Here is a 238,370-nt window from a genome sequence, read left to right on the forward strand (position 1 = left end):
ATAATTTTGTTTCCTTCCTCTTCATTATCATTGGGGTGTTGGTGTTGACGGACATGACTGCGGCGAAGGGTAGCGCTGCGTAGGGTACTCCGCACAGAATGTCGTGGTTTATTCCGGAAGATATATTTTCGAGCTGTTTTGAGATTGCCATCTGAAATCATATTTGATAGTTATTACAAAGTTATTATATGCGCATAGCTCATCCATTTTACATTTTGTAACAAATTACAGATTACATATCTGTACTGTAGCACTACCATGAGTTGGCATAGAAACGCCACTATAGAAATTGTAAATAGAAAACTATTGTCATTTTGCTAGTGAATAACATAACTACTATCGTTACGGTATTTCTTGACAACGTCTGTCAAATTAATGACTCATGGGACCGATTTTGTATGGCAATAGATCATAATGACATTAGCTAGCGATTTGATTTCGATAGGTTTTTTACGTATCGAGTTACGCCACTACGGATTTTAGTTCTACGAGTAACCACCAGAGGCGCTGTACAATTTTTCATACATTTATTTTACGCAGTCGCTAGCGAGTAATACTTTTGTAAACTCATGGTAGTGCTACTGTTATATACTACTATACTATATACTTATACAATCTACTTGTAAAGTTGTTTACCTTTTTCATTAGACAACATGTCTTTCAATTGAACATAAGTACTTATGCATCGCTGCATCAATATTTTGGCATATAACAAAAAATACAGGTTTATGTTAGGTTTTGTATGTATAACAAAAATATTTGTACCTATGTTATGTTGTTTGTGCGACAATATTTTGAGGTAGGAGAAAGTTTCGTGGTTCGACTTTGGAGGTACAACCGCCACAACTACTTCTGCCTAATAACAGCAGTGTTAAGCTGTGTTATGGTTTGAAGGGTGTGGTAAAGGAGATATACTTTTCCGATGCATTCTAGCTTAGTCCTCAGGAGTAGCCGCGCATCTGTGGCCGACGTCTAAAAAAATCTAATCTTATATGGGGTTGATTACAGATCTCTATGAGCGGTAATAGCCACTTACCATAAAGTGGACTGCATGCTCGTCTGCTACTCCTATATTATAAAAAAAATCTTATCTTATATAGGGTTGATTACAGATGTCCATGGACGGCAGTAGACAGTTAACATTAGGTGGACTACATGCCCGTTTGCTACTTCTATCCCAAATAAATAGTTACCATAATCCGAGGGTGTGACACCACGACCCTAAGGTCGAAGTATATGGGTGTGTGCCTGCCCAGCTTGGCCTCGATGTCACCCAGTTTAACGGCACCCGCGTCGAACAGACGGACTGCCAGCTCTTGGAGATCAGTCTTCATGTTCTGGACAAAGACAAAATATAACGTGAAATTTATTCGGCAATACTACTACTGCTAGTGTAAAAAATATAACTAACAATTTGTAAGTACCCTTGTAGACCAAAAATAAATAGATTTCTTTTCATGAATTCCTTGAATTGTTTCATTTTTTAATGCATGCAATATGATTCATATGCATTAGTGTTGCGACTTTCCGCTATTCGTCAAGAGATGGCGCTACGCATTTCGAAATTACTCTATCGAATTTTTCTAAATATCTTGTAAATATACAAGTTCTGATCTGAGACTGTCGGAGCACGACTGCTCCAGTTGTGATCAACTAGCCCGGCGGAAAATCTCCATTTGCCAAAAAAGAATTACATGAGGTTGGCCATGGATGTATTGTTACCATGGTAGGTATTTGCTTTGTTTTACAACACAATTGAAACCAGAACATAACAGCGCTTACCACTGTTGTTACAACACAGAATGAGAGGAGACTGTGGTGCCTTCAGAGTCCAACCTTGAAGCTTCCTCACCTTACCTCATCTTACCCAATCTTTTAGACCCGCGTTTCCCAACCTGTGGTCCGCGGACCCCTGGGGGTCCGCGAGTATATGTATGGGGGTCCGCGGTGTCATCTCTGGACCATACATAAATCGTTCATTAAATGCAAAAGGGCCGCAAAACGAAAAATCAGCAAACCAGTTTTATTAGAAAAATGTGATCTAAGCACACGGTATTTTAAAAAATTAAAAAAGTTGCATCCAATGATGTATAACACTAATCTATAAAAAAAATACATAAATTGGTTTTTCAAATTTTGTTTTGGCTCTCCTGTAAAAAAATGATATTTGGGATTGCGTTTTTTTCGCTGTTTATTTTATTAAGGGGGTCCGTGAAAACTGTGCTTGATTTCCTAGGGGTTCGTGGACTGAAAAAGGCTGGGAAACGCTGTTTTAGACCAATCATTATCCTTTAGACCAAATCTTACCCATAAGATGAGGTAGTTTTGTCATAACATGTTTAAAATGATCTTTTTGGATACGGCGGCTTTGAGGTCCCGGAGAGTTTTACCAACTTTATATCCGTTGTGACGAAACAAGAAGATCCCTTTCATTATTTATTCAGTACATTGGTTGTTTTATTACTATATTAATGCGTTATTACTTATACAGACGGTGAGTAATTGACACTGTTATCAGTCAAGGCTAAGGAGCACTTTCTTTGGCTTTGAATGATGTGAATCTGTTTATGTAAATAAATAACTCACGTCGTATTATAAAATAGAAGTAAATAGGCATAGTCCGCGCCAAGCTAATAGTATGCTCTGAAGTTGTCGCGAGCAGGTGTAGTCATACAATTTGCTATGGCGACGCGATTCATTTCTATATTTAGAGCGGACTAGTAGTTTTACGCGGACTATATATACATACATAAATATGTATACTATTTACACGTAATTTAAGTCGTCGACAACCCATTATTCTCTCATTGCTGGGTCTCTCAAAGTGAGAGAGGTTTAGGTTAGGCCAAATGCAAATTGGTAGACTTCACACACCTTTGAAAACTGTATATAATTTAAGAACTCTGGCGTGTAGTTTTCCATCCGATGTAATTCTTCACTGTTATAGCAAATAATTAATTACTATACATACATAACTGAAAAATCAAAGTTTCCTGGTTACCTTCGAACTTCGAACCAAAGATATATGATTTTAGACTAAAATTATCGCGGAATTGAGACATTTTATTATGTAACGGGTACTCACGATATGCGTTTTTTATTGCCGATATTTCGACCCAGTTGCATGGATCGTGGTCACGGCGAAACTGAGGTGGAGGGGAGAAACCGTTGACAAGTACTAGTGGTAGATTAATCTATCTACCCTACGTCTAGTTCGTTTTTCTTTTCTAGGTTTCATATCACGACACACAACACTGACAATATCCTTACGCTCCGTAACGGAGCGTAAGGATATTGTCAGTGTTGTATAAAAAACGCATATCGTGAGTACCCGTTACATAATAAAATGTTCGAACCAAAGAGTCAGAATGACATGCAGAACGGGCATAACGTTTTTTCCTTACGTGACGAATTCTACTATGTAACTCCTGCCGTAAGCCGCGTTATATAATCGATCCTAATACAGCTATTTTCGAAACTATTATTATGCATAATGTGACTGGACTCACGGGCCTCGACTAGTCTTTATTTAAATACCTAGATAGACAGTGCCTAAGTATATAAAAAGCTAGATTGAATAGATATCGATTCGCAAATGACAATGCCAACGATTTAAATATTAGGTGTCATTGAATTAGGCAAAAAATAAATATAAAATTCTCATCGACCGTTCCTATTACTTAGACCGGTTTTAGACAAATCTATGTAAATTTGTATTAACATTATCTTAAATATCGTTTAAATAATACTGTCAATTAGAACTGCCACAAAAAATTAACATAATATTGCTTTCTTGTTTTTATAATATAGGAGTAGCAGAGCACCCTTAACATTCACAAGGTTGTTCACCCTTAACATTTTTTTATTTATATGGCAACAGAACGTTTGCTGGGTCAGCTAGTTAATGTATATGAAGTATAATAGCTAGCGTTTATCACGAAGCTTAGCTAGCGTTTAATTTACAAAGACATCTATGGAACCCGAACGGATTTCGTGAGATAGAAGAACTATACCATCAGATGGAACACGTCATGCTCATTTTCTACTATAATCTTATAGAAAACTAGCTGACCCGGCAAACTTTGTACCGCCTCTAAATCTATTTATCAAATATATTTCATATCATATCCTATGTTACTCGTGGATAATGTAGCTTTCGAATGGTGAAAGAATTTTTAAAATCGGTCCAGTAGTTTTTGAGCCTATTCATTACAATCAAACAAACAAACAAAGTTTTATTCTTTATAATATTAGTATAGAAAAGCTAGAACCTGTCCAAAAATTCTCCGAAAACACCTTAATAATTTGTACCTATATAAAATTTACTTTTCCTTACCTATTTAATAAACACTGCAAATAATTATTCACAATTCCTAAAAACGCTTAAATATTTTTATTATAGTTTTTCCTTACCTTATTTATAATTATCATATATCTAAGTCTGGCATCACCCAAAATGATTTATCTAAATTACATTGCCATTTCGAAGAACAATATTTCTTTTTCCAGCACATATTGGACCAAATTGTTTTGTCCCATTCTGCAATAGAGGACAATCTACTTTACATGCCAAATTAATGGGCCAATATTGGTAGCTATGTCATAAATGAATACATAAGTATTAACATATATACGTAATATGTAGTTCTAGTCTAGGTTTTTTTTTTGTGTTAAAGTATGCTATAAAAATGGTAAAAATGTGATAGGTAACAAATAACAATCACCCAGGCCAAGATCAAACTTAATTTGAAACTCATCCCTATCTGAAATATCTATATGTACCTAAACAGCAGCATCGATAGCCTAGGCTTAAAATCGGCTTCGATCGAGAGGTCCAAGATGATATCCCAGGCCTCTGATTTTTAAAGTTTTGTGTTTCACTTGCTTAAACAGTGAAGGAAAACATCGTGAGGAAACCTGCACACCTGAGAGACTTATAAAAAAATCGCAAAGATATGTGAAGTCCAATTCGCACTTGGCCAGCTCGGTGGACTATGGCTGAATCCTTCTCATTATGAGAGGAGACCCGTGCCCAGCAGTGGGACAGTAATGGGTTGATGATGTTGATAACCTAAATAGGCAAAAGTAATTATTTTAATAAGTACCTCTTTGTTAATAAAGATTTTGAAATTTTCATTAATGATAATGATCCAATTTCGAGCACTCAACGAAAATTCATCTAAATCAATGTTTATATCTGAACGGGAATCGAACCTGAAAACCTTTGTATGACACTTATATAATAAACTCTATGGATCATCACCACAGACCTGTATTTGTTTTGTTTAGATACATGTCTGTGGTCATCACTTTAATAAATAATATTTAACTTCAGTGAGCTTTTTAAGCTGTTACATCAAGTTGCATCAGCCGTAACCAGAGATACTACGTCAGTAGGATAATATGTCTATGGCCGTAAGCAACAAACTTTTGAAAGCCTTTAAACAAATTTTATTGTGTAACATATTTTAAAATTAAACTGTAAAAATAATATTAGTTCATAGATTAGTATATTAGTTATAAATACAGCCAAAAAATGAATTGCTAATTTAATTTATTCATCATATTTATTGCTTCCTTCACCCACTAAAAATGTAGTTACACTTTCTTAAATCAAACTGTTTTCTAATAAAATCTTGCTGTAATAAAGTAGACTTTAATATTTATGTTTTCAGTATTTTTTATACTTTTTGTAGACTCGTTGTTAATATTTCGATAGATTGCAATATCATAGAATTTGGAAAATGGACCAAAAAGCCATAGCTTAAAATAAAATTAAAAAACAAAACTGAAAGCGAACCTACCAAAAATATTTAGCTAAAATAATCTACTATAAAAAAGAAATAAAACTCACCTAAAATAAATAACTTCGTAAAAAAAAATCACTAAAACTTTCTTTTGTCATCAAACTTCACTTGACACTAAATTCAAAATGGCGTTTCACGTAAATATGGTATTTTTTCTAGAATATATCCGAGACGAGAGGTCTGCAGTCGACCCGCGTGGGACAGCCAATAAGGAATGTAAACAAGACAATAATATAAATAGATATCGAATCCATTCGGATTGTACCGGTTTTCAATCGAAATACATCATTAACACTTGTGTTCGGTCTTTGTTAATTGTCGTAACTGTAGGTTAAGTTTAATTTGGACTTTGACACAATTAGGTACTAAAGATTGTCCCGGTAGTCCCGAAACTAGAATAGGGCTAGGGTATCCTCTGTCTAGCGTACGAGGCGACTAAAAAGGGCTTCTGAGGTTGCGGTAAGAGTGGGTGCTCGAACCGTCCAGCAAGCAACCCCGGGGAGGACGGGTTCATAAACAACAGTTGTGCAGGAGGAGCGCAAAATTCCCCCCCGGGCATAGCCCGATAGGGGCATCGCGCTCGTAGGACTCCGGTTGTTTTCCGTCGGAGATCCTGGAGTTCTCCACGAAGCGCCGAGGACGGCCACCCTGGGGGTTTAGTGCGGTAAAAATCCCACATAACCCGATGTCGCCCTACCGGAGTCGGGTACCCTTTGAAGGGTTCCCCCTTGAGAACAAAAAAAAAGTTGGTACGAGTACTGAACATATACTTTACTTCATCATCATCATCAACAACCCACTGCTGGGCACAGGTCTTCTCTCAGGAAGAGAAGCATTAGGCCATAGTCCACCGCGCTGATAAAGTGCGTATTGGTAGAATTCACATAGATACCTTTAATTTCTTTTTTAATATTTTAAATATAGGTTTCTCTACTGCGACATCTATTTATTTTCAAGTTGTTTTTATTACGCAATTGTTATATTTTTCCCCTTTGGGTACGGAAACCTAAAAGTAATTTACAGAATATGTAATCGTAAAGCTTACACGAGCCGTTCTGTTTTAGTCTTCAGGGTTCACAGCGCATTTGGGATCGACCTCAGATAGCAAGCAGCCTTATTTGTAACAGAGAAAAAGTAGATAGTCTTATTTAACAATACATATATGTAATAGGAATGTATACGTCATCTGTATATCTAATATTTATTATAAAGGTACATGGAACAAAGAAATTAAGTTGACCGACATAAGTGGCGGTGTACAAATCACTTTATTCATATCGTTGGTGTCATGAACACAACGACGACTACACAGGCACCCAAACAGAAATTGAAATGCATCATTTAGATATCGGTCTGGCCGGGGATCGAATCCAGGACACAGGTGTCTGACCAGTATGGTAATCACTTTGCTAACTAAATATATTTTAATATTTATGTCATAAAGTTATTTATCTAAGCACTTTATTTTTAATCAAATTATTAAGGAAAGAAATAATAATTTTATAACTTAGTTATTATGCAAGCATGACGCATTTTAGTCTAAGATTTTTCCATTTCTATGACCATAACTTCTTTATATTGAAGGACAAACTTAACAATCCCAAATTGACAGTATATATTTTTACTGTGTATATATATCTATATTTTATATTTAGAGTTTATGAAAAGAGGTTTCAGGGCCACCTTCCCGATCCATCATCAGACATCTAGGATTATAGTCCTTGTCAAAAATATTTAAAATTAATCGAAAAAGTTTTTACCGTTTAATTTATATTTAAAGTTAATCACAATATCAATCTGAAAGAAACCCTTAATTAAAAACGAAACCGTCTTGTCACTCAATCATAATTAATCTTGTAAACAAGAAAAAGCTTTATAATAATACTTTACCACCTTCTCAATAATGATCATTATCATTATTTCCAGTTATTATTGGCGAATGAGATTAAATCTCATAATGATATTTGTGGCCATAAAAGTGTGGGTTTCTTCCGTGAGGCAACCATAGATAAGATGATGCAATAGTTATTTGTTTTTGATCAAAATAATTTAAAGAATTTTAACCAGTGTCATAAACGAAGTATTCAAATACATATAAATTACCATAAATATGCTATTATTTACTATAGCTTTAATTAATCCACTTTGAAATGTAGTGAAGTGTGCTCTCGGCTTCTCGCACTTGACTCGACGCACGCGTCGACTGGTGCCCACTGCCCAGCAGTCGGACCAGGACCGGATTTAAGGGAGGGCAACCGGGGCGGAAGGGGGGCCTCCACAAAAGAGGGGCCCCCACAATAGAAACGTCGGAATGTAAACACTAGATTTTCGCTGTTTTACCTTTATCTACAGTACTTTATACAAACATGAATACTAGAAGAATCTTACCTGCGGTTCACAATAAAATATTTATTTAAAAACTCAACTGAAAAAATTGTTCATTTTATTCGGAAAATAATTTGGGGCCAGGGGCCTCCACTCCTTTGTTGCCTCAAGGCCTCTAGACCTCTAAATCCGGCCCTGAGTCGGACATAACTGTTGCGGCCGAAGTATTAGGAAAAAATGCGTTAAGTTTTTTTCCAGATCTTTTCAGTTGTGAAGAGTATTCCAATCCAGTGGTGCTTAGGTGATATATCTAAGAAATGCTACATGAAAGTTTAAAAAAAATAGCTGACAATATGTAAGTCTCGCGTCATTTCATTTTATTCACTATTTAATTTTATTAACTTTTAGTTTAAAGCGTTATATTTATATTATTATATATTATAAAATGAGAAATAAATGTGAAGTAATTTTTTACTATAAAAATGTAATCTTATGTATAAAATTCTCGTGTCACAATGTTAGTTACCGTACTCCTCCGAAACGGCTTTACCGATATTCACCAAATTTCATACGCATATTCAATAGGTCTGAAAATCGGCTACTATTTTTCATACCCCTAAGTGATAAGGGTTGTTCACCCTTAACATTTATTTTTTTTATATGGCAACATAACGTTTGCCGGGTCAGCTAGTAATATCTAACTTATTGCAAAATGTCTTGACTTATAAGCCCCATTTGGTTACCCTGACCATGTTTTCAAAACCAGAACTTTATATCTGGAGTCCTGTACATGAAGTGTACTTGTATAAGTAGACGTGTGGAGGTCTGGAGTGTACTTCAGACCTCCTCAGTTGAGACGATCATTAGTGGTTGTGTTCCATTCCGGTAGAAGTATAACAAAAGTACAATTTGTTAGAAAACCCATAAAGCTATAAAAAGAAATATGTACATTTTTTTACCCGACTGCGGAGAGTAATGTTTTTAGAACAAATTTGTGTGTCTATGCTGCGATAAACCTAAAAATAGGGTACATTAATCAAATAAAAAAACAGGGGATCTACCACCATCTTTTAAAAACCATCATATTTCAGGAAAGTTTTATTTCCTCCTTAAAACAGTAAAATATTCCGTCATACACAGTTGAACAAACTTAAGCCCTTATTAATTTTTCGCTTATCCATTGTATAAAACCAACTGAAATTGTCATATTTTGCTTAAAAAGTTAAATTTCCTGCAAAAAAAGTAAAAGCATGATTAAAATAATATTGTTTTAAGAGATAGTAGTCACCCCTCAGAGCAACTAAAAGGGTTATTCCAATAAAGTAAAATAAATATTTATTTATTTAGAGTCTAACTTTTAGACTTTAATAAGGTAACATGTTGGACTATAAAATACTTAAAATGTTTTACATGTGATCCTAATTATGTACGTTCAATCCAGAATACCAATAGATGTCTTGTCAGCGAACAAAAAAGTATTGTTGATCGAAGGTAATTACAGAGAAATACAGCAAACTTTAAAACTCAAATAACTTAGCGTAACACTTACTTTATTAAATTAAACTTTAAACTTTTTTTAACCTCTTTCTACGCTCATAGTCCCATACTAGGATTTCCTGTATCCTGGTGCCAAGGACACACACAGAGACGAATACACAAACACCCAAACCCAGAACAGATATCGAAATTCATCATTCAGATATCTGTCAGGCCGGGGATAGAACCCGGAACCCTTTGCTCGTCAGACCGGTATGGTGATCACTCTGCACGCGGGTCTATGTAATCTTTATACTGTTTTACTTTTCAACTATTATTTTCTTTGTTGTTTATGTTACGCTAAGTACAAAACTAAACTGTATTAAATATATTATTCCTACAATAAGCCACACCTAACATTAAATAGAATTTAGTTTGTATTTATAACCAAAGTAACTCCTCAACACAGCAGCGACTAAGCACGAATATCCAAAGTCACAGATATTTTGGTCCTTCCAAAAAAAAAGATTACCAACGCATTCAGAAGGAAGCGTCTGAGCAGGTTATTTCTGGCTCTCGACTGCATCTTGACTGCAGCCCCATATTTATAAGCTTAGAAACTCATTATTTATTCGTCTTAATTTCAGGAAATGGTCTATGTTTCAAATTTTGTAGATTGTAGCATTTTTTGGTTAATACTAATTTCCGTCCGTGGCTTCTATATTTTAATATTTGTCTTGGAATCTAAAACAAACCTGGAGAATATAATCTATATTTTTGCCTTACAGCAGTAACAGCATTCCATGTTCTCGTTTCAAGGGTGTAGTAGGGGAGAGACACTTTGTCCCTGTAGTTTCGAGAGTTTCGTACCCAGGGCTACGGTATCTTCTGCCTGTCGTAAGGGGGCTTTTGGGGTCGCAAGTGGCAAGAGTGGGAGCTCGAACCGCCCTGCCAGCGGCCCCGGGAAGGACGGCGGTATGTGTGGTCGCATATCTTCGAGCACACCAGACGGTGTGGCGAGCGATTCTCACCAGGGCGGAGCCCAACGGGGCAAGGCGCTAAGAGGACTCTCGTTGCGTTCCTTTGGAGACCCCGGAGGCCTCTACGCAGCGCCGAGGACGGCCATCGGGGAGTTTTAGTGCGGGGAGATTTTAAGGTTCCCCCTCCAAAACAAAAAGGGGGAGAGACACTTATACGAGGATAGGATAGGATAGGATTCTATAGGATAGTTCATGAGCGGCATAAGCGATCCTCGTGCCTCGTACCGTCAGGTGGACTAGATGCATTTGGACTACGAATTTCATAAAAAAATCAGTCTTTAAATGTAACGAATGCCTACTACAGTTCGCAGGTAGTAATAATAATATTTATATAGTTATAAATATACACATAGTAATACTTATATTGTGACTTAGATTTATGCTACAATTTGGCAGTTTCCGTAAACAGTCAAACCGGTGTCCTGAGGTGGTCGACCGAGCGTTTAGTTACCTTGGTTAATGTATGGGGTTAACTGCCGATGTGCGTAATTTGTTTAGAAATCTGTTTGAGTAACATTTATCTATCCGGGAGTAACGTCATGTTCTGTTTGGATTGCACGTCATAGGACGTATTGGGAAATTGGAAAACAAGACAAAAAACAGGGATAAAATTTTTAGGTGGCAGATATGTTGTCCCTGTAGTTCCGGGACTAGAATAGGGCTACGGTATCCCCTGCCTGTCGTAAGAGGCGACTAAACGGGGGCGTCCGGGATTACGGGCGGCAAGAGTTGGAGATCGAACCGTCCAGTAAGCTACCCCGGGAAGGACGGCGTTGTGTGTGGTCGCATACCGTCGTAATCACGATGTTGTGGATAGATCGAACGCTCCCCCAGGGCAGAGCTCGATCGGGGCATCGCGCTTGGAGGACTCTGGTTGTGTTCCGTAGGAGATCCCGGAGTTCTCCAACAAGCGCTGAGGACGGCCATGGTAAAAATCTTCGGCGTCGCGCCCACGTCGTCGGGTACTTTTTGAAGGTTCCCCCTCGAAAAGAAAAAAAAAGGTGCCAGATATGTGTGGTTCGACTTTGAAGGAATGACCGCTACACCTATTTCTGCCCAGTAACAGCAGTATTACACGCTGCTGTGTTGTGGTTTGAAGGATGTGGTAAGACATTGTTTACTACTTTTAAATTTTAAATATGAATGACTTACAAAAAACACTAAATCACAAACACATATGTACCTACAGATATGATTTTTTTTAATTATAGTATTTTACTTTACCTTCTTGCCTTTCAGCCAAATATATACATGTATGTTTCTATGACAGCGTGTGAGATATTGTCAGTGTAAGAATCCTTGAAAAAAATCGATTCTAAAAACCTTCAGCCGTAAAATATTCCGTCCCTAACTGCTAACATTCCACTCCTCGTCATTACTCGTCTGTCACCCATTAATTCAATGTCTCGAATAATTAACGACACATCGAGTTTTTAATTTTAATATATTGTATGGGTAGGTTGTTTTTGTTGTTTTCGTGTTATTTTTAGATCGTCTACCAATTGTAAAATGACTAAATATTAATTATATTAAATAGTTTTAAAACTGACAAATATCCGGAGACAACCGCCACACCTATAGCGCTCAACAAGTGTTCTGGTTTGAAGAGAGAGATACGAGTGAAATACTTTAACGAGGCATTTCACCTGTTATGGTATTTCAAATTCAAACTATTAATTTGGCAGAACACAGTTGTTGCACTGTAATTATTTACATAAAATAGTCCAGTGTATTCCACCTGTACGAGGTTTGCAAAATACAAAAGAACCGCATCTGTGGCCGGCCTGAACTAGGGCTTCCATCCTGTCCTATTTTGGTTGATTACAAATATCTATAACTAAACTAAACGGTAACTTCATTAAAATGTGTAAGTGAAAATACATAATCGTAACACTAATTTTTTTACCACAAAAAAATCCTTCCCTTTAATTTTGAAACTTCAAAATGCCATACTTATTCACTAGATTTGTCTTGTATTCCATTAGCTCTCTACTCTAATAAATAAAGTAATAAGTAATAACATCCACATCCCCCGAGTTAAATCCCTGTAATTTATTAAAAATTCCAAACAAAAAAATTAAAATAGTTTCCTGAACGCATTTTAAATTCCTAGCTCTCCGGCGCCATTATGGAGTCAATGACATTTTTGGCGCGATGCCAGCGAGCTAGGAGGCAGATTGCTTGTTTTAGGACATATTGTAAATAGATCTGGGATGACAGTTATCTATTAGATTCCTGACTAATTATTTATTTTAAAATATTCTGACATGTTTTTCTATTTGTTTTTGAACAGATTGGTAAGTTTTTGTTTTTAGAACGTTTGTAAAAGTCCTGTAAAATCAGGCTAAATTAGCCCAAATAACGGACAATGAAAATTAAAATTAAATAGTTTTTCGTCTTTGCTGTCGCGCAAATGCAGAGCAATTGTCACCTAAATTGAAAATACAGGACAAAAGCTTTAAAAACTTCGGATTTAACAGTGAAATCATGATATTTCAGATATTTTTCAGGTGCGGTTTTTAAATGAATTAAGTTTAGGTACATGAATGCTATTCATTTTGTGACCCAGGTCACTTATGTACAATAATTCTGCTAATTCGAAGTCGGTCAAACTTACATCTTACAAGTTTACAATATCAATTTACTCACCATTAATACCCACTCAGATTAGATAAGTAAAATTAAATGCTTGTAACTGCCGTCTAAGCTCCATCCAATAACTTGCGACTACTTAGAGTAACATATCCTATCAGATCAAATATATTTTCGTAAATCTGTTTTGGGTTTATCAGTTGACCTTGTACTGTACTGTTTCAAAGTGATTCGCAGACATCGCCGCGTCTGCGAGTAACGGCGCTTGATGTATAGTCAGCTTATTGTAAATTGGATTAAAATAATACTAACTTAATGCAAGCCACTCATTAATATCATGGGTTTCTCTTTTTGCAAGAAATCTTAAGATACTTTGATTAGATTAACAGTATATTTCCTTATTCTTTTTGTATTTAACGATAATATTTTGAGGATTAGACTGTTGAAACTGTGGTAAGTTTCGAACTTTGAAATAGTAGTTAATAGTACCTAACTATTTAATATAGCTGCTGCAAACATATTTACATCATACATTTTATTAAAATATTTCTATAAAAATATACAACCTACCTCAAAGTAAATGTTCGAAACGTTAATTTTAAAGGTAGTAGAGCCAGTGTGGTTCGAAATGAAAGGTACCACCACCACACCCATTTCTAAAGTGAAGCAATTCTATGTATCTGTATCGGATGCAGGTAGAACCAATTCTGTTATATATTCAGGTGTGGCAGAAACCTTTAGGTGGACTGCGTCCTCTTTTACAACACCATCTTATAAGAAATAAACCCGAATAGAATCCTGAATGAAAGCAAAATAGCCATTGCTACCCTAGTTGAGTTAGCAGATTAAAATAGTCATCTAGATCTCAACTGACAATTAATTTAAAACACTGTATTTATTTCTGGGAACAATACCCTTTGTTTTATTCGAAGACTGAAAGAAAGAACACATATTCTAACTTATTCTCCAAATAAAATTTGTAGTATGACCGTTTAGAATTTTCTTTACAGAAAAGTAAGGCGTATATTATACGTATGTCAAGCCATATAATATGTACGGAACAAATACAAGTGGGATGGCTTAGTAGGAAGCAGTTTACGACACGTAAAACAACCATTCCACGTTATGATGAAGGGAAACAGCAAGTAGGCGAGCTACCTGTACAGACAGACGACAGATGATCGTTTATGGACGTATTACTCCTACTGCCTCAATCATGGAGATGGCAGATAAAAGCTATTCTGGGGAATTGGACCTAATGGTGGTTTAGTTGGCGGCGATTACCCTGGTTCTTTGACCTTGGGGTGTGTAATTATCTCACAATTGGCGGAGCATCTTCGTAATTTGTCTCAGAATTTCAAATTTCCTTTGCTTTGATGTGCAATAGTACATTTAGTGGTAAATGATTTCCGGTGGCAATATCCTTTTATACTTCTGAGTATAATTGTTTTTAGTCTTTCTTTCTGTATTTGTATTTTATGGTTATTTTGTCTGCTACTCCTATAATTTACAACAACAGATACAAGTAAAATAACTGAGATTAAACATTTTAAAGAGAAATGTTACTTTTTCAAATGTGAATACCAACTGTTTCAGAATGTTTTGGTAATAAAATAGAAGTGGCCAAAGAAATATATTTAATACACAATAGTAATATAACTAAGTAATGGATCTCATAAATAACTCCCCTAATGACGTGATTTAGTAAATGTCGAGAGAAATAGTTTTCGAGCATTCCCAAAATTATTTTAATTCTATGACATAAAGGAAAACATTTTTATGCGTTTACTTAGACAGCTCTTTTACTATACTAATATTATAAAGAAGAAAACTTTGTTTGTTTGTTTGATTGTAATGAATAGGCTCAAAAACTACTGGACCGATTTTAAAAATTCTTTCACCATTCGAAAGCTACATTATCCACGAGTAACATAGGCTATATTTTATATGAAATATATTTGATAATAGATTTTGAGGCAGTACAAAGTTTGCTGGGTCAGCTAGTAAAGAATAAAGGGCTTTGAAGAGAATAGTTTTAAATTAATATTTTAAGTGTTAACACTCGCTATTTAGAAGCTCATCTGGTTTTATAAGGACCATGCGGTGGCTAATAAGCATTGAATTTATAACTAAGACATTATAATATAAAGATACATGTGCATATTCCTTCAACTGTAATAGATATTGTTATAAATAATAATACATAAAACTTGTAACAAGAAGAATACCACTATGATATTAGAACACGGTGGCATTTCTAAAGGAAATCTTAGTATACGATATAATTGCGAATTCCCATGAGTATCCCGTATTTAAAACACATGGCTATAGAAATAGAAAATCAATTGACGCGTAGATTCTTAAGTAGTTTTCATATGCTAAACTTGCTCTATTGTTATCCTTTAAAACCAACTGCAGTAAGAAAGGGATGGGTATATTTTAATAAAAGAATAGATTTTCTCGCAAGAAAGTGATATTCGCGCCAATTCACTGCAGAGTTACTTTAGCACTCGGAGAAATTTTAATTCGTGACAGTAAGAATTTATTCGTGTATTTCAGATATTTTATTTCGACCTTTTCCGTTTTTATCGTTGTCGTATATTCGTATTTCGTTTATACTTTTAATCGTAAGTTAAGTGTGAATTTGTGTGTTCTACTGCTTTCACAGCACTTATGACTATAATATAAATTACCGATATTTTCTCCGAATAAAATGTCAATTTAGGCATAAGTGCAGTTTTTTTAATTACTTTCATAATACATAGATTCGTAAAGATACTTCGCCGCCTTGAAATTGAATGAAGCCACAAACGGCTTATTAGTAAGTTCTTTTTTTTTAATTCTTGACAAATAAAAACATTTTAGAGAAAATTTTAGAATAAATAACTAATACTGCGTAATTTACATAATAAATAAATAAGTATTTCAAATATTTTAGGGACGGAGACGTGGCAAAACTTTTTTACGCAACTATTTCAATTCTCAATACTGGGTACATTTTCTTGTTAGGAGTGAGTAATCTTTACTAATCTATGACATAATATAACAAAAAAAAAATAACATTTATGTATGACATCATACATCAACATGCCTGAACTTTAATTTTATTTATTTGTATACATATAATTATAGGCGGAAATATTTAATTATTCGTAAACGTTGCTATTATATTTAATTACCTACTCTTAGAATCTTCACATCAATCTGACGTCGCATCTCATCTCCCGCCAGTGGCCATTTTGGAAAGCCGAATTACTTTTTAATGCGTGCATTCAGCCTGCAATAGGGCTGTCGTGGAACCACCTAATCCAGGGGTTCCCAAAGTGTGCGCTGCGGCGCCCTGGTGCGCCGTAGAAAGTAAAGAGGGGCGCCGTGAGTCGATCCTCTAATCATTGGACACCACAAATATTGGCGTTTTGGTCATCGATTCAAAATGAATATCCAAATTTAACATCCAAAGCATTAAAAAATTTCATTCCGTTTGCAACATCATATCTATGTGAAGCTGGGTTTTCAGATGTAGCTGTGATAAAGAACAAATATCGGATCAATGTGGAGCAAGAAATGAGAATAGCAGTGTCAAGTGATATTCCCCGCTTTGAAAAACTGCGCGGAGATCACTTAGCTCACCCTTCACATTGATTTGACTGAATAAATATCGTATTTTATTTTGTTATCCTCAAGTCTTTCTTGTTGTTTTCCGTTTAAATTATTTTATAATAACGTATTGTACAATATTGTGGTTAAATTTCGTTTCGATCAACCTAAGGTAACTACTATTATTGTAGTTACCTATTTCTTTCGACTGTCTTCTTCAAATAGTTAGCTAGGACAGGGCACAGGGCGCCGTGAAAGAATATTAAACTTGTAACTGCGCCGCGGGTTACAAAAGATTGGGAACCCCTGACCTAATCAACAAATCTCTAGTATTCTAATTTAAAAAGTTTAATGTCTTAAATCATTCTAGATTTTTTCTCTTTTTTAATAAAAAATTATCAATATAACATTTGCCAAGTTAAAAAAGTAGAATAGGAAAGTCATGGCCGAAAAAAGGGAAACTACTTAATTAACTTCCAAATTCAAAAAATAAATGATAAAATCATACGTAAATTTTTGACACGAATTGTAAGTAAAAAATAGAAACTTTCCTTAGACGGTAGGACACATAGCGCCAAGTAATATAGTATGAATAGATTTTATTTCATTACGATTTAAGGCGAGAATTAATGGAATGGTTATTTCTAAAATTATTCATTATAAATCGTGATCTAATCCGTTTACGAACAATGGCAGTCACGTCGTAGATAATAAAAGATTCGTAACATTATAAGAAGTCAGCGAATTTATGCATCGATACGAATAAATAAGATATCACATGACAGGAAATGAAATGACACATACTATTCGGCGTTTTAATGTAGGGTATTCTAGTTACCTCTGAAATTTCAATTTTCGTATTTGAATTGAGTTATTATTTACTTTAAGTGATAATTTAAAACTAGGCTGTAATATATTAATCTCCTTTATTTAAGATTATTGTCTACCAATTGAACAATCACAATCGATTGTTCTGACAGGAAGTAAATTTTATCGAAATATATAATTTTTAAATCACTACAATTGATATTACTTTTTACACGTTTTATCTTCATTTACTAAAGTGTGTTAATAAGATATTTTTAATTGGTATTATTTACTGTCAACCCTAACCATAGATTAGTAAAGATTACTCACTCCTAACAAGAAAATGTACCCCGTTTTGAGAATTGAAATAGTTGCGTAAAAAAGTTTTGCCACGTGTCTGTGCTAAAATGTCCCTAAAATATTTGAAATTATTATTATAAATTGTTTATTTATCATGTAAATTACGCAGTATTAGTTATTCATTCGTAAATTTTCTCTAAAAATGTTTTTATTTGTCAAGAATTCAAAAAAAGAACTTACTATAATAAGCCATTTGCGGCTTCATTCAATTTCAAGGCGGCGAAGTATCTTTACTAATCTATGACCCTAACATGTCGCTTCAAATTGACAGCGAAAATGGCGCAATTTTACGGATGTCTATTGTTCGACAGTCATTAGGTTTAGGATTTGGAGATATTCAGTACAGTTAGTTCCATTTAACTTAGATCGAAAAAATATGTTGCAAATGTTGCAATCTGTACATTTAAGGTAAATAATTATTAAATACCAGTGCATGAAAAATATTTCTTTAACTATTAAATACACTACACAATATACAACTTATATTTGTTTTGCTACGCACACAAATTAGTAATAAAGTCACATATACCAATTTAAATAATATTATTTTATCCTTGTATTAATCGATATTTTGCATCTGTTCGCAGGAGGAAGCTCTAAATATTTTCAGGGTCGTAAAACAAGCAATGTTACATTTAAATATTTAGGCAAATACAAAAAACTTTTGCATAAATTTCCTACGCCATTATAACACTAACCCCCACAGACACAGAATAAAAAAAAACTGAAATTACTATACGAAAATTTTGGTTAATGTAATTTAAATGTAGTTTACGACTATTAAATTTTACATAAAATTATAGCGTAGTTACTTAAAGCGAACTTTGCAATTGCGAGCTTTGAATAGGAAAACTTACGAAGATAACATATTTATTTTATTTATAAATCATTTTAAAGTTAAGCGTAAGAATCTAATTAAGTACATATATATTCATGGCCTATTGTACTTAACAATGCCATATGAAATAAGTAATAGTAGACTCTCGTTCGCTTAGTTGAATCACAATATTACTTATACAAATAAATACAAACTCCATATCCGTGGTGGATGACAAACGTCCAGACCTCCAGACAATGCTCAAGTTATATATCTATACCTACCTAAGGAGTGCAATTATATGGTCCTTGAATTAATTTATGGCTGTGTCGGCTGTCGGCGCATGAACTCGCGGTGAATCATGGTGTTGTGTTGCCAGTTGTGGGGGAAAATTATTGCAACTATTTTATTAATAAATGATGGGTAAAATATGTGCACAATGTACCTACATTTTAGTTTTGGGTACAAGTGTGTGGTTACAGTTGTATACTCTATTACCTGTAGTGTCAAGTTATGGTCTGTTATTTGTTATATTATAGATATCATCTTCCACCCATTTTTATCACTTCATTTCTATTTAAACTATAGTCACTACGCTATCAACACCTTTGACGATATTTTTTCACCCAACTTTAAAGCGTGAAGCCTCTCGAAGTTTATAAACACGTTGTTTTTAATTTCTACTGCCCACATAACTTCTCAAAATCATCGATGTGTGACCCTAGTGGTCTCGAGTTACAGAGGGGACTAATTTTTACTACACTGTCACTGTTTAGTAGCTATAATATCTTTATAAATTCGGGATAACAGTATGCTTAGTATGTGTGTAGTAGTTCAAAGTTAAATGTTTTGTTAAAATTATTTTAAGTGTCCAGAGTACTCAATTAATCTATTAATTGTATTGTGATTAACGTGAAACTCAATTTAAAGGTAAGAAACATATTTAGACGTACTTAAATTAATAGATTTTTTCCCACAGTATAGGGGTAAATTTATAAGCTAGCCACATTCCCACCCCGAGAGTTGTCGTTCGTTCCCGTTCACTACAGCCGTTCCTTGACTTCGCCGGCCGCACTCGATCATACGCAGTCAGCCAGTCGGCGTGTTAAGGCTGCTGGACAAACGCTCGTTAAATACAAACATATTTTACTTTAGCCATAACTTAAAACTTAATATATAACACAAATATGAGGGAAATTGTGCATCTCCAGGCCGGACAGTGCGGGAACCAGATTGGCGCCAAAGTAAGTGAAGTTTTTTTTCTTTTAAATTCGCAACGTCCGTTGACAGTTGCTAACCTATAATTCCTTTATGTTGAAACTTTTAAAAGGCACGTGTTTTTTATGTAGAATTTTAGTTGACATTATTTATGTCCATAATATTATTAACCGTTGAAGTTTAGTTAAGTTAATGTTTTCCTTACTTTTCAAGCTGTGTTACGTCCCGTTGTCTACCGGCATTTTACCGGCTTAAAAACACTATTGGATCAAAACTATTTGAAGTGGATTTCAAGACAATTTTATGTTAAATGTTAAACATTGTTATTAAAACCTGTGAAACTCATGCTTACAGTAGGTAATAATAAAGTAAGATTTTTTTGCGTACCTATGTAGTTAGTTATACTTTTTGCTGACAATGGTTATAAGATCTACGTACCGGCGATGCTTTGAATTATAATATTAAAGTATAAGTTAACTATAATCAGCACTAGTATCATGTTCGTTACACATACAATGAAATTTAACTCTTGGGAACTTCACACCATAGGCATTGTAAATTGTAAACGTAGATGAATAAGAAATAATAAGGATTTGATCAAATACTTGCTGTAAACGCGAGATTTTTAAAAAGAATTATTAAGCTTTTCGAGAAAAAAGTATCGCACAAACCACGGAATTATTTCTTTGTACTTCAGTAAACCTTATGTTTATGGAGCTTTTAGAAATAAATGAGAACTAAGCCAAATGTAAAAAAAAAACTCTTACTACAGGATTTCTTCATCTTCTGGTCTTAAACGACGATTTTCCTTGAATAACTTCTTTCAAAAAAATTATGCTGCTTATTCCTATACTTAATTTTCAGACAAAATATTGTAGCCGTTGTACTTTGTCACGCTATGTTGTCACGTATAAAAATCGACAAAATCAAAAAGTTTTCTTGTTCACATAATATAAATTTTCTAAACGTTCTTTAGAGAATATGATTATTTACATATGAATTTCTCAGGAACCAGGATTATTTTTTCGGGATAAAAACTAAAACTTAAAACAAACACACTTCCATATTTATAAGGCTCTAGGTCAAAAGTTATGTTTAGATAAAACTGCTTAGTCATAATGCCATTTTAATACATAGATTAGTAAAGATACTTCGCCGCCTTGAAATTGAATGAAGCCACAAACGGCTTATTTTAGTAAGTTCTTTTTTTGAATTCTTGACAAATAAAAACAGTTTTACAGAAATTTACGAATACATAACTAATACTGCGTAATTTACGTTATAAATAAATGATTATTTCAAAAAATTTAGGGACATTTTAGCACGGAGACGTGGCAAAACTTTTTTACGCAACCATTTCAATTCTCAGAACTGGGTACATTTTCTTGTTAGGCGTGAGTAATCTTTACTAATCTATGTTTTAATACAACAAAATTGGTCTATTAAACAATCAATCATTTATGGTCTTAAATCCTGATGTACTTATCAGATATTTTGATTTTTGAAAATATACCTAGCAGCTGAAGAAAAGTCCTTTTCATGCAACTTTTTCGAATGTTTCGGATCTAGCCATGTCTACCAAAGTGTGCCGGGCGTGATTGTTCGGTTTTGCTCTTTTTTATTGAAGCTAGCGATATGCTTTCTAACCTGAGTTGCCAGGTTTCTCAAATCCAAAATGTTGTCGGGAATAAAGTTCCCATAATTCAGGGAAATTAACTCCTTGGGGTTAACTGGTTCAAAATTCAATTGTAAGACTTGATCCTCTAATAACATACGAACTAACAAATTAACTTACTTTGTTGATTAAACAAAAAAATATATGACTTTATGAGTCATGACAAAGTGCCAACTCTATTTCTAATAGATCTTGTTTAAATTTAACTTTATTGTTAGACGATTTTCGATATAAATTAGATTTTTAACGGAAATTGTCGAAAGTTAATAAGGTAAATAGTCTTTTACCATGTTTATCATAAATCAAGAGTATGTAAAGATAAAAAGCAATAGAATTGATCGATATTTTAACAAATAAATAGTTTTAATAAACTACTTCTTAATCTCAATAAAATCAGTTTTCTTTAAAAAAAAATCTAACTTTTGATAAACGTAAAATTACGCTTTCTCTTTTTATTTTTAGAGATATTTTTATCATTATTTGGTAAACATAACAATAAACCTTAATAATAATAACCGTTACAAATTGCAATCATTTTTGTTTTTAGCCACAGATAATAAAAATATATAATCTTTCGTTAACAATAATCGTTTGGACCGTAAAATATAAGCCATATAAACTCAATACTGCTTAATGTTATATATAAAATTCTCAAGTCACAATGTTAGTTACCGTACTCCTCCGAAACGGCTTTACTGATTTTTACCAAATTTTATATGCATATTCAGTAGGTCTGAGAATCGGCTACTATTTATTTTTCATACCCCTAAGTGATAAAGTTTGTTCACCCTTAAAATTATTTTATTTATATGGCAAAACAACGTTTGCCGGGTCAGCTAGTTGCATATAAAATACTTTATCGAGGCGTTCCATCTTAATCCTCCAGGGTAGCAGCGTATCTGTGGCCGATATCAGGTAGGAATCTATTCCTATCTGGGGTTGATTACAGATATCCATGGCCGGCAGTAGCCACATACCATCAGGTGGACTACATGCTCGTCTGCTACTCCTATATTATTAAAAAAAAAATGGTTTATCATAAAAATATTTTTCGCGGTTTTAAAAAATGAAATTAACGACAACAAAAATGAAATACAGCTTATATAGATTATATATTCGCTATGTAGATGATGCCTGCCTGGTGCCATTGTTCATGCATAATCTTATTTATGATCTGTCGACATCTGTCACATTATCATTACACGACCATTTATAATATGGTATGACGTTTTATTTGGTCAGGGCTGCTAGCACAGCGGTGAATATTACCCAACCGCTAAAAATCAAGAGATTTCCTTGTGGTTCGACACCGGCGGCACCACCGCCACACCTATTTCTGCCTATTAATAGCAGTGTTCAGCGCTGCTGTGCTCTAGTTTGAAGGGTATGGGTAAGGGAGTTTTTCCGAAGCGTTCCAGCTTAGTCCTCAGTAGCTTAGTGGTCGACCTCAAGTAGGAATATCTAATCCTATCTGGGGTTGATTACTGACGACAGTAGCCATTTACCATCAGATGGACTGCATGCTCGTCTGCTAATCCTATATTATATAAAAAGTGTTTGCCTATCAAACATCAAAATTTGACAATATTTTCTTACTAGAAACATTCTTATAAATACTGTTCTGTCGTTACAATGGCATGGTGGTCTTATCTTAAAATTAATAGGGGCTGAATGCAACAATGAATGGGGTTGTTGACCTAAAGACAATTAAAATTAATTATCTGTACCGTTTGTTTATGGCTACTAAAACTAAACATACATCTTCGTCTCTGGTAGGTTCTTAAAGATAGGGTTAGCCAAATAACAATTTATGTTTGTATGTACTCGTAGAATAGTTAAAAATATTATAACTTGGTTCAATAAACATTGTAATTTAGAATTGCGTTATATTTGTCTCGCGCTTGTTCTCTGTAATGTGTAAACGAGAAACATATACGTACGAAATAAACAAGTTATATATATGATAATAGTTTAATATTCAATGTATTGTTAAGTAGTTATATTTTGTTACATATTTTATTACGATGGGCAATAACTCGAAATGTAGTATTTACTTAGCGCTTAAAATCTTACCGTAAAATCATTATTGAAATTTGGGAGAAACTAACTGCATAGTTATTTTTTATTGACGATAATAAGCCTACTTAAACAAAAAAATGGGCTGAGATAAACGGGTACTATTTTTTTTTTGCCTATTTACAACATAGATAAGTAAAGATTACTCACTCCTAACAAGAAAATGTACCCAGTTTTGAAAATTGAAATAGTTGCTTAAAAAAGTTTTGCCACGTCTCCGTGCTAAAATGCCCCTAAAATATTTGAAATAATTATGTATTTATTATGTAAATTACGCTGTATTAGTTATTTATTCGTAAATTTTCTCTAAAAATGTTTTTATTTGTCAAGAATTCAAAAAAAGAACTTACTAATAAGCCGTTTGTGGCTTCATTCAATTTCAAGGCGGCGAAGTATCTTTACTAATCTATGATTTACAAGTATATTTTAATTATTACAGTACTTCATTGTAAAATAAATATTATTAAATAAAATAGATGACCGTTATGCACCGCTATCGATTATCAGAACTTTCAAATATGGACGCCACACGCGATTCAATTTATAATGAACTTTGGTGATGGTATCTCTTTTTGTTTCCTTATCTGATATAACATACTATCATGGATAGTTTGGATTTTTTTTTTTTTTTTTTTTTTATAATACAAGAGTAGCAGACGAGCATGCAGTCCACCTGATGGTAAGTGGCTACTGCCGCCCATGGACATCTGTAATCAACCCCAGATAGGATTAGATATTCCTACCTGAGGTCGGCCACCGATGCGCCGCTACCCCTGAGGACTAAGCTGGAACGCCTCGGAAAAGTCTGTCTCCCTTACCACACCCTTCAAACCGGAACACAGCAGCGCCTAACACTGCTGTTATTAGGTAGAAATAGGTGTGGCGGTGGTGCCGCCGGAGTCGAACCACAAAGGGTTCTACCACCTTCAACCTTGGATAGAATTATATCTAGAATTCTATCTATAATTCCATCCAATATCAGTCAGAGACCTTAATTAAATGTCACAAAAATATAGATTAATTATACCTATTGTCATTGCTTTGTTCGTCATATTTACCAGGACTAGCCACTTGCCAATGCTTCGGTGTACAACAAACTTTTTGTTTTTATTAAATTTTTAAGTTTTGTTTTTATTGAAACCCCTTGAATTAATTTTATTGTGTTCATTAAATCTATTAAAGCTCTGAATCTTTTTTTCTTGTGGCAATATTGTGAAAAATCTTTTCTTTTTTTGTGGAAACTTAGTTTTATTTACCTATATAAACACGACACGCACAAAAACTTAAATTAAATGTTGGTAAGACACTTCTCTTACCACACCCTTCAAACAAGAACACAACAGAACCACACAGCTGTTATAGGTCAGAAATAGATGTGGCTGTAGTCCTCTGCTAGAACTACGAAAGGTATTTATCACCTTAAATCCAGAACATGACATATTACATTTATAAAACGGAAACATTAATAACGTTTAGATCACCAAATAAATATCCCTTATCAGCGTGTGTCATGTTAGAGATAAAGCCGAATAAATCATTCAACGGATTCTTAGAAATATTATTAATAGTTCCATTCATATTTGTAACGAAATTGTATCAGTTGACGACTTTCGGTCCCATTTATATCTACACAGTGAATTTGGGTTAGACAAAATTATATTTTTCTTTGCAATATTTTGACAGGCGCGGCTCGTGTTTGCGCGGTCGTGTTACGGAAGATATAATCTTTCATACATATTGTATACATAGATTAGTAAAGATTACTCACTCCTAAAAAGAAAATGTACCCAGTTTTGATAATTGAAATAGTTGCGTAAAAAAGTTTTGCCGCGTCTCCGTGCTAAAATGTCCCTAAAATATTTGAAATAATTATTTATTTATTATGTAAATTACGCAGTATTAGTTATTTATTTGTAAATTTTCTGTAAAAATGTTTTTATTTGTCAAGAATTAAAAAAAAAAAACTTACAAATAAGCCGTGTGTGGCTTCATTCAATTTCAAGGCGGCGAGGTATCTTTACTGATCTATGATTGTATAGAAGAATATTATTTTTTCTGCAATAATCAGTATATGACACCTACGATGTCCGAAGATATTGGGGGATATATTATGTTCACAACTTTAAGGGTCCACTTTACTCACGGAGGAATCATATATTGGGGTTGCAATAATTCAAATCGAATTTTGAGGTTTTCGTCTTAAATCGATTTAATTTAATGAAATTAAATGAAATGTGACTTACCACTGATTAACAAAATATGTAACATTATTATCTAATGAAAAGTATAAATAATCATCATTTATAATTACCACTATAATTTATTATAAACTGAAAATAAATGGCCATGTACGTCTGTAACAGTGTGTAAAGGAAGGAAAATCGTATTGTAACTCAGCATATTCCTAGCTAACAGGATGAATAACAGACAATATAGATATAAAAAACACAATAACTTTAATAACAATACAAGTTGTAAAAGTCCAACAATAAAGCAGTAACGCACTATCTTATCCGATATTTACAATGTTCTATAGATTACCATAGAGTAGATGTTACATGGAAGTGGCACAAATCAATGATACATAGTGTTGTGTTGTTGACAAATGGTACATATTTTTTATTTCATCTGTTAAGGTATCGCCTTAATTTCTTTTTTACGTGGGTCAACCCTACATGGGTTCTTCTCAGGCGCAGGGGCAACTAAGAGGATATGCTGGGGTCCTGCCGGCTAAAACCCCTCAGAGTTCCTCTCGACGCCCTTTTATCACGACCACGGGTACCTACCAGGGTTGTTGCTGATGCAGGTTTTTACTAGATCAGCTGATGCTGATGCTGATGCTGATTTTTTCAGATTAATATCAGCTGATGCTGATGCTGACGCTGATATTTAAAAATACTAAATAATAAATATATTTTATACTGAGATATTTGTACGTCCCTTACGAGAATAGTCTTTTTTAACCAACTTCACAAAATGAGGAGGTTTCCCAATTCTACCATATGTTTTTTTTATGTTTGTTCGCGGATAACTTCGTCGTTTATGAACCGATGATTTTTATTTTGTTGGAAAAAAAGATATTTCCAAAGTAGTTCCATTATAAGAAAATAAGGGTCTAATCACCAGAGAAATCGACGGGAACTTTCAAAAATCGTAAGGGCGACTAGTGCATTTGTAAGATTTTTAGTATGTCATCACTAAAAAAGGTGAAAAAAAATATTTAAAAAATACAATCGACTTCCATGTCACTACAAAGCAAAAATCAACTGGAACAAATTTTGGCTCAGCACATATCTCCGAAGCCGGCGCTCATATTGAACACGCTGTTTACGCCGTTATCCAACGAAATATATTTAGCACCGACTTCAGAACCATGTACCAAACCAACATCCACTTCAGCTACCGTCCACTCTGCAGTGACACAGAAGTCGAATTTATTTGTTATTTTTTTTTACAAAAACTAACTGTGTCGTATCTTTGTTCAATAACGAAATATTTGGTCATATTGCACTTTTCACTCGATGTGGCATTATGAATTGAATACATAATTCTCTTATTGATTGATTGAACTATGATCGAAAGTTATTGATGTCTGACCAAATTACGTTGTCAATACAATCGAACGATTTTTTGATGACAACTTGTGCTTATAAACTTCTGTGATTGGCTAAAACTCCACGTGATTTAAGCTCGGTCCCGCCTTCAACGAACACGTTACAATTTCAATATCAGCATTAAATATCAGCATCTTTTGTTGCGGATGCGGATGCTGATGCTGATGCTGATATTCGCAACAACCCTAGTACCTACGCTGATAGTACTCGTCCGCGGTCGAAAATTAAATATGCCGGACAAAAGGGTCAAAAATCCCAGACGTTATTTTTACCTCTATACCTACCGTTTTTAGTTACGAAAGTTTAAGTCTCTAGAATCTTCTTGAAAGAGATTTAAGAGTTTTTTTTGTTTGATCTTAATAACAATAAGTTTACCATTCAATTAATAAAATGCATGAACTTTTACTTGATATAAAATGAACTGTGGTAAAATATTGAAAGTGAGAAAGCTTTGTGCGTTCATATCACGTACTTATTTACTTAGTAGATTCAATCTAAAGCACCTGTGTAACAGATTAAATATTGCGATCACGCTCACAGATAATTCTCTGTATAGATAAGTACATACTTTCATTTTGACAATGACAGCCCGCGCATTTTTCTTCGAGTTTAGTCTACTTATTCTTTATGGATTATTTGTAGTTAAAATTCAAAGAATATTTTGAACATCCAAAAATGTATGAAATTATAAATTAAGAAATAGTGAATATTAACAACAATACTTTCTATAATAACTATAAAGCAAATGGTAATATGATTACCAAGATTTTATTTAGAGTTACTGTCTTAATTATTTTAATGTATGCATAACTTTACCCATATTCCAGGAAATAGATTTTTATCAATTGAGGGTGGGTGTGAAAATAAAGCTATAAATTAACATGAGCCACCGAAAAAGACATCGACACGTGCCTGATTGATAACTATAACGACTTTAGAATTCTATTAAAGAATAATATTAAAATAATTGGGAATTATATTTTGTGTATTTCTAAACTATATTTTTTAAACTAACACAATAATAATACGCACAAAAAATATATATAAGTTGTACATTATAGCCACATGACGTAGAACTACAATTTAAAATTAAAAACATTAGCACCATCTTCGAAATTCAAACCAAATCGTGAGTCACGCGGGGAAGTCGCGCGCGTGTTCTGCATCTGTCATTAGGATCATAATGGCCGCCGGCGACCATATGAAACGCCATTGTGCCTGACGAATATCCGGCGACAGATTTGGATAGTTGACGATAATTGCCCGAATTAGCTTAAGTTGTTTGGGCTAATGGGCTCTTTAATTTAGGTTATGTTATCTTTATATGTTAATTTTATATTGTTCTGAATTTCCCATGTATGGTTTTTTATTTTGTTGACTTGATTATTACTTGGTTGGAGATTTTTTAAGTAATTATATCAAAAACTTACTGTCAATTGTTAAATAAAATTAGTATCGGTTAGCTTATGTTAGAGCCATCAATTTAGATATACTAGGTGTCTAAAGGCACCAGTGATTACTTAAAATCTCATGGATTAATTATGAGTACATTGGATGTAATACTTGTGTAGATGACTTTCCTTATTATTTGAGAAGAAAACGTGCAAATTACAATGGCGTTGATTAAAATAGCGCGTAACAATTTTACAATCATGCATACTAATTTGACTCAGAATAAATAATTGAAAAGCCTAAAACATGCTGCATAATGCAACAACTGCTAATATAAAATGAATGGGTCACGATGGTCAGGATGCCCACGACCTACAATTCATACAAGAACAAGTACCACTGGGCACTTACTAAAACTAGAATCCTAGTATTCTATACAAAAATCGACAAAAAACAGACGCCATCTACTTTGAGTCAGATTTGGATCAAGTCATTGTTTGTATGTGAAAAAATTAGTTATCCAGTTTCTTGTGTGTCTAGTTTTTTGCGCCGGTGGCCGCGAGCCAGTGATTAAAATCTATTCAGGGGTCCATTTTTGTATTTTTTCTGATCGCCAGATGAGGAAACGTTTTGTATGTACAATCCGAGGTTTGTAATGACATAACAATATTTTGTAATTAATTTCTGTTGCAATATTTCACGGTGTTTCCATGTAATGTATTTTTATATTGTAGCAATCGATCAGGAGTAGGTAAGTAGTTATTGCCGTTACGTGAAGATTTATAATCAATCCAAAATAGCCATAGTTTACAGGTTAGCTCAGACACTTCCGTTACTACCTCTAAGGGGTAAGTTGTAAGAGCCGGTCCACACGGCGCGTTGCGTCAGCGCTGCGTCGACGCGCGCACCGTGTGAACACTATGATTATTAGTATGTAAAACGACGCACCCACAGCGCAACGTCGACGCAACGCTGACGCAACGCGCCGTGTGGACCGGCTCTAAGACCTTGTATCCCTCCCTTACCATATCTTGAAACGAAAGCGCAAAAACGCTTAAAACTACTGTTATAAGGCCTAATTAGGTGAAGTGGTATGTCCAGTAACGAACCACGAAGATTTACCACCATATAACCTTTCAGCAACGTTTGAAGACAGTTAAAAATAAATTAAATTTGTTTTCACGGACACAAGCTATGCACGGACGTAAGGACGCACGCTCGAAATATGCTCGAAAATAAAAGGTCTAATCCAGTTGACTCAGCGGGAAACTTGTCGTTCCCCAATTAGATCGGCCATTTCCGTCACCCCCGCTGCGAGTTCCAGAAGCTAACACCCCTTGGACATTGAATTTATTTTTGATCCCTATCACACTTCTTTTGTCGACTTTTTATAAACTTTATGAAAAAAGAGGTGTTATTAAGTATGTGTGTTTATGGCTTTATAGCCCTTAAAGGGATGAATTGATTTAGAGCTTTTTTGTTTGAAGAACTTGATTTTGAGTGCTCTTAGTCATGATTTAAAAAAGCTGTTTTCAAGACCATTAGCACTTTTCTATAAGCAATAGGTATATGTATATCTTTATACTAACTTTTGCTCAGAGTTTAAAGCTTCGATCGATTGTGACATATTTAGGTTCGAGCCTAACTTCGTGAGTTCTTTAGTCAGAGATTTTTAAAAACGTTACTCGCATGCTTAAGGAAAAAAGATTCCAGAATTGCATCTTGCGCGACTAAGTTCTGGCTAAATCCCTACAAAGCAAATGCTAGGACAAGTTGCTTGAAGGTGGGCAGACCGGTCACGGGCCAGCCTCGCTCACTGCCAACGAACCCGCAGGGCGAGACCTTCAACACTTGCGATATTAGAACGGCGACCGAATTCTCAGTATGTCTTTGCATTCTACTTCCGTGACTTTTTTCTGATCCACTGATGCTCATTTTTGGGGTCAAGGTTACGTGTTAGGGAGTCGCGAACAGGTTAAATGTAATGGAGCGAAATCAAAAAGTACTTCGCAATTAATGTAATTTTTTATTGAAAAAAGTCGTTACTTATTTAAATTAAACCTTCATGGTGAAGTGTCGAATAGTCCAAGTGTTTCATATTACCCATTTGTAAAATCGGGCCCAGCAGTGTGTTATAAAAAATAATGTAACTATAAATATAAAATGTTTATAAAGGTAACATAAGCTAACGTATAAGATGCGTATCAGTCTAATCATCCGGAGTAGGAATACATGCGATGATTGACTAATTAAGTCCCTAACACCAAGATATTTGCATTCTTCTGCTACCCATATCGCGTAGCTTTTAACTAGCAATGATTGAAACAGCAAAGTGGGTGTTGGTTTATATTTGCTGGTTTGGTTGGACTGATATTGATTTTTTTTATAATATAGGAGTAATAGACGAACATGCAGTCCTATCTGATTGACATCGTAATCAACTCTAGATAGGATTAGATATTCCTGAGCCCGGCTAAAGATGCGCTGCTACCCCTGAAGTCTAAGCTGGAACGCCTCGGAAAAGCACGTCTCCCTCACCACACCCTTCAAATCAGAACACAGCAACGTTCAAGAATGCTGTTATTAGACAAAAATAGGTGCAGCGGTGGTGCCACCGGAGTCGAACCACAAAGGGTTCTACCACCTTCTCAATAGATGTTTGTACTAAGTTTTTTTGACTATATAGGATAATGTTTTCCGTAGGGGCCGCGTAATAAGGGGATCGTTGTATATTTTCACATTCTAAAAAAGTTTTCAAAACTTTCTTGTGGTTTCCATGCTGATTAAGAACCACTGACCGCTTCTAAGCATCAAGTATATTTCTTGGAGACTTGAATATTTATCAGTCCTGTATATTTATTGAAAAATTCATCCCAAAAAACTTCAGCACAATTTCCTTAATTTGATTCCTAGAACGTTGGGTGACTAACCGATAATGTCTCAGTGCACTTGAAAACAAAATGGCCATGACTCAGTCTGGATTAGTCGTGACTAAAGTCGATTGCCACCCGTTGTTATTGTTTTCGAATGAATGTTTTGCTCAAATCGCATCCACTTATCAAATATCTGGTTTTTCAATGCTGAGTCGTTGTCCTGGAAATATCATTTTAATCTTAATAAGGCGTTTTAAAACCGCCCCATATTATGCATTTTTTTTTATAATATAAGAGTAGCAGACGAGCATGCAGTCCACCTGATGGTAAGTGGCTACTGCGGCCCATGGACATCTGTAATCAACCCCAGATAGGATTAGATATTCCTACCTGAGGTCGGCCACAGATGCGCCGCTACACTGAGGACTAAGTTGGAACGCCTCGGTAGTCTGTCCCCCTTACCACACCCTTCAAACCGGAACACAGCAGCGCCTAACACTGCTGTTATTAGGTAGAAGCTAGGGGTGTGCGAATATCGTTCGAATCGAATCGAATATCAATATTCGATTCGAAATTCGAATCGAATAATTCGAATTTTCGAATTATTCGAAATTCTTCGAATAATTCGAAAAAATTCGAATAATTCGAAAAATTTTGAATATTTCGTAAAAATTTCGAATAATTCGAAAGTTTCCGAATAATTCGCGAATTAAGGGGGTATTCTATTCTAGAAGCATGAATTTCAGGTAATTTTTTGAAGTGCCGTAAAAAAAGGCAGTCAATATTTTTACCATCCATTTTTTTATAAGTTATTTATTAACATTACAAGAATAGGATCATCCCCAAATTTCAATTTTTGTTATTTCATTATTTAAAAAAAAAACAATATTAATTGTTCTATTTGTGTAACTATATGGTTTAAATAAAATGTATATTGACTGTTAAATTTTTATTCGAAAATTGAAAATAAGAAACCCTGAAAAAATTCGAATTATTCAAAAATTATCGGATTATTCGAAAATTTTCGAATTATTCGAAATTTTTCGAAATATTCGGGAACTTTCGAATTATTCGATTCGAGTTTCGAATCGAATATTAATATTCGATTCGGAACGAATAATTCGTAAGTTCGAATTATTCGCACACCCCTAGTAGAAGCGGTGGTGCCGCGGAGTCGAACCACAAAGGATTCTACCACCTTCTGATATAATACAAAGAACTATCGTTACTTACTCTGAAAAATATTATAATTTGTCAAGATTCCCGCTTTTACAAAATTATTATATCTGACCAGAAATATGAGTGTGCCAAAAACTGAAATGGTACAATGCGGCCCTCTAGTGCTTAGGTTCCGGAGACACCATAGCCACACCTTTTTTTATCTAAAAGTAAGCGTTGCTGTGTGCTGCTATGAAGCGTATTACAAGTAATAGATGGTAGAATTATCTTAGGTTCGACACCGGCGGCAACACCGTCACAATTATTTCTGCCTAATAACAGCAGTTTTAAGCGCTGCTGTGTTGTGGATTGAAGGGTGTGGTAAGAGAGACATATTTTTCCGAGGCATTCCAGCTTAGTCCTCAAGGGTAGCGACGCATCTGTGGCCGACCTTAGATAGGAATCTAATCTTATCTGGGGTAGACCACAGATGTCCATGGGCGACAGAAGCTACTTACCATCAGGTAGACTGCATGCTTGTCAGCTACTCTTACATTATAATAAATACTACTCTATAATAAATAACTATAATAAATGCTACTCTTACATATAAAAAAAGAGTCACAGGCGTTCCAGCTTAGTCATCAAGTCATAGTCAATCCTATTTACTCGTACTATCAGATTGACTGACTCATTTTCTACATAAATTTAATAAAAAACCTCTACATTCTAAAGTTTCATATATGTAACCGTCCATCTCGTTCTCCATAAAATATATAACACTAGTGGTGCCCGCGGCTTCGCCCGCAAATAATTTAAAGAAATAATATGACATACAGAAAATTTGTACCTTCATTGGAATGACAGTGGACAGTCGCCATCTGTCGAAAATTTGTCTTACCAACTCCCAAACCTTCGTGGGTTCTTGGACAAAAACTTTGCTAAAGATCGTCACTTGGTCAAATGCATAGTTTCCGATTCTATAAAACTGCGATGGTAGCGAAGTCTGTCGAATCCAATGTGAAACATTCCAAAATCAACAACTACTTACGAATTAAAAATTAATTAAAAAACCTTTTCCCACGGACTAAATTGTGAATCTAAACCATTCTCAAGTCCCCTTGAACACACACAACAAATTTCATCAAAATCAGTCCAGTCGTTTAGGAGGAGTTTAGTGACATACACACGCACATAAGAAATATATACATATAAAGATATATTACGCAAATTCACCCGATCAGACAGACAGCACGGGGAGGCTAGACATCCCCCATAAGGGTGCGTTCAGACGGGTCTAATTACGCCATTGTCAAGGGTATAGCACCTAGCTATTTATATGCTACGTACTACAGTATCTAGGGTTGCCTATCGCTTGTTATCGCCCGTTATTTATAATCTATCTATCCGCTGTTTTGCCTAGCAAAGATCGATCGATATTCGACAATTTATTCATACTAGATATTGTCATATGGCGATCTTTGGATTAAACATTGGATAGATTGGTTATTAATAACAGACGTAAGTATATTTACTTGTTTATTTGGTACCGAACTTTAAGTTATTTATTCAAAATGCTTAAAAGAACTTACCCATTGAGGACCCTTGAACCACATACAAAAAACGGTATGATCAGGTAGAGTTTTTTTGTCTATTGATCATAGTGGCACCATGATTCGAGTACAAAAGATTTTTAGATTTTTTTTTATTGAATTGTGTAAAAGTAACTTAATCATTAAATAGTGTTAAGAAATAATAATATGATATATTGTGTACTTATTTTATTTAAACTATATTTAGAATTACATCAAAATATATGGTAATTAATAGTTTCACAACTGTAATTACGCATTAATTCCGGGAAACTATATATATTTAACCTATAATTATAATAACTTGTCCATAAACATAATTACAATTTATTTGTGTTTGTACAGGATAAAGCAATGTGCTAGAAAATACCACAAAATGAAAAACTATTTTTCAATATTGTTATTCCCAAGTAAAGTAAATATAAATAATATTATTTAAAATTTTAATTAGACACGAACATTATTATACATACATTTGTAAAATAGCAGTGATAGCCTAATAGTTAAGAAACTCGGCCTCTCAAACGAGGATCCGAGATTCAAATCCCAGGCATGCACCTCTGATTTGTCAAAATTATGTGCGTATTAGAAATTAATTATCACTTGCTTAAACATCGAAGAAAAACATCGCGAGCAAACCTGCACATAAATAGATAGATTTATAAAAAAAACTCATAGCTATGTGAAGTCTACCAATACGCACTTGGCCAGTGCGGTGGACTATGGCCTAATCCTTCTCATCCTGAGAGGAGACCCGTGCCCAGCAGTGGGACAAGGGTTGAGGATAATTTTCTAGCGAACATGTGGACAACATCCTACTATATATTATCACTATATTAATAATAATATGTAAACATTTACCTTTTAATAATAATAATACGTATTTGAAGACAATGCAATATAATACCCCAGTTTCTTCCTTATTTGTTCAGTCAATTCCGACTGTCGGAGCTCGGCTAACGGCCAGTGAGATAACTATCAGTTGGTCGATGAACTTACTTGCCAAGGTCGGTATTTTAATTATTTTCATTACTCACACATATTTAATACCTAATATAATGCTTCGAGAGTCAGGAATATTTTTTAAAGTGTTTTACGGCCTTGGCTTCTTGCCTTTCAGCCTAAGTCGGGAACAAGCAAGAATCCAAAATAATCTGTTTTTGTAGATTTTAGTTGGCAGTCTTCGATAAGTAAAGATACTTCGCCGCCTTGAAATTGAACAAAGCCACAAAAGGCTGATTTGTCAGCTATTTTTTTGAATTCTTGATAAATAAAAACATGTTTAGACAAAATTTGGGAATAAATAACTAATACTGCGTAATTTAAATAATAAATAAGTATTTCAAATATTTTAGAGACATTTTAGCACGGAGACGTGGCAAAACTTTTTACGCAACTATTTCAATTCTCAAAACTGGTCACATTTTCTTGTTAGGAGTGAATAATCTTTACTAATCTATGTTGGCAGTATGTACATAGATATCGTGTGTTACATTCTAATTAATTATGTCAATTTAGAGTAAAGTACTAAAAATATATTTTTCTTATTTGCGAATAGCGGAAGATAATATTTATAACGAGAAATAACGACAAATGATCAATATTGAAGTTAAATAGAAGTACTATGTAAATATATAAATTAACTTAATACTTCGATCTATTTTCTAATCTTTGTGAAGCTCTGCTATCATTATCTTATATATAAAATTCTCGTGTCACAATGTTAGTTACCGTACTCCTCCGAAACGGCTTTACCGATTTTCACCAAATTTTATATGCATGTTCAGTAGATCTGAGAATCGGCTACTATCTATTTTTCATACCCCTGAGCGATAAGGGTTGTTCACCCTTAACATTTTTTTTTATTTGGCAACACAACGTTTGCCGGTCAGCTAGTAGAATATAGAATCTTTGTTTCGGAATACATTATACTTGTCTAACTGCTAATAATTAACTTTTAAACATATCTATTATTTTTGGTAAACAGCTTTTCAATTTAAAATATTTTAGACATTAGAAAATTAAAAACAGTAGTAGTAGAGCCACACTTAATCTCTCGTTTAGGTAATATTTATTTCCATTTAATTCAGACATAGTCCATATTTTGTTAGTATTTACATTGTCCTTAAAAACCTATGTTAGTAAAATTTAAAATTTAAAATATGGATCTAGATTGAGACAAACTTAATAACAAATGGCGTTGGCCAAAAATTTTCATATTGGCTTATTTTTATAATCGTTGCTTATTAGCAAGAAAATGTAATCAACTATATAATATTCACTTTTGCTTTATCTTTATATATATATTTCTTATGTGCGTGTGTATGTCACTGAACTCTTCCTAAACGACTGGACTGATTTTGATGAAATTTGTTGTGTGTGTTCAAGGGTTCAATTTTTAATTTGTAAGTAGTTGTTGATTTTGGAATGTTTCACATTGGATTCGACAGACTTCGCATCCATCGCAGTTTCAAATATTCTATCTATTTTTCAAATCCGTAAGTAATAAGTGTTGTTTACCCTTAACATTTTTTTAATTTATACGGCAACATGACGTTTGCCGGGTCAGCTAGTATAACTGTAATTATTAAAAAAAACTTAAATCAACTCTAACAGTAATTAAGGAATTAGTCACACTACAGACAATAAATTAAATCGTTGACAGAATGTCAATAAAGTTTTTTATTGTTTCGAATTTCGAATAAGTCTAACAAGCGCTATTTTTAAATTACACACATAATTAACCGGCCAGTAACAAGCTTCATGACTGAAGCATATAATTAGCTTTTGGGAAGATTTAATCAACTTTTTGCTTATCGGTGGCGCATGGCGTCTGAAGGTCGATGGCCATCCGCTTAGGGCGTTCTACAGACGTGCGTTATCGTTGCGACTAATAAGTTTGTAAGACCTTGAGGCTTGTGGGGTTAAAATTTTGAGATTATCCCACTTCTGAATTAATTGATATTATAAACTAGTTTGTGATCAAACTATTTTCGTGGTCCAATTTACAACTTTTATTATTCCCGCGTAAAATACAAGTCTCGTGCCAAGCGCGTTCTTTTTCTTAATACGCTAATGCACACAATCGTATAACCCATACAGCCAGTGACTATATAAATAGGCACTTATTATTATAAAAATAACACATCAAAAAATAATACTATACGTTATTAAATAATTTGAATATATTGCTAACAATATAGATCTTCAATCTTCATAGTCAATATATAATATTTACGGAGTAATTTGTGTCTACTTCATAATTAAAGTATCTTAATTAAATAAAGATCTTTTTAACACGATTGACAAATCTTCGTTCATTTTTTTCAGAAATTCTGTTATAACACATTTGTCAAATTTAATATGAGAATGCGAATGTTCCAACATTCTAATACTGATATAATTATTACAATCAGTCAAGTAATTATCAATTTACTAATTTAAAAACGTACTGTCAGTGTGTAGTTCCCCTAATTGCTAAGTGCAATACAATGACTGGTTCATCTGACTAATTAGTAATTAATTATTTGCTGCCTTTTTACATCTATAAAATGAAAATTCAAAATGGCGACGAATTAATATTGCAATCGTATTGAAATGAAGCGCAACTGAAGTTTTTGAATTTCAAAGAAAAACTATAAAATTTTCGGCTCCAATTTCGATGGACCTAAGCCTTTATTTAGATATTGACACTTTTTATATAGGTACATTCCGTGAATTAATATTATTAATGCATAGACTAATTGAGGCTGTTAGAACCAGAGTAGCCTAAATACAAAAAAGGATTTACAATATGGAGAAAATTAAAAGTGAAGTGATGTCCGCTCTGAAGTTGTTGCGAGGAGGTGTAGTCATACAATTTACTATGGCGACGCGATTCATTTCTATATTCAGAGCGGACTAACAGTTTTGCGCGGACTATACAACATTTTTAAATTACGAAAGTACAGATAGGTCAAAAATCATTAAAATGCAGTTAGGCCACTCTGATTCTAGCAGCCTCAATTATCAAATTAGGTTCAAAGTTTAGTAGGTATTGAAGGTGGTAGAACCCTTTACGGTTTTTTACGGCGGCACCACCGCCACACCTATTTCTACCTAATAACAGCAGTTTTAAGCGCTGCTGTGTTCCGGTTTGAAGGGTGTGGTAAGGGAGACAGACTTTTCCGAGGCGTTCCAGCTTAGTCCTCAGGGGTAGCGGCGCATCTGTGGCCGACCTCAGGTAGGAATATCTAATCCTATATGGGGTTGATTACAGATGTCCATGGGCGGCAGTAGCCACATACCATCAGGTGGACTGCATGCTCGTCTGCTACTCATATATTGTATAAAAAGACAAAAAATTGTGATATTGTAATACAATTTTGTACATACATTACGTAAAATGTACTATCTGCTAGGCCTTACTCAATTATGTATGAGTCAGAATTTTCATGGCCTCTCCATAACAGGCTGTTGTGTACAAATTGTTATTTTCAGGGGTTGTTTATTGACTGGGCCTCGATAAAAATGAGGATTTTGGACGCGATCCAAGTTGTTACGTTATATAAGCACGGCATAGGTAAATGACGTCATTGTAGGGTCGGGGCTCCTTATACCTTACGACCATCTTACGACTAAGAGTCTTGTTTATATCGTAACTACCTTGTACACGTCGTCGTGTGTAAATGACCCTAATTTTATTACCTCTAAAAAAATGTTGTTTGTTTTTGTTGTATTGTTTTATAATAATTGCGTTGCAAATTTTATGAAAGTAAATAATTATTTTAACATATCTGTTACGTTATTACAGAATCAAAAAAATATACGAAATTAGGTATTATTGTGACATTTAAATTTATTATCTGTGTCAATACTTTAATTACAAGATGGTTTACATAGACAATATCATCCTTATTACGTATTTTAGTTTAAATCATAAAATATTATAATAATAATATAATATATAGTTAAATACATAGCTTTACTTAAAATTATAAAACATTATAATAACATAATAATTTAAAACCTATATTTAAACCCTCTTAACTTTACTCTAAAAATAAATAAATTGCCGCCAATCGCCTCCGACGCCATCTTTTTCCTTACTTTTTTCAGACCGTAAGTGGCGGTGGAATGTTTACAGTCAGCCAATGTTTGTTTAATAAACATAAGCTCGTATAGATGTTTTTGTTTGATGTTTTTAAAATATGGCCGCCAACGTCTGTTATATTACAAAACAGTATGTAGACATGTGTTACTATTTTTATGGAAGTAAAATCTATCCACTCTTAAGTGCTTGGACGTTGAAAAAATAGAAAACAGCAGTGCTACACTGCTATTATAAGGCTAAGGCAGTGTGGTGATGCCACCACAGTCGAATAAGGAAGGGTAATCACTTCCATTGAAGCTATTTTTTCCAAACAATCTATTAATTACCTTGAGTACTATTTAGTCTTAACAATACTATTATTGTAGCAATATAGTAGTAGTTAGGTACTACTTCCAACTTACTAACGGTTTTATTTAAAGTATTTAAATAAAAGGCACGGTAGTAAGAAGTCGACCTTATACCAAACTCTACTTAAATTATTAGCTACCACTTAGTCATGATTTGGAGTAATTACTTTTTAACACCTATTATAGGGCTCTAATGAGGCTAATGGGAGAAATTGCTTCCAGTACTTTAAGCAGGTACATACTTATAATGTTAATTTCTTGTGAAAGAGTTTTCACCTTCAGTGATGTGGATTTGAGGTTCGAATTAAAAATTTGTAACTTTTCACAATTTGTTTGACAAAATCATAGATTAGTAAAGATACTTCGCCGCCTTGTAATTGAAGGAAGCCATTAAATGACTTAAACGGCTGACAAATGTGTCAGCCATTTAATGGCTGCCATGGTGTAATTTACGCGGAACAATGCCGACATTTGTAGTACAGTGGTGCAAAAACACGAAATTGAAGAAAAAGTGCGGAGAAATATCGTTTCATTTGTAAATGATCTAAAATCTACATTTTTTTTTTAATTTTTAAACACGATAATAGATGACAGTGACAATTTCAATTGTCAAAACTGGTTTCATTTTCTTGTTAGGAGTGAGTTATCTTTACTAATCTATGGACAAAATATAGCTTTCCGCCATACCTATTTTCAGTATGAAGGAGTTCTGAGGTTTGAGTTGGAAGGATGTGGATACCGGCTGATTTACATATGAGGCAATTTTGTGCCTCAGTACAGTCAACGCACCTATGATTAACTATATTTATCAATATTTTACATATTTAATAAGATTTCAAATAAAAATGTTAGGTAATCTTATTTTATTGTCAAATAAAATAACACAAGTTCTAGTTCTAAAATTACATAAGTTTTAGCTAACTTTTAATAACTAAAAACTATCTGTATCATGATGAGGGGCGGTGATAGCCTAGTGGTTAAGGAACACGGCCTCTCGATCGAGGGGTCCGAGGTTCAAATCCCAGGCACGCACCTCTGATTTTCAAATTTATGTGCATATTAGAAATTAATTATCACTTGCTTAAACGGTGTAGGAAATCATCGTGAGGAAACCTGCCTACCTGAGAGATTTATAATAAAAAAAAAATCTTAAAGGTATGTGAAGTCTACCAATACGCACTTGGCCAGCGCGGTGGACTATGGCCTGATCCTTCTCATTCTGAGAGGAGACCCGTGCCCAGCAATGGGTTGATGATGATGATGATCTGTATCATATTTGTATAAGTTGAAATATGGAATATGGAATCTAAATACTTTTTTTTTAATATAGTGTTTCGTCTTGCTTTTCAGCTAAACTTTATTTACATTTGTTCGTAAGTTAAACTGACATCAAACAACCATAGACAATAGAACAGCTGCCGAAAACCGCACAGATTTTTATCGACTATGCCATAAAATTTGTGAACTATAAAATAATTGACAGGCAAAACCGGACGTGTTGATAGGGTTTCGCTGACCCCGGAACCCTGAGGTTGTAACATATTGGCTGCGGTGCTCACACCACACGTCGCTTCGGGTTACACTTCCCTGTAGCCTTCACTGAATATTGTCTAATTTATTTATAACAAACCTATGCCTCAACGTCGCATAATGAGCTGTGCCTGCGACAAAGTCTCAAGGATTTAGAATATAACGTCAATTATAAAACTCCATCTATGAAGCTCAAGTAAACTGAAAATTTCCACTCCACATCATAGATTAGTAAAGATACTTCGCCGCCTTGAAATTGAATGAAGCCACAAACGGCTTATTAGTAAGTTCTTTTTTTGAATTTTTGACAAATAAAAACATTTTAGAGAAAATTTACGAATAAATAACTAATACTGCGTAATTTACATAATAAATAAATAATTATTCAGATATTTTAGGAACATTTTAGCACGGAGACGTGGCAAAACTTTTTTACGCAACTATTTCAATTCTCAAAACTGGGTACACTTTCTTGTTAGGAGTGAGTGATCTTTACTTATCTATGCTCCACATACACTTCATGCTATGTTAGAAAAAACTTAAGTTGAAATAACTTTTGATAAAGAAGATCAAGTCGAATAAAAAAATAACGGCATAATGTTAATTCTACATAATATGAAATATGAATAAATTGTTAATAATCCACTGAATTCAAGTTTTGAACTTTTGGTTTGATGCGATTTCAAACAGATAAGCATAATTTCATTTTCCTGTGCCAAAACTAACCAGTTTTATTTATTATTCCTGCAAGTCTTTTCTAAAAGTATTATTAGGAAAACCTTATTCCATTTAAAAACGTAATCCGTTTTCGAAGTTTAAGTTTATAACTTTTGCTTTTTAATATGAGCAGATTTTAGATTTTTAATACGAAACGTGGTCGCCCTTGTCAAATAAATGTCTATTAATTTTTTCTTGATATATACTTTTTTATAACCATGACAACATGATGACAACCGATTCAGCCAACATATAATACACAACAGATTATTCATAAAAAAACATTAGTTCAGCCACTGTTCTGACTCAGCGGTGACTCATATAATTTGACTAGCTTTTACCCGCGGCTTCGCTTGTATTAAAACGCTCAGAAGGAATTCCAGAAATACAATATATTCTTCCATAATCATCAACATTTACATTAATACATCTTTATCCACTATTATTTTATCATATCTCCATTATAAAAGACATTGCAAAAATCAGCTGACATTTCATGACTCAAAGCAAGACTCCACATTCTAAAAATATAATAGAAAAGTATTTAATAAGTGACGTAAAGTATTAACAACCAGCAATATAAATGGATCAATGCGATGTGCCTGTAATATTCGGCCATCCGACAAAGTAACGAGTCCCCTCGTTATTCAATACATCAAACTTCTGACTGCTGGTCAGCGTTATTTGATTGTGCATCTCGAAGTATACCTATCTGAGATCGCAGTGCAATACTTTCGACCATTCAGCATCTCAACCGCTGTTTTTTTTTTTTTGTAGAAGAATATTAATGGTAATCTCCGCTTGACTCAGTACTCGTAAGATTGTGAAATATTATTATTCCTGTTTAATAGATTCTTCCAAAACAAATGCTCGTTTATTTTTCTCTTCAGCCCGTCGCCATCCACTGCTGGATGTCAGCTTTTCCATTGGTCTTACACAAGTCCCGATCTCGCACTGTTCTCATCCAATCTCTTCAAGCCAATCGTACGATGTCGTCCGTCCATCTGCATGGTTGTGTGTCCACTTTTCTGTGGCTCGGTAGACGGCTTAAGATGCCCAGCCTATCTGCATTTTAGTACAGGAACGCTGTTCCCTACATTGCCTACCTTTGTCATCTTTCGGAAAGTAACATTGGGGTTAGAAGTAGTTCATTCTCTGAAACTAAAACTTATTGAAAGACCAAGGCAAATAATTAAAAAAAATATGTTACCACAAATAGGTGATTCCCTCTGAGATTATTTTTGTTGTAGCTATCAACCAGTACAAAAAAATGGTTCTTCATATAAAATTTCGCAAAATCAATATATTTCAAAGTCTGTCCAGTACGATTAATGTTTTCTAAATTTTTCGGATGATTGTTTCTCATCACTCGATGCAGCTTACATTCACTTAGAAATTGCTCTATCTTAATGACTTTGACCTACATGACTTTCCGTAATATAGAAGTATTCAGCTATTAATTTTTCATCTTTACTATTTCCATCGATAATTTTTAATAAATCTATTTTCCAGCGAATTGTTGTCGGCTGTTCGTTCTTTTAATGTCCTCAAAACACTCACTAAGGTACCCATCGATGTTGCAAGAATTGTCCATCTATTTGTGAAAATCGGCATTAACTATTAATATCCTTGCTTAATACTGATTACTTTAATCCAAAGGTTAAAGCTTCTTTGTCAATTTATTCATACATTATTATTCTCTAGAGTGTGTGAAGCCATAATTAGTGTTGTTCAGAACGGTCCTTCATGGCATATGTAATTATTACACCTAACTCATACTCTGATAGGTCCTGAAAAAAATAAAATCTCCCAGTTTAGTTCATATCCAAAGAATAGTTCCATATCCAAAGAAGTCTTAAATCCTATAAATCTATTTTTAAAGTTCTTAAATGCCGCTTCTTCTCTTGCTCATATAAACAATTTCGAGCCCCAACAATTTTTTCAAAGTATTTTGTTGATTCTTCGTTGGTGACTTATCTTGAATTTACTTTATTTTCGATGAAGATACAAGCCTTCAGCATCTTTACATTCAATCCAAATCTTAGCCGTTGGTATTGTTTTTGATTTTCCACAGTATTAGAATAAGCATTAGCAATCACATTTAATTTATATGACACATATTCCTTTCCAGCAAATTATCTTATTGGATCGGTTCGCTCGTATCTTACTAACAATTTCCGTAAGACGCATTCGCTCGATTCCTCCCCGTTCCCAACGTCAGTCAGCTTTATAACGCCGTCTGGAATACACACTTTCACGAAGTATCTACTGTGTGTTAACTTATTGGCGTCTCTGACTCGTTAAAATATACAGTTGACATGAACCTCTGAGGTTTTGCCGGTCCAGCATGAACTCCAAAAATATATATAGCCAAACATAAAACCACCTCCTTCAAAAATCGATTAAAATTAAACAATTCTATTTGTGTTCATCATTCTGCAGTTTCATTATCAACCTTTACTTAATCGTATGTTTGCTTCATTTTTATTATAATAGGTATAGAATGTCTACTTGACGTCACAACAGCCTCTATCGATGTTGAGTATGATGTACCTCTATCAATGGATTGACTCTTCGAAGGAAACAGATCCGTGGAAACCCCCATCTTTCTTCCCTATCTTAAGGGGTAAAGTTCATTTCTAATATTCCACTAGAATCATTATTTCCGCCTTGAACATAAAATCTATGTCTTCAACTTTTTTTAAACTTGTGTCCTGGCTCCTTATATCCATCAACGCCTTCTTGAAATACCTCGAAAACTGTTCTCTTAATTATTTCATCATTAGCACTGATTTTCACATTAAGTCTTCTTATGTTTCAGATAAAATATAATTTAGCTGGAATTAATTTTTATTATTGCAAGTAAGTTCCGATTTGCTCAGGGAATTTCAATGGGTTTTACGTGCATGTCAGTAATTTTGTCTTAAGCACATTATTTATAGAAAATATTTACAATAACTTTCTATGGTCTATTCATAATGAGACTGTGATGCGTATGATTCAATTATTGATAATTTTGTTCATAAATCACAATCGCAATCTTTATCATAGAACTGTAACATAAATACCATTCCTTTCGTTCCCCAAACAGACTGATGTCGGTATCAAATCTTATTTTTTTTTCAATTAATCCGTTGTTAATTCGTATTAGTTGTGTCATAAAAACACTTGCTTCTAAAAATAAATATTCCATAAGCCTATGATGAATATTTTGTACAGTTAAATATATCTAAAACCCTACTATATGTTAATTAGCCCAATATCCGTAGACTTTGTAATATGGCCTGGGGTTTGATTCGTCTATTTAGTCTTGGAATAAGTTAACTAATATCGCATGATATTTGTGTCAAGGTATATAGGTAATTTGTGTCAATTAATTTAACGTGTTAACTGTTTACATCACTTATTTTATACTCGTATAAATATGGTCTTCCAATTATTTAAAGTTAAATCACTATTTCAATATTTATGAATAAAGAGGATCATACAATTACATTTTTGTCTGAACTTAAATTTCATTTCAATTTCACATCAATAAAATGAAAACATATACATAAACATACGTATTTTATTATGCTATGAAATTATATATCGTTACCACTATTCTATCCCTGTGGCTTTGTAATAAGATATCTACTTTTAATTACTCAGTTAAGAGATAACTAAATTTGTCACATAACACTCATGCATGGAACATGCTCTCTCATGGACCAAGCTCATGTGATATGTAGACAGTATAGATATCCTTACACTGTTACTTCTCATTATTCAATATCATAAATTTCATTAAAATAATTGCATGAATATATACGTATGTTATATACACGTATCGTATATATCATTATAATAATTATTTGTACTCATCTTATAAAAGTTAAATGTAATTATATGCTCCATTCAAATAAAACATTACTACCTCATCATTCATATAACATTTAGTACAATATGTTATTTGAAATAATAAAAACATATAAACTATCTATTGTCTTTAAATGTTAATTATCACTTAAAAGAGAAAACAGGATCAGGAAAGGTTTAATTACACATACTATAATTCTGTACGTTATACCATTTCGAGCAAGTGAAGTACCAAGTATTCTTTGTTATAAAGTACACTTTGAATTCAGTATCAACTCTAAACTTAGGTTATATTTTGATTTTCCTGATTTACTATTGTGATCACCTTGACAAAAGTCTAACTTAAAATGTTTTCACTACTTACATATTTTATATCATATAAATACACTACATATTTCATATATCTAATCTATTATATTTTACATCGTTAGTCTAATTGTCCTTTAGTCTATTTTTGATAACGTGCTGCTGTGTTTATCTCTTCTCTATATTCTCTTATCTATATCTTCTTATTTTCACGTTCATAAAACTCTTCAGGAACATTATTTTGTGCGGAATAGGAAACCATAATCTCTTAAGGACTTGCAAAATCTTCCAAAAATAATCAGTAGAAAAAGAGTAGGTACTTTGATTTATAAAGCACTGTACTTTTAGTATCACTTCTGTAAGGAACGAATACTTTTCGTTTAAGGTGATTATTGAAGTGCAGTAACGTAGACACGAGTTGTTCATTTTGCTTTAACAGTTTTTCTTTAACAAAAGCAATCTTGATTAAGATTTTCGTTATTATTCGACCTTAAATTATAATAATGAGTAGTCTGTCGATTTCCCTCTTCTTTTATTATCACGTAAATACGTTGGGACTTAACACATTTCCCGTAATTAATGGCTTGCGATCTTTTCTAAAGAGACTTCGGCCGCGATGCTGATCATAACAAGTTCTCGGACTATGTGTGGAAATACTTCGGCTGCAGTGCTGATCATAACAAGCTCTCGGACTATATCTGGTACTTCGGTTGCAGTGCTCGGCTGCGTTGCTGGTCATAACAAGCTCTCGGACTACATCTGGAAATACTTCGGCTTCGTTGTTCATCATCGCTGGCTTTTTTAACTTCTGCAGTTGGCTACGAAGACCATCTAAAGTGCATTTATGGATAACTTCACTTTGTTTGTCTTCCTTTATCTGAAACTTACACATGAATCCTATGTAATTGTTCGTTTAATTAATTTTACATTATTTATCGTTTATGGGGTTTATTTCAAAGAAGTTAAATATATAAGGCTGTAGATAGGGCCTTATCAGTATTTTCATAAAAACGATCATCCTGGTTCATACTGACACCATTTCGAATTGGTGGTAATAAGTCAAGGATGATATTTTATTTCGCCATGACCACTATTTCTAAACCTCATTACATACGACGCACTTTTACAACATTGATATTATTGCGCTCAGACAAAGACAAAAAAAATATCCAAATAAGTTTAGTAGTAATAACCCTAAGAATAAGCCATGCCATAGGAATGTCAGGTTGTTAGAACATTTGGTCTGATTTTGTTATGGTGTTTTAAATACAATTTCAATTAATTTATGAAACTATTCAATAATGCACACCGCACCAGCTGGCTTGTATAACGATGTGAGTATCTTCAATTTAAAATTCATTGTAATATGAGACTGGTATGCATTTATATCATCAAAATAGAATTTCACACAGCATTTTAAGTACAAGACGTATGAATTTACTTAATATACGTTTGAATACGAATTAAAAATTAAAATTTGTAAGATTAATCGCGAGAACTAAAAGTAAAGTCAAGTTCAAATATCTATTCACAATATTTAATTCAAAACAGACATAATGTGCCGAATAGAAGAAGCAATATTGATATAAAACAAATAAAATTTTACAATATTATTTCTAAATACATTGGACCGACGAAAAAAGGCTTTTGTTATATTCCCCTTATCAGTTGCTAAGCAACGATTGTTGGTAAACATACTTCCAATTTCGCTGTCTTTAAATGTTTATTTACATGTGAAATGTGAAATTTGCGAAATTATGACGCCTCGATTTTTATGAAAAATGCAAAAATACATCACGTAATTCAAAACAAAATAAAAATCAGTTGAAGCGAAAAAACGATTAAACTTGTATCGAACATTTTAAAACAGAATATTCACCATCTTAACATATTCATATATTTCAACATTCTTTCAGTATTAATTTACTTCATAAATTCATTCGACTATAATTTCAATTATCGTGTATTCTACATTATTTCTTTAAATCGTTTACAAAAAATAGCAAAAATAACATGACCTTTGAGCATCCATCATCCGTGGGCGTTGCAAAAACAGTATATTTTTGCAGTAATCCCACTTCTGAGCTATTAAAACGCTCAGAAGGAATTCCAGAAATACAATATATTCTTCCATAATCATCAACATTTACATTAATACATCTTTATCCACTATTATTTTATCATATCTCCATTATAAAAGACATTGCAAAAATCAGCTGACATTTCATGACTCAAAGCAAGACTCCACATTCTAAAAAATATAATAGAAAAGTATTTAATAAGTGACGTAAAGTATTAACAACCAGCAATATAAATGGATCAATGCGATGTGCCTGTAACACTTGTAATCAGAGGTTTTTATCTATCCTTCGGGAATGGTACCTTTTTACGGGATAAAAGTCACATGTCCGTTTCTGAATCCTAACAACGTGTGTACAAATTTCCATGACAATCTGTAATGTAGTTAGTGCGTGAAAATGTACAACAAACAAAGTCACATTCGTATTTTACAATGTTAGTTAGGCTTACTATATCAACTCCTTATGATTGAAGGTGGTAGAACCCTTTGTGGTTCGACTCCGGCGGCACCACCGCCACACCTATTTCTACCTAATAACAGCAGTGTTAAGCGCTGCTGTGTTCCGGTTTGAAGGGTGTGGTAAGGGAGAAAGACTTTTCCGAGGCATTCCAGCTTAGTCCTCAGGGGTAGCGGCGCATCTGTGGCCGACCTCAGGTAGGAATATCTAATCCCATCTAGTGTTGATTTCGGATGTCCATGGGCGGCAGTAGCCACTTACCATCAGGTGGACTGCATGCTCGTCTGCTACTCTTATATTATAAAAAAAAAAATCAGCCATGAAAGGTTCATGGCTGATTTTTTTTTTTCTTCTTATGCTCGTCTTACATAGTAGGTATAATCTTATACTCGTCTTATCTTTTTTAGTCTTATTATTTATCGTCTTATTTTTTTTTCTTCTTATACTCGTCTAACATAGTAGGTATAATCGATGAAGTATTTATTACTATTTATATATTAAAGAGTGTTCTTAACGTTGATATCAGAAAATCTGGTCAGTTCGTTACGTGATTGAAGCAGCAAACAATATAAAATGAACAATAATTCGTCAGATGAATCTCAGACGCTTTAATTTTTTTATATGAATACTAGATGACTCGGCAAACTTGTGTTGCTATATGAAAAAAATAACCTTTACATAATTTTATTACAGAATATTTTAAACCGTCCACCGTTTTTACAGTGATTACGTGTTTTACAGTATTAAATAAATTTTCATTACAAGTCTGCTTTAATTCATATTTCATATTTACTTGTCACATGAACCCAAAATGTTCTCAAAACTGCATTGAACTGTCATTCAAAACATTCGTTCAGGACATTTCTTTTTAAATCCCTAAGGACCACTGGATGGCAGTATATTTAAGCGTCCAGATACGGCAACACTGCAGGAGACTGGCCGAAAATAAGATGCAGTCGGATGTCAACGGCCAACGAGCGATGCAACAAGAAAAAAGATACGTTCTATTTTCAAATTGCATCGCTGTCACTGGCGGCGGGCGGTCGCAAAAACAACGGGCTTTGTGTTTCTTCGAAACTCGAAATACTCTCTAATGTACTGATATAATGGGCCCGTTATATTATGAATTGGGTTCCAACCAAAGCCAAGCGTTTACTCCTACAACTTTTTATGTTTACATGTTTACATGTTTACATAGATACCCTACTTTCGGTATATAAACTCCCTGCTAAGTTCTGTCAAATATCTAATTTTTTTTATGAAATTTACATAGATTAGTAAAGATTACTCACTCCTAACAAGAAAATGTAAACAGTTTTGAGAATTGAAATAGTTGCGTAAAAAAGTTTTGCCACGTCACCGTGCTAAAATATCCATAAAATATTTGAAATAATTATTTATTTATTACGTAAAATACGCAGTATTACGAGGGTACGTTTTTAAGTTCGCGGAATGAGGGACAAGGAGCGAAAATAAAATGTCAAAATTATTTTTCTTTTTCTACATATTCTCCTGCAAGACGAATGCATTTTTCAGATCTTTGTATTAACTTATTTAAACCCTCATAAAAAAATGTTTTGTCCTTGTCGGAAAAATACGAGGAAATTGCGTCCTTTACTTCTTCGTCTGTAGAAAATTTCTTTGCACGAAGCTCTTTTTTCATTTTTGGAAAGAGATAATAATCGCTGGGAGCCAGGTCTGGACTATAGGGTGGGTGATTTAAAATATCAAAGCCCACCTTATGCAGGGCAGCCAGTGCAATACGGCTCTTGTGTACGGGCGCATTGTCGTGCAACAGCAGGACACCTCTGGATAATTTTCCTCGTCTTTTTTCTTTGATGGCTTCTTTTAACCGCTCCAAGATTGTTGCGTAATATTCTCCGGTTATAGAGACACCTTTATCTTTGTAATCTATTAACAAAATTCCTTCTGCATCCCAAAAGACTGTCGCCATGAGTTTGCCAGCCGATTGTGACACCTTAAACTTTTTAGGAGGTGCTGTACCTTTTTTATGCCACTGCATGGAGTCTTGTTTAGACTCAGCTTCATAATGGTGAACCCAAGTTTCATCTCCAGTAACAATTCGATTCAGTACAATATCCTTATCTTCTCCACAGAGGTTCAAAAACGCACGGGAACATTCAACGCGCTGTTGTTTCTGAGGCGGCGTGAGCATTCTCGGCACCCACCGCGCGCTGACCTTATTCATGCCCAGATGGTCATGCAGAATTTTAAAAATGGTTGTATCCGATACTCCAACCATTTCTGCAAGCTGTTTCTTCTTTAGTCGAGCATCTTCCAGTACTAATTTTTCGACTTCCGCTATCGTTTCCGGAATGGTCACCTCAATAGACCGTCCTGGTCGTGGGTCGTCTTCAAGTGAATCCCTGCCTTGCTTAAAAAGGTTGTTCCACTTGTAAACCATCGTTTTTCCAGGGCAAGAGTCCCCGTAAACCGATGACATCTCTTCCATTATGATTTGCACAGACTTTCCTTGCTTGGTAAGGAACTTTATAACGGCGCGATGCTCGATTTTCTCCATACTTCCAATTTTCTTCCGGATTGAGTTGTTTAATTGTCGATAGTTTTAAAACTAATGATGCAATTGTGATAAAACTTTATATTTATACTATTTATGAGTCACTTAACACGTACCGCCCTTAACGAGCCCGCTATCCCCCCTCCAACCCTGCCATTCCGCGGACTTAAAAACGCACCCTCGTAGGTATTTATTCGTAAATTTTCTCTAAAATGTTTTTATTTGTCAAGAATTCAAAAAAAGAACTTACAAACAAGCCGTTTGTGGCTTCATTCAATTTCAAGGCGGCGAGGTATCTTTACTAATCTATGGAAATTTAAGTAAAAAGCCACAGATAAAAAGAATGCTGATTGCTTGACAGCTGTCAGTGTCATAGTTGCCAATGGTTTTGTGATCGATATTAGAATTTGAGTCATACCTGCAGCCAGAATGCAATACCTACTCCTAAGGGCTAAGAGCTAACACATAGATATGATACGTCGTATCGTAAATTTTAGCCCTTATTTAGATCACATCTTGTAAATCTTTGTTCAGTACAATTGAAAGTGTTATTATAGCAAAAAGTAAAAGTTATTTAGGAAATTAAATACATAAATATTATTTTGTATTTAATAAAAGTATTCGCTTTATGTCCTTGTTATTTTTTCCATAGTAAAAATCCGACAAAATCCATAATTATGTGTATCCTATTTTAGTCAAAAACCCTTTAAATTTAAGACATTTAAAAATACTTCCAAAGATGAACTAACAGGAACAGGCACTAAATCTTGGACATTTACGACTCTGGGAGTGGTATCCATTCACTAACACATCACTTAACCGTTTGTAATCAGTTTTAAAAACGGTTTTAGAAACTTATAAATACGTTTGTAAATCAGTAACGACGTCTTGTAACGACTATTTAAGTTATACAAATATTTACAGACTTCCGAGGCGTTCTAGCTTAGTCCTCAGGGGTAGCAGCGCATCTGTGGCCGACCTCAGGTAAGTCAGATCAGTAATCCTATCTGGGGTTGATTACAGATATCCATGGGCGGCAGTAGCCACTTACGATCAGGTGGACTGTATGCTCGTCTGCTACTCCTATATTATAAAAAATAAGTATGTCTATAGCAGCAGTTTTTTATTTAAAATTCAAGAATTCTTATAGATATGCTTTTCCCGTTGTGGCTTTACATTAACACAATATTAGTCTCGATTCAAATATGTATTTTGTGACACAAGAAAGTACGGCTTATTCCCATTAATGAATTATAACAGTTTTCATATCAAAACTGTTTCAGTTATTGAAAGTTTTTATAACGGCTACTTAATAACTGCTATTTAAAACGCTGCGACTGCTATTACAGCTATATTTGCTTAATAACAGCATTTTTTTATGGTTGATTGAAGTGTATAAGTCTCGTGTCAATAATATTTAAATCAACATCTTCCTACACTCATAGGCACATAGTCCATGTGGTATTCTACACTCACAACACATCCTCACAATAGGATTCCCTGTATCGTGAGTGCCATGGACACACACAAAGACAAACACACGAACACCCAGACCTAGAATAGATGTCTAAATTCATCATTCACAGATTTGTCTGGCCGGGGATCGAACCCGGGACCCTTTGCGCGCCAGACCGGTATGGTGACCGCTCCGCCACGCGGGTCGTTAATAAACCTAGAATAGAAATCTAATTTCTTTATCTTGTTTGGCTGAAAATTTTATTATGACCCCTCTGCATGTCAAACTAAGATTATAATAATAAGTAATAATCTTTACATTCGAACTCTCTTCCACAGCAACCAAAGAGGCTATCAAAAAATCTGTCGTCTAATGTATCAAGTGAGTTAATTCTATGCCGTTCTGTCATACACAGGCACCATTAGCTGAGCGCTGAGCTACAGTTATTCGCGCGCAAATTACATGGCTCGCTTTTTATTTTTTAATCTGTGTTACCGGTCGCGCTCTCACGTTTTATGGGTATTTCGCGATTGTTCCGGTAAGTTAATAATGTCTGAGAATGGACGCTGTACGATAAAATATTTGACGCTTTCTATACTCGGAAAACTAGGATTTTATAGGTGCTGTAGACGCAAAGACAAGAACCAAGAGCCCTGATCTACCAAAGATATATTATTAGTCCTTTTCCATAATACTTCGAATTTTAAATCGTTAGAATTTTAGGAAATTTTTCGAAACATATACAGTTGTCTCAGTAAATGTACCTTTATTTTGGCAGAATACTTATATTTTTTTCTGTTGGCTGATTACAGATTAACAATAAGAGTGTCAAAGACAGATTTACATATCTGTCACTTTAACATAGACGTCAAATTATTATAGCGCGAAATTTTAACACTCACACTTAAAAACAGCTGTCAAAAATAAATACTATAAAAGCTCTTGCTTTTTATTTTCAAATTAATACTTAAATATATCTGGAGGCACGGCAGTGCCTCCGCCAAGTCGAGCCAAAGCCAAAAAAAGCGGCACGGCCGTAGCATACTTTTCTCGAAGCAATTCGGCCCATTTTCGACCTCCTGTAACTTCGTTGCATATGAAGCTAGAAGCCTGAATTTTCAGGAGCCAAGCAAGCATTGTGTAGACACGGTATATTTCAAATTTAATTAAATTTGAACCAGTAGTTTAAGAATTACAAGTAGTCAAAGTTCGTAATTTTGTCACTCACTCACTCACTGACTGACCGATCATCAAAAGTTTAAGGCACTTCTAGCAGACATAGAAGGTTGAAATTGAGAATACAATTAGTGTTTAGTATATAACTCATGGGAAAACTAAAATATTTTGCAATTTCTGTCCAGTTATCTAGATACACCAACTACATTAAATAACTTTGTATCCTATATAAGTTATATAGGATGACAAAGTTACATTTGCAGTTAATGAATCTGTGTTTCTGTCCGCGAAATGTACGAGTAGTAGGGGAGCCCATGATGTTAAATGGGTAGAAACTCGAGCGTCGATAGGACCTATACGATTGTTTAGATTACACGTTAGAGTGAAGAAAAGGTTGTGTGATATTTTTCGATTCACCGTGGGAATAGTTTCTAGACGATCCGAAAGATGTAAAAACTAAAAAGCAGAGTCAGACATACTCAAGGCGCGGCAGGTTAGTGATAGAGTATATATCTCTGATGCCGGAAATATGTTTATCTGCTGGTTTGCATAGGGGGGGGGGGGGCAGCCATACGAGAGGTAAAAATGGAAAAAAAAGTAACCAGCGCATTCGATTTTCAAAGGGGATATGAAGTTACCCCAGATGATTCGAAAGACTGACGATCCGATTCGAAAGACTGTCAGTGACTCTTCGAAAATGCAAAAAAAAATCGTTATCATGCCACACTAGAGGGCGTAAGATTATTATACAGGAAATTCCAGCTGATGTTTTACTTATCATATCCCTTCATCTGACGATTTAGTGGAGGGGTTTTTTATATTGACGATTTGAATAAAAATAGAATGAGAATGTATGAAGAATAATGTATTTTCCATAAAATTAGCCTTTTCCTTTAGTTTGTTACACAGCATTACTTTCCAGGGATTCATGCTAATAAGTAGCGCTATCAGATAGTGTATATACATATTTTCCTTTTAAATAAGTTTTTTGTCACTACATCAACGTGTGGTATGATTATGATGTTACCCGTTTTCTAGCATTATTTCCTTTATATTAAAAAAATTACCGCACTCGAGTATGTCCAAGTATAGATTTTTTTGCAACCTTATTACTCCCTAACGCTGCCCTCAAATCGTCAGGTTAAAATTTATTGTTTTCAGCATGTAATTAAGCTACTATAGATAATACTATTTTTTTTTAATAATCTGACGGACTTCCCTGGTTGAACCCCCAAAATGGATGGTTTAAGATACTCTATAGGATGTAAGGTATCTCCCATATCTTAATCTGCCGCGTTCGAGTCACTCTCAAAATCCCGTCTTGGGCTCCCCTACTATTATTGGCGACGACTTCAATTGTTTCTATTCTCTAGACATAAGACGTTTTCTATTCCAACTTCAATTTAAATTCAATACAAATAATTGGTGAAGTGCGAATCGAACTCTTACACTGAGGGTTCCGTACCACAAAAATATTTGTTTTTTTATTTTTATTTTTACTAATTGATATTATAGCTGCCATATAATGCATTGTGAACATTTCAACTGTAACATCTACGGTTCAATCATTAAAATGAAAAACGCCAAAAAATAGCAGGTCCTTATATGATTGTCTCTGTAATTCCTGGACAAAAAAAGTCTACGATATCCCGTGCCTGTCGTAAGAAGCGACTAAAAGGGGGCTTCCAGAGTTGGGAGTGGCAGCAAGGAGCTCGAACCGTCCAATAAGTGTCCCTGGGAAGGACGGCGGTATGTGTAGTCGCATACCGTCGTGAACACGGGATAGTTTAGGAGGAGCGAAAACTGCCCAGGGCAGAGCTTGATCGGGGCATTGCGCTTGGAGGACTTCGGTTGCGTTCCGTCGGAGATCCCGGAGTTCTCCAACAAACGTTGAGGACGGCCACCCGGCGTCACTCCCACGTCGTCGAGTACCTTTTGAAGATTTCCTCCTCATAAAGAAAAAGAAGGTCCTTGTATGGCAACTCTCCTTTATATGAAAGTTTTTCTTTTTACTTTTAGTACTTGTTGTTAAAGCGGCCACCATTATATATATTCCGTAAAAAAATAAGTTTCTATCTATTAAGGTTCCAGAAATAGAGCTCTATGTCAGACAGACAGCTTAGAAATAGGGTTCCGTTTTTACCCTTTGGGTATGGAACCCTAAAAAATAATATAATATCAAAAACATTCCGAATTTCTGACAAATGTCATGACAAAAAACTAATGTTACGGCTAATGTGCCTAAATCAGTTAAAACACAGATTAGCTTGCCCATTACCTAAAGTACAAAACGAAGATTGTATCAATTTTCACCCCTTGACGTCGACCCGTGCATGTCATGATGCGTCGTCGTGTCATGAATTTACGACAAACATTGTATATTTTCACGAAACAATATCGCTTTGTGGCACAATGTCGCTATGTGTCACGATACGTCGTCGTGTCGTAAAAAAGCATGTGTTTTAGCCCTAAGAACAAGTCTGAAAAGATGTTTCGAATTTTAACTACATAGTTAATCTGCATATTTTCTAGCTAATCTTAAGACTGCCTAGTTAATGTGTATGCTAACGTATTCTACAATATAACGGTAACATACAAAAAATACAATAACTGTCGTGAGGTAAAGCAACTGTCACCGTATTATAAAATAATAATAAGTTTGTTTCCAAGGAAACAAATGTGCAAATTTCGGCCTTATTGCGCTTAAATAAATGTCTGTATGAAAATAATAAGCTTACATATACAAATTTACAATGTTCACAATGGAAAATCCCTAATAACGTCTAAACGGATTACCCTTATTACACAATTCCTTTTGCCCTATCCGTTTTAGACCTAAATCTACCAAATGGCCTTAAAGACAAACCAATATCTACACAAACAAAAAATCATGTTTTCAACTTACGTAATATTTGATACGTAATATTACATAAATTTAGTTAAGTTCGTTTCAAATTATTCGAAATAAGCAACTGTTATATAAATCGAGCTTAGATAGCCACTTTATAACATACTAGTTTTTGCCCGCGGCTTCGCCCGCGTTAAAAAGAAAATAATATACATACTAACACACATAAAACTGAAAATTCGTACCTTCATTGGAATGACAGTGGCGCCTGGTGAAAATTGGCCGTAACAACTCTGAAACCTTCGTGGGCTCATGGACAACAACTTTGCTAAAGATCATCACTTGATCAAATGCATAGTTTACGATTCAATCCTTACTAATATCGATTAAAATAATCAACTTATTGGTCCAAAGGATCGATTCTCCGATTAATCGATCTTAAATCGCCATCCCTAGTTCCCGTGGGATTAAAACCGGGATAAAAACTATCCTATGTCCTTTCTCGGGTTTTACACTATCTTTGTACCAAATTTCATTGAAATCGGTTCAGTGGTTTAGGCGTGAAGAAAAGACAACCAGACAGACAGACAGACAGACAGACAGAGTTACTTTCGGATTTATAATATTAGTAAGGATAACATATTCTTGCCATGATCACCAAAAATATCAGCTCCTAGTGGCTCGGTACAACAGCAAATACCGACTTACCTCCCTAAAAAATTGATAGCTATAAAAAAACGAAAATGCACAGTTTAATGTTGAATTTAAACAACCGTCCATTGCACAATTAGGGTATTTTTTTTTGCTCCATTGCTCGTACAAAACAAACATAATAGTTATATATAAAATGATATTGTTCGGTGAGCTAAGTTTTAAATAGAAGTGAATAAAAATATAGTCTAGCTGAAAATATGTATTATTAATATACTCTGGAAATATTAATTCTAAAAATAACTACAGGTTGAATGCAGAAGACAAGTGCAGACTAATAATTTAAGTATGAATTTGTTAGCGGTGAGTAAACTTACTGAAAAAGGATTTACTGTTAATTTCTTGAAAAACGGTTGCACTATTAGTAACTCTATGGATAATATCATCGCAACTGGCCACAACGTAAATGGTATATATAAATTTAAACAATTTGTCAAATCACCGATATGTAATTTGACAATGTCAAATAAATATTGGCATAGAAGACTAGCCCATATTAATCCGGAATATATGCGAATTTTAAAGAATATTGTGACTGGTCTTGATAATGTGAACATTACGACGGATATGACGACTAGTAAGAAACCATTTCCAAACCTCTGAACGCGAACGAACGATATACTGGAGATCGTACATACAGATTTATTTGGTCCCATGGAAGCTACTTCACTCAACGGTTCAAGGTACATGTTATTATTTATCGACTACTATTCTCGAATGACACGATGAATGTTTATTTTCTAAAACATTTAGTGAGTCTTTAAGAAATTTCAAAAATATAAAGTGTTGAAAAGGGAACTAGCAAGTCGAACAAATGTATGAGATCAGATAGTGGGACGAAATTTTGTAATAGAGCTTTCAATATTTTCTTGTCAACAAATGGAATTCTACATCAGAAGGCGATACTATATACCCCTAAACAAATTGTTGTGGTTGAAACAGCTAACAGAACTATTATTGTAAATGCGAGAAGTCTAAAACGAATGTTATCATTATTAAATAAATATTTCATTTCATTTCAGAAGTCAGAAGTCTATTATAAATTGAAACGAATTTGAGCAAGAGCAGTAAATACTGTGGTTTATATAAAAAACCGGAGTCCGACGAAGTCAGTGAAAGATTACCAATGATTTTTGTCGGATATTCAGAAGAAAGTAAGGGATGTCGATTATTTAATACGAAGACACGTTAAATCACAATAAATAAATAAATCACAATCAGTAGAGATGTTTTTTCCTGAGGATACCTAATGGGAATAATTTCAGTTGTCAAAATAGTAACTTTTTTAGATTTAATTTATTGTCATGTTCGAATGAAAGTGATGATGAATGGCAAGATTATTTACATAACTACAAAGACTAACTACAAAAATTTTATTGGCTTTAAAAAATCTTTTGTTGAGATTCAACTAGTAGAAGGTACCGGAAAGGAAAAGAGTAGAAATATCTACAAAAAGGAATGAGATGCCATCAAAAACAATGCTTGTAAAAAGATCCAAGTCTCGCCATTCAGTTCTTCTACCGTAAAAAGTTTTGAGATCTATGTAAAACCAAGCCGGTAAATGTATGCAGTCCCTACTTAAGGGACCTTCTGTCTTAAGGTATTATCTCACTATCTAACCTAACAACATCTCATGGGACCATACCAATATTAAAAATCTTTTATGTTCTAAATAAATTGACGTGGCAATCGTACTAATGTTACCTGTGTGATGCGATATGATAAGATGAAAACACAATGTGACTTGCAGTACGATTGCCACGTTAATTTATTTAGAACATAAAAGATTTTTAATATTGGTATGGTCCCATGAGATGTTGTTAGGTTAGATAGTGAGATAATACCTTAAGACAGAAGGTCCCTTAAGTAGGGACTGCATACATTTACCGGCTTGGTTTTACATAGATCTCAAAACTTTTTACGGTAGAAGAACTGAATGGCGAGACTTGGATCTTTTTACAAGCATTGTTTTTGATGGCATCTTTTTTATAACTTGTTAAACAAATATTGCAATCCAAACTAAGCGTCATTTCTTATAATTTAACTTTCCCTCCTCTATAATGTAAGCAAGAAACTTACAAAATCTGCTGAAATATGAGATCAAAATATGTATTAAAAAGAACTGTATTTATTTTCTCTAGACCAAAGTCTCGCTCACAGCTTTTTGTGAAGCCTGAGTGGCGAGTGTGACGAGCAACTTTCACTGGGTTTATCGATCGACCGTATTTATTGGCGGTCCATTCAATTGTCCATCATTGCGGATAAAAAGACCAACAAAAGATTAATAATGCAGTGTAGCGAGAATGGGTCGGTGGCCCACTTCGAATAAGAAATTCGTTTTACGTGGTCAGAAATAATGTACCGCATTTACACATTAGGCTTTAGATAATGGCGGCATCTTCGAGATTGTTCGCTGTATCCGACATCTATTACAGAGCTGTTGCAACATTTTTTTGTTTTTAAGACCATATCTTATTTTTTTGGTAAAATAATATGATGTTTACAATTCATATAATAATTTGACCATACCTACAGTAAGAGTTTTACATCTGTAGTCTTACGGATATTTTTTCCTCATGTTATACGAAAAATGAACAATTACTCAATTGCAGATAATAAATCTTGGCATTACACTTTTATCACCATTGCTCCAATTTAAAAATTTGACAATTCATAGTATGATTATGTCAAATTGACATTCGAACGAAACCATAGACTATTCTTTTGCTACACTAAATGCATCTATGGACGGATCCAAAACTTCCTCGACATACGAAGTTTCCAGATGGTTTTATAAACCTTTTTATGAGTCGAAACCTTCCTATTCATCTAGAATTAAACTTTAAAGCCAACAATACACTTTCAACCCGCATTCATCAAATCAACGCCAATTTAATCCTATTGTGGTCCGGTGCATCGACTCCGTTCTGAATATCAACACAAAATCAAGATGTCATTTGTCGTTTAAATCATTGAGATGTTGATTTGATTCAATTAGATCGACTTGTAGTTAATGGAGGTCCAATTTACCCTTTACATTTCTTTGTTGATGTGAATAGAAATGGTGAAGAGCTACCAGCTACGTTGATCGGCAAAATATTACCGTTGATAAGGTCCTAAATATTTGTAACTTATAGGCATAGATTAGTAAAGATACTTCGCCGCCTTGAAATTGAATGAAGCCACAAACGGCTTATTAGTAAGTTCTTTTTTGAATTCTTAACAAATAAAAACATTTTTAGAGAAAAAATACGAATAAATAACTAATACTGCGTAATTTACATAATTAATAAATAATTATATATATTCAAATATTTTACGGACATTTTAGCACGGAGACATGGCCAAACTTTATTACGCAACTATTTGAAACCTCAAAACTGGGTACATTTTCTTGTTAGGAGTGAGTAATCTTTACTTATCTATGCTTATAGGTACGAATATGTCAGCAAAAATATCCTCCCACGTAAATATTTTTATCTCGTATATTAAGGGAGGAAGAAAGGAGGGAGGAGACTTCGAAGTAGTCTCGAAAAAATTCAGTAAATAAAAAAAAATGCTTGAAAAAAAATGTATTTGTTGTGTTAATACACCACCCGGCTGCTCAAATTCAGATGTTTTCGAAACGCGGCCTCCAACAATGTTTAGCGAGTTTTTGCCTGGGCAAAATATACAATCAAAATATATTTTTTATATTCAAATTAAAAACTGAGATATTCCTAAATTTTGCAAATTTATAAAGATTAATATCACGCATCAGTACTCATTATCCACCATTTTAGTCTTAACCCTTTTAATCTAGACGTAGCACCCTAATTTACGAACAAAGCCGTCCGTTCCCAAAGGCAGATAAACCCACCTACGCTCCACTAAGCCAGGGTGCCTATTTATATAAGGCTATATGTTAGGCAGGCCGGTAATTAGAGAAGCCGACGAACTGTCTGCGAAATAGGGTTGAAGGGAGGTTTTTCTTTTTTAATTAAAAAAAGTAACGTGATCTTTTTGGTGGGTAATTGAGACGTCATGACAATGGCTGGTTGCACTTCCGATTATTATTAAAAAAAAGATACATGCTTCAATTAGACACTGGGAAGTGGGTGAAATCATCTTGCAATATTTCATTACAAACACCGGGACAGGTGAAACATAATAATTATATATTATTTTTTTTCATGACAATTTTAAAAGATTGAAATGCAAAACGATAATACGAGTAACTTAATAATATTTGAAGTTATCATCAGAATTGTTTTTCTTATAATGCGAAATGCGTATGAGATATTGTGATACAAATAAACATATAATAATTGTGATTGCGGTCAAATAATATGAATAAACTAACATTATGCTTATCGAAGCGTTTGCCACTTGTGTATCGTCTCCAAAGAACCCTTTGTCTGCCGTCTCTTTTCTCTTTTTTTTATATAATATAGGAGTAGCAGTCGAGCATGCAGTCCACCTGATGGTAGATATTCCTACTTGAGATCGGCCGCAGATGCGCCGCTACTCCTGAGGACTAAGCCGGAACACCTTGGAAACCAGAACACAGCAGCCCTTATCGCTGCTGTTATGAGGCAGAATTAGGTGGGGCGGTGGTACCGCCGGAGTCGAACCACAAAGGGTTCTACCACCTTCAATCGTTCTGTCTGTTGTTGTCTCCACAAAATAACCTTCTAAAATGATTATTACCTATATTTCGTAAGTTTTAGTCGGTGCCAGCCCTAGTTCAAACCGATACCGGAAAATGTCCGCCGTGTCTACCTTCGATCAATGTCTAGCGGCTAGCCTAGCGCTAATGTTTGACATGTTTCATTTAAATACCTACTTATCCCAGACTAGTATACTTAATTCTTGTCTAAAAATACTTCAAATTGTATTATCCATCCGTAATAATAACACATGTTATTAAAATTATTCTTCTATACTAATATTATAAAGAGGAAAACTTTGTTTGTTTGATTGTAATGAATAGGCTCAAAAAATACTGGACCGATTTTAAAAATTCTTTCACCATTCGAAAGCTACATTATGCACGAGTAACATAGGCTATTTTTATATGAAATATATTTGATAAATAGATTTTGAGGCGGTACAAAGTTTGCCGGGTCAGCTAGTACGATATATAGCTATAGCTTATTTTTTATCATTTATAGATTTTGTGACAAGCTTTCCGAGAGCACAAAATTTAGAAAACTACTATCTTATTATCTACCTTATATAAAGGAGATTCATTTAAATATTATTAAGTAAGTTATAAATAAACTTAACTTAATAAATATTAGTTTTACTTTAGTTTTCACACCCGATATTAAAATTAATCTTTAGGAAAATCTTTAGGACACAAAATATTGAAATAAAAATAAAGCATTTGCCTAACAGACAATAATAACGATAAACCAGTTTTTGTCAGAAATAATAAACTATGTACCTGCGTATTCGTGGTCATTCGCTAGATTTGTTTAGCAATTAGGGAAGTGAATGACCGACGGTAACCCAACCCAACGGCGCCGGGAAATTACACCACCACCACCACGTGGTGCGTCATTGTGGTAATGTCCCACCTTGTCTAGAAATTTTAATAATAAATGACCAAACGTGTGCTTTTAATGTTTGTCTATAAGTTAATTTATTTATTTATTTATTACAGGCATACCAACTAAGTACATATTATGCAAAAATAATAAGTTGACTAAATGTTTAACAAGTAAAAAAACGTTTTTACCAGACTGTGGAGAGTAAGTGGTAATATCGAGAATATGTTAGCGTGTCGTGTGTAGGTGGTTTGACGAATTTTAACATATGATGTGTCGTTGTTGTGTGTCGTTCTAAGCAGCCGCTTTTTTATACTAAGTAATTATTAATTACAGTATTATTTTTAGTCCTTTTAAACTTAACCAAAATGCGTAATAAAAATATAAATAACAGAACCACTCAAATTTATGTGCATTTGAAATTTTCAGAAAACTTGGATTTATTTCTAAAACCTTTTCGTGACTAGCCTGTATCATATAATCAGCATTAGTCAGGCACAGCGTATCATTAGCCACGTTTTCCGTTGTCCACACAAATCGATACCAATAAAAATGGCTCCCCATCGGAAAACCCGTCAGGCCGCACGCGACAGGTCAGGGCAATTTGGCCATCGGTCATTTGCCAGTAATTGTAGGATGCACTAGAAAAAGTTATTAATGGTCGTTGGCTGTGTTTTTTGTATTTCTAGAAAGTAAAATAAACAGTACATTATTAAAATAAACAGTACATTATTATGTGGTTGTAACTTGTTGGAGTTACTTTCAGTCCACCGAGAAATTTGGGTTTGATTTCCATATTTTCAAAAAATTAGAGATGCGCTCTAATTTTATGAAAATATATAATTTGTCATAAGTTTTAAATAAAATATAGTCACTTGCTTTATCAGTAAATAAAATATTGGTAGGAAAACTCAGCCTGAGACTTCAAATTTTTGAAACGGTGTAAATTAAAATGATTTAATTAGTCATTTCGGTTTGCACAAATTTAATTACAGTAAGAATCTATAGTTTCACTTTACACTAAATGTTTGAAAACAAATATATTTTAAGTTAGAAATTTTGGCTTTTATAAGCTATAGTCTACAATATTAAGTTACAAACATAGATATACCACTACGTCTTTATTAGTAGTATATCTATGGTTACAAAAGTATAAAAACCACATTATCGACATGACATGACTCTTAAGAAGAACTTGTACGCAAACGGGTAATTCTACAGCTTAACTTTTAAATTCTAAAATAATATTTAAAGACAGGATAAACATAACACGTCCCAACATGTTAGAAACAGCTGTACACATCTGAACTCTGCTTTGTGTAAAAAACCTGAGTGAATAGAGTAGGTAGGGGACCGATTATTCTGAGGGCTATTATTAAATTCGAGATACCCCGCCTGACTCACTGCTTTCTATTATTATACGGGATCTAAATAATGTCTGGATAAAAGTAATGCCAGTAGTAGTCAATTGAACCTAAAAATTCTGTGTGTGTATAAAAAATACTTGACAAAAAATTGGTATTATCAAAAATTCTAAAATTATAAGTATTAAATATTCAAAGCAGTTTTATTCATATAAAATATTAAATATACACAACGAAAGCTTCCTTCTTAAAAAGTAATGGCAGATTTTTGCAATTAAAACAATATTCTTTAAAGAGTTGTACACTGTACACTGAATAAAATAGGTACTGTCATCCAATCGATTATGGCATTGTTTTAAAGAAGTCTTATGAAACAGTAGATTGTTATAAATGAGATGAAATTTACTTTCTTATTGCAAAAATGTAGTGCACACAGATGGCACCATGAGGTGGAGTATAGTCCGCGTAAAACTGCTAGTCCACTCTGAATATAGAAATTAATCGCGTCGCCATAGCAAATTGTATGATTACACCTGCTCGCAACAACTTCAGAGCGGACTAGCAGTTTGGCGCGGACTATACATGCTCGTTTATTACTGTAATCTTCCAAAAAAAACCTGTAGTGTTAGTGCATTTGTTCTAAAGTGGTTATCTTGTTTCAGTTCTGGGAGATCATATCGGAGGAGCACGGCATCGACCCCGCGGGGGTGTACAAGGGCACCAGCGACCTCCAGCTCGAACGTATCTCCGTCTACTATAATGAGGCCTCTGGTTAGTATCACGTCTACCTATGTCTTCTCTTGTAAGCCCTGAATTTGGTATTGTGCTCTTGGTATTATAGAAAAAATTATATCTTATACCGAAGGTCAAATAGGTATATATATATTTTATTTAAATATTTCAAAATCTGAAGAAAAAGTGCTAAAATAAAAAAATAAAATGACCCTTCTATCTAATGTTCAATAGGTATATATAATAGATTTAAATATTTCATTCTTTATTAACTTTTAAATCTGGGGACAAAGTGCTACAATAAAAAATTAAAATGACAGCTTACAAGATTTTGTACGAAATAACTTTTACAAGATTTTATTATCTGCGAACATTATAAAAAATATTGTAATATTTTTTTAGGAAAATTGAGAAAAACGTAAGCACTATGTACATAAAAGTGCTAATTACTTCACTGCAGCTGCATTTTCCATTAAATATTGGCAACTTTCCGCTACTCACCAATAGATGGCGCGATACATATTCCGAATCATAATTGTGACACAACAGTTTAATTTAAATACATAATACAAACTGCAAAAAAAATCTTGCAAAGTAATGAAAGATCTTAGGCTCTTCCTAATTAATCTAAAAATTACCTAAATATAATATTAATAAGATTTTTTTTTAAGTTCATTTTTGTGTAAATACGAGTATAATATCCTGCTTTAATAGGATCGCAGTAATGTAATCAGTCCGTATACCCAAAATATTCAGTATAAAGCACGTAATTAATTATTCCATTGTCCAATCTCCAAAAAAACATGTTAGGTTCATCTTTGTTCCTAACACGGAGTTATGAATCGTTAGACACCTCGGTAGAGCACAGGCCGCCAGCCGCCACGCCTCGCTGCCAACTAACTGCGCTCTTACTGTTATGGCTCTGCATAATTACATCGCCTGCACTCATTGCAATATTTTAACTAATCACTCACCGCTACTTTTAATAAAATTAATTAAATGTTTGAATAGGACGACAAGTTGTGAGTTGCAATGTTGTTCTTTTTCGGACTTCTTCCGGTTCGGAACAATTCGACTGAGAAGATCCAGGCAATAATAATAACTTTAACATGATAATTAAACAAAAAATATATTTCATACACTTATAAAATACCTTGTTGGTGCAACTAAATTAATAAATAAATAAATAAAACATAGCTTTTAGTATTTTATCCATTCATAAAACTGAACTGAAGTTTTATACATTCATTCTCTTGTCTATCTGTGTTTATCAAAGCCAATTTTTCATAAATGCAAAAATGGAGGGAAATTAGAAAATTAAAAAAAGTTAAGTACAACATTATATGACTTGACGTTTCTTTATCACCTTTATCACAGCATCTAAATGCCACTACTATCTAGACAAAAATAGACATGGGGGTGGTACATCGAAATCATCGATTCACGAAGGGTTCCTAAAAGTGAAACGTAATTCTTAAATATATAATGGGCGATAGTCACGTCAAGAGAGCGGCAGTGACGGAAAGCCAACGGTACTAGCGCTACCCGAAAACCAATTGCCACAATTATGTGCTATGAACATAATTACGGACAGACCGACACCGCTAAGTAGGTTTTATTGGTACAATGACCCGCTGCGCTGTAATCTGTAACGTTTAAGTTTGAATTTCGGCGACGCAACCATTATTGTGAGAATTATGTAGCTTAGGTATTTATTTTTTCTTTTTAAAGCCAATTTGTGCAGTGGGTCTTTTTTCGAGTGAATAATTTTGGAACATATCTGAATATACTTTTTCAACCTTAATGATAAACGCTGGTTTCAGGTGTTTTGTGAAGGAGAGATAGACTCAGGCCTCTTAAAAAAACGTTTTCTCAATAATCATTACTTACATTTATGAATAAATAAAAGATTCATTTACTGTTTTTAGTCTGTGTCGAATGTCAATGTCTGCCAAATTCAACCACAGATAAACATTAACACCTCGTAACAGATTATAAACAAACAGCTTGAAACACGGAAACCAGCGTTTCCGTTGAGATACACGATCGAAACACAACTAGATCATTCATGAACAGTTTATAATTAACAAATACAACGGGGTCGCCGACCGCCATCCCGCCTGTAAAAACCACAGAACAGATGCCCAACAGAAGTGTTGAATTAAACGAAATTAGGTGCGAACGTAGATAACAGATTGCTTACATTAATTTATAATCTGTGAACATGTATTTTATAGCTGCTATTAAAAAAAAGTCTTACAACGATTTTTTTTTATTTTGTTTTAGTCACCGCCATTTGTCGATTTTAGACATAGATAATAGATAATAATTTTAGAAGAAATATTTTTAGTGCCAAATTCATTAAAAACTGTAAACTTTTTGATGGCTGCCATAAATGAATGAAATTTATTTTTCCAAATTACGAATAAGCTGAATATTCTACAATAGTAATATAAATAGTTTCATGTTTAGTCGACTAAGTATTAACATAATTTCACATTTCGCGGTGTTTTATAGACAAATGGTAATATTGAGATACTTTTGAATGCAACGCAAGTATGTCAATATTACCATTAAAATGCAAAATGTATGAAAAACACGCGAATCCTGTTTCAGATCAGTGTAGCATTCGTATTAAATTATTGAGAAGTTAACACTGAATTACCATTCACACTAATTATCTGCAGACTTTTTAAACTAGCTAATTTACTTTCCTTTTCTCTGCCTCAATAAAAGTTATGTTTAATAAATGTTAATATTATAGAAATATGAGTCATAGATTAGTAAAGATTACTCACTCATTGAGAATTGAAATTGTTGCGTAAAAAAGTTTTACCACGTCTCCGTGCTAAAATGTCCCTAAAATGTTTGAAATACTTATTTATTTATTTTGTAAATTACGCAGTATTAGTTATTTATTCGTATTTTTTTTCTAAAAATGTTTTTATTTATCAAGAATTCAAAAAAATAACTTACTAAAATAAGCCGTTTGTGGCTTCATTCAATTTCAAGGCGGCGAAGTATCTTTACTAATCTATGTTCACACTATTAATCTGCACACTTTTTAAACTAGCTAATTTAACTTTCCTTTTCTCTGCCTCAATAAAAGTTATGTTTAATAAATGTTAATATTATAGAAGTATGAGTAAGCAGTCCTAAAGTAGCCTCTGCCGCCTATGGGACATCTTAAGTTAACCCTAGATAGGATTAGGCCTCAGTTGGCACGCCTCTGTGTTTCTCTCTTACCACTAGAGTTGCGCAAAATGTATCACTAAAGTGAAAAGAGTGATATATATCTTTTGAACTCAGTGATATATATCACTCTTTTAGCTCAATAGCTCACTTTAGCTCAGTAGCTCTGTAAAGATACGCGACATTTTATATCAGTATATCAGAGAATCAGATCAAAATGTTTTGACAACATTTTTGATTCCTATAATTAATACAAAACTGGCAAGAAATTATATATGAATTATCACAGCCAACGCTATTTGTATATCCCGGTTTCCATGTTCTTAGCAATAAAATATTTTAATTTAGTGTTTAATACGTAACCGTAACTGTTATATATCTCAATCAACGCATCAACGCATTTGACTCGAATCAGGCTCACTACTCACTCTCAGTCAGTCGCTCATTTGACTCATCGCTCACTCGCGAGCTAGTATAACACTGTTGAGTTGAAGAAGATCTTATATCCGGAATCGTTTGAATCTATGAACTAAACCATGTGATGCGGATATAAAGATATAATTCAAATCCGTCGGAGTTGATGAGTGATTAGCTCTTTGGTGAAGATATATATCTTTTATATCACTCACTCGCGAGCTACACAATTCTACTTACCACTCTTCAAACCAAAACAACATCGCTTAAAACTGTTGTTAAAGTCATAAGACTGAAAATAAATCATTCCTCCCTCCTCCGGAGTCCGAGTCTTTAAAAAGGTCCTTTAGGACCCGTAATTACTATACAACAGACCTTATGTTCTATCGAAATAATATGACATCATAAAAGTTTTTAGGTATAAGAAGTATGAATATAAACAAACGATGACAGACAGACGATGTAGCCGATTAATCAGGCAGCTTCGTAGAATCGTAATATGGGATGATAATATCTACAGCACAGGATGTTGCAGTAACAAACCGATAAGAAGTCTCTTCTACACCGAGTAGAAGAGACTTCTTATCGGTTTATTTAAGTATCTAGTATAAATTGAAAAGGTCATGCTTGGTAGCTCATGATAACTTACGCGCAGGTAACTTCGCACGATAAATATCCTTCTATCAGGAAACTGATAATATAAGACTTCTATTAAGTTAAGTTTAAGTGCGACTCATCACAGGTATTGTGATAAAAATCGGGACCACTGGATTAATGTGCCCTTTGAACTACGAAATCATGTATGTTTAGGCATAGTCAGGGTCAGTCACCCATCTAACTCCGACATTATGATTACACGAACCGAGGGCTCTACGACCCATTAAATCACGTTCAAACTAACAAAACCTGTATTGTTTCCAGTTGCGACGGCGGAGAACGGGGGCAAGTACGTCCCCCGCGCCATCCTGCTCGACCTCGAGCCCGGCACCATGGACGCGGTGCGCTCCGGCGCCTACGGCCAGCTGTTCCGCCCCGACAACTTCGTGTTCGGCCAGTCCGGCGCCGGCAACAACTGGGCCAAGGGACACTACACGGAAGGCGCCGAGCTCGTCGACGCGGTGCTAGACGTCGTGCGCAAGGAGTGCGAAAACTGTGACTGCCTGCAGGGCTTCCAGCTGACGCACTCGCTCGGCGGCGGCACCGGCTCCGGCATGGGCACGCTGCTCATCTCCAAGATCCGCGAGGAGTACCCCGACCGCATCATGAACACCTACTCCGTCGTGCCCTCCCCCAAGGTGTCCGACACCGTCGTCGAGCCCTACAACGCCGTCCTCTCCATCCACCAGCTGGTCGAAAACACCGACGAAACCTACTGCATAGATAACGAGGCCCTCTACGACATTTGCTACAGAACGCTGAAGGTGCCCAACCCCACATACGGTGACTTGAATCACCTAGTCTCCCTCACCATGTCCGGCGTTACCACCTGCCTCAGGTTCCCCGGTCAGCTGAATGCGGATCTCCGCAAGCTGGCCGTCAACATGGTGCCGTTCCCGCGTCTCCACTTCTTCATGCCCGGCTTCGCGCCGCTGACCTCCCGCGGCAGCCAGCAGTACCGCGCCCTCACCGTCCCCGAGCTCACACAGCAAATGTTCGACGCCAAGAACATGATGGCGGCATGCGACCCACGTCATGGGCGCTACCTCACCGTTGCCGCCATCTTCCGTGGTCGCATGTCCATGAAGGAGGTCGACGAGCAGATGCTGTCGATTCAGAACAAGAACAGCAGTTTCTTCGTGGAATGGATCCCCAACAACGTGAAGACCGCCGTGTGCGACATTCCTCCCAAGGGCCTCAAGATGTCCTCGACGTTCATCGGCAACACGACAGCCATCCAGGAGCTGTTCAAGAGGATATCCGAGCAGTTCACCGCCATGTTCAGGCGCAAGGCCTTCTTACATTGGTACACGGGTGAGGGCATGGACGAGATGGAGTTCAACGAGGCGGAGAGCAACGTCAACGACCTGGTGTCGGAGTACCAGCAGTACCAGGAGGCCACGGCCGAGGACGACACGGAGTTCGACCAGGAGGACATGGAGGAGCTCGCGCAGGACGAGCACCACGACTGAACAGACTAACATAGATCTATCTCGCTCTAACATATTCTATTTTATATATTTCCAACGAAATTAGAGGCTAAGTGAAGTGCGTTCGTCCAGTCTCGATACCAAAGCGGCGGAGAACAGCAGCGGCACTGTGACCCGTCAATCGTTTGACGCGTCTTGAGTGCAACAAATTATATTTGATAATATGATAGTATTATTATTATACGAAGTCTGTACTGTTTTTCTTTTGAGTCGGAAATCGATCAACGTACCAATCTGTGCATTTCTTACTTTTAAGTTATTAACGTCTTGTATGCTTTTATATAATAATTTATAATTAAATGTTTTTAAACAATATTTGATTTTCATTTAAGAACACTGATCGTAACTGTACAATCATAAATAGTGCAATGATTCTCAGTATATCAAAATGCTTCAAAATGCTATCAAAACTTTGATGCTTAAAACACACAAACAGTTAACTTCAATTTTTTTATTTACTTTTCTTGCCTATACGACAAAAAGATCATTGCTAAATCCTCGATGAGTTTTACAGCATAATACAGGGCATTGTAGAACCTTTATCATAAGCTGTCCAGCTAATAATTATTTACTTTACCTAGTCAGATAGCTCCTACAAACTCACCTTTGAAATTATTGCTAGCAACTCTAGAGTTTAGTAAAATAACGCTTTATAACAAAAAGGGTAAAAATTAAAACAATGTTTAGACAAATATTTAACTTTATTCTCTCCATATATCTGAGGCGTAACTCGACTAAGAATAACTAGCCTATTTATTCATATATGTACAGTAAAGTGAACACAATTGATTTATTATGGACATTTTAATACAGTTATAATATTTGGGATTCATTTTCTATACCACAGAAAATATAAAATATATACATGTCGTACCTTCTTTTTATAATATAGGAGTAGCAGACGAGCATGCAGTCCACCTGATGGTATGTGATTACTGCCGAACATGGACATCCGTAATCAACCCCAGATAAGATTAAATATTCCTACCTGAGGTCAGCCACAGATGCGCCGCTACCCCTGAGGACTAAGCTGGACTAAAGCTAACACCTCGGAATAATATTTGTACTGGGCTAATTCAGAAGTAGATTAAAATTTTATGATCTTTTCTTGGAGGCATGATGTTTACAACATGACTGCAATTTTATTGTATATATATACGTTATTATGATGAAAAAATGCTCAAAATTACGATTACGATACACAAAAACACAAAATTACGTATTCAAAATATAAGGTCAACTTTAAACATATCTTCTTGCAATTTTGGCATTTTATTCATCATTAGATAACTTTATTTCATTATTTTCTGTGGTTAGAAAATTTACAGAATTGAGTTAGTATTTTTTTCTTCAAACATACATTTATTTATTAATATCGACAAAAGTTATTGTCTTTTAACATTTCTTCGCGCCAAATTTAAATGCGGTAATGGAGGCGGTAGGTAGATTCTTAATAAGAAATTTCGTTTATCTTAAATATATGGCAACAAAAATAAATGCATTAACATTTTCCTTTTTCCTTTTTTAATATGATAATATGTATGTAACTGAGATTTTGTCAAAGTACAATAATTAATTAATAGTTTATATAACATACAGTTAAATGAACCTTACATTTTTTAACAATTTAGTTACAAAAAAAAACCTTAAAAACTAAGTTAAGGCGACTTACCCTAGTGTGTTTAATAACAGGTGTATTTTTTTTTTCTAATTAATAGAGATTCTGAATATCAGTGGCTCTCAACCTTTAAATTTTTAACATTAATAAATCATTTTTTTATTAAACTGAAAAAAAAACATGACTTTAATAATTTAATATATGAAAAATAATATTTTATCAAAATTTCGAAATATCATAAAAACGCTGCCATTTATGAGCTTAATTTTGAGTTGCCACAGAAGTAATTAATTTTTTATAATTGATATTTTGTATAAAGAATTTGCTGCCATTTCAAATAAATGTTTTTTAATGAAATATTAGACATTTTATTAATATTTCCCGCCATACACATAAATTACTCATACTATGTACACAACACCAACTACATACAATTTATATTGTATATACGTATTCATGTCTATATACACTATGTTATTATGTTATAGTACTAATCGGCACTTTTGAAACTTAACTATCTTATTTCCTATTTATAAGTCATATTAACAATTATATCTTATAATTATGAGTAATTACTAATTTTGCTTACTTTCAAATTAATCCAAATATATTTTGGAAATTATAGCAAACAATTGCTTTATTTTAAACTTCAGAGACTATTATATGTGTGAATGTACTTTTTTGAGAAAAAAGAAAAGATTTAAGAATACAAAGTAATATATGAGTACAGTAAAATGTACAATTTAGAACATTAGTATATTACTACTTATATAAGTAAGCCAATTAAAAACAATATTCCTTTGTTTGTACCCTTTTTTGAAGTCATACTTCTTAGCATTTGGGAAAAATTACGAGTGATTTTTACGAAACCGAAATAAAAAATCAATAGCACGAAGTTGATTAGTAATTACAGTAAAAACAAATTCGGGTATATGATACGATGCATTAAGTGACGTATATGTCATATCATTTTATATCAACCATTTGTAATACCTTTCTTGTTTTGTAAAAGGTTCACTTCTTGAACTTTTTATAAGATAGCCCTAAGAAGGATAACTTCTTTTATGACTATTGACCTGTTTATCTGGTTTTATCTATAAAAAAGTGTTTTCTTTTATTATGGGCGAACACAAGTAATAATTAATGTACAAATTTACATTAAAATTAGAGTTTACTTAACAAGATATTACTTCTGTATCATATTTTACACATTGTACTTAACACTAACAACTAAAATGGCAACGATCGTAAATGAACAGTATTAAATTACAATAATCGTAAATTATAAGATAGTTTCATGAGATTTGTATCTTTTTACCACACTTTTATTAGCTTGACCTGTATGTATGTATGTATGTATGTATGTATGTAACGGAATCTTTGAAATCGATTTTTACCCACCTCGAACGGTCCGATTAATTTTAAATTTTGAACAATTATCAAGAACTGATGACAATACACGATTTTAATAATTTTATCCCATTCTCCTTATCAGGATTGTCAGGAATCAGGATTAACGGTTTTCTTTGTGCGATTTTAGAGTGGTTTTTAGTTTTTAAACTATAATTATTAAGTTCAATCACTGACCATTCTATATAGGTTTTGAAGACATTACTGATAGTGAATAAATTCTCCACCAAAGCCAGAGCTCCCAAGAATGCTTTCCTGGTAGCAAAGTTAGAATTTTAAGACTATTATATTTTAAAAATAAGTTGCATATGCCAATTTGGGATTTCGGAGGAGCATAATGGTTTATGGTCGGTTTTCGTCCGTTTTTATAGACACCATTTTAGACTTTTTTCATATTTGTTTTTCCATTGATTTATCTCCTCATTTTAAGATAAACATGGCGATAACACGAATATTGGGTTGCAATGGCTGTTTATAAATTTTATATACTTAAAACTATTTAAACTTATTTCCATACATAGCCGCGAGAATTTAATACAAACTTACTTATTTAACATTATTTTTACAATATATGGGCACTAGTCTAAGTTTATACAGAGAATAAACACATTTTTACAATATAACTACTTATAACTAAATATATTTTCATTACGCTACATAATATGGAAGATGATAACATTGATAATAGATTATAAGGTTTTTTTATTTTTTAAGAGCATACATTTCACCTGATTGTAAGTCACTGCCACTTATGGACATCTATAACCAAACCCAGATAAGTCCTGAGGTTGGTTACAGATGCCTTGCTACCCAGAGGACTAATTTGAAACATCTTATTTTTACAATATAGGTTTAGCAGATAAGCATGCAGTCCACCTGATGGTAAGTGGTTACTGCCGCCCATGGACATCTGTAATCAACCCCAGATAGGATAAGATATTCCTAGCTGATATCGGCCACAGATGCGCCGCTACCCCTGAGGACTAAGCTGGAACGCCTCGGAAAAGTATGTCTCCCTTACCACACCCTTCAAACGGAACACAGCAGCGCGTAACACTGCTGATATTAGACAGAAATAGGTGTGGCGGTGGTGCCGCCGGAGTCGAACCACAAAGGGTTCTACCACCTTAATAAGTATCTACCACCACACCCAAACCAAAACACATCAGCTAACTGCCATAACACACAACACTATCATTACACCTGTCATGCATACTTATATACTATCCCTGTTACAATATTATACAATTATACATCCCAATCATATATCTAGCTTTGGAGACTAAAATCTAAAGTCTTCATCCATCTCCTTTTAGATATTTGAGAACTTGTCCTCAACCTGATTTGTTACAGACATATAAATCTATCACACATCTTCATACATTGTAATAATTAACTACTGTACCACAATCCCTATCGTCATTAGATGCCTGTCTTTAATAGATACCATTCTTTTTAACAGATGTCTGTCCTTAAACAGACCTTATTGTCCTCAATAGCCATTGGCATGTTAAATCACTGTCATACACTTTCATCAATGCACTGTAGATTTTTATCCTCATATCACTGTCATTACGTTTATCACTGTCATATGTCTTCATCCTCTTGTATAGTCCGCGCCAAACTGCTAGTCCGCTCTGAAGTTGTCGCGAGCAGGTGTAGTCATACAATTTGCTATGGCGACGCAATTCATTTCTATATTCAGAGCGGACTAGCAGTTAAATCACTGTCATACACTTTCATCAATGCACTATAGATTTTCATTACATCTATCACTGTCATATATCTTCGTCCTCTTGTACCAATTTGTAGATGTGTGTCCTCATACCTTATTTTCCTCAATAGCCATTGTCATGTTAAATCACTGTCATACATTTCATGCACTTTCATTGACATCTCATTTCTATATCACTGTCGTATCTTCTATATATCTTCCTATATATTCGTCTATGACTGTCATATATCTTCGTCCTCTTGTACCAATCTGTGTGTCCTCATACAGAGACCTCATTGTCGTCATTCAGCCTGATGGCGTTGTCGTTGGCCGCCAGCTTGAGGAGTGTCTTCTTGATGCGGAGCGCCGGCAGCCGGACCGACGGGTTCTGGTGCTATTCACGTATCATATCTATATCACTGTCACTACATATATCACTGTTATATATCTTCGTCCTCTTGTACAGTCCGCGCCAAACTGCTAGTCCGCTCTGAAGTTGTCGCGAACAGACCTTATTGTTTTCAATAGTCCTTGGCATGTTCAATCACTGTCATACACTTTCATCAATGCACTGTAGATTTTCATCCATATCACTGTCACTATCACTGCTATATCGTCCTCTTGTAGTTGTCTTCATACGGAGACCTCGTTGTCCTCGTTCAGCCTGATGGCGTTGTCGTTGGCGGCCAGCTTGAGGAGCGTCTTCTTGATGCGGAGCGCCGGCAGCCGCACCGATGGGTTCTGGTGCCAGCACTCCCGCATCAGGTTCGCCATGCCCACCATTGTCTGGAAACAACAATTCGATATTACTTTTTGAATTAAAAACTTACTTTTGATGTAAAATGTGCGTTAGAATGAATATAAAAAAATTTGAAGGGCTTTGTTGAATTTGTTATTACTTTTGTGAATGTTACTTAATGTAAATCTGCATTAGAATTAATACTAAAAAATTAAAAATATGTTGAACGGTGTGTGAAGTCCACTAATCCGCATTTGGCTAGTGTGGTGGACTATATCTAAGCCCCTTTCATATGGAGTAATCAGAGAGATCGTAATCAGTAGTGGGGTAGTAATGGGTTGACGCCGAAAGTGTGGCGGTGGTACCTCCGGAATATATTTTATTTTATAATATAGGAGTAGTAGTCAAGCATGCAGTCCATCTAATAGAAGTGGCTACTGCTGCCTATGCACATTTGTAACCAAAATAAGATAAGATTATATTAGCAACCTTGCTGAAGACTAAGTTGGAATGTTTGGAAGAGTATGTCTCCCTTGACATCAGTATAATAAAGTAATGCTTAACACTGCTTTTATTAAGCAGAAATAGGTGTGTCGAACCACAGATTCTACCACCTTCAATAGTGGTTGATGAGTGGAACCCCAAGGATTCTATCACCATCCTTCACACATAATTGTTGTAAATAAGTAAATATTATAATCTTTATATCCAAAAAGTATTGTTATAGGTTACTAACTCTTTGGTAATGTTTTCTGAGTTATTCTTCTTGTCAAATATTTAGTGAAATAAAGATGTGTCTGAGATAAGAAAATAAGATTTTATTATTTAAAGTATTTCACGATCCAATATTTTAACAATAATACTTGAGCTTACCGGGTGGGGGTCATCAGGGGTATCAGGCCTAGCCCCGTCTCCACACACAATCTTCCTCATGAGCTCGAAGCTGGGGTCACTGGGCGCGAGCAGGTGGAAGGGCGGCGCGGCGGCGCGGGGCGCGGGTCCGGTCCGGCGACACACCTCCCACAGCACCAGCGCCAGCGCGTAGATGTCGCACTTGCGGTACGCCTCGAAGCATTGCAGGTTCATGCTGGAACAGTATTTTAAAGTTATAGCACTTTTCGGTGCTTGGGGAGATGGGAAAAGTAGAGGTATAAGGTAAGGATTGTACCTCACCAGTGGCGCATCCAAACAAAACATTTTGAAACATAGGACAATTACCAATAGGCGACCTTGTCATTGAGCAGTGATAGCCTAGTGGTTAAGAAACTCGGTCTCTCGATCCAGGGGTCCGAGGTTCAAATCCCAGGCACCTCTGATTTTCGAAAATTATGTGCGTATTAGAAATTAATTATCACTTGCTAGGGTGAAGGAAAACATCGTGAGGAAACCTGCATAATTGAGAGATTTATAAAAAAAAATCTCAAAAGTATGTGAAGTCTACCAATACGCACTCGGCCAGCGCGGTGGACTATGGCCTAATCCTTTTCATTCTGAGAGGAGACCCGTGCCCAGCAGTGGGACAGTAATAGGTTGATGATGATGATGATGACCTTGTCAAACCATATGATATAGCCGTAATTTTATGTTTCGATGTTTCATTAAGTTACATGATATGACCATAACTTTATAGTTAGATAATGGCTTAAGATAATGCTGTCTGGACAAAGCCTAGTTCTACTAGCGTGTCTGTGGTCCCGGCAAAGGGCGTTCAGAGGAACTCCGTGGGGTTTTAGCTGGGAGGAGTCCTACATATACTCTCCGCTGTCCCTGCGGCTGAGAGAAACCCATGAAGGGTATCCGGACGTAAAGAAAGGGCCTGATCACCTCATGTGTTAAAAAAAACGCTTTCTACCCTCACAGCCCCACACTAGGATTTCCTGTGTCGTGGGTGCCATGGACACACAAATAGACAAATACACAAACACACAGACCCAAAAACAGAAATCTAAATTCATCATTAAGATATCTGTCTGGCCGGGGATCGAACCCGTGTCCCTTTGCGCGTCAGACCGGTATGGTGACCGCTTCGCCACACGAGTCGTCAATATAAGTCGTTGTTAGTTAGTGTTAATCGGCTATATAAAACAAATCTATATTTATTTAGATCTCAGTTATAAACCAAGTGCTCCGGGCCACTCACGTCTGGTCCAGCATCTCGGGGCTCATGTACCGCTTGGTGCCCTGGCGCGGGTTGTGTTGCTGCTGCGCGGCCACGTGCGCCCGGGTCACGGCCAGGCCGAGGTCCGCGATACAGCACTCCCCGTTCACCTTCACTAAGATATTCTTGGACTTGATGTCCCGGTGCGCTATCGCTGGCTTGCCCTGGGAACATTTATTAAGTATATAGAAGCCACAAACATACAGTGCACTTGGTAAGTAGCCATGGATATTTATAATCAACCCTAGATAAGATTAGATCCTACCCAAGATTGACCACAGATGTGTTGCTACCCCTGAGGATTAAGCTGGAATGCCTTGTATACATATGTCTCCCGTACCACAAAAGCTGCTTCAAATAAGTAGAATTTATGCTAATTTAAAAAACTATTTCATTATTTTCTTTACATGGAAAACATTTAGATAGTAAAATCCTACTTAGTTCAAGTGCAGCAGCATAATAACTAAATCTATTTCTGTTTCATACTATCAGCATTAAACACTACCTGCGCTTTGGTTTAAAGGGTATTATCACTTACATGAAATAGTCAAACTTTGTTTTTATTTTTAGGCTGTATTGTTATGTTAACTCATGCACTCATGTACTGTAACTACTTTAAAAACAAAAAATTATATTCACTAAAAAGAAATAGCCAATTTTTTCCAAATAGATCTAACATAAATTTGCTTAAAAATAGAGACTACATTTTTTTTTTATAATATAGGAGTAGCAGACGAGCATGCAGTCCACCTGATGGTAAGTGGCTACTGCCCATGGACACGCCCATGGACATTTGTAATCAACCCCAGGTAGGATTAGATGTTCCTGCCTGAAGTCGGCCACAGATGAGCCGCTACCCTTGAGGACTAAGCTCGAATGCCTATGAAAAGTATGTTTCCCTTAACACATCCTTCAAACCAGAACACAGCAGTGCTTAACACTGCTGTTGTTAGACAGAAATAGGTGCAGCGGTAGTGCTGCCGGAGTTGAACTACAAAGGGTTCTACCACCTTCACCAAATGGACATTATAAATTTAAGGTTAAAACTACTTTGCTACAATCCGCTACTAATATGTATGATGGTATATATTTAAACCATGCAGTATTTACCACCCTCTCACGAAGGATGTGTGCAGATGCAAAAAATTAAAAATATACACCATCATACATGTCGACAGTATAAACCAGCATAATTAAAATTCATAGCTTAGCCACATACCTGTGTCCCATGTATATCAGTATGCAGATGCAGCAGCCCGTTGACAATGGAGAGGCAGATGACCATCATCTGGTGCCGGGAGAGCGTGGTGCGAGCGAGGTGCTCGTACAGCGAGCCCAGCGGGTGGTAGTGGGTTATCAACCAGAGCTGTGGACGAGACAAGAATTAAATGTTGTTTTTTTTAATACTTATTTAAATAAAATTATCTATGTCAACTGCCTCCAGCACAGATTAAAGGGCTATAGGTCATTGGCATAGTGTAGATTGGTATAGTCTGCGTAAAACTGCTAGTCCGCTCTGAATATAGAAATGAGCTGCGTCGCCATAGCAAATTGTATTACTACTCGCAACAACTTAGGAGCGGACTACCAGTTTCGTGCGGATTATATACTTCTTTTGAAAACTTTTGTTTCAGGGAATTTGAGAATTCCCTGAAAACCTGAGGGTTTTCCTCACAATGTTTTCCTTCAGTATTGTAATAAGTGATACGTACATATTATTTAATGCGAATATAAGTTTGAAAAATGTATGCCTAAAATACCATTCAGAAGAAAATTATAGTGGTATAGTCCGCGCCAAACTGCTGTACAGTACTGTACACTCGGCGACATAGTCCGGGTGCCGGCCACACCCATTACACTCACCTGCGTGCAACTGTTCCTGCTGGTCATGTCGCTGCCGACGTAGGCCAGAATGTTATCGTGTCGCAGCAGCACAGTGCTGTACACCTCTGTCTCCCGCCGCCAGGACGCCTCGTCGCGAGAGAAGAATATCTTCACCGCCACTGTATCAGCATACCATGATCCTCGCCAGACTTCGCCGTAACGACCCTGATGATGCAACACACAATATCTACATTAATACATTTGACTTTTTACCTGTATTTTACTTCTACATCAGGGGTAACCAACACGTCAAAAAAAATTTCGACAATCTTCTATTTCGTCGATTATTGCCAGAGATATAATAGTACATTACGATACGAGGACGAAAAATTTTTTTCTGTCAAGTGTGAGTTTGCAGGCCGAGCCGCAGGCGAGGACTGCAATCACACGAGTCAGAAAAACATTTTTCGTCCGCGTGTTGTATAAAATTTTATATTACGGGGTCGGAAATGGGGGTTTTGCGCACGCGAAGCGTGCGTAAAACGTCAATTTACGCACGCCGTGATATAAAGGATTTTTTTTATATACAGGGTGAATTTTTAAAACGGGCCTTCAGGGCCAAATCCGAAACTATAAGGATTAGCGAAAAATGCTGAAAGGAGTTACGAGGCCGATTTTGATAAAAACTAAAACTGCATCATTAGTTTTTTAAAATATTTTTTTCCTTAGTCGGGAATCGAACGAGTTCATTTTGAAAAAAATGACACCTCTATATTATTCCACTATCTGATAGTGTCGCTTATAAGGATCAAATTCTGGGAAGTAATGTTATGTGACAAATTAAAGGAAAAGGAAAATTTTGAAGAAAATACGTATTTTTCCATACATTGGCATACTAATACTTAAGGATTATACATAACAAATGATTTATGTATAATTCTTTAGAAACAGACATAAGTCATACCATTGAATAATTTGTTGGTTAATCAACTAATTATTCGATGTTATGACTATGACATACGGCTTAGTATGAGATAGTAATAGTTTGGCAAATAAGTTACCGCCGTTTTTAGAATTGATTTTTTAATGAAAATAGATAACTGATTAATAGTAAATTCTTATTGTTTGTTGATTACAACTTTGTTTCAACGTTAAATATGATTTTCTTTATCTCTTTTTTTAGTAAACACTCGGATTTGACTCTAAAAAGTAATTCTCGCAAATTGTCAACTTTACATCTGTATTAAACGATACTCCGCCCATAGCAAGTAAATCTATTTTAATGGTCCTAAAAATAACCTTAGCTAAGTCGGACATAAAAATATAAATTATTGGGAAACAAAACGTCCATTTCGAATGATTAGAAACATTGAGCCAAAAAAAATGTTAATACACGAAATGTTTAAATTGATGAATGGCGGGAACTTAACTGCCAAATTAATATGAAAAAATATGTATTTACTTGAAATTGAGGCTTTTCTTTTAGTTTGTCATGTATCATTACTTCCCAGATTTTGATCCTTATAAGCAACACTATCAGATAGTGGAATAATATAGAGGGTGCATTTTTTTTTTCAAAATGAACTCGTTCGATTCCCGGCTAGGGAAAAAGTTATTTTAAAAAAGTAATGATGCAGTTTTAGTTTTTATCAAAATCGGCCTCGTAACTCCTTTCAGCATTTTTCGCTAATCCTTATAGTTTCCGACTTGGCCCTGAAGGCCCGTTTTAAAAATTCACCCTGTATATTTGAGCCTTACGATAAAGCAGACGTGCTACCTGATGGAAAGTAGTCAACGTCGCCTATGGACATTTGCAACGCCAGAGGAGTCGCCAATGTATCGCTGGCTTTGAAGGAGAGCTCTTTTTGCACCTTTTTTGAAGAATGCCATGTCATAGCGCTCCGGGAATACCTCAGGAGGAAGCTCATTCCACATCTTACACGTTCATGGTAAGAACGTCCATGCAAACCGAACCGTGGAGGACCGCCACGAGTCCAATTGGTGTGGATGGAATTTCATATATCGGCGAGTGGTGCTCATTGCACCACTATTTGCCCTAGGCATTTGCCCTTTGGGTGCAGAACCCTAGAATCCACAATCCACCGACCTTCCCAACGCGGTCGAGCAGCGTGACCTGCTTGGCGAGCGTCCGCTGCACCATGAGCGGCAGGCCGGAGCCCGAGCCGCTGGTGCACGAGCTCTCCAGGTACTCCCGCAGCGTGGAGTCGCCCGCCGCCACCGCGCGGACTCCGCCCCCGTTCTGGGAGCCGTCCACACCTGGAAACGACACATTACAACAATTAAGCCTACTCCACATTCTCGCGAGAATCTCGTGAGAACGCGAGAAAAGCACGAGAAAAGAGAAAGTGGAGCCGACACGAATCGAGTTTTTCTCGCGTTCTCGCTAGAATGTGGAGCGGGCTTTACAATCAATGTATTGATAGAATACTTCGTGATTGCACTCCAGAAGTTATTTGTGTATAATAGTAAAGAATGAATATCCAGTCTACCAACTAAATCCACTGCTGTCCATAGACATCTATGATCAATTCCATACAAGCCATAACTAAAGTTCTAATTAGCGGCATTGCCACTCGAGACTCCCGAGTGGTATTGCCTCTGTAATTGACTTTAATACTAATTTTGACTAAACTAAGACGACCCGCCGTTTTGATGATCAGAAATTTGCCTGACTTATAAGTACACTAGCTGACCCGGCAAACGTTGTTGCCATATAAATAAAAAAATGTTATGGGTGAACAACCCTTATCACTTACGGGTTTGAAAAATAGATAGAATATTTGAAACTACGATGGTGGCTAAGTCTGTCGAATCCAATGTGAAACATTCCAAAATCAGCAACTACTTACGAATTAAAAATTAATTAAGAAAACCTTTTCCCACGGACTAAATTGTGAATCTAAACCATTCTCAAGTCCCTTTGAACACACACAACAAATTTCATCAAAATCAGTCCAGTTGTTTAGGAGGAGTTCAGTGACATACACACGTACATAAGAAATATATATATAAAGATAATGCAAATTTGGCACAAGTCTCCTTCACATTCTGATACCCGTGCCCAGCAGTGGGACAGTAATGGATGATGATGATGAATGTAAATTTATTTATTGTATTAGCCTCTAGGGGCACATAAAGACTTGCTCATATCAGACATACCGCATGTTCGTTGGCTACTCCTATAATAATAGATATAATAGTAATAGATAAAAATTTATTCATTACTCATTTTTTACTTTGGTTAGCATATTATTTTATTTATTTTAGTTCCATTTAATTCAAACATAGTCCGTAATTTTATTATACATGCACTTAATAAATAGTAACATTTCAAAATAATTACGTAGTCAGTAAAATTTTGGTTAATTATTTGTTCCGTTTATAACGAAAAGTGCATAAAAATGGTCTAGTACCTTCATAAAATGCGCTGGTGACTTGTGGGTTGTAGACGTTGCTGGAGAAGTAGTTGGAGTCCGCGCCCAGCTTGTACAGCGCCGCGCGGGACACTCGCAACCTGGGAACGTGTTACATTGGTAAATTGACATAAATTCATATATGTTATTCATATATAGTTTATTCATTTTTCCAGTGCACTATACAATGCACTGAACAATATGATATTTCTTGTACATTTGAACAAGACACTCTATTATTATGTGATAGTTTATCGGAGGAAGTGCAGTTAGAAATCTTTTTTTGTTTAGTTTGTTCATTAGTTTCTCTATGAAGATGGTCTTCTATTTTTTATGATAGCTTATCGGAAGAAGTGTGAATTAAAATCTTTGTTGTGTTTCTTGTTTGTTTGTTTGTTCGTTTGTGTGTTTGTATGTTTGAAGCAATAAACAAAATTACATATCTCACCTGTGCATCCGTCGCAGCACAAACACAGCCAACGCGGCCACGGCCAGTACAGCGAGCAGCGCGGCGGCCACGCTGGCCCACAGCTTCCAGCCCGTGGTCGGCAGGGCTCTCGCGGCCGCGTCGCCCGGCAGCGGCGGGAAGTCGCCGCCGTTGCACAGGTCGTGAGCGCAGCAGGTTATGTTCACTTGGCCCGCGTGCCGCTTGCGGGGGCTGTGGTGAGAAATAAACGTTAATTTAAATGTTATAATTACGTCTTGCTTAAAATATTTAAATGGCCAATGAATTTAGTTTTTACATTCAATACTAATATTCACATGACATTACAGCACAAACAGTATAAATGAAAGTTTTTTAGTGTCCAAACAAAGTTTCGGGCAACGACATCCACCACCTTAGGCAAAACATTTTAAACGCAATTTAATTTAATTCTAGATTGGCTAATTATTTTACCTATTTTTAGGATATCAATTAACCAGTGTAATCACCTATTAAAACTAAGCAGCCGGTGCTTGCACTGGACTGTACATGAAGTATAACTAAATTCATCAGTCAGTGAGCGTAGGTGCTTACTTAGCGGTCACTTAATGGTCCTTACACCGAGGGCTGGTTAATCCGACACATAGTGGTAATGTGCCATGTCCCAAGAAATAATTGATTTTAGACCTTGCGCCGGTCGCCTGCACAGGTTTAAAAATTGCACAGGTCTATTCACACACACAGGCCGGTGTACCTGCGCAGGCATACCTGATAGTCTACCCGATCTCTCCGGTGCACCATAGTGTATATTGCAGACACAATTGTCCTTACCCCGAGGGCTAGTTACTGTCGCCTTGAAGCACGACAGCGCCTCGTCGCACGTGTCGGCCGGTCAGTGTGGGCACAGTCCTTACCCCGAGAGCTGGTTGGTGCGGCACGTGAAGTGGTCTACCTAGTGGTCCTTACCCCGAGGGCTGGTTGGTCCTACACGTGAAGTGGTAGTGGTCGCGGCGCGTGGAGCAGCCGCGCGAGTACTGCAGCGTGCCGTCCGCGCCGCGCACGCTCGCCTTGAAGCACGACAGCGCCTCGTCGCACGTTTTCACGACACCCGCCTCGCACTCCGCCGGCTCGCACTGGTGGCATTTGTATCTGGCGGGTGGAATTGGTGATGGGTTGAATTGAATTGACTCGTGGTATACAGCCGTGTTCCGGGACCAGAATAGGGCTACCATTGAAGGTGGTTACCCTTTGCGGTTCGACTCCGGCGGCACCACCGCCACACCTATTTCTGCCTAATAACAGCAGTGTTAGGCGCTGCTGTGTTCCGGTTTGAAGGGTGTGGTAAGGGAGACATACTTTTCCGAGGCGTTCCAGCTTAGTCTTTAGGGGTAGCGGCGCATCTGTGGCCGACCTCAGGTAGGAATATCTAATCCGATCTGGGGTTGATTACAGATGTTCATGGGCGGCAGTAGCCACTTACCATCAGGTGGACTGCATGCTCGTCTGCTACTTCTATATTATAAAAAAAAAGCCATGTCTCCTGCCTGTCGTAAAATACGACCAAAAGGGAGCTTTCAGGGTTGCGGGCGGCAAGAGTGGGAGCTCGAACCGCCCGGTCCCGAGAACGACGGCAGCATGTGCGGTCGCATGCTATATTACCCAGTATACGGTGTCGCGAGCATCATACTCATCTAGGTAAAGCCCGATAGGGCAGCGCGCTTACAGAACTCCGGTTGAGACCCATTGGAGTCCTCAATACAACGCCGAGGACGTTATTGAAGCGGCATAAGTGCGATAAGACTCCCATATAACCCCATGTCATTCCCAGGGCACCAAGTGCCTTTTATGCACACTAATGGTCCTATTTGATAATACAGTAGACCCACGGTAATCCAGCAATCATTTTGCAGAACAGTGTCGGACTATTGAATTCATCGGATTATAGAGTACTGCCTAATAATACTCCCATAGTCCGATTTATATACATATGTATATGGATGCATGTACTCTGGAGTACAAATCATACTTCATTATTTTTGTCAAAGTAAATTAAATAACACAATAGAGAACCAACAAATTATTATAAAAATGACATCATTAATGCTATGGAGCTCACAAAAATATTGTCAAAGAATATTCAATACATACCTATGGAATTAATAATAGACCATGTCATCTTACAGGGGGTGACGGATTAGACAGGGGACGGACTACCGCGGGTCTACTGTATTTGTATTTCTGATTATGTATTATCATAAGAGCCAAAAGGTTTAGGCTAATACATAATCAGATCCAATCCAAAAGTTACAAGGAGATATAATAATATATAAATAATGTGGTGTAACCAGTAATAATAATTAATTAATTTGCTTATAGACATGAATGGCAATATTGGCTTTTTACAGTTATATGAAGCAAATGTATCAAAATATATTTTACAAAAATGTTTTTTTACCTTTTTTGAAACTTTTTCCTGAGCAGCAGGAAAAAATAAACAAGCATTTATACAAAATAATACATTAATTCAAATAATTAGAAAAATAAAATCTGCAGCAAAATCTCATTACAGAATTGCAAACAGCCCTTAAGATAGGTCCTAATTTGTAATTAACTTGCAAGTAGCAACCATAGATAAGTATAGATATCTCACCGCCTTGTAATTGAAGGAAGCCATTAAATGGCTTAAACGGCTGACAATTCTGTCGGCCAATGCTGACATAGTTAAGACACAAAATCAAAGAAAAAGTGCAGAGAAATATTGTTTCATTCGTAAATGATCTAAAAATTACATTTTTTTAATATTTTTCAAACACGAAAATAGATGACAGTGACAATTTCAATCGTCCAAACTGGTTACATTTTCTTGTTAGGAGTGAGTAGTTTATCAAGTAGTTTACCAATCTATGGTAGCCAAATACAATTACAAATGTTGCTTGAATTAATAACAATATGTCCCATCTAGGGTCACACACTGATGTGATCTGGCTTGAAGGGTGTGCTAAATGAGATGCTTATATAGAGCATTCCAATGTAGTCTTCAAGTAAAGCATGTTAACAGCGCATTTGGTATCAACCCTTATGAAGGACTAGTATTTCGTTCTTATTACAAATGTCCAAGGGTAGTAATGGCACCAACAGGTGGACAGTGTGGTCTTTTGGTGTTTGTGTATTATAAAAACAATACTTTTGAAATCCCTTTTTACCCTTTATTTTTTAAAGTGCATATTATACTTGTATGTTATTCACAAGTATATTATCCACCTACCTTGGATGGTGTACCATCATCTTTTCCAGTGTAATGGAAACATCTTTGAGGTGATTTTCAGCATGTGTGTTGATAGAGGACTCATCAGGTCCCGGGAGGCCTCCTAAAAATATAAGAATTTTGTATCTTAAATAATTTTCATATTATTCGTAAATTTTACTTACATGAAAGAGAAAGATTATATGATAAAGTCATTTTTTATGTTGACAATTTATTTGTAATGCATATTATATATGGCATGGATTCGAAGACGGACTATATAGCAGACGGGGTCGAAGTTCATAACCACTGGACTACTACTGTTTATATTATTTATTTGACATGTAAATTAATCACAATTAATACACATTTTAAAAGCTAAAATCACTTCTATTTATAAATTGACCGCTCACATTAATATATACGGCCACATAAATTAATTTCAGTAGAGATATGGGACAAATAATTACGAAAATAAAACATGTTTTTATTATCATCGATGTTCAATAAAAATAGACCCTGATTTGAACGAAAATCCGGCTTTTATCTTTTTAGCACGACAATTACAGAATATGTCAAACTATTATCATTATTTAAGGAATACACCTCGCGTTTTATGAGTGCGTCGTATTGAAAAACAATAATAAAACACGGTTAGAAACTGGACGCACAGTAGCACCCGATTTTCTTTAGTTTTCATTATTTTTCGTTAACTAAAACTTGGTCAATCAATGTGTTATACTTTCACGTAAAATAATACACTCTTTAATTCACAATTACTCACCATAACACGCATTTATTAATAAAAAAGTGCACAAATATCCTATAATGACAACGTCCGCCATTCTTCATTCATCATAACAATGTACTGATGATATCAAAACCATATCTTTATAAACATAAAATGTTAAAAAATACCATAAAGTTATACAAAAACTTAATAATAATTAGTAAAAATATTATTTGTGACTACAACTATATTATATTTTTGGTAATTAATGAATCTCGTATTAAAAGGTCATTAATTTTACATTGAATTAAGTGCGTTCATTTTAAAGTAAAAAAAATATCTTATTTTATTTACATAATTTATTTCATTATATTTAAAAAGCTTTACGTTAACATAAAATTAAGTAATTCAAAATTAATTTTATGATGAAATAATAAAATACAAAAATGGAAGACAGTGACGCTAGTATTAGTATCCGAACAAGCAATTTGATTCAAAAATGTCGGTTTGTTTCTCTTCTGCTTTCCTTGTGTTGTTTTGTTTTGCTGAAAAGCTGCCTTTATTCTTATTGTTTCTGGAGATAATTTGACAAATAATAAATTAATTAGGTGTGTAAAGGAACTTTGAAAATTGTTTCGAACTTAGAATAATCTGTGTTTATTAAAACATTTTGAAATTAAAATGCCGCGGACAAAACGGCCGGTTCGTAAGCAAGAGAAGTCTACGGAAGATGTGAATACCTTGAAAAAGTTGGACAAACTTGGTAAGATAGTTCGAGACTGCAATACAATTTGTAAATACTACCTAACATCCTTAATATCTACGTAAAAACTTAAGCTTGTTGCTTCTTGTGGTTAGAATCGTGGGCATGTTGTTATCTTTTAAAGTTCGGGATTATACTTCCGCTTACGTTTATGATTTATCCCTCAATACTATTTATTTATGCTCTCTAGCCCTTACACTCACGATAGGTCAGTTTAAATTATTTACAACGAAAAAACCATATTTCAAACATAAATTCATTATAAAAACTGGGATTGTATTGCTTAGAGCTTTTACAAGCTTTAATTTTCTAGTTTTTGAAAAAAAAAAGCACAGACAAATACTCTATATATAATTTTCGTAATATAATTTACCTTTGATTTATAAAACACAAAATTTCATGAAGACTCATTATAAAATTTTGGTGTGTCCATTTATTACAGCATTAGACCTCAAAAATAAGATTGACTCCCGCACAGACATGGTGCTACGTAACATCGAGTTGGCCTTCAAAATCCTGCTCGAGTCCATCAGTAGCGCTAAACTACAAAAAACTGTTGGAGAGTTGGTATGTTGGTTAAGAACATGGATTTTGTCTTCTTTTTATGAGATTGGAGTAGAAATGAGTTTGTAGTTGAGCCGATGGTAAGGTTAGTGCCACCTATGGACAACTGCGACCAGTATAGACCTGGTTCTACCTGAAGCTGATTACAGATGCAGTGTATTCCTGTAGACTAAGATGATGTAAGATATTGTCAGACAGCCGATATCTACCCCTTCGTAAAAACAACCTTAAGCTATATTCCGTAAAACCTATGAAATGAAATGAAATATATTTATTTTGTATAGGCCAACGACGGCACTTACAAATTGTCAGGTACAATATTTTTCTTAAACTACTACCGGATCGGAATGCGACCTCTACTAAGAAGATCCGGTAAGAAACTCAGTTGGTTTGTCTTTATTTTTTAATAATAATTATTCTCTTTTTTTTTAATGCCGTCATTTTTATATATAATTAATAAACCATTAGCTCCAGTATCTTGCTTTACATTTATCTAAAAACGAAGTTTGTTCAGCAAGATACGCTACACTTTGACATTTTCTTAATTAATTAATAATGGTTATTGATCAGTCCCAAGCTGTTTTATCATCAATATAATCAGACATTTTATAATAAGCTTTACGACTAAGTTTGATTTTGATTATGGCTTTAAATTTATTAATTGACAAATTTCTGATTTCGGAGGGAAGTTTATTATAAAATGATGTACTCAGTTTTTTTAGAGGGTGGCAAAATAGAAGGACATTTTATTTCACTTTACACTAATTTTTACACTTTAACTGCATACATTTTTCAGCTGGATCTGGCAGAGATACTATTAAGCATCTTCTGTATATTATGATTTCAGAAATCAGAACTACATCTCAAGGAAGTGACAAACACCAGCAGGTCCACAGTTCGCAACTCCAGCAGATCTGCATCTCACGACGATGGTAATGTTACTTGCAATTATTTTATTATAAGCACCCTATGAGAGGGTAAGAAGGAGTAAAATATCTTTGTAATGGGTTGACAAAATAATAATTAAAATCGAAGATATATAAAACTATAGATATGATACATGGGTAAACAACACAAAACGAGAGCGCATCGACACACACATGCACATTTTTCAATTTACAATTACATGCTACTACATAGACAAATATTCTATAAGGGACAGAGCTGTTAGAACAATATGTAAAAAAAAGACACCTAGTGTTTGACATTGTGTTTCATCTAAATATATATAACTCAAAGGTGACTGACTGACAGTGATCTATCAACGCACAGCCCAAACCACTGGACGGATCGGGCTGAAATTTGGCATGCAGGTATATGTTATGACATAGGCATCCGCTAAGAAAGGATTTTGATCAATTCTATCCCCAAGGGGATAAAATAGAGGATGAAAATATTACTTCGTAACGCGAGCGAAGCCACGGGCAAAAGCTCGTTCATACCTAAATGTTGATCTCTATCACTTTTGAAACTACAATCATGTGTTTATGTATGTTTAAGTTTCGCCCGCTAGTAACATATCTTTAGTTATTATATCATTGAATTATAATAGTAAAGATTTTTATGTTTAGTTATAAATTAATATATTTTTCAAGTACTTATTAAATATAGGTATTATCTGTATCTTTCGTAGTATTTTTGTAATAACATATTAGTGAATTGTAGTTATAAACTCATTTAGTTATATTGTAACGGTATTTAGTTAGTTACTTAGATTTGATATAATTTAATCTCATTTCCATTTCTCCTCACGCTTACAGTGTATTAGGCACCTTTCACATGTGCTTCGTTTATTTTTCAATTATCATTAATAAGGGTATTTTTTTGCAATCATGTTTTTCTCCAATCATTTATAATTTAGTATCACTAACATATTCATCGTCATCAAATTGTGTGTGCAAGATTTTACTTTGAGATTAAATGTTACGGTAATTAGTTGATTATTTTTTACTAGATTTTACCCGCGGCTTCACCCGCGGTTAAAAGAAAATAATATAATATTAATATTAATACTTTGCTAAAGATCATCACTTGATCAAATGCATAGTTTATGATTCAATCCTTACTAATATCGATTAAAATAATCGATGTTTTGGGTCCAAAAGGTCGATTCTCCGATTAATCGTTCTTAGATCGCCATCCCCAGTTCCCGTGGGATTTCCGGGATAAAAACTATCCTATGTCCTTTCTCGGGTCTCAGACTATCTTTGTACAAAATTTCATTAAAATCGGTTCAGTGGTTTAGGTGTGAAGAAGAGACAACCAGACAGACAGACAGACAGAGTTACTTTCGGATTTATAATATTAGTAAGGATACAAACCCTTAAATACAATGTTCAATGGATGATATATTTGTGCTCAAAAACATTTCAAATTTTAATATAAGTACAATAAAATGTACTACAGTGGTTCATCATTTGCCAATTGTCCAATAAATGGATCTCACATCTGAATTGATGCAATAAAATTATATAAAACTTAATTGTGAAAATATTTTTATGGTATGTATTTAATTTGGACATATTACAAAATTTTTAAACTGAGTTAGTATTATTAGATTACTAATTAAAATGTTCTATTGGTCATACATCTAATCAAGATACTTAACAAAAGATTGTTGTTATAAACCTCATATTTTGATGCATGTTTCTTTCAAACTTTTTTTAGAAAATATAATTTATAGTAATTAACTTTAGTTGAGGTAATATCAGCAATATGAAATTGTTGGATAGGTAATTTAATATACATTATTATAGATTCTTAAGTTAGTTGTTATCATAATATGCAATTCTCTGAAAGTATATGTATTATAATAATTATACTTTCAAAACTAAAAACCATGCTAAAATCGTACAAGGAAAATCGTTAATCCTGACGATTCTGATGACACAAAATTAGAATTGGAGAAAATTATTAAAATCATGTATTATCGTTGGTTCTTGATAAGTATTCAAAATTTTAAATTAATAAACCGTTCAAAGTGGGTAAAAATCGAGTTCAAAGATTCCGTTACATACATACATACAGGTCAAACTAATAAAAGCGTGGTAAAAATATACATTTGTATGATATGATATTGCCACTTTAAAAATAATGCCCAATTACTCTGCAATTTGTTTCATACCCTTTATTTAACTTGAGAGCTTATATAAAAGCAACAAATAAATATTTATTGTAATATAAAATCTTGCGTACACGCATCTTTCAACTAACCGGGCGCTTTCTGGGGGCAGGCTACCTCACGGAGAACTCCTCGCAGGGCTCCGGCGAGCGCGGACACAAGAAGCAGTTCCTCGGTGAGTCACGCTTGTTCTATCCTTCTTGTACGCTCTGTTCTATGCTGTGTTACTTCTTTTTACTTCTGTTCATTTTGTGGTGTCGAAATTTGATAGATTTCATAAATATCATTGGGCTTATGGTAAACAATATCATTTGATTTTTTCAAGCTTTACGATATAATTATAACTTTCACATTAATCAGACATTTGCGTTCTACATAAAAAAGACATTATTATAGTTATATAAATTAATAAACTTAAGAAATTTGGTTCTTTTAGTATTATTAATCTTTTTGTAATTAATTACATTTGGTTTCCATGTATATGCTACACAAAATTAGGTGTTCTAGATACTGCACAGTTTCATTATTTAATTGGTGTATATTATAAAATTTATTGCGCCATTTTTTTAGTAAATTGTAATACCCATTTACATAGATTAGAGTACTATTGTCCGCGCCAAACTTCTAGTCCGCTCTGAATATAGAGGTGAATAGCGTTGCAACAACAAATTGTAAATATTAGCGGGACGAAGACATCGCGGGACTCACCCGGCATCCTCCGCTGTCTGCTCTTGTCCACGGGTACACAGCTCCTTTAGTGAGCCCTTACTATTGCTACGGAGTATATGCTTGTAGTATGGAGTTTCTTGCGCCGCTTTTTCTCCATAGCGAAACACCTTCCGAAGCGGTGGTAGTTTGTTGACTTTCAAAAAGTATTCTATATGAATCAATTTGAATATATGAGATTTGAATTTGAATTAGTTGTGTTTGGCCGCATAGGCTGCTTGCCTACACCTGCGCGTAACAGAGCGGACTAGCATTTTGGCGCGGACTCTACCTCTTATAATTTTGACGACCCGCGTGGCGGAGCGGTCACCATACCGGCCTGACGCGCGGAGGGTCCCGGGTTCGATCCCCGGCCAGACAGAATTCTAAATATTGAATTTAGATTTTTGTTTCTGGGTCTGGGTGTTTGTGTATTTGTCTTTGTGTGTGTCCATAGCACCCATGATACAGGGAATCCTAGTGTGGTGCTGTGAGTGTAAAAAAACGTTTATTAATTATTCTTATTGCGTTTTTGTTACGGTGTTTTAGCGACTCATAATATATTTTTATTCTTGTTGTATAATTCCAGCGCCACCTTCAACCGGTCGCGCGGGGGGGCGCCGCTCCCGGTCCGCAGACGCGTCGTGCCGCTCGGTGGCGAAGCCCCCGGCGAAGACGGTGCAGCGGCGCCGCTCGCGCTCCGTGTACCGCACGCCCGCCTACAACAAGAACGCGCCCGTCTCCTACCCCGCTATCACGCCGAAGGTAAGCTTCTTTTTTATATTATATATTATATTTAGCATGCAGTCCTTTGAAGGTGGTAGAACCCTTTGTGGTTCGTCTCCGGCGGCACCATCGCCACACCTATTTCTACCTAATAACAGCGGTGCTAGGCGCTGCTGTGCTCCGGTTTGAAGGGTGTGGCAAGGGAGACAGACTTTCAGCTTAGTCCTCAGGTGTAGCAGCGCATTTGTGGCCAATCTCAGGTAGGAATATCTAATCCTATCTGGGGTTGATTACAGATGTCTATGGGCGGCAGTAGTTACTTACCATCAGGTGGACTGCATGCTCGTCTGCTACTCTTATATTATAAAAGAAAACTCTGTTTTAAAATTAAAACCTCTGTTGTAAAGTTGTATAGTCCGCGTAAAACTGTTAGTCCGTTCTGAATATTGAAATGAATATATGAATAAATTGTATGACTACACCTGCTCGTAACAACTTCAGAGTGAACTAGCAGTTTGGCGCGGAGTATAGCTATAAAATTGTGTTGTGTTCTATTGGCAAATGCACAACCGCAACACGTATAAAAACATAGTAAAAATGTAGGTGCCATTTTAACGTTTTGAATTATTTCCGTTACGTTGCGATTGACAAGTTTTTTGTAATATTGATGTTACAAACGATCATGCAGTCTATTTGATGGTAAATGGTTACTGCCTCCCATGGACATCTAAATATACTCAAAGGTGACTGACTGACATAGTGATCTATCAACACACAGCCCAAACCACTGGACGGATCGGGCTGAAATTTGGCACGCAGGTAGATGTTATGACGTAAGCATCCCTTAGAAAGGATTTTGATAAATTCTACCCCCAAGTGGATAAAATAGGGGATGAAAATATTACTTCGTAACGCGAGCGAAGCCGCGGGCAAAAGCTCGTTTCTAATAATTCCCAGATAATATTACTTTTCTACATAAAATTGGCCACAGATGTGAGATGCAGATGTTACCTCTGACGACTAAATAGGCACACGTCAGATTAGTATGTCGCCCTTACGACACCCTTCAAGACGAGACGCAGCAACACAAATATTATTTCTATTAGACAGAAATACATGTAATAATGTGGTAAAAACATAAATGTAACGATGACCCCTCAGGACTCGTAACTACAAATAGTTCCTACCTTTAAAACTTTTTGCATCAACAGTAAACAACATAATTATATCTCTTTTCGTTCTACTACTATGCAAATGCAACGGCTCCTTAATGACTCTAAAATGCAGTCTCGTGAATTTTTAAAGAAAACGAATATTATTAGGTTAATATTAATACTAATAAGTTAGTTAAATTATTAATATTTTATGATGTCTCTCGACAGGTGGCGCCTCACACGCCGCTGACGGTGCTGCGGCAGCCGCGGCGCGGGGAGATGGTGGTGTCCATGTCCGGCTCGCCCGTCATGGTGCCCAGCTGCTACGCGTGAGCTACCCTTTATACCACACAACCCATTACCGTCCCACCTGCTACACGTGAGCTACCCATTATCAACAACCCAATGTCCCACTGCTGGGCACGAGTCTCCTCTCAGAGCGAGAAGGATAGTTCACTGCGCTGGCCAAGTGCGAATTGGTAGAGGTCACATACCTTTTTTAAAGAAATTTTCTCGGGTATGTTTTCCTTCACCATCTAAGCAAGTGATAAAGTTCAGTGATAATTTATAATACGCACATAACTCAGAATCAGAAAAATTCAAGGTTTCGACCTCTGACTTGTCAATTGAGAGGCCGCTTAGCAACCACTAGGCTCATTGTGGTTATCACCGCAGTCCTTATCGGTTGCTTGCCCGCACCATAGATTAGTAAAGATGACTCACTCCTAACAAGAAAATGTACCCAGTTTTGAGAATTGAAATAGTTGCGTAAAAAGTTTTGTCACGTCTCCGTGCTAAAATGTCCCTAAAATATTTGAAATAATTATTTATTTATTATGTAAATTACGCAGTATTCGTTATTTATTCGTAAATTTTCTCTAAAAATGATTTTATTTGTCAAGAATAAAAAAAAATTACTTACTAATATCTTCATTCAATTTCAAGGCGGCGAACAAATCTATGGCCCGCACACTAAAAACGCACTGCTAAGTAAGCTGGACCACCGCTGGTTTCAGGTTCTGGGGTTCAATCGAATTCTTACATTTAAATAACGATGTGGATGATGTTTTTTAATCAAGTGAATCAAACTTTACTATATACATCACAAATAGAAAAAGAATAAGAAGGTTCATCACAGATCTCTTTTTTATGTTACAAGGGTAACAAACTAGACCCTGAGGAATATACTGGAACACCTCAGAAAATACACTCACCACACATTTCAAACCAGAACACAACAGCGCTTAACATTGCTTTTAGCCAGAAAGGTACAGCAGTGGTGCCGATAATTCTACCACCTTCAAAACCAACGACAAACCAGTAAACAGACACAAAGGTGTTAGAACCCTTTGTGGTTCGACTCCGGCGGCACCACCGCCACACCTATTTCTACCTAATAACAGTAGTGTTAGGCGCTGCTGTGTTCCGGTTTGAAGGGTGTGGTAAGGGAGACAGACTTTTCCGAGGCGTTCCAGCTTAGTCCTCAGGGGTAGCGGCGCATCTCTGGCCGACCTCAGGTAGGAATATCTAATCCTGTCTGGGTTGATTACAGATGTCCATGGGCGGCAGTAGCCACTTACCATCAGGTAGACTGCATGCTCGTCTGCTACTCGTATACTATAAAAAAAAACATATATATTTCCAGTATGCAGCCGGACGAGAAGGCTAACTGCAACATCCTGCTGCAGGACGGCACGATGCTGTCGCTGCAGCCGAAACATTTGCGACAGTCGCAGGCGTTCATCCCCTTCGCGCTCATGGACCCCGGGGTGCTGCACCAGCTGAAGACCCTCAAGGACAACCTGGATACTGTGGTGCAGCTCGGGGAGAAGGCTTATGTTAAATAGGATAAATAAAAGAATATAGTGTTATGGTGTATTGTGGATGATTTGGTGACGAGTATTAAAAGTTGGATGGTTCACAAGGGTATTGTCGAGCCAAACTGCTAGTCCGCTTAGAATATAGAAACGAGACTCATCACAATCATAGATTAGTAAAGATTACTCACTCCTAATAAGAAAATGTACCCAGTTTTGAGAATTGAAATAGTTGCGTAAAAAAGTTTTGCCGCGTCTCCGTGCTAAAATGTCCCTAAAATATTTGAAATAATTATTTATTTATTATGTAAATTACGCAGTATTAGTTATTTATTCGTAAATTTTCTCTAAAAATGTTTTTATTTGTCAAAAAATTCAAAAAAAGAACTTACTAATAAGCCGTTTGTGGCTTCATTCAATTTCAAGGCGGCGAAGTATCTTTACTAATCTATGATCACAATAGCAAATTGTAGATATTAGTGGGACGAAGATAGCGCAGGACCGGTGTGTGCTCCTACGTTGCTACGGAGTATATTGGTCTAAGATCCGAAGCTAAATCGAACTAGACCGAGCTGATAATAGAATGAAACTCATTTTATAATGAAATTAGTACATTGGGTAATACATTAAAAATGGGTTTTCTAAAAAAATCCTGGGCAGGATAATTTTAATTATTTTTTGAAAAATTAAAATTTAATTGAAAATTAAATTTTGCAACATCAAGATAATAAGAAACTTCTATTCTGAGTGAATGTTAAAAACATACAGAATGTGCAGGCTTTGGGTTGCCTATTATTTACGTGGACGAACTACTGGGTTGTCAGGTATAAACAGGTATTTCGCTGGCAACTACTTTCACTCATGATGATAATAGATAAAATTTTATATCAGTAGAAGCGCTGTTTTATTGTGAACACGTTGATATAGGGTTGTCTGCAAAATGAAAATTAATTTTTCAAAAAATAATTAAAATTATCCTGTCCAGGATTTTTTTAGCAAACCCATTTTTAATGTATTACCCAATGTACTAATTTCGTTATAAAATGAGTTTCATTCTATTATCAGCTGGGTCCAGTTCGATTTAGATTCGGATCTTCTACTATATGCTTGTAGTTGTGTTCCACCGCATTGGTTCTCTGACACCTGCGCGCATTAACTTCAGAGCGGACTTAAAGTTTGGCGCGGACTATACTAAGGTAACATTTTAATTCAAACCTATTTTGGAGTGTTGTTTTATAAATGATGACGATAGTTTGTTTAAATTATTGTTTATTCTATTTCTGAAATGACAATAACGCTTTTTTATAGTAGATTAATTAATAATATAAACAATACGTTAAGTTCTGGGGTTTATAATTCGGCCCCAGTGAGGCCTGTTAGCAGAGGCGGCCCAAGGACGCCGTCATATGAGGAGCGCCGAAAAGACATACATGGGGCGCCGAAAACTTAATCATACTTATTTTGTGCCGTAACTATAGAGTGCGAGCTAAAAAAACGTCGGTTGAACTACAGGGGCACCACCGTCACACCTCCGTCACGGCAGAAATCTGCCTCATAACAGCAGTGTTAAGCGCAGCTTTTCCGAAGAGTTCCAGCTTAGTCCTCGGGGTAGCGGCGCATCTATGGCCGACTTCAGATATTTAATCCGTAAGAAGTACCAGACCAGCATGCAGTCCACCTGATGGTAAGTGGCTACTGCCGCCCATGGACATTTGTAATCAACCCCAGATAGGATTAGATATTCCTAGCTGAGGTCGGCCCCAGATGCGCCGCTACTCCTGAGGACCAAGCTGGAACGCCTCGGAAAAGTCTGTCTCCCTTATCACACCCTTCAAACCGGAACACAGCAGCGCCTAACACTGCTGTTATTAGGCAGAGATAGGTGTGGCGGTGGTGCCACCGGAGTCGAACCACAAAGGGTTCTACCACCTTCTATCTTTATCTGATTGTATGTTTGTCGTGTATACGTATTTGATTAATTATTCATGTTATGGCTGTCTGTGTGTTTCGGAAGAACCATTGATTAAATGAATTTGTATTTTAATAAAATGCCTTTTTTATTTCACACTTAGTCTTATAATTTCTGTAATCTAACAGTGATTTAATATCATTGAGAAATAGAATATCATACATTTATGTGCAAAAATGTGAAAGAATTTTTATGTGAAACTCTCTAAAACAGGTGTTTTAGTTGGTCAAAAAGTAAAATTCCGAGTTTTATGACATTTTTTAGAAAATTGAGCTGTCTCGATAAAATCTAAAAATCGGGTACAGGCATAGATTAGTAAAGATTACTCACTCCTAACAAGAAAATGTACCCAGTTTTGAGGATTGAAATTGTTGCGTAAAACAAATTTTCCCACGTCTTCGTGCTAAAATGGCCCTAAAATATTTGAAATAATTATTTATTTATTATGTAAATTACGCAGTATTAGTAATTTATTCGTAAATTTTCTCTAAAAATCTAATTTGTCAAGAATTCAAAAAAAGAACTTACTAATAAGCCGTTTGTGGCTTCATTCAATTTCAAGACGGCGAAGTATCTTTACTAATCTATGACCTAAAGTTGACTAGTAGGGAATGGTGTAGTGGCTACGTAAAAAAAAAATAATAATGATTCGTACATATTGCGATAACGTCGCTTACACTATTTTGCCTATTAAGAAATGAGAATGACTAGTCTTTATTTACCTTTTAGTGTACTTGCAATTTACAAATAAAATATGAAATCACCAAAAATAATCACATTAAATCAATCTTTGGTAAACAAATATCAAATTAAAAAGTTCAAAACCTAATACTGCACTTTTGTATCAAGCGTTTAGTAGCCATGTTTGCCGAGAGTTTGTTCCACTTCCTTCACGTATTTCTCTGGTACACGTTGCTGTCGCATGTCTGAAACCTGAAGAGGAAATAAAAGTAATTTACATGGATCCACTTATTCCCGCTTAACATCTGAGGGACAAGCATGGGACAAGGATGTGGCTGAAAAACAGCGCTGCACGGAACCCTGACTCTGTGTCAGCAAATGCTGAGCCACCTCCTTTTGCCTCAACAATTTTATGTTTGTTTCTTTTTTTGTAAATCATAATTGTAATTCTTATTGTATTGTATATTGAGGCAATAAAGTAAAGTATTATTATATTATATGATTCCTTTTCCACCGCTAAATTATCAAGCTCTATGATTTCATAAAAGCTTGCTCAATTTGTCAATGTGATCTGTTGTAGACACATTGGACATCTGTTGTGGACGGACACATTGGTACTTTGCAAGGGTCAACAGGTAGCCTATAGGTTTTATTATTTCTAATTCAGATGGAGGAAACGTTAGATTGAGTCATGAAAATGATAAAGAATAATTAGCGCCATCTTTTGTAAAATAACATAACTGTTCAATATAATTAGCGCCTAAATTTTGACAACTTGCAAGTGAATTTAGCGCCATCTATTGTTGAATGACAAACCATTATAGAAACACGTGCAACGCCATCTTTTATCGAGTAGCATTAAAATAAGTAATTCAATTAACGCCATCTTGTATCTAGTAGCTCAATAATCACGTAACTGTAAATAACGCCATCTTTTGCTGAATGGCTAAAGATCAATTTAATAATGCATGCAGCGCCATCTATTGTCCAGTAGCGCTATAGTTGTGATTATTACTTAGAAATATTTTTGTCAACAGCATCAGCACTTAACGCCATCTATTGTCAAATAGCGGCAGATTGTAAATGTATTGCTTGACGATGGTGGACCATTTGAGAAAATAGAATATCACTATACTGTGATTTCTATAAAGTAACAGTTTTTATCCATCTAAATTATAATCTAACATCTACAGTAATTTATTTTTTATAGTAATTGTAAGAGCTTATTAAATTGTTTATGTACCTTGCACTTGATGACCTTCCTCTCGTACTTGTCCTGCTGCTCCTGCTCCATGCGTAGCGCGACACCTTCGTTGTGAATCTTCTCGCGCAACTCCGCCCTAAAAACACAGTTTTTTAAGTATTCTTCGTTTCTGAGGCATTCCAAAGTAGGTATATATTATGAAGTATTGATACGAGGTGTTCGCATTGATATGTATTTCTGTCGATATGATTCCCAAACCGATATTTATAAAAATATATAGAAGATATCGATGCAGAATCTGTAGGTTTCAAAAGGTTTAAAAAGTTAAAATATGTGAGGCACTAAGATGGCGCGCTGAATATGTTGGACGCTTAATACGCGGTATATAAAATGTGTATTGATTTATTTGCATTCTTAATATGATCTTTTAAAAAGTTTTAAAAGAGTCTAATAAATGGGCGGATAATAAAGTGAATTAATAAAATCATAGGATGTAAATAAAATAATAATACTTATGTGTCTTACCGTGCGCGCTCCTTATCATTGATCTGTTTCATGATCTCTTGGCGATGTTGTTCTATGCGGGCCTTGCGCTTGTCATCCAACTGGAATCATATTAAAATTTTATAAATATAGTATTCGAGTAACCTTTAAGTAAGTAATAAGTAAGTTCTGTTAAATATAAGTAGGTAATTAAGTGTTTAATTAACACTGACTAACAATGAACCTAAGTATATCCCAATTCAATTTAAATACTGTCAAATACTGTTAAGTTTTCTAAAAAAACATGATTATTATAAAGTAATTGTATACACAAAACAATCATGCAAACAGACAAATAATAATCGTTAAAATCAGGTTTTTAAATTTTAGCGATGTATCAATAAGTAACGTGTTGCGAAAACAAATATTTTAAAATTAATTTTTAAGTGTTCAGTTGTGGCGACTTCCCGCAACTCGCCAAGAGATGGCGCCACTACATGAATCGTATCTCACCTCCTTCTCCTTCCGAATGAACTCCTCGTTCTGGCGCGCCGCGTTGTTGAAGCTCTGCTCGTCCTTGGCTATCTCCCTCGCGATGAGCCGATGGATGTCTTTGATCTGCAATCAAATATTACATAAAGATTAATATTAAATTAATTTTCTTTGCTGCTGTATGAAAATAACAAAAGAACGTACAGTCCAAGTGACGGTAAGAAATCAGTAGTTAGAACCCTTAGAACTGAGTTCGAATGGCTTGTTTAGTTTTATTAGGCTGACCGGCCATTTACTAATACCACGCAACAGCATAAAAATCAAACAGTTTATCGTCGCTTTACCAATAAACATGACGTCAGTGGCAAGAGTTCAACTTCAGCAATAGTTCAGCTAAGTAGCTTTATCGTAAAGCGACAAGGAGGTTAGGGAGTCCAGAACCCGGCCAGCACAGGTAAGAAAACGACTTTTTTCCGCCTTTTTTTATAATATAGGAGTAGCAGACGAGCATGCAGTCCACCTGATGGTAAGTGGCTACTGCCGTCCATGGACATCTGTAATCATCTCCAGATAGGATTAGATATTCCTACCTGAGGTCGACCACAGATGCGCCGCTACCCCAAAAAAAAAAAAACCATCAGGTGGACTGCAGGCTCGTCTGCTACTCCTATATTATAAAAAAAGCCTACCTGGTGCACCCTGGCCTCGTGCAAGCGCCTCATCTCGCGGTTCCGCTTGACGGCCGCGTCGCGCTCCCTGCGCCGGTACTCGCGCTCCACGTCCTCCTGGATCTTCAGGTTGCGGATCCTCTCCAGCTCCTCCTTCAGCTCTTGCTCCGCCTACACAACAGACACGATTTCTATACATGTACAATAAATTGTTAATAATTGACACATTATTTTTTATAGAACTTTCAGAAATGCAGGTTTTCTCACCGCCACCGTTAAGCAAATGTATAAAAAATATTTAATCATCATCATCAACCCATTAATGTCCTACTGCTGGGCACGGGGCTCCTCTCAGAATGAGAAGGATTAAGCCATGGTCTACCACGCTGGCCAAGTGCGTATTGATAGACTAAACATATTTTTTTTTATAAATCTCTCTGGTAGGCAGGTTCCTTCACGATGTTTTCCTTCACCGTTTAAGCAAGTGATAATTAATTTCTAAAACGCACAAAAAATTTAAATCAGAGGTGCGTGCCTGGGATTTGAGCCTCGAATCTCTCAATCGAGAGGCCAAGTTTCTTAACCACTAGGTTATCACTGCTCTTTATTAAAGTTAAGCGTGACTAACCGACTAATAAACCCATGGAACATAAATATCAGTTCCATGAATAAACCAACTAAATATCTTGGTAAATCTAACTTTAAAAAATCAAAGGAGGATGGATTTAAACAACCAGGTCTTACAATGAACAGGTAATGAAGTCTGTTACCGAATTTGCCTATTTGGATAGATGCTGTAACTTGGTCATGTTAAGTGACGTAACGTGGACCTCTGCCCATAATACGCAAACGTGTCAAAATCGTCACGGTTTTAAAATGTTAAATAATTATTTCCTCAGGCCTTCTCGTCTTCACTAATAAATTGCAGAGACACATTTCAGAGACTATGTTATTTTTCCAACTAATTCCTCATAAGAAATAACGAAACAAATGACCGACCCAGGCTCCATACCATTCATGCTTGCTGTACCACTAATACATAGAACATGTTCTATCTTCAATCGCTCACCTTCTGAGCCTTAGCGATGTGGTCAATCCCCTTCTGCTTAGCAGCCTTCACAGCCTCAGCCTCCGCGCGGTTCTTGGCTTCCCTCTCGCGCTTCTGCTTGATGAAGTTGGAGATGCGCAGGTCCATGATCCTCTCCTCCTCGTTCTGGAGCTGCTTGTAGTACAGGAGTTCCGCATTACCTGGAAGAGTTGCCACACACTTAGGGGCGTGTTTGCTTGCATGAAGGTGGGTTTTCTTGAGGTTTGACAAAAGATTATTATTTCTGCTTTATAACAGCAGTGTTCTGTTCTAGTTTGAAGGGTGTGGTAAGGGATCTCCCTTACCACACCCTAAGAGTGTATTTACACTTACTTATTCAACTTCAGCTTCTTCCAATTCAGCTTGTAACTTAAACCTTTGTAATTTAACTTTGTAAAAGGCAGGAGAAGAGAGGAGGAGGGGCAGTTCGTTTAATATTCGAATTAAATATATCAGCGAAAACAAAGATTCCTATCAATGCTATGTAGATCCAAAATAAAAAAGATATGGTTCAAAAGATAGCGCTATGACAGTGACAGACGGACAGACGGGCAGACAGCAGAGGCCCAGTAAGAGTGTTCCGATTTTGCCATTTGCCTACGGAACCGTAATTACTGTTTGGCAGCAACGAACCGTGGTCCATGGCCCTTAAAATTGTAAAAACATTTCAAACAGAAGTCACAACAACAGTAGTACAAATATGTAACCTTGATCGAGGATTTCCTTCAGCTTCGCCTGCCGCTCGTGTTTCTCCCTCAGCTTCTGCGCCTCGTCGATCTGCATCGCGATATTCGCCTGGTTCACCCTGATGCTCTCCTCCTCAATGCGTTCCGCTTCCATTATCTGGTCAAATATACACAATCATTTCCCATTTGTAAATATTTTTTTTATAATATTATAGTAGCCAACGAGCATACAGTCCACCTGATGGTAAGTGGCTACTGCCAACCATCACTGCTTATCAAGGACTTTCTTGCCGACATGAGTTGTCACATTTACTCAAACTACTGAACCTATTTGAACTGGACTTTAACTCAAGGTAAAGAATTTTACAGAGGATTCCAAGTTTATCTCTCATTTATTTATTTATTGAACACCAACCTAATGTAGGTACATTTATACAGGAAAATATAGAAGGGGCTAGCTTAATGCCACAATAATTAAAGGTATAGACTACATGCAAGTTAAATGAAAAAGAAACATAAAAGAAAAAATAAATTGAATTGAAGAAGCACAATATTCATACTCATTGCAAAGTAATAATTAATCCTTACCTTAGCTGACTCGTGCGCACGAATCTGCTCCTTCAGCGCCGCCAGGTTCTGCAGCCGCAGCTGGTGGCGGCGCTCCTCCTCCTCCTCCGCTCGCTTCACTGCTGCTTGGCGGTTCTCCTCCATGATTGCGTCCAACCTGGATAACAGATACGTCATCATCATTCTTATCTACGTCTTATTCTTCTTTGTCAACTGTTCATTCAATGCTGGATAAAGAAGTATCTGGCATCATAGCATTTTAATAGCTAGCTAGCTGTTTTTTCCGTATTGCAATAGTGACTAAAAGGTGGTAGAACCCTTTGTGGTTCGACTCCAGCAGCACCACCTACTATTTCTGCCTTATAACAGCAGGGTTAAGCGCTGCTGTGTTCTGGTTTGAAGGGTGTGGTAAGGTAAGGGAGACATATTTTTATGAAGCGTTCCATCTTAGTGCTCAGGGGTAGCGGCGCATCTGTGGCCGACCTCCGGTACGAATATCGAATCCTATCTGTAGTTTATTACACATGTCCATGGGCGGCAGTAGCCACTTACCATCAGCTGGACTGCATGCTCGACTGCCATTCCTATAATATAAAAAAACTCACCTTCTCTGCTCCTCATCCAACTCCTTCTTGATGAGGTCCTTCTCAGCGATCTGGGCGTCCCTGATCGCGTGACACTTGGACGCGAGGATGATGCGGTTGCACAACCTCGGACCTTGCATGTTGTCCGCTCGAAGCACTAACAAACGTGAGAAATGCGTAAGAGAAATCGTCATGAACAATGAGGATAATTATTAATATATTATTTTTGTGGTCAAATTGACCTACTAAACATGAACCTCCAACCAAATTATTGTAGCCCTTTCTACTTATACATCAACGAGCTTTTGCCGGCGGCTGCGCTCGCGTTACGAAGTAATATTTTCATCCCCTATTTTATCCCCTTGGGGGTAGAATTGATCAAAATCCTTTCTTAGCGGATGCCTACGTCATAACATCTACCTGCATGCCAAATTTCAACCCGATCCGTCCAGTGGTTTGGGCTGTGCGTTGATAGATCACTATGTCAGTCAGTCACCTTTGAGTTACCTATATATATTTAGATTTCTAGTATTTCTAAGCGTCTAGCCTAAAAGTATTCGTCCCTTACTCTCCGCCCTGGACAGCGTATGCGCAGCCTGGTCAGGTCCCTCCAGCTCTGGGTCTGCGGTGCCGGTGGCGGCCTCCGCGCCCGGCTGCACCTGGAGGTTCTGCTTCAGCATCTGTTTGCGCATCTCCGACTCATGCGCCGCCTTCTGGATAGCTTCCTCCTGCGCGTGCATCGCTTGCAACTGCTCCTCTTGAGTTAATATCTGTTAGGAAAAATAAACAAAATGAAATAACTTAAGTATTTCATTACTTAAGAATACCGTAGCGCTGTCTTGGCTGCACCCAAGGAATGGATCAACCCAGAACATCGTGTATCTAATTTGCTTCAATGGGTCGAAAATGGGTCGCATTGGTCGAAATTAAGCATTGAGGGTTATAGGCAATACGCATCAAATATTTATCATTTGGCAATAGGCTTTTTTGAAAAATACTAACAACTGCCGGTCAAAAACAAGCTGAGACTAACAGCATAACGTGGCCTTCGAATCACGAAACTGCTTGAAAACCACTTGCAGTCATCAATTTCACTCTAGACTACTCTTAAATTTGAAAATTGGATACGTTTCAGACTTACTATTAACATACTTTCCTCTACTTTGCATGCAAGGTTTCTCTGAGCTCCTCTAGCAGTAGGAAGAGGACAGAGTTGAGGTGAACGTCAAGTCGTACAGTTAGAGCCCAAACCTTGGCCTGCTTCTTCAGCCTGTCAAACTCCCGCTTCGGCATGACAGCCGGGTAGAAGTTGGGCTCCGTCTTCGGCACCAGCAGCTCCCGCCAGCCGCCGATCTGGGGCACCATCGTGAACTCATGCTTCGGCACCTCGCACTTGTGGATCGGACGCTTCGTGATGGGGAACTTGAGGCGGCAATCTGATGGCCTGGATGGAAGAGTCATCATATTAACGCTCTATACGCTCACAGCCCCACACTAGGTTTCCCTGTATCGTGGGTGCTATGGACACACACAGAGACAAATACACAAACACCCAGACCCGGAAACAGAAATCTAAATTCATCATTTAGAAATCTGTCTGGCCGGGGATCGAACCCGGGAATCTCTGCGCGTCAGACCGGCATGGTGACCGCTCCGCCACGCGGATCGTCATCATATTAAGTCTTCGATTAGGTTTGCTGATAGAAGTATTAAGTGTTAGTCTGTTGTGGGTGACAAAATCATTTGTGGTTCGACTCCGGTGGCACCACTGCCACACCTATTTCTACCTAATAACAGTAGTGTTAAGCGCTGCTGTGTTCCGGTTTGAAGGATGTGGTAAGGGAGACATACTTATCCGTTCCAACTTAGTCCTCAGGGATAGCGGCGAATTTGTGGCCAACCTCAAGTACTTAGGAAACGAATCTTATCTGGGGTTGATTATAGATGTCCGTGGGCGGCAGTAACCACATACCATTAGGCGGAATTTTTAACTTAATTTTTAGCTTAGAAAATGAAAATTATTTAGCAATGAAGGATGTTTTTGTATACAGGTTTTATTAAATGATAAACAAGTGCACAGAGTGGAGTCTACATTAATTCTTATACTTATGCCTAATTAGACATAATAATAATAACCATTAATAGCGGTTAACGGTTCAAGTATACAAGATACAAGATTGTAATACGGAATTTTCTTATTTATTTTAAATACCTTCAATTATTTGAAGTTTTGCCTACTTTCGCTCATAAGGGAGAAGGGGATTTTTTTTATAATATAAGAGTAGCAGACGGGCATTCAGTCCACCTGATGGTAAGTGGCTACTGCCGCCCATGGACATCTGTAATCAACCCCAGATAGGATTAGACATTCCTACCTGAGGTCGGCCACTGCACCGCTACCCCTGAGGACTAAGCTGGAACGCCTCGAAAAAGTCTGTCTACCTTACCACACCCTTCAAACCGAAACACAGCAGCGCCTTACACTGCTGTTATTAGGTAGAAATAGGTGTGGTGGTGGTGTCGCCGGAGTCGAACCACAAAGGGTTCTACCACCTTCGTATTTATTTTAAATACCTTCAATTATTTCAGGTTTTGCTTCTTTCGCTCACAAGGGGAAGGGGAATTAAATTTTACTAATATTCTACCTACGTACATAATCCTACTGAGATCAAAATACTATCTATGGGCAATAGTGACCACTGACCATCTGATTCTGATAGTATACTCACCTGCTACCTACTTCCATTACAGGTATTTAAAAAATATATAAGTAAATATTATTTACTTTAAATGGAAATTAAATTACTTTATCGTAGAGGTATACTTAACACTTAAATGTTATTACATATAGCTGTAGGAAGGTCAAAATGATATAGCAATAAACGTTTTCATAAATATGCATAATATGACCCGCGGTAATTTTAAATAATAATTCTAAGCGGAGAATACATAGGTGCATTTTTTACGAGGGTGAAACCTTCAAAAGGCCATGGGAACCACACACTCTTGTCGCCCGCAATTCCGGAAGGTCCCTTTTAGTCGGCTCTTACGACAGGGGATACCAAAGAGCCCTATAGGAAACTACAGGATTGTCCCGGAACTATAGGGACAAACTTTTTTAAATAACTTTTTGGAATACGTAGCTTTTTTCGCGATGTTTTCCGAGTTATTGCAAGTGATAATTAATTTCTGATACGGACGACACTTTGAAAAATCAGAGCTGCTTGCCTACATTTCGAACCTCGGACCTTCCTATTGAGATGCCTAGTTTCAACCACTATAACAACCACTATAGACTATCACAGCTGTATGAGTAATTTTCAAGACTCATGAAGTGTTTGACCCCTTAAATACCATTATACGGTCTTATTTACGATCTATTTGACTAATGTAATCGAATATTATTCTATAAAGTAAGCTGATTAATTTATGTTACTTTGATTCCTTCCTATACTGCAAATGTTTATTGCTTCTGGCAAAAAAGATGAATAAATGTAAAGGTGAGAGTGAATACCATGGACAGGGGTTAAAAGGGTGTGAACTGTGAAGTTACCTGTGTAGCTGGTAGCACCCAGGCTCACTGCCTCTCCGCACATTATGGTACTTGATGCCTTCGTGATAATCTTTAAATACTTTTGGCATTTTATTCCGTAAATTATAAAATAATAAGTAACAACGACGTACAGCACGATTTAAAACTACGTTGCTTAGAAACAAACAATTTTTTACTTATTAAGAAAATATATAAAATGTATTTATTTATTAGGCATAAAGCAAAATATGAAATTAATTAAGAAATATGTAAATTTGCGTAAATAATGTATGCGATATATATTATGTAGGTAATGCTAGAGTATTAAAATGTGTTCACGTATTATTATGCAAATTATTAAGCAGTTATTATACTTTCGTGAAGGTTGTCGTTGCATGTTTTGTAAAAAAGTTAAGGTTTCAGTGTTTACCACTTTGAAATTTTACTACGACGGTGGTAAAAATAAAGTCAGAGAGGTCAAACTATCTGTGGCAAAAATAATAACTGACCGTATCAACGCAGTCGTATGTTATGCGAAGTTAATTTCGGTTGATTAACAGATAATTTGAACCTATTCATACATTTTACAAATGAATTTTATACTAAAAAGCTTTCTATAAAATATTAACGATAACTTATGTATCGCATTTGTTTTTGGGTTTTTATAGTTCATGCGTATGGAAACACCACATTGGTATGTCATTGTCAAGCTGTCAACTTGTTAATTGCGTCAGTTTGATAAAAGCAATGGGAGGGCGCGCTTATCTGAAATAATAAATATATTTTATTTTTAAAAAATAAATCTGTTATTATGAATAAAAGTTATGACCTAGAAAACTCTGAAGGAAGTTAAATATTTTTTGCTAATTTTACTTGTATAGTTAATGCTCGTTTGTGCCTATTTATTATATAAGAGGTTATATTAAAAAACTGAATTAATATTTGTGTAGTAAAACAAAAAAATAATCTACCATGGAGTCTGGAGCCGCGCCGAAACCACTAAAGGCCTACACTGCACCTCTGTTTGTAAGTATTTTCTAGTTTTTCCTATATTCCCAAAGGGATCTTAAAAAAAGCTCCAAAAAGTCCTCCAAAATCGGTGACTGTGACTACTTAGTATTAGGTAGCCCGTCTGAATTATTATAAGACAAACCCACTGAGTTTCTTAGCCGATATTCATAGTTGAGATTGCATTCCGTTACTGTATAAACACTGTAACTGACAATTTGTAAATGCCTCCGCAGGCCTGTTTCTACCTAATAACAGCAGTGTTAGGCGCTGCTGTGTTCCGGTTTGAAGGTTGTGGTAAGGGAGACATACTTTTCCGATGCGTTCCAGCTTAGTCCTCAGGGGTAACAGCGCATCTGTGGCCGACCTCAGGTAGGAATATCTAATCCTATTTGGGGTTGATTACAGATGTCCATAGGCGTCAGTAGCCACTTACCATCAGGTGGACTGCATGCTCGTCTGCTACTCTTATATTATAAAAAAAAATCATTTAATTCTTTTAACAATTATTTATACTGTAGGAGAATATTAATATTATATTATTTTAAATCCAAAGGCGGGAGCATTGGCTGGTCTTTCGGTGGATGTGGCTCTGTATCCTCTGGACACCCTGAAGACCCGGCTTCAAAGCCAGCAGGGGTTTAACAAGGCTGGTGGCTTCAGAGGGGTCTATAAAGGTGAGTTCAGGTTTTGATTTATATTCCTTAAGAAGAGAGAAGAAAAGCAGAAGAATTAAAAAACTGTATAATCTTAATTATTAATAAATACAAACATATAAGAAAGAGAAAAGGTGCAAAATATAAATAGGACTTCAGCCCTGCACATTTTTTTTATTTTTTGGGCTTTCAGAGTATGAAATAAGCCAAATTTGGGTCTTTCTTTTATTTATTTTTGATGACGCATGGTCCAGGGGGTTAATGGCAAGATTTATATTTTATTTCTGTTTTTTTTACAAAATGTGTTTGGTACTAATTCCAATTTTTATATAAGCATAGGGAGGGATAGAGTTTTGCATACTTTTGTGGATCTCTCCCTTGATAACTTTTTTAAAGTACATGGTAACTTGATAGTAAAAACTTTGTTTCATGTATTTTTGTTATAAATGCTTTTGATTGCAGGTCTCCTGACAGTGGCCACAAGCTCAATGCCCACGTCCTCTCTCTTCTTCGTATCATATGAAACCAGCAAGACCTTGCTACAACCCCTGGTGGCGCCACAATACACTCCTGTAGTTCATATGTTCTCGGCTTGCATTGGCGAAGTGGTATGGTTAATTACTTATTATCTTAATGTTGCTGTCTTTTAGTGTCTTTTAGTTAGCAGTTTAAAAGTGCCCCATTCTAGTTTCAAGGGAGTAATAAAGGCGACAGTTTTTTCAGAGACATTCCTACTTAGTTATTAAGGGTAGTGACGAATATGTGTGCAACCTGAGATAGGTATATAATACAGATGTCCATGGGCAGCAGTAGCCACTTACCATGAAGTAGACTGAAGGTTAATTAGCTGCTACTGTATTATAAAAAATTGACGTTAATAAGTATACTTAAAAAATTAAAGTTTATTACATTATTTTAGTTAGCGTGCGTCATCAGAGTCCCTACAGAGATAGCAAAACAAAGAAAACAGACCTACGTGGGCTCAGAGAAGAGAAGCAGCATCAGAATATTGGTTGAGGTGAGTTTTGACCACCACTGATCTAGACATGTGCGTATATAACGGACCCTCTTAGGCATAGATGGGGGTATATAAGGGTCCGCAAACACCCTTAGGCATAGGCGAGAAAAAACCTTCAAACAGGGAGATCACTTTCACGGCTCTGGGTACCTGAAAGATATTTGTCCCTGTAGTTCTGGGACCAGAATAGGGTTACGGTACCCTCTGCCTGTCGTAAGAGGCGACTAAAAGGGGCTTCCGGGGTTGCGGGTGCCAAGAGTGGGAGCTCGAACCGCCCGTCGGCGACCCCGGGAAGGATGACTGTATGTGTGGTCACATATCGTATTACACACCAGACGGTGTGGCGAGTGCCAAGCTCACCCGGGCGGAGCCCGACGGGGCAATGCGCTAAGAGGACTCCGGTTGCGTTCCTTTGGAGATCCCGGAGTCCTCTACGCAGCGCCGAGGACGGACACCGGAGGGTTTTAATGTGGTAAGAGTCCCATATAACCCTGTTTCTCTACCACGGCACCGGTATTTTTGAAGGTTTCCCCCTCGTTGACGAAAAAAAATAAGTACCTGAAAGAGAGTTTCTCAAGTATTGAAGATCCCCCCTTAGAAAAAAGCCTATGTGCATCCATATCACAAATATCAAATATATGTTTTTCTAACTTTACATTTAATCATATTATGTACATATTATATGTAATTTGAATTTAAGAAACACTTTGTATTAAAATTCATATTCATAATAATTTACATGCATTTTCATATAAGCAATAAAAATATTACATTAAAGCATTAAAGTTATGTTTATAGGTGTGATTAATTTAAAATATTCAAGTTTTCATTAATTTAATAGTCATTTATAATGTCAATGACACGTAAAAATGTATTATGAGGAATATGTTTTCTAGAATTATATGAAAGAAATGAATTGTTTAATTCAGTGGTTCCCAATCTTCTGTTGTCCTAAACTATTGTTGGTTTCCTTACAAGATATTTTCCTTCGCCAGTAAAATTGGTTTATATGAATTTAAATGAGTTAAAATGCGACCTTTTTAGAGTATTAGACGTTAAATCATCATCATCATCAACAACCCATTACTGTCCCACTGCTGGGCACGGGTCTCCTCTCATAATGAGAAGGATTAGGCCATAGTCCACCGCGCTGGCCAAGTGCGTATTGGTAGACTTCACCTTTGAGATTATTTTTTTATAAATCTTTCAGGTCATGCAGGTTTCCTCACGATGTTTTCCTTCACCGTTTAAGCAAGTGATAATTTATTTCTAATACGCACATAACCCGAAAATTCAGAGGTGCGTGCCTGGGATTTGAACCTCGGACCCATCGATCGTGTGGCTGTGTTTCTTAACCACTAGGCTATCACTGGTAGACGTTAATTAACACTTACTTACCATTGAAGGGAAGCATCCAATCATCTCTGTGTGAAGTTTACTAGTCTATACAACCTAGATCTAATATTATAGCATGAACTCGTACTCAGATGTGCAGGTTTCATCACGATGTTTTCTTCACAGTTATAACAGTGGTTGAAGTGATAATAACCAATACTTAGATAAATCAGAAGCGCGTAGGATTCGAACGTAGGACCGCCTGAAAATCCCTAGGTTCTGAATTTTACAACGCAATTTTATAGCGATTTTTTTATTCAATAATATAGTTTTGATTATTTTAAAGGCATACAAAGCGGAAGGGTTCCGCAAGGGTGTGTACCGGGGGTTCTTCTCGACGGTGGCGCGCGACCTGCCCTTCAGCTTCATCGAGCTGCCCATCTGGGAGCTGCTCAAGAGTTACGTGAAGGATCATAATGATGGACAGATCAATGGACTTCAGGTTTGGATAACATCTTACTGTTACATTTGGTTTGAAACCGGAGGCATCTACACGTATTTCTGCCTAATAACAGCAGTGTTAAGCGCTGCTGTGTTCCGGTTTGAAGGGTGTGGTAAGGGAGACATACTTTTCCGAGGCGTTCCAGCTTAGTCTTCAGGGGTAGCAACGCATCTATAGTTAATAAAAACAAAAAAGGTTGAGAACCACTGCTTTTGTAAAAACCAAAATATTTTTAAAAAAGCTTCAGAACCACTGTCGTGTAAAAACCAACATATTTTAAAAAATGGCTGAGAACCACTGCAGTGAGTTATGGGAGCTGGGCGTCGAGGAAATAATTGCAGTCTATTTCGCGAACAAATTAAATTTTTATTTAAATTTAACACAAATTCTACACAAGTTTTAACAAAAATGAAATTAAAAAAATAAATTGATGGGATAGGTCGAGTCACTTTCCGCGATGGAGGTGAACTGATTCCATGGTGGACGGCCACCTGCACGTGGGACGGCCACCCGCGCGTGGGACGGCCACCTGCGCGCCTCGTCAGCGTTGGCCGTTCCGCGAAGGCCCGATGCAGCGCAAGCACGATGCAGCGTGAGAACGGTGTAGGGCTGGCGCGATGCAGCCTTAACGTGTAGGGCTGTCGCTTACACGTAACTAGTGTAAAAACTAAAATATTTTTGAAAAAGCTTGAGAACCGCTGCCATGTACAAAACAAAATATTTTGTAAAAAGGTTGAGAACCACTGCCTAGTAAAAACCAAAATAATTTTTGAACAAGTTTGAGAAGCACTGTCTTGACCATAACATTTTTATCCCCCAGAGTGCGTTATGCGGCTCAATAGCGGGCGGCTTCGCGGCGGCGGTGACCACACCTCTCGACCTGGCGAAGACCAGGATCATGCTAGCCGAGGACTACGCAGCCACACGGAAGCTGAAGATCAAACCCATCCTCACGAGCATCTACCTGGAGTCAGGGGTCCGGGGGCTCTTCGCGGGCGTCACCCCCCGGATGACGGCGTTCATGATGGGCGGGTTCGTCTTCTTCGGGGTGTATGATGACTCGAAACGGATGTTAGAAGCGTATCTTAGTAGGTAACAGTTTGGGAATGACAGGTTCGTGCGTTTTTGTTTCCTGTCGCGCTCAAACGGAATTGTAATACAGGTGTACGAGACTAATGTGTTATGTAAAACATATGGTATGTACTGTAGTATAAGTAAGACATATTGTTTATATGCACACATATGTAATGATAATCACTAATAAGCAAGGGGTATTCATTAATGAGCCTAATCGGACCCTATCTCACATGGGGTCTATGCAAATATCAACTATTTTTCATCAAGAAAAAGCTTAGTTTTTAAAGAAAAGTGTGGCAAATTACTCGTAAATACAACTTGTTGATCTACGAAATTATGGTTAAATGCTACAAAATAATATTATTATTATTTTTATAATATGGAGTAGCAGACGAGCATACATTCCACCTGATGGTAAGTGGCTACTGCCGCCCATGGACATCTAATCAATCCCAAATAGGATTAGATATTCCTACCTGAGGTCGGCCACAGATGCGCCGCTACCCCGGAGGACTCAGCTGGAACGCCTCGGAAAAGTCTGTCTCCCTTACCACACCCTTCAAACCGGAACACAGCAGCGCCTAACACTGCTGTTAAAAGGCACAAATAGGTGTGGCGGTGGTGCCGCCGGAGTCGAACCACAAAGGGTTCTACCTTATAAACCTTATTACCGGTTATGCGAACGCTAAAGTAACGTATTCGATTGTCGATTCTGTAATAAAAAATGTATAAAGTATTTACAAATACTGATTTTGAAATGTCTACCGTAAGATTAGGGGGTGGGTGGGAGACCATACGAGAACATTTCATCGGGAGGACGGGTACTGAGGAATTGCAACAATTACATAATTAATGGACGACCCATGAGAAATACTTGAGAACTAAGAAAAATACATGTTGTTTGTATTGTATATATACATATATGATGTAGTTCCTATATAATATCTAGGATATTATGCTGTGATGAGGTTAACTAAGTCTTAAGTAAAATTATTTTTAATATAAAATAAGAAAAAACTGATATTTTTAGGTTGCGGTTTTTTGGTTGTTGATTTTTTGTTTTTCTTTGTATAAGTCATATATAAGTAGTACTAACCTATGGTATAAGTACTAAGTTTAATATTTAATCTTTGTTATAAATGGACTTTCTGAACTAGAATGTGAATTTTTAAATAAGTATTTTTGCACATTATCAATTATTATTACGCTGTTTCATATATTAATGCAATTACTTAAATTATTTAATAGACTTCAATATTTTTTCAAATATTTGCTTATTCATCTTCATTTTATGCATAATAAAAAATAATTATTATTATTACCAATAAATATGCTTCATAATATTGTTTCCCTATTGTATGTTTTAATTTTAAAAAATGCGCCATTTTTTCGTTTGACGTTGACAGGTTTACTTACTTTATGAGTGCGTGAGTGTTGTAAGGGACCACAGATGAAATAAGAATATTTTGAAGATGGATAGATGTAGGAATCATTCAGTCAGAAGAAATGGCGTAAAGCCAAAAAGTATAATAGAAAATGACTTCCATTATGATTATTAAGGATATTTGGTTACTAGCCTCTACATTAGTAACCAAATATGGTAGAGTAAGGTAGTATTATGTACACTTATGTATGCAAGGCTTATCATAGAAAATTGTATAATAATATTATGATTATCTACGGTGTTGTTATATTAAATAATGAGTAATTTGTTTCGATAAAGAATGTGATTTAAAATGCAAAATTTCTCGCTTCTCTATAATGTGTAAGTGAGACACATAATTCAACAGCCGCCGTTTTAGATTACATTCTATATTGAATATAGTTATAGCAATATTTATGTATGGTTGTTATTGTTTTTAATATTTTTTTAAATTTTATTTTGTGCGTTTCTTTTCATCCTGCGCATATGCGTGAAGCCCCCCCTACATATGCATAAACATAATAGGTCTCTCTCCGTATATGCATGTAGCCTCTCCCTGGCTACTGTTAGGTTACCTATTGGGTTTTCGTAGCTTAGTAAAGTACCGTTTTGTACAAATTGAATAAGTCAATTCTGATATTATTTTGGATTTACCTAAAATATCTTTGAGTTCAACTATTTTTAGGCTATGTAACGCGATGAAAAATAACGGATATACAAATAATATAATCCTTATTACGTAATAAATAATAAGTCATTATTTTTACTATCGCTATTTTTTTAATAAAAATTTTAGCCATAAGTTTTTTTTTCTTTCGAGTCTCTCTGTCAGACAGCAGACTTTCAGTGTCAGTCAATAATGCTGTCAAGTGTCAATGTCATTGGCGCCTGGCACTGATCACTGAATTTTAGGTTAGTTTTCAACTTTTTCAGCATAGTTTACGCCGAATTAAGCCATCATCGCCGAAACCCTGACTTTCTGAATGATATTACTTTATTGCGACATCTAGATAAGGTTTACGGAATTCAGTTGTAATTTTATCACCGAAATTGATAATGATTTACTGTGATTTATAAAGTTAAAGTTAAGTGAAGTTTATGCTATTCTTAGGCAATAATTTAGCGATTTTACACCATGGAAGAACCAGAGAAGCCGAACTCAGCTAAAATATACGGTGCTCCTTTGCTAGTAAGTCTTTCATTTAATTTAAAACAAGTGCCTTAAACAGAGATACATAATATTAAAAAATAAATTTTATCAATGTAAACTCAGAGAAAAGTTGTAACTTTTCAAAATTAGTTATGTAATAGTTAATATTCTTTAATTGCTTGTAACCAAAACAGCAGGAGTTGCCCCCCAGTGAAGCAGTACTTCACTGGGGGGCAACTCCTGCTGCTTTATAAAGCGCAAGTGAGGCCCCACATGGAGTACTGCTCGCATCTCTGGGCAGGGGCACCACAATACCAACTTAACCCACTTGACTCCGTACAGAAACGCGCGGTGCGAATCGTCGATGACCCAGTGATCTCTGATCGGTTAGAACCCTTAAGCCTTCGGAGGGACATAGGTTCCCTCTGCGTGTTCTACCGACTTTACAATGGTGAGTGTTCTGAGGAACTGTTTGATCTGGTGCCTACGTCGCCTTTCCTTCATCGCACCACTCGCCGAAGGATGAAGTTCCATCCACATCAACTGGACCCGTGGCGGTCCTCCACGGTTCGGTTTAATAGATCATTTTTGCCGCGTACGTGCAAAATGTGGAATGAACTTCCTCCTGAGGTATTCCCTCAGGACTATGACATGGGGCTCTTCAAGAGGGGTGTAAAAAGAGCTCTCCTTCAAAGCCGGCGATGCATTGGCGACTCCTCTGGTGTTGCAAATGTCCATAGGCGACGGTGACTGCTTTCCATCAGGCAGCCCGTCTGCCTTATCGTTAGGTTACATATAAAAAAAAAAAAAAAAAAAAAACCAAAATAGCTAGGCTTCTATCATTTTTTTAATTGGAATCAATAAAATACAGTTTAAATGTTTATATATGTTTTATTAAATTCTGCAATATTATCAATGTATTACACTAAGATTGCAATATAGATTCACATATTCAGTCATATTTAAGATTAATTAAGCATATTTTCAATTTTGTCAATTGTAAATGTGTCAATATATTTTTACATTAGAGGCTGAAAGCATGAAATTTATTATCATAATCATCATCAGTTACCAAGTGTCCCAGTGCCTAGGATTTGAACTGCTAGTCCGCTCTGAATATAGAAATGAATCGCGTCGCCATAGCAAATTGTATGACTGCACCTGCTCGCAACAACTTCAGAGCGGACTAGCAGTTTGGCGCAGACTATACATATATAAAATTCTAAAATATTTGTAGGGTGGTGCAGTAGCTGGTGTGACAGTGGTTACGGCACTCTACCCCCTGGATACCCTGAAGACCAGGCTGCAGAGCCAGCATGGTTTCTACAAGTCTGGAGGTTTCAATGGAGTTTACCGAGGTATGACAAACATAAATACTTATTGTCAACTGTTTAACTGTTTGAAGTTTTTTTTTGTTTGTATAAAGTACCAAGTGACTAATAGGTACTTTATATTAATTACGATCTAGCCTAATTTATGACTAATGAGTAATTCTATGCTAACTTAAACTGCTAAATAATCATATCATGAAGGTGGCATCCTCTGACACTGCACTTCTTTGTTTTAACACATTGATAGATTGAAGTTAAATTGAAATAAAATAATAGTAAAAAGGTTGTTTTGTTGTATGGTCTTTGCAATTTGTATCACTATAGTTTGTCACCTTTGTCAGCCCATTACTAACCCACTGCTGGGCATGAGTCTCTCAAAGTGAGAGTGATTTAGGCCACACCTTTACATTAGGCCATTTATAAACAGTTTAATATATAAATATAATAAAGCAGTTAGCCTTGTGGTTAAGAAACTCGGCCTGTTGATCGAGGGGTCTGAGGTTCAAATCCCAGGCACGCACCTCTAATTTTTCAAAGTTATGTGTGTATTATAAATTAATTATCACTTGCTTAAACGGTGAAGGAAAGCATTGTTAGGAAACCTGCATACCTGCTAAATCTTAAAAAAAAGTTTTTTTCAAAGACATGTGAAGTCTACCAATATGCACTTGGCCAGGGCGGTGGACTATGGCCTAATCCTTCTCTGAGAGGAGACCCGTGCCCAGCAGTGGGACAGTAATGGGTTACTGATGATGTATATGAAATATATGACTAGTGAAGTTATGTTGTCTTATGTATTAAGTTATGAATTACGAGCCCTAAGTACATAATATAATGATGACACATTTACAATCGCTAGACACAGTGTTATCTTTATTTGAGTTTGATCTCTTATCTCTTGTAGATGACACGGTTTTTAGTTAATAACTATCTCTAAAACTCACATATTTGCACTTATATAGTCAGCATAAAACTGCTAGTCCGCTCTCAATATAGAAATGAATTGTGTCGTCATAGCAAATTGTATGACTACACCTGCTCGCAACAACTTCAGAGCGGACTAGCAGTTTGGCACGGACTGTACACAATGTAACAAAATTATAAATTTATATTTTTTTGTGTTGACAAATTTTTGAAAGCATTTAACCAATTTTGATGGGATGGTTTTAATCATAAATGGAGAGTATATATTAATGAAGCAGAAAAATACCAGTAAGACAGTAGCCAGCTTTTTCTTTTAGGCTGGAGGGTTGTAAATGTGTAGTCCGCGCCAAATTGATAGTCCGCTCCGAAGTTGTTGTGCACAACTACAAGCATATAGTCCATAGCAATGTGAGGGCATACTTAGGAGGGTGCCGCTAATATCTACAATTTGCTATTCGACGCGACTCGTTTCTATATTCAGAGCCGACTAGCAGTTTGGCGCGGACTATATAAGTATACTGCAACATGCATTTTCCTTATGAAACAAAGATCCAATGTTTCGCCGACTTACTTTAGAAATGAGATAATATATTTCTTCTTCCTTCGTTTTTTTTATCTACCTATAAAATACTGCTCTTAACCCAACATAAATTTCGAGAATAAATTGAGATAATCAATCAGTTTACTTACGAAGGGTTGAAGCCTCCCCACCTGGTTACATGCAAAACTCCAAAAAATTGCATTTGCATGAGTAAATATGAGTACTAAATGGTCTATGACCATTTTCCAGGAGTGCTCACGGTAGCAACAGGTGCTATACCGGTGACAGCGCTGTTCTTCGTGTCATATGAGACCATAAAGAACTTCGCCAAGCCGGTGGTAGCGCCGCAGTACACACCCTTTGTACATATGTTTGCTGCCAGCTTCTCTGAAGTGGTAAGTTACTTATATAACATTTTTAGCTAGTATATTTTTTGAATTTAGAGGGGGTATTGTCTGCGTAAAACTACTAGTTCGCTCTGAATATAGAAATGAATCGCATCGCCATAGCAAATTGTATGACTACACCTGCTCGCGGCAACTTCAGAGCGGACTAGCAGCTTGGCGCCACCACCACCACACCTATTTCTGCTTAATAACATCAATGTTATGTCTTCTGGTTTGAAAGAATATGGCAAGGAAGACATACTATATCTGAGGTGTGTACCAACTTAGCCTTCAGGAGTACCAGGGCAAGTTGGCCTGTGTAACTATGAAGTAGGTGTCTTACCTTTTAAATCTATATAGGCGAAGCGGATACAAAACGAATTATCATTTTTTTCAACAAACAGCAAACTCTACTTTTGCGGAAATTTGTGTGGCCTTGTTGTTACCATCATCGAGCTATTAACAATTCTGTCTTTATCTTATCTACAAAAAGAACATAAAGTAAAAATACTCATTGTAAATTTAATATTTTTTTGTAATATAGTATTTTTCAAGTTAAAAAATTGCTATGGTAGGTACAGCATAAAACAATAATATAACACGATACAATTGTGGCTTCACATTGCAATATGTAATGACACTAAATATTATGATGGCTTGTATCGTTATAATATGTAACGGGTACTCACGATACGCGGTTTTGATTTCTTTATTGTCGATATTTCGAGCCAGTTGCATGGATCGTGGTCACTGCGAGACTACGGTGGCGGGGAGAAACCGTTGACATGTACTAGTGATACATTAATCTATCTACCCTCCGTCTAGTTCGTTTTTATTTTCTTGCTTCCATACTATGACACACAACACTAAAGCCCGCTCCACATTCTCGCGAGAACGCGACAAAAGCTCAAGAAACGAGGATGTGGAGCCGATACGAATCGGGTTTTTCTCGCGAGTATGTGGAGCGGGCTTAAGAGCGTTCATCCAAAGCCGCTGTCACCGAATCGTCACCGAAAGCAAGATACCTCTTGTCATTCTGAGGAGAGATAACGGCGCCGAAGTAGCGGTACATACATTTACTATGGTCGTTTGTCCACCGCACGTCCGTCACATCATAATTAAAGTCGGCCCGAAATAATCTCGTTCTCGGTGACGGTCCGGTGAAGACGGCGGTGGACAAACGCTCTAAGTATATTTTTACACACCAAACTTCGACTATTTGTGATTTGCTTAAATTCGTGAGTAACCGTTACATATTGAAATGTCAATACAAATCATGGTTTGTAAGGTAATATTTACTTTTGTTTCAGCTATGTTGTGTCATAAAAGTTCCTGTTGAAATAGCTAAGCAAAGGAAACAAACCTACATGGGATTGGAAAAACGGAGCAGTATACGAATACTTTTGGAGGTGCTTATGAGACATTTTATACTTATACTAGCTGACCCGGCAAACGTTTTGCCATATAAATAAAAAATAATGTTAAGGGTGAACAACCCTTATCACTTAGGGGTATGAAACATATTGTAGATAGTAGCCGATTCTCAGACCTACTGAATATGCATATAAAATTTGGTTAAAATCGGTAAAGCCATTTCGGAGGAGTACGGTAACTAACATTGTGACACGAGAATTTTATATATAAGATAATAAATATAAAAATTGATCATAATATTTCATGCAACAAAAATCATTACATATGATGACAGATGTCCATGGGCGGCAGTAGCCACTTACCATCACGTGAACTGCATGCTCGTCTGCTACTCTAACATTACAATATTATAAAAAAATCTACTCTATCATAATCATCAACCCATTACTGTCTCACTGCTGGGCACGGGTCTCCTCTCAGATTGAGAAGGATTAGGCCACAGTCCACCGCGCTGGCCACGCGCTGGCCAAGCACGTATTGGTAGACTTCGCATACTTTTGAGATTATTTTTTTTATAAATCTCTCAGGTATGCAGGTTTCCTCACGATGTTTTTCTTCACCATTTAAGCAATTGATAATTATTTGCTAATACGTTCATCATTTTGAAAAATCAGAGGTGCGTGCCTGGGATTTTAACAGAAGACCCCTCGATCGACGATCACTAGGCTGTCACTGCTCTGTATCATCAAATATATTTAATACAAAATTTATCACAAAACCAAAATTTAAATTTTCCGATGTAATTTGAATACCAACAGGCGTATAAAACCGAGGGGTTTCGCAAGGGAGTATATCGGGGCTTCTTGTCGACAGTGGCGCGGGATATGCCCTTCAGCTTCATCGAGCTGCCCATCTGGGAAGCGCTGAAGGGCCTCGTGAGGGAGAGGAACGGTGGGGAGATTAATGGGCTACAGGTGAGGGTATTGATGATTTTATGGTCAGCATCAATAGCATCGTTATCATCAACAACATCCTCATCACTATCAACAACATCGTCATCACCATCAACAAAATCGTCATCATCATCATCTTCATCCTCATCATCAATACATTATTATCCCAATACTGGGCACGATTTTCTTCTTATAGTTTAAAATGCTGGCCAAATGGGAATTGGTAGAATTCACTTATCTCTGAGAACGTTTTTAAGGTATTCTAGTTATGCAGATTTTTCTAAATGTTTTTCTTTACCGTTAAAGGAAACAGTAAATAAATATTACCAAGTTCATGACGCTAAATAATCAGAGGTGGTTGGGATTCGAATCTTTGATCCGTCGAGGCCGCTTTTAATTCGCTAGGCTAGGCATATTATTTATATTGTAATATTTGTTGTTATTAATTAATTACGTCAATAAAAAGCCTTTAAATTCGAACTCTTTTAAAGCATTGATTATAGATAGTAATTATTTGCGCGAATTTCATGTATGTCTGTTACTTTAAAAAAGGATATAAAAATAAATTAATATCCTTTTTTCAAATAAACAATAAGAAGGATATTCATCTGTATCCTTTTTAAAAATAACAAACAATAAGGATATAAATTAAGTAATTTTAAATATATGTGCTGTTAAGACTTACATCAAAATTCTTAAAGGTACCCTTTTCTAATCTATAATTACTGTGTAATATTGACATAAGAAAACATAACAATTTCAGAGTGCCGCTTGTGGTGCCCTAGCAGGCTGTGTAGCGGGTGCGGTAACTACTCCGTTAGACGTGGTGAAGACCCGCGTGATGCTGGCGGGCTCCGCCCCGCGCCTTCGCCCCCTACTCGCAGACCTGTACTTACAGGCAGGGCTCCGGGGGCTCTTCACTGGGTTACTACCCCGGATAGCGGGTATCATGCTGGGAGGGTTCATTTTCTTCGGGGTGTATGATGACTCGAAGATGTTCTTTGAGAAGTATTTCGATAGATAATGGTGGGATTAACTAGGTATTTTTTTTAAATATAGGACTAGCAGACGAGCATGCAGTCCACCTGATGGTAAATTGCTACTACCGCCCATGGACATCTGTAATCAACCCCAGATAGGATAAGATATTCCTACCTGAAGTTCGGCCACAGATGCGCCGCTACCCCTGAGGACTAAGCTGGAACGTCTCGGAAAAGTATGTCTCCCTTACCACACCCTTCAAACCGGAACACAGCAGCACCTAACACTGCCGTTATGAGGCAGAAATAGGTGTGGCGGTGGTGCCGCCGGAGTCGAACCACAAAAGGTTCGACCACCTTCAAAAATTTGGTTTGGGGAAGGGATTGTTTATATAATTGAAATAGTGTATAAGCTTGTAGTCCATAAGTGGTAAGTGGTAGTTTGATATACCTTTATTATAAAAATTGTAATATAAATTTGTATTTGACTAACTTATTCAGTATTTTGGTGCTGTGATGCGTAAATGAATAATAATAGCTATTTTATAACTGACTACAACTAATTTGTAAAATTCAAATATTTTTTTATTTATTGACATGTTAAGTGAAAAAAGTTGTTATTAGATGACTAAGTAATAAACGTTATGTTCTTATAATATGTTTCTTTTTAAAACTGAAAACAATCTTTTGTTAAGTTTTACGTTCCTTACTCTTACCAATATTGAATGAATACACATCTTATAAAAATACGACGGCAACTAATATTTATTATAAAAACAAAAACTAGACAGCTTGAAATTATAGTGTGTTACTCCCTCAATTTAGAGGAATCCAACGACACGTCGAATATTAAAATCTATCAAACCATTTGGGCTATAGAGCTTGCCAAAGAATGAGATACATACATACATAGATAAGTATTGATATCTCAGCCTTGTAATTGAAGGAAGCCATTAAATGACTTAAACAGCTGACAATTCTGTAAGCCATTTAATGGTTGTCATGGTGTAATTTACGCGGAATAATGCCGCATGCGCAATAAAGACACGAAAACGAAGAAAAAGTGCGAAGAAATATCGTTTCATTCGTAAATGATCTGAAAACTATTTTTTTTTTAAATTTTCAAACATGAAAATAATTGACAGTGACAATTGTCATAAAGTTACATTTTCTTGTTAGGAGCGAGTAATCTCTACTAATCTATGCATACATACGCTCTAAAATTTCTCTCCCGCTCAGCGGTTTCCCGCCGTCTTCTTCAGGTCGTCCGTCCACCTGGTCGGGGGGCGGCCTGAACTCCGTTTGCCTACACGTGGTTGCCACTCGAGGACCTTTCTTCCCCATCGGTTATCGGTCCTCCGAGCGATGTGGCCGGCCCATTGCCACTTCCTAGTGGCCAAGGAACCTAGCCATAGGATGGATTAAGTATCTAGTCGATATTAAAATAAAATAAAAAATAGAAATATATTCAGAAATAAATTTATTTTCACGATAATATTCAATAACCATTTACAACAACATCTACATTACACCAAGTTTATACATCTGAAAATATACATGCCGCGAACTAACCTTTTTACAATATTACAATGATTAATACTTATTATAATAAATTTCTTAATATTTTTGGGTGCGATCAAAAAGTATGAAGCTTTAACTCGATCACAACCAAAATTTATAACAATTATTTCTAATCTATAGAAATACTGATTAACAAACAAATATACAGACATATTTTAAACATATTTGATGTGATATCTACAAAATTATTAAATATATATTATATTCAAGCTTAACATAAATGTATTTAAAATGGAACCCTGCTTAAAACGAGCCTAAACACGATATTTTTATATTTTAAGATTGTAGTGGCAAACGACCATGCAGTCCATCTGATGGTAAGTGACCACTGCCATCTATAGACATCTGTAGCCAACTCCATTTAGAACGGGGGCTCTATAGTCCGCTCTGAAGTTGTTGCGAGCAGGTGTAGTCATACAATTTGCTATGGCGACGCGACTCATTTCTACATTCAGAGCGAACTAGCAGTTTTACGCGGACTATACCTGAAGTCGATCACAGGTGCTGCCACTCCTGAGGGCTAAGATGGTCGCCTCACATAAAAGCCTTGAATCAGCACCCTCCCAACAAAACGAAAGAACTGCTTCACGTTAGAAATAGCTGTCTACTGTAAGCCATTGAGGAATGCCATGGATTCTGAAGATCCTGCAGCATCAGCTCAAACATCAGGATGTATGAGGCTGCTAGAACCAGAGTCGCCTAACTGCATTTTAATGACTTGAACTATCTGTTTTTTCATAATTTAAAAATGTTGCACACTTTTACTTTTCTCCATATAGTCATGTTTTTCGTAGTTAGGCTACTCTAGTTCTAATAGCCTAATATCATTGTAATCTACTCGTAGAATCCTCATTCAGCTGTATAATACATATTGTGTGTAACTATATTGACTTATATGATACGAAATAAACATAGATACAATAAAAAAAATGTTAAAGACTCGATTTTTCGGCAAAATCATTAACTGTGCACGTCTTGAATGAAATAAAGATGTGACAGTTCAAACATTACAGATTATAAACACAACCAGGCTGTATACACGTTTTTGCCTGAAAAATAATAAGAAATATTCGTAATTACAATTCATAGATAATTAAGAAATATTAACAGATTAAAAATATACACAGAAGCAAAGGTTAGTGACAAAAAAAATAGAATGAAAATAATTATTTGCCAATAAATAGTTTGAAAGTCGCGCCAAAATTACAAAATGGTGTCAGATGACATTCTTTTTTGTTCATTCAATTTGAAAGGAATGATATTTGACTGTAATGTAATTATTTTTTACATGAAAATGAGATGAATATTATATTTACATTAAATCTATCACTGATAAAGTAAAAATAAAAAATCTTTATTTGTAGAATAAGTACAGAAAACTTTGGATGTCATAGCCAGAATCAAGTTCCATAGTCTATTTATATATTTAGGACGCTAAATATATAATAGTTTCCAAAATCACCCATTTACCCTCCTATTTGAATTTCTCGTAAATTGTTGCCACATAGCAAATTACCTTCCAATACGGTAAATTAAGCTTCAAACAAGTTTTCATTATTTTATTTTATACTTTCTGATATTTGAAATATTAATCCAACTTTCTACAAGGTTGTGACAAAATAAACTCAAGTGAAGTGATAAACATTCAATAAATTTTCGGAAATAATGACAAACATTAAATAATGTTAAAATTTGCAACTGATAAAAAAATTACGAAGAGTAGGTAACCCTCATTAAATTCATCTTAACATGAAATATATTTCTGTATGTGTCTTATTTATATGATATTAACAGTTGTATTAAAAATGCAAGTTTGCTTATGTATGCAGACGACACTAAAATTTACATGAACGTAAGAAATATTACAGACTGTCTTGCATTACAGGATGATCTCAATAGATTGGGTCGTTACTACGTTAAAAACCGAATTGGTATCAATTTAAATAAATGTTCCTTTGTAAGCTTCACACGAAAAAGATATCCCATTAACTATTCATATCAAATAAACAATGTCGACCTTACTAAAAATTACTCTGTTAGGGACCTTGGTGTTGTTATTGACTCCAAATTAACATTTTCTGACCACATAGATACAGTTGTAAATAAGGCTTATAAAAACCTTGGCTTCATACTAAGAGTAAGTCGCCCCTTCTCTGATTTAGGTTGTTTTAAAATCTTATATTACTCTTACGTAAGAAGTATTCTTGAATACTGTAGTCCTATCTGGAATCCTAGTTATGTAACTTATATTAAAACATTAGAGAACATTCAGATCAAATTTATGAAACACCTCAACTATCGATGTTCTCATACATTCCTAAATTATGAGGATTCATGTTTATATCATCATCTCATGCCTCTTGAGTGTAGGCGCAATGTAATTGATATGGCCTTTTTGCATGGTATTTGTAATGGGTACATAGACTGTCAAGCTTTGCTATCAAAATTTTTGAGTTTTAATGTTCCAAAAAAGCGTACAAGGCACGCGGGAAAATCTTTATTCGCTGTCGCTCAGACGAGAAGTAATTATGCACAAAATTCACTAGTCATTAGATTACAAAAAAAATATAATAAAAGATTTAACACAATAGACATTTTCAATACAAGTAAAAATAGTTTTAAAAAAGAGGTACATAAAGTCCTTAATAATCTCCATATTAGTGACTAAGTAAACGTACAATTGAAATATTATTAGTAGGTATATAAATTATAATTAACATCTTTAGTATATAGATTATTATACATATGTGTGTGTTTATCTTTAAAATTAATTATATATTTATAGTATTTATACCTGTATTTATATATATTAATACCTATCTATAAAACTTACTTATTCGTGCTGTTATGTTTAAAAATTGTAAATCCGTAATTGGCTGTAAGAAATACTATATAAGAAATGTATTTGTATGATTTTAAGAGCTGTGGATTTTGTAATAATTAAATAAATAAATAAATAAATAAATACTTGGATCAAGACTAAATAAAACAGAATACAATTGACGTATAAAGTAAATAATATTAATATTCAACTGTACATACATGTGCAATTTTGCAAAAAACGACTAAAAAAACAATAAATGGCGTACTCTCTTACATTACATAAATCTACCCTCGTAAATATGCAGTACATGATTGTAAAGTCAGTTATCGCAATTTATAATTTTATTGTACCTATTTTTACGTAATTAATTACTTTTTTAAAAAGCATTATATACGTATAATTTTAACTATCCAATTTTTATGTAAGTGTGATCTTTTAAATTTTAGTTTAAAAGGATCATAATTTAAAAATATATTGAAATACTTTTTGGACATAGTTTAAATTATGCTATTGAAATTAGATATTGAATGTGTTACGTAACCGATTTAAAAAGTAAGCTACAGTATTGCATGGTGCACGTGACTAAAGTTTGTTTAAACAGAATGATCCTGTTGTTCCTTGTATGTTGTTGTTATTGTTGATCCTTGTTGTTGTAAAAAAAAACGACTAAAAATAAACAATATATGGTCTATACCATAAGCAATGGATCATTGTTGTTATTGTATGCTTTGTTGTTGATTCCTATTGTTGTTATAGAAAACGACAAAATAAACAATATATGGTATAAATAAACAAAAGATCCTTGTTGTTGTCGTGTGCTTTGTTGTTGATCCTTTTTGTTATTGCATGCCTTATTGATTTTTCTTGCTATTTTATGCTTTGTTGGTGATCCTTGTTGTTATTATATAATAATTTATTGCTTATTCTTGTTAAGCTTGTTATTGTATGATTTGTTGTTGATCCTTGTTTGCATATGCACATCTCTGCATGCGCTCCCAAAGCATGCAAGTTATCTAAACAGCACGTTGTGTTGCGCGTGTACATGTGTGTGGGGGCGGGGCTGGTGCCTGCGGAAGGGGTTCCAGGAGGGCGCGCGGCGCGGGGCGGAGCGCGGCGTGGAGCCGCTGGAGGTGGACGCGGCCGACACGGAGCCCGCGGAGCCCGACTGCCGGCACGCGGACGGAGATGACTGGGGACACAAATAAATTTAAATTTTATTAAAAATCCTTCATAGAATGCGTTTTGAACGTCAATTATCTACTATCAGTTCGCCGTATTGCTAAAAGATTTTTTTTGCACTTATAAATTACCGATTGAGTAATAAAGTATAGTCCGCGCCATTATCTCTAGTCCGTTCTGAAGTTGTTGCAAGCAAGTGTAGTCAGAAAGCCAATCCCATCGAACACAACTAGTGGGCGAGAGCGGGCAGCCGAACGTTCCGGGGGCCGCGCTGTCTTCGTCCCGCTAATATCTACAATTTGCTGTTGCGACGCGACTCATTTCTATGTTCAGAGCAGACTAGGAATTTGGTGCGAACTCTACAATAGTTTCAATAAATGTAACATACCTTGGAGCTGTTGTCCATGGGTGTGGCGAGTCGTAAGGTGAGAGCGTTCCCGGCGCGCTGGATGAGGCGCACCACGTCGTCGTGGCCGCTCCACTTCACGTCCTTGTCTCCGATCGAGATTATGAAGTCGCCCTCCCGCATGCCGCCGATCTGGGATTGGATATTGTTTACGTTACATAAGTATTAAAGTACTTTGCAAGAATCCCCTATTCATATGATTGTACATATTTTAAACCATGTATGTATGTACCACCAAATCAAATCAAAATCATATCATTTTTTTTATTCAAAATGTGTAGGTTCTTTACAGAACTCTTTTTGAATGTCAAAACATATCACAATTCCTCCCACATAGGATTGTGCACATTTTTTTTTATAATATAGAAGTAGGAGACGAGCGTGCAGTCCACCTGATGGTAAGTGGCTACTGCCTGATGGGATTAGATATTCCTACCCAAGGTCGGCTATGGATGCGCCGCTACCACCTACGTGGCGACACCATCGCCACACCTATTTTTGCCTAAGAACAACAATGTTAAGCGCTGCTGTATTGTGGTTTGAAGGGTGTGGTAAAGGAGACATACTTTTCTGAGTCATTCCAGCTTAGTCCTCAGGGGTAGCGGCGCATGTGTTACCGACCTCAGTTAGACATATCTAATCCTATCTGGGGTTAATTACAGATGTGCATGCGCGGCAGTAGCCACTTACCATAAGGTGGTGCATGCTCATCTGCCACTCTTATATTAAAAAAAAAACTTAAAACCTTAATAACAAAATATTAGCCCACTCACATCAGCCAACGAATTGGGTTCCACAGCAGCGATAACAACCGGCGCATCCCCTCTAACAGAGAACCCGAAGCCCTCCTCCTTCGCGACGTTGTACTCACTCGCCACTCTCCGCAGCTCTCCCTTCCGTCTCTCCCTCCCTTGCTTCCTCCCACTCTCCCTCTCCGTATACTCCTTATACTCATACTTATCATAATCTAACACTTTCGGGTGATATTCATTATTCTCGAACCCGCTGATGTAAACACCGTTCTGTTTTGTCACCCGTTTCTCGTATTTCTCGCTGTATTTCTCGTCGTTTCGTATGATTTGGTTGTAGTAAGTGCTGTTATCTTCAGATCGGTCTCGCTTATCGCTTCGTCGCTTCCGTTCGTCCTGTCTGTCGTGTCTGTCTGTGTGTTTGTCGCGGCGCAGTTGCACCAAGCGGGGGGCGCTCCAGTGCCGTTTGGCTGAGAACACCGCGATGGGGCCGAGCGGTTTGAAGAGGTCGTCTACGCGGTGTTGGGCGAAGTCCGGTGGTGTTAGCGCTAGTTGGAATTTTGATGAGGCTATGGAATGAGAAAAAAGTCTTAAAATTTGCGCCATCCATTTAGTCGCCTTAGAGGCTTTTAAATTTTCAACTACTTGTTTAGCTTCAAAAGGTATATGAAAAATTATGTCGTCTAATTTTTTTCCCTTCGTAGACGGATTTAAAAAAATGCAAATAGTTAATTTTAGTATACGATATAAACAATTAAAATTGAAATACTAAGTATATGTGAGAACAAAATTAATAAATATGTTCAAGTTTTGTGGTGTTGTTAAAATAGTATATGGAAAGAAAAAATTGCAACAACATTCGTTTTTATTGTCTCAATTGTTTACAGAGAATTAAAATTGCAAACCGATCGTTCGAGGATCGAATGTTCACTCCTTTAAAAATATGACCGGTATCAATGAATCTAGTCGCGCAAATCTCCCTTAAAACTCAGTTACGCATAATTCTACTCACTATCCATTGTTTGTTAACACTAGAGTTTCAATGTGAATACTGTTCGTTAATATTGATTCCCCTATGGAACTATGTGCTATACCATGTACATTAAAGGTATGTAACTTCACCCTAGTCCAGTAATGTGCGGTCAATAAATCCACTCACGTAATATATGCGGTGCATCAATCAGCTCAGCGAAGTCCGGTTCGTCTCGTAACGCGGCTCGCTCTCTCGCGGCTCGTTCCCGCTGCGCCAACACGGTGCGGGATAGCGCTTCCTTGTTGCGTAGCTCGCTGGAATAAGAAATAGGTTATTATGTCTAGGGTTTAGAGCTAAAGGTACGTGTTATTGTATCTTCTTTCGTGATTAGTAAGTAGTATTTTTAGTACTTGTAGCAGTTGTAGTAACATAACAGGAAATTGTTTAGTACAAATAATAATGAGGCTCGACTTGGCGGAGGCACTGCCGTGCCTTCAGATATTACTAAGTAATCATTGGTGATTTTTTTATAGGTAACGTCAATAACATGCTATAGTATTATAGTGTGATTACGGTGTTTATATGTGTGTGTCTAATCTCTGTAAACGCACGCGCACGTTGTGCGTGTGTGTATGCGTTCGTGCGCGTGTGCGTGCGTGTGTGTACGCGTATTTGCGTGTTAGTGCGTACGTAGATGTGTGTGTACGTGTGTGGATTCGTGCGTTCGTGCGTGTGTGCGTTCGTACGTATATGTTGTACAGTTTAATATGATATTGAAACAAGCTTGAACAGTGAGCGTGGCGGTGAGTGCACAATGAGAGTGACTATGTACCGGCACATGCGTTGCAGTCGCGCTGCCTCCTCGTACAGCGCGAGGGCTTCAGCCAGGTGTGCACGACCCAGTGCACTGGCTTCCAGCTGAGCTGCCGCTGAGCCCGGTGACCCTGGAAAATATATTTATTTTTATTACATCGATGTAGTAAAGGAGCATGCAGTCCACATGATGGTAAGTGGTCGCTGTCGCCCATGAATATTTGTAACCAATGGCACATAAAACAAGGATTCTAAGTAAAACCGATTATAGATGTGTCGCCAATCCTAAAATACCTTAGCTTCATATTTAAGTCAGCCGGCATCCACACCCTTCCTCCTAAACACACAGACACATTGACAGACGGACATTGGTTCCTCCACGGTCGAATCGAGTCGGACATTAGTTCTACTGCCTATTTCCTTCAGTACAAAAAGTTCCCTATTTGGTAAAACGACCGTACTCTCTCAATTCGGCACTTTTATGTCGGAGTCGAGATGTTGAGAAATCTTCAATAGCACTCATATCGCCATCTCTTAACGAGTTACGAAAACTTGTCACACTGAATAAAAATATCCAAAACTTCAGACGAAAATTATTAATCAAAAATCATTGTACAACCAAGAAGAAAGGTTAGTTTATCACAAGGTATATCAAGGTTAGTTTATTTTAATGGTGGTACCATTTAAATAATTTGTGATAATATACTAATTAAACATTAAATATTAATATATTTACCGTCATTATGTCCGTCGTAGGGCGCGTATATGGCGGCCAGGCGGCTCGGCGACGGCGCGCTAGTGGCGTGCAACAACCCCGTCGCGCAGTACTGGTGTGCTAATGCTGGAATTATAAAATTAAATGATTATTATTAAGAACATTTAGTAAATAATCTTCGTTTTTAAGTACAGTTTTAGGGAAACAATTGGAAAATTTATGACCATGATTGTATAGGATTGTATATAAACTACTGGTTGAAATAAATAGGTATAACAACAAAAAGGCAAAATTGTTTCTAACGAAAAAAAAAAGAATATATGTTAATAAAGCAAGGAAAGCAGAAAAGTACTGAAAAAATAAAAGAAAAGAAGAAGAAAAGAAAAGAAGTAAAGAAAGGAAAATAATTAAGTACATTTCTGCTTTTCTTTCTTTATTAATATTCTTTTTTTTTTGGTACATAGCTAATTAGAAATTTTAGTTTCATTCATAGAAAAATTTAAATCTATTATGACCATGGTCGAATTTCGACCACGAGGGGAAAGCTAGTAAATTATACTAAAGTACATTTAAAAATTTGAGTTCACCTTTATAAAATTCAGTAACTAGTACTACAAATGATACTAAACAGGTACTATTAGATAAATATATGGACAAGGGAGGGAGTAAAAGGGCAGCCGACTATTAACTCACTGATGTTTTTCTTAAAATATTGGCTGGCGGACACAGCCACGCACACATGCGTACACTACTCTACACAAATACAAAAGATTACGAGCTCACCTTTATAAAATTCAGTCTTGACGTGGACCAAGGACACCCACGAGTATGGCACGTAGTTGAACACACCCTCTGTCTGCATCTGCAAGGGAAATTAATCATAAATTATTTGGTGTTTCAATTATTATATTGATTATATACAGGTATATTTTCATTATTCCATCTCTTACATACTTGTTAAGTATGACGTTTTTGTATTAAGTACATTTTTTTTTCATATTAATCTGTATCACCCTGTCAATATTTGGGGGTGGCAAAATATGAATTATAATTTTCGCCCATCCATGTCGTAAATATCGAATACATCTTACGCTTCGGGCGTGATATTGCGCGGCAAAACTTGACTAAAAGTTTTTATTTTGTCGATTTACTCCAAGAAATCTCACATAACTCATACTCCCACAGCATCGTATACCTGTACCTATTGAAGCTTATGGTAAGTGCCTCCTGCAGTCCACCTGACGATAAGTGGCTATGGGCTCATGGACACCCGCAATCATCCTCAGATTGAACCACAAAGTGTTCTTCTATCTTGAAACTGAGCAAGCGTCGTCAGTGGGTCTTGGCAACAGCTCTCGTACAGCTGGTAGATAGTAACATCCCAGCGGGAGCCAGCTCACCTACCTTCTCGTACAGCTGGCGGTAGGTGGTAACATCCCAGTGGGAGCCAGCTCGCCTACCTTCTCGTACAGCTGGCGGTAGGTGGTAACATCAGTGGGAGCAGCTCGCCTACCTTCTCGTACAGCTGGCGGTAGGTGGTAACATCCCAGTGGGAGCCAGCTCGCCTACCTTCTCGTACAGCTGGTGGTAGGTGGTAACGTCAGTGGGAGCAGCTCGCCTACCTTCTCGTACAGCTGGTGGTAGGTGGTAACGTCAGTGTGAGCAGCTCGCCTACCTTCTCGTACAGCTGGCGGTAGGTGGTAACATCCCAGTGGGAGCCAGCTCGCCTACCTTCTCGTACAGCTGGTGGTAGGTGGTAACGTCAGTGGGAGCAGCTCGCCTACCTTCTCGTACAGCTGGTGGTAGGTGGTAACATCAGTGGGAGCAGCTCGCCTACCTTCTCGTACAGCTGGTAGGTGGTAACATCAGTGGGAGCAGCTCGCCTACCTTCTCGTACAGCTGGTAGGTGGTAACATCAGTGGGAGCAGCTCGCCTACCTTCTCGTACAGCTGGTGGTAGGTGGTAACATCAGTGGGAGCAGCTCGCCTACCTTCTCGTACAGCTGGTAGGTGGTAACATCAGTGGGAGCAGCTCGCCTACCTTCTCGTACAGCTGGTAGGTGGTAACATCAGTGGGAGCAGCTCGCCTACCTTCTCGTACAGCTGGTGGTAGGTGGTAACATCAGTGGGAGCAGCTCGCCTACCTTCTCGTACAGCTGGTAGGTGGTAACATCAGTGGGAGCAGCTCGCCTACCTTCTCGTACAGCTGGTAGGTGGTAACATCAGTGGGAGCAGCTCGCCTACCTTCTCGTACAGCTGGTGGTAGGTGGTAACATCAGTGGGAGCAGCTCGCCTACCTTCTCGTACAGCTGGTGGTAGGTGGTGGCGAGCTGCGCGCTCTCCTGCGCGAGGTCGAGGCACATGTCGAAGTCGTCGCGCAGCTCGCGCTCGCGGCCGCCCGCCGCCTCGCGCGCCTGCAGCTGCAGCTTCTCGAACAGGCACTCGCGGGCTTGCGCCTGCGCATGGAAACACACTTTTTAAACGCTTTCTTCACTCACAGCCGTACAGTAAGATTCCTTGTATCGTGGATGCTATGGACACACACACACACAGACAAATACGCAAACACCCAGAAACAGAAACCTAAATTCATCATTTAGATGTTATCTATCTGGCCAGGGATCGAACCCGGGACCCTTTGCGCATCAGACCGGCATAGTGACCGTTCCGCCACGCGGGTCGTCGAAACACTAAATCAATTTTTTTTTGTTTGTATAAAGTACTCAGTGACTAATAGGTACTTTATATTAATTACGATCTAGCCTAATTTATGACTAATGAGTAATTCTACGCTAACTTAAACTGCTAAATAATCATATAATGAAGGTGGCGTCCTCTGACACTGCACTTCTTTGTTTTAACACATAAGGGAGTAGACACATTGTTCTTGTGTTCTATGATGTTCACTTATCAATATTTCATTAAAATTCAGATTCAATTATGGTCGAACACTGTGTCATGTCACAAGCTCAAAAGGTTTATTCCGCTTGAGTCTTCTAACTAGATCCGTTGTATCGAGGAGCTGGATCGCCTCGATATTGACGTGATGATGAAGTCTTTTTTGATGACCTTCTGCATATGTACTAATTACTTTTTTGATAAGGTCTACTTTAAGGTCCCGATGTAGATCTTCATTTCTTACATACCAAGGTGCATTTGCAATACCCCTAAGTACTTTATATTGAAATCTTTTAATAATTTCTGCATTACTTTTTTTGGTACTAAATCAATAAAATCAAAAATATTTGTATTCAAAGTAGATTCCTAACAGAACTCTTTGTGGACGTCAATAAATCACCATTTTAAGCTAGTCATACTATGTAGTTGTGTTCCAAAAATGGGTTATGATAGTTATATCACAAAAATAGGTTATGGTAGTTGTAGACTCCCGTATAACAGCCACCCTTATACATACTCTGTAAATAATCATGTGTCTGTCTATTACGATTCAGGGGATAGACCCTTGTGACAGACGGACAGGCGGAGGCTTAGTAATAGGGTTCCGTAAAATAAGGGGAAGAACACGGCAGGTATAATACTGATATATTTACCGTCATTAGAGCCCCAAGCACGAGTAACGTATCCGCCGCGAGGTCGACAGAGGGCGCGTTTGTAAAGTTCTCGTGTATGTAGCGGAGCGTTCCAGCCGCGCGGAGTAGGGCGTCCACCGCGCCGTCCAAACCGGCGCATGTGTTGCGTTCCTTAGACAACGATAATACATAAATAAGAATTTAAAAAAAAATGTATGTGAATGCACATAAAAAAGTGAGTGAATGAAGGTGCGCAAGAAGTGATACCATAATATTATATTACAATATTACAAAATGATTGGTACGTATCTTGTCATTTCGTACGATTTCCCTAAATAAACTAGGTAAATTTAGTGTCGAATAATTTATATTCGAGCTAATTATATGGTGTACCTCTAAATTAGACTTCAGTGTTGTAAAATTAACAATCCCCATTTTTCCCAACGTCAAAACTTAACTTAACATCAAAAACATTTTAAGCCTTTTTATTCCACACACATCAACAAAGCTACAGTTTTTACTTGAGGGTTAACACATGAGCGACAGTGAGCTAAACAATTCGTGATCTAGTTTTATCCACAACTAAGTTATAGGGGGGGTCAAAAATGGCTTAAACTGCTTCGAGAAAAAATGGTAAGGTGCTTTTTTGCTCGACTTGGCGAAAACACTGCCGTGCTCCCACATATTAGGATTAAGTGAAAAAATCTACTTAAAGTTTAAATATGATTTATTAAATTATCTTTTATGAGAGCTAAAGAAATAGAGGCTACTAAATAAAATGACATACTTGCTTAGCGCCAATCTGCGTGTAGATACCCGCCATGTTAAACAGAACGCATGCTTTTTCAAACGCAACTGTTCTTTGACACGACGGCACTCCTGGAAGACAAATTAATTAAAGATTATACATACAACAAGTACTATTATTTTAAACCGTTTATTAAACACAAGCAAAAATGATTTTTTGCGCCCCTGGAGCATCTGAAGACTTTTTCTAGTAAACGAATTATTTAAACCAATTCATTTTGAAAGCATTATTTTATTTTACGTACAATAGTCTTATACATAGTTTACGATGTATATTTGACGATCTTAGTTTAGCTGACTCATTGTAATATTAAATATGTGGGAGGGCAAAATGTGCCCGTTTGAAAATTGTGCCCGTGGTTGCCGCCCCACTCAGGCCAACTCCTAGTTACGACATTGCATGTGACTGATCTTAGGACTTCATCCATATTTGGGATTCATCACAGTTGTCCACACGTAGCAGTGACTAATTACTAGCAGGTGGACTACTTGCTATTTAAATGTATTAAAACATACCTGTGAGCGAATCGAACCACTCGAAGTAGACGCCAAGCGATCGGTCCGGTGGGAAGAACCGCCTCTCAATATAGTACAGTTGGTTGTAGTACTTGAACAGGAGCGCCACACCCGCTGTCGACCGGACTGGGGTTCGCATCGCCTGGGGATAACAAATATATTAAGTATAAAAGACCAAAAAGAGTATAAAAGACTCTTTTGTGGTCCGACTTTGATGGATAGAAGATTTATGAGTCGTAGAATCTACTGTTTTGCCTCCGAGGGAATCACCGCCGTCGGCCGCATCTGTGTTTACGTTATAACACGTTACGTTATAACATTTTTGAAGGTGGTAGAACCCTTTGTGATTCGACTCCGGCGGCACCACCGCCACACCTATTTCTGCCTTATAACAGCAGTGATAGGCGCTGCTGTGTTCCGGTTTGAAGGGTGTGGTAAGGGAGACAGAATTTTCCGAGTCGTTCCAGCTTAGTCCTCAGGGGTAGCGGCGCATCTGTGGCTGACTTCAGGTAGGAATATCTAATCGTATCTGGGGTTGATTACAGATGTCCATGGGCAGCAGTAGCCACTTACCATCAGGTGGACTGCATGCTCATATGCTACTCCTATATTATAAAAAAAACGTTATAACAGTAAGTGTTGCTGTGTTATGGCAAAGGTGCGGTAAGGTAAGGAACATACTTGTACGAGGCGTTCCAGCTTAGTTCTCAGGGGTAGCGGAACATATGTGGCCGACCTCAAACCGGAATATCTAATCGTATTTGGGGTTGATTACAAATGTCCATGGGCGACAGTAGCCACTTATAATCAGGTGGACTGCATACTCGTCTGCTAGTCCTATATTAAAAAAAGGTACCCACCTGTCTCATGTCCATAAAATCGGAGATAGCATCCTCATACGTGGCACCGTCCTCGCTGTAGTGCTCCAGGATGAAGTCCTTGAAGGGCTCCCGGAAGTCCACTTCCTTAGTCTCCTTCAGCCCCAGCGGGATCATCGGCATCACGCATTCTTTGCTGAAAATAAACGTATTATTTTGAGGCGAGAAGTGAGTTTATTAAGACATCGTCGTAGAAGAGGCGGAAAAAATATGAGTTTTAAGCTGAACTTATCATAAAAATAGTTGAATTTTCTCTAGTGTTATTTTTGAGAAAACTCCAATAGATATATTCACCCACACATTAACTCCAATTCAAATAGAAATTTTAAACTTAGGTTTTTATTTTCGTTTTGCTTGTTTTTTTTTTTAACAGGGTAATAATAAAATGTTATTTATTTATTTATTATTTCTACTAGAACAGTAAACACAGACAGACAAAAACAAATTGGCATTAATAATATGAAAACGTTAATGTTTTTGCATTGGTTTGTAAAATTGCACAAAGATTCGCCGCGCCCATTATGTTGTCATCTGGGCACAGCAGAGGTAACTCAGTCGCGGTGTAAAATAGTATAACTCCGAAAACATTTAATTTATTCTCAATAATTATAGTTTTAAAACCATGCTAAAATCGCGCAAGGAAAACCCTTATGTAATCTTGATTTCTGACGATCCTGATTAGGTGAATGGGATAAAATTATTTAAATCGTGTATTGTCATCAGTTCTTGTAATTGTTCAAAATTTTAAATTAATTGGACCGTTCAAAGTGGGTAAAATCGAGTTCAAAGATTACGTTACATACATACATACATACAGGCCAAGCTAATAAAAACGTGGTAAAAAGAAGTCACTTATATAAAGAAAGTTATAGCCTATAGGTATAAATAAGTTTTTAGTATTTACGTTAATTTAATAAAAATATCTTAAAAAGTAAATGTATAGATCGCAAAAAGCAAATGTGATGTTATTTGTCAATAAAATCAATAACTTTTAACATAATTATACGAGATTTGTTATAATAAATTAAGTAATTATTTAAACTGTTTCGGCCAAAATCATAAAACAAAGCTCAGAAATTAATACCCAACGAAATAAAATAGCACTCTAAAATATGAATTAAGAAAATATTATTGTATTCAGATAGCCGCGGCCGTATGATAATTTGTACAGACAAGTCTTAGGATATATTTGTTTCCAATTATTGTAAAAAGTAGACTTAACTACTTTTGCTAGGCAATCTTTAAAATCAAGATTGTAGGATAGACTTCCCATGGCGTAAAGAATGGCTACTGTAAAAGGAAGACATGCTTTATTGAGCTTTAGACTTATGGGAGAACGAGCTTCGCCCTACGTTCAATTTTTTTTTATAATACAGGAATAGCAGACGAGCGTGCAGTCCACCTGATGGTAAGTGGCTACTGCCGCCCATGGACATCTGTAATCAACCCCTGGGGGCCTACCACCATCTTTTAAAAACCATCATAGTTCAGCAAAGTTTTATTTCCTTCTTAAAACAGTAAAATATTCCGTCATACACAGTTGAACGAACTTAAACCCTTATTAATTTTTCGCTTATCCTGTAAAAAACCAACTGAAATTGTCATATTTTGCTTAAAAAGGTAAATTTCCTGCAAAAAAAGTAAAAGTATGATTAAAATAGTATTGTTTTAAGAGATGGTAGTAACCCCCCGATAGGATCAGATATTCCTATCAGAGTTCGGCCACAGATGCGCCGCTACCGTTGAGGACTTAGCTGGAACGCCTAAGAAAAGTATGTTTCCATTATCACAACCTTCAAACCAGAACACAGCAGCGCTTAACACTGCTGTTATTAGACACAAATGGTTCTACCACCTCCACTATTTAAGCAACATAAAGGTTTAATAAATTCCAAGATGGTGTCAGACCAGTGCGCGGGAAACTGAAACAATGGCGGACCACGGAAACATCAGTAACGCGCTCTTTCTTAATTTTAATTAGTCTGTACCCATTATTGTTTATCGTTTGCTATGAGAGATGGATTATGAAAGTATAGATAAGAATACTTGTATGAAAATGAAAAAGAAAGAATTAATTAGTGACAAAAATAGAATTAACAAGAGACGTAGCTAAGGCGTGGATGTGCCTCAAATTTACCAACAAGTTTGGCCGATTCATTTAATGACATTTCGTTTAATCAAAATAAAGCAATTCTATTAGAGCGCAGGTTTAATTTGCCAAAAAGGCCCAAAAAAGGTTTCTTTACAATATGGACACAGTGAAAAGCAATTAATCGTTAAATGTAAAATTTTGCAGCCATCCTAAAAAGCCGCTTTAGAGCGACTTGAATTTCAACAAACGTCGATGAAAGTAGGGAGTGTTTACTTGTAAGACACAAGTAAAATTTTATTAAACATTCGTTTAATAAAATTTTAATGCTGTCCACATAGATTAGTAAAGATTACTCACTCCTAACAAGAAAATGTACCCAGTTTTGAGAATTGAAATAGTTGCGTAAAAAAGTTTTGCCACGTGTCCGTGCTAAAATGTCCCTAAAATATTTGAAATAATTATTTATTTAGGATGTAAATTACGCAGTATTAGTTATTTATTCGTAAATTTTGTCTAAAATGTTTTTATTTGTCAAGAATTCATAAAAAGACCTTACTATAATGACCTGTTTGTGGCTTCATTCAATGTCAAGGCAGCGAAGTGTCTTTACTAATCTATGGCTGTCCACTGCAGGGTACCAGTAATTCTTGCGTATTGGTAAGGAGATAATATGGATACCGGCTGAGTGCTGGCTTATATAAGAGGCGACCATTAGGCTTGAGGAATGGCAATACATTGCACTTGTGATCTGCTTCAGATAGAGTCCCCGTTCTATAGTAAACTAGTTGACCCGGCAAACGTTGTGTTGCCATATAAATAAAAAAAATGTTAAGGGTGAACAACCCTTATCACTTGCGGGTTTGAAAAATAGATAGAATATTTGAAACTGCGATGGTAGCGAAGTCTGTCGAATCCAATGTGAAACATTCCAAAATCAACAACTACTTACGAATTAAAAATTAATTAAAAAAACCTTTTCCCACGGACTAAATTGTGAATCTAAACCATTCTCAAGTCCCCTTGAACACACACAACAAATTTCATCAAAATCAGTCCAGTCGTTTAGGAGGAGTTCAGTATATATATATATATAAAGATAGGGTACAAACCACTATCAGGTGGGGTGCAAGCTCATTTTCTATCTAATTCAATTTTATTAAAAAAAATCAAGAAAAAGTTCTTGATTAGAAGTACGTATTTAAGTCATCATCAACCCATTACTGTCCCACTCTTGGGCACGGGTCTCTTCTCATGATGAGAAGGATTAGGCCATAGTCCACCGCGCTGGCCAAGTGTGTATTGATAGACTTCACAGACATTTGAGTTTTTTTTTTAATATATCTCCCATGTATGCAGGTTTCCTCACGATGTTTTCCTTCACCGTTTCGCAAGTGATAATTAATTTCTAATACGCACATAACTTTGAAAAATCAGAGGTGCCTGGGTTTTGAACCTCGGACTCCTGGATCGAGAGGTCGAGTTTCTTAACCACTAGGCTACTGCTACGTATTTAAGTAAGTAGTAATAAGTTCATGATTAAATGTAGGATACATTTTATAAACAATTTCTGGTTAAATAATTAACCTTAATTATTTTAACTGAGAACTACTATATAAAACCTTAATTAACCTATTTTACCCATAAAATCAAGTAATTTTATAAAGCCATTAGAAAGTCTAATTATCCACTTTCTTTCTTTAATAGTCCTAAAGAATCAATTTAGTGGACAAAATGGCGTAATTAAAACGTTACATAAAATATATAATGGAGTGCCTGGGTCTTAGGTACTTAGGAATACCGTTGTGTATGAATGTTATTTTTTTTTCTTTTAAAAATTTAACTGTTTTTTTTTTACATTTACATATTTAAACAAACATATCTAAGGAAAGTTACGTACGCCGATTATTAATAAACAATCTGTATGATGTTTTGCGTAACAAAGATCGACATTTGACAATTTCTTTAAACTAGATAATGTTAATATTTCGATCTTTGGTAGGTGAAATTTGGACAGATTGATTATTAATAACAGACGTCATTGGCTAATTATTGCAGATTAGAGGCTGATAGCCATAGATATACTACTAATAAAGACGCTGATATCGCAATTATCGCAGTGGCTAAACTACTAAAGCTTCTAGCTTTGATGAGAAACTAGATGATTTTTTTATAATGGGTTATTTTATGATGTACGCAACTACTAAGGAATGATTTTTCTTATAGTCCACCTCTAAGGGTTACCCCGTTAGTTAGGTTTCGAAAGGTTGTTTAAACATCTTCCGCTTTTCAAGCAAGCACTAGTTTTTTTTTTATATATAATATAAGAGTAGCAGACGAGCATGCAGTCCACCTGATGGTAAGTGGCTACTGCCGCCCATGGACATCTGTAGTCAACCCCAGATAGGATTAGATATTCCTACCTGAGGTCGGCCACAGATGCGCCGCTACCCCTGAGGACTAAGCTGGAACGCCTCGGAAAAGTCTGTCTCCCTTACCACACCCTTCAAACCGGAACACAGCAGCGCTTAACACTGCTGTTATTAGGTAGAAATAGGTGTGGCGGTGGTGCCGCCGGAGTCGAACCACAAAGGGTTCTACCACCTTCAGAAAATAACTATATAATAAATATATAATAAATACTAGGAAAATTTGTATCTTTGACGTTCTTGTTACAAATGTTTCACCATTTTTTCTAATAGTTATAAAAAATATTTGGTACCTGTCGCCCTGGTACAGTTCGACCGACGAGTTGAGTTCCGCCAGCTGCTCCTTCAACAGCTGCAGGTTGGAGTTCACGAAGCTCAGCTCCAGCGCGACGGTCTCCCGGAGCTTCCTGTTTGTTGTCGCCTGGAAGAGAACGGAAGAGTATCAGTATCAGTTGGAGTGGAAGATGTCCCAGTAGTCCCAGGACCAGATTAGAGCTACTATTGCGATATTCAAAGTAAATTGTAAGAGTCGTTCAAAAGGGGTCGGAGTTTGTTGGCAGCAAGATTGGGAGTACGATTTGGAAGGAAGACGATATGTAAAGTCGCAATGAGTGGAAGAAAATAGTGGTTTGAGTGATTCGCTACATTTTTAATCTTTGTGGTCGATTTTTTTTGGAATAATGTGGTTAGTTGCGAATGCCTCCCTTTTATACCTCAACAATTAAAAATAGTCTATACTATTTCCCACATAGTCCTAAAAAATACTTTTACACACCTTGGAGATTTTTTTACAGAACTTACTAAACATAGTTCTTAATATTTAAGGTTTCTTCAATATTTTCAAACATTTTTTTTAAATAAACAATTATGCAAAAGTCACGAACAGAACCTTTGGGAATGTAAGAATTCTGTGAACTAAGTAAGTGTACCTGACCATACAATAAACCTTGATACAAAAAAATTACAAAATACTCCAAAATACAATTTATAAAACAACAACATTCTTCCACTCGTAAAGATGGGTACGCAGAGGTCAGGGACCCAGGGAGTCACGGATCACGGCGCACCTTATGAGCCACACAATGGAGACACCGCTGAGAACATGACTCATTGCACCGGAAGACCTGCTAATGTTTTTGAACCTTTGCTAAACCTTAACTGCCTTACGAAAGTAAGAAATGAAAAATATCCAGTAGGCAAAAAATTATAAAGGACAATGCCCATGAAAGTATGGACCGCCGTCCAGAGTTGCATCAAATTGATACTTGTCGGCCAAGACGACCCGCGTGGCGGAGCGGCCACCATACCGGTCTGACGCGCAAAGGGTCCCGGGTTCGATTCCCGGCCAGACAGATATCTAAATGATGAATTTAGATTTCTGTTTCTGGGTCTGGGTGTTTGTGTATTTGTCTATATGTGTGTCCATGGCACCCACGACACAGGGAATCCTAGTGTGGGGCTGTGAGTGTAGAAAGCGTTTATTTATTATACTTGTTGTAGACGATCTATAATTAATCAAATACCACCAATAATTATTTTTTAGATCAGCACCCGGGTTCTGAAGTTATTTACCGAAATGTTACATAACCTCAAAAACGAAAATATCCGACGATAGATTGATGGTCGGTTTTAACTGATAGTAGGTACCTATAATGTAGTTCGATTAACATATCCCATTTACTTTTAAAGGTAGTAGGTAAAAAAACCCAAAATAATCCTAAAAACCTAAAATAATGAATTCCGAGTATAAAATACCGCCATTTTAATTTTTAAGAACAACAATCAACATTTCGTCTTATTTTATCTTAAATGGAATCGCCTGTTTAAAGAAACTATTCTGATCGACAAATTATGTAAAAAAAACAAAAAATAATTTTAATATTACTTTCATTTTGACGCATGAGAAAAATCAGTACCAAGAATGGGCATTCTCCTTTCGATCTTTGCAAAGCAAAACATTGGATACATTGATATTGAAGCATTAATATATTGATGCTTCTTGACTACTGTTCCTGGCATTTGTTACTTAAACAATTACTGAGGCAATTAAACCTTTTGGTGGTAGAACCATTCGTAAATAGACGCGGGAGGCACCACCATAACGACAATGTAAAATGCTGCTATGTTCTAGTTTAAGGAATGTTGTAAATGATATAATTTACACGGAGATTCAACTCCTCAGTTACCAAAGCATCTGTTGTCGCAGATAGAACTCCGATCCTATCGGTCCAATCCAAAACAAACATACACATGAACAACTTCAGATGGATTTAAACGCACAAAACTTCCTTCATGAGTATGGTTATAATAATCTATTATTTAGGATTTCTAGGAAGGTTTGTAGCACCATAATAACCTCCAGGCTACGGTCACATTCCGTCCTAGACGAAATTGGTTACAGAGGACTAATGATTTTTATCAAAAACAGCGGTGTAAAACTCTTGTTCTGGTTAAAGAATTGACCAAAGTTACAATGCCCTCTGTCTGTCTAAATACTAACATCTATAGATCTTTTTAATCTCATTACGTTTATATTTTCAATCAAGTTATTCTTGAAGAACAACTGGTTGTCACAAGTTATTCGTGACTTACGGAGAAAGTGACTGAACAACTGACGAATATAGATTGATAGATTGGTTGGATGATTGATGGCTTTATCCAATAAGTGGATTGTATCTCGTGGAATTGTTTTTAATGCGAAAAACAATTGAAAACTGTTAACGGTTACTAACGGTCGATATTAATAATCAATCTATCCGACTTTGATCTACTCAAGATCGAAATTACACAATATCTTATTAACTTATTTTATGGCTATGTAACTTTACATTTTCTAATAATATTAGAATAGCAGATGAGCATGCAGTTCACCTGATGGTAAGTAGCTACTGCCGGCCCTGGATTTATGTAATCAATCCCAGATGAGATTCCTTTCTGAGGTCGGCCACAGATGTGCCACTACGCGTGAGGAATACCCTTACCACACCTTTCAAATTAGAACACAGCAGCGCTTAACATTGCTATTATTAGGTAAAAAGGTGTGGCGGTAGTGCCGCCGGAGTCGAACCACAAAGGGTTCTACCACTTTGTAACTTCGTAGATATGTTATACAGGTGGTAGAACCCTAAGGTGTAGCGGCGCATCTGTGGCCGACCTCAGGTAGGAATATCTAATCCTATCTGGAGTTGATTACGTCCATGGCCGGCAGTAGCCACTTACCATCAGATGGACTGCATGCTCGTCAGCTGCTCCTTAATTATATATAAAAAGAGTACCTTAAATAAGTTCTCAGCGCCTGCCCGTAGCCGCAGCTCCTTGTTGATCTCCTGGTTGAGCTGGCAGCGCCTGGTCTGCAGGCGACCGCGGCAGGTCGCCACACGAGGGTCAGAGCCCTGGAACAATGGAAAAGGATCATCAGTTTCATATATATAAACAGAGGCTAAGGATTTCGGCAATTGTGTGTGCTCTTCAGTTGCTATATTAACCGTAAAAAGTGTGTATCGATCGTGCGTATTGGACATCTTGAAGTCATAGTTTAGGGTAATGTAATGTAATTTTATTCAGGACGATTTGAAATAAAGTTTAATATTTAATAGTGCCGAAACAAAGACGAGGGCTGAAAGTTCGGTTTACGTTTTGGCTGAATATTCTGTTATGGGTACTCTAAATAAGATCATTACTTAAGATAACCCGACGTTGTTTAAAATCTTGCTTGGTAAACAATAGCCTCAAACCGAGGAAGGTACTTCTCACTTCTGACAGAAGACAAACAGTGGAAGATAAGGTAATATATTGATGATCATGTCCAACGAGACCAGTGATCACTTACAATCAAGTAGCCATTCTCGTTTGCACTAAGGTCAATTTCCTAAGAAAACGTGAAAAAAAGAAAAAATGTAACACACTATACAAATACACAGATCAGTTGTCAACTAGAATTGCCACAAAATAAAATGCTTACAACAGACAGAATTACGGACAGACATTCATTTATTTATATACGTACAACTTCAACTTTTCACACATCGTCCCAGCGACAAGTGGCAGATTAACCACAGGAATGCTGGCTACTCGATAACGGACTGACGGATCGACTTTCACCTTACACATACACCTACTACATACTGTAATACGATACCATGAAATGGAATGTATTTTGTAAGCCTACGGAGGCTTACAAATTGTCAGTTATGTTATTTTTATTTTAATATAGGAGTAGCTGACGAGCATGCAGTCCACCTGATGGTAAGTGGCCGCCGGCTACTGCCGCCCATGGACATCTGTAATCAACCCCAGATAGGATTAGATATTCCTACCAGAGGTCGGCCACAGGTGCGCCGCTACCCCTGAGGACTAAGCTGGAACGCCTCGGAAAAGTATGTCTCCCTTACCACACCCTTCAAACCGGAACACAGCAGCGCCTAACACTGCTGTTATTAGGTAGAAATAGGTGTGGCGGTGGTGCCACCGGAGTCGAACCACAAAGGGTTCTACCACCTTCAAAATGTATTTTGTAAGCCTACGGAGGCTTACAAATTGTCAATTATATTATTACTAAGAGTTGTGTATTGCAGCTTCACCCGCGTTATAAAGTGTAAATCCTCTGGAGATTAGATGGTATTAAACTTTTTTGAGCGACCACGTTCCACACTTTTTAGGGTTCCGTACCCAAAGGGTAAAAACGGAACCCTTATTACTAAGCCTCAGCGGTCTGTCCGTTTGTCACAGGGCTCTATCTCCCAAGCCGTAATACATAAATAGGTCTGTGAGGTAGACACATAATATTGATAGCCGCTATAACAATAAATACTAATAAAAAAAAAAAGTTTTATTTAGATGGCACCCTCATCTATTGCACCTTAATTCATAGGAAGACAGTATTATTCACAACGTATGTAGTTTAATGGCTGCTATAATAAAAATATTCTAATTCTTATTTACTGTTTAAAATCAGCTAACTATAGTAATAGTCTCCGACAGTAGATACTGCAATCTATAAAGAACCTAATTGTTGGATTAAAATATGTCTGTTAAAATCATTTCAATCCTACAGTTAGGTAGATAAATATTTCAACTTTAAACATAGATAAGTAAAGATTACTCACTCCTAACAAGAAAATGTACCCAGTTTTGAGAATTGAAATAGTTGCGTAAAACAGTTTTGCCACGTCTCCGTGCTAAAATGTCCCTAAAATATTTGAAATAATTATTTATTTATTATGTAAATTACGCAGTATTCGTTATTTATTCGTAAATTTTCTCTAAAAATGTTTTTATTTGTCAAGAATTCAGAAAAATAACATCCTAATAAGCCGTTTGTGGCTTCATTCAATTTCAAGGCGGCGAAGTATCTTTACTAATCTTTAAACAGTAATGATTATCCTTCGAGCGTCAATACACATAAACGCTCGAAAAACATTACGATCCGCAGTGGGTGAAAATTGAAAATTAAATCGTTTAAATAGTAACCCCATGGCGCCATCATAACTGAAGCAAGTTCTATTACCGTTCAACTTTACATAAACAAATTAGATATTCAGTGATAGCACGATTTTGTAACACATTGCGATGCGCCACAACCTCCAAATATCGACCATTACTATGAATTAAAATGAAGTAACATTTAACATACATTGTATACATACAAATAAATCAAATTGAATTGTCTGTTTGTAATGTTAAAATAATATGAAAGTTACATAACAAAAAATATATTGTTAAATTCAATTTGTTTATTCCGGCTAATCTCTGAAATTGCTGATCTATGAAAACGGGACTTTTACAGAATTTTAGAAATAATTAGGGTTCCGCATAAAACGCATTTGTATATGTAGACGAAACCACGGAATAAAACTTAAATATAAATGAAATACTCAGTGCATTTTAAATAACTCTTAATAATTTAAATGAAAAGCTCGCATATACTTAACTCTTATTTTCAAATGTTAGTTCACCCCGTTCTTGTAAAATTTTAAATCTTTTTTGAGGGAAACATAAAAATGTCAGTGAAGAATTACTTGCGATAACAAAAGCAGAATCTAAGATTAAGATTAATTGTTATGTTGCTAAACAATGTTAAACGCTTCAAAAAAAAATTAAAACGAATTTACGAGTACATATAATTCGACCTTCCATAAATATTTTATGGTTCGAGTCCGGTAGCACCTATTACTGCCTAATAACAGCAGTGTTCGAGTGTGTTATTATGCTTTGTAGAATTTGGTAAGCTACAAGCTATTTCGAGGAATAGGAACTTAGTCCGTAGGGGTAGGAACGCATCTGTGTTCAACCTCAGGTGAAAATCTAATCTTACTTATATTATAAATCCGAAAGTAACTCTCGTCTGTCTGTCTGTTTGTCTCTTCTTCACGCCTAAACCACTAAACCGATTTTAATGAAATTTTGTACAAAGAGACCCGAGAAAACATAGAATAGTTCTTATCCCGGTAAACCCACGGGAAATAGGGATGGCGATCTAAGATAGATTAATCGGATAATCGATCTTTTGGACCAAAAAGTCGATTATTTTAATCGATATTACTAAGGATTGAATCGTAAACTATGTATTTGATCAAGTGATGATCTTTAGCAAAGTTGTTGTTCATGAGCCCACGAAGGTTTCAGAGTTGGTACGACCTATTTTCGCCAGCTGGCGCCACTTTCCTTCCAATGAAGGTACGAATTTTCAGTTTTATGTATATGAATGTCATATTATTTCCTTTTAAACGCGGGCGAAGCCGCGGGCAAAAACTAGTTATCTTATATAGAGTTGATTACAGATGTCCATGGGCGGCAGTACAACTGGACTGCTCATTTGATACTTCAATATTATACAAGAAGGATCACCGTCGCAGGATTATAAAATCTATTATGGCAGACACACGCAAGTGCAAGTGATGTGACAATATAACATTCCGCGAGGCTGTCTGTATTTTTGGTCTGAGGACGCAATAATATTATGCCATCAAAAACAATGCTTGTAAAAAGATCCAAGTCTCGCCATTCAGTTCTTCTACCGTAAAAAGTTTTGAGATCTATGTAAAACCAAGCCGGTAAATGTATGCAGTCCCTACTTAAGGGACCTTCTGTCTTAAGGTATTATCTCACTATCTAACCTAACAACATCTCATGGGACCATACCAATATTAAAAATCTTTTATGTTCTAAATAAATTAACGTGGCAATCGTACTGCAAGTCACATTGTGTTTTCATCTTATCATATCGCATCACACAGGTAACATTAGTACGATTGCCACGTCGATTTATTTAGAACATAAAAGATTTTTAATATTGGTATGGTCCCATGAGATGTTGTTAGGTTAGATAGTGAGATAATACCTTAAGACAGAAGGTCCCTTAAGTAGGGACTGCATACATTTACCGGCTTGGTTTTACATAGATCTCAAAACTTTTTACGGTAGAAGAACTGAATGGCGAGACTTGGATCTTTTTACAAGCATTGTTTTTGATGGCATCTCATTCCTTTTTGTAGATATTTCTACTCTTTTCCTTTCCGGTACCTTCTACTAGTTGAATCTCAACAACAGATTTTTTAAAGCCAATTAAATTTTTGTAGTTAGTCTTTGTAGTTATGTAAATAATCTTGCCATTCATCATCACTTTCATTCGAACATGACAATAAATTAAATCAAAAAAAGTTACTATTTTGACAACTGAAATTATTCCCATTGTCCTCAGGAAAAAACATCTCTACTGATTGTGATTTATTTATTTATTTATTTATAGTGATTTAACGTGTCTTCGTATTAAATAATCGACATCCCTTACTTTCTTCTGAATATCCGACAAAAATCATTGGTAATCTTTCACTGACTTCGTCGGACTCCGGTTTTTTATATAAACCACAGTATTTACTGCTCTTGCTCAAATTCGGTTCAATTTATAATATACTTCTGACTTCTGAAATGAAATTAAATGAAATGTTTATTTAATAATGATAACATTCGTTTTAAACTTCTCGCATTTACAATAATAGTTCTGTTAGCTGTTTCAACCACAACAATTTGTTTAGGGGTATATAGCATCGCCTTCTGATGTAGAATTCCATTTGTTGATAAGAAAATATTGAAAGCTCTATTACAAAATTTCGTTCATCCATCTGATCTCATACCTACATTTGTTCGACTTGCTAGTTCCCATTTCAACACTTTATATTTTTGAAATTTCGTAAATACTCACTCTTATATTTGAGAAAATAAACATGTGTCATTCGTGAATAATAGTCGATAAATAATAACATGTACCTTGAACCGTTGAGTGAAGTAGCTTCCATGGGACCACATGAATCTGTATGTACGATCTCCAGTATATCGTTCGTTCGCGTTCAGAGGTTTGGAAATGGTTTCTTACTAGTCGTCATATCCGTCGTAATGTTCACATCATCAAGCCCGGTCATAATATTCTTATATTCCGGATTAATATGGGCTAGTCTTCTATGCCAATATTTATTTGACATTGTCAAATATCATATCGGTGATTTGACAAATTGTTTAAATTTATATATACCATGTACGTTGTGGCCAGTTGCGATGATGTTATCCATAGAGTTACTAATAGTGCAACCGTTTTTCAAGAAATTAACAGTAAATCCTTTTTCAATAAGTTTACTCACCGCTAACAAATTCATACTAAAATTATTAGTCTGCATTTGTCTTTTGCATTCAACTGTAGTTATTTTTAGAATTATTATTTGCAGAGTATATTAATAATACATATTTTCAGCTAGACTATATTTTTATTCACTTCTATTTAAAACTTAACTCACCGTACAATATAATTTTATATATAGCTATTATAGATTACAAATAATTTATATTAAAAAGGTTTCTTATAATAGTTTCCACGTTTTTTCCGGGTAGGTATTACCACAAAATAAAAACTAACAGAAGTCAATCTTCATACAAAGTGGGCTGGAGTAACGCACACATAGACACCACTTACCGACTAGTTATCTCGGGGGGACTCGACTCGACTCGTCAGTTCATTTTTACACGCATTTGTAACTGTTTTGTGCAAGCAATGGAGCAAAAAAATACCCTAATTGTGCAATGGACGGTTGTTTAAATTCAACATTAAACTGTGGATTTTCGTTTTTTTATAGCTATCAATTATCAAGCCACTAGGAGCTGATATTTTTGGTGATCATGGCAAGAATATGTTATAAAGTGGCTATCTAAGCTCGATTTATATAACAGTTTCCTATTTCGAATCACTTGAAATGAATATAACTAAATTTTTGTAATATTGCGTTGAAATGTTAGGTACCTAATATTACGTAAGTTGAAAACATGATTTTTTGTTCGTATATATATTGGTTTGTCTTTAATGCCATTTGGTAGGTTTAGGTCTAAAACGGATAGGGCAAAAGGAATTGTGTAATTAGGGTAATCCTTTTAGAAGTTATTAGGGATTTTCCATTGTGAACATTGTAAATTTTTATATGTAAGCTTATTTTCATAGACATTTATTTATGCGCAATAAGGCCGAAATTTGCCTAAACACTTGTTTCCTTGGAAACAAACTTATTATTATTTTATAATACGGTGACAGTTGCTTTACCTCACGACAGTTATTGTATTTTGTGTATGTTGCCGTTAGATTGTAGAATACGTTAGCATACACATTAACTAGGCAGTCTTAAGATTAGCTAGAAAATATGCAGATTAACTATGTAGTTAAAATTTGAAACATCTTTTCAGACTTGTTCTTAGGACTAAAACACATGCCTTTTTACGACACGACGACGTAGTGTGATACATAGCGACATCGTGCCGCAAAGCGATATTGTTTCGTGAAAATATACAAAGTTTGTCGTAAATTCATGACACGACGACGCATCATAGCATGCATGGGTCGACGTCAAGGGGTAAAAATTGATACAATCTTCGTTTTGTACTTTAGGTAATGGACAAGCTAATCTGCGTTTTAACTGATTTAGGCACATTAGCCGTAACATCTAGTTTTCTTCTTATGACATTTGTCAGAAATTCGGAATGTTTTTGATATTATATAACTTTTTAGGGTTCCATACCCAAAGAGTAAAAACGGAACCCTATTTCTAAGCTGTCCGTTTGTCTGTCTGACATAGAGCTCTATTTCTGGATCCTTAATAGATAGAAACTTAAATTTTTTTACGGCATATTTATAATGGTGGCCGCTTTAACAACAAGTAATAAAAGTAAAAAGAAAAACTTTCAAATAAAGGAGAGTTGCCATACAAAGACCTTCTTTTTCTTTATGAAGAGGAGGAAACCTTCAAAAGGTACTCAACGACGTGGGAGTGACGCCGGGTTATGTGGGACTTTAGCCGCACTAAAATCCTTCGGTGGCCGTCCTCAACGTTTGTCGGAGAACTCCGGGATCTCCGACTGAACGCAACCGAAGTCCTCTAAGCGCGATGCCTCGATCGAGCTCTGCGTTGGGAGAACAGTTTTCGCTCCTCCTAAACTATCCGGTGTTTTTTTTTTTTTTTATAATGTAAGAGTAGCAGACGAGCATGCAGTCCACCTGATGGTAAGTGGCTACTGCCGCCCATGGACATCTGTAATCAACCCCAGATAAGATAAAATATTCCTACCTGAGGTCGGCCACGGATGCGCCGCTACCCCTGAGGACTAAGCTGAAACGCCTCGGAAAAGTCTGTCTCCCTTACCACACCCTTCAACCGGAACACAGCAACTCCTAACACTGCTGTTATTAGGTAGAAATAGGTGTGGCGTTGGTGCCACCGGAGTCGAACCACAAAGGGTTCTATCACCTTCAAACACTTTGTTCACGACGGTATGCGACTACACATACCGCCGTCCTTCCCGCGGACACTTATTGGACGGTTCGAGCTCCCTCTTGCCACTCCCAACTCCGGAAGCCCCCTTTTAGTCGCTTTTTACGACAGGCACGGGATATCGAAGCCCTTTTTTAGTCCAGGAACTACAGGGACAAATATATAAGGACCTGCTATTTTTTGGCGTTTTTCATTTTATCTATTGAACCGTAATAGATGTTACAGTTGAAATGTTCACAATGCATTATATGGCTGCTATAATATCAATTAGTAAAAATAAAAATAAAATAAACAAATGTTTTTGTGGTACGGAACCCTCAGTGTACGAGTTCGATTCGCACTTCACCCATTATTTGAATTGAATTTAAATTGAAGTTGGAATTGAAAACGTCTTTTGTCTCGAGAATAAAAACAATTGACGTCGCCTATAATAGTAGGGGAGCCCAAGACGGGATTTCGAGAGTGACTCGAACGCGGCAGATTAAGATATGGGAGATACCTTACATCCTATAGAGTATCTTAAACTATCCATTTGGGGGGTTCAACCAGGGAAGTCCATCAGACTATTAATAAAAAAATGTATTATCTATAGTAGCTTAATTACATTCTGAAAACAATAAATTTATAATCTGATGATTTGAGGGCGGCGTTAGGGAGTAATAAGGTTGCAAAAAAATCTATACCTGGACATACTCGAGTGCGGTAATTTTTTTAATATAAAGGAAATAATGCTAGAAAATATGCACTATCTGATAGCGCCATTTATTAGCTTGGATCCCTGGAAAGTAATGGTGTATAACAAACTAAAGGAAAAGGCAAATTTTATGGAAAATACATTATTCTTCATACATTCTCATTCTATTTTTTTTTCAAATCGTCAGTATAGAAAACCCCTCCACTAAATCGTCAGATGAAGGGTTATGATAAGTAAAACATCAGTTGGAATTTCCTGTATAATAATGTTATCCTGTATAATAATCTTCGAAGAGTCACTGACAGTCTTTCGAATCGAATCGTCAGTTTTTCGAATGGGCGACTCATCTGAGGTAGCTTCATATCCCCTTTGAAAATCTAATGCGCTGGTTACTTTTTTTTCCATTTTTACCTCTCGTATGACTATCCCAAACCAGCAGATAAACATATTTCCGGCATCAGAGATATATACTCTATCACTAACCTGCCGCGCCTTGAGTATGTCTGACTCTGCTTTTAACATCTTTCGAATCATCTAGACACTATTCCCACGGTGAATCGAAAAATATCACACAACCTTTTCTTCACTCTAACGTGTAATCTACACAATCGTATAGGACCTATCGGCGCTCGAGTTTCTACCCATTTAACATCATCGGCTCCCCTACTACTCTTACATTTCGCGGACAGAAACACAGATTCATTAACGGCAAATGTAACTTTGTCATCCTATATAACTTATATAGGATACAAAGTTATTTAATGTAGTTGGTGTATCTAGATAACTGGACAGAAATTGCAAAATATTTTAGTTTTCCCATGAGTTATATACTAAACACTAATTGTATTCTCAATTTCAACCTTCTATGTCTGCTAGAAGTGCCTTAAAGTTTTGATGATCGGTCAGTCAGTCAGTGAGTGAGTGACAAAATTACGAACTTTGACTACTTGTAATTCTTAAACTACTGGTTCAAATTTAATGAAATTTGAAATATACCGTGTCTACACAATGCTTGCTTGGCTCCTGAAAATTCAAGCTTCTAGCTTCATATGCAACGAAGTTACAGGGGGTCGAAAATGGGCCGAATTGCTTCGAGAAAAGTATGCTACGGCCGTGCCGCTTTTTTTGGCTTTGGCTCGACTTGGCGGAGGCACTGCCGTGCCTCCAGATTATTTGCAGCACGTTTACTTGTGATATGAATGGGCTTCTTATGCAACTTCGTAAATAGTAATGTATGTAGTTTTATTATACACACAAGGTCGGTTAATGTAATAAATGTATGAAAATGTAGTAAAATAAAAGTAACTGTTTCTTAAATGTAATTAAAATTTGGTTGGTAAATTTATTAAGAAATTTAACACAGATTTTAAAAACTGGTTGTCATTTTTCAACTACATGAGTTCTTGTATCAAATTGTAGTCATCATCAACATCAACCCATTATTGTCCCACTGCTGGGCACGGGTCTCCTCTCAGAATGAGAAGGATTAGGCCATAGTCCACCGCGCTGGCCAAGTGCGTATTGGTAGACCTCACATACCTTTTGAGATTTTTTTTTTATAAATCACACAGGTGCAGGTTTCCTCACGATGTTTTTCTTCACCGTTTTGGCAAGTGATAATTAATTTTTAATACGCACATAATTTCGAAAAATCGGAGGCCTGGGATTTGAACCTCGGACCCCTCGATCGAGAGGCCGAGTTTCTTAACCACTAGGCTCTCAATTGTAGTAGCAATTCAATATGCAGTTTAGCTGATGCAAGTTCGATTACGTAGGTAAGCAACTGTCGCCAATGGACATCTATAATCAACCCCAGATAAAGTAGGAAGTCCTGCCTGAGATCAGTCTTGCGCTTAATAAAATTCTACAACTCCAAATTAACAAATTTAGAATTTAAAAACCAAATTTTGAATTTGAAACGTAATATGATATGAAGTAAACGTTATTCAACATTTCAATTTACATAAAATAAATTACAAAATAATTAATTCGATTTCGAAAAATTAGTTTCCTCAATGTACTGGCAATCAAAAATAAAATAAAATTATCCTTCTTTTTTATTTTTTAATGGCCATGACTTCTGGCCTTTTAGCCTACCTTGAGTTATATATATTTAGATAGATAGTAGCCGATTTTCAGACCTACTGAATGCATTAAAATTTGGCGAAAATCGGATATGCCGTTTCGGAGGAGTAAGGTAACTAACATTGTGACACGAGAATTTTATATATAAGATATTCGTGTCAAAAACGTGTTGTTACGCAGCCACCGAAGGTAAATGAGGGTTATTTAAATGGAATAACTGTAGTATAATAATGACGTATAATCAAATGAAATGAGACTTTAGCGTAGCGATAGTTAGTGGTCACTTCATAACTTTCTATTCGACCAATCGTGACGACTTTCATACGAAAACCACCAAAATATGAGGGACATTTGACAAATAGCAGATATTAGGTACTATTTTTGGCAGAGGTTTGTTATTGTCTAGATCTAGATGGAGTATATTTTCATCATCGTCTACTTTATTGCTGTACTACTGGGCATAGGTCTCTTCTCAGACTGAGGAGGATTCACTACGCTGGCAAATTTTGGACTAGTAGACTTAACACATTTAAGTTTTTTTAAGATCACTAATAATTATAATTTCCTTTTCATGTTTTCCTTAATCAAAACAAAGTGATAATTATATTTCTCGTATGCCTTCTACTTTTAATTGCATCTACGTTCAATTCACCGTTGCATTTGGCGACAATTTATCTTATATATAAAATTCTCGTGTCACAGTTTTCGTTGCCATACTCCTCCGAAACGGCTTTACCGATATTCACCAAATTTTATATGCATATTCAGTAGGTCTGATAATCGGCTACTATCTATTTTTCATATCCCTAATTGATAATGGTTGTCCACACTTAACATTTTTTTATTTATATGGCAACACAACGTTTGCCGGGTCAGCTAGTCTAATAAGTAAAATTATGTGCAACTTCGAATTTTGGGTGCGATTTTGAACCCTCAGAACCTCGGAAATTACATAATACAGGGGTTCTACCTGAAGCCGATCACAGATGCGTTGCCTGAGGACTAAGGTCCCATCATATGTAAGTCAGGAACCCACAAATGTTATGTAAATATGTGCAATAAACAATACGTGGGCCATGCAATCCTTTTGCCATGCGTGAGCATGCTTCCATGCTATCATGAGGTCACAAAGTTTTGCGACATATTATTATTGTTGGTAATCACGTGTGGTGTTCCAGTGTAGGTAACCTTGGCTTGGTTTGTTGGGTTGAGAAAGAGGTTATGATGAAGAAGTCTTCAAATATTTTATAATATAGAAGCAAAATAGTGCAGTCCACATGATGCTAAGTAGCTACTGCCGCCCATGGACATCTGCAATCGGTTGATTACAGACAAAAGTAAACTCCTACCTGAGATTGATAATAGATGTGTTTCATGCCCCGGAGGACTAAGTTGCAAGTTTTCTTTAAAACCGTCTGTAAAAATCTCTTAATGTATTTTATACTAAAACCTTCCTTGCAAGATATGCTTTCAAATAACCAAAACTCCATACCAACTAAATCAGTAGTTTCTGAGAAAATATATATACATACATACTTATATAGCAGTCGAATACAGAACCTCTTTTTTGATGTCAATTAAACAAATCTCAAAGGTGTATGAAGTCCACCAATTCACATTTGGCCAGCGCAGTGGAGTCTGACCTCACACCTGAGAGAGACCCACGCCCAGTAGTGGGATAATAGTTAGTTAACGAAGATTGACAATAAAGCCCTTATTACGTAAAACAACAAATTATGTTTATTATTAATTTGAATTAGATTTATTTTTCAAAAGCGACTATTTGGTACCTTTGTCACTCCACTTTGTGACAAAAGCACCCTCGCCTGGTGGGAAAGTGAAACCATATTCCACATAATCTTGTCATTTCACCCATCAACGGAAACATCTTATTGAAAGGCAGCCCACGACTCAGATGGTACGAGTGGAATGAAATACGAATGAGTTATGTGCACTGCATCAAAATGCACCGAAACGCACTAAACCATCGGCGACATTATTAAACAGTTTGGATACGTGGGTTGGCTGCTAAGTAGGTGATGTGAGAATTTTATTATGACTTTACAAGCTTTTTTTTTAACTTAAGGAGGTGGTGGAACTAGCTTTTTCATTGTCTAACCTAACGATTAAGCAGACGTGCTACCTGATGGAAAGTAGTCAACGCCGCCTATGGACATTTGCAACACCAGAGTCGCTAATACATCGCCGGCTATGGATGAGAGATCGAGAGCTCATTTTGCACCTTTTCTGAAGAGACCCGTATCATAGCGCTCCAGGAATACCTCAAGAGGAAGTTCATTCCACATCTTGAACGTTCGTGGTTCGACCGGTGGGATTCTGGCTACATCTACTTCTTATTGGGTTCTGCTTTTTGCTTTAAGGGCGTAGATTCCGGTTGTCGTGAGGCGACCTTAATCTTTTTTTCTTATAATAAAGGAGTAGCAGACGAGCATGCAGTCTACCTGATGGTAAGTAGCTACTGCCGCCCATGGACATCTGTAATCAACCCCAGATAGGATTAGATATTCCTACCTGAGGTCAGCCACAGATGCGCCGCTACTCCTGAGGACTAAGCTGGAACGCTTCGGAAAAGTATGTCTCCCTACAACACCCTTCAAGACCAGAACACAGCAGCGCTTAACACGCTGTTATAATGCAGAAATAGGTGTGGCGGTGGTGCCGCCGGAGTTGAACCATAAAGAGTTCTACCACCTTCGAAAATCTTCAGGACTTTTAACGCATCTGTGATCGGCTTGCAACTACTGTACGTTCTACGTACGTCACAGATGTCAATACATCTGCGGCTTTTGACAGATGAGAATCGTATTTGAAATTGGTCACAGATGTGTTGCCCCTTTAGGACTGTTAGAACGCCTCAGATAAATAAGAGAGACCCTTACCACACCCTTCGAACAAAACACCGCACCGCCACTGCTGTTATTAGACCGAAATAAATGTTGCCTTTGAACGAAACACAAAGAGTTCTACAACCTTAAATTCAATTATAATTACAGTAGTCAACAGTCAACATCCAAAATAATTGATATATCAACCAATCTATCAAAGGCGATCCAGATGAACATATTGACATTTGATCCAAAGGTAATGTTGATGGTAACAAATTGATTAATTAACCTGGATAACCTCGCCGACTTGTTTGCAATATAAATTAATTTCGCAAACCTTGCCATTAGATTCCGATCACCTTTTAATAGACAAATTACTTTGTAATTAATGTTATCGTTAGTTTAATGACTTTGAATTGGGAGTCTACCTTGTACAATCTGTACATATAAATAAATATTGCTGTTTGTGTGTTTCGAAACATTGACATTTTGTTAGATAAATCTTAATTGAAACATATGATTTAAAGATTTGTTTAAATATGCCGACAAAGGCTTATTTAGGAAACTACCAAATCGACTTCGTGGACGCTTTAACTGGAGAAGAAAGAACTTTTAAGGTTTTCGCTAGGTGGACGACTTGAACAACCTTAAACGATACAGTATAGTCCGCGCCAAACTGCTAGTCCGCTCTGAACATAGAAATGTGTCGCGCCGCAATAGCAAATTGCAGATATTAGCGGGACGAAGACAGCACGGGACCGCCCCTGCAACCTCCGCTGCCCGCTCTCGCCCGCGGGTACATAGCTGCGTTAGTGTGCCCTTACGTTACGGAGTATATGCTGACTAAACCTGCGCGCAACAACTTCAGAACTGACTAGAAGTTTGGCGCGGACTATCCTGGTCTAAGATAAGGAAGCCTCAAGCAGTAGACATCGAGACTGATGTATTGGTGTACTCTTCAACAGAAAAGCAATGTATTACAATAAAAACTTATAAATACCATTAAGAGTTCAACGTGAAAATCCTACTTATTTCTCTAAGCTCGCAAATTATTTCTTCTACAATTTTCAAGCTGCTATTTAAAAGATCATAACTCCTCCGGTAAACTGTAAGATTACTATAATTAACCGGTTTAGTCCAGGAAAATTTATTATAAGTACGTTTAATGAGGCTGTACAGCGTGATTGCGTAACACGGCCATTAAAAACTTGCACTGACAGCGCGCCATAAGTAAGATAAACATCCAAGATGGCGGCGTAATCGGTTGATGGCGCGAGAATCCCGCGTCCATTTGTCGTAGTTTATGAAGCTTGAAAAATCAGACGAATCATTAAATTAGCTAGAGTTTTCTCCGAGTCTTTTGAGATTATAATAAAGTGGGATTGTTGTTGAAGTTTTATTTTTAAATTCAGATTGGTTCGTATATCAACGTTATCTTTAATTTTCTTTGTAGCATTAAGTAACTACGTATTTTTTATTTTGGAAAATGTAGGTGCAGAATTCTTAGTAAGAATTCTTACGTAGTACGCAAACGGGTATTATTTGATGTTACAATATTTTAATCCACTTCCCACAAAAACAGTTCTTCACAAGAGAAGGTTCCCAAAATCTCAATTTAATTATATTTTTACGCTTATTACGCGATTACACTGTCATTTATGAATTGGGGTCTTTCTGTTATAAAAAGCGATACTTCCTGTGTGAACCCATTTAAATTTGAAGAAAAATACTACCCCTAACAGTTACAAAAAGGAGATGAATTTTGTTGTGAACTATTATGAGGCAACGAATGATTTTTTCTTGAGTCAACTTAATACAAGATGATTCATCAAATTTGCCTTGTTATTCGATATTTACGTCTACAAATAGATTGTTTACTTTATAGACACCACAGTATTTATCTAAAACAGAAAGTGGGCATACATAATTATTTGCTGAGTTATGCAAGGCTCGTAGCAAATCAATGTTTGTGAATGCTCGTTGCATAAATACCTACTTGTGGTCAGTATTGACTGGTATTGTGTAATTGTGAATGTATTGAAGATGTGACTGAGTAGGAAAGTGTGAAGGGTCTAAATGGAAGTAATATGATTACTATACTCATGTAAGGAAGTAAGTTAACAATGCAAGTAAGATTTTTTATTTTTAGTGTTAAATATAATAGACAATAGAAAATCCCAGTGTTTGATCAAATAAAACTGGACTCTAGTTTTTTTTTTTTTTAATAAATGCCAACAAAATCTAAAAAGAAGATAGCCTAGTGATTAATAAACTCGGCCTTTTGATCGAGGGGCCCGAGGTTTAAATCCCAGGCACGCACCTCTGATTTTTCAAAGTTATGTGCGTATTAGAAAATTAGAAATTAATTATCACTTGCTTAAATGGTGAAGGAAAATATCGTGAGGAAACCTGCGTACCTAAGAAGTCTTAAAAAAAGTTTTCAAAAATATGTGAAGTCTACCAATACGCACTTGGCCAGCGCGGTGGAGTATGACCTAATCTTTCTCATTATGTGAGGAGACCCGTGCCCAGCAGTGGTACAATAATGGGCTAAAGATAACGTTCTTGAAAATGGTAGAACTGTTTGTGGTTCGAATCCGGTTGCCCTACTATTACACTTATTTATATCTCATAACATCAGTGTTGTGATTTGATGTGATAAGGCAGATAAAATATGAAGCATTATAACTTAAGTCTTCATAGGAAATTACGCATTTGTGATCGACTTTAAATAAATTCATCTTTACTAAAAAGCTTATTTGTCAAAACTTTTCTAATATGTTTTTTTCTTACTTTCCGATGCAATATAATATTATTTTGTCTATTTTTACGCAGTCAGTTTTTAATTTTTCTTAAATAAGTCACTTGTTGAGAAATAATATTAGAACCAAAGAAAAAAAGGACGAAAGACAACACGAGACCATAAATAAATACAAAATAAGATAAGGTTAAATTTCTTTTTGCGTTTCATTCATAAAATCGTGATTACAGTAATTTGCGACCACCGATAGTCCGTGCTATTACCTGAATGTGCCATAATAATGTTGTTACAAGCCCCTGCCTCAATTATATGTAAATATCAAGTTCTTATGCGGGTTTCGTAAAGGGTGAATTTAATATGTTGGGGCTTCAGACCAAAAACTAAGACATAGCCTCCAAGATATTGAACCAAATCGAATTCTTCCGATTCCGATTTGCGTATACAGGGTGAATTTTTCAAATAGGCCTTCAGGGCCAAATCCGAAACTATGAGGATTAGCGAAAAATGCTGAAGGAAGTTACGAGGCCGATTTTGATAAAAACTAAAACTGCATCATTCGTTTTTTAAAATATCTTTTTCTAAGGCTAAGGCCGGGAATCGAACTGCCTGTATATACGACTTTTTTATCCTTTTTAAAAACGGAACCCTATGTAAAACTTCCGCTGTCTGTCCGTCTTCCACCCGTTTGTCACAGGGCCTTAATTTTTGAACTGTAATAGATAAAACCGCTATTTTTCGGCGTATTTCGCTTTATCTATTGAACCGTTCAGGTACGCAGTTCAAATTTTCACAATGCGATTATTTTATGATGGCTATGATAAGTAATAATAAAAATAAAAATAAATGAAAATTTACTGATACGCAACCCTCAATATGCAAGCTCGACTCGTACTTGACTAATTATTTTAGAATATATAAGAAGCACACAAGCATGCATTCCACTCGGGGCCCTACCACCATTTTTTAAAAACCGTCATAGTTCAGGATAGTTTTATTTCAATATTGCATCAACATTATTTTGTTTCGTACCACGACCTCCTTAAAACAGTTTTGTTTTATTTCTGCCGAGCGATGTAAACTTAAACCCTTGTTCATTTTTCGCTTATCCATTGTATAAAAACCAACTGAAATTGTTATATTTCGCTTAAAAACATAAATTTACTGCCCAAAATAAAAAATAATAATAATTTCGACCGACATCATACAAAATTGCTTATTGTAATATTGCAAAAAACAATCCTACTTAACGAGGTCATGGTACGAAATTTCAATGTATGATTAAACTAATATTGTTTTAAGAGATGGTAGTAGGTCCCCTGATAGTAAGTGGCTACTGCCGCCTGGAGATCTGTAATCAACAAATAAGATTAGAGTAAGGAAAGCGTCGGAAAACTATGTCCTCCTTAACCAACGCATGCAATGCGTAACGTACGCATGTACACGCGTCAATACCCATATTATTATGTATGTCTGCGTTTTTCTTATTAGTGGCGCGTAACGTGTTCCGTTACTTACTCAATCGTAACAGTAATTACTACTAACTTATATGTTATCACAATTATAACATCTTATATATAAAATTCTCGTGTCACAATGTTAGTTACCGTATTCCTCCGAAACGGCTTTACCGATTTTCACCAAATTTTATATGCATATTCAGTAGGTCTGAGAGTCGGCTACTATCTATTTTTCATACCCCTAAGTGATAAGGGTTGTTCACCCTTAACATTTTTTTATTTATATGGCAACACAACGTTTGCCGGGGCAGCTAGTTACGTTATAAATGTACGCACATTCAAAGTAATTAAATAGACAGCTACTCTTAATATAAATCTTTGATTAATAATACTTTTGATTGATCATCATCGTCAACCGATTACTGTCCCACTGCTGGGCACGGGTCTTTACTCAGAATGAGAAGGATTAGGTCATAGTTCACCGCGCTGGCCAAATGCGAATTGGACTTCACATACCTTTGCAAACTTTTTTTTATAGATAGATTGATACCTGCGATTTTTGCATTTTATGCACGAAAGAAAATCTTTATCCGGTTAACTGAAACGTAATTAAATCACAGATAAGAAAACAACAAAAAATGGTATGCATTGAAAAGATGTTCAGAATTACAAGTAGAAATATCTATCAATCCATGGAACAGAAAAAACTTTTCCGTCTATCTATCTATATAATCGCAAAGCCTCAAATACTGAAGAAATACGCTTCAAATTTGTGCAATAAGTTTCTTTTTATGTCGAAGGTCCACGCCAAACTTCTAGTCTGAAGTTGTTGCGCGCAGGTTTAGTAAGCATATATTCCGTAACGTAAGGGCTCACAGTGTGCCAAGTCGGCGCTCAATATACTTAGTTGGAGCGCCGACTTCACAAATATACTACTTGGTACCAAACCAACATTTAATTCAATTATTTTTTTAATTTGTAGTGCCATAGAAGTCGATCGAATCGCTCATTGAAGAAGTTTATGTTAAAAAAAACTCACCCTTTTTAGTGAGGACATATTAACGTTTATATTAATATAATATATTTATAAAAATACTCAGTGAAAAAACAAACAAATGCCTTAGTCACCCCCTACGATAATTTAAAGTTACCCTGTGTAATTTCTCTGGTCTGGCATCATCAGACCCTGATTTCCTTATAATGGGCCCACCTTTGAAATATGTTTTTTCCAACAAAAAATGATCAAAATCGGTTCATAAACAACGAAGTTATCCGCGAAAGAACATACAAAACATATATACGGTGGAATTGAGAAACCTCTTCCTTTTTTGAAGTCGGTTAAAAATAAACGTCGATTAATGCGAGCAATGTTTTTTTTATAATATAGGAGTAGCCGACGAGCATACAGTCCGCCTGACGGTAAGTGGCTACTGCCGCCCATGGACATCTGTAATCAACCCCAAATAGGATTAGATATTTCAACCTGAGGTCGACCAAAGATGCGCTGCTACCCCTGAGGACTAAGCTGGAACGCCTCGGAAAAGTCTGTCTCCCTCACCACACCCTTCAAACCGGAACACAGCAGCACCTAACACTGCTGCTATTAGGCAGAAATAGATGTGGCGGTGGTGCCACCGGGGTTGAACCACAAAGAGTTCTACCACTTTTAAAAATGTTCATGTTCTTACAGTGTAAAAATAAACGTCGATAAAGCTCGCAATGTTTTAATAGCAACAGTGTAGCTATAAATTAATCTGAGCATACGATAAATGCAATATAATTGGCGGCGGGTATCGAACCTAGGGCAACGTAACGGGACTGCGCTTCCTGGTGCCTACGCCTTACGTTACGCTACTACTGTTACTCGATTGTGATTCGCTTCGGATTTTTACGACGGACGGTATTTTTCAAACGTATGTATAAACGAGCTTTTGCCCGCGGCTTCGCTCGCGTTACGAAGTAATATTTTCATCCCCTATTTTATCCCCTTGGGGGTAGAATTGATCAAAATCCTTTCTTAGCGGATGCCTACGTCATAACATCTACCTGCATGCCAAATTTCAGCCCGATCCGTCCCGTAGTTTGGGCTGTGCGTTGATAGATCACTATCGGCCAGTCTCAATAATCTACTAACAGTTAAACTCGGTTAGCTACCAGAGTTTTTCTGTAACATTCAAACTATCTGTTACTGTCGTCTCAATAAATTTTTTTCGCAACGCCAACTATAGTTAAAGTCAGATAGATTCCTTATCTTCGGTGAGCAAATGTGTCCCTCCGATGCGTTCTGTTTTTGCATTTCAACAAAACTGATCCATGTTTAATATTGTCAAATAAATTATTAATTTCACTTTAGTAGTGTTAGCTTAAGTAATATTATGCGTTTTTTAAATCTTCATTCATAATTATACATAAAAAGGTAGATTTCCTACATTACGATATAATTGTAATGAAATACTTACGAAGTTACGAACCTGCAGTAACAAAACGCACTTTGACGTTTGACAGCTGATGCCGCCTATTTAATATAAAATATAATATGATTGGGATATTTAACAATAAAAACAAGAAAATAATCGATAATTCTTTATTTACTTTATATAACAAATACATGTTTTGCAATATTTTTGTACTATATCCAGATACATGTTATTAAAGCGTTTTCCGTCATCCTTGATTACGGAATACTTACAACTTATTACATAGTATAACAATATTTTATTATATGTACACTAATAATTGCAAGTCAAGCTATTGTCCCACTGCTGGACATGGATGTCCTTTCAAAGTAAGCGAGATTTAGGTCAAATTCATTGAACAAAACTCAAATATCACTGCGCTGGCTAAATGCGAATTGGTAGACTTCACAAGCGTTTGAGAACATTTTTTAAAGAATGTTTGTGTGTTTCATCACGTCATTGTCCTTCGTCGTAATAGCAAACGAAAACTAATTACTAGCACTTTTTGAACACAACTTTGTAAAATCATAGGTCGACCTTCGAATTAGGTCGTGCGTTCTACAGCTTCTGTTTTTGCACCAGAATCAAATATACCGGCCTCATACTTCTTATTATCACTTTAATCACAAAATTACACCATTATTCTAAGAAAAAGTATTATTTATAAAGCTTTATCTGGCGATTACCGCCCGATTTTGAGAGATAGCAAAATATTGACAGATGGTATCTCAAACTAACTAAAGTAAGCTGTCAGAATGTTATTGAAAAGCTTTATGTCATTTTTGTATGGCTCAACCTAACTATGGTAAGCACAAAGCCCTCTCAAAGATAGATAAATAGTAAAAGTTAAATTTTCTAACTATCTTGAGTTATTGAAACGCAAACAACTGTCATCAGCTACTTTTGGTAGCTAATTTAACTTTTAGTTAAAGGTTAGTAGATTATTGAGACCGGCCGTATGTCAGTTAGTCACCTTTGAGTTATATATATTTAGATTGAAGGACATACGAGTAGGGTAACTTTTATCCCGAAAAAACTTACAGTTCCCGAGGGTCACATAGAAACAGTCATCGACGTCGGCCTGCGAGCGAAGCTGTGGATAAAAGCTAGTGTCTAATAATGATATTAATTTTCAACGTTCACTAACATCTTATAATGTCTAACATTATAACATATGGCGTTATCTTCTTCCTACCGATTGCACGGACGTTCTTGCCGCGAACGTGTAAGATGAGGAATGTGGTTCCTCCTGAGGTATTCCCGGGGCGCTATGACATGGGGCTCTTCAAAAAAAGGTGCAAAAAGAGCTCTCATCTAAAGCCAGCGATGCATTGGCGACTCCTCTGGTGTTGCAAATATCCGGCAAATAATAGGCGGCGTTGACGACTTTCCAGGTAGCTGCTTAGTCGTTAGGTTAAACCATAGATTAGTAAAGATACTTGAAATTGAATGAAGCCACAAACGGCTTATTAGTTTTTTCTTTTTTTGAATTTTTCTATATAATCGCAAAGCCTCATATACTGAAGAAAGAGTCTTGAAATTTGTGAACAGATAAAAACATATTTAGAGAAATTTTACGAATAAATAATTATTACTGCGTAATTTACATAATAAATAAATAATTATTTCAAATATTTTAGGGACATTTTAGCACGGAGACGAGGCAAAACTTTTTTACGCAACTATTTCAATTTTCAAAACTGGATACATTTTCTTGTTAGGAGGGAGTAATCTTTACTAATCTATGGGTTAAACAATAAAAAAAAGAAAAATAAGACATTAATAGAACAATGGCACAACTCGAACACATGACATAACTCGAATTAGTGCTAATTCGTGAATAATTCATCCACCATGGTAGGGGCTTAGCATGCTAGCTCCATACCTCGTTTCTAAGTGAAATGTAGAGAAAATGACCGACCGGTACTGCATTTAAATTATACACTAGCATACCAAGGTAAATGTCCTTAAGGGTGACATTAGCATAGCTAAATATAGACTGTAGATTGAATAATTGGTGATGTGAGAGCCATTTGCCAAAGGAAAATAGACTTTAAGGGTTTATGTCTTTAATCATAATTGGTATTTAAATATAAACTTCTATAATAAAGCTCCCTGTAATTGGGTATAGACCGCGTAAAACACCTAATCCGCTCTGAATATAGAAATTAATCGCGTCGCCATAGTAAATTGTATGACTACACCTGCTCGCAACAACTTCAGAACAGACTAACAGTTTGGTGCGGACTATACTTGCATGAAAGATTTTCCTTAATTCTATCTATCTTTCCTTCTCTCTTACTTTTCTGAATTTTATTATTTTCTGCTCGTAATGGTGCACGGTGTGAAATTACCGTTATTATACTCCATAGCTTTGTCATTACGTTATGGTGAATCAATGTCCGCATTGCCCATTTAATATATCTTCTAACGGTAATACTCCGAGGGGGATTCGTTCTATAGTTATTTCTATATCTGTGTACGCTTATAAAGTAGTTGCCCCACTGCTGGACACAGGGGCCCTACCACCATCTTTTAAAAACAATCATAGTTCAGGAAACTTTTATGTCAATACCGCATTAACATTATTTTGTTTCTTACCACGACCTCCTTAAAACAGTTTTGTTTTAGTCCTGCCGAGCGATGTAAACTTAAACCGTTATTCATTTTTCGCTTATTGATTGTATAAAATCAACTGAAATTGTCTAATTTTGCTTGAAAAAATAAATTTCCTGCAAAAAAAGAATGAATAATTTCAACCGAGATCAAACACAACTGTTTATTGTAATATTATAAAAACAATCCTATTATAACGAGGTCGTGGTACGAAATTTCAATGTATGATTAAACTAATATTGTTTTAAGAGATGGTAGTAAGCCTACAGGTCTCTTATAGTACCTAAGAGGCGTTTAGATCAACTTTGATATTTTTTAAGGTCTCATGCGGCTTCCTTGCAATGTTTTCCTTCTCCGTTTAAGCAATAAAAATGATAACTCATCTATACTATAATTATTATAAAGAGGAAAACATTGTTTGTTTGATTGTAATGAATAGACTCAAAAACTACTGGACCGATTTTAAAAATTCTTTCACCATTCGAAAGCTACATTATCCACGAGTAACATGGGCTATATTTTATATGAAAAGTATTTGATAAATAGATTTTGAGGTGGTACAAAGTTTGCCGGGTCATTTAGTTTTTATAAACACAAAGCAGTGATAGCTTAGTAGTTAAGAAACTCGGCCTTGAGTCTTTACCGAGAGGTCCGATGTTCAAATCAAAGGCACGCACCTTTGATAATGAATTAATTATCATTTGCTTAAACGGTGAAGGAAAAATCTTGAGGAAGCCTGCATATCTGAAAAATCTTGAAAAAAAGATTTCAAAGTCAACCAATTAGTACTTGGTCAGCGCGTTAGACCTTCTCATTCTGAGAAGAGACCCGTGCCCAGCAATGGGACAGTAATGGGTTGATGATGAAACACAAGACCTAAAAAATCAGAGGTGTGGTGAAGTCTGGGGTGTGCCTGGGTTACGAAGTACAACTCTCTAAATATATATAACTCAAAGGTGACTGACTGACATAGTGATCTATCAACGCACAGCACAAACCACGGGACGGATCGGGCTGAAATTTATGCAGGTAGATGTTATGACGTAGGCATCGGCTAAGAAAGGATTTTGATCAATTCTACCCCCAAGGGGATAAATAGGGTATGAAAGTTTGTATAAATCTTCTTAGTTAATAATGTTACTTCGTAACGCGAGCGAAGCCGCGGGCAAAAGCTCGTCAAAGCATAATTTGTAAGACTGATACCAGTCAAAACATTACAAAAAAATCGAGAAACCAACAATCTCTTGAGGGGATGTCTTTTAAAATCACATATAGATGTCCAATCGTCAACATAAAATTACTATTTGTATTTCCTCATTACGGAAGTATTGACGTTGGACGCATGCAATCACGTGTTGCATATGCATGTTATGCATATTGGTAATTTCGATGCCATCCGGGAAGCATTTGTCAAATTGGTAAATGGTAAGTCCCTTCGTAGTTTAACTGTATCCGGGCCTATTTGTACATTATTAGCAGTGTAAACCGCTGCTGTGTTTTGGTTTAATTGATTTGGTTAGGTAGACATTTACCTAGGCGTTTTAACTTAGTCCTCAAGGATAGCAACATGTTTGACCAGCCAGAGTGGCGGTGTGGTCACCATACCGGTCTGACGCGCAGATGGTGCCGGGTTCGATTCCCGGCCAGATACACTCTAAATGATGAATTTAGGTTTCTGTTTCTGGATCTAGGTGTTTGTGTATGTCCATAGTACTCACGATAAACGGAATCCTAGTGTGGGGCTGTGAGTGTAGATGTGTGAGTCTGTGTAGAATATTATTTGGCATTGATTACAAATGTACATCAATGTTAATATACATCTACTTACAATCAGGTAGCTCTTTCGTGATATAAGAGTAGCAGACGAGCATATAGTTTACCTGATAGTAAGTGGCTACTGACGCACATCTGTAATCAACTACAAATAAATTTCTACCTGTGGTCGGCCACAGATGCAGCGCTACCCCTGAGGACTAAGCTGGAATGCCTCGGAAAAATATGTCCTACTTTCCACACCTTATAAGAAAAGAAAAGCTATAAGTGACACACAAACATAATTAAAAGAACCTCTACAACTCGTACTCGCCGGTAATCGAACCCGAGCCATTTACTAAGATCAATAATAGTATTGATTTAAGTAAATGGCTCGGCTTAAACGATTATTTTTTTCCAGACGTGGAAAGACAACCGTTCAAGCTTACACCGCCAACAATAAATGGTACTATTACATAACCTTGACTTGCGCAATGTTATCTAACCTGTAATTGACCACATCTGATCAATACTCTCCGATTACCGAGAGAAAATAGAAAATGTGAAAAGTCAGCTCGCCGCGTAATCCGTAGATATATTATGTATTATATTATATTTACTTTGAGCAGAAATGTCTAGATTTTTAAGAACTTTTGTTCGGTTGCAATTAGGTATTGTAAAGTACGGGTTTCTTCCTGCGTCCTGAGGAGAGTCTGAAATAGAATTATGTACAGGTGTAGTCATACAATATGCTACGGCGACGCGACTCATTTCTATATTCAGAGCGGACTAGCAATTTGGGGCGGGCTATACTAATGTGTAAAGGTTACCGTTCTTGGGAGCGAGAGGTAGTATTTATTAGGTAGGTACTAGGTACTCGCGCTAAAGTACACGACAATATGATACAGGGTTGATATATCCAATAATAATATATCCATTTTATTTTGCATTTTATTCGGGCAGATTTGTCCTAATAACCGATCAAATATTTTTATGATTCTTAGTCAGTATCATTTCGGCTGGATCAAAAGCCAAAAAATTGTTTTAAAAAGATTAAAACTGGCTGTACGAGACTTAGCTATGGTACGAGATTGTACAGAAACCCTGTATTACCAGGCCCTAACAGTCTTGATAATGCTGCAGATCTGATGATGAAGGAATGCTGGTAGTAATAATTATAATAGTGGTGCCTAATAATTATAATCGAGATATTAGTAGATATTAAGACTTGTCCGATTCATCTGGATAAATACCATTACGTTTTAGTATTTTTGCGAGATAAATAAAACCTTGTTTTATCTTAGTAAAGTTATAATATTTATATGCTATTTTTGAGTCGGTCTAGACAAAATTATATTGGTTTAAGTCAGTTTACGAACATGCAGGTCAGCTGATGTTATCTGAGTGATGATGAGATAACAATAGAAAGTGGAGGAAACTATACGTTATACTTTGAAGTTATTTAGGTATTTAAGCATACGGAACCAATTCTGAAATACCACACTGAGTTGTAATTATAACATCATAGATTAGTAAAAATTACTCACTCCTAACAAGAAAATGTAACCAGTTTTGACAATTGAAATTGTCACTGTAATCGATTTGTGTTTGAATAATATTAAAAAAATGTAGTTTTTAGATCATTTACGAATGAAATTTAATTTTTTAGTGTTTTTGCACCACGTAACTGCGCATGTCGGTATTGATCCGCGTAAATGACAGCCATTAAATGGCTGACAGAACTGTCAGCCGTTTATGTCATTTAATCACAAGGCCGTGAGATATCTATACTTATCTATGTATAACATGCACAAATTATGTAAAGAGACTAACATCTTGTATTTGAATACAAAGAAGAATATGAAATATATAAACTTTTACTAATTGTGTTGGTTCAAAATACATCTGGATTTTTTTGGTTAACTCAAAATTTGTATTTGACAATTTGAATAAAATATATGGTTCAAAATAACGGCAACTGCTCTTACTTTTTTAATAATATAATGGCAGAAAACAAAATTAACAAAATAAATGCAGGTCTGATCAAATTACCATATGTTTAAAAAGCATTGGAAATATTTAAGTTAGAATAAAATTATCAAACAGCATATTTGTAATTCCAGCTATACTAAAATTACGAAATGTCACATGTCAAATTTTCCGAACGAGTGATTTGTGCGGAAACGCCAATCTGTCAATTTGACGTTTAATAAACATGCAATTTGGGCGGAAAGTTATCAAGCCATTACCGCCATGTCATTTTATACGTTGAGAAACAGAACCGCAGTCCTGTATTTGTTTTGTACAAATCTGTGAAAACAACATTATGTTTTAAATACAGTACTTAAATTGAAGAATAAGCTTAATAACAAAGTAAGTAAATTTTCTAAAGTTTCACGCCCAGATCACATCGTTTATGTAGGTTGTCTTAATAAGTATGTGGTTTAACTACTAATCTATGGGTTTAACTTAAATGACTTAAAAGAAGACATCTCATTATCTTTATTTGGTTTTATTTTAAACGGGCTTTACCTAGAGTCTTTCTGTTCTATATATCAAGTGTTTCTTACATATTTTTTTTTAATATTATCGTGCTTTATAATCAGCTATTTTGAAAATAAAAGTGTTTTCAGGCCAGCGATTTCTTCAAGCCTTAGTAATAGGCATTACTTCGGCCATAATAACCTAATTTGTCGTACAAAATTAGAGCGATTGTCCACACAATGGATTCCGTAACGCCATACGCAACTTGAAACAATAGAGCGCCCATTACTTCGCACTTGCTCTGGTAACTGGAACTAGGCTGAATGGTACATTCCTTTGCTTTCGTTGGTTTGAACAATATGTTTATTGCTTATGGATGTCTAAATTCAAAAGCTTGAAAGGTAAATCCGAGGCCGTGATGGTATGGAAAATGATTGGATGGCTTAAATTATTTTGAAAAGTTGTAAGAAAAAAACGCAACACATAGGTAACTTCTTTGCTTTAAGAAGCCGTTTAAAAATATTATTTATATAAAAAATAGTTTCTGGACTGCTTGGGGAGTAATATAGCAACACTAAATTCCATTTTTATAGCCAGTACAAATAAAATTTATCGGAAAAAGAACTAAAATACCATAAAATAAAAATCTAAGTCAAACCGCGGGCGCACATTTGTAAAGCTATTAAATATGTATATATAGCATTTAACTGATTTGTATAATATTGTGATTATCAGCTATATCCAATAATTAGCCGCTGAACTGGTTATAATTGGTGTAAAGCGGTAATTACTGGCGAAAGTGGCTAGTGACCATCCGCCTTACTTTCTAATGTACCACTGCAAGAGCCAGTAATTGTATGGGCAATGCGAACACGTAAGAAAATGAATGTTTACACAGATTTCGAATATGGGTCAATTATGACCCATGAGTACAAAATGGCGGCGATTAAATTAACAATTTGAAGGTGGTAGAACACTTTGTGGTTCGACTCCGGCGGCACCACCGCCACACCTATTTCTACCTAATAACAGCAGTGATAGGCGCTGCTGTGTTCCGGTTTGAAGGGTGTGGTAAGGGAGACATACTTTACCGAGGCGTTCCAGCTTAGTCCTCAGGTAGGAATGTCTAATCCTATCTGGAGTTGATTACAGATGTCCATGGGCGGCAGTAGCCACTTACCATCAGGTGGACTGCAGGTTCGTCTGCTACTCCGATATTATACAAAAAAAAACATAGGCAGAATAAAGATGTTAACGTTGCTATCAGAAAATATTGAATACGTTATATCTATATTGTACTCGTAAGAAGAAACTCGTAACATAGTTATAAATTAAAATATAATAATGTGAAACATATTATCTTATATATAAAATTCTCATGTCACAATGTTAGTTACCGTACTCTTCCGAAACGGCTTTACCGATTTTCACAAAATTTTATATGCATATTCAGTAGGTCTGAGAATCGGCTACTATCTATTTTTTATACCCCTAAGTGATAAGGGTTGTTCACCCTTCACATTTTTTTATTTATATGGCAACACAACGTTTGCCGGGTCAGCTAGTAAACTGTAAAAATAATTTTATTTAAGTATGTATTTTTTGGGAAACTCAAAGTGATATATTATTCATCTGTGGCGGTTATCTTTTGAATCGATGTATGCAATTCAATCGTCAACAGATTGATATTTTAATAGATTGTTTCATAAAACCTTTGTTTATGTGACCTATGTCGAAAACCTAAGCCAACAAAACCAGAACGAATTTATCGATTTATAATTGATCGAATTACAAGAATTACACAACCCATTCGATTTCTTTTTAATATTACCTAGCGTGCTATCGGCCAATATTACGCGCAACGAAAAACGCGCGAAAACTCATTAGCGTCTCTATGGATAGAGAAACAAAAACTGAAATTGATTGTCTATGTTTAATACCGACATTGGTATTATTATTTGTAATTCTCGTAGAAAACATGAGTAGGCTTATGAAATATGTTCGTAATAATTACAGAATGTAGTAACTGCATTAAATAGGTGTAATTTTCAGTTTTATGTAAATGTGGTAGCGTTGATTTTCTGTTAAACTTGTAAATAATGTTTTTATTTACAATCATAGATTAGTAAAGATACTTCGCCGCCTTGAAATTGAATGAAGCCACAAACGGCTTATTAGTAAGTTCTTTTATTTTAATTCTTGACAAATAAAAACATTTTTAGAAAAAAAATACGAATAAATAACTAATAGGTACTGCGTAATTTACATAATAAATAAATAAGTATTTCAAATATTTTAGGGACATTTTAGCACGGAGACGTGGCAAAACTTTTTTACGCATCTATTTCAATTCTCAAAACTGGGTACATTTTCTTGTTAGGAGTGAGTAATCTTTACTAATCTTTGTTGATAATATGAACAGTACGGGGAATTATCGCAAGCATCGATGTAGGTGAAATGTTGCGATTGGATCAAAATGCGTGAGGAATCCGAACTATTTGTAAATTGATCGATTGTTGAATCCTTCGTACAATATTACGAAATGTTAGTCAGTACAAATGTTGCTAACAGAGCAATTACTGTTGCATCCGATGCTTTAATTTGTAACAAATAGTGGTTCTTTTAAAATACTTGTTTCCATTATTTTTTCTTGTTTTGTAAAGGGAAATAATTTTATATCACATTAAGACATGTCCGACTGTTAGGTGTCTTGTAAGGTCTCATACGCACTATGAAGTGATAAAAATTCTGGTCTTATTCAATGTCAGAATTTGTTGTAATTTGTATAACGTCCGGAGCTGCCGAAATAATTTTAATAGATATTTATAAATATCTGGAGAATACGGTACGGCGCAATGTATTGATTATATTATCAGCAATAAATTAAGATGCATTTCTTAAAACAAAATCTTCATTCATTTCTTTATCTTTATCACAGATCTGTAGTGCATCTTCAGTCACTCTACCTTCATTTTGTATGTTATATGAATTTTAATGTTTGTTAACATTTTTAACATATAAAATTTAACCATCATCATAAAATTGTCTTAAAGTTCAATATCACAGTTCTCACAGAGAACCGGAAAATGTGAGCACAAAGTATTTCATATATTTTTCATCTGTGGGAACTTCCGCCAATTTATTTGGCGGCTGTGGCGAATTTTTATGTTTATCTGTTCTTCATTTAACAAGGTAATTTTGTATAATGAAAAAGGCTAGAAGCGAGGTGTTTTGTTTTGATTCAGGTATTTAGGCTTTTATTGGTAAGAGAAATAAATATTTTTGAACTTGTTTTTGGTATATTAAAAGATTTAATATTACTTATATTTCATTATACATAGTTCAACCCATATACGTACCCATATACCCACGTCTCCGTGCTAAAATGTCCCTAAAATAATTGAAATAATTATTTATTTATTATGTAAATTACGCAGTATTAGTTATTTATTCGTAAATTTTCTCTAAAAATGTTTTTATTTGTCAAAAATTCAAAAAAAGAACTTAGTAGTAATAAACCGTTTGTGGCTTCATTCAATTTCAAGGCGGCGAAGTATCTTTACTAATCTATGCATAAGACAGTAATTTAGAAAAAAATTGTCAAATCACGACAAACAAACACTTTCTCTGTTGATGAGGTGTTGCAATTGAACCATCATTTTGTTCAAACGTAATACCTACTTGATTATTATCCTAATGGCGGAAATATTTTTCCGTGCAATGTAACGATTTTTAATTTTTAGGCAAGGAATTTAAGGAGGTAATTTTTAGGTTGTTAAGGAAAGAACTAATTGATGTCTATTAACGGGTAATTACTCAAAAATAGTTTATGGTTAATAGCTACTGAAAAATAGTTAAAGTGAGGACATATAGCTAAGGTAGTGTAATTTTACAGTCGAGCAAGGATTTGACATCGTATTTTTCCATTTTCTCTAGTATATTAATTGTCTTGTGCTTAGTTATTTCATAGCTGGGCATGGGTCTCTTCCCATTGTAGGGGTAGGTCTAGAATACACTCCACTACCTCCTAATACGGGTTAGTACCTACTGCCTTATCCACCATATTGCCTAAATGCAATTTGGGGCGAAAAGTTATGGATTAATTATAATTAATCCATATTGACATCTTTATTCAACCCCAGATAGGATTAGATATTCCTACCTGAGGTCGGCCACAGATGCGCCGCTACCCCTGAGGACTAGGCTTGAACGCCTCGGAGAAGTATGTCTCCCTTACCACACGCTTCAAATGAAACAGAAATAGATGTGGCGGTGGTGCCGCCGGAGTTGAACCACAAAGGGCTCCTTCCAAAAACCCTCTTTACAAAGACCACTGCTATCAAATACTACGAATTAAGACCGACGACTTAACATTTCAATAGAAGCACGGAAGCACACATCAAATTATATTCACTAGACAAACATTGCACTGCCAACATTGCTTAACTCAGTTACGATATAAGCGTTAGTTGAGTAAAGCATTAGTTGTCCAATTAAATACTTTATAGTCGTTTCAAATAGGCTATTAAGACAATAATTACAGCATAGCACCGCTACACCTATTTCTGCCTCATAACAGCAGTGTTAAGTGCTTGTGTTCTGGTTTGAAGGGTGTGGTAAGGAAGACATAGGTACTTTTTCGAGGCGTTCCTTAGTCTTCAGGGGCAACGGCGCATGTGTCCGACGTCAGGTAGTCATCATCATCAACCCATTACTGTCCCACTGCTGGGCACAGGTCTCCTCTCAGCATGAGAAGGATTAAGCCATAGTCCACCGCACTGGGCAAGTGCTAGTTAGTGCTATTCACATAACTGTGACAACTTTTTTTTTAAGAATTTTCAAGTATGCTGGATTCCTATATATATCATATTCCTATAGTATGCGATGTTTTCCTTCACCGTTTTAAGCAAGTGATAATTAACTTCTAATACGCACATAACTTTAAAAAATCAGCGTTGCGTGCCTCGTTGTGGGCTTTGAACCTCGGACTCCTCGACTAAGAAGCCGCGTTTCTTAACGTACTGTTACGTCAGGTATTAATCTAATCTGGGGTTGATTACAGATGTTAATAGCAGTAGCCACTTACAATCGAGTGTCTGCATGCTCGTCTGTTACTTCTATATTATAAACAGCAATAAGCACCCAAATCGAGAGTGATCACATCTTTTTCCGCGACCGAATTCCGGCGTGGTTAACAGAGCGTAACTTTGTACTATCGTTTATACTTCGGTGTGCCTATTGCATGCTTTGGTCTAGTAGCAGTACTAAGACTACTCCTAGATCTGTATTACTAAGATTGAAGTAGAACGACCATGCTGTACCCTAATGGTAATGTAACCTACTCTTTGACCACACCCTTCAAACCAGAATACGGCAGCGCAACACTGCTGTTATTAAGCAGATATTGGTGTGGCGTGGCGGTGGTTCGCTTTTCGAACCACAAATGGTTCTACCACTTTCAATGCCTTCAATGCGTTCCTGAGGACGAAGATGGTTTTATACGTAAGTCAGACGGCAAGGGTGTCGAACTTTCCATCGAAAATTGTACTTGCATGTATTTCACGCTAGAAATAAATGCGGCGGTGATATCGTCCGCGTAAAACTGCCAGTCCGTTCTGAATACAGAAATAAAACGCGTCGCCATAGCAAATTGTACGAATACACCTGCTCGCAACGATTTCAGAGCGGACTACCAGTTTGGCGCGAACCATACCTTCTCAATCTAACTGTAGTGTTTATGTACCATCTCTTAGTTGTTTTTGCACTTTTATATATCTAGTATTATATTTCAGACGGAATTAAACAAAAGTGAACAAATAATTTAATCTATTACGAGATTACCAGTTTATCTAAATGAAATCAAATAAAATGTATCTATTTTGTCAAAAACTACGGGGCCATTTCCAAATTGTTAATTACAATATCTTTTCTTAAACTACAGATCGAATATTACTTCCATGTTTTATCATGATCCCTACGTCGATCTAAAGAAAAAACAATATATCTGCATCATCACTAAAATAAGTATAGAATTGACAAAAAACCTCCATTGGCGTGAGCCTAACAAAAACTAGAGAAAGTTTGCCCCCGGGCGTTGCCTGCAGGTATGGAATGTTCTTCATTAAAAGTACTATTACGACGATAAAATCGCATAATTATGGTATGTATTCATCATTATTATGAGAGGAAAGTTTGGTTTGTCAACGGTTTCCAAACTTTAAACGATCTGAGCGGAGAGGTCGCCATACCGGTCTGACGCTCAAAGGGTTCCGGGTTAGATCCCCGACCAGACAGACATCTGAATGATGACTTAGGGATGGCGATACTTTCCGAAAAAGATCGATTCTTAAATCGATCTATTACTGGAGATCGATTAAAATTTTTCTTTTGGCTCAAAAGATCAATTCTTCGATTAATCGATCTGAGATCGCCATCCCAATTGGATATCTGTTCTGATATGAGTGTTTGTGTATTCGGCTTTGACACAAGGAGTTTTAGTCTGTGCTGTGAGTAAAAAAACTTTTATATCACGGCGTGCGTAAATGGACGTTTTACGCACGCTTCGCGTGCGCAAAACCCCCATTTCCGACCCCGTAATATAAAATTTTATACAACACGCGGGCGAAAAATGTTTTTCTGACTCGTGTGATTGCAGTCCTCGCCTGCGGCTCGGCCTGCAAACTCACACTTGTCAGAAAAAAATTTTTCGTCCTCGTATTGTAATGTACTATTTTGAAACCAGCAATGAGCAAAACAAATAGATCTACAATAAAGTCGTTTTTAAGTTTTAGTATCATTAAATTGTAATGCATGAATATGTATTTCGTAATGAAATAAAGCAGCAGTAGACAGTGGTTGAAACTATGAGAGGTCCGAGGTTCAAACCCCAGGCAAGCATCTGGTTTTTTAAAGTCATGTGCGTATTAGAAATTTATTAACACTTGCTAAAAAAACAAAAAAAAGGTATGAAGATGAAGGTAAAGATCGTGAGGAAACCTGCATACGTGGGAAATTTAATAAAAAATGTTCTCAAAAGTATGTGAGGTCTACCAATTCGACGACACGCGTCGCGGAGCGGCCACCATACCGGTCTGACGCGCAAAGGGTCCTGGGTTCGATCCCCGGCCAGACAGATATCTAAATGATGAATTGAGATTTCTGTTTCTGGGTCTGTGTGTTTAGGTATTTGTCTATGTGTGTGTCCATGGCATCCACGACACGAAATTCTAATGTGGGGCTGTGAGTGTAGAAAGCATTTAAAGCGTTTAATTCGCACTTGGCCAACGTGGTAGACTTTGGCCTCAAGTCTTATCGCAGTGAGAGGAGACCCGTACTCAGCATAGAGACAATAGTAGATTGCCAACCAATCTAATAGCACCACATTATCCAAGTGCCAAACATGTTGTTGTTTACATAAAACGGCGAAAACACTAAGGAAGTGTTTTAAAAATCAATCAAAGATATAAAAGCGTCGTAAAAATGAAATGAACTGATTTAAATATTTACAAGTGTTCCAATTCTTACGTAATACGCAATATGTTGTATAATGGCAACATCGCAAAAACTTGCAAATATGTCACAACTATAATGAGACTGAATCTTGCAGAAATAGTGATGTATCGCTTTCTAGAACAATAAACTAGTGACCGATTAAAACTGTTTTTTTAGTTGAAACCGAAACGAATTTTTCTATACTAATATTATAAAGAGGAAAACTTTGTTTGTTTGATTGTAATGAATAGGCTCAAAAACTACTGGCCCGATTTAAAAATTCTTTCACCATTCGAAAGCTACATTATCCACGAGTAATATAGGCTATATTTTATATGAAATATATTTGATAAATAGATTTTGAGGCGGTACAAAGTTTACCGGGTCAGCTAGTTTTATAACATAGGAGTAGCAGACGAGCATGCAGTCCACCTGATGGTAAGTTGCTACTGCCCTTGGACATCTGTAATCAATTTCAGATAAGGTTACATTCCTACCTGAGGTCAGACACAATTGCGTCGCGACCCAAGAGGACTAAGCTGGAACGCCTCGGAAAAGTTTTTCCTACCACACCCTTCAAATCAGTACGCAGGAGCGCTTAACACTACTGTTATTAGAAATAAGCGATTTTTATCTTACTTTTGGCCAAAACCGACAATATAAAAAATCCTTGGAACTTGCAAATTTACATAATAAGAGGACTTGCACAAATTATCTCTATCAATTTATGATTTTTGATTCAATGAAAAAATCGTAAAATAAAATATTACATGCCGTATATATTTAACCTCTGTCGACCCGCATGGCGGAGCGGTCACCATACCGGTCTGACGCGCAAAGGGTCCCGGGTTCGATCCCCGGCCAGACAGATATCTAAATGATGAATTTAGATTTCTGTTCCTGGGTCTGGGTGTTTGTGTATCTGTCTGTGTGTCCATGGCACCCACGACACAGGGAAGCCTAGTGTGGGGCTGTGAGTGTAGAAAGCGTTTATTTATTATTATAACCTCTATGGATACTACACATGTTGTGAACATAAACTTTTGCACTTTTAAGTAAAGATATGCATCTACCTACAAACCCACTATTTGCTCTCGGAAGTGTGTCAGAATGGCCGTAAAACTCATCTTTGTAGAAAACAGCGGATATATGTATATCTACGTAAATGTATGTCTGTTTGTGGTGACAACAAGATGAGATTAAAGTTATACCTTAGCTCAGTCACAGTTACCTTTGAGTTTTTACCCCTGAGAATTAAGTTGGCAAGTTCAAATTTACACTGTCTAGTATAAAGTAATTGTCAAATGTCAATGTGTGGCAAAATATTCGATAGATTGATTATTAATATCGGGCATTAATTAATGTATGACAGATTGAATTTTAGTACGCAGAAAATGTCGAATATCTTTTTTTTTATAATATAAGAGTAGCAGACGAGCATGCAGGCCACCTGATGGTAAGTGGCTACTGCCGCCCATGGACATCTGTAATCAACCCCAGATAGGATTAGATATTCCTACCTGAGGTCGGCCACACAAGCGCCGCTACCCCTGAGGACTAAGTTGGAACGCCTCGGGAATTTCTGTCTCCCTTACCACACCCTTCAAACCGGAACACAGCAGCGCCTAACACTGCTGTTATTAGGTAGAAATAGGTGTGGCGGTGGTGGCGCCGGAGTCGAACCACAAAGGGTTCTACCACCTTCAAAATATCAATATTTGACAGGCAAAGCAATAGACCAACTTAACTATGACGTCATTTTCGGAAACCAAAGTGAGTATTTCGACTTTACAAGTCACCTTGCAACCAGGTCAGCAGAGCAGTGCTTGTATTTGATAACTGTACCAAATCCGTTGCTCAATGCCCACCGGAAACTGACTGGTTGCTGTATTGACAGCGATGGGCGATAAGCGATGAAATATGTAATCGCACACAAGCTATAGCAATAATTCTAGGTGTAGGAGTCATTAAATCTTTTTCAATACATTTTACTTTTAAAATATATTGTAATAAAGGAGAAATTACGCGAAAAATTAAAACACAAATGTCTAAATTAGGCACCATTAAATATTTATATGAAATAGTATAAAAATTGGCTTTTTTATTATTTATTATGAACGTGCAGAATGTAAGTTTTAATTAAATAAAAAAAAACAATCTCAGTTTGATGACTGCAATTTGTTGGTAGCATTTCTAGAAAATACACTGTTTTAGCTTGTTTTAGACCTTTTTGTGGTCCTCTTTGTCTTATCGTCTTTATCACACATCTAATTATCTAACTCGTCAACTAACAAATTTTATTAAGCTATCATAGATTAGTAAAGATACTTCGCCGCCTTAAAATTGAATGAAGCCACAAACGGCTTATTAGTAAGTTCTTTTTTTGAATTCTTGACAAATAAAAACATTTTAAGAGAAAATTTACGAATAAATAGCTAATACTGCGTAATTTACATAATAAATAAATAATTATTTCAAATATTTTAGGGACATTTTAACACGGAGACGTGGCAAAACTTTTTTACGCAACTATTTCAATTGTCAAAACTGGGTACATTTTCTTGTTAGGAGTGAGTAATCTTTACTTATCTATGTAAGCTATTAATAAAATCATAGTTTTGTTAAATCGCAAGTAATATGACATGTGCTTTAAGCACGTATTCACGAGATATATAACGGGATTTCGTCATAAATTATCATTAAGTATTTCTTTGTACATATTTAGGAGACTATCCAAGATATTCGATATTTTGTTATTATAAAATGTGGAAATATAACAAATATGTACTTGTAATATATTCATTTCGACGTATATTATAGGCGTTCCTGGGCATCTGTAATCAAAATATCAATTTCCTAAGTTAATCCTTTTCATTAAATAAAAGAACATAATTATATCTTTATTATTCTACTAATGGACACGGCCATCACATAATGCGAAGCCAAGAATTTAGGCCATATTTTACGCTGATTAAATGCATTCGACTTCATGCACTTTTGAGACCTTTATTTTAGAAAATACATGTCGGTATAGTCCGCGTAAAACTGCTAGTCCGCTCTGAATATAGAAATGAATCGCGTCGCGATAGCAAATTGTATGACTACACCTGCTAGCAACACCTTCAGAGCGGACTAGCAGTTTGGCGCGGGCTATACTTGTAATTTTCTAATTCGCAATCGAAAAAAATATGAATCCTAATCTCCCAACATAAAAGATTATACCACTATGACATTTCTATTGTATGTAACATATGTGTTGTATATATAACATAAATGTAAATTCAGAGAGGAAATGCTGCCAGCGTCTTGGGAACCTTGCTCAAAGACAGTGATGGTGACAATTTTTTATGGTAGTGTTTTTGTTTTTATATTTTTGTTTTTCATTTTTGTATATATGTAAATTTTGTAAATAAGTTGTTTTATATTTATAGTTTAATTTATTTCTTTTAATTTTCTGTAAGTTTAATTATAATTGTAAATATTTTTCAGTTAATGTTTACGTAAACAGAGTTATATCCACCTATACGGAGTTCAAAATCGCCCTTCTAATACTTGCATCTTTCGCAAACCACCGGAAGGGGCAAGGCTAGATTCGGGTCATTTAATCGTAATTAAGTTCTAACCTAACATTACCTTGTAAATTTATGTGATTACTGTCTGTATGTAGATGTTATGACTAGTATGTAGATTAGCTTGGTTTAAGAGGTCATACGGCTCGAAGGACCAACTTTTTTATGCTAAATATTTTTTGTGCAGGAATATTATACAATTTAAATATTATACAATAATATGTGTCGATGTTAATTTATAGTATCTATGTTATCAATATTCTAATTGTTATCAGGCCGAACGACAAAAAAAATAGATACAAAAAAATTCAAAATTATTTCACTTAAAAATTTCTAAAATTTCAATTTTGTTTCGTAGCTTTTGATGATTTTTTGTGTTGAAAACGAAATTTGCAAAATGTATGTTTCCACCAATTTTAACACGCTTTTATTAGCTTGACCTGTATGTATGTAACGGAATCTTTGAACTCGATTTTTACCCACCTTGAACGGTCCGATTAATTTAAAATTTTGAAGAATTATCAAAAACCGATGACAATACACGATTTTAATAATTTTATCCCATTCTCCTCATCAGGATCGTCAGGAATCAGGATTAACAATTTTCCTTATCCGATTTTAGCGTGGTTTTTAGTTTTCAAAATATAATTATTTATTATAATGAATATGCATCGTCGATCATTTTATTGAAAGCAAATGAATATATTGTAATTATAATTGGAAGTTGTTATAAAACCACAAAATAATTTGTTATTTAAAACATCAATCATAAATTACATAACTCTGATAACCTGTGGCTATTCGTCAGAATTGATGGCCATTTTGAATAAAATTTGGAGCAAAGCAATAAATATTTAATCGAATGGAATGACGAACGGATGTTATTAGATTTATGTATAATACTTTTAAATTATAGAGCTCGTTTTAATTATTACTTATCTTATATATAAAATTCTCGTGTCACAATGTTAGTTACCGTACTCCTCCGAGACGGCTTTACCGATTTTCACCAAATTTTATATGCATATTCAATAGGTCTGAGAATCAGGTATTATCTATTTTTCATACCCCTAAGTGATAAGGGTTGTTCACCCTTAACATTTTTTTATTTATATGGCAACACAACGTTTGCTGGGTCAGCTAGTATTATTTTAAAATCAGTCAAGCCGTTTAGGCTGTAGGGCCAAAAAATGTGACATACATACATACATATGCTTGAAAAGCCAACCTCTGCAATAAACTAAAAATCATAGCTTAGAAATTTCCTATAGGCCTCCAAGACTGCGACTCGTCCTATACTTACGCTATAAGAATATATTAAGAGCCGGGTTGAGAAGCTAGCTCGGAATAACATTATTGATAGTCTACAGGTCTACACGTATTGAACTGGCTGGCCGATCGCTTATGCAACGTGTCGACGACCTTAGCGGAAAACTGTGGAGTCGAACAATACAAATATATATACTAATCATCGTCTGATATAAAGTTCTTAAACTTCTTTGATACCCAATGATTATAGCAGTAAGTAAGCGTAGTGGTTAAGAAATTCTGCCTTTTGATCGAGGGGTTCAAATTCTAGGCCTCTGCCTGCATACCTGAGAAATCTTAAAAAAAGTTTTCAAAGGTATGTGATCAATTCGCACTTGGCTAGCACGGTGGACCTAATCATTCTGAGAGGTGACTTGTGCCCAGCAATGGGACAGTATAGGGTTGATAATGAGTGATAATAAAGACACTTTCACAGCCCATACTAGGATTCCCTATGTCGCGAGTGCCGTACAAACACATACATACATAACCACCGGACCTACAAACAAAAATCTCAATTTCATAGGTAATTTAGATATCAGTATGGCCGGGGATTAAACCCGGGACCCTTTGCGCGTCAGAGCGGCATTGTGACCGCTCCGCCACGCGGTTCGAACTTTAGTTGTAATACAAATAATTATTTATTTTTCTTGCATCATAATCCGCATTGGAGGCGTGTGGTGGATGAATCAACCACATGAAGAGATACCCAGCAGTGGGATTCAAAAAGTATCGCAGCTAATCTGCAATTTACCAATTGCACAAACCTTTTGATCACAACAAACTGTCATGAATAATTAAGTTTTGAAACTGATCATTGCTGACATAAGTGCTAAATATTCATCCATTAAAATACACAGCTTTCAGGATGGGGAAATATAACCAAATTGACAATTAAGAAACATACTTTCGTAATTTGATTTGCAATTTTTAAGAAACTGCGAAAAAAACACGATATTTGGTATTACACATTGTGATAAATTATGCTTCCAAGCTTACGTGTAATATGAATAATAATTTCGTATTATATCCAAAAGTTTTTATGTAATAGAGCAGCAAATGAGATAGCATGGAAAGGTAAATGAAATCGATGCCAAGATAAAAAATGTAATCGACACTTTTGGCCACTGCCGATTTAAATGTCAATAAATCTAAATATATATAACTCAAAGGTGACTGACTTTTTTTTTTTTTTTTTTTTTTTTTTTTTTTTTTTTTTTTTTTTTTTTTTTTATATAATATAAGAGTAGCAGACGAGCATGCAGTCCACCTGATGGTAAGTGGCTACTGCCGCCCATGGACATCTGTAATCAACCCCAGATAGGATTAGATATTCCTACCTGAAGTCGGCCACAGATGCGCCGCTACCCCTGAGGACTGAGCTGGAACGCCTCGGAAAAGTCTGTCTCCCTTACCACACCCTTCAAACCGGAACACAGCAGCGCTTAACACTGCTGTTATTAGGTAGAAATAGGTGTGGCGGTGGTGCCGCCGGAGTCGAACCACAAAGGGTTCTACCACCTTCAACACTGACATAGTGATCTATCAACGCACAGCCCAAACCACTGGACGGATCTGAAATTTGGCATGCAGGTAGATGTTATGACGTAGGCATCCGCTAACAAAGGATTTTGATAATTTCTACCCCCAAGGGGATAAAATGGGGGATGAAAATATTACTTCGTAACGCGAGCGAAGCCGCGGGCAAAAGCTCGTATTAAATAATCATGTTATGTAAATGCATTGGCACACATGAGAAAAAAGTGTACACCTTGTATTAGTGTTCTTTACCCCTCAAACCAGAACTCATTTAAACCACATTTTCTGTCATATAATTTAAAAACACTGTCATCTAAATTCAAATATATTTACTGATTTATTTATTAATAATAATGAATTTACTTATAAACGATAACGGCTATACTTTAACGTCAATTATTAGTTATTAATAATCTAATCCAATCTTTTGTTTACCAGAGATCGATTTTTAACAATTACTTCATATAATTGTCACATCTTTAAATAGTAGACATTGGAAAGATTGAGAATTAACAACGTCAGTAAGTGTGGTACATACAATCTCCAGTTTTAAAGATGTCTCCTGGGTCAAAAAAACATAAACTAAGTATATCAGTGCAGTCCCAACTCTTGAATTATTAAAAAATCTAGACGCAATGTCCTCTCCATCCCTCCCGAGTCCCGGTTCAACGTCTGAGGGGTGGTACGTACGGACAGGAAACGAAACCGCAGGACACGCGACACCTACCACACTTTACCCTGGAGCTCTTTAAACACATCTTCGTTATGTAAGAATAAAACTATTTACGTAATCTCCACTATCTATTACGACTCTCCTATTTCTGCCTCATTACAGCAGTGTTAAACGCTGCTGTGTTCTGGTTTGAAGGGTGTGGTAAGGGACACATACTTTTCCGAGGCGTTCCAACTTAGTCGTCAGGGGTAGCGGCGCATCTGTGGCCAATCTCAAGTAGGACTATCTAATCCTATCTAGGGTTGATTACATATATCCATTCTTTTCTATTAAATGTTGTACTTCTGAGAACTGAGTTGGAACACTTCGGGTAAATATGTCCCCCTTCGAAGCGGAACACAGCAGCTCTAAACATTGCTATGATTATTATGTATGCGTTATTAATACCTATCTACCTATACCTATTTTGCAAGTTGATAGAATTGTTAAATCTACCTTTTCTTCTGTCCCTATAAACCGCAAGTTTCAGCCAATTTCGTTGGCTTTTTGCATCAAGTGCCTTTTTAAAGTTTTAATTAAGTCATTATCTTCACCGCAGGGTGCCTGGTCTATATTTAGACCCAATTGGAGGTGTTTCAATACGTATTTCTGGCGAACACTACACTTATCTTGCCACGAGATTTCTTATTTCTTGTAATGAAATTCTTTTACTGTTATTTTTATTTGAAATTGGCCAAGTGCAAGTCGAATACGCATATCAGGTCCCGTACTACCAATTTATATTTTTAGTATTTTTTATTACAGCAGCCATTGGAACAAATACATTGTGAAAATTTTAAATGTCTGCCTATTACGGTTCAATAAAAAAGCGAAAATTGTCGAAAAATAACCATTCCTTATATGACGATTCCTATTTATTTTATTTGATTCAAGCTTTTTATTTTTAGTATTTATTGGAAGGCTTAGTAATAGGGTTCCGTTATTACCCTTTGGGTACGGAGCCCTAGAAACAGTTTATTTCAATGCAATTTTTCGTTTTCCAATTCATTCCAAAGGCATTCCTTTTTTGGACCTCTTTGCATTTTACCTTTAGTAATTTAGTAAAAATTAGAGATTCGTCTATTATTTACAAAGTATGTATACTCATAATGTTATTGTTGCAATTTCATCAGTCATCACGGTGCATCGTATCAGTCCCAGGTTCGATCCCAGGCTGAGAGTTCAATAAATGTCCATATTCTGTCTGCCACTCAGAGAATTTGAATTCGTTACTCTTGAAGTGTTTATACTTTCAAAACCAAAATGCAAATCCAAAAGTGCTTACCATCATAACAGACGCCATTTTCATCATAATCTGAACACTTACATCACAAACACTTGAGTCTTAAAACACTTGTGTTCACTTTGCACTTTATACTTATGTTTTTCTATTAGAATTTTATCTTACATAAGCTAGAATCCAAATTAAGATTTGAGTAATAAAATAATTTGTATAAAACAACCATTAAAATAATAACTTGCACCGGAAGTTTTATTATATATTATATTAAAGTTAAGATAAGATTTATTACATAGATATTATATGTAAAGACATAATAAGGAAGAAAATAGTGCTACTTCCTGTAAAGTTTCATGCAATTCGGCGCAGCAGTTAAAGACTTGTAGAGACAAGGAAACAGATAGACAAACGGATTATAACTTTTGTTAGTATTGTTTTAGTTATTGATATTATGCAAATAATACAAATAAAAATAGAAATAAATAGAACGCTTTTTCTATTAATAGGATTAGGATACTAGGATTTACTGTGACGTGGGCAAATAACGCTTTTTAAATATATAGTCCCTTACTCCGGTTTAATGTGACGTGGGTACCATGGACACACAAATGAATACACAAAAACCGAAAACAGAAATATAAATTCGTCATTCACGTCTCACCGGGGATTGAAACCCGGACTCAGTGCGTGTTAGACGGGTATGGTGGTTTTATTGGGAGGCAGGCTTGTGCAAAACGGTAACTTTGCTAAAACTTTTTTACCCGACTTACGGAGAGTAATGTTTTACGAGCTTTTAGCACCCCTACAGCCCAAACGGCTCGACGAATTTTAACATACGATCATAGATTAGTAAAGATACTTCACCGCCATGAAATTGAATGAAGCCACAAACGGCTTATTAGTAAGTTCTTTTTTGAATTCTTGACAAATAAAAACATTTTTAGAGAAAATTTACGAATAAATAACTAATACTGCGCAATTTATATAAGAAATAATTATTTCAAATATTTTAGGGACATTTTAGCACGGAGACGTGGCAAAACTTTTTTACGCAACTATTTCAATTCTCAAAACTGGGTACATTTTCTTGTTAGGAGTGAGTAATCTTTACTAATCTATGCATACGATGTTGAATTGTTAAATTAAATTGTTGTATTTGGTTCTTGCACTATTGTTTATAAATTAAACAATTTATATATATTTGATGTTTAAATCTTTTGACTAATTTGAATTTTGGATGTAATTTTTTTTAATTAACAATTAATATTTAATATAATTATCAATATTTTAATTAATTTCACTACACTAGCGCATTAGGTTGGCCTATAATGTTAGATGTAAGTTTTGAGTAAAAAGACAAAAAAATAGTGGGAGTAACATAGTCTGATTTTTTAAGCAGTTGTTTTTTTTGTTTTTATAATAATTTAAGTATAGTCCGCGTAAAACTGCTAGTCCGCTCTGAATATAGAAATGAATCGCGTCGTCTTAGCAAATTGTATGACTACACCTGCTCGAAACAACTTCAGCGGACTAGAAGTTTGGCGCAGACTATACCTGTATCTTGGAGTGAACTTCAAAAGACTGATGGGTGGTAGATGTTTTAAATCATCATCATCATCAACCCATTACTGTCCCACTGCTGGGCACGGGTCTCCTCTCAGAATGAGAAGGATTACGCCATAGTCCACCGCGCTGGCCAAGTGCGTATTGGTAGGCTTCACATACCTTTCGAGATTTTTAAATCTCTCAGATATGTAGGTTTCCGCACGATGTTTTCCTTCATCGTTTAGCAAGTGATAATTAATTTCTAATACGCACATAACTTTGAAAAACCAGAGGTGCGCCTGAGATTTGAACCTCGGACCCCTCGATCGAGAGGCCGAGTTTCTTAACCACTAGGCTATCAAGCCACGTTATGTTTTAAATAAGCAGGTTTATGTGTAACATATCCGTCAGTCGTTCCCTGTAGGTCATTCGCTATTTTATTGCTGACCATAAAATTGATCGCTTGTTTTTGCACTCGCAATGGGTCAAACGATCCGGGTTGCAATCTCGGTTAATGTTCAGAATTAACTGTCGTTTAAGAGCAAAACTAAGGGTGTGACTTTTTATAATATAGGAGTAGCAAACGAGCATGCAGTCCACCTGATGGTAAGGGACTACTGCTGCCCATGGACATCTGTAGCCGTAAATAGGATTAGATATTCCTACCTGAGGTCGGCCACAGATGCGCCGCTACCTGAGGACTAAGCTGGAACGCCTCGGAAAAGTATGTCTCCCTTACCACACCCTTCAAACCGGAACACAGCAGCGCTTAACTGCTGTTATGAGGCAGAAATAGGTGTGGCGGTGGTGCCGCCGGATTCGAACCACAAAGGGTTCTACCACCTCAAGACGGCCCGACTTCTGAATAGAATCGCTTAACGTTATAAGGTAGAAAACTTATAGTAACATTAAGATGAAAGATGAAGTATACGCCGTACTTTCATCAGCTCTCGCTTCGTATTTTATTCGTTACTTTCGCCGTGTCTCAGATCATAACGTATTTGATATGTATCTCAGTAATTTGTTTGCATAATTAAATGTTAATTAGAAATTGCAAAAACTTCGTCATATGAAATCTTTGATGTTTTGACAGTTTGTTACAGATTATTAATAGGTAGATAAGATTATCTTGTATATAAAATTCTCATGTCACAATGTTAGTTACCGTACTCCTCCGAAACGGTTTTACCGATTTTCACCAAATTTTATATGCATATTGAGTAGGTCTGAAAATCGACTACTATCTATTTTTCATACCCCTAAGTGATAAGGGTTGTTCACCTTTAACATTTTTTTATTTTGCCAACACAACGTTTGCCGGGTCAGCTAGTGTTGTTATAAATTAAGTATTCATAAGCGAATGTGAGGAAAAATAATAATTACTTTGTAGATAGGAAATCCGTACTTTCTTCTAAATATTTCTTTGTTTTTCAGATTTCTAGAATAATTAACAATATCGGTCAATTTATAACTAAACTCTATACGGCTTAAAACCTCTTCTAAGAAGCATGTAAGTGTCCTGGGTTTTGAACCTCAGACCCCTCGATTAAGAGGCCGAGTTTCTTAACCACTAGGCTATCACTGCTTTTTTATGTATGTCCGAAAGTCATCGATTCCAATTTTTCTCGACGTATGCAAACGGATGTATAGAGGAAGCCCATAGGGCGGTCCGTCCATAGAGTCTACATAGGGGACCTTTTTTTTTGTTTACGTGGGGTAATCCTTCAAAAGGTACCCTATGCCGAGGGAGCGACATGTGGTTATGTGGGATTCTTACCGCACTAAAACCCCCCCGGTGGCCATCCTCGGCATTGCATTGAGGACTCCGGGATCTCCAGGGAAAGCAACCGGAGTCCTTTAAGCGCGTTGCCCCATCGGGCTCCTCCCAGGTGAGCATAAGCTCGCCACATTCCCTGGTGTGTACAACGGCATGCAGCCACACATGCCGCCGTCCCAGGGTCGCTGGCCGGGCAGTTCGAGCTCCCACTCTTGTCGCCCTCTTTTAGTCGCCTCTAACGACAGACAGGGGATACCGTAGCCATAATCTGGTCCCGGAACTACAGGGACATACATAGGGGACCTAAGGCGTTCGAATTTGGGGGTCAACATAACGAGGACACACGACTTAACGACACGGTCACGACAATTGGTCAGCTCTTGCACGATTTACTATTCAAGCTGGAACATCTTTATAATAAAGATATGACAAATAAACTTGAAATCTGATAGTAAGCCGCCGGACATCTATAATCAATCCCAGATAATATTAACGTCCTCACTAGAGTCGGCCACAATAGTTGTTATCTCTGAGTTGAAATGTCTTGTATCTTCCTTAAAATAGAATATATTGCTATGTAGAAATACATGTGGCTCTAGTGCCCACGGAGTGGAATGACTAATTTTTATTATAAATACTTTTTGTTGCGAATATTTTCTTTGAACTGTCTTTCAAGTCATTCACTCAGCGCCAAAAATGGTCAAGTCGACGGATAACAGTCGGAATTTATGCATAAATTTACTGCCATTTTTTGTGATGTTACAATAATATTTTAGACGCTTGTTAAAAGAAAGAATAAGCAGTAATTTATTAAGAAAGTACTTAAATATTATAATTTTATGTACAAGTAGAATTTATTTATGTAATGTAGTTTTTTTTAAATTAACTATTAATTATTTTCAATCTAATGTAGGTAAGTGTGTGTAATTTTTATCATCTCCAAAGAGGAGTGATTTTGCAATATTTTGCATATTTACTAAATAAATACCTAATATTTATCATAAGTATATCTAAGAAGTATATAATATGATTTGAAGATTAGTGTATACATATTTTATTTTTACTTTTAAGTTTATTTTGTATTTTATTAATGTTATTTTTTATAATTAAGTAGTTTAATATTTTTATAGGGTAAAAGGGAAAAATACTGTTCTAATTAATTAAATGAATAAATAAATAGATTAAATTAAATGAATAAAAAATACATCGATAAAATTATAATATTAAACGTGAACAAATTAAGTATATGTAAATAAAAGCGGGCACCATATTGCTTAAACGATATTGCTTTGAAAAATATATTATTCGTTGATTGCTAAAGACATAGGTAGATGACAGATGCTGACGATATTGCTTCCTCAGATGATATAGTTTAGAGAAATATCATGATGCTTATTATTAAATCTAGCCGAGATGCGTGCACGAAACATGCGTGCTTATAAAAGATTAACGATATAATTATCATTGTCTGAATGATGGATTTTTTCATACAAGTAACACACGGATATTTAAGTATTTATTTTTGAAAAATGATTTAATTGTAAAAATTACGAGTAGGAGGAAGATCGTATAAGATCTGTAACGTTTCTTTAAGTTACTTTAACTTATGAAATAGGTTTTTTTAAAGTTGTGTGTATTATAAATTCAGAGAAGAAAGGTTTTTTTATGTGCCTATGTAGGTATATATTGCAATTAAACATATTATATAGGTAGCCTAAAATAATTATAAATATCCTGAAAGCATATAAAAATAAAAATATTCACTTAAATGCTATCACAAAAAATACACTGAATATTAAATAATAAAATATTGTAAAAACATATAATGTTAAACGAGCATAAAATAGGTATAAAAAGCTATGTAGGTCTGTAGGCATGTTATAAATTAAAAATAAAGGAAAAACATGCAGTATTTGTGCGAAGACAGCAAATATAATAAATAAATACAATTAACTAGTCGTTAACCTATATACAGCTAGCATTGCAGTAAAAGTGCATTCAACGTACGATGTGCTAACAAAACCAATATTCACCTCGATCGATTGGACGTCTCGCATTCCTAAGACACTGTCACTTTTCGGTTAAAAAAAAATCGTGTCCATTTTCATCACTCAACAAAACTTTTCACTGCACTTGGCTGTATACGGTTAGTTACGTTCGCGTTCGGATTACAAAAAAAAAATAAAAAGTTCGTTTTGACAGTTGATGAGATGCGTTTGAATTTGGAACGCGTGCGCTTGGCGCGGCGGTCGCGGCAGAATGCGTGCGCAGTGGCCCGCGCTTCGCCGGGCAGCGCGGGCGGTTTGAGAAAATACTGTTTTTGTTAAGGCTAGTGTGTTACTTATGTGCATTATTTTATAGAAAACTGTCTAATTAAAACTGAATTCATATTGCCAATCCTGCTCATAGATATTATCAGAAACAAATCCATTAGATAAGAAGTCTTCCTTTTTTTTCTTTTCGAGGGGGAAACCTTCAAAAGGTACCCGACGACGTGGGAACGACGCCGGGTTATGTAGGATTTTTACTGCACTAAGCCCCGAGGTGGCCGTCCTCAGCGCTTGTTGCAGAACTCCGGGATCTCCGACGGAACACAACCGGAGTCCTCCGAGCGCGATGCCCGGATCGGGCTCTGCCCTGGGGGAGATAGGAGTCTTCCTGTGTGACATTTTCTGTGGAAATCGGTACTGCGTTGCGTTCTCCGATGATTTGATAAGTTATTCAGAGAAAGTTCTTCAAGTGAAGTATTTTAAGTAAGAATTGATTGAATGATGGACAGTCTAAGGGAATTACAAGTCAGTTACCATATTTCTTCTGATACTACAACCGTATTGCAATAAATACGACACCACCTAAGGAGATTATGCTATAGCTGCAGTATATAATTGCTAACACAATAATATACTCTTATCATAATATAGCGTAAAATATAGAAAGACATCGCCTTAAGCTGCACGCTACCTCCGATCAGTAAACGCGGAAGCTGACCACTGCACCCAGTGTTGCCTGTCTTACACTGTACCTTTGAAAGAGGCAGAACTTGCTGTGTCAGCAACTTCACATTCCTTTCTGCCCTATAACAGTGCTAAATTTTGCCGTGCTCATCTGAAACTTATGATAAGGAAATGTACATAGGGGATGTATAACGAAACCTGAAGATTGAAAAACCTATCAAACTCAAACAAATAAATAAAAATATAACCATAATATTTCAAAAATGGCAGAGTCATTATGGTTTAGCGCTGAAGTCCTACCGCCAAACCTATTTCTACTAGAGTTAGTTACTTGTCTGATCTGACCGAGTGGACTGTACGCTCGTTTGCTTGCCAATTGCCATCCTTGAAACCAGTACTCAGCAACTTCATTTTCAACACAGCAACGCTTAACTTAACTAAAATTCATGTGACGGTGGTGCCGCAGAAGTCTGACAACAAAGGGGACCATTTATAATTGTAACTTTTTACAAAAATATATACGATTATATCAGTAATAACATATCGACGGGGTAAATACAATATTCCACTGGCAACACAGCACAGAGCACCGATGCGTAGCAAGCAATGGTGTAACAATCATGTGGATACAGCGATATTCCCAATCCGTTATATTACTGCATCCTATGATTTGATAGATAATTGCGCTTATTAACATTGTTAGGTATTGTAAGTAATTACCATCATAAAATAATGGAATAGACGCCTAATTTAGGGGATTTTTTGGCGTTACGTTAGGTGAATAGATCTTATGGAAAGTCTAGTATGTACTGATATTGTTTTATGCTGCACTTGTCTGAATTAGTAAAAAAATGTGTACTATACAATTATTTGCGTCCTAATATAAAATAAGTAAAACCAGACTACGAAAAAATAGCGGTTTTAAGGGAATGAATCAAGGAAATATTTTTATATGGTCAAGGAATAGTTGTGGTAGTGTACCATCCTGCCCTAAGTATAGAATAAACCTTTGGTACAGCGTAGGCATGAGGTGGGTATAAAGTGGTCAACTTGGGTGGATAATTTGGTGTATTTACAGTCAGCCAATTTCAGGCAGCGTACAGGAAGAATGTATATTTCCTCAAAATTTTGGGATAGATACCACCAATGATTCAAAACTTACGACTCTCGCATACCAATGAAGTGCTACTCATAGGGCCAGACCACCTACCAAAAATCGTCAAAATCCAACATCACTCGTATACCAATGAAGCACTATTAAATATTAACAGTCTATTACATTACTTCGTTAGTAGCACAAACGGTAAGATTACAGCTTGACGCCGTATTATCTGCACTGATTAATGTAAAGGAACATTGCTTAATATCTAACTGATAGACGCGATTTAGAAATTAAAGAAGCCAACAAGCGTGCAGTCCATCTGATGGTAAGTGATCACTACCGCCTATACATATTTGTAACTATGGGTGAAGCTCTAACTTTATTGAGGAGGGAGGAAGGGGGCGGAGGAGTCCAATGAAGTATGACTGTACTTAGTGTATGAGTTTAAATAGAATTTGCACCTACTTAAAGAAATTGGCGAAAAAATCTCGTCAAGAATAAAAAGACCCTTTCCCCTTGGCAAGGAGATTGTGGAAGGAAGGTATGACTATTATTTAAAGTTAAATTAGAAATTAATTATCAAATGCTTTAATTAAAGACAAAAGAAAAAAGCGGGAAGAAATCTGAATACCTCAAAGATCTTCAATAAATCTCAAAGGAATGTGAAGTCTACTAATACGCAGCACTTGGTTGAAGCGGTCACCTTTCCATTCTACTGAAAGTACTAAGGCAAGCGCCTGTATAAAACCTTATAGCAAATCACTTGACGTGAATTACTATACAGTTTATGTCAGGCGTTTATAAATTATTTTGTCATTTATGACTTGATGAATTATTTAAAATGCTTGCTATAATGATTTTTTAAATAATAAACGATGTTATTATATTTTAAATGCAACATTATTTGTGTAATGATATGTGTAGAAATTTCATTATTTAAATAAGAGACTAGAAATAATTATCATTGTATTTTTTAATAAAGCAAAGTTAAAATCAAGTTGGAACTTTATTAAAATTTGGGTTAAATAAAGGGTGAAAAACTTTGTATTAATGCAATCGTAATTTCTAAAACGAAGGCAGTTATAATAAAAATGAAAATTATACTCAATTATGTAGCGTACTCGTATATTATCATTCTCACAAATTAGACGAATCCAACGACACCTTATTAATAATATTAAAAACTCCGTCATCCGTTTGGGCTGTAGGAATTCAAAGAATGAGATATACACACATACGCTCGAAAAACATTACCCTCCTTAGTCAAGTAAAATAGAGTTAATACTTACACAAAACGACTGTAATACCTATTTAAGTAAATATTAATAAACAAAGTATTTGTTAGTATAACAATTACAGTTATGCATTCTAACCGCATACCGGACCAAAACAGACCTAACCTTCGAAAACAACCTGTTTATGAAGTCGGTCACGTCCACAGTTCAAAACAATCGGCGGGATAATATTTTAGATTTTGTAGTAAATTTCAAAAAATACAGTCTTAAGATGTATTTTTCTAATGTATATTTATAAGAGCCATTTATAGTTCGAATAGTATTCCGGTAAAATAACTGGTAAGAAAAAATGTTAATGTTAGTTCTAAATAATTGTATTGTTGTAATTTAAAAAAAACCAGGCAAGTAGCTAGTCGACTCGCGTGAACAGGGTTCCGGACAGTAAAAGAAAAACACAAACGTAATGTATGGGAAAATATTCGTTTTCTTTTAAGACTTCATTTAGGCTTTTCTGTAATATTTGAGTAAATAAAGCAGTGATAGGCTAGTGTTTAAGAAACTCGGTTTCTCGATCGAGGGGTCTGAGGTTCAAATCCCACGCACCTCTGATTTTCAAAAATTATGTGCGTATTAAAAATTAATTATCACTTGCTTAAACGGTGAAGGAAAACATCGTGAGGGAACCTGCATACCTGAGAGATTTATAAAAAAAATATCAAAGGTATGCGAAGTCTACCAATACGCACTTGGCCAGCGCGGTGTACTATGGTCTAATCCTTCTCATTCTGAGAAGGACTTACGTGCCCAGCAGTGGGACAATACTGATGATGATGATGATGATTTAAGTAAATAATTATTTTGCCAAATTTCTAGTCTCAGTAGTTTTGGAGGTAAAGGGAAGAATTATCAATATTCGTCTTATTTCTTGAATGACTTTTTTTATAATATAGGAGTAGCAGACGAGCAAGCAGTCCACCTGATGGTAAGTGGCTCCTGCCGCTCATGGACATCGGTAATCAACCCCAGATAGGATTATATAGGTATTCCTACCTGAGGTCGACCACAGATGCGCCGCTACCCGTGACGACTAAGCTGGAACGCCTCGGAAAAGTCTGTCTCCCTTACAACATCCTTCAAAACCGAATATATCAGCGCCTAACACCGCTGTTATTAGGCAGAAATAGGTGTGGCGGTGGTGCCGCCGGAGTCGAACCATAAAGGGTTCTACCACCTTCTTATAATAAAAAATAACTTTTAAACTATCTGGCTACTGTAGACATAAACCAAAAATATATTTGTTCCATGGCAAGGAACACTATAAATATCTTACTATTTCTCTTATGCTATGGTAGAAACACGCGATGGGTCCAAATGCCATCCGTTTCCCATCCTTACGTGCCTGAGGTCGCGTGGGAGGTCGCAGCTTAGGCGGTCACCTCAGACCAAAATTATAGACTAGGCTTAACGATGAATTATTCTTTACCAAATTCTGTGTAGGATCTGTATAATAATATCGGCGTTGGAGTTCATAGCTTGGGTTAGCAGATGGTGACATCAGACTAAAAAATAAAGACTGAGCCTTTAAACAAATATTGTGACATAATAAATTTATACTAAATTTTGCAGAAATATTTATACCTTAGCGTAAGCTGACATTGCATTTGATTTTTTTTGTGTTATGGAGTTTTGCCTCCTTAACGAAACACTTAGCGAAGTGGTGGTATATTATTAACTAATAAAAATAATTGCATATAAATTCTTCTTTGAAAAAAAAATTGATTTTAATTTAGCAGTAGTGCATTTTTTACTTTTATGCAATGTTAAGACGCGCGCAACGTTATCTTGTTTTTTTAGTCTGTGGCGATGACGTAAACGTCCCTATTTCATAGTGGAATGCGCTTAGTACAAATGACTTATGTAATTAAGGAGCTTCCAACGTAAATATTTATCCTCCGACGCAAAAAGGTGTAATGATGGACTAGTTGTATGGAATTTGGCTTCTACTTAATTCAGGATTCAAATCCAAGCAGTGGTGGATCCTATTTGGTAGGTACAGTTGGTATGGTTCTATCGGGGATGTACCACTGCCACAACTAGTAAGTGGTAGGATCCTTTGTGCTTGTCCCTGTAGTACCGGGACCAGAATAGGGCTACGGTATCCCCTGCCGGTCATAAGAGGCGACTAAAAGGGGCTTCCAGGGTTGCGGGCGGCAAGAGTGGGAGCTGTAAGCGACCCCGGGAAGGACAGCGGTTTGTGTGGTCGCATATCGCTGTAATCGCCAGGGGATGTGAGAGGAGCGTAAAATGTTAGGAGGACTCCGGTTGTGTTCCGTTGGAGATCCCGGAGTTCTCCACCAAACGCTGAGGACGGCCACCGGGGGGGTTTTAGTGCGGTAAAAATCCCACATAACCCGGCGTCACTCCCATGGAGTCGGGTACCTTTTGAAGGTTTGAAGGTTTGAAGGTTTTGAAGGTTGAAAAAAAAAAAGGATCCTTTGTGCTTCGACTCAGGCGGCACCACCGCCACACCTATTTCTGCCTAACAACACCAGTGTTAGCTGCTGTGTTCTGTTTGAAGTGTGGTAAGGGAGACATACTTTTCCGAGGCGTTCCAGCTTAGTCCTCAGGGCTAGCGGCGCATCTGTGCCCGGCCTCTGGTACTAATATCTAATCCTATCTGGGGTTGATTACAGATGTCCATGGTGTTACATGGCATACACGATTACATGTTCGTTTTCTTAAAAAAAACAGTTAATCTGTTTATTTTCTTTAGTTTATAATATCTACATGTATATTTTTAATATCTACATGTATTTATTCTGTGGTTAGTAAAGTTAAGGACCACCACGTGTACCTATTGTGGTTCGTTATATAATAACGATCAAGGTCTTTTTAATCTGTGTTCTAACTGTAATAGCACAGATAAATAATATTTAATACTAGCTTACAATTTAAAAAAATATTGAAGTACATAAAACTTTTTTGGCCACGAACGTGCAAGATGTAGACATAGATTAGTAAAGATACTTCGCCGCCTTGAAATTGAATGAAGCCACAAACGGCTTATTAGTAAGTTCTATTTTGAATTTTTGACAAATAAAAACATATTTAGAGAAAATTTACGAATAAATAACTAATACTGCGTTACGTAATAAATAAATAATTATTTCAAATATTTTAGGGACATTTTAGCACGGAGACGTGGCAAAACTTTTTTATCCAACTATTTCAATTCTCAAAACTGGGTACATTTTCTTGTTAGGAGTGAGTAATCTTTACTAATCTATGGATGTAGAATGAACTTTCCTCCTTTCTTTCTTCCTCTTGAGGCATTCCCGGAGCGCTATGACATGGGGCTTTTCAAGAACAAGAGTCATTATCTGGCGATGTATTGGTGATTCCTCTAGTGTTGCAAATATTCATAGGCGACAGAATAGTATGACAAGTAGCATAGATTAGTAAAGATTACTCACTCCTAACAAGAAAATGTACCCAGTTTTGAGAATTGAAATGGTTGCGTAAAAAAGTTTTGCCACGTCTCCGTGCTAAAATATCCCTAAAATATTTGAAATAATTATTTATTTATTACGTAAATTACGTAATTATTACGTAAATAACTAATTTATTCGTAAATTTTCTCTAAAAATGTTTTATTTGTCAAGGATTCAAAAAAAGAACTTACTAAAATAAGCCTTTTGTGGCTTCATTCAATTTCAAGGCGGCGAAGTATCTTTACTAATCTATGACAAGTAGTAGTAGCGACATGATATCGAAAGGTAAAAACTGTTGGACCAATGTTTTGGCAAAGGTAGAACAGAAATTCGACTATTTCTGCGTCAAAAAATTAAATTTATATTTTAGTTTGAAACAAAATTAGACAGATTGATTTTATTTATAACACAATTTAAACGATCTCATATGGATCTCATAGACTTTTTTATGCTGCTATGGTTATCCCATCGAATGTATTCTTTGGACATTATTATTGAAAACTCTGTGAAACTTATTCAATACTTATAGGTACGACGTCCATTTCTTTTTAAAATAATATTATACGCATCTTATGGGCAAATATCGTTGAACGATGTTCTACCACATGACATAACCGAACCTTAAAATTACGCTTTACAAAATTGTCATTAAAGGCAATCTTGATTGAAATTTAAATAATCAGGTGCGGCAAATATGTAAAACGCAACTCATAACGTCGTATCTCATGATAAAGAGAATTAAAACTGAATTTTATTGACACGAGTTATGGCGCGAAACGGTTTGGCGGGAAACGGGTGTTTGTGAATAAGCGGGATGTATGGGCTTGGCTTGCAAGAGTATTGGGGTCACAGTATAATGAATAACTCGCAAACTTGAATGAATCGAGTTCGTAGGGCATAGAGTAGCTGAGGTACAGAGAGTAATCTAAATTTTAGGTCACGTGACGCAGCTCGTCGCTATATGTCGGGGGCATTTTTGGGTTTTGGGGAAACGTACAAGTTTTGGGTTCGATCTTGTGTCATACAAGTCATACACACCCAATTGTGGTGATTTTATTAATATTAGGTATATTATTATTATTAATATTAGGTATATTATTATGTAGATATAAGGATACTCGATTTGTCTTAAATTTTAGAGCCTGTGATTGCTGTGATTTACTTAAAAAAGCTTAATAACTAAATATATTCGTATTAGCGACTAGGTTTGTGCGTATTTTAGGACATGGAAATTTTCGTGCTTTCTGAATATACTTAACATAATAACATGCCTAACTTCATATTTACAAAGGTAGATTGTACACCTTCTTAGAGGTTTATGTACAAATAAGCTAATAGAAGCTTATAATTCATTAATTTCTATACTAACATCAAAACTCATAGTTATAATGGGTAAATAGTCGCACTTCGACATACAAACACACGTACAGGATTATATTAATTGTGTTCCCAAAATACTCGATAGATGGAAGAATACTTTAATATAATAAAAGTCTTATTTAATTTCCATTTAAAACACTATTCTTCATTTTGTATGCTGTTTTTACACTACTTTTACGTTAAGTAGTACTTAATTACAAAAAATATGAATTATAATGTCATGTTAAAATACGAAGGTACAATATATATATTGGCTCTATATATTTCCACTCTTTGCTAATGCAACGCGGACGACAATTATCTCGGGCGGGACAGAATAAAAAAGACACGTCCGATTTCATTACAAGGAAGCCCGCCAATCAATATTGGGCCACAGAGCATATAAAAACTACACTCAAAAGACTTCCATTATGCCGCTTTTGTAGGTTATCTGTACTGCTGTCTGATGACTCTTCGAAACAAAAAAACTATAAACAAAAAATAAACATTTCATCTGTAGTGACTGTGGATTTGAATTTGAATATGGAACAGCGAATTGATGCCGCTTTTTATGTCGATAACGATTAAAATAATGGTAATAATAAGCATTTTTATTCTCTTAATAAAAATTATGTGAATGATTTATAATAAATTCTATTGTTCTATTATTAATTTTCTTTAACCGAGTTATATTTTCTGTTCAGTTAATAGTGCTAAGTTTTTTCTTTTTCTTGTTTTAGCGCGTAAGGTATGGCGATGTGGACTAACTTTAAAAAAAGAAATAAAATATCGCAAAACGGGTTGCAGCACACTCAACACTAGAACATGTTCGCTCTAACGTGTGCCGTGTCCATATCAGCTACAAGTTCCGAGAATCAGTATGTGGACATTAGTGGACAGTGGAAGTCGGAAAGTGGTCGCAACTCGTTGAGCAACCACAAATTTGTCAATACAACTCTCGCTAGGCACTGGAAACGACTTTTCCTCTTTTTTATGGCGAGAAACAGGAAAATGCGTAAACATTAAAATTCCAGGTTCGGTAGCAATTTGCTAGAGTGTAGGGTTGCCAAGTCTAGATAATTAATTTAGGATTCTGTATTATATTAGACCGGATTTTTTTTCGTCTTTCTAAAACCGGCGATCCCAAATCCTTACCAACAGGCAGCTCATCTGCCCTATGGATATTTTTAGTCATAACAATGTTAGGTGACATTTTTAACAGACTTCCCAAAGAATAATAAATATAGTTCAAAAAACTAAAAACACGCTTTTATGATAATATCAACTAAAAAGTAGAAAATAATTTTCAATCTAGGAATCAATTAAGGAACAGTAAATTGTATAATTGTGAAAAAAGCGTGGAGTGCTCCACTTATTAATTTTCGAAAAGTACCCCTGTCGTTTAACGTTACGTTACTGTCACTATAGTTCTGATACAATCCGCTAGGGGCGCTGATTGGAAATTGTATGGGCAAATACGTAAACAAATACCAAAACAGTCGTATTTGTCAAAACGTAAAAACTCATGGTAAGGGTACAGAGTTGTAGTTAACTGAAATATTTAAGTAGTAAGCTTACTCAAAAATATCAGTTAAACCACATTGTAGATCCGTGTGTTTCGTAGAAAGCTGATGTTCCCAGATTCGACAATGGACTGTTTACCAAATATAACACTATAACACACGTTTTGATTACTTTCACTGATATTAAGTTTGTGTTAACCTTTCTTAGTAAACGATCTTTTAGTCGATTGCAAGGAAGGGCCTCATATTTGTATTAATTTAAGAATAATGTTGAAGATGGTAGAACCCTTTGCGGTTTGACTCCAGAACCACCACCACAACTATTTCCGCCTAGAATCTTAGTATGAAGGGGGTGAAGGATACTTATCCGAGGGATTCAAACGCAACTTCGTCCTTAAGGGGGCAATGCATTCGTTGACAACTCGGGTTGGAATCTAATCCTATCTGGGTTTGATGGCGCCGCTACCCCTGAGGACTAAGCTGGAACGCCTCGGAAAAGTCTGTCTCCCTTACCACTCCCTTCAAACCGGAACACAGCAACGCTGAACTCTGTTGTTATTTGGCAGAAATAGATATGGCGGTGGTGCAGCCAGAGTCGAACCACGAAGTTCTACCATCTTTATATCTTTTGGCCGGATGTCTTTAACTAGAACGTCACAGTCTTAAACTGTTTTAAATGCAAAAAATAGTCATTGCAGAGGTTGCACCACGTTCAAAACAGATCCGAAGTCAACATAATGGTCTACTTTATATTATACCCATAGATTAGTAAAGATACTTCGCCGCCTTAAAATTCAATAAAGCCACTAATCTATGGAAGCCACAAACGGCTTATTAGTAAGTTCTTTTTTTGAATTCTTGACAAATAAAAACATTTTTAGAGAAAAATTACGAATAAATAACTAATACTGCGTAATTTACATAATAAATAAATAATTATTTCAAATATTTTAGGGACATTATAGCACGGAGATGTGGCGAAACTTTTTTACGCAACTATTTAAATTCTCAAAATTGGGTACATTTTCTTGTTTTTTTTTTTTAATATAAGAGTAGCAGACGAGCATGCAGTCCACCTGATGGTAAGTGGCTACTGCCGCCCATGGACATCTGTAATCTACCCCAGATAGGATTAGATATTCCTACCTGAGGTCGGCCACAAATGCGTCGCTACCCCTGGACTAAGCTGGAACGCCTCGGAAAAGTCTGTCTCCCTTACCACACCCTTCAAACCGAAACAGCAGCGCCTAACACTGCTGTTATTAGGCAGAAATAGGTGCGGTAGTACCGGAGTCGAACCACATAGGGTTCTACCACCTTCAAACGTAGACATAATGGTCCACTTAATATTGTACTTTATAGGTATAAGGTATTCTTGGAAAACTCAAGAGGGTATTCCGAACGTGACGTCACATCACCCCACCTTTACGGCTTTATAAGCCGAGGAAGAGCAAGTGCCGGGCACTGCTAGGTCTTTCGCTCGTCAGACGTTGAACTGAACACCGAAACTCTGCCCGATTTTATACCGATTTATTGTTTTCGTTAAATTGTTAATATTTGAAGTAATTATTTTTATTAACGTTTAGAATTAAATATGTGGAAGTTTTTAATGAGCATTTTGTTTAGGTTTGTGATTATTTGTGATGAATAAATCTTTTTAACACGCTTTTATTAGCTTCAGACGTATGTATGTTGGTATGTTGGTATGTTAGTATGTTAGTATGTAACGGAATCTTTCAACATGATTTTAACCCCCTTCAAAACGTCGGATTAACCCGAAATTTGGCATACTTATTAAGGACCGATGACAATTCAATATTTTAAACTTTAATAGTTTTGTACCATTGTCCTTATCAATCCCTTATCCTCTGGATTAACGATTTTCGAGGCGAGATTTTTCAAACACCTTCAGCAAAGTTCATCGCAACTTTAGATTGCAAATAATAATTATTGCTATTTAGTTTCAATAGGCGTAACTTTTATATCGTGATTTTTAGTTTAGAAAATAATAATGCTATTTCCCTATAACTCAAATGTTCTGAAACATATCTATAATGCCCTCTTGTAGAATGATTTTTAGGATTCCGTACTCAAAGGTTAAAACGAAACCCTCTGCGGTCTGTTCGTCTGTCGTTGGGCTTTATCTCTTAAATCGTAATAGATAGACACTTGATTTTTTTACAAACGATGAATAATGGTGGTCGCTATAACGAGAAATACTAAAAATTAATATATAATTATAGTTTTATAGTAGTATGGGGTGCTCCATTTATCAGGTTCGAAAAGCAACCTACACTTTTTCCACAATTATACTATTTACTGTTCCTTAATTGATTCTTAGATTGAAAATTATTTTCTACTTTTTAGTTGATTTCATCATAAAAGCGTGTTTTTTAGTTTTTTGAACTATAATTATTTTATACTTCTAATCTTTCATTTCTAAGAGTATAATGTTAAGTAGACCATTATTAACTTAGGTAAGTTCTCATGTCCAAATAATTCACATATTCAACTATCGTCACAAAACATATCTGGAGCAACAACCCGGTATGAATAGGATTATCGTTCACATCTCTCGAGTGAAACGTGTGAACCGTGATAAGATTGTTCATATCACTCGTATCTTATAAATCTGATAGCGTTACAAGAAATCAATATCAGATAACATAATTCTATATTAAGTTAATCTTTAATAATTGTTTCTGATTTTTTTTTGGTTTATAGAAACCAATAAAATTAATTTGAACACTTTTTAAAGGCTGAAATAGCCTTTTCCGTTACCTACTATTATTTTGACTGATCTACAAAGTTAAGCAATGTCAGGTGCGGTCGGCAGTTGGATGGATGACCGCTAGTGGTCGCGAGTTGTTATCATTGGATCGCTAAATTTTATCAGAATGATAGGCTTGAAATCGTGTGACCTAGTTTGACCTCACAGAACATAAAAAGTAGGTTGACCTAACCTATTCTTTCACCATAAATTTGACTTAGCTATGATTTTTTATATGTATCAAATGATCTAATATTAAATCTTTAATAAAGTCATCTTTGTATTTAGTTCCTTTATTGACCAAAATTTTCCTAAAAGACATTATTTTTCCAACAATATAGGTAGCTTTTGTACGCTACAGAATTATTTGTTGTTATTTCTAAGTCTATAAAAAATTGAAAACACGTTCATTGTATCGTATAGTATCATATTATATCAAACTATAACTAAAACTTACCCGCACGAACGGATTCTTCTTCGGCAACTCATGGTCCACCTCATCCCTCGCCTCGTCATCATCAGCCGAGTTCACCCTCACGCAAGTCTTGTGTACCTTCAGCTCATCCATACTCTGAACTCATCATACACACTTACACTTCACTTGAAACCACACACAATGTGCTCCGGAAACCACAAAGTTTAAATTCACTATTGTTTTGAAAGGAATTTGAACGAGTGACAAGTTGAAATCGAAAGTAAATTGAATAAGGTTCGAATTATTCAAAAAATAATAAAAGAAGTTCTAATTTGGAACACTGCCGCGCACGAACCGTTTGAATAGTGATTTATTTATTTTAATTTCAGATTTAAAAACACTCGCGATTCGAATTTAGAACACTCCCGAGATTAAACGTTTGAACAACTATTATTAATTTATTTTAAAGCGATTTTGTATTTAGAACACTCACGAGTCTTTGAAATTAGAAAGACTTTTGTTTACTATTAGTCGAAAGCACTACGAATTCTTTTCTTTTAATCCACGCTGCGATCTGAAACAAGAGTGGCAGTGAGACAACGGTTTGCGACATACAAGATAATGACTAATGTTTGTTTAATAATGATCTCATTAGTCAACTTGCATTTACTATGTACTTACGTTGATATACGGTTATCTGATTAGACGTCGTGAGTAATTGTATTATGATGAAATTATTGACATATTTCAACCCGTTTTAATTACCGACATAGGTAGAATACGTATGGATTGGTATGTCCGTTGATTTCTATATAAAATGTTTACTTTATATAATACTCGTAAAATTAAATTATAAGTAAATAAAAGTATGATTTGTAATTTTGAAATAAATGCTTTGAAAGTCTTTATACGATCATGTAAAGGTTATTTGACCTAATTATGAAAATATATGAAGTATATTATGTAGGGAAATATTTCAACAAGTTTCATACTTCTAAACTCGGCAAGTCTGCAAAAATATCAAAGAAATACATTGAAGTTGCTACTTCAATTCGAATTGATAAACTTCCTCCTTTTTTGAAGTCGGTTAAAACATTTAATAGGTGCAAAAACATTCCATATTTCTATAGTCCCCGCCAAACTGCTAGTCCGCTCTGAAGTTGTTGCGAGCACGTGTAGTCACACAATTTGCTATGGCGACGCGATTCATTTCTATATTCCGAGCGGACTAGCAGTTTTATGCGGATTTTACTACAGTATATTGCCTATGTAAGCACTTCCACATGTCTCTAATAGTCTTCTGAATGTATGTCATTCATTCGTGCATCACTTTATCAGTTGGATTAAAGCAAATAAAATGAGATTGATAACAATATTGCAACAGTACACATGTTGCAATTCTTGTAGTACAAATATCTTCGCTAAAGATAAAGCTGATACGTTGACCTATAATTTGAAGTCTTTCTTTATAATCAATGTAAATTAAACTGAGTTTTGTGATATACGAGTGCGTATTGATAAGGAAAGATGCAGTGGTGCCCAAGTGGTTGAAATTCAGAGTCTCTATCAGGGGGGCCCAGGTTTGCATCCCAGGCAGACACCTTTAATTTTCCAAAAGTTATGTGTCTTTTGGAAATTAATTGTCACTTGTTATATATAACGAATGACGGACATGTTCGATTCCGGAGGCACCACCGCCATACCTATTTGTACCTAATATCAGCAGTATTAAGCGCTGTTGTGTTTGAATGATGTGATAAGAGAGACGAGGTTATCAGAGACGTTCAAACGTAGTCTTCAGAAGTAGCAACGAATCTATGATCAACCTCATTACTCTAATCTTATCTCATCAACATCATCTACAACAACCCATTACTGTCCCACTGCTGGGCACGGGTCTGCTCTCATAATGAGAAGGATTAGGCCATAGTCCACCGCGTTGGAAAAGTGCTTATTGGTAGACTTCACATACCTTTGGAGATGTTTTTTTATAAATCTTTCAGATATGCAGGTTTCCTCACGATGTTTTCCTTCACCGATTAGCAAGTGATAGTTAATTTCTAATATGCACATAACTTTGATAAATCAGAGGTGCCTGGGATTTGAACCTCAGATCCCTCGATCGAGAGGCCGAGTCTCTTAACCACTAGGCTATCACTGCTAATCTTATCTGAGGTTGGTTAAAGAAGTCCAACAAACGCAGTGGCCACCTACCATCAAGTGGACTAGATGCGTTTGCTACTTTCATATCTTTATATATATATATTCCTTATGTGCGTGTGTATGTCACTGAACTCCTCCTAAACGACTGGACTGATTTTGATGAAATTTGTTGTGTGTGTTCAAGGGGACTTGAGAATGGTTTAGATTCACAATTTAGTCCGTGGGAAAAGGTTTTTTAGTTCGTAAGTAGTTATAGAATCGGAAACTATGCATTTGATCAAGTGATCTTTAGCAAATTTGTTGTCCCCACGAGGGTTTGGGAGTTGGTAAGACCAATTTTCAACAGATGGCACCAATGTCATTCCAATGCAGGTACAAATTTTCCGTTTTATGTATGTCATATTATTTCTTTAAAATGCGGGCGAAGCCGCGGGCACCACTAGTATGTAATAAAAGTCTTAAAACCACAGATACGAGTAGGTTGCTACCCTGAGAGTTGTCTTTATAGAATGACATGTTTGTGTAATACGATTAGACATTGTCTTTCTCACATCACAAGAACTATTTACAAAACATGTCACGTTTCATTCACATCTGAAGGAAATCGCAACATTCAGCCACAACTCAGTTTGTAAACAGTGTTATGTTCCGTATAACCATTCATTCTTGTTTAGGATACTATTTCTACTTATTTCTACCTTTTTAAACATCCACAGGCATAGATTAGTAAAGATACTTCACCGCCTTGAAATTGAATGAAGCCACAAACGGCTTATTAGTAAGTTCTTTTTTTGAATTCTTGACAAATAAAAACATTTTTAGAAAAAAAAAATACGAATAAATAACTAATACTGCGTAATTTACATAGTAAATAAATAATTATTTCAAATATTTTAGGGACATTTTAGCACGGAAACGTGGCAAAAATTTTTTACGCAACTATTTCAATTCTCAAAACTGGGTACATTTTCTTGTTAAATGTGAATAATTTTTACTTATCTATGTCCACAGGCTACTATTGCCCTTTTTTCTCTCGAGTGGAAAACCTTCAAAAGGTACTCGTTGGAGCGACAACAGGTTATGTGGGATTGTTGACCGGGCGGTTCGAGCTCCCACTCTTGCCACCCGCAACCCAGAAGCCCCTTTTAGTCGCCTCTTACGCCAGGCAGGGGATACAGTAGCCATATTCTGGTCACGGAACTACAGGGAGAAGGCTATTATTGTCCTATGGTGAGCACAGGTTTCCCATTAAAATGAGAGGGGCTTAGACCACCGCGCAGGCCAAAATCAAATTGATATTGGAATTGGTAGACTTCACACTTCCCTGAGAACATATATTTAAAACTCAGGTACGGCACCAGGTACCTTTTGAAGGTTCCCCCTCGTTAACAAAAAAAAAAGGTTATCACTGCATACCATGCATAAGCAACGCTAAAAGAAATCTGTGGACTTAACCAAAGGGAATTTAATGGACACTTCATATAATACCCAAATCCACAGCAAACCCTAACACAGTTCCGCTCTGAATCCTCCACATTTCTATACTCACTCACTCGGTTCAAGGCCACGCTAACTTATTGGATTTCATTGAATTATACATGTATGTACTTGTACATATGTATGCATGAGTAACAGTCGTTTTTCCGTTCAACAAACAGTTATGTATGTAGGTTATAAGTAAGCAATAGTGGGAGCTCAAACCGTCCAGTAAGCGACCCAGGGAAAGACGGCGGTATGTGTGGTCGCATACCGTCATGAGCACCATATGGTGCGGGAGTAGCTAAAACTGCGCCCCCAGAGCAGAGCCTGATCGGGGCATCGCGCTTGGAGTACTCCGGTTGTGTTCCGTTGGAGATCTCCAACAAGCGTTGAGAACGGCCACCGGGGGGGTTATAGAGCGGTAAAAATCCCACATAACCTGGCGTCGCTCCCACGTCCTCGGGTACCTTTTGAAGTTTTATACCTCTTAGAAAAATAAAAAAATGGTTATACGTAGTTATATCTGCCTAAATTAGGGGGTCCGAGGTTCCAATTCCGGTGGATTATGCCCTAAACCCCTCTCAATCTGAGAGAAGACCCGTGTCCAGTAGTAAGACAGAAATGGGTTGTCGATAACGATAAATATAAAAGGTAGTAGAACATTTCGCGGTTCGATTCCAGAGGTACTATCGTCACACATATTTTAGGTCGAAATAACAGCAGTGTTAAGCGCTGCTGCGATTTGGTTTGTAGGGTGTGGTTTGGTTTGTAGAGATTCTTAATATAAGGCATTCTTACTTAGTCCAGTAAGATAAGATCTCTACCTGAAGACTAAGCTGGAATGCCTCGGAAAAGTATGTCTACCTTACCACACCCTGTAACCAGAACACAGCAGCGCTTACTACTGCTGTTATTAGGCAGAAATAGTTGTAATGGTGAGGCCGGAGTCGAAGCAATCAGGTTTCGCTGCTGTGTTTCAGTTTGAAGAGTGTGATATGTCCTAATTATCTCTGATAATTAAGACATACTTTCGAGCTTAGTCCTCAGAGTAAGTAACATGTGGCTGACTCCAAAACCTCTATGCCTATCTGAAGTAGATTACAGAATCACAGATGCCCATAGACGGCAGTAGCCACTTACCATCAGAACCATATGCTCCTTTACTTCCCCAATCTTATAAAAACACACAACATAGATAAGAGTACTTAATACGTAATGAGGATGCTACTATACAATTTAAGATACCATCTTAATGACAAACAAACTAATTTAAAGACAATGGTTAAGTCAAGGTCACAGTGACACGATAAGCTACGTGGGCAAGGTCTTACATAAGGATGTAATCGTATTCTAATTTCCTCGAGGTTCTAGTATACTTTTATTTGGTTCCGTGTTAGAATTTTTTTTTTATTTTACGGACGAAGTGATATACGGAAGGATAGACAGGATAGAGAGAAACAGGTCGAAATGATCCATTTTTGGATATGAGACTTAAAAATAATTAAAATTTAAAAACTAAGAACCACGCTAAACGCACAAGGAAAATCGTTAATCCAGATTCCTGAAGATCCTGAAGTGGTGAATAGGATAAAATTATTAAAATCATGTATTGTCATCGGTTCTTCATAATTGTTCAAAATTTTAAATTAGTCGGACCGTTCAAAGTGGGTAAAAATCGAGTTCAAAATTCCGTACACACAGGTGACACTAATAAAAGCGTGGTTAAAAATTTATTATATCGAGAAAAATTGGAACTAGTAGAATTGTTTGTGGTTCGAATCCAGCGGCACCACCGCCACATCTATTTCTGCCTAATAACAGCAGTGTTAACTGTGCTTCGCATTGAAAGGTGAGATAAGGGAACAATACTTATTTTAGGCGTTCTAACTTAGTCCTCAGGGGTAGCAAATCTGTGGTCGGCCTCGGGTTATCAAATGGACTGTTTAAAAATTATAAAAAAAGAAAGTGTTTTTAAGGTTTTTGAAAATATCGGGTTGGTATAGTAGCAAACTGCCTGCAATTTTCAAAATATTTTCAATTCTACTCGTATATAATGTCTGCGCTTGTGCATATCGTGAGAAATAAATACAATTTTGAATTTATAATCTGGCTTCGTTTTTTGTGGTAAGGTATTTATTTTGTCTGTAATTGCAATATGCACGCCAATTATAATTAAGTTTCCATTTAATGCGGCCATTTAAAACACTTCTCTCAAGGTAACCCAAAGGAAAACTTTAGGGAAAATCGCTCATCAACTCATGTTTTTCATTCGAGTTTCTTAAATAGATATATTTTCAACCGACGATACAATTTTATATTAACTCCTAAATAAATGGAATTGAAAAAATATATGTTATGATCAATGCTTCTTCTTCTTCTTTATACATTACTCTATCACTGCTGGGCTTTTCTCAGAATGAGAAGGATTAGACTATAGTCCACCGCGCTGGCCAAGTGCGAATTGGTAGACTTCACATACCTTTAATAACTTTTTTTACGATCTCTCACGTAGGCGAGTTTCCTAACGATGTTTTCTTCACCGTTTAAGCAAGTGACAATTAATTTCTAATACGCACATAACTTCGACAACTTCGGTGCCTGAGACTCGAACCCCTCGATCAAGAGGCCGAGCTTCTTAACCACTAGGCTATTAATACTTTCGAATATTATATTAAAAAATATAATCCTTACGAATACTTGACAATTTGTTTTATCATCACTCCAAAACAATTCCATTGAAGCGAGCGACCTTGTGGCGACATTGGACCAAATACAGACGATTATTGGACAATCATCCATAGAAACGCTCAATGGCAATCGCCATTTGAAGTTTCCAGAATTATCTAATTAACATTTACATTACTGTTCTTTAAACAGACGGTTTTATATAGGAGTAGCAGCCGAGTTCATCGGACATACATATAGTTCATCTGAATATAATTATAGTTTTTATTTTGTGATCTCAGGGTATAGATTAGTTAGTAAAGATTACTCGCTCCTAACAAGAAAATGTAACCTTTTGACAATTGTCACTGTCAATTATTTTAATGTTTATTAAAAAAATGTAGTTTTTAGATCATTTACGAATGAAACGATATTTCTTCGCACTTTTTCTTCAATTTCGTGTCTTAACTGCGCATGTTGGCATTATTACGCGTAAATTACACCATGACAGCCATTAAACGGCTGACAGAATTGTCAGCCGTTTAAGCCATTTAATGGCTTCCTTCAATTACAAGGCGGTGAGATATCTATACTTATTTATGTCTCACAGTGAGGGGATACAGCCGCCCATGGACTTTTCCAGTCACAAATTCTCCATTTCGGAGTAGTATTTCTAGTACTTAGTAATTCATAGATTTTCCGGTCAATAGGAGTTTTTCCAGTCGTTCATAGATTTTCCAGGCATACGCAGTATTTCCAGTCAGAAATAGATTTTTCGGTCATAAGCAGGTTTTCCAGTCTGAAATAGATTTTCCAACCATAATCAGTTTTTCCACAAATATATAGTTTTTCCTAGGCTGCCATACATTTTCAGATCATAAGAAGTTTTCCAGTCTGAGATAGATTTTCCGACCATAAGCAGTTTATGCCAGTCATAAATACATAGTTTTCTCAGACTGTCATAGATTTAGGGCAGTACAAGTTTTTCCTATTTGACATGGATTTTCCATTCAAAATAAGTTTTCCAGTCAATCCTAGTTTTATCCAGTCAAAGGCAGTTTTTCTGATCAATTCAGTAACTGGTTAGTCAAATTCAATTGCAATAAAACATAAAATACCTTCTATCATCATTGTTACAATTATTAATAATTTGTTACAATTGTTATTAATTTCCAAAGATTGTTGTTTATTTTCACAATTATTAATTTATTTTTTTATTTGAGATGTATCATTATTATATTTAAATTTATTCTTTATGTCGACATCAAATTGTTTTATAATATCATTTAATTTAATTTTTGGTGTGTGTCAATTAGTATAAATGGTTCTGCGAAACCGTTCTATTTGACGATAAATAAATAAATAAACAATCCTCAAACATCAACGACACCATCTTGTAATCCTTCACTCTGTAACCCTGCAGCATAGATTAGTAAAGATACTTCGCCGCCTTGAAATTGAATGAAGCCACAAACGGCTTATTAGTAAGTTCTTTTTGAATTCTTGACAAATAAAAACATTTTTAGAGAAAATTTACGAATAAATAACTAATACTGCGTAATTTACATAATAAATAAATAAGTATATCAAATATTTTAGAGACATTATAGCACGGAGACGTGACAAAACTTTTTTACGCAACTATTTCAATTCTCAAAACTGGGTACATTTTCTTGTTAGGATTAAGTAATCTTTACTAATCTATGCCCAGCAGTGGGACAGTGGGTTGACAGCCTTGATCAAACAGATGTTAATATTTAAATTAAATCTCGCATTGCACGCTTGATTACTAGACAATGGTATGAATGCTGAATATATTAGAAATGGCGGTCTAATCTATTAATTATTCTCTCGCCTCCACGCCACGGCATCACGGCATAAATCTGTTATGGTAATTTATGGGGATCCGTGGGCCATTGTGCTATAAAAGAACGTCATGACTGCTTACATTTATAGAAATGCTTTGGTTATTAAAGAACTTTTGTGTTTCGAATTTAGTAGAAATGTGTAGTTTTGGAGATTTGGCGCAAACCCATTTTCTAAGACAATTGTTATAAAAGCGAAAGAATGCAATGTTTGTGCTTAAAATATAGCCTTTTTATAATATAGGAGTAGCAGACGAGCATGCAGTCCACCTGATGCTAAGTGGCTACTGCCGTCCATGGACATCTGTAATCAACCTCAAATAGGTTTAGATATTCCTCCATGAGGTCGGGTACAGATGCGCCGCTACCCCTGAGGACAAAGCTGGAACGCCTCAGAAAAGTATGTTTCCCTTACCACAATCTTCAAGCCAGAGCACAGCAGCGCCTAACACTGCTGTTATTAGGTAGAAATAGGTGTGGTGGTGGTGCCGCCGGAGTCGAACCACAAAGGGTTCTACCACCTACCACTTATCAGATTAATTTCAACTCAGTCCTTAGTAGCAACCATAGGTAATCTAATTATAACTGAGGTTGTAGATATGATATAGATGTCCATTGACGGCAGTAGCTTACCATCAGATTGTCCCTGTAGTACCGGGACCAGAATAGGGCTACGGTATCCTCTGCCGGTCGTAGGAGGCGACTAAAAGGCTTCCGGGGTTGCGGGCGGCAAGAGTGGGAGCTCAAACCGTCCAGCAAGCGACCCCGGGAAGAACAACGCTGAGGACGGCCACCCAAAAATCCCACATAACCCGGCGTCACTCCAATGATGTCGGGTACCTTTGGAAGGTTTCCCCCTCGTCAACAAAAAAGCTTACCATCAGATGGACTGCATGCTTTCAATACAACAAGCCACGTGCACGATTATTGTTTTAATCTCCAAACTGTAGTCGGGCGGCTAACTGTACTCCACAGTTACGTGAGCGGGACGGCACGATGTGCGAGGGAGATAGCGGGCGATCAATTTGTGCACCGGCAAGTGGAGTGTGAAGTGGTAGGGGTGATTTTGCACTTTTTGATTTTGAGGATTAAGAAAAAATATATAAAAATGAAATAACAAATACCTAAAATAAAAATACTTTTATTTTCTACCTATGTCTGTGAATAAAAATACATATATTAAAATGTTGAAAAATATATTATAATGCATCAGTTGACCTAAACGATAACCTAATCCTTAACTGATTCTTCTATATGTCCCTTAGTCTTAGTTAAGACTTAGGGTTTATCATGTAACAACGTTAAGAAACGCCTAACCAGCCGTCAAATCTATGGTTAGAAAAATGATTCCAATGAAAAATGAATTTAATTTCGATTGGTTAAAGTTATTTTTGTCAACTTCCGTATCCGTAAACGTCGACTAAAATCATAATACCAGTAATAGACATGGCATATAAATTAAAGCAACACAGAATTGTTACATTCCATTCTCAAAGTAACTGTTATAGTTAACTTTAACGTAAACTTTAATTGGGTCTTCAGTGCAACCCACTAGTATAAAAAAGTAATAGTTGGTAATTGAAGGTGGTAGAACCCTTTGTGGTTCGACTCCGGCGGCACCACCGCCACACCTATTTCTGCCTAATAACAGCAGTGTTACGCGCTGCTGTGGTCCGTTTTGAAGGGTGTGGTAAGGGAGACAGACTTTTCCGAGGCGTTCCAGCTTAGTCCTCAGGGGTAGCGGCGCATCTGTGGCCGACCTCAGGTAGGAATATCTACCCTATCTGGGGTTGATTACAGATGTCCATGGGCGGCAGTAGCCACTTACCATCAGGTGGACTGCATGCTCGTCTGCTACACCTATATTATAAAAAAAAAAAAAAAAAAAAACTATAGCCATTCCTTAAGGTATTTTTCTTAAAGTTCCTTGTAAAAGAAAACTTCATTTATTCCATCGTCAAAGTTATAGTTACAGTTAACTTTAGCGCAAAATTTAACTGGGCCTTAGGTGCAACCCACTCTAGTATGAGAAAGTAATGGTTGGTTAAGCTTCCGCCATTTCTTAAGGTTCTTTTCTTAAATAATTAAACTAGAACTAAAATTCGTTTGATATTAGTGAATTGTAGTTTGTACCTATAATTGAGGTGACACTCACCAAGATTGTAAATCTAAACTTAAACTTAAATAGTGTTAACCTTGTTGGTACAACCTATGAATAAACAAATAAATACTCTTGTAAAAGAAAAAAAGGAAACTTCGAAAATAAATAAAATATAAACTTTTACCCACCACCAACCCTACCAAACTTGATCGTGCATGACGCATCGCACGCACGCGTTCAATACACCTTCACACACACATGCACACATGATGTATTACGATGGTACTTCCTGCATTTTTATGGTATCCTTGTATGGCAGGGACGGCCAGTCATTAGCTCATGGTTATTGCATTCTGATCGTAAGCTTACGCCCGTTAGTAATAAGTGATCTGTCCATTGTTTTGTCTAAAGATCGACGATGGCAGTTTTTTCATACTATTTATGGTGACGACCCGCGTGGCGGAGCGGTCACCATGCCGGTCTGACGCGCGGAGGGTCCCGGGTTCGATCCCCGGCCAGACAGATTTGTAAATGATGAGTTTAGATTTCTGATTCTGGGTCTAGGTGTTTGTGTATTTGTCTCTGTGTGTGTCCATAGCACCCACGATACAGGGAATCCTAGTGTGGGGCTGTGAGTGTAGAAAGCGTTTAAGTTTAAGATTTATAGAAAAATGGACAACGTTAAATAGACATTTTCAAATTTCGATCTTTGGTAGGTAATTTGGATAGATTGATTAATAATAATGGGTGTTGGTATGAATTTTATCATAAAATCCACGGTTCCAACCAGACAGTCTGATTTCCGAACTTATAATATTATTTGTTTTAAAAATTTATTACCTTTTACAATTAGTGAAGTATAATAGTGAGGAAACCTACATGAGATCTATGAAAAAAAAACGATGCTACTCTCAATCGGCGATCTGCGGATAGAATCCCAGACACACACCTCAGATTTACAAAGTCATACGTGCATTTTAAATTAATTATCACTTGCTTAAACGGTGAAAGAAAACATCGAGAAGAAACCTGCACGTTTGAGAAGAAAATCTCAAAGGTGTGTGTCTACGAATATGCACTTTGCACATGCCCATCGTAACGCCCAGGTAAATGGTCGACGGCCTAAGCCTCTTACTCTGAGACACCCCTGCCCAGCAGTGGGGCAATACAATACAATACAACAATAATGGATTGATGACGTCAAAAGCCTTACCTTTGAAAACAAACTTCTTTTTTTAGATAAATGTAAAGAAAAATACTGGAGCTAATGCTTTATGAATTAAATGTAAAAATGATGACATTAAAAAAAAAGGGAAAAAGAGAATAATTATTATTAAAAAAGACAAACCCATCGAGTTGCTTACCGGATCTTCTCAGTAGAGGTCGCGTTCCGATCCGGTAGTAGTTTAAGGAAAATATTGTAACTGACAATTTGTAAGTGCCGCCGTTGGCCTATACAAAATAAATATATTTCATTTCATTTCATTTCACGTAAATATATGTCTCTATACGGTTTTAACTCCAAAAAGTACACCAAATATTCAACCTAGAATAAGGCCATCACCACAAGAAAATTATTTATTAAACCATTTTCAACAAGGACCTTTAAATATCAGCAAAAAATATTAAAGGCATGTTTAAAATTCCTAATGGAGTTGTTGTTACCCTGTACTTATTAATATAAACGTACCCACTGAGCTATCATTAGCCTTAAGCATAAATGACGGTCTCAGTCTGCTTTTTGTGTTAAGTACTTAATTCTGTGAATCGGCCCTTATTTAAATTTTATTGTTTTGACTTTAAGAAAAGTATAGATCTATATGTCTTACAGAGATGGCACGAGGAATTATTCTTAACTAATATTCATCATTAACCCATTACTGTCATTGGCACGGGTCTCCTCTGAATGAGAAGGACATAGTCCTCCGCGCTGGCCAAGTGCAAATCGGTAGACTTCATTACCTTTGAAAACTTTTTTTAAGATTTCTCAGGTTTCACAATTGCTGTGTGATTTTAATAAATATGTAACATATTTTTTATAATATAGGAGAAGCAGATAAGCCGCCCTTGATGGTAAGTGGCTTCTGCTGCATACCCTTACAGTACCCTTCAAACCAGAACACAGCAACGTTTAACACTGCTGTTATGAGGCAGAATCAGGTGTGGCGGTGGTGCCTCCGTAGTCGAACCACAAAGGGTTCTAACACCTTACATGTGGCATAAAATTGTAGATCGGTTATCTACACTAATATTATAAAGAGGAAAACTTTGTTTGTTTGGTTGTAATGAATAGGCTCAAAACCTACAGGACCGATTTTAAAAATTCTTTCACCATTCGAAAGCTACACTATCTACGAGTAACATAGGCTATATTTTATATGACATATATTTGATAAATAGATTTTGAGGCGATACAAAGTTTGCCGGGTCAGCTAGTACTGAATAGTTGCGAGCACACACCGGGCGCTACGCTTCCGTGCATTCTATTTATTTGTATAAAAACTAAAGGAGGTCAATAGCAAATACTTTATAAACTTACACTGTCGTTAAACTAGCATGTCGGTAGGTGGTAGAACCCTCTGTGGCTCGACTCCGGCGGCACCACCGCCACACCTATTTCTGCCTCATAACAAAAGTGTTAAACGCTGTTGAGTTCCGTTTCGAGAGATGTGGTAAGAAACATACGGTAAGTGACTACTGTCGTCCATGGATATCTGTAATCAACCCCAGATAGGATCAGATTTTCCTACCTGAGGTCGGCCACAGATGCGCCACTACCCCTGAGGACTAAACTAGAACCTCGGAAAAGTATGTCTCCCTTACCACACCCTTCAAACCAGGACACAGCAGCGTTTAAAACTGATGTTATTAGGCAGAAATAGGTGTGGTCGTGGTGCTGCCGGAGTCGAACCACATAGGGTTCTACCACCTTCGTTGGTCTATGGAGAAATCTTGTTAAGGAAAAGGAATGCTGTCAATATTATATCGGCAGGGTTGCCAGGGAATGCAAAAAAATCTTATAAAATTAGTAACAACAAAATAGTATTATTTATGACTTGTATATTCTAGTGGTGGCTATACCGGTCTGACGCGGTGTTGTGTTTGATTCCCGCCTGGGGAGATATCTCAATGAGTTTTCGGATTTGCTTTAGGTTTGAGTGCTTATGTATTTATCTTTGTATTATTACACCTAGATAATATTAGATTTTGTGAAGTTACATTAGGTTAGAGTCATTTTATAGTGACACAAATTGACGGATTTTTTTGAAGGTGGTAGAACCCTTTGTGGTTCGACTCCGGCGGCACCGCCGCCACACCTATTTCTACCTAATAACAGCAGTGTTAGCCGCTGCTGTGTTCCGGTTCGAAGGGTAAGGGAGACAGACTTTTCCGAGGCGTTCCAGCTTAGTTCTCAGGGGTGGCTACTGCCGCCCATGGACATCTGTAATCAACCCCAGATAGGATTAGATATTCCTACCTGAGGTCGGCCACAGATGCGCCGCTACCCCTGAGGACTAAGCTGGAACGCCTCGGTAAAGTCCGTCTCCCTTACCACACCCTTCAAAACGAAACACAGCAGCGCCTAACACTGTTGTTATTAGGTAGAAATAGGTGTGTTCATAGTACCCACGTCACAGCGAATCTTAGTGTGGATCTGTGAGTGCAGAAAGCGTTTTATAACTTCGAAATAGTCCTGTTATCTCAAAAATCTTAAATCTTTGGATAAGTCTACCTACTTATGTCTTATACTTAAGGTCCAAAGTCCGGTAACGTCACGGTGTCCGGCCCGGCCTCGGTCCGGCCTTGCAGACGTTTTCCGGTTTAACGGACGCTTTCCCATTGACTCGTCAAGACGGTGACAATACGTATTGTTTGAAATCTTCCGCCCGCGTGCACGCGCGCGTTTGTTTTTATATATTGAGTAGCAAAGGAAAAAGCAGACTATCTGATAGTATAGTCCGCGTAAAACTGTTAGTCCGCTCTGAATATAGAAATGAATCGCGTCGCCATAACAAATTGTATGACTACACCTACTCACAACAGCTTCAGAGCGGACTAGCAGATTGGCGATAACTATAAGTGGCCCGTAAACAAGTATAATCAGTAAACAGGTAATCTATGTACATACAGGTAAACAGCTATAATCATTAATCAATCTCGGATAATTAAATACCTACTCGACTAGGTCTTTAATTATCTACCGATTATACTATATTACCGACCTCAGGGTCGGTCACACGTGCCTTGCTACCCCTGAGGACTAAATTGGGACCTCCACTCAATCTAATTAAATCATCCAGCAGTCAAGCTACCAAAATAAAGTCTGTTTGTAATACCTGCATTTGACAAATTTCGCACTGAAGCAGGCTGCTACTATTTTTTATAATATAATATTTAAGGTGGTAGAACCCTTTGTGGTTCGACTCCGGCGGCACCACCGCCACACCTATTTCTACCTAATAACAGCGGTGTTAGGCGCTGCTGTGTTCCGGTTTGAAGGGTGTGGTAAGGGAGACATACTTTTCCGAGGCGTTCCAGCTTAGCCCTCAGGGGTAGCGGCGCATCTGTGGCCGACCTCAGGTAGGAATATCTAATCCTATCTGGGGTTGATTACAGATGTCCATGGGCGGCAGTAGCCAGTTACCATCAGGTGGACTGCATGCTCGTCTGCTACTCTTATATTATAAAAATAAAATATATATATATAAGAGTAGAAGAGTAGTATGCAGTCCACCTGATGGTAAGTGGCTACTACCGCCCATATACATCTCTACTCAACCCCAGATAGGATTAGAGTCCGACCTGAGGTCGGCCACAGATGCATTAAAGTGGTTTAGCCTAAACTAAGTTGGAATGCCTCTCAATTCTAACACCTTCATATTTTACTCAAGTGAAGGTGGTAGACCAATTGACTTCTGAGGCAGCACCAGCACACCTATTTCTGCCTTACAACGTCATTGTTACTCGCTGCTGTGTTTTGGTTTCACTGAAAAATAATTTAATGAAAGGGGAAGTAAAGTAGCCTATATCATTTCTAAAATTGATTCTAATCCATCGACACCTCATGGTAAGATTGGTCAAGCCTGTCGGACTATCATCATCATCAACCCATTAACGTCCCACTGCTGGGCACGGGTCTCCTCTCAGAATGAGAAGGATTAGGTCATAGTCCACCGCGCTGGACAAGTGCGTATTGGTAGACTTCACATACCTTTGAGATTTTTTTTATAAATCTCTCAGGTATGCAGGTTTCCTCACGATGTTTTCCTTCACCGTTTAGCAAGCGATAATTAATTTCTGATACGCACATAACTTTGAAAAATCAGGCGCGTCTGGGATTTGTACCTTGGACCCCTCGGTCGAGAGGCCGAGTTTCTTAACCATTAGGCTATCACTCTTTCGGACTATAGGGCGTGCCAAGCTACGCAATATACGTTCGTAAAAAATTACCTTTCCCAGTCGGGTAAAAAGTTATTGATTATAAGCATTCTATTCTCGTAAGTACATTTTGAATCTGTTGTTATCAACAAGATAATGGCGCCATCATAATTCCGCGGAAACACGCAATTTCGCGCGTCACCCGTCAAAGTCAAGGTTATAACTGTAATTACGGTTACATACTTGTAAATATGATTTTTTTTATAATATAAGAGTAGCAGACGAGCATGCAGTCCACCTGATGGTAAGTGGCTACTACCGCCCATGGACATCTGTAATCAACCCCAGATAGGATTAGATATTCCTACCTGAGGTCGGCCACAGATGCGCCGCTACCCCTGAGCGGAAAAGTCTATCTCCCTTACCACACCCTGCAAACCGGAATACAGCAGCGCCTAACACTGCTGTTATTAGGTAGAAATAGGTGTGGCGGTGGTGCCGCCGGAGTCCAACCACAAAGGGTTCTACCACCTTCATATATATCATAGTATCGAGTTAGGATTACTACTCCGCTACCAATACGTATGACGGTATATATTTTAAACCACGCAGTATGTACCGCTCTCCCTTCCATAAAGGATGCGTGCACAGGCAAGAAATACACCACCCTACATAGCACCATCATACATTGAATAGCATGGATTTCATTTTTTTTCCCCTATATTTTGACCCAGTTGTATTGTTGGTGAAGGAAAATATTATAACAATCGTATCGTTCTCTAATATGGTTGAAGTCCAATTAGTTAAAGACTATGTCCTAACTACCTGTAACTTTGAAAGGAGACTCGTACCCAGCAGTGGGACAGTAATGTTTGACGAGGATAACCGTGAAGCACATCATGAACAAACTTACACGCCTGAGAGGTCTTTAAAATAAAAGTTCTCAAAGTTTGTAAAGTCTACCAATACGCACTTGTCCAGCGCGGTGGACTATGACCTAATCCTTCTCATTCTGAGAGACCCGTGCCCAGCAGTGGGACAGCAATGGGTTGATGATGATGTCTCGTTAACACTGTCCAAACCAGAACACAGCAGTACTTAACAGTGCTGTTATTATTTTGCACAAAGACCAGCTCCTTAAAAAATCATGTTAATCTTCTAACCATAGATAATTAAACCCATCCGTTCACTAATGTTCAATTATGTTTTTGTTCTAACATAAGTATGGTTCAAGGTTATCTAGTTACATCAAGAAATTCTACATTAATGTATTGTTTAAATTCTTTTAATATCTACATGGTAAATGAGAACTTAAGCAAATATAGTTACCTGCCGGGAAGGTATCTTACTTGTTTCTAGCGTCGTTTCAGTGGAAGAACTGTTTTTATTTTACAATAGGAGTAGCAGACAAGCATTCGGTCCATCTGCAGGTACTGTCTCTCATGGACATCTGTAATTAATCCCAGATCATATTACTTTCTTAATGTTGGCCACATATGCGCCACATCAGACCACTGCTGTTATACGACAGAAATAGGTGTGACGGTAGTGGCAGAGGGCTTACCACTTTCAACCTAGCTACATTCGTCAATCTTATAAAAACACTTGACAATACGTTTTTTTTTAATATAATATAGGACTAGCAGACGAGAATGCAGTCCACCTGATGGTAAGTGGCTACTGCCGCCCATGGACATCCGTAATCAACCCCAGATAGGATTAGATATTCCTACCTGGGGTCGGCCACGGAAGCGCCGCTACCCCTGAGGACTAAGCTGGAACGCCTCGGAAAAGTACGTCTCCCTTACCACACTCTTCTAACCGGAAGACAGCGCTTAACCCTGCTGTTATTAAGTAGAAATAGGTGTGGCGGTGGTGCCGCCGGAGTCGAACCACAAAGGGTTCTACCACCTTCAAAAAGTAGTAAAGTATAAGACTTTACTATTAGTAAAAACATTACGTTTACCGACGTAACATTATTGTCCCAACAACCAACAAGTAACACAACTCTATTGTTCATCTGGCGAGACTAAACTGGTATAATTGTGTATTAATATGCTGTACAGTATGTACGTACTGAGCTATGACGTCATTTGTAGGCGAATTTAATTATGCTTCAGACTATGGTGTGGAAAATTAATTTTTAAATTTTATTAGGTAGGTACTTATTATTTTCGCTTGCTTTGGTAGTGAATTTTTGGGCGATATCTTGCAACAAATTCAAATTCGGTTTATTCAAAATTAATTCATATTGATTTTTTTCGATCATTAACAAAATACTACCGCTTTGGAAAGTGGTTCGTTATGGAGAGGAAGTGGCGAAAGAAACTCCGTATGTGTGCAATTTAAAATCTTATAAAAGTATGTACTCATTTTATACAATGTTATGAGATGATTTGCTTAATAGTTTGTTTGTACGGGATGATGTGTTCGCCCAGCGAAAAAATCACACTTTAAATTAAAAATAAATAAATAAATAAAATTAAGGGGGTGTTAATCAAATCGAAAGTAATTATATTCCGAACGGATCATCACTATACCTATTTCTATGAATATTTCTGAAGACGAAAATAATAAGACGTTTTTTGCACTCACAGCCCCACATAAGGATTCCGTGTCGTGGGTGCCATGGACGCACACATAGACAAACATACTAATTTGACAAAGGGAGATCTCCCGCCGGGCTAGGTGATCATGCCCGGGGAGCGGCCGTGCTCCGACAGTCTCAGTACGGAACTTGTATATATGCCAGATATTTAGAAAACTTTGACAGCGTGATTCAGAATACTCGTGGCGCCATCTCTTGACGAGTAGCGGGAGGTCGCCACACTAACACCTAGATCCAAAAAAGAGGTCTATCTGGAGATTGAGCCCGGAACTTTGCGCGTCAGACCAGTATGTCAACCGCTCCGGCACGCGACCCATTGCCAAATTGGCCAAACATTGGATAGTTTGATTATTAATAATCCTTAATCCATCCATAGTTTGACGACCCGCGTGGCGGAGCGGTCACTATGCCGCTTTGACGCGCAAAGGGTCCCGGGTTCAATCCCCGGCCAGACAGATATCTAAATGATGAATTTAGATTTCTGTTTCTGAGTCTGGGTGTTTGTGTATATGTCTATCTGTGTGTTCATGGCACCCACGACACAGGGAATCCTTGTGTGGGGCTGTGAGTGTAGAAAGCGTTTATTTTATTTAATTTATTATACATACGTAGACCAATACAAACGGACCCGTGTACTGATCTTAGATTGAAATAAAAAGCAAACCTCCCATCCATCCGTAAATTGTTTCCGCTCTATAAACTTTGCTATTGACGTTTATTTGTTTTGGCACTTATTGTAAAGGAAAATGATTGAATAATATTTTTTCTGACATCTTTTTATGTAATGGAGGAGGCAAACAGCAGGTGACTGGAGTGTTCACTGCGGCTTTTTGGAAGGTAGAAACAATATGGTTTAGGTGAGAAGGTACCTTTTTTTTACAAGGGGGAAACCATCAAAAGGTACCCGACGCCATGGGAGTGACGCCTGGTTATGTGGGACTTTTACCGCACTAAAACCCCCCCGGTGGCCGTCCTCGGTGCTGCGTAGAGGACTCCGGGATCTCCAAAGGAACGCAACTGGAGTCCTCTTAGCGCACTGCCCCGTCGGGCTCCGCCTAGGTGGGTTTGTATCACCACACCGTCTGGTGTGTACGACGGTATGCGACCACACATACAGCCGTCCTTCCCGGGGTCGCCGACGGGCGGTTCGAGCTCCCACTCTTGCCGCCCGCAACCCCGAAAACCCCCTTTAGTCGCCTCTTACGACAGGCAGAGGATACCGTAGCCCTATTCTGGTCCCGGAACTACAGGGTCAAGGTGAGACGGAGAGAAGTAGAAGTGAGATGGTAGGTAACCATCATCACACCAATAGTAATATGAAGTGCCAGTAAGAAGCCGACTAAGTCTTAGTCCCCAGGAGTGGCAATGCTGCATTGAAGTGATCGACTTCAGGAAAAACCTATTCATAGTATTTTACAATATAAGAGTAGCAGACGAATGCAGTTCACCTGCATGTAAGTGGCTACTACCGCCCATGGGGCAAGGACATCTGTAATCAGCCTCAGGTGATTAGATTCCTACCTGTTCTCGGCCACAGATGCACCGCTATTATTGAGGACTAAGCTGGAATGCCCCGGAAAAGTATGTCTCCGTTACTACACCCTTACCAGAGTTGTTCACAGATGCTTATAAGTGGCAATGACTATTTACTATCAGATGGTCTGCAAGATCATTTTTTTGCTCCAAAAAAATCTAAGCATGATTCCGTCTCGCACTTGGCCATTATTTAAAGACCTGTCTTAAACACATGTCAATACACTCCTAGTACTCCTACACCATTTACAACATACATATAATGAATATCACACATTAACACATACACAAAGGATATGTCAGTTAACACACACATGCTAACTTACTGAAGTTACGTGAGAATGGTACAAATCCAATCCATTTTTAAGCTGGTAGGACCCTCTGTGGTTCTACTCCGGCGGCACCACCGACACACCTTTTTTTCTTTACGAGGGGGAAACCTTCAAAAGGTACCCGACGACGTGTGAGCGACGCCGGGTTATGTGGGATTTTTACCGCACTAAAATCCCCCGGTGGCCGTCCTCAACGCTTGTTGGAGAATCCCGGTATCTCCAACGGAACATAACCGGAGTCCTTCAAGCGCGATGCTCCGATCGGGCTCTGCCCTGGAGGAGCAGATGTCGCTCCTTTCACACCATTTGGTATTCACCACGGTATGCGACCACACATACCGCAATGTAGGTGGTAGAACCATTTGTGGTTCGACTTCGGCGGTACCACCGCCACACCTGTTTCTGCTTCATAACAGCAGTGTTAAACGCTGCTGTGTTCTAGTAAGATGTGGTAAGGAAGACATACTTTTGCGACGTGTTCCAGCTTAGTCCTCAAGCGCGGCGCATCTGTGATCGACCACAGGTAGAAATCTAATCCTATCTGGAGTTGCTTACAGATGTCCATGGGCAGCAGTAGCAACTTAGCATCAAGTGGACTGCATGCTCGTCTGCTACTCTTATATTATAAAGCTCAAAGTCCATACATAGGAGTGATTATTTAATAATGTTTCTTACTTAGAAACATAATTACACATACGTTGGCGGTATAGCACAAAACAAAATGGCGTCTCACCTTGGCAATAACACGTGAGAATCGCGAATAATGAATACTAATCATTATTTTATCTTAACGTAATTGCTAAAGCTATGTACACAGTATTCTGTATTCATATGTGAAGGTGGTAGAACTCTTTCTGGTTCGACTCCACCACAGCACCTATTGCCTAATAACAGCAGTGTTAAGCGCTGCTGTGTTCTGGTTTGAAGGGTGTTGTAAGGGACATACTTTTCCGAGGCGTTCCAGCTTAGTCCACAGGGGTAGCGGCGCATCGGTGGCCGACCTCAGGTAGGAATATCAATCCTATCTGGGGTTGATTACAGATGTCCATGGGAGGCAGTAGCCACTTACCATCAGGAGGACAGGTAGTCCTATATTATAAAAAAAGAATATTTTGCTTAATAACAGCAGTGTTAAGCGGTTTATTTTAATTGATACTAGCTGACCCGGCAAACGTTGTGTTGCCATATAAATAAAAAAAAATGTTAAGAGTTTAACCCTTATTTATTTATTCTTTATGAACCTTACAAAAATGTAAAGGCACAAAGGCGGACTTAATGCTATAAAGCCCTTATCACTTAGGGGTACGAAAAATAGATAGTAGCCGATTCTCAGACCTACTGAATATGCATATGAAATTTGTTGAAAATTGGTAAAGCCGTTACGGAGGAGTACGGTAACTAGCATTGTGACACGAGAATTTTGTATATAAGATAACGTAGTGTGCATTTAGCCTAAGACTGAACATGTAGTCAGGTTTTTGTTTTAGTGCAAAAACGACAGGAAACATAAAGGTGGTAAATTTTCAGCAACACATGATAATGAAAAACGCGAAATCGTGAGCATTTTTGTGCAGGTTATACTTGGAACTTGGATCAAAAAATGTAGATAAAAACTTTAGTAATATAGTATAGTGTAGTAGATTGAAGCACTACTTGCACTTGTACGACTAAGCTCAGATAAATTCGGGAGGGGAAGAGGGGAGGTTAGTTTTTTTTATAATAGACTTAAACGTTTTTAGCGTAGATTTTGATGACCCCCACTCCTTAAATCCTGTATATGGAGCTCGTACAACAAGGTAGCGTAACAATCCAACGATTTATTCATACATTTCATGCAAGATACTGATTTTGCGTATTTACTAGATATTCTTTAATATTTCCTTCCAGAACGTGTCTATCTTTTTTGGTCCAAACTTTGAGGCAAGAAATATACTTAGGTATCCAATGTACTTAATTATACCTATCTTATTAATTACAATGCATGTATATGATGCTAATTTTATTATTCTTAAATATGGTAGAATTATAGACTGCAGCGACGTTCACAAAATACAATTTGTCTTATAACAGGTACGTATATTTTTTATAAGACATAAACAGAAGAAAACATGCAATCCTAGGGATAGTAAGTGGCAAATGCCGCTCATGGATATCTATAAACAAACCTAGATAGGATTAGAGTACCTAATTAGATTGGCGCAAATGCGCTCTATCCCTGAGGACTAAGTCAGAACGCCTCGTATGAGCGTCTTCTCTTTATCACACACCATACCACAAACCAGAATTTAGCAGCGTTTAATACTGCTGTTATGAGGCAGAAAATAGTATGGACGCCATAGTATTTATTTCTTTCTTATATCCATAGATTAGTAAAGATTACTCATTCCTAACAAGAAAATGTACCCAGTTTTGAGAATTGAAATAGTTGCGTAAAAAAGTTTTGCCACGTCTCCGTGCTAAAATGTCCCTAAAATATTTGAAATAATTATTTATTTATTATGTAAATTACGCAGTATTAGTTTTTTATTCCTAAATTTTCTCTAAAAATGTTTTTATTTGTCAAGAATTCAAAAAAAGAACTTACTAATAAGCCATTTGTGGCTTTATTCAATTTCAAGGCGGCGAAGTATCTTTACTAATCTATGCTTATATCATATCTTAGTTACATAAATAATGTAATCCGAAATAGTAGCTTTTGTACATAAATATTTCTTTCTTACACATTATAGAAATGAGCGAGAAGCAAATAGTCCGCCATTTTGTATTACAATTGTCATAAAAACACACGTATATAGGAAGTACTTACAATACATACATACAAATTTCGAGGCGTCAGTTAATCTCTGACACACGACCATATTGTCTGTCCGTCAGATCATTTAAATGTCAATCATTCATTGAAATATGCTTTTAAAATTGAGATAACGCCATTAGTGGCGAACGAGTGCCTCATAGGGCTTTGACATTTTATTATTTATGTTAAATAATTATTATATTGTTAATGTTAATTTTGGAGGTGGTAGAACCCTTTGTGGTGGACTCCGGCGGCACCACGCCAACGGTGTATCAACCCCAGATAGGGATATATATTCCTACCTGAGCTCGGCCACAAATGCGCCGCTACCCCTGAGGACTAAGATGGAACGCCTCGGAAAAGTATGTCTCCCTTACCACACGCTTCAAACCAGAACACAGCAGCGCCTAACACTGCTGTTACGGGGCAGGAGTAGGTGTGGCGGTGGTGCCGTCGGAGTCGAACCGCAATGGTTCTACCACCTTCAAAACCTCCTGTCTGGACCGAAGGTACCTTCTGAAGCAACAGGATTAGCGGACTTTGTGACTAGCTGTTACCCATCCAAACGCCCGAGACTTTACTTAACTTTTGAGATCGGTTGAGAACAGACCAGAAATAGAAGGAATAGATTTTAATTGAATCGAACCGAGTCCTATTATTTTTCCATTTTAAAGGCGAACTTGCGACATGGCTGTCTTATATGCTAAAAGTATATAACACTCCGAAAACACAGGGACTATAGCGCAAATCTAACAGAAATACATTTTACCTAGGAAAATAAAACATTAACGTGCCTTATGGTACAAGGAAATCTCGAATCTCACGCTCGTATTACTATAACCTAATTATAATACCCATAGATGGTTCTCGAAAACAAAAGCAACTCGAAAACGCCTTAAAAACCCCACTTAACATGATTACGTAGACATACTTAAAAGGAAAATAACACCTAGTGTGTGAAATGGCTTGACAACATAACAATGGGAATTGGCGTTGTAAAGACGCGAGACAAATCGGAAACCTTCTGCAGAAACAAAAAATTAAGTCACTTGCTTGGCTGAATACGCGAGTTGTCGAGGCGATGATGATAAAAAATCAGCTGTCAAAAAATGCAATGACAATGTCATGTAAAACAAGCTGTCAAAAAAAGTTGTTTTTTTAAAGATGCGTCCAAGATTATTTTGGTCAATAATAATAAATAAATGCATTATATTTTACTGATTCATGATTCATAATAGGTAGTTTTCATAATATTAAGTGTTGATTGGAAGTATACACGCTACATTTTGGTTTTTGATTTCATATTATGAACATAAAAAAAAAAAAATAATTTAGATTAATAAATAATAATGGTTTTCCGCTTTATGCGCACCGCGTAGACCAATTCTTATTAGTAATCTGTGCATTTGCATTCGGAAAATGGCATTTATTCAGCTTTATTCACGCTTAGCTGACCCGGCAAACTTTGTACCGCCTCAAAATCTATGTATCAAATATATTTCATACAAAATATAGCCTGTTCCTCGTGGATAAAGTAACTTTCGAATGGTGAAAGAATTATTAAAATCGGACTAACTACTGGAGTTTTTGAGCCTATTCATTACAATCAAACAAACAAACAAAGTTTTCCTCTTTATAATATTAGTATAGATTTCACAACCTCAGATTCTGTCATTACGACGTAACCTTATTTATTTCCTGCAGTAGTAATTTATTTGAAGCCCTATCTAAGAGGTTCCTAATTAAAGTTGTTTATGCGCCGGTTGCAGTCAGGTGGACTGCATATTTGTCATTCCATAGCTTATTCTACGCAGTTATAATATCCTAGAGTTCATAGACCTGTCCCCATAGCTCTGATATTGCATCGCAATATATCAGGAAAAGCCAAAATGCATACGACTAAGGTCAACTTGGTCGGGTCCCACTTAGCCTAAATACATCGCCGTACTGCGTTTTATATGAATTTGTCTATGGAGTCGCCAAATCTTCAATGGAAAAAATGTTTAATGTTATCGATGGTTTTAATCGTAATTGAAAAGATGGGTTATTATAGTAAATTTTGGTCTCACTTTTTATAGATTACCCAAAATTAGAGTACATTGGTCATGTTAAATGCGAATTTTGGTGAATATCTCGCCTTTTTAACCGACTTCAAAATAGGAGGTTTCTCAATTCGAGCGTATATATGTTTTTTTAATTACAGCTCTTTATAATCAACATTACAACGCATATTTTCTACATTTTGTATTGTCTTAGAAAATGATTACATATTCATGTACCAAATAACATTAGAGTTAGTCACAAAATGTCTTTTAAGGTATTTTGTCGAAGATAAAATTTCACTTGAGTTTGCATTTACTAATTACGGGCAAAAGCGGTTTTTGATAACAATAAAATTGTAATGAAAATGTTCCACTTTGTGGGTGGTTGACTTCAGGCATAATACCTACGTAGCATTATGATTGAATTAATTGTGTACCTACTTTAATATGAGTAAGAAAGTAAATATGAAGATACCGAAGTAAAGTAAGGTGGTGGAGGTAATATTGATGTTGGAGTAAAATTGTTTTAAACTGATTTAGCGATATTTTTAAATATGGCCAAATTATGTTATAATATCAACTGCCGCATTATTCTTAAAGCATGAAAAATCAAAGATGAAAGGGGATGAATCCTGAGGCAAAGATGATTGAGAAATTCTGTTTCTTTTTTAATTTTAATTTAATTACACGAACAACGAATACCAACTTTTTATTGTTCCTATTTATCGGCAATGAAATGAAAGATAGTCGGACAGTGGCTTAATTTATATATACATTTTATATTTTATATTTCAATTAAGTATCTATAACATAATACTAAAAAATGGTGATTTTTAATACATCAAATTATGGTACTAATCACTAATTATAATTATGAGGGTAGCATAAAAACTTAAGAACGCATTCAAACTGCGCAGAATGGAATGTTATCTAAATTGGAGCAAACAAGTAAACCAATGAGTAAAACTATTAACCCACCTTCAAAGTTATCGCATTATCGAGATTGTGGCATAACAAAAACACCATAATCCAACACCATAAAAAACACTGTAAGTATGTACACTAATACGTTATCATTTCGCACTGGCACTTAAAAAACGGATTAATGTACAGATCGAATCCGCGCGAAATAGACACATTTTTAACAGTCGTAAAAAATGGCGCGATAAATAACACGAAACACGTCACACTCCCAGCGCGGTTCGCGCTACACTGGTTGTCGCGCGGCCATTCCGTCTTTTCGATACGTTCAACAATCAAATCACAGTTACTTCAATTTACGAGAGGTTATCGTTCCAATACCATACATTACGGTATTTAGCTGCGCTCTAAACAGCTGTCCTACTCATAATCAGCAATGGGTAAAGCATTTTGTGTTTATGAAATTGTTCGCTCATTATAAATTAGTATATTGACAGTATGTAGTGTGCGTTTTATTTATGATTTTCAGTTTATGAGAAACAAGTAATGGTATTGCGCTTGATTTTGAATGAAATTCCAAAGCAATCGAGTAAAATTTACTGCTTATACTAATAAGAGGAAAAAAGGCTGTTAAGAACAAAAGTATAGTTAATAGCATCAAGCTTTTTGAAAATCCATGTTTTAGGATACAGCAGTGATAGCCTAGTGCCTAGTGATATACCAGGCACGCACCTCCGATTTTTCAAAGTTATGAAATATATAATATAAATACGTATTAGAAATAAATTATCACTTGCTAAAGTTGCTAAACCGTGAAGGAAAACATCGTGAGGAAAATAATCTCAAAGGTATGTGAAGTCTACCAATACGCACTTGTCCAGCGCGGTGGACTATGGCCTAATCCTTCTCATTCTGAGAGGAGACCCGTGCCCAGCACTGGGACAGTAATGGGTTGTTGATGAAAGTTAGGATTTAGGTTTACGATGAAAACCTATATCCTAACTTTAAGTATGTAAACTTTACATACTCTTTGGTTAGGACAATAACCATTTTATGGCCACGACTTTTATCCATTTGTCAGACTTCATGTCATTTCATTTTTTTTCGGATATAATAAAAAAATCGTCATCCCTCGTATAAGTACATACTATGAAATAAAAAATAAATTTTAATAAATACTTATAATATTTTAATTAATTATTAATTTTTATAAGTAACTTGAATTTGGTGTTAGTCTAATAAGTGGCACTAGAAAGAGTGCCATTTCAAAAATACTTCTAAGTTCGAATTCTGATTGGTTATACAAATTAATGTGGTAAAACGACAAGTCCTCATCGTACTTATAGTATCTCTATAGTAAAGTCGTCACCGCGCTTCAGAAATTGGCACAGCGCCATCTGTTGGTAGATTGTGAACGGATGTTGTATCACATGTTATGACGAGCTTTTGGCCGCGGCTTCACTCGCGTTACGAAGTAATATGTTCATCCCCTATTTTATCCCCTTGGGGATAGAATTGATTAAAATCCTTTCTTAGCGGATGTCTACGTCATAACATCTACCTGCATGCCAAATTTCAGCCCGATCCGTCCCGTGGTTTGGGCTGTGCGTTGATAGATCACTATGTCAGTCAGTCACCTTTGAGTTATATATATTTAAAAGTACAGACTTCCCGCAAGATTATAGGAAATTGAAATCATGACGTTTATCAGTTCTCAGGATAATAGATAAAATACGAAATATATAGTAACTATTAATATACATTTAGTAGCCAACCTGGCAAACGTGTTGCCATATAAATAAAAAAAAATAACGGGTATGAAAAAATAGATAGTAGCCGATTCTCAGATCTTCTGAATATGCATATAAAATTTGGTGAAAATCGATAAAGCCGTTTCAGAGGCGTACGGTTACTAACATTGTGACACGAAAATTTTATGTACATACAAGATAATAACACTTGTAACTGACAAAAAACGTAATCAAACGTATCTTGGAACTCAAATTTGACCTTTCTAATAGTAAATTTTCCTTATTTCTAATAGGATACCGGACTCATAATTATGTATATGAATCAAAATAATATACTCTACTCCAACTTCACTCTAACGACACAGAGAGGGGTACGTTCCCTGTCCCTGTAGTTCCGGGACCAGAATACGTCTACAGTATCGCCTGCCCGTCGTAAGAGGCGACTAAAAGGGGCTCCCGGGGTTGCGGGTGGCAAAAGTGGGAGCTCGAAGCGCCCGGCCAGCGACCCCGGGAGGGACGGCGGTATGTGTCGCATACCGTCGTGCACATCAGACGGAGTGGCGAGCGTCAAGCTCACCTGAGCGGAGCCCGACGGGGCAACGCGCTAAGAGGACTCCGGTTGCTTTCCTTTGCAGATCCTGGAGTCCTCAACGCAGCGCCGAGGACGGTTTTAGTGCGGTAAGAATCCCCGTGTCGCTCCCACGGCATAGGGTACCTTTTGAAGGTTTCCCCCTCGTAAACAGAAAAAAGGGGGGACGTTCCCAGGGGCCCCCACATAACAGAGGCCCCGAATAGCTAATACATTCGCATACACGAACGCTATGTTTAAAATTCTACATTTAATGTTCATTCACAAAAATACTTTTGTTGACTTTTAGGTGGTTGTGTTATAAAAAACAATTGAGACGTAAAAAACGTCTTAATTTTTTTATGTCTCATACGGCCCCAGTTTTTTGTTCCCGGCATTCTTTAAAATGGTCCTAAACGCTCTTGAACGGCCCTGATTTTGCTTTAGGTCGAAACAATCTAAATATCTTGGTATTCATTCATAGATGGATTATAGAATTATACTTTCAATTTTTTTTTAATAAAGAGTAGATATTTTTCTAATCCTTTTTTATAAGAAGTTTAACGACATAATTATGGGTAACAATACTATTCTATATAAAGAATGAAAGAATATAAAGAATGAATAGAATTTAACTTTTTTTACAGTAGTAAAAAAAGTTAAATTCTATTCATTCTTAAGAGTACATCCATGATAAAGAGTGGATTATTTTTCTTTTTACTTAGATTAAGTTTAACGACGTGGGTAGGAATGAAACAACGTTAATTTGAAAGTTCATTTTATTTCTTTATTTCTGTAGAGGGCAAGTTAAAGATACTTCAGACGATAATAACATCCAACTGAATACATTGAACTTTAAAAAAAAAGGTTGACCATAGACAAAATATACTTCTACTCTGTATGACTACACCTGCTCCCAACAACTTCAGAGGCGGACTATATCTAGTAACATAAGATAATAAAAAAAACTTATTTGTGTAGAATTTCGTAAATAACAGAGGATATTACCTTGTAGCTTAAGATTATGAAATGTTTATTAGGGATTATTAGGGATTGTTATTTTTTATAGAATTTTGGCAAAGGGAGATCTCCCGCCGGGCTAGGTGATCATGCCCGGAGAGCGGCCGTGCTCCGACTGTCTCAGTTCGGAGCTTGTATATATGCAAGATATTTAGAAAACTTCGATAACGTGACTCAGAATACTCGTGGCGCCATCTCTTGACGAGTAGCGGGAGGTCGCCACAAAACAATTTTCTCCTATTGAAATTAATCAAAAATTATTTTTATTACTTTTTCTAATACTTTTGTCTATGGTTCGCACAGACTAAATTCAAAATGGCGGGAAGATATTATCGTCTGACAGTATTCGTTAAAACGTATAATCGGTACATGCAATATGCAAATGCTATCGTTTTGTTGTGATTTTATTAATTGTTGAATAATACAAGATATGCGATATTATTTGATATGCACGACGTTGAGTTCAGCTTAAATACAACGATATTTAAATACATACATTACGTATTTATTATAAAATACTAATGTATGATTATAGATTAGTAAAGATATTTTGCCGCCTTGAAATTGAATGAAGCCACAAACGGCTTATTAGTAAGTTCTTTTTTTGAATTCTTGACTAATAAAATCATTTTTAGAGAAAATTTACGAATTAATAACTAATACTGCGTAATTTACATAATAAATAAATAAATATTTCAAATACTTTAGGGACATTTTAGCACGGAGACGTGGCCAAACTTTTTTACGCAACTATTTCAATGATCAAAACTGGGTACAATTTTCCTGTTAGGAGTGAGTAATCTTTACTAATCTATGTGTATTATATAAATCAGTGATTTTCAACCTTGTTCATAGCACGACCCCCTGAGTATGTACAAATAATTTTGAACCCCCAAGTACCACGTTTTCTCACTTATACTCACTTATTTTTTATGTTTCAAATATTATATCGCACAATATTTTCATTTATTTTCATGACCACGTGATACCACCACTTAGATAAAGGACTTTTTATGGAGGCATGACGATCTTGCAGGTTGTCGCGATCTACACTTTGAAAAAAAACTGATGAACAGGACATTTTTTTTTAAAGTTTTAAGTATTTTGTTTAAGTGACAGATCCATACAAATAACCAAGTTTCCAAGGCTTTTACAAAGATAAATTGGTAGATAGAAAGTTTTCAACATATTTTTTTATATTTTTGGGCGTTGTATCGTGCATGTTAGCTTAATAGCTTAGAAAATGTCTGTAATTCAATTTTATTTATAGCGTACGCATTGATTTGGATTTAGTTATTAAAATATTTACTTATAATATGTACTAGCTGTCCCGAAAAACGTTGTGTTGCCATATAAATAAAAAAAAAATTAGGGTTGTACTACCCCTAACATTTAGGGGGATGGAAAATAGATGTTGGCCGATTCTCATAGATACCGGATAAGCACAAAAAATTTCATCCAAATCGGTCAAGCCGTTTCGGAGGAGTATGGCAACGAAAACTGTGACACGAGAATTTTATATATTAGAAGATTACTATTTTAATATAACTATTTAATTTAAAAGGGAAACAAATGACGTCTGGGTAATTTTAAAAATTACTTTGTGCCATAGACAAAAGATATCGTTGCATTTAAGCTGTCATTTTTAATATTCAGAGAAGATATGATTAAAAAATTTTCCAAATATTTGTGCGTGGATTTATGGTCTAGCGTAATAATAAAATGTAATATAATTACACGCTAATGTATTCCTATTTTAAATAATTACAATTATTTTAACCTATTACCTAAATATCTACATAATTATTTAATTATAATTGCTAATATTTATAGGAGTATTCTATTTATCTTTGGCGAAGCGTTTTATTTACACATACCAAAAAGAAATGAAATAAACTTTTTATAATTAACAACCTACTATGGACATCGGGTCTGTACTCTAAAACGTCAGAATTAAAAGTGCTACAAAAAGAAAAATGTGCTACACTGCCTAGTTGGATAAATGGA

The 238,370-nt window shown here is 36.3% G+C and overlaps 8 protein-coding genes across 10 annotated transcripts in view; 4 read left to right on the forward strand and 4 right to left on the reverse strand.

Annotated features, from left to right (window-relative positions):
• LOC140756466 (uridine 5'-monophosphate synthase) overlaps positions 1-6,001 on the reverse strand; it is a 6,836-nt gene extending 835 nt beyond the window's left edge. Inside the window, exons 1-3 of the mRNA XM_073091981.1 lie at positions 5,855-6,001; positions 1,194-1,337; positions 1-151 (exon numbers count right to left, since the gene is read on the reverse strand). The exon at positions 1-151 is cut by the window's left edge and continues 835 nt beyond it. Of these exons, the coding sequence (XP_072948082.1) occupies positions 1-151; positions 1,194-1,334 (292 nt within the window). The 5' untranslated portion in view covers positions 1,335-1,337; positions 5,855-6,001. The remainder of the gene's footprint in view (positions 152-1,193; positions 1,338-5,854) is intronic.
• Positions 6,002-19,865: 13,864 nt separating this feature from the next.
• On the forward strand, positions 19,866-71,229 carry LOC140756345 (tubulin beta-1 chain-like). Its single transcript, XM_073091813.1, has 3 exons — positions 19,866-20,065; positions 65,094-65,202; positions 69,691-71,229. The coding sequence occupies exons 1-3, from the start codon at positions 20,009-20,011 to the stop codon at positions 70,896-70,898; spliced, it is 1,374 nt and encodes a 457-aa protein (XP_072947914.1). The 5' UTR covers positions 19,866-20,008; the 3' UTR covers positions 70,899-71,229.
• A 3,738-nt stretch (positions 71,230-74,967) lies between these two features.
• sax (type I BMP receptor saxophone) lies at positions 74,968-88,407 on the reverse strand. Its single transcript, XM_073091928.1, has 11 exons — positions 88,266-88,407; positions 87,503-87,605; positions 85,204-85,386; positions 84,262-84,471; positions 83,814-83,914; positions 82,487-82,656; positions 80,419-80,604; positions 79,775-79,921; positions 78,538-78,719; positions 77,271-77,484; positions 74,968-76,444 (listed from the first exon to the last, which is right to left on the reverse strand). Exons 1-11 carry the CDS (start codon positions 88,324-88,326, stop codon positions 76,292-76,294), a joined length of 1,710 nt encoding a protein of 569 aa, XP_072948029.1. The 5' UTR covers positions 88,327-88,407; the 3' UTR covers positions 74,968-76,291.
• A 321-nt stretch (positions 88,408-88,728) lies between these two features.
• Positions 88,729-97,384, forward strand: Borealin (borealin-like). The gene is made up of 7 exons (XM_073091912.1): positions 88,729-88,974; positions 89,417-89,541; positions 90,386-90,470; positions 92,772-92,834; positions 93,954-94,129; positions 95,473-95,573; positions 96,890-97,384. Exons 1-7 carry the CDS (start codon positions 88,893-88,895, stop codon positions 97,089-97,091), a joined length of 834 nt encoding a protein of 277 aa, XP_072948013.1. The 5' UTR covers positions 88,729-88,892; the 3' UTR covers positions 97,092-97,384.
• A 2,441-nt stretch (positions 97,385-99,825) lies between these two features.
• LOC140756608 (cilia- and flagella-associated protein 45) lies at positions 99,826-109,168 on the reverse strand. Its single transcript, XM_073092141.1, has 12 exons — positions 109,036-109,168; positions 106,734-106,926; positions 106,051-106,252; positions 105,504-105,639; positions 104,920-105,055; positions 104,353-104,488; positions 103,628-103,806; positions 102,580-102,729; positions 101,912-102,016; positions 101,441-101,520; positions 100,955-101,051; positions 99,826-99,963 (listed from the first exon to the last, which is right to left on the reverse strand). Exons 1-12 carry the CDS (start codon positions 109,122-109,124, stop codon positions 99,883-99,885), a joined length of 1,584 nt encoding a protein of 527 aa, XP_072948242.1. The 5' UTR covers positions 109,125-109,168; the 3' UTR covers positions 99,826-99,882.
• A 409-nt stretch (positions 109,169-109,577) lies between these two features.
• Positions 109,578-116,490, forward strand: LOC140756556 (mitochondrial S-adenosylmethionine carrier protein). The gene is made up of 7 exons (XM_073092080.1): positions 109,578-110,040; positions 110,579-110,699; positions 111,141-111,286; positions 111,598-111,696; positions 113,378-113,533; positions 114,354-114,650; positions 115,345-116,490. The coding sequence occupies exons 1-6, from the start codon at positions 109,987-109,989 to the stop codon at positions 114,627-114,629; spliced, it is 852 nt and encodes a 283-aa protein (XP_072948181.1). The 5' UTR covers positions 109,578-109,986; the 3' UTR covers positions 114,630-114,650; positions 115,345-116,490.
• Positions 116,491-117,005: 515 nt separating this feature from the next.
• LOC140756532 (S-adenosylmethionine mitochondrial carrier protein homolog) lies at positions 117,006-124,237 on the forward strand. Its single transcript, XM_073092055.1, has 6 exons — positions 117,006-117,222; positions 118,421-118,541; positions 120,229-120,374; positions 121,676-121,774; positions 122,558-122,713; positions 123,456-124,237. The coding sequence occupies exons 1-6, from the start codon at positions 117,169-117,171 to the stop codon at positions 123,714-123,716; spliced, it is 837 nt and encodes a 278-aa protein (XP_072948156.1). The 5' UTR covers positions 117,006-117,168; the 3' UTR covers positions 123,717-124,237.
• Positions 124,238-128,945: 4,708 nt separating this feature from the next.
• On the reverse strand, positions 128,946-233,311 carry Rhp (GTP-Rho-binding protein rhophilin). Of its 3 annotated transcripts, none has more exons than XM_073092087.1 (16): positions 233,082-233,311; positions 207,186-207,717; positions 146,436-146,552; positions 143,454-143,581; positions 138,625-138,778; positions 137,765-137,906; positions 137,229-137,320; positions 136,463-136,612; positions 135,209-135,367; positions 133,696-133,774; positions 132,934-133,038; positions 132,217-132,328; positions 131,571-131,698; positions 130,436-130,980; positions 129,645-129,794; positions 128,946-129,266 (listed from the first exon to the last, which is right to left on the reverse strand). In XM_073092087.1, exons 2-16 carry the CDS (start codon positions 207,294-207,296, stop codon positions 129,087-129,089), a joined length of 2,352 nt encoding a protein of 783 aa, XP_072948188.1. In that variant the 5' UTR covers positions 207,297-207,717; positions 233,082-233,311; the 3' UTR covers positions 128,946-129,086. The 3 variants fall into 3 exon arrangements, with proteins under 3 accessions (XP_072948188.1, XP_072948190.1, XP_072948191.1); XM_073092089.1 differs by lacking the exons at positions 207,186-207,717; positions 233,082-233,311 and adding exons at positions 189,018-189,145; positions 194,328-194,540; XM_073092090.1 differs by lacking the exons at positions 207,186-207,717; positions 233,082-233,311 and adding an exon at positions 194,328-194,540.
• Between the last annotated feature and the right edge of the window lie 5,059 nt (positions 233,312-238,370).

This window comes from Epargyreus clarus, unplaced genomic scaffold, assembly GCF_041222505.1.
Source record: "Epargyreus clarus isolate Ecla_fem2 unplaced genomic scaffold, WU_Ecla_fem_2.2 ptg000035l, whole genome shotgun sequence".
Lineage (NCBI taxonomy): Eukaryota > Metazoa > Arthropoda > Insecta > Lepidoptera > Hesperiidae > Epargyreus > Epargyreus clarus.

What these genes read in the sequence shown, in the direction of transcription:
- LOC140756556 (XM_073092080.1), top strand. Translation starts at nt 109,987, where the DNA reads ATGGAGTCTGGAGCCGCGCCGAAACCACTAAAGGCCTACACTGCACCT. An exon ending in CTTCAGAGGGGTCTATAAAG is followed by an intron (nt 110,700 to 111,140) that starts GTGAGTTCAGGT and finishes TTTTGATTGCAG; the next exon opens with GTCTCCTGACAGTGGCCACA. An exon ending in CGGCTTGCATTGGCGAAGTG is followed by an intron (nt 111,287 to 111,597) that starts GTATGGTTAATT and finishes ACATTATTTTAG; the next exon opens with TTAGCGTGCGTCATCAGAGT.
- LOC140756345 (XM_073091813.1), top strand. Translation starts at nt 20,009, where the DNA reads ATGAGGGAAATTGTGCATCTCCAGGCCGGACAGTGCGGGAACCAGATT. An exon ending in GGAACCAGATTGGCGCCAAA is followed by an intron (nt 20,066 to 65,093) that starts GTAAGTGAAGTT and finishes ATCTTGTTTCAG; the next exon opens with TTCTGGGAGATCATATCGGA. An exon ending in CTACTATAATGAGGCCTCTG is followed by an intron (nt 65,203 to 69,690) that starts GTTAGTATCACG and finishes TATTGTTTCCAG; the next exon opens with TTGCGACGGCGGAGAACGGG.
- sax (XM_073091928.1), bottom strand. Translation starts at nt 88,326, where the DNA reads ATGGCGGACGTTGTCATTATAGGATATTTGTGCACTTTTTTATTAATA. An exon ending in CACCAGCGCATTTTATGAAG is followed by an intron (nt 82,657 to 83,813) that starts GTACTAGACCAT and finishes TGTCGTTTCCAG; the next exon opens with GTGTGGACGGCTCCCAGAAC. An exon ending in CTGATATACATGGGACACAG is followed by an intron (nt 78,720 to 79,774) that starts GTATGTGGCTAA and finishes AAATGTTCCCAG; the next exon opens with GGCAAGCCAGCGATAGCGCA.
- LOC140756532 (XM_073092055.1), top strand. Translation starts at nt 117,169, where the DNA reads ATGGAAGAACCAGAGAAGCCGAACTCAGCTAAAATATACGGTGCTCCT. An exon ending in TTTCAATGGAGTTTACCGAG is followed by an intron (nt 118,542 to 120,228) that starts GTATGACAAACA and finishes ACCATTTTCCAG; the next exon opens with GAGTGCTCACGGTAGCAACA. An exon ending in CTGCCAGCTTCTCTGAAGTG is followed by an intron (nt 120,375 to 121,675) that starts GTAAGTTACTTA and finishes CTTTTGTTTCAG; the next exon opens with CTATGTTGTGTCATAAAAGT.
- LOC140756608 (XM_073092141.1), bottom strand. Translation starts at nt 109,124, where the DNA reads ATGCCAAAAGTATTTAAAGATTATCACGAAGGCATCAAGTACCATAAT. An exon ending in TTGGATGAGGAGCAGAGAAG is followed by an intron (nt 105,056 to 105,503) that starts GTGAGTTTTTTT and finishes TCTGTTATCCAG; the next exon opens with GTTGGACGCAATCATGGAGG. An exon ending in TCATTCGGAAGGAGAAGGAG is followed by an intron (nt 101,521 to 101,911) that starts GTGAGATACGAT and finishes ATATGATTCCAG; the next exon opens with TTGGATGACAAGCGCAAGGC.
- Rhp (XM_073092087.1), bottom strand. Translation starts at nt 207,296, where the DNA reads ATGGATGAGCTGAAGGTACACAAGACTTGCGTGAGGGTGAACTCGGCT. An exon ending in CGCAGATTGGCGCTAAGCAA is followed by an intron (nt 136,613 to 137,228) that starts GTATGTCATTTT and finishes TCGTTGTCTAAG; the next exon opens with GAACGCAACACATGCGCCGG. An exon ending in CGACTGCAACGCATGTGCCG is followed by an intron (nt 131,699 to 132,216) that starts GTACATAGTCAC and finishes TTCTTATTCCAG; the next exon opens with CGAGCTACGCAACAAGGAAG.
- Borealin (XM_073091912.1), top strand. Translation starts at nt 88,893, where the DNA reads ATGCCGCGGACAAAACGGCCGGTTCGTAAGCAAGAGAAGTCTACGGAA. An exon ending in GAAAAAGTTGGACAAACTTG is followed by an intron (nt 88,975 to 89,416) that starts GTAAGATAGTTC and finishes CATTTATTACAG; the next exon opens with CATTAGACCTCAAAAATAAG. An exon ending in ACCCCGCTATCACGCCGAAG is followed by an intron (nt 94,130 to 95,472) that starts GTAAGCTTCTTT and finishes GTCTCTCGACAG; the next exon opens with GTGGCGCCTCACACGCCGCT.